A 216197-nucleotide genomic window follows, 5' to 3' on the forward strand; every position below is an offset into this window, starting at 1 on the left:
AATTGATAACATGAAATAATTGGTTTACCTTGGATTTCCCCCGGTATTGCTTAGACTGCAGAAGAACTTAAATTGTCTTTTAATGAACTCCATCTTAGCTGGTGACCCATGAAGTGGTTTGCAGGATACAAACTGGTGTTATTAACATGCTCAGCAAAGCTGCTATTTTCACCAACATTTCATGCAAGCACTGTAAAAGAAAAGATCACCTCAGAGGAACAATTCACTTACAAAACACTTCCTCAAACAATTAATCTACAAAATACTTTCTTTTTCAAGATTTTGCACACTGAATCATATAGTTTAAAAAAAAGTCTCTGGTTTCCCTCCTCCCACCCTTCAGTTCCTGGTACAAAGCTCTCCCCAAACTGCAGGTGAAGTTGTCCCCAGGTGTCCCATTTCCTTCACAGGTGATAATGTTCTTCAGGAAGTGACAGCCAGCCCCAGTTGTTGAAACATTGTGAGGATTGAATGTACAGATGAAGAGCTACTTCAAGAGATGAAACTCCAATCACTACTCCAAATACAGGATTACTTCTTGCCCCTTTGTTTTGAGAACTGCTTCACTTATTACCACAGGGCCACTAGTGGGATTTTCCCCTCAGGGACACCAGTTTGGTAGATCATTTGCAGGATTGATAATTTTGTAAGCTGAGAGCAGTGGTGAAGCCTGAAGGGGTCAGTGGTGGTGTAGCTGCATGATCATGATCCACAAACAGTAAGGCATTACACACGAAAACCAGTCTGTAATTAAGCCTTCATTGAGTTAATTACCAGATAAAAAGGGAAGAAGAGCCCAAAATCTGGTATTGTTCCTTGTGTGGGCCTCTAATTTCTCTGTTGTTTCAGACTTACAGCACAAAGAGGAAATTATTTTGGGGGAACTTGAAAATCCTTCATACAAGTAAAATTCTCAGAAACATTTACAAATTCTGTATATTGGGGTTTTTTTAATATGCAACCCTATGTTTTCACCACATTTGGAATAAAATAATATTGGAGGATAATGTGTTTAGAAAATTAGTGTAAAGGTGGACTGTGTAGCGCATAAAGCAGACACAATTTTTTTTTTCTCTATCATTCCAATTTTTACCAAGATCTTAAGGCTCTGTGGTCAAGGAAAATAGAGACCCAAGAGCATATTAGGATTTGTTTTGCCTCTTTTTTTCATGGAAAAAAATGTGTCCACTGAGGTCTCAGCCCTGGGAGCTTGTTGCTTCCCAGAATTGAGCCTTTTGCAATGGTCAATATATTTTCAATAAATTTCAATTAGGTAGCACCAAAATTTTGACACAGAGAAACATTTGTTTGGGAAAAACAACAGTATGATAACAATTTGTGCGTGGAAGAAGACCGCCCAAACATCACAATTGCACAGAATAAAAATCTTCACTATCAGGGATTGGCCAGCACGCCCTGAGAGCAGCCGGCTCTGCTGGGCCAGGTACCTGCTGCTGTCCCTGCATTGTCCTCACAGGTGGCAGCGAATCCTTTGCAATCCAGTAGCCTTGGGGGCAAACGGGAACCCCTCAGTGGGCTGAAGGACACGAGGGAGGGAAGGGAGGCCCTGCTGCTGCAGGGGGATGCTGAGTGCCAAGAGCCACGTGGGGTGTTGGTTAGAGGGCAGCAGGAGTGAGTGTCCTTCTGCAGGGAGAGATGGAACAGCAGGGCAGCTGGGAGCTGGGAGGGCTCCGAGTGGGGGGAGATGAAAGGAGGAGAAACTGAACACAAGTATGCACGCCTCCAGGTCTCCAAAGGCTAAAGCTGTTAAACTTTGGAACCACACTAGCTCCAGGAAATAGCTGAAGTTCACATCCTATCCTCACAGTCTGCATTTAGCCGCACATTTACTCTTAAGTTTATTTTTAATTTTATGGCTGGTCCACATGCCACTCGTTGGCCTATGCTCCCGGCCCTGCCATATTACTTCAGCATTTCAAAGAATACTTTTTCTTTCTGGTAGTACAATGCTAAATGACATTCATAAACTTGCACATTCTCCAACCTTCCTTAACTGTTTATGGCAACTTTTTTCACATTTCTGCAATAACTTTTATTTCAGGCATACACAAGATGACCATGTAAGGAAGGTGGTTAAGAAGTTAATTAGGGTTATTAAATTATAATAACTCAGAAATTTGTTACTTTATTAACAAAATTAAGGGCTTTAAATAATAATGAATTTAGGAATGGAGGAGATAAACCCTTGAATAAGTCCCAGCACTTCCTAAAACTGGGAACCTCAATTGGCACATCTGAATCCTGCACAGAGTGGGATCTGGTCTGAGGAGGCCAGCACTGAGTCTTTATCATCTCCCCCTGCAGGGGCAGATGGAGGAAAAGGATGGGGAAGAATGTGTCCAAGATCTCCAGCCTCTTAGCACTGCACTGCAGAGGGAGGATGAGGAGAAAAGGGAATCCCATCAGAGCATGTTTTCTTAGGTTTTCCTGACCCATTATGAGACTAGAGGAGAAAATTTATCATCCAAGGGAACATCTGTAGCAGATGGATTTTCCCCACAAACACCGGAAGAATCTGAAAACCCACAGTAGCTGCAATGATGGCAGCTTTGACAATAATATTCATCTTGGCTGAGGTCAGGAACACACTTCTCTGTATGTGGAACATTCACAGGGAGTTAGTCATACAAACCCAGACAGCAAAGCCCAAAGCCAGCCGCAGCACAGAAGACTTTATGTGTATCAGGCTTGCAGTTACAGTGAACTCACAGCACTTTGAAAAGAAAATGTGCTTAGAGCATCTCAGCACTCACATACTGCTCAAAGCCTTCACACAGTTGTCAGAGGCTGTTTTTTGGTTTTTTTGTTTTTTTTTTTTTAACTATGCTTTATTTTCAGGGACACTTTTAAATTGATAAGTCACATTTCCATTGGGCAGAAAATTTTATGAGAGTTGGATGGGGTTTCAGAGGCAATTTTCAAAGAATTGTCCTAGTTCAACTCCTTAAAGAATCCTGTATTATACGCATAGGAAACTCATGCATTCACTCTGCTGTTAGGGCTAACACTTCTCACCAAATTCCTGCAGACAGCGCCCTTGTTCATGTGAAATCGGCAGTGACAATTTCTGCTGGATTTTGTTAAGTTCCTAAGTGTGTTGTAGAAACCTGGCAGACACTGGGAAAAAAATGAAGGTTTAACTGGCACCACAATGGTGTTAAAATGGGGATTAGTATTAGCATGTGCTTTGAATTCAGAGTAATAGAAGTAAAACCAGACGCGTTTTGTTTGGCATGTATTTCATGTCCCAGTGAAACTGGCATACCACCATTTGATCAGGCACGAAGCCATCCCAACAGATGGTCCCCAGCAGCAGCAGCCAAAAGACCATGTATGAACATCAAATGTGTTTGAGAAGGGCAGGACTCCAGGCTGCCAATGTCAAAATTGTTTTCCATTCCCAGCTTCCGTGCCGATGGCTAGCGGTGCTGCGCAGCCCCTCCGCTGCACTGGGGACAAATCCAGCATTGTGGGGAGGATTTATCATCAGGAGCACTTTGTTCCCACCTTCACCTGGCCTCTTGCAGCAGGCCTTCATTGTATCAGTTTAAAAATGCTCCTGGACCTATCATTTGTGTTTAAATAAAAAGATGGAGGAAGAGCAGGCTTCTGCTGAATGATATTCTCGTGGTCTTCATGCATAAGGGCTCCAAGAGTGTTCACAGAAGGAGTGCACCTGAGAGGCAGACACATTTCTTCCAGGGCCAAATGAAACCAGCACAAACACTTTCTGTGTCAGTGCCAGCCACTACACATTGTCAGGAAAGATTTTTTCATTTTGCAATTAGACGGCTGCTGAGCAAATGTGCTGATCATGCTCCTGGGCTGCAGCCTACATAAGTTGTGAGTTTGGCTTGCACAGGTTTTGTTAATCCACTGTGGATCTGAATGAGCCCCAGCTCTTCCCTGTCCCAGTCACCACATCTTTGTGTACAGCAGTGCCATTCAGGCCCTGTTGAGCCCTCTGCTTTCCTGTGTTATACTTGTGCAGGATGCGCCTTCACACCCAAGAAGGACTGGAGCACTGAGATTACAGCCAAAATCTCTGCTTTTCCCTCCCATTTCTAATCTTACTCCAAAACAGGAGGTGTTTATACCACCAGACCCAACACTCCCTCCTTATCACATGGCAGAGAAAGGAGGAGGAAGTGAGTCTAAAGCCTCAGAAAAATGTCTGCAACAGCAGTTGGGCATGCTGCCCCCTGCGCCCACCCATGCCCAGCCTGGCTCGGGCACAGCCAGGGACAGGGGGCAAGAGTCCTCTGGGACAGTCCTCCTTGTCCAGGGGACAAGGAGCTGCCTCTGGCCAGCTCTTCATGGTCACATCTCTTGCTGGTGCTCTGTGCAAAGACTGGAGCACCCTGAGGCCACCAGGCTCTAAGGCATGATCCCCCCATCACACGGAACACAGGGGTCACTGGCTGTGAAGAGAATTTTTCACCTCTTCATCTCCTACATGGTTTTCTACTCTACAGGACATTTTAGCCTTTTGAATTACAAAAGTATCCCAACATTCCTTTGGGGAGCTCACAGAGCTGAGGATCAGCCTCTTTTAACTCAGGTTCATGGCTTGGTTGCCATCCACTGTATATCCTGGTGTTGTCCATCAGGGAGCTTCCTGGAGCTTAACAAGCCAGACATGCAAGCTTCACAAGCATGCAAACATAGACATATGTATTCCAAATAACTTCTCTCATTGCTGAAGCGCAGCCATCCCGCCATGAATTGTGGCAATTTTTCAACAATGTGCAGCTGCATTACCAAACCATGCAGGATGGGAAGCAAAGGATACCTTATTTCAAGGAAACTCAGGAGGAACCCAAGGTTGGTTCCATAGAATTAATCCCACATGAATTTTTCTCCTGACTAGGTTAAATAGTTGGCAAGTGGGAAGGAAAGGAGAGCATTTTTCATTAATACTGGGGCTTTAATTTGCTTATATTACAACCCTTTTGTGTGTATGAACCTTGAAAATAGCTTGTGATTCAACATCAAATGCTTTTGTGCAATTGTCCTGCCAAATGAAACTTGTTTGAGCTTCACTGATGTTCCAATACCAACATTTGATACAATCTGGCTAAACCTTAAATTTCCATTTGTTACATCCCTTGAATGTTTCCAATACTAAATAAAGTGTCAAAATTTCAATGGATCCACGACTATGTTGGAGTGCAGAAAGAGGGGTTACATGCACTGATTTGTATATTCAGTGAATATCAGAAGGTCTTGAATCTGGCAAGGGTGAAAGAAATGGTGCCAAACTAACTCCAAACAGCTTTTTCAATAGCATCTCCCCTTGTAAGGCCTCAGGTAGAGCAGCTCTAGAAAATGCTGACATGGTCAACATGATGGCACTTCCAGCAAAAACTTTCAGCACCACTTAATGAATTACAAACTTTTTTCTTGGCAACACCTGCAGGTCAGTGGGAATTCCTCAATCACAGATTGAGCAAGCCTGAGTCTGGGGCCAGAGAGAAGCAGAATACGTGGTTTGATATTAACACCTTCGCCTGCACCTCCTGAATGAAAGCTCATCTAGAAATAAGTCAGAAATAGTTCACTTGCAGCAATTTTTGTTTCGCTCAGGTTTGTTTGACTTTTCAGCTACATCATGTTTTCTACAGGTTTGGTTCTGGGTTTGCATCAAGCAGCGGATTCTTTGTGGGTCTGACGTAAAGCCCTGCTTATCACTCTAACAAATTTTTAAATGATCTTTTTTTATCCATTTAAGGCTTAAGCTGGAAAACAGGACAGATGCATTTAACAGCATTATTTTTCTGTTGGTATTGGTGACATGTGGACACTTCCATATAAACTCTTAAAAGGACTGAAACAATGAAGTCTCCAGTGTTATCTTTGCCACTTCATCTTGAGGGAGATTTTTTTTTTCTCTTGTGAAAGTTTGCAACACTTTGGAGTGAGATGTGTGTCTCATCATGCTTAGGAACTCTGATGCACAGTATCACTTTCTGTTTAGATATTTAACTGGGTTCCTAGCAGTTCAGTTCGTACTTACAGTGCACATGCATGGGTCTCCCTTTTAAATTCTTCTTCCAGTGGGCAGAAGGGTGCTTTACTTCCCTCCGAGTCCTGAGGTTTTGCTAACAGGGAGAGTTGGTGGGGGAATTTTCGAGCTTTCCAGAACTGTGCTGCCACCTCCTGATCAAACGTGAGGCTTCCCCTAATGAAAGCCTACTGGAGCAAAGGCGAGCAACATTTCCCCTCCTCTTTCCAGAAAGGACAGTAGAATCAGAGAGTCATTTAGGTTGAAAAAAACTTCTAAGATCATTGAATCCATCTCTGAACACAGCACCACCGGCTTCACCACTAAACCACTAAATTTGTTCTATCGCTTGTTACTTGGGAGAAGACACCAGCACCTACCTCGCTACAACCTCATTTGTTAGTTGTAGAGAGATATACGGCCACCCCAAGCCTTCTTTTCTCCAGGGTAAATAACCCCAGCTCCCTTGGCTGCTCTGTGTAGGACCTGTGCTGCGCAAGGAGCCCCATCCCTTTCCTCACCCCTTTTCTATTTGCCATGAGAGGGTGTGCAGAGGGCACCCACGGGCAGTGCCACCGAGGCTGGGTTCACAGGGGGAGCAGAGCTGCCCAGAGCTGCTCTTGAGAAGGGTTCTCAGTCTGCCCAGCAGATACAACTTCAACACCTACGGGTCTCTGCCCGGTCTCTCCTCTCCCCACCTCAGCATTGAGACTTGGCATCGCTCTCTTTTCCCTGAGGCTCCATGAGGCTGCACCAGCCTCCTTCCTTCCTGCCGCCCGTGCCCCTCTTTTCTTCCTGTGGGGTGACTGCCTTGCTGCCTCCCTTTAAACCATGAGACCAAGGACACTTTTGGGATTTCCCCTGCCGCACAAACACTGGGTGGTCCCCTCGGGAAGACGGCAAACGCCGGCACCCGGGCGCAATTGACGGGCCTCGGCAGGCAGGGCACGGTTCTCACTGTGAGTTTAGAAGCAGCACGGTTCTCACCGTGAGTTTAGAGGTAGCACGGTTCTCACCGTGGGTTTAGAAGCAGCGCTGCGGGGCCGTGAGCCGCGCTCCGAACCTCCTCCAGAATGACGGCTCCGCGCTCCGCGCTCCTCCCGCACCGCGCCCAATCTCACTGCACACCGCATCCCGCGCCGTGCCCTTCTGTCACTGCACACCGCATCCCGCACCGCGCCCAATCTCACTCACTCTCTCCCCTCCCGCACTGCGCCCCACACTGTGCTCTGCACCGCTCCCGCCCCGCACTCCGCACCACATCTCGCCCAAGCAGGCACCAAATCCCGCCCCGCACTCCGCACCACATCCCGCCCAAGCAGGCACCGCTCCCGCTCCGCGCTCACTCCGCGCCCTGCGAGGGCCGGCAGTGCCGCGCCGCGCCCGCCAGGGGGCACCCCAGGGCCGAGGCGGTGTCAGCGCTCCTTTCCCTTCCCTTTATTTATTAACTTATTTTACTTTATTTTATCTCAGTTTTATTTTATTACTTTTTTTTTTTTTTGAGTGGGTTTGTTTGTATTTCCTTAATAGTTTTCTTTTTTGTTTTGCACGAAGGCAATAAACCCTACATGTGGTGGGTCCAAAAATACCCTTGGTAGTGATGCTCTAAAACCACGCTTGCTGGCTTGAAAGGAACAAGCAAAGCATTAGGTGCCCCGCCGAGTATTTATAGTGGCAAAGGGGTTTTCTCTCAAATATTCAGAGACTCTTTTGCATCCAAACGCAGAGGTGTATTTATCCTTTCGCCCCTGCTCTACTCTTTTATTCAGGTTTGTTTATTTATAAACAAAAGTATATGGCTCAATAAGTGAACCATTATTGAAAATGCTTATTAGCAATAAGGCATGAATTTACTGCTATGTTCCTTCTGACACAGGAGTAAAGATTTAATGGTAGTACACCACCTCTCTTACAGTATGATTTCTGTCACTAAAGTAATGGCAAGTGGAATAAGAGACAGGTGGTGGTATCTATAAACTCTGCTAATGGCCCCATCAACATATGTTTAATGTATTTTAAACTATATTTCACATCCTACTGTTGCCAGTACATTTCCTCTGCCACCTCTACTCAACAAAGAAATTTGGAGAGGAAAGGAAACATTAATAAATCCAATGTGTTTCATTTGAAAGCAGATATAAAGCTTAACACTCTCATAAGGAGGCTTATTTAACAAGAGATCAGCTCATTACAGACCTCAATAATTTTGTTGCTAGCATTAGTGAAAGGCTTTGACAAAGCAAAGGCTTTTTAGATATAGTTATGGCCTTTCTGCTGTGTTTGGTGTTTGATCATGTCATGCAACAGCATCACCTTCTAATGGATTACAAAAGTTGACCAGTCATGAGACAACCCTGGGTAAATGTTTGTTGGGAGGAAGAAAGGTCAGTCTACAACAACAGCATTGCTCCTGCTTAGTTTTTTAAAATGCATCTTCCTCTGTGAACTGCACAGATAGATTTCAGGCTTCAGGCTCTGCCATTTCACCTCCAGACTTTCAGAGGGCGAGCTTTGGGTGGTGACCACTTTTCTTTCTCCTCCTCCTCCTCCTGGTCCCTGTGCCCCAGGTGCTGCCAGAACAGCAGGGCTGTAATCCCCAGCAGTGCCACCAAGCACTCTGAGAGCACCGATAACAGCAGTGGCAGCACCGACAGCCCCTGAGCCAGCACTTTGTGTCCAAAGTCTTACCAAAAAATTTGGAGTGAAATCGCTGTCTTCAGAGCACAGAGATGCCACAAAGAATGGAAATCTGCAAGTGTATCCTGCTAAAATCCCATCCCATCTGTCTCCATCATGACATAGCATGAGGTGTCCACCACCCCTGCTGCACTCTGAAGCACTGTGAGGAGCTGCTCACTCCCCTCTTCTGTGAGTGTGTGAAGTCAAGACTCCAGACATCAGGACTGAATTCTGCCTAATTTTCACAAAAATTCACAAAATTCCTACTGAAACAAACATTTAATGTGGCGTATCCTGAATGTGCATTGTGTGGAACAGCCACCATTGGACAGCCTGGTTTAGCAGCACTGCTATAATCCACCACCAGACACACTTTCTCCCAAAGAGTTGTGTTTCTTGAAACACATCATAACTGTGATGTTGGCATGCTTTTCCTGGGGCTGTGCTTGTCTAGCAATGGCGACAGCCAAAATTCCCAGCCGAATACTGCAGTATTCCCAGCATGCCTCTGATTAGCAGCACCTAAGCTGAAATCACTCAAAGTGACCTATTTTCTTGTGCCCTTCTCAGGATACCAGGCCCTTTCCAAAAAGTGGACATTTGGTGTGATACTGGGACAAAGAAACAGTGTCTGTTGTCTCCCTGGCAGTGCAGGAGAGATGAGGAGCTCTTAGGTACCAAACTCCAGCTGGAATTTTGGCATCCCAGCCCCTATGTATTTTTATCTATTTGGTCTAAATAATGTACACCTGTAGGAATCAGCTCCTCACAGAAGACAGCCTCCATCCTTAGCTCCTGTTGGGGTTCAGGAGGAGACAGAGGAGATGCTTTCACTTCACAGCTTTTCCCTAAAGGAATCTGTTCAGGAAAGGGCGCTCAGGGTGTACCTTATCTCCTGACAGAGAGAGTCCTGCTCCCAGAACTGGGCACTGAGCATCACTCCCTGTGGTTCTGGGTGAGAGGTGAGAGCAGTCACTGAAGAGCTACTAGTTTAAAAACAGGATTATCCTGAGAACAGTCATGACAACTGTGTCCAACACACACTGTGGGGAGAGGATGAGCTCAGATACAAATTCATTGGTTCTGCCCCAAGATAAGATTCTTAGAAAATCTTTAAAATAAGGCTGTGACCATGCCTTATTTATTTGATTTCCTCATTACAAGTACCTGCTTCGGGTAAAAAAAGAGGCAAACCTGAGAATTAAAGAAATTACTAGACATTCACAAGTCCTCTCCAATATACTTTAAAGTGCTATTTGCTATTACAGTTAATAACAAAACCATTTGTTATCATATTCTAGGAAAAGAAAAAGGCATTTTCTATTCATGCATAAAAATAATTCAAGCTGGGTTTGTGTTGTCACTGCTATGCCATTCATGCTGTGATTTCCACCAGAACATTCGTTTATGGGGCTTTTTTCTGTTATTAAAGAGGATTGCTTCCACTCTAATGAAAAGAAGCACTTCAACATGCACTTAGTCTTAATTGAAAGTCAATGAATCTACTCATATATGTAAAGTTAACTTCCTAAAAGCTGGACTGGAATATACAGCAACCTGAAGGATCAGCTCCTAGGAATGTTTCCTCTTTCCACTTTATCTTTACAGAGGATCTTCCCTTAGATACAGCAGTGTCTCCTTTCCCCTCATTTTAGCCAGTGCAGCTCTCTGAACCAAATGCTGTTACTCACGAAGAACCCCACAGAAACAAATCAGCCACTAGAAACTTCTATTTGACTTTGCAGCTACGATCCCAAACACACAAAGTTAGACTTCATCTCTCAAACCCTGCAACAAAAATTATAAAGGGGGAACCACAGTTATGAGATCTTCTCTATGTTGTAGTATCACTTTTGGAGTCCATTTTCCCTCTTGTTTTACTTTTTGATTTTGCCCGTGGGTCATAAGTGATAAGAAAAAGTCTTGAAGATGATCTTCCACCTATCTCTTTTGGCTTTTACTTTCATGGGCCTGTGTCTCTTGTCTCCAGCTTGCCCAGTCCCTGATTTACCCACCCAGACAGGGGGTGAGCAGCTCCTCAGAGTGCCTCATGTGCAGCAGGGGTGGTGGACACCTCGTGCTGTGTCATGATGGAGGCAGATGGGACTGGATTTTAGCAGATTGCTAACAAAGTAGAGCCAGGCTTCCTCCGACTCTCCTGGCCCCATGCTTGACTGGGTGTTTATAAGGGACACAGGCCAACAGAGGGAGGGTTTGTCACTGATAAAGAATATGCAGCATATGTACACTCTGGGCTAAGACCAGCCCCAAGGCTCTCAGCTGCAGGAACACAGCTTAGTGACATTTCCTTACAACTTGCTCTGTAAAGCTGCTGCTTTCCCTACATGTGAAAGATCAAGTCCGGGCCATTTGAGATCATTCCCAGCTTTTTCTTCCCCTGTGCCTGCCCATGTCTTGTCTTTTTTTTTTTTTTATAAAACCCAGAGAATTAAAAATGTATTTCACTGAATTCTATTTTCATTTTATGTAGAAATACCTCTACCTGCTCCTCTTTTTTACCTTTGTATTCATTCCTGACAAGGTGCTAATAATTCTCTTATGTACCCTTTAAATACTGGGCTTCACATACAGCCCTGCTGAGCCTCTGTGTGCAGTATAGTATTGCAGTTTGTTTCCTTGGGGTTGTTTGTGGCTCTCTCAGAGCTGCCCATTGATACTGAGGCAGAGATGGTTAACAAATAGAGGCTGGGAAAATCAGTTAATCTTCAGTTTGCTGAAGGCCTGATGGAGAGCTGTACTGCAGTAGCTAATGCAAAGTTCTGGTTAAATATTGTCCTACCGTTTGCACTATACCGTCTGTTGTTTTTACACTGGGGGCTTAGCAGAGCTTGGAGGCAGTATTGACTTTGTAATTAAACTATTTTAACTTCAGGATTTTGTAATCACCGCACTTAAACCATCTGTTATGGTACATGGCAATTTCCCCACCCCCCACTCTGCTCCTCTTCTCTGGGTAGAAAACTCAATCATGCTTTTAATTGCAAAGCCCCCCTCAGGATGGGGATAGAGGGGAAAATTAGGATAATTTCCTTTTTCTACAAGAACTTGCAAAAGTGCACAGAATTTGCTCTCCTTGAGAGAGGAGGTGCACGTAGAACTTCCACTGCTGGCTCCTCCTGTCCCAGGAGAAAAGCAGAGGGCTTCAGGTTGGGCATCTCCCTTTACTGACTGACCTCTCAGCCCTTGCCAGGAACTTCAACTGGGAGAAGTAAGAAAAGGGAATGGAGCCCCAGGACAAAGAGGGCAGAGCCTGGCAAGAGAGGTTGCTCCTGTGGGGAACCACTGAGCTCTTTGGGCTTAGGGAAAGAACAAAGAAGAAAAGGTTAAAGCAGAAGAGGGAGAAGCAGATTTAGAGAATTCATTTGTGTCTCTTGGCCTGCCTGAGCATGTCCCCTGCTGGCCAGGAAATCCACCCCCTTGTAGCTGAAGTTCTTAATGCTGCTCAAACAGTAGCGCAGTATAATTTTGCACAAATACCTCAGGATTTACCTATTAATGCAAGTAGCATTAATGAGTATGGAGTAAGCCATAGCAAATTGTTCCAGGGGTAAAATAATCTGGCATTCCCATCAAAACGAGCATCAGCACTTGGCAACCCTGAATTCTGGGCCTTCACCAGTGCAACTAAGTCATTGCAAAGAAGATTATCTTGGCTGAAATAGTTATGACAGTAATAATGACAGATATTAAAACCTGGGCTATCTCTTTCTGCCTTGGTGAAACAATTTCCTTTTTCCCAGCTGTGTGGGATTCTTTTGTTTTGTTTCCATGAGTTGTTCTGGTCTACAATTTCAGCAGATCCAAATGCATGCTGAATGTGTGTTGAGATAAAGCAGGGCTTTTGCTGCATTCGTGCTTCCTGCTTTGCTGCTCTGAATTTAAATCACTAGGTCAGGCAATTCTGTGCACCCCTTGGTTAAATATGTTTTTTAGTTTTGTTTAATCCTGTAGCAGTTTTGTGTATTCACCTGCATTCTGTCCCTGGCAGACAGCTTGGCGGAGCTCTTTTGACCATGTGAGAGAGACACACGCACTGTCACATCTCGTTGCATAAACCTGAGTTATTGAAAAAAGAAGAGAGAGAGAATTGGCAGGGGATCTTCCCAGCTGTATTCATCAAAATTCACTTTTTTTTTTTTCTCTTGTTCTAATATGCCAAAGAATAATTTTCTTTCAGGACAGATCAAACTGCTAAATCAGACAGCAAATGTTCAATATAAATCTCTGATCCAAATGTTCTCCCACATATCATGTCCCTCACAGTTTGCATAGACCTGTGCTTTGATCTCAGCCTAATTTTGTTTGGCACTACAGCTTTTTAACCTCTTCTTGAGGGACAAAAGAGATAAAACAGAACTTGAGAGAGGCAGATTTTTGCTGTTTAAATAGTGTCAGCACTCCAGGATTCCTGAAGCTGATAAAGGTCTGGCCATCCTTTGGTGTGTCACAGACTGCCTGTCCCACTGACTCGCTTCATGAACTCCTCACAGGGAAATTACTAATTCACCAAAATTCCTGAAGGCTGACTGAAAACTGGTGAGCGCAGTGTGATTGTAGGTAGCCAAGAAATTCCATTTACCTCAACCCCATCTGACAGCAGTAGCCATTGTTATCAATTGCATTGGGTTTCACTAATTTCAATCCCACTGTAACTATTTCTTTTCCTAAATCAGGACACTTGTGCCATGCTGTAGTTGGGGAAAACTGTAGCATTTGACCCAGTGCTGTTGTAGGTCAGTGACATGAAGTGAGAGCAGTGCCCACCCCTACCCATCCCCACTCTGAGTTATGTTTTTATCTCCGTGGCTCTCCAGCGTGCACTTTCCTGGTAAAGCCGTTTCATTAATGCCAGCCAGCTGGAACTGCTGAGTGTGCAACACTTCAGAAGAACTGTTTGCTTACTTGAGAAACTGAATGCAGATGAGGAAGCCTTGCCTCACCTTTAGAATTGTCAAGAAGATGAAAGAACAGAGGATAACATTTTCAAATGTGAGACCAGCAGTCTCAGGGGGGCTTTACATGTTTTCGTGTGTTTTTCTGCTTAGCACTGCAAGGGTGAAGATGAATTTCTTTAAAGATAGATAAGTTTTGCTATAGAAGTAAGATATCTATGTATAAATTAGATGTCTGTATATTTTTAGAAGATATTTTCTATTACTTACAGGATAAAGGACTGGATTCCTCATATGTATCAAAAGCTCTCTGTACCCATCAGTGTTAACAAAGCTGAACTTCAAATGCCACCCAAAACTGCCCAAGCACTTGTTAGCTTATCTCTCTGCTCACCTCTCAGCTTACCCACAAGGACATGCAGCACATAGCCAGATGTTGATTATACAGATCTTTTCCACCGCACACTCTCTGAAACATCTGGTTTAATCCTAGAGGCTGTGTGACGTCCAGTTCAGTCTGGTCTCACATGCGACCAGCATTTCTTGCAGGTCAGAATTAGCTCTTACATCTGCATTGTTGCAGGGCTGCAGCCAGCCTGGGGCTGGGGCTCACCAAATAGTCCAAGCCCGTGGAAAAACATCTCATCCTGGCATTGCAGACTCCAGTGAGACTTTCCAGGGTCATGGAAAGTCAACCATGAAAGGGCTTAAAGCTTGTCATGTACTAACTGCATGACAAATGCATGACCTGTTGCCAACCAGACATCTCAGTCTCAGCTGAGACATCTAAGATTCCTACAGGATACATGGAGAAGCTCATGGAAATCATGTGAGCCACAATTCTAAGAATGTCTAAGAGCAGCAAGGACTAAGGAAAGAGATTTGCTGAGCAAAAGTATTCCTTAGGGACAGCCACCTGCCAAGCACTATTTTGCCTGGAGTTAGATGAGAAAGGGACAAAATTTTAGGCCTAAATAGTTTTGCTTGCATCTGAGTTGTCCTCAGGAGCATCTCCCTCATCAGTGGTACATCATGTCTTGACTGCTGGCAGAAGTAGCATGAATCTCATTCCCAGCTCTTTGGATGGAGCAGGACACCTGGGAGGCTCCTCTTGAAAGACTGTGAAGCGGTAGAGACCACATTGATGATCTAGAGTAGATGTGGATCCTGCAGTGGACAAAATATTGTTTTTTTCACAATTTTTCTGCAAAGGGAGCAGCTTGGCTAAAGGTTGAAGCATGAGCATGACTGTACAGGATTGACTGTACAGTCAGGAGATAAAGATCACTCTGCAAACAGAGGAGAAAACCAAGCTGACTATATAGATATATTTAGTTTCTTCTGATAGCACCATTCCACTACATGTAAACTTTGTAGCAGGATCAGAGATCTGATTTTCTTCCAAATGAGCAAAAACCATGATTAGCTGGAATAGCTCAATATCAAACTTAATCTATGGCTTATTTAGTATTTATTTAACTGAAGTGTTATCTCCCTAGTATAATGGACTGAGTCCATTTAAGTTTCATACTCAATATTTAACTCATTTAAAAATTAATTTCCCAAGAATTTTCTACATAGCTTTTACTTAGAATGAAACTCACTTTTCAATTCTAAAAGAAACTTAGAAGTAGGAAACTTTTTGTATTCTCTTCAAAAATTCCTTAGACATTTCCCACACCATCAATCATACAATGACACATATTTTGGTAGTTTCAGAAGTGGAAGTGAAAGAACTGTTACATCCAGAGCACTGAAAATGTTTCATCAGATCTTTCTCAGGAGCCAGAAGTTGGGTCACTGCTGTCTGAAGCATGCCATGTGATCTCTAAATCGCAAATGCTCACCAAGAACTGAAATCTGGGGACTGTCAGAAAATAACAGCTGTTGTGGATTGGGTGTGGAGGAGCACAGACCCAGCAGGTCAGTCTTTGGAGGGCCCACCTACACAGGAAAAAACATTTAGAGACAAGGGAATGATGCTGTTAGAGGATTACATACATCTGGCCTAGTGTTTGAAGGTTGATCATTCTTTGAAGATGAAGCTTGGTATAAACCATAATAGAAAGAGAGGAAGGCCTGTTACTGTATTTATTATGCACAGTTGGTATCTTTACTGAAATGGAGATTTTCAAAACCTGTCATTTTAGTTAAACTTAGAGTGATCTCTACGTGTTTTGATGCAAAACAGGTGACTAAACAATGAAGTCTGTACAAAACTGAATTGTATGGGAAAAATTGACAGAAATCAAAAAGGCATATAGTACTATAAATTTCACTCTATGTCTCTTTTTACTGCAGCAACCAGGGCACAAGGGCACTAGGAACATGTGGTCCTTTATTTGATCAGGGATAATAATCAACTAAGTCAAAAGGAAGGGAAGCAGATTTTCCTAGTTCAGTTGCTAATATAATCTTTTACGTGTCCCCAGTTGTGTAACCACTGCTCCATGCAGCATTGTAACATGCAGCCATTGTTAAATGGAAAAAAACTGTGCAAATAGCAAAGAATCCAAAGGTAGAGAAAGGGTATTTGATGTCACTCTCATTTTACAATGGGCATGATATTTCAGATCCCAGCTTTGCTTTCCTCCTGTTTTGCCTGCTTATGCTTTCATCAGCAGAAGGCCTCAGGTCCTTGCAAGAGGGGATTCTGCTGAGACTTGTAGTTGTAAATGTCTGGTGACCATGGAAGCAGCATAGTTTGCAGTAAGATCTCCTGCTTTGCTGACCTTTCACCATTCCAGTAGTGTTGGTTACTCGAGGTCTAACTGTAAGTAATGGTGCAGAATCTCTCTTGAAGATGCAGGTCCTACAGTCCTTCCATTAAAGATATCATTCTTGTCTTAGGCTGCGGAAGATGCATTTCCTTTCCATCAAAGAAATTTCAGCTAATGACTACTTAGACATGCATTGATCCTGCATTACACAGTTACTGACCTAATCCTAGATTTTACTTCTTGTCTAAAACTAAGGACTCTTATTAATGTCAATAATAACCATAAACCCTTGAAGGTCTTAAATCCATAATTAGTTCAGATTCATTGCGTCATGTTGGCCTGAGCCCCAACCACAACTTCAGATTTCACTATGCCAGAATTATGATTGATAATGTGATCTCCATCACCTAAAACTCCAAATTAGTCTCACTTGTTTCTTCTAGATCTGGCTTTATCCTAAATGGCCAATCTTCTTTCACTTTCAAATGTAAATTTCAAATAATTTCTAAGTCTAGTCTTAAGGCTAGACCTTGAAGATGTTATAACTAGATCATCTGGTCTGACAGTAAGCTTTGCTTAAGCTCAACAGCCCCTGCTAAAAATGCAGAAACATGGAGAAACAGCTCACTTTTGCCTATTCTAAGTCAATCATAATGAAAGTTCTGAGTACAATAGTAATCTATATTGTTCTCTCTAAGTTCTGTTTTTTTCTAGAACTAAGCATAGCTTGTGGGTCCCTCTAAGCAGCAGCATTAAGTCAAGCTTGATGGACACTTCTAAATCCAACAACATTTTGTGGTCTCAGCTTCATGTTCACCCTCTGAAGTTAACCCTTATGCCAAAGATAAATCAGATTTAAGCTCTGTCCTGAGTACATCACTGGGAAGAAAGCATCAAGTGTTCAAGAATTAACTATATTAAGTTAAACACACCATGCAAACATTTATGGCAAAAGACACAAGCCAAGCTCAGACATTATGCAGGTTCACCTAACATCGTAGCCTGAATCCAAGCTCATAAACCCAGTCATAGCCATTCCCAAATCCTACAAACAGAGTTCATCCTAAAAACTAAACCTACAACCTGTTTCAGACAGGCAACTTACCATCACTTTACCAGCCCTTATTTGCAACAGTCCTAAGTCCCCTATCAACCAACCCATCCTTGCCCAAACTACATTCCTTGGCTAATAAAGAATTTAATCCAAACGTTAAAGTTAGGTTAGTGATTTCAGTTAAACCATAGCCCAGAACTATTAATACAAAAGCCTGTTACTTATAACCTGGAGCATATTGAACTGAAAACAAATTCAAATCTATCTTCAGTTTTCAAAAGCAGGTTCAGCCTCCTGAATTATGCTGATCTAATCACTAGCAGGCAGCCTCAACCCTTTTAAGTTTTGCTTGATGGGCAGTTTTACTTTTAGCACAGTAATTTTGGTGGTGTGGGATGCCCAGCCTGTAGCAGTACAACTCTGTCCACAGGTATGTCATTAATGACCTGTATCGATTTTTTAGGGTCAAATATCTGCTCTTCTAAGACTGATAACCTCTCTACCGGTTTTCTCCAAGTGCTCTAAGAGTGGGGGTTTGTTTGTACCACTGTTTATTTCTCCATAAGCCTAAAGTCCACTCAGTCGTGACCCCATACTGAGGGAAAAAATACTGTGCTGCATCATACAAAACATCTGTTCCTATCCCTTCTAATAGTGTGCAGCAGGCATGAGGTTCTGCTAAATGGCTCTGCACCAAAGACTCCCCTCATCTCAGTGACCAACAATCACTTACATACAGGATGGAGACAGGATGCTGATCTGACCAGTGATTTGGCGTGTGGTATGACAGAACAGTACACAGGTTCACCTTTTGCAAGTTATTTCACTGTGCTTTCACTGCACATTTAAAGCTCAAAGCCAACTTTCTCGCTAATTTTGAGTTTGGAGCAATATTCCCATGGTCCTAATTACCTTCAGAGTAAAAGAACTGCACCCCTCTTCCAGCACAAATTCTGCACAGGGAAGACATGGGCTCATGGCACACAAGACAATTGGTTCTTCTCCAACATTGCTTCATTTTGGTTGATACAATTTTTATTAGAAACACTTTTACTTTAGAAGTGGAAGCCAAATTGACTTGCTCACCCACCCCTTTTGCCTTTCCTAGCACTAGTTCAGAGTAATTGCTACTGACAAATAGATCAAAAGGATTTAATTTTTCATGTTTCTTTCTCAAAAAATAAATAAAAAAAAGGCTTTGTTTTTTCCTTTAGGCAAGATTCATTTGACACTGATTGTACTCAATAAGTACAATCTTTAACAGAGATTTCCAGGCGTGTATATATTAAAACCAATGTATTAATGCATCCACAGAAATGCAACTGAACTTACTAATACAAAACCACCAAACGGTGACTCCATTAATTCTTCATATAATTTTACTGTAATGCTGTTACAACACAAAAGATAATAGTCTTCCCATGTGCTATTCACAAAAGCTATGAGTTATTTCATTTTATACAGACAAAATGTACTGAATTCATCAAATCATTTATTTGATTGAACTAATGGGTCATAAAATGGAAATTTCTCATTTGGTTTTGCTAGTTACAATTGTGATGGGTTTGTTTTGTTCTGCAGCACAATGAGAGAATTCTCTCAGCTGGCTATTTGAATATTAGAATATATTGGCAATTTCCAACAGTGTGATACTTTATGCAACTTTGTGTTCTGCAGACTTCTGAAGAATCTGTACATTTAATGACATACAATCACATCTTATCTCAGATGATGTGCAGACACAGTAATTTATTGGCGGGGAAATCCAAAAAACCCAACAAACCCCAGTGCAAAATGGTTCACATAACAAGAAAATTACTGGAAATGGTGCATATAAATCCCATATCCCATTTGAGAAATTATGTACACAGAGTTCTTTTTATGTAGAGCCTAATGGACTAAGACCCTGTCTGTTAGTGATTGCCTACTTTCTCTAAATGCTACATATTCCCCTCACATACATTCAACAACCTGGAAGTTTTGACCTTAAATCAATTATTGGTGCCATGTCCCTGGTTAGCTGAGGGAGCCAAGGATCTCAGGATAGTGGCATATCCCTAGTGGCATATCCCTTACCTTTGTATCCCCTTGCCATCTTAATTCCTTGGAACAGGAGGTTTCTCCTCTCCTGTCACTGACCATGGAGGTGACCTGCATACATAGGGAGGGAATCTGACTTTTATAGGACTAATTTTAGGACAAAATACATCCTGAAAAGTCATAAAGAAAGAACTCTTTTGCAGTACTTACTTCATTTGCTGCAAAGCTTTGTCCAGTAAATATTGAACAATCTGTGTTACCATTACATCTCATTGTGAATTTGTATAGAAACCAAAGCTTTCTTGCACCATTATGGTACTTTTGGTCACAGCCTAAGTCTTCATCCTGAATTAGGAAGCAATTGAGCTGCAGTCTTCCACTTCTCAATTACTGAACTATGGTGTCTTTTTTCTACATAAAGTGTTTCATATCCAGAGTTATTCACAACCTAGTCCAGTCAATGTTTTTTATTGCTTTTTTGCAGATTTCTCATGATAGAAAGATACTGAAGGAAGTTTTACAGAATTAGAAAGAAAAGCTGCATCCTGATATCATCCATTTTCCTCCACCAAAAATGCACTTTTCTTAAATTCCACAATATTCAGCATATATTTAATGGACTGAATGGGAGTGGATTTAAATCCAAACCTGAATCTGGTGTTGGGATAATCTGAGCATAAAATAACACCTGCTATTTCATTAATGAATGGCAATAAATTTTTTTGTGTGTTCTCTGTCCTCTCTAACACCACTAGCAAATATTTTTGGCTTCTCCAGAAACATGAACAAATGTGTGTTTGTGCACAGATTATCATGGCATCTATAAGGCACTTTTTAAAATTAAAATAGCTATTGAAGGGTTGAAAAATTTTATAATAATCTTTATTAATTTCAGTTTCAGTTTACACAGTTTCCCTAAATCAGTGAAAGCTGATGAACCTATTTTTATGGATTTCCATCAGAAAAAAATTTGGGCTCATACCAGAGGTAATTCTGAAATCTCATGACATTTAGTGGCATAGTTTCATTTCCTTCAGTTATCCAGCTACAGTAGCAGGCTACTGCAGCTTATGATATTTGCATATTTTGTTGGTTTTATTGTAAGAGGAAAAGAAATAAAATTTCCATAGTATGTTTTATTTATTTCCTGAGGACTTCCACTTACACAAGTAGGCACTAAACATTTGAAATTGACTTTCCAAAGCACAACAGTAAAAAACTTTAGAGTTTGGCTTAGTTTCATTTAAAACAGTAAAAACTGACCTTGTAAACATTTCCATAGGAGGTAGGATACATACATTTGACAATCTGTCAAATATGAGAAAGTAAACAGTTACTCTGTGATCCTAATAAATAATGAGCAACATAGGCATTAAATAAACATTTTATATATATAAAAAAAGATAAAAGTGAAAGACTAAAATAGCATTTTTAATAAATTAGGAATAGATGTAATAATTTCTTTACAACTTATTCTTGCATGCAAGAATCGCTGTCTCTTTCTGCTTACCCTGAATTTCTGACCGAAAAGCTGTAATGGTGAGAACAATCCTGAGAGATTCATAAGCAGGACCCAATCTAAATATAGTTATTGTCTGTGTGTGGAGGGCTGATAACATTGCTAAGATGGCTTCTTTAACACTATATGTACTACTTTTATCTTCCACCAACTTGGGAGGGGATTATCATCATAGCCTTAATGTCTGGGATTGGAAAGTAAGCTTAGGGCACAGATGTCTCTCTCAGTTAGGTTCCTCCAGCAGCTGCTCCCATGAAGACAGTGTTGATTGGTGGTAAAGATGGCACCATATCTCTGTTTGGTGGGGCATGGACCTCCAGATTTTCCTGGGAAGGGAACTGACCAGATGTTCCATACATACACTGTGAAGAAGATGTGGTTTGCAAGTTTGAAGCTGTGGGGAAAAAAGGTTACCATCACTGCAAGTTTTCAATTTATTAGATTTAACAGAAATCACAATCCAGTTTCATTTGATGGAAACTCCTATCTACTAGGCACATCATCTGAAGGACAGAAATGTCTGATGTTCTGTGCAGGATTAACAGGTAAGCAGTAGGAAGATGTAATCTTGTGTAGAAATAAAGTGCTCTAGTTCATATCTTTCATGCAACCCTTTTTGGAATGTGAGACCAAACTTGGCTGCTATTTGTTTAAAGCATATACCAAAATAAACCCTTTGGGATTAGACATTTCTGCCTAAAATTCACTGTCAGTGGGAGCTTTGCCTATTACACAGTTGTTGAAGCATAGAATGGAGGACCGGAGCACGGGAAGTATATACTGAGACACCCCTGACCCAGGATTCATCTGATCTGTTTGACAGTGAGCATCTCCAAGAGACCCTAGAAAAGCCCAATCTATTTTTAGTTCACTTAACAATCAGAAAGCGCTTCCTAACACACGTTTTTGTGCAACCCAGGCCAATCATTCCACTGCTCCTGGACAATGGATTATAGACCTCAAAGCAAATTTATTAAACTCAGTTTTAAGGAAAACACATCCTAAGTACCAAGCTGCTTCATCTCTATGTTGCATTTCATATATTGTGTATGTGAGCTGCAATTAAACACTCAGCATTTGATGGGATACTAAAAGTTCACAGCTGCTCCTCAGTTGTTGGCTGTACTTACGCATAGGGGTCCGGCAGGCAATAGAAGGTGAGGACTCTGAGTAGTAGGAGCCTGTTTGTTTTCTCCTGCTGTCATCCAAGATATTCAGTGGATCATGTACATCACTGTAGGATGGCAGAGGCCGAATGCTGCTGACACTGCTGATTACAGAAACGTGTTGGTCCACCATTGTTCCAAGTCTGTGAGATTCTGAATAGTTTATGCTGTTTCCATAATATCCTAATTGAAGATTAAAAAAAAAGAAGATGAATGAAACTACTGGGTAGTGTATGAGCCTGTGATAACCTTGGAAAAATAGTACTTGTTACTGGATGAAGCTCTTCACAATAAGATTATTTATATACACACATATACACATATATACAGATATATACACACACAGCTCAGGAAAATAAGCAGCATATGTAAAGATGACCCAAAAGAGAGGTGGTAACAAGGAAACCAAAATATGATAAGGGTTCAGTCACGTCTTCAGTTTCTTTCCTTCTAAGTTCAGAATCAAACATGGCCTGCAATCATTGGCCTTAAGAGACACCACGGGGAGTCATAAGCACAGTTCAGTGCTTCCTTCTGAAGCTTATGATGAAGGAAAGCATACATGGAAAGAAAATCTGCAGGGTAGTATGTACTCCCTGCATAGACAAATCCATATGAAAGTAACATTTCCACTGTGCCTTTCCTCCAGAAGAGGGAGGTGTTTTGCTGACTATACCTCTGAAGCAGTAATTTTACATTTGAAGTATGAGAAATGAGAGGGTCAAAGTCCCAAACTATTGCTAGTGCACATTTTTATACTTCTTTCCACCCTGCAACTCAAATGATCCATTATGCTGATCCCTGAGGTAAGCTATCTTGTGTCTGCTCTGTTTCACAGCAAATGCTTAGGGGCTTTTCAAGGGATTGTTAAACCATAAGATCACCCTGGTTTTGCTTCCTTTATGCAAGATTTGGTGATGATACCAAAGGAAGATTACATAGGGCAGCAGATGCATTTGAAGTCAACTGAGGATTCACCAGAGGAAAAGAAACCCTTAAGTAGCTTATTAAGATGCTTTACAACCTCTCTGTGTTATCAGAAAAGTGGAAAACAGGAATGTAAAAATAAAAGCCAAAATACATCTTCCACAGAAAAAAAAGGCGGAGAAAAAGTGTTTTACTCCAGCAATGAAAGAGAAACAAAAGGAAAAAGAAAATATGTATTAATACCGTTGGAAGCGTTAGCAGGATAAGCTGCTCCTGGACATGTAGACACTGAGTTGTTCAAGAAATTGAAACTCCCACTATTCAGAAACTGCATGTTGTGTGTGTCCTGAGACATGTTGGAGGGACCATAGCTGGAAGGGGATCTGGCATTGTAGGGAGACACAGCACAACTGTTGCTGAAGTAGTCTCTGGAGAACTGCTGTTCACTCAAGGCATTGAATCGGCTGGGCTCTGCTCTGTGGTCGTAAACTCCTGAAGTGGAATGGGCCTGCGTCCTGAACATAGCCTGGTAGTTGGAATTGTTTCCATAGTAATTCTGATTGGTCTGTGACAGAGTCTGATAAAGGGGTTCTGAGTAGGAAGAGCACTGTGAATGTGTCGATAGCATGGGACCTACACTGGGAGGTCTCACAGCCATTGGCCCCTGGTTGATCACACTTCCTCGGCTGGCCATGGCTGGTGAAATGGGTGGAGTCATGAGGTGACCGGCGCTTTGAGACAGCTCCATTTGATCTGGAACAAATAAACATTAACTGTGATTAGTGTCCATACCTCAGTACTGCTGTTAAGACACAAACCATCTAATGAAGTGCAGATTATCATTTGAAACCTTTACAAAAGATATGCACTGCCCCCCACCTATATAATTCACAGCTTTTATTTCATGGCTTCAGGGTATAAAACTTCTCCCTTTCATTCTCCAGCTTCGAGGTCAGCTGGAGAATATATGTATAATATATGCATAATGAATGTATAATTTATACACTCAGTGGGAATTCCCAACATTATGTGCTCCTTATGTGCTCCAGGTTTACTGCTCATTCTCTATTCACAAGAACCTCACCAAGCCAAGAGTTCTAAGATAGTTTAACCATTTTTCCAAGAGGAACTATTACTGGCAGGGTAATTACAATTGCTGACTTCTGTAAATCACCACACAAGGTGAGCTCATGAAATGTTGTTTACTGGAGGTCTTCATAAATGCATGTGGTCACTGTTCCTCCTACAGCAACACGTTACCACTAACTGCAAGACTAACAATCAAATTAGGGAAGGAGAAGCTGGAAGAGTTGATACACACCTGTCAGCTGCATACTCTCCCCATCTCCTGTGGTGAAGGGGTTGAGGCCAGAAGGTGCACTGCTGGGCTGGCCAGCTGACAAGGACACGTAGGTTTGCTCTCCTAGGCACTCATTTTTGACTGAGGTGTCACTGGGCAGAGGAGCGGCTTTGTTGCGATTTGCTAGGAAGCAAGAGCTTGGTGATGCAGTGAAGGTGGCTTTGCTTGCATCTGTAAGGGTGAATGAAAACCATTGTTGGCTGTTACCTATCCTCACTGCACACAAGTTCTGTTTGTATCATTTTCCCTGACTACAGATCTACATCACACAGTTTCAGCTCCTTACTGAAGCCATCATATCGAAAGTACGAATCAGATTTATTCCCTTGAAGTAAATGTCAACAATGAAGTTAAATAAAGTGCATTAAGGGTGAATCAGGATTGACATTTCATCCTAAAGAATTAACAATGGCAACTTTAGAATGCCTGAACTCTCTTTTCATTTGACATCTAGAGAAAAGAGTCTTCAGCTTTTTGCAGACAATTGATAAAGTCAGTTTTGCTGTTCTTCAGAGGAAACCATGATTTTACCTTATGGTTTCAAGTACTTCACCTAAACACACAAGGATAAGGCAACTGTCACACAGGCCAAGTTTTTCCTCTGGAGGCTGAATTGAAAGAAGTGCAGCACTTACTGTCAGACAAATTCCATTCATGTTTCCTGTAGCAAAGTGCAGATTTAGAGTAGCAACAACCAAAAAGTTAAGGATTGACTGCCAGTGCTAATGCCAATAAAAAATAATTCTGCAAGTTTCTGAAGTTTCAATGGATTTTTAATGATTAACTTGGACCAAAACTTGATTCAAATCAATCTTCATTCTTTTTCTAGCAAAGGACCTGGAACATATAACTTCGAACTGCCTAACTTTGAAGAAGCCTGGTAGATGGAAAATGCTAAGAATACTGTTTTCAAATAATTTTATTTCTCTTCCATTTGGTAATACTTCAACTACATGGTAAATTGGGCTCCAAACTTGTGTTCCAACATTGAAAGGATATTTGCACTCTGGTAACATTTAATAGATCCCTGGTTCAAGTTGTAATTACATATTTAAACTTTGGGGAAAAACTTAACTAGGAATTCCTGCCCTTTCTGCTACTTATACTTCTTTTCACACTTCAGTTCATGGCCCTTCAGATGTAAGTCTTTGCTGTATCCAAGATAACTTCAGTGATCCTTAGTATTGACATTCCAATAGAATGTTATTTAGTGAACTGCGGTAGGAAGGTGGGAATGAATTGCAGAGTGAATGATCATAAACTTCTCAGGTGAATTTGACAATGTTGCACATAACCACAGCCTCAGGAGAACACAGTAAACTTGCTTCTGCTTAAACAAATACATCAATTTCTAAACATACCGGAGTACATGCAAAAGAAGCAAGATCTAGTTACCTAAATTCTTCATGTATTTGTCCAGTAGATTCTGGAGCTCTTGTTCTTTGTCATTATTGAACTGTGTCTCCATGGCAAGCAGGATGTACTCATCTAGTAACATGCGGATCAAATGAAAAGAACCTTTTGGAGGAGAAAGAGAGAGAGAGTAGCTGAGTTATCTTTGTGACCATCTCTCACCACTCCACAAGAAGCCAGTGAAACAAACAAATAATTGTGGACTTTAAATGACCTGGCAAGACCAACAAGGAATAGTGCCTAACTTCTAGCTCTAATCTCTCTTTGCACTGGCCCACCTAGCTCAATTGTTTACTGTCCTGTAGGCTATTTGACCACTAATTACATCAAAGAAAAATACTGATGAAAGTGAGACATGCTTTATACTTGAAGAGAGCACACAGTGGAACTAGATAAGGCTGAAGTCTGCTAGAATGCCTCTGCTCTATTTCTGTTTGTCTTGTGTTAAATAACCAGACAATAACTGGTAAAGTCTTTGACCTTATTTCAAGGATATATCACATTAAAAAAATGTATGTGTCCATCCAGTCATTTCAAATACCCTCTGAATTTTAAATAACAATGTACCTATGACTAAACATATGACATTACATACTATAGTTTGTTTCACATGCTCTGCCATCTTCTCTCTTATATAATGTTCTTTCTGAGTGTTCCCAAAAATGTAAACATTCCTAAAGATGCATGTGTGACCCTTAATTTTTAAAAGCCACAAATTATTAAATTGATCATCTGGTGTATTCCAGAATTAAGTGTGTGGTGACTTTCCAAATTTCTTTTGCTTTTATTAAAACATATCATGCACAAGAACTTACATACAACACTATTTTTTTTACCAAACTGATCTACAGGTAAAAACAATAATTTAAATCTTTTGTCTCTTAGACTGAGATACACAGTCATTGCCATATTAAAACAAAGCTTCTAGCACTTAAGTATCAAAGCAGTATCAAAACAGCAAGTCAAAAGAAAAGTAGCATTTACAAACAACCTCATGACACAGGTTACCAGCAAAAAATATTGCTAGCATTTACTGTGAAATATTAGTTTGAAAAATACATCAAACAGTATTTGTGGTTTTGATCAAAGAATTTTTAGATTAGGATGTGTTCCTCAGAATAGGAAACAGTGGAAAGCTGGTAAGTGCTTAAAATATATGTACAAAATATGAGTGTTTTTATAAAGCTCAGGTACCAAAACTTGATGCATTGTTTAGAGTTAGGTTATGCATGACTCGAGCACCGAAAAAGCTCCATTTCAGAAGGAAGTCCTGAGCTCTCTTCTTTAAAGACCTCCCATTTTGCTTGCTTGCCTGAAAGAGAACAGTAAAATACTGTTAGGTATGCTCACTTGCTTTCTGCCAACAGGAGAGAAGAATTGAATATCCTCAAGGACTCCTTAACTCAGAGTGATGGGGCAGAGTGAATCAAGCTGCCTGATTCAAACTATCTCCCTCTGTGACCTAATTTGGTAAAACAGCAGCCTTCTCTCCTTCCAGGGCAATCACAGAACGGTGTCTGTCCATGTCAGATGAAGAAAACTGCTCACTGCTTTGGCCCTGATGGGACATAAATTACTCCACAGTCTAGTACTAAAGGTGCCAAGTTGTTCTGTAACTACAAAGGTGAGGAAGGAAGGAAGGAAGGAAGGAAGGAAGGAAGGAAGGAAGGAAGGAAGGAAGGAAGGAAGGAAGGAAGGAAGGAAAGGTCCCACCTTCTGACACTGTTATTCCATAATTAGTCTTTGTACTTTAATTTAATCTGTGTAATACTGGTCAGAATTTCTCTTACAGAATGGTGTGATACCATCATGATGATCAAAGTGATGCTTTTAATACTACTGCTCATTTCATACAGTCACTTTGCTCTGGCAGTGATTTGTTCGTGTGGCAACATGAATGTCCTGTTACTCTCTCAAACAGCAAGCAGAAAGAAGCTGTTGTGTGAGTTTGACAGTAGCCACACTTTAGCATGAACAGAAGGCAAACAGCAGTGGAAGGATTATGTGTTCTGTAAATTATAAGCTTCTGCTCAGGTTGACCTAGCTTCATATCAAAACTTGTTGGTACTGCTTCCCTTAAGTACATGAAAACAATGCTAGGAAGCATACCCATTACCTTTAATAATATGGTATCACATAGTAGATGCTGAATAGAAAATTTCTTCACCTTTTCTGCCTGATTTGCTTATCAAGATTTGTCTTCTAAATTGTGGAATGAAATTTAGACTCCAGTCTAAAATTAATTGAGATTACTCAGCTTCAATGGGATTTTTTTTTTGCCTAGGGAGATTTCTCTGTGTATGAGGACTTTGGCTCTGCTGCCCTGAGTAATTCAAAGCTCCTTACTGTGCTGCTCATGTGTCAGCAATTGTTAGGAAACTCAGAGTACTTTAAAAAGAAAGTAATTATCACTACCTCTACTGAAATTTGGGAAAACAGGCAAAGAAAGAAAAAGGGCATGCCTATGATTTTTCTGTAAGTGGCAGTCTCTCTTCTGCCAGCCAGTTGATGCTAATTGTATTATCTCATCCTTTTGCACCCATCCATATCAAGATCCTACCTAAAACGATGAATGAGATATTGCATTTTCAGTTTTAAAAAGTCTGATGAGAAGACCAGTGTTCAGCTATTAGCCAACAATATGTAACACCTTATTCCACTAGTTTACAGTAATTAGAGTCACAAATTGGGTAAATATATTCTACTTAGCTGTAAGAAAAAATCCTTTCTCTTGTTCTGAGCTGCAGTTTATTAATCCCTACATAACTACACGCCTATAAAATACTTGTGGTGAAAATGCCTCTTGGTAATTGGAGATGGGAAGGGGAATCCCATCAAAACCATCAACTACTGAGTTAAGTACCTTACAAAGCTACAAAACTCTATCTTCCATCCTGAAATGTAGAAATGTAGAAATCCTTCAGGAGGCTAGCAGCAACTTATACCACACACAGTACCACCCAAATGCCATGGGAGAGAGAATTGCTTCTCTAAGGAACAACTTTTGCTCATCTTACTCAGAGCAATGCCCCTGCAATTCTGCAAGCACACATAAGCTCACAGGGTTTCTGTCACGTACAGTTTGTGAAAGTGCTGACTTTGGTGTCTTAGCTACAATGCCTCCTAGTTTGTCACACATGTAACACTGCTCAGCATGATTAATTTGGACTAATTTCACAGGAACCTCTGACACCAAATTACAAACTTCCCTGTCACAGTAAAGGAGATAGGAGCAAAGATGAAAATTCCTTGTGGAAAATCAGTGGGACTGCATAAGGAGTTAGGGGAGTAGGATTTGGTCTGGAGTCAGGCAGAACATTTGAAAGGTACCTTGATAACCCTTTGCTCAACCACAGTATCCAACCATTCAATAAATGATTCCACAGTGGCATTCTTCTTTAGGAGGTCCTTCAGTTCTTGGAACACTGTAATAGAGTCATCTACCATGTAAAAAGGAGAACATATCATTGCACTCTATTCTGAACATGAGAAAAAGCCACTCACCAGCCATATGACAATATTGTAGCATGGAAAGGAAAATCAAAGAATTAGAGCAGTGAAGAAATAAGTAATTCCCCAACAAAGCAAGCACACACACATCCACCACACACATGCATTTTAATTACTTGAACATTACAATGACACAGGTTGTAAGACAATGAAGCTTTATAAGAAAATAAAAGCAAAAAAAGATTATTGTATTTTCCATTCCTTTGAGGATTCAATCTTGCAAACCTTTCTAGTACTACATTTGTTAATAAAGCTTTCTCTGCAATATTACAGATCTGCAGCTTCCTTCATATTTTACAAGTTTCTCACTAAAGGATATAAATTTATTTTCCTCAATTCCCATTTTCAAAATAGTGCCTGAAAGACCAGCTATTTATCTTCTTATTTTCTTTTTTAACCAATGTGAAAGAAGACAAAGAGTAAAATATAAAAATAACTACACAAAACATGGGAAAGGGGCAACTCAAATGAAAATGTGAATAGGATTGTGAATTATTAAAGAGAACCAACTTTCATAATCAAAGTAATAATAGTTACAGGAAAACACATTGCTATTCCTTTCAGCTCTTGAAACTCTGATCAACGTGACTCCTATGACAAAGTTCTCTTTTTAACAGAGAAAATTACTATATTTATTTTTCAAAAATGTATATGAAAATTAACTACCTCAGAATTTATGCTTCTCTCTATTTTGTGTATGAAAATAGCTGCTACACTAAATAGAAGATTACATATATTTTTAAAGCTCAACTTTCAGAAGAAAATATGATTAATTTTAAAAAAGTTAACTAGCTCAATTATTCATTACGCTAGGCCATAATGAAATGGAATTTCAGACAAAACTTTCAAGAACTGATCTGTTCAATATCCCCACATAGGATAGGGCCAAGTTTCAAACGAGGTTTGCAACTGACATGTAGATTAATTTTTCAGCAACCATTTAGAGTCATCTAGCTGTGACTTCAAAACTTTTCAGCACAAGCTTCTGTTCTTGTAGGACATGCCAGGGCAATCAATTTGTTTTCTAACCTACTGTTAAGTTTTTGGTGAACTAGATTAGAGAAAGCAGAGTCTATGAGTGCCCTGTCTCAGTCAGTCCAAGTAGGCTGGTGTGGCATGGAATGAAAGAATGTACTTTTAATGGTAAAAATATATCACCATAGACTTACATTCACTGTAAACTTCCCCATCAGAGTCTGTGCTCCCTGAAACTGCAAGGAGGGCCTGAGAACCAATACTATTCAAATCGACTTTTTCAATATCCGACACCATGGAATTCACCACGTGCTGATCAAAAAGAGCTGGCCGAGCAATCTGCAAGAGAAAGCAAGGTAAAATGCTGAGACCCTGTTGTGGTTCTGCCCCAGCTGGCAGCTAGGCACCACACAGCCACTCACTCACTCCCTAACCTGCCAAGGGATGGGGGAGAGAATTAAAGAATAAAAGTAAGAAAATGTGTTGGTTATGTTAAAAACATTTTGATATTTTTAAAAAGAAATAATGAAAATAACAACAACAATAATAATTTAAAAGTTTAAAAGAAACACCAAAGAATAACAATTAAAACGATTTCTCACCACCAACTGACCAATGCGCAGCCAGGTCCCTGAGCAGAGGTCCCCTGCCAAACTTCCCCCCAGTTTTATTGCTGATTTGTGGTATGGAATATCCCTGTGATCAGCTGGGGCCAGCTGTCCCAGCTATGTCCCCTGCTAAATTTTTGTGCACCTCCAAATTACTTGCTTACTTGCAGCTTACTTGCAACTTACTTGAGGGCAGTGTGATGTAAGAAGCAGAAAAGACCTTGGCTGTGTGTAAACACTGCTCAGCAGTAACTAAAATAGCCCTGAATTATAAATAGTTACCAGTACAAATCCAAAATATAGACCCATACCATGATGAACAAAATTAGTTCTATGGCAGCCAAAACTAGCAGAGGCCCACACCTGGGGAGCGCCCAAAAACTGCTCAGAGAAGAATCTTATTATGTTTAGTTTTATTGTCATGGCTGGGTTTTATTGCCATGGCTGGGCATGATCATCACAAATCAGATGAGATGTTTCCCTTTCATTAGACTCCTGGTGCTCTTCTAATGTGCCTTCCTATCAGATTATCTTCACAAGAACACCTATATACTGTTTTTGTAGTTATGAAAGAGAAAACCAAGTCAAGATGAATCTCTGGTGTGCCTACAGTTATTCATGAGGACTACCACCTCAAAGCTCAAGATGCCAGCACGGAAGGCAGTTTCTTGAAAGGCATTATATCCTTTTGGATAATCTACAAAACCATCACATGGAGGTGACTCCTAATTGCAGATACGTGTATCCTGACAACAAAGCCTTGGAGTCTCCAACTAGCTGTCATTCCCATTTCTTCTTTCCACTCAAAACTCAAATAGAAATAGAACACCATGGACAAGGCTTTCTATTTAGATCTAGCGAATCTTTGCTAGACAAGAAGGATCATCCGGTATTTTTCCAATTTGGTACTAAACAAAATACACAAATATTCCACTTTATCGTTTTATTGAAAATAGTTCCTGTGGTGGCAGTTCATTATAACCATGCTCCTTGCTCTCTTTTCTGGTACAAAAGTTTGAAGTTGTGGTTAGATCTATTTATGGTCACTTTCTAATTTCATGGTTAAAACTATAAGATTTAAGTCTTCCATGGCTGAAGGTCAACCTTGAAAAAATAATGCACTGTATCTCATAGCCAGAACGGTACAATGACTACAACTGACACATTTTGGAATGTATAATCTTATTCTGTTTACCTGTGCTAGGTGTAGGAATGATGTCTGTCGTTTCAGGGAGGAAACAAATCTTCGTGCAATAGGCAATTTCTTATCTATCAGGCGTTCTGGTAGATTTTCCAAAGAGGAAGCAACCCACTGTTCCCAGTTTTTTGCAAAACTTCTTATATCTGCCAGTAAACTATAAGGAAAACAAAAAGTGATTTAGAGAATCACCAATAAAAATTGTGTGGCATTAGTTTAAATAATTGGGTTTCAATCTAGGGCTAACAGACTTCTGAACATACCTGGAAATTCCTCCTCAGGTGTTACCAAAAGAAACAGGAAATGACCAATCACTGATCTATATATTGACTACATATTGACACATACCTCCTCTGGGAAAAACTGTGGGCCAATTGGGACACTAAAATGCTATACAATATTTGAAGCTGTTCTATAGCTGCCCTCAGAGCTGACACTATTTTGCCATACATACTCTAGTGTTCTAAAAATGAGCATAAATACAGTGAGAAAATTTCTCTAGAATATAGAATTACTGGTATTTATCTGGAATAGGTCTAAAAATCAGAATGTACCGTGATTATTTTCAAATACCTACCTTTCTGGCATTTCTTGCATTGTTGCAGGGATGAGTACATCTGTAAGAACCTTCAAAAAGTTAACAGAAAATGACATCATGCTTCCACTGGCCATTCATTTATTCATTCATTCATTCATGTCTGTCTTGTCTACTTAGATTGCAGAAAATTTACACAGAATAAAGCCATTCAACCTATTGTCTAGATATTTATATGCCTGGATTTTTCCAATCACTATTAGACAGGAACATATGAGACATTCATATACTTATTGTGCATCTTCATAGCAGTAAAATGAGAAAGAAATCAAACAAGGCATGCTATCCCCCATGTCTTAAAGAAGGGAAACCAGCAGTGAGATCATAAACACTTTGTCTTTTCTAGCATCACCATGTCTCTGTAAAGCAGATACTCAAATATCTCTCAAGTCTTTGACTGCTGTTGACTCTTCTTTCTATCACACTGGACATGGCACTGCAGACATTCAGAGTTCAGCCATAGAGTTCTCTGTAGCTAAGTGTTGTGTGGAACAGTTTTGACAAAAACTGTGCCATCTGGCATGCCCCCTAGGGAATTTTACCATGGAGGACAAAGTTGTTAGACAGTATTCAAGAAATCTCCTTTCTCTGTTAATGTAAATAGTTTGATAACAATCCAATGTAATTCCTTATTCCTTCTGTCAGATGTCAAGAACATCTAACATGATTATAGATAAGAAATAGTGAGGGACAAAGAAGAGGCAAATAGCAAATGTATGAACTTCTGAGAAATTCGGTCTTATTCAATTTATAATTTAATGGTCCTCTAGTATTTCTTCTTCTGTCACATTAAATCTATCATAAATAAAGTTAATATTGAATCTATTGAGACAACACATTTAGAGCAGGAAAAACCCCATAAACTCAATGTACATTATAACCTCTACAAGTAAATGAGGCTTAATGACCCATCTCCTGGGTAGTAATTATGATTCTTGATGCTAATTACCTTTACTTTACTATGCTAACTAAAACACTTTTTACTTTACAGCTTTTTATGCTTCTAAGAAATACATATTTTCATCTTTTCTGGATCTTCCCCCATATTTTTGTGCAGTAAAGAAAGACAGATTACAATAAGGCATCAGAGTTAAAAAACTTCAAATCTTTTGCTTTGACTGGTTGGTATTTACTATTAAACCAATACTTATTTCTTCTCATCAATATGTGATATGAAATCTGCTAGAGAGACACTTACATGAGAATCCTTCCCTATTTCGATGGCGTGTCCTATCAAAGAAACGTAAAGTACTTTGCATCAACTAAATCATCTGATCTGACTTTCCAAATGGAAAACTCAGGAAACTTTGGTGGCATAATTTTCTTTTTTCCCCAGCGCTCCATAATTTATTCCTGACCTTGCAACACTCCTGAGGGTCACTTAGTTTGAACTTTTTATGCGCTCATGCCATGAGTTAGATCAAAGAACTCCTATGGTACAAAAGCTCTGCAAAACAAGTATTCCTTGATTTTTTTTTTATTTAAACCCAGAGCAGTTTAGAATGTAGCAGTTTTGCTGGTACATGTAGCAGCAAGAGAACAGAAATGAAAGGCAGCTGGTAGGAGGGGCAAGAATGTCTTTACCCAGTATTGTTTCAGCTTGGTAGCATGAAACCTTGGCCTGACATAACCTGTGAGCACAGACTGGCATGTGGAATCACCCTACGGATCTGCCACAGACTCTCTTTTCTGGTAGAAATTGCAATAATATTTTCAGTGAAAACAAGGCTTCAGTTTTCATCCAGGATTACCTTAGTCAGCCTTGTCAGTGAGCACATGATCATTTCTTTTAGCTACACTCAAGCAAGTGTGTCAAGGTTTCACTGTTGTTGTGCTGTCCTCGGTCAAACACCAGGTGTTCAGCTGAGCTGAGACTGGAGTTCAGCTCTTACAGGTGCCCATTTTATTTCTTGATTTCAATTATTTCCTTGCTGATTTACAGCAGAAAGCAATCAGGTCACCCTGTCATTCTATCTTTTTACAGATGCAGAAGCTCTGCTGTGGGTGAGATTATTCATGTAACTAAATGCTTAACTTACCTTATACAGTATTGAGTCACAGACACAGAAAATGTCAATGATGATGGGATTTTCAAGCAGAGGAAGAAGATGGTCAGGCATTCCTTGCCAAAAATGTAATAGGAAATGCTGGATCTAAAGGAATAGGAAACAGATTCATAGACACAAATCATGCTTTCTTGACTTCCCATCCATATGTACCAAGAGTGTGTGTTCAAACAACCTTACCTCTTCAAAGTTCCCATTAATTGCATTGTCAAGGACACACTGACAGTGTGTTTTGTACATCATGATAAGAGTATCTACCTGTTTTGGAAGAAAGAAATATTAAACAGAGAGTTTCTTTAACAGAGTTTCTTAAATCTTTACTGCTATGGTGATCTAAGTTTCTGCTTTGTGTAGCTAGTATTTAAACACATAATATGAACTGCATTGCAATGCATATTTACAGATAGACAGCCTCTATATCCAGAAGTGATGAGGACATCACTCATCTATAGCTTTATCAACAGCTTTATATCATTATTATTCAAGCATTATTTAGGGCATTATTTAAGTCAAGCACTGATGCTGTGGTCAGACATGTAGCATCTGAACCTGTATACACTGGGAAAATGTGGATAATAAAGTAAGGCAATAGCCAGATTAGTCAGTCAGATGGTAAAGTAAATTCACCTTTCTGAAGCTAAGATTAATCCCAAAGAGCAGTGCAAGTTAATCATTAGGCTACTATAGGCGTCTATGAGTGTTCTGAAACATCATCTAGCTGGACAAATGAGAAAATAGCTGCCAGTCATTTGGTCAAAGTTTAATCACTGCCTCACATGAACTCAACTTTTAAAAGCAGAACTCCCTTTCATCTCATCAAGCTACTTTATCTGAATGGAGTGTTTCCTTATTAAAAAAAAAAAAAAAAAAAAAAGTAGTAATTAAAAAAAATAGTAGTAAATTATAAGACAAGAAATATGCAAACTCATTTAAGGAAGGAAAAGGGCTTGCAAAACCATTCTGTGGTCCTGAGTCACAGAAGGTTTGTTACAGTTTGTTAACTTCTCCAGCAAACCACTATCAGATTTCAAATGAACCTTAAGGTTGCATCTTATTGCAATAGGTTCAGGATGCAGATTTCTTTGAAACCAGACCTTTCTGACTTTCAGAGCTGCTTCCTTAACTACGTATCTTTGAAAAGCAATAGCAAAGTGTGAGACTCAAGAACATTTTAAAGAATTATTTTTGAAAGGAGTTCATGGAAGTATAAAGGTTGGGTAAGTTCTCTCCAGAAATATTAAATGCAGGAATTATCCATCTATTTTAGTGCAGACTGCTGTATTTATGGGGTCTCCAGACATCTGAATTGCAAGCAACTCCTTAAGAGTTTAATGCAGGAATCAAACTTCATGTATGGGCTGTCTTCAACAGAGTAGCTACATATCTTAGTTTCAATAACCTTTGGTCAGATAAGCTGAAGGAGGCAAAAGGCAGTATGAAAAGAAAACAGGAAATAAGAAAACAAGAAATGAGAAAAGAGCAGCAAGGAAAGAGAATGCAGGATACACAGAAATTCATCTTTCCCACAGTCTCCTCATAACTCGGCAAGTCTGCCCCCAGACAGTCATGCACAATGCTGCTGAGCCAAAAATGAAGAGAGAATGAATTGCCAGTTTTTCTCCATTGTTGGAGAAGTAAAAATCAGTTTGTTTATACTGCTGTGTTGGGTCTCCAAGGAACCTCGAACATTTGTCAGATTTAAATTCAATGAGAATGCTGTCTATATGAGAGATGTCACTTCACTGATGGAGACTATAGCAGCAGGTGGTGCACACTGCTAAGTATACCAGTTCTTGGGCTTTCTTTATGAATTATAAGATTTCCAGCTAAGATGGAAATCCTTTTGTTTAGCTTCTCCCTACAGGAATGCGAAGCTTCACTACCTTCTCAGAACCAGCTTAGGAGGAGAGGCTCTCAAAATAACGTCTCACCAGTCACCACTATCACCAGCACAGAAGACTAAATTGAAAAGTTCAAAATGTCTGTCAAAGGATTTCTAGCACAATGTAAGCTTATAAGGGGACAAGAAACAACACAGATGTAACACACAGTAAAAAAGTCAAAGACATAAAACATAGAGGTATTTCCAACTGAGGAGTTATCCTTAGGGTAAGTAATACCTAGTATTGATCGAATGATTTAGTTAATTTAAAAACAAACCCAAACATGTTTAGGTTTTCAGCTGCTTTTCAAATAATTAATGAAAGACAGTAAAATTCATCTATTTGTTGTGAATTATTTATCCTGTTCTAATCAGACCAAAATTTACTTTAAATCCAAAGGCATTTGTAAAGAATACAACTCTCAGTTATTTGTTTGTTTTGCTCTCCCCGTCTTACATACCATCAGTTTGTAAAATACTGGGTCAGTTAATAGGTAAATAATTCAACCACCTTTCCATTGGAAAGCCGGTTAATCGGTGTTAGTAAAGGTTTGCCCCTTCTATAAATCAGTCACCTCTGTTTGATTATGGACATTTCTGGCTCTTTCATGTCAATACCTCAAAGGCTAAGATATGAAGAAACATTCTGTGGCAAATTTTTGATCTCTTAGACAGAGGAGAAGGAGCTCACTTTTTACCTTGTCTTTAGAAATGCACCCTTGAAGCAAAAGATGTTGAGCACTTGGAAACTCTGGGAGGAGTGTTCCAGTTTTGGAACTCAGAGAATATTTACGAGTAAAACCACCCTGAAAAGGAAGGGAAAAAACAGGAACATTGAAATAGCTAACACTGTTACATCTGAAACCAAAAACTCATGCTAAACTTGCATATTATTTAATGAGTCTCTCAAGGTTCCACAATACTTGCATTCAGATAATCCTTCAAAAATATTGATGCTTATACAGATCTGGACCCCAGCTCAGGAAGGTTGTAAAATATATGTCTATATATAACCTCCACAGAACACTCTTCAGGTCTCAAATGCTATGATTAAGGTGAAACCCTCATCCTCAAGAGAAGAAAATACAATCTGTGCTACAGTTCTGCTCTTACTGGCTGAAGTGTAGTCATGCTCATAGGACTGCATTCAAATCTAAAGACCATTTGGCTTAAACCCTTCATTCTATTTTAGCCTAACCAGTCCTTACGTAAAGTTAGTGTGCAGAGCTACAAGCTGGCCTTCTATGTATTCCTGTGGAAAATCTTGCTACTTCTGTACAGACTCCTTCTGTACTAATGCATGAAATTTATCATCTTGCATAAGGCATTTGAATGGAACTGGAAGTAACCTTTTCCTGCCCCTTTACCTACAGGCAAATTTCACTGAAGTGGAAATGGTAGGTATATAGTGCAACATATAGTGTAAAAGTGTGCAAATGTGACTATTTTTCTGTAAATGTTGACTTATAAATTGGAAGCTAGTTTCAAGTGAAATTCTCTCAAATACTAAATTCAGAAAACCATACCTGTAACTGTCTTATGCAACATAAATATAGCCCTATTTTTGTAGGGTGATATGTCTGACAAAACATGCAGTAAAAAAACAAAAGCATACATCATGTAAACTAATTTTGCCTGTGCTATCTACTATTCAAATACACATAAAGCTCTAAGTAAAAGAAATTGTAGAAATTTAGAAAAATTAGTACTTCTTCATGTCAATGCTTCTATAGTGTTATAATTGCCTATCACGCAATAAGGAGGGTATTTTTTTTTTACAGGAGTAATTATAATGATTTTATTATGCAATTACCCATGAAATATATTAAAAGCTCTGATTAAAAGGGATTTGTTCATTTAAAAAAAAGGCAGTGATTGTGGTGGGAGGTTTTAGGGAAGATAACCAGCAATGTTTTTTACCTTGCTAATGGACTTATTTAACTGTGCCTCAGTTCTAGGCTTAATATTTTAACCTGCTGCCACTTGCCCTTTCAATTTAATGCCATCTGTTTCTAATGGCCATTTAACATTAAGATAATGACAGTAATATTATCTGCCTAATTAACCATGCAGACTCTAATGGTGCACTAACTGGTTTAGATAAAAGAATTTGCTGATATCTCCCCCTACAGAGAGAATACTAGAAAATGTGATAAAACATACCAGAAGTAAACAGTGTCCCTGGCACTCAATAAGTGTTCATTCAAATGCCATTTACTCAGTATATTTAGACAATCAGTGCTTTAACATCTTTTCAATGTCTTTAAGTTCCCACTGAGAATTACACCTCATGCAATTGTTGTAAATCTTTTTGGAATACCTAATTGCATGTTCTTTCAAGCAAATGAAAAAGGATGTATCTATCGCCTGTTCACACTAATGAAAATATAATGCCAAAATTTCAGTACACTGAGATTATTATAATTCAGTTTTGACCATTAAAGACTTTTTTTCTCTTAAGACCTGCCTGAATAATTTCAGACAATATTGAGCTAGACAATCAAGAACTCACAATGATGTGCCCTTTCTCATTTATTTCCACCAGCTTATCTGTGAACATTTTTTTCTGGGAGAACAGAGGATCTTTGGGTCAGAAACAAGACAGATTACAAGACAGATTTGTGGGATTGTCAATTCCAAGGCAGACTGCCAATGCCACATCAGAGATGGAAGAAAATATGCATCCATTTATGCCAAAGAAACCCAATATATTCCATCTCAAAACTCTGAACGAATGAATGTTTCAGTAGTGTTCATGAATATGTTGGGGATATCCCGGGGCATAGCACTATCTTTTTTTGATAAGATAGCCAATTATCTGAACAGGAAAAATGCAACAGATCTAATCTCTCTGAACCTCACTAAAATACTTGACATGGTGTCACCATGGGAAATGATCAGTTATGCTGGTAAGAGTGGGGATTTGTAAAAGAATGTAAAAATATTTAAGAAACTGACTCTGGCTGAAATGCTAACAAGTTCTGTTGACAAGGAAACTACTGGGTTGAAAAGGGATTGAAGTGAAAATTCCCAAAGATCAGACTTGGGGCTGATGTGACTGACCATTTCATAGATCAAACTGGTTGACATGAGCTGATGAAATCATCAACAGAGAAAGACCAAGAGGTCATGTAGAAAGATATGGATGGCTTTGAGATAATGGTAATAAGGGGGATGAAAATCAATAGAGCAAAACTACACTCTCAGGGGCAAATAAAAATGCCTGCTATCAGCTAGGAGTTGCTTATCTGGAAATTAAAAGGTGAAAGGCTTGCTGTGTATCAGTTGATCACAGAAGGTATATTTAGTCTAGTAAATTAAATGGTGTCAGGAAACATTCCCAAGCAATACTGGAAGAGTATCACTCAGAATGGCCTCTGGCATTCTTTTGGCCTGTGCCAATTAGCAGTATCCCAAACATCTCCAGTCATATTTCAACATGTACTGCACATTAGAGACATTTTTTGTGGCAATGTAGCAGAGATGTCCCTATGTCCTTTTGCAGATTCAGGAGATAATAATATGGATGCAGGATATTCCATGCCAATTGAACTCAGCACCAAATAAAAATACTGTGAGCAACCCTTAACCTTTAATGTACAATAATCCATAATTTTCTACTATTCATATGACCAGAATGACAGGGACTATACCATAGTATACAGTAATAAAAATGTAGACTACTTGAGGGGGGCTGGAGAACCAAAACCAACAAAGCAGGGTTCATCAGAAGGGATATTTCCAATAGCAATTGGAAACACACCATTTACAACACTTTATGATTTATTTTACTCTAAAGATAGTAAAATCAGAACAAGTACAGTGGAAGGCTATAAGGTTGATATGAAGTTAGTCAAAGCTGCTGTTTGTCCCATCCAGCAAGCAAAAGGCATAAGAACAAATAGTCATGAAGAGCAAAAAATAGAAGAAGGCAATACTGACTAGGAGGCATAATTTTCAGTTTATTTAAAAAAAAATTCTTTTCAGCTTTCAGTCAGGCATACAAGATTCTGAAAAAGCCCTCCTGCCAAAGTAACAATTAAAAAAAATAAAGCTAGAGCTTGGTCCTTTGCTTAAATACAGTTATGGGTAACTGGATTGCAATGGGAACCCTAAAAGATGTTTTCCAACCTTATTTTTCTTTGAATATTTGGAGGAACAAATACTCAGCCTTGTTAAAAAAGGTTATGCAGTCTAAAATTTAATGAAAAATAGTGTTGCAATTTTCAAAGAAAGAAATATGAAGGAAATCACAGGTCACATAATACTTGTAATATAACAAGTAAAAGGAAACAGATTACAGCACTTACCTCATTCTTAAGCTTGCTTCCAGAGAACCTTTGAAAGTAAACACATTTGATTATTTTTTCCTAGGCAGAACATTTGTAGAGATTATATAGATGTATGATCTATTAGAAAAATTATCACATTTTTCTAAATGCAATTGCAGTTTTTTATGGGTTTTTTATGGTTTTTTTTTTCCTTAACTTCTTCCGCTGATTTTCAAATGCCTAGGGATAATAGGAAACCTATTAATGTCTTATAAAACATGAAGATTAAGACCACTGACTAAACACTAAAGTGTAAAATCCAGTTTCGTGGTTTTGTTTGGATCTTTGCCAGTTCACAAACAGCAAAAGGGTAGCATAGGTGCAAGTCCATAGTGTCTTTATAAGGAAATACATGCAGTTTTTAATAGAGCTTAATAAATTCAGAGTAGAAAAAGTACACACACCACACACACACACACACACATATATATATATAAATTAAAAAATGACATTTCTTGGAAAAATGAAGAAATAATAGTGATTTCCCATTCTTTTTCACTACAGTACTATTTTGATCTAATGACATACATTTCTGAGATAAAAGATTCCTTAACTGGCAAACATATATGGCTGCATAGTCAATGTCCTATTAGGAGTCCAATTGAGAGGTTGCCAATGAAGTCATTGAACTATCAGACAACCCTTTGTTGCAGAAACCAGAAAGAGCATTTTAAATTATAACTGTGAAAGTAGACAATGTGCAATAATAGCGATTCTAATGGATCAGTATAATGATAAATGTTGTTTGATTATTGCTATTTCCTGTACCACTAGCTGCCAACTGATAAGATACTGTGGGCAATATGAAGTCTCATAATTATTAGTGGCAATATCATTGTTTCCTGCTGTTGAGATGCTCCTTGGCTATTTCCTGCTCTCTGAGATGCTCTCAGAAATCCAGAGGCTGAGCAGTTGTGGAATTCCTTCTGCCCAGGCCTGGCACAGGTGCCTGACAGTTCCCACCACATGACAATCCAGCATATGTTACCTAGCAGTTCCCTTGCATGTTGAGAGTTAAGTATAAATGAAGGCATCACTCAGCTGATTACAACGTGAATCTAATTAACTTCAAGGCTAGATGCATTTGTTTTGGACCTTGGATTTCCATATGTTCAGCAAAATGTACTGCATGTATAGCAAAAATGAGAGTCAGCATATGCTAGCACTGCTCTTCCAGAGCCTCAAGGACTAGAAGAGACGTAAAGGAGAGATTTATGGATCACTATGTGCAGCAGCCAGGAATTGGAAGTTTTGAATCCCTACACTGCCTGATTCTGTCATTATCCAGAAGCTTGTTCTTAACCCCAAGCAACTGCACCATTCTCTTCACACAGAAAAATCCAGCTCCTGTGGTGGGCCAGACTGTGAAAAATGAGAATCTGAGCTTCTGCTTTAATTCAGATAGGGAGGCAGTTGAACTGCTGGACCCTGAAAATTCAACATCTCATACAGGTCCTAACACAAATAAAAGGTTCCTAATTAGTGAATCTAGTGAGTAGTCCTGAAAATCTTAGAGAGTATCTATGCCATCTTCATGTGAGTGTATACCTCCAGAAATCCAGCCTTGGGGAATTTTGCAGAGCTCCACTTTCTTTGCACTCATTGCTACTAGATTGTACCTGCCTGACATAAAGCTGAGGATTAAGAATTATTATTTTCTTTTAAATGAAAATAACTGTCTTTGAGTCAACAATATGAACAATTTGTTCAAGATAATTCTGTATTATGAAAGAAAAATGCACTATGTACCAGCAACACTCCACAGCTCTGGATACATATCAGACAAATAAATAGGATATTCTAATCTATTTCACTGTAAGTACTGCTGTGGAGAGAACCCTTCCTTTTTAAGCATTATTGGCAGTATTGCCCTCAATTTGTACACTTGTCTTATTGCCTGGAAAAGGTCTCTTTGGATATGACCTAAATCTGCCACCAGTCGAATTTTCTATGTGTGATTATAAACTCATTTATTCCTTTCCTTTCTCAGAGCCCCACTTATCCAGGTATACTGCCACAGACAATGAAAGCCGTCATTCAAGCCATATGTGAACAGAGACATTTGTTTTACGAACTATTAATCTTTGGCAAACCAACAGGCAGCTATCGTAATGTATTGATCCTGCTAGCTGTCCCTTGAATAAATATAATTAGAGCTTCCTGGGTTAGGTTTAAACTGATATTAGCCAGTCAAAGGACCTGTAAATATTAATCTACACTGACCCCTCCCTCCTGCCCCACAGGTGCCAGCTTCACACCATTTTCCAGACGTTTCATAATGGAAAGCTGTCCTGGGGAAAGAAGTCACAGGGTGACACACAGGCAAAGAAAATCAGGCAAGTGTTCTGGAAATGGGATTTTGCTCCCCCATATAAACTTGAACAAATGTTCTGCTGTTAAAAGTTGACAGCTCTACAAAGATTGTGGTGGGGTCAAACTGGAAGACTCTGTGAAAATATAGAGATCAACCTTTTAAGCACTAAGATAACCAGCAATTCTAGTTCTGGTAGAAACAAAAATTAAAGTCCTACATATACCTTCCTAAGGGAAGATTATAGCTAGACCTTCACTGATCGATTAAGTCTCAGAAATTATTTTACCTGGTTAAGCCCTTTCCAGAATACACAGAGTGGTAATATGCACTGCTTTCTTTAATGCCAATTCCATAATAATGATATCTGCAGAAAAAAAAAAAAAAGAAAATTGAAAAAAAAAAAAACAGAGGAGCATTTATGAGTGACAAGTAAACCAATCTGCCAAATTGAAAGTAAAGGAAACTGTCAGACTGATTTTAAATGCTTTCTGCAAACTTTTCTAAACAGGGTCTAACAATTCCTTTCATAGACACAGAACAAAATCTAGTCTCATAGAAAAGAGTACTGTCATGATTTGTTCCAAATTCAATGGTTAACATTAAAATACTTTCTCTCTTACTAGAAGAATGTAGCTAGAACAGAAAACCCAGAAACGTGTTACATTTCTTTTCCCTAACCTGCCTTCTGTTACACTTTACTTCATTTGTTTGAAAGGGTGCTGGGTTTGATCTATTCGGTTCGTTTTATCTCGCTTGCCACCATTACATTTAGACAGTCCCTCAGAGCCATTCTCAGTTGAAAATAGCTTGCAAGTGCACCTTACAACTTAGTGTTCAGTCACCTATGGCTAATAATGATAATATGTCATTCATCCATTCTTCTGTCAGATCGTAGGCTAACTCTAAATTATTAAGCCATTTAGGTACTTCTCATCCACATTTGTCTCCCTTGTTGCTCTCCTGGAGATTACTGCTCCCAAACAGAGACTGAGAAAGGAAACATGTCTATTGCTCAGGCTTTGCAGAGCTCACACCCAACACCTTAACCAAAGATACCAAAGAGGCAAAAAATGTTGGGTTGGTGCTAAGAAAACTGGCTGTGCAGTAGCTACTTACTGCTTTCCACTGATTTTGCTACGAAATAAGTGACCTCTGAGAGAGGGGCAGGAGAAAAAGCTGGGGGCAGCTCTTTCCTTAGCGGTCATAGCAAAGTTTACTTGAGTTCATCTATCAAAGCTGATAGGCCTTGTCTTATAAATTCCACTGAATAGATTTAAAAACTGATTGTGTTAAACCAAATTTGTCTAAGAATGCTATAGATAGAATACAAAGGTTCATTTGCTTTTTACTAATATTAGCTTGAAAGTACCACGGCAGCTGGTTTAACTGAGCTGCTTCAAAGTACCACTTTGCAACACATTGCACCAATTTCACTCAAACTCCCCAAAAGCTTGAAGAAGTACATTCTTAAGACACAAAGCCCCAGCAAATAGTTCATAGAACACATCAACAAAACTGTTAATCTCATCTCATCTCTGCTCTTCCTGGTGAAGACCATTAAAAAAAAAAACCACAATATTTTGTTTGTTCTTGTATGGAACTGTCACAGGTAAGAACAAAACCCTCACGTGCTTTATATTTACAAAGCTGGTTCAAGGCATTAGATACAAATTATGCTTAAGAAAATGTTCATTAGGATGATATATTTGCCTAGCCTAGGTAGCTGCAACAATCTCAGCTGAAATAATTTTTCTATTTCTGGACAGTCTGTTGTGTGCATTCAGGATTTTACAGCCAGGAACATGGCACCATTGCTTTTACTGCTTTCCTGAAGCTGGTGAGTCTACATAACACTGCTAGATCCCTGTGGCACCTGTCAACCCCTAGCTAAAAGTGTATCCCCTGTTTTCATACTGTGACAAGAGGTATTGAAAAATATATAGACATGGATTCTTTGAAATGACAGCATTTACGTACTCTTTATACGGCAAAGGGTGTCCATTGAACAGGACAAAAAACAGAAAAGAGTTGTGACTGCTTCTTTAACAATGTTATCTGTCCATTTGTCATTGGCCATTTGAGCAAGCAGCTGCCCACGTCTCATTCCAACAGTTTAAATCTCCCAGCTTCAATCACATGCCATTTTAAAAATTCTAAAATAAAGACTTTCACACTTTCACCATACATTTGGGATTCCCTCCCTCCTGGAGTGGGCTAGAAGCAAGGAGAAGCATTACTTCTTTACAAAGCTATGATTCAATACCTAGATTATTCCACATCTAATTTAATATTAATATATTTGGGCAAGGAACAGGAACTGTTGTATGATTTAGATTCTCAAGTATCCAATGGTAGGCAATATACTTGTTCCTGCTGCAATGTCCCAGGATATCAGAATTTTTCACTGAGACATCTTGCTATGTAGAGAATAGATATTTTCCGTACCTATTCTGTGTGTATTAAAGGCACAGCAGGTATCATTCTGTTTTTCTTCAATAATGTGCAGCTGAATTTTTACTGCTAAAAACCAGAGCTTTCCATTCACAACAGAGAAACTATTAAAAATAATATAATTTTACTTTTCAAGCTCTGTCTGGCATCCTCCATAGGGTAATAGGGTATAAAGATTATTATTCTCTTACAAGCCATTAGTTGAATAGCTTATTTTGGGCTCCCTGCTGAGAGTGGTATACCCATACCACACACACTAACAACATCTTTAACCTACATCTTCAAATGCCTTCCATCTCTTTATGTGCATATTTTTATGTGTATGTTCAGTATATTTTTACTTTACTATTTATTATTTCTATTGTGTAATTAACAAAATGTAATCAGTTACTACAAGGAATTTACTCTCAATTTTTGAAACAAACATTTTATAAAACAAACTGAACTACTTTTCTCTTTTCATTTCAGTGGTTTGTTGCAACATATGTTCCTACCCAACTTGTAGCTCTGATTTTAGCATACAGTGACACAAATGATAGCTGATAAGGAAATGATAGGCTTAAGCTGTTCAGGGACTTGCAATAACTTCTTATCACAGGGCCAGCTGCCATATCAGTTTTATTAACCCACTAAATCACTCTTAATAAATAAGATAATAGTTTTCAGACATGATGGATAAAAGTTAAGATTCATCATTGATCAAAGTCTACAAAGAAATTAAATTGTAACTTGAGCTCAAACAGTCTTCCCGTGTGTATGGACTGAGCAGTTTGTACGTTTTCCCAAATAGCTGCTTCAGGTGATTTGTGTACTGTGAAAGTCACAGCTGAGTTCTAGCATTGACCACGGTATGTTCAAAATTACCCATGCAAAAAGGTGGATTCAGAACAGAGAACTGTTGCTGATGAAACACTAATCTAAGAGAGCAGCTTGCAGTATTTATAGTGCTGCATCTTCTTTCACTCAGCAGAGTGAAAACAGAAAATTTCCCTTCCTTCCAGCTCTGTAGAGTGATTAGCATGGGCACGAGAGACTAACATATTTTGTTAACAAAATTGTGTCCAATGTGTTGGACCTTCCTGGCCAAATGTTTAAATGAGTTTAAGTACTGACACTTTTGCACAAATGGGTTGTTGGATGTAAACACAGAGAAAGAGAGATTCTGACTTGAATTCTAGGAATCACCAGACTCAGTTTTAAGTTTATCCTTTGCCCTGAATTAGAGATGACAAATGCTGTTTGGGAACAGAGGAAGAGCTAACATTTGTGTATCTCATGCCTTACAACAGCAATTGCATTCCATATGTTAGTGCAGGAGCTTTCCCTCAAATCCAATTCATGCTCATGAGGATGCCAGAAAGAGCTTGTTTCAGAGTGGGAGAAAAACAATTTCCACCACCTTGAAGATGATGGGAAAAGGAAATTATTTTCTTTGCTTTCTTCTGATCACAGAGAGGCCCTAACAATAGATTGCTGTGTATGCTTGCAGCATCCAGGAAGGCACTTTTTTTTTTGCAGGGCATTAACTTTTCTCTAAATTTAAGAACAATTATTCCATTGGAGAAGAATTGTCTTCTTCCTTTTTATGCTTTTGCAGCATCTGGAGTCATGGACAATGATCAGAGCTCCAGGGCAATGTTGCTATATAAAACATCACTGCTGGGAATAGTGAGTTCTAATACTGCTCCTGCTAGCATTATATGGTAATAAAGATAGCAGTGACAGAAATACTACCCTGTCACTACACTACTGTGCTTTTAAAATATTACTTAATTGCTAGTAACAACTCTCCTACTAGTCCCAGTGACTCAGAAACAGCTTGTAACATTTGGAGTCCATGCTAACATAAAAAGAGAAGAACTAGCAATTTATTGAAACTGATGAACAGTCCTTTAACTTTAATATTCATTTAATGGAAATACTTCTGTAAATAACATTTGTGTGACTAACTGCTACCTGGTGAAATCAGAAATTCATTTGCTCCTCAGCAAGTCTGTAGTTCTGAGAGGGACACGGCCCGCAACACCACAGATAGAAAAATTGATTATCAGAGATCATTAAACTAAAAAGGGTAGATTTGGATTAGATATTAGGAAAGAATTCTTTCCAGTGGGGGTGTTGAGGTGCTGGCAAAGTTTGGTCAGAGCAGCTCTGGATCTCTCATCCCTGGAAATGTTCAAGGCTGGATTGGATGAGGCTTTGAGCAACCTGGCTGAGTATAAAGTGGCACAGGGGTTACACCAGATGATCTTTAAGGCCCCTTCCAACCCCAACTATTCTATCATTCTATGCCTCTATAATTCTAATATTCATACTGACACTTCTATATGACTGCTTGCTGCTATATTTGGTCTCTGAACTGGAAATACTGTCATTTGTGTCTTTTGTGAGGTCCTTTTTAGCACAGCAAGATCAAGGTAAGTGCATCTTAGCAGAAATGAGAATTGAATAAGAAAAGCCTCTGAGGAAAACTGATGAAAAAATACAGAACAGCAAGTGCCAGATGTTCAAACAAAACCTGATGATGCCTCAGTTCTTTGAGGAAATTGTTCAAGAACAGTTAATCCATATGAAAATATGGCACATAATACCAACAAGGTCAACAGGGATGTGGAATCTGCCAAAGAAATGTTGGGCATGTGTTATTTCTATATTAATTTTTTCATGTCTTCGAGAAAAGAGGACTGCAGTGACACATGTTCCAATACAATCAATTTTGTAGCTATATACACATTTGAAACATACTCATTTACTTAATAAAGGTTGACTTATTGTGCTTAAACCATGCAGACACAGGGCATGTTTGGAAGTTTGGATCCTCATTGGATCCTGTCTGTCAGTCTGTTAGTTATGTCAGAACAAGTATATAATGAGCACGTGGGAGACTTGTCCCTTGCATAATCTCATTCATTGTAACTAAGTAGTTCACCAAATATGTTGGGTTATGTACCTAAGAATTCACCACAGCAATGATGAACTAGCACATTGTCAAATATTCCTGCACAGACTGTGAATGCCAGATCTCTTAAAATCTTAAACAGAACACCAGCATCAAAGCTATGTCTACACCATCTTATGCCTGTAATGACAACTTAAGTTCACCAGAGCAGACAATACACAAAATCCCTCTTTTCCCTAATAAATAACCTTCCTAATAGCTGCCCTTCTCAAAACACCTCTACTCAGCATCTATTGGTCACCTACAAAAAGAGATATGAACCTCAGTGCCAGTTTTCCTCTATACATTGCAGGCTGTGTGCTGTCTCCTAAAAGAGGTGAATGGATTACAAATTTGTAAGACTGCGAGACACTACGCAAGAACTATCCTCTGTTAAAACCAACAATAAAAAAATCAAAAAAAGGAATAATGTTCTACAAAGACAGTATTTCCTTTGGATTTTATTTTTTATTAGTGGTTATTTAAAATAAATGCTTGAGGCATGCTCAAGAAACAGAATGTCTTTGCAAAAATTTTGAATTTAAATTCTTCCCCGCCTTCATTTTTTCTGCAACAATACCTAAAATTCACAAATTACATCTGATTTATTCTTCAGCTAAACTAAGGTGGAATAACTAGCTATTTCTTGTATTTCTAAGGCAGGAAGAAAACCAAGTATAACAACATTTAATAACTACCCAAAACTATGACCATAAAAAAATTATCTTTCAGACATTTCTAGAATACTGCAAAGCACTTAGGAAAACGAGCCTTGTAGATGTTTTACTTTTCAATCTCCTTTTGTTTTGAGTTTTGCTTATAAACTACTGAAAGACAAGAGTAACTTTGTCTTTCAAGGTTAAGTAGATCAAAATAAAGAGTTTTCCCAAACAAACAGAATGTTTTGAGTTTCTCCTATTTCTATCATTACTCTGGTTTTCTATCTTATTCACTAACAAAATGGATGTGATGGAATATGTTATTACCACTCTTCACAACAGTTTTACACTAAATTATTCATGGCCAAAAGCATAATTCCAGAACCAGAACTAATAAAAATTTTAGCGCCAAGTGATATAGAGTTGTCTATGATCTATTCCTACAACCTAATATTTTACAGATCAAATATACAAATTAATAGGATACATTATTTATGAAATGACTGCGCTATAGATGGTGTACTTTTCAGAGTTTTATAAAATACCAACAACAAAGAGCAGAAGTATACCTTAACTTCAATTTAAAACAATGCTTTTTCTGGTGATGTATTTAGGTGAACCCATATTGTTACACAGAGAACACAATGAAAGTTGTTAGGCTTGCAAAGGAGAAATAAAATCACTATTTATGGAAAGATGAGAAGCTATAAAAAAACATGTATTATAAATGATTTTTATATCTAATATTTTTACATATATTTGCAACATATGCATGGGTCTATAAATGCAATGACAAGACTTAGAAGCTTAATCAGTTTAATTTTAAAAATTATGCAGCAGCGTTTTCAAATTTAATGCTTGAATTTGAGCATCAGTTTCAACATGTACATGAAAGTTATCACTTGCAGTGTACCATCTGAATAAACTCCCCTGCCAATTAGCACATATTAAGGAGACATGGAAACACAGATGATTCCTAAACTGTGTTCTATTAGCAGATACACAGGTAATTGTGCCTTACTTTGAATGGCCCCTTGTTCCGAGCCGCCTTGTGGTAAGGAGAGGGAATTTCTGGCGAATGGTCTGAAGAGAAAATAACTGCATTAATTTCTAACACTGGCAAACTTTCTTAGCAATCTGTTTATAGAAAAATCGTAGTGTAAATATATTGTCTAAGGTAGCTAATGAATTAGCATTTTTGACACTTAGGGCACAACATAAACGATTAGGCCATGTTTCACACTGAAGGCTTTCTTCCACCCTTGTCCACCTTGCTGTCTATCTCCAGTCTTCCCACCTGTTTTCCCTTTCTGATTTCACTTTTACATTTTACAATCTAGTTTTCTTCACCAGAATCCTATTGTGTTCAAGCTTCTTAACTACAACTGTATTTTTTGCTTCAGAGATTTAAACAAAATCAGGGGAAACTCTGCCCTCTAGCTATTCTGTTTTCAAAGACAAACAACTAGAATGAAACTTATTTTTTTTTATTTGAAAGTGTGATCTGAAAAATTAATTCAGTAATAGAGATAGATCTAATAGATATATCCAATAGACAGATCACTGTCAAAATAATATTTAAATGGAACCTATTGTCTTTCTCATTTATACTGAAACTGTATATGAAAATTAGATATCCACTTTTTTCATATATCCAGTTCAAGAGGAATAAAATAGGAAATTAACATTTTATGAACCAGAAAATCCATTAAATCCATTATTTAATTAAATTAATGCATTTTGCTATGTATAAACCATTACTAGATCAGTACTGTTTTAAAAAGATGATCCTTGAAGCATTTTTGGTTTCCTGTTTCACTAAACACTCAGGATTTAATTTGGAGAATTCACATCTCTCTTATATTAAATCACTTTAGGATTAATCGTAGAGAAGGGTAGAAAAGAGAACGAATCAACAATTTTTCATTTGGAAGCTCTTTGTGTTATTAACTTCTTTTTCCCCTTCTACTAGTATTGCCTGTGCCACATCTCACCTTACACTGCCTTTATTATAAGTGTCCTCCATGTCAGATCTGGTGGAAAGAACATGAACAAAAAGGGAAAGAAAAGAAGCACTCAGAAAGAATGCCTTTTTCTTTGGTGTTTTTGTTTTTTTGGGGTTTTTTTTTTTGTTTTTTTGGGGTTTTTTTTGTAAAAACAATAATAAATCAAAGGGAATTTCAGCTTCAATCTCCTAAAGGTGATGTTAAGAAATGCCTTCACAGGACACAGTGTGATTATAGTTAGTCTGATTCCATGTACATTAGCAGTAGAAAACATGTTACTTTCAGAAGAATTCTTACACAGATGTACTGAACTGTGACTCTTCCAAACAACAGATCTAACAAATTATTAAGGCATTTGCTCATTACCTTCCCAAAAGTTGCAGCACAGGCAGGTTCCAGTTTCTCTTTTCTGCAGAAGTCTAAATAATGTGCATAAAGGATGCATCTTGGTAAACAAACTCCTTCGCATACAATGTAGTTTTCTTCCAGCCTGTGTAGAGAAAGAAACTGCCAGAGTAAGAAGCAACATGCCATTTCTCCTGATTGCATTTCCAAGTTTTGCTCTTTTTTTTGCTTGTACCCCTTTTTTTAATTTTACTGAAGAGTTCCATCAGAGCACACAGGTGAGTTTCTCCTGAACATGACAGGCACTACAGAGAGACTCCACACTTGGTACTTAGGCTAGCTGCAGAATATGGAAAATCTGGAGCCAGACGCCTGTTGTTAATGAGTCTTTTTCAATGTCTGGACTTTTTTGCTTTATTTAAATTACTAAATTATCATCACCTAAGAGCCAGCCTTAGTTTGAAAATAAGACATGAAAGACCTCAGTTTAAGTCAGTCCTTTGAAAGGATTTAAGAGCAGGGACCTGGACTTGCATCTTCTGTCCCACTGTATCCTCAACACCTGAGCTAATGTCTCTTTTCTTCATTGTATTGCTTTTTAATTTCCACTCTGGACCTGGAAATGCTTCAAACCACAGTGGGAAAAACAAAGAACAGTGTTTTTTAAAGAAGGTGAATTTCTATGTAGCTTCCCAATCAGTTTGCAGAATACAAGTGCTGAGTGATGGTCATTAAAGTAAAATTTTTAAAACTGAAGCAAAAACCTGACTGTTTTCACTTGAAGAGAACCCTTGTAGCAGCTGGGTATTTCTCTGTCCTGTTGGTTTTTTTCTTTATCATTTTACATTGTTCACTACTCCTGGGATGATGTGCAATAAATTTGTTTCTCCAATTACACAAATTTGTAAGAAAATACTGTGTAGTAAAAGCTGCATATTGAATAATTTTGCAGTGACTCACCAGACTCAAATCCTTAACTATTTACACTCAGAAGTAAACTAGAATAAGAAACTGAATAATTTGGATTAGTCTAATTTTTCAGTTAGAAGGAAAAAATATCTCTATTGACAGTGTGCATTTCATTATTGAGTTCCCATTTAACTCAACAGAATTCCTCCCTAATGTCAAGTGTATTTTAATACAAACATTTATCAATTAATGTCTGCAGAATTTGACCTCTTATTTGGTTAACGTTTTTCCCCAGACAAAATAAACCAAAGTTAGGGCCTCAGTGGATGGGAGAACATAATGAAAAAGAAATGCATTATAAGACAGTGAAAATCTAACTGTCACAGCCTTAAAGGATAATTAAAGCAGCCGTTCACAAATGCAATTCTTAAATAATATTTCCTTTCTACCTTTTGATGAAACATTTCATTGATAGCCACACAGTGTGAGAATCTGACCAAGACTTCTATTAAGTGACAAACCTTCGATAATTTCAAAACTCGGAAATTTGGGGATGGGTGTCTTATTTGTAGATGAGGCTCATTCAAAAGAAACCCGCAAAAGAAAAACAGAAAACAAAAACCAACAAACGAAACACCCCAAAAATGACAAATTCTCTCTAAAAGAGATGTCGCCCTCCTCGCCGGCTCAGCTGTTAGAGAAGGGTCCCTCTGAGTGTGACGGCTCGGTCCTGGAGCCCCCAGGGCAGGCAGCGGGGTCTCTCTGGAGCCCTACCATTGCAGGGTGAGCTGCGTCTGCTTCTTCTTGTCCTTCATGATCTGCGTGATGCTCCTCTTCGAACACGGGCTTTGGTCGGCGGCTGTCAGCGCGCCGTCGCGGGCATCCGCATCCTCTTCTTCCGACGAGAGGGTTTCGCTGCCGAGCCGTGTTTCTGGGCGCCGCGGGGACAAGAAGAGAGGCCCGAGGGCATCGTTACGGTCCCGCCACAAGCCGCCCCTCCCGCCCGCCGCCCTGCCCGCCGCGGGCTGAGGGACGGACCGACAGCGACAGCCGCGTCCCCGCGGAGCCCGAGCGGCGCTGCCGGTGCCCGCCGCGGCCGGGCCGAGCAGGACACGGTGCCGGCTCCCCGCCTTTACCTGCCTTGACGCCGGCGGGCAGCGGCGGCTCGGGCAGCGCCTCCCGGGCGCAGGGCAGCAAGCTCGGCCCCAGCAGCCCCGCGTAGCGCTCCTCCTGCGCCTCGGCGGGCGCCGCCTGCGCGGCCGGGAGGTGCAGGAAGGCGTCCCCCTGCTCGGGTCCCTTGGCCATGCTCTCAGCGGCGCCGGCTCTGCCCCGGCGCGGCGCGGGCGGCGCCCATGGGCGGCGGGAGGGGACGGGAGCGGCCGGGCGGGGGCTGAGGCGTGGGCCGGGGCTCTGCGCCGCGGCCGGAGACCGTGTCGGCCGAGCGCCGCCGTGAAGGGGAGGAGAGGCGATGCGGGGGCGGCAGCGGGGACAGGTGTGCCCTAGGGCGCCGTCCAGCGAGGCGGCGCGGCTCCGAGCGGGCACGGACGGCCCGCCCGCCCCGGGGCTCCGCCTGCACCGGGCCCGCGGGCGGCGGCGGCGGCAGGGAGGTGTCTCCGTCCCTGCCTCCGCTTCCCCTCCCTGCCTCCGCTTCCCCTGCCGCCGCCGCGCTCCGTCAGGCCAGAAGGGGACAGGGCGCGGCTGAAGGCCGAGGAGGTTCGGGGGAGCGGGCCGGGAGCGGATCTGCCGGGATTTAATGATTAACTCCCGGCGGCGGTGGCTCCGGCCGGTGTGGGAGCAGCTCCCGGGCCGCCGAGGCCGAGACAGGGGGCGGCCGCAGGGTCCCCTCGTCCCACCAGGGCTCTCCCTGTTCTCCCCTCCGACGGGCGCTCTGCGCTTCGCAGCTGCCTCTGACAGCCACAGGGCCAGTGGTGGGACCCTTCTGGGCACTATCTGTCACTATCTATATTTCCTTAATTCCCGGCGTAATTTTGTAGGTGATGGAGCAAACATCTTCATTTTGTACATTCATCTGGCAGACGTGGCTTTGCTTTGCTCTGTTTCAGCATGCTGACTGAGAGATGGCAGGAGAGAATCACAGAAAGTGGTCTTTACTTTTTCCAGAGAACAAAATTGTCAGTAGGATGGAAATCTAGTCTGATCTCTGCAACATCTACTGTTTTAATAAATTCTCATTAAAACAAAATGTTAGGTGTTGTGCTGTTCCAGATAAGGACTGGGAAATTGTAGTATGACTTGTGGTAACAAGCAGCCCTGAAATGTTAAATTAGATGAATTGTGAAGCGTTCTTTGAGTCATCAAGTACTGCTGGGCTGTCACAAACGCAAAGCTCATGAACAGCTGTTTCCTTTCTCCTCTCTTCCAGTCTTCTGTTGCACCTCAAGTCATTGACACCACCAGCACTACAAAGCAGCAGAATATGACCACTTCCACTCCTGCAGAGATGCATTGTCAGACCAGCTATCATCTATCAAATCCATATTTACCAAATATGGTGTGCCCATATCTGCTGAAAGGCCAAAAACCTCATCATAAGAATAAGTGATGGACTTCAGACCCAAGGCAGACTTGTGAGAGGGTCCCAAGATCAAAAATGGCATTTAGCCCAAACTTTCTGCTGTTCTGCTTACACCTCTTCCCTCAACTGTGTAAAATTTATTTCTTTCATTACTGGTTGCTCCAGTCAACCATTTCTTCATTGTTTCCATGTTCCCTTTTCCCTTCATTAAGCAATGCTATGTATGGCTTTGACCACATGTGCCTGTGACAATTCTTACTGTAACTCACTGGGACAGTTCAGCATCTGGTTCCAGTGGCTTTGTTTGAGGCTGCAGTAAAATCTCATTTGACCCTCTGACTTTTGACTGGCCTGAGCACTGGCACAAGTGATCACAATTTGGTCCACCATGACCAGGATTTCCATTGTATGATAAAACTTCTCAGCTGCATATTGTTGTGTTGAATCTTTTGTGATCAAAATCCAGTGTGACACTGAACATGGATACTTTGGAATTATGGAGCCAAATGTAGCTATTTGTTCTTAAAGGGCAGGATTCTTATGGTGGCAGAATATCCTTAGTGACACTAATGAATTCTAGCCATCATCATCATCAACACAGGGATTAACTGAGTTAGGGGTCCAGCCTAGGGACTAGCTAGTTTCCACCCTGCAGCAAGCATTTGTAATCCTGCTGAAGCAAAGCACAGACCCCAAAAGCTATGGCAGGTGGAAAATCCTTCCCCACTCCCTCTTGTGGGAGTCAGCAATCCACCTGAATGTATGATTTAAGCCTTTGGGAGACAGAAAGGATGGGGCAGGTATAGAACTGGGCTAGCTGAAACCACAAGTACCAAGGATGTTACAGCATCGCTTATGCCTAAAAATTTTCAATATTGTTCTGGGTTATGTCTGTTGAGAATCATGGTCCTAACCATATTGCTTATTACTGAATAAAATCTGATTATGAAGTAGAACTGTTAAAACATATATCCATGTATATTTGGCTTTTCAGAATTTTCCTGTTCAAAAATTGTGCACACACAGACACACACAGACACACACAGACACACACACACACACACATATATATATGTATATATATATATATATATAATCCCTGGAAGCATTCAAAGTAAGGCTGGATGGGATAGGGCTCTGAGCAGCCTGATGCACTTAGAGATGCCCCTGCACATTGCAGGAGGATTGACCTACATGAGTTTCAAAGGTCCCTTCCAACCCAAACTAATTCATGGCTCTATAACTTGTACTTGAAGCATGCAGCACCTCTTGCCTAACTTTGTCTCAGAGTTAGTGTTCTCAGTCTAATCTGTTCACCTCAGTCTCCCCTTAGAGCCAGTGGAGAAGAAAAGGTGTCTCTCAGAGCTAATTCATACCAGGCACATTACCCAGTGAACAGATCATCTTCTCATAAATCTGTTTCCCTTCTAGGTCTCTACTGAGAGCCTAGGGAGCCTTCCTTTGTTTTAGGTCAATTTTGTAATGATTTAATCCACCAAAATTCAACAGTGTGTTGTATAGTCCGGAGTAAATGATCAGATACATGTGCTCTGTACGACAACAGAATTATTTGTTTCTATAACTTACATGTAAAATATCTTTTCTATCAGCACTCGGGTATTGCACCATTTCATCTTGCTGCAGTGTTTTCTTTTCCTTGTTGCCAACACAGCACATGAAAACAAAACATTTTTCAACTTTATTCATATCAGCATGACTTGCCATTAACAGCAATTTGCCTGAGGGGTTCTCTGTTTTGAACTGCAAAATGTTTGGAAGATAAATGCAGCAATAGAAATACAATTTGTTATTGATCTGTTCCTGTGTAATCCTGCATGATGTTTACTTAAGTGTTGGAAACTGTTTCACCTCATATCCTCCCCAGACAAATGAACTACACAGGAGCTTTGATACGGGTGTTGATGCCAGGACTCTTTGGTAGACTCTAACACCTCTTTCTTTCCAAATATGCTGATAGTACCATAAAAGTAAAGTATGGCACCTATCAGTATTCCACAAGGATATAATAAATTAATTTTTCATAACTGTCAGTGTCTGTCATTCTCTTTGCTTTGACATAGCATGAATCTATTTAGGTCTTCCTGCAACTCCATTTCTGGTTTTCTGTGACTCCTTGCAAGAAACAGTTTTAATCAGCACCAATTCAAACAAGATAGATTTCCCATTTATTTTGGTCCTTTCCACATCTCAGTGTTTACTTTTTGAGAGTTATTTTCATCTTGAAAATTAAAAAAAAACTTTAAAATCGATGCATTAAGCTAAGAGCTCCTGCATTTGATGCTGTCACTGGCAACACCTTTGAAAGCATATATCCAAGAATAGATTTTTATCACAAAAATTTCTTTAGATAAGAATCTGTATTAATTAAAGGGTCAAATTTGAAACAAATTGAAACATCCTCCAAAATCTTAGCTTTACTGTTTCCAATACTTATTGAATAATTTCTTTTGATAAATTAACTGTAATGATGGCTTGAGAACATCATTCAGTGATAAGGGAATTTTTTTTTTGTCTTTGCAGTTTTTTTCTGAGCCCTTCTCAAGGCTGTTAAATGTCAGCAATAAGTGATTTCTCTAAAGAATTTGCTTCTTTCTGGTATCTTGGGTCACCAGTTTTATGCATGCAACAAGAGAAAGCAAAGGGAAAGAAAGAGGAGGGTCCTCAAAGCACTTTTCCATTCTGTCTCTCTTCTGCCACAGAGGAGGATACTTGTGTCACCCACTGCTGCCCTTTATGCTGTGGCTTCTCTGGTGCTTGTAGAGGAAGATGGACAAAGACGTGGAAGTGAAGGGAGGGCACCAGGCAAGGGAAGTGGCATCCTTCAGTGTGGGGCTGGAGACTTCTGCTCTCAGTGGGGACGGGAAGGAGGATCTTTCATTGCCCACCTAGTCCAGCTCAACAGCTAGAGCAGGGCTGCACTGGTGCCTTTTGACCTCAGCAAGCTCTGTGAACTGCCAGCCCTGATGCTGTGAAATCACACAAATATGGTTGAACTTTATCTGTGCAGCAAACAGAGTGAAAAGTTAATATGGAACTGCAATAAGCACAGACTACCCAGGAGGAGAATCATTCAACTCCATCAGGAATGTGTGTGTGTGTATCTACACAAAATTCCACAAGAAGATAAATGAATGACCCAAAGGATGCTATTGCCTCCATGCCTGATTATTCCCACCTTCTTTTTGTAGGTGCTCATTCTGCCTTATTAGCCATTTCATAGCTTTTGTTATATCACCCTAAACTTTCTGAGTTTCTGTAATTTTGAAAATCTTTTCCCAACTTGGTATGGAAAAGATGCACAAACTTTACAAGCAGAGCCAGGTCTGTGAAAGCATCAACTTGTCTGACAAGTTAATTCAGCATACAAGCTTACAGTTTCCTTTAAAAGGAACAATTGCTGGCATCCAGTAGATGGTGATGTTTAATAAGGTATTTCCTGGTCTGTCTCCAGCTGATAAAGCCAGACGTGTCTCTCTGTCTCTTTATGTTTGGATATTTTACTCACTGCCTCTTCCTATGATCTTCAAATGAAAACCCATTCTGTTTTGTATAGAAGTGGGCCCTTCTATTTTTCTTCCCAAAGAACAAACTTCTAAATAAATAAACCATACATTACACTAACCCCTTTCACAGTTCACGTGTCTCTGTCCTCTACAAACCCAGAGAGACTCTATGCTCTGTAGGTTAGTTGAGGTAAAGTGTATAGTTCTGACCTTATGGAGCTACATGTAAGCAAAAAATCTCAATGCTTACCTCTCTCTTCATCTCTCTTCAGGTAATGTTAAACAGTTGTCTCAGGTTACTTATCTTGATTTTAAAATGCCATTTTTGCCAAGTATGTATTCTTTTTTCCTGTGCCAAATTGGGAGAAAATGTTTGTATTCATATAAGTACATGCTCCTACAAGCTTACAGACTGAACAGCCACTTCACCATTCATGTATTTGCACTGTGCTTTGGTGGGCAGATTCAGGAAAAAAATATTAAGGAGGCCAGCAGAGTTTTTCACTCAGCAGCTATTCAAACATCTTGTGTTCTTCTATGAATGATCCAAGAATAGAGCTGAGCTTTGAGGATATGTTCACCCTTGAAGAATTGATTTTGAGAGTTTCTGCAGATACTCCAAAGAGGTCTATTAGCAGCACTTCTTGTATAACTAGCCTATCTGCAAACAACTTCTGAATAGGTGTTAACAGAAGCAAACCACTAAAGTCAAGGGACCATTCTCTCTATGCAAAGCTGAGTCCTGAAGGTTCTACCACCAGCTGGGTGCAGCTCACTAAACTGCTACATTCACGGAGAGCTCACCACTTCTCAAAACAAGTTTTGTGTCCTCCTCTGTGTCTGCCTGTCCTTCCTGTTCCTAGCCACACACTCCTTCTGCTAGCATTCAGCACTTGTCGAGGCTGCTGTATCAGTTTAATTTACTGAAGTAACAGGAAACAAGGCCAAGAGAAAACAATGAAAGGCTTTCTGATATTTCAAATTGTTAAATGAGCCCAGAAGTGTGATCAGAGCCAGAATGTGGGTGGGATAGTACCACTAGGAGTGAGGGAAAGGGAAGGAGGATGGTCAGGATAGAGGATATATAAGAATGGAGGGGAGAAAGATTTCCTCACTTTTGCAGCAATAAAATCTGCTAATTGCCTGTGAAACCACTGACCTATTAATGGGTGATGTGCAAAATGTGCTTTTTAGATTAATGAAGCTACCTTTGAACAAATAATCTCACATAGTTACTGCGCAACTTAATTCTGTCATCTCTTCCTTTTTCCTTTCCTTCTTTCCATGCCTTGCCTTGCTTTGCCTTTCTATCCTTAGGGAATATTATCAATGTTTTTCCAGTTAGGCATGAACAGAAGCATGCTGCACTAGGAATCTACTAAGTGCTCTGTATCTGAATCTAGTGTTCTATTACTCTGAATAATTCTGGTTTTCACTCCAGAATTTTTTTTTTCTTGAGATCTATTAGCCATACTACACAAAGGCACAGGGACAAACAGTGCCTTCACCTGGAAGTTGCTCAGGCCCTCAATTAATCTGGAAACAAAAGCTGCTCTTTTGCATATTCCCATTTCTAGCATATGCTGTGCTTTGAAATGGAGGAATGAGGCTTTGAATGATGAGGAGGAGAGGCTGTTTCCTGGATGGAGAGGCACTCCTGCACTGCTAGCTCTGACTTACTTCAGGCAAGTGTTTTCTAAGGTCAGGAACCAAGTGTTTGATGTTACTGTCCCCTGTTTTTCACTGATGAAATGGTGTTTCCCAGTAATGAAGAAGTTATAGCCAATTATTTTAAAATTTGGGACAGAAGAAAAAATTATTTTTTCCCTTCATTATATATTTGGATAATATTTTAAAAAGCATTTAATGTATACATTATATTTATTGACAATGTGAGAGCAATTCAATGCCTGATGCAAAAGCAATAGTATCCTTCCCACTAACTTCAATGGGCTCTTGATTAGGTCCTTATTTGCTAAGCAAACACTCGATGAAAGTTCACATTGTCACATGTACACAGTCAGAGAGGTATTGTGCTCTAAGAAAATTCATAACTTCTTGCTGGTACCAGATTCTGGAATCTGGTCTGGAGGAAAATTAACTCAAATATCTGCATAAGAGGAGTTAATGTTGCTTTCTGTCAAAGATCTAACTTCAACCACAAAGTGGTCATACTGTTTTCAGCACTTCTGAGCGTAAATCCTGGCCAAGGACAAGATCCCTGGGGTAGCTGGGATAGTGGACAGAAAGCCAGACATGCCCTGGGGAGGGCACAGTATGAAACCTTGCATGATGCAGAGGATCTCAATTGATAAGGATTTTTTGATAAAGGGATACTGGATGTGCTCAGTAGCAGCCAGGTTCCTGGTGGTCAGGGTGCCTCCCAAATCCCTGACATTAAATGAGCCACCTTGCCTGTTTCCTGCTCTGTTTAGCGCACCAAGCTGAAGGAGGCTGAGTATCTCCTCAGCTCCAGCCAGCCTGAGCTAGTCCTTTCCTTCACCCAGAACACCTTCAACACCACCTGTTCCACCTGCTACATGTTTTGAAAACACCAGAAAGGTCTTTGCTGTGTCTCTTATCAACAGATGGACTCTGTGATTAAGGGCAGAGAGCATTTGTGCAGGATTTAGCAGTACATCCCACTGCAATCTGAACTAACTCTAGTTAAGGGGTTAGTGTGATGGTAGTAAAGGATGCTCCAAGAAACAGGTTTATTCCATGCTTTTAGCATGTTGCATTTACCCTTCTCTGTTGCCCTTGTTTGAATTATAGGATCATTTTCATAGAATTATAGAATCATTAAGGTTGAAAAAGACCTCCAAGATTATCAAGTCCAACCTTTGACTGAATACCACCATGGCCACTATACCATATCACATTATTTCAACAGCCAGGGGAATTCCACAGAGAAACTTTGTGGATATCATAATACATTCTATTTTGGGGTGAAGAATGGTAACAATGGCAACAGAGACCAGCCCTTGGTCTTTATCTAGCTACATTTTATTTTTTCATATATTTGCATATAAGCTTGCAGAACTACACATGGATATATGTGCACATTTATCAAAATTCCAATCAAATACTTCTGCTACATGCCATTAAAAACAAGGCACTTGGAAATGCTCAGTTTAGGAATCAGAAATAACATAAATAAACCAGACTGAATAAGGGTTAGACCTTTGGAGAAAGAGAGAGCTCTCATGGGAATTAAATTCCTGATGAGAAATTCTGGTGACTGTGGAGTTTTTTTCAAAATACTTGTGTTGGATATATGGGATAAGAGACGCAGCAAATTCTGACCCTAAAATTCACTTTCCATTTCTTTTCTTTCATGTTTTCATTAACATTTATTTCCTAAAAATGCAATGCATATACTGCATTGCCACATATTAAAACTTGCATTTTCAAAGACCTTGGTAGTTTATAGATCACGTTGTGATCTGTTATTGTGACCTTTGAATTGGAAGGCATATTGGAGCATTTCTGAACACGATAGTCTCACACCTTATCTGGAGAGCTATCATGTTTCAGTCCTGGGGGGTACAGATGAATGTAGCTTAAACACCTCTGCAGAATTAGGCTGTAAATTACTCTGGTGTAATGCAGAAAATAATTTAGTTTTCTGTTTTCTAATTTCTCATTAATGAGATAGGACTAAATGTGGCACCTGTGCAAAGACCTTTTTTTACTGCCTCACTTCTTGTAATCATGATATTATGAATAATTTTTCATTAACCTACATATATACCCACAGACTCTAATGAGAACTACTATCATCATCATCATTATTATTATTATCATCATCAGGTTTTGATTGTGTCTTGTTGATGATTTGTGAATGCATTTGTGTGGAAATAATGGCATTACCTTTTTTAACCATATACTATCTCAAGAACAATAAGAAAATATTTGCAGTCTTTCAGTACGTGAAAGTGGCTTACAAGAAAGATGAAGAAAGACTTTTAAGCAAGTCCTGTAGTGACAGGACAGGTGACAATGACTTAAAAGTGAGAGAGGGTGGATTTACACTGTTTATAAGGAAGATATTTTTACAATGAGGGTGGTGAGGCACTGGAACAGGTTGCCCAGGAAGTTGTGGATGCCCCATATCTGAAAGTGTTCAAGGCCAGGTTGGATGGGGCCAGTCTGGTCTAGTGCAAAGTGCCCCTGCCCATGGCAGGAGGTTTGGAACTAGATGATCTTTAATGGTCCTTTTCAGTTCAAACCATTTTATATGTCTTGAGACTCTGCTGCCCTTATTAAACTGCTTAGACAAATGAATGCCAAAGGATTCTGCATCCCTGCATAAGCAAATTTAATCTACAGATTTAGAAGAAGCAGTATCTGCATTTCAACGTATTAAAGATTTAAAAAATTTAGACATTAGATTCCACACAAATATGATTTTTCTTGTCACTAGGAGTGACATTAAAACAGAGCTCCAGCAGTGGGTGGTGGAAATTTACAGAAAAGAATTGATGTGTGAAAAGAAGGAAACCATTCTAATTTAAAATCAAACCAAACCAAACAAAAAAACAAACCAAAACAACAGATGGAAAAACACTACATGAATTGACCTCAAACTCCTTAAGTTCTTTTTCTTGCTGCCCCTCTGGCTTATTTCTAAATGATAGAAACCCCTTTTTCTATTGAAAGAAGGGGAATCCTTAGAACAACCTGTAGTACAAGGTTTTTTACTTGTCTTTTCAAACTTTGGAGTGGCCCTATCTAACAGAAAAGACTGGTAAATATTTCTATCTTTTAAACATAGAAATATTTAAGCATCCCTCTAGGAAAATACTAACTTTTTTTTTTCTTTTTTTTTTTTTCCAGATGAAACTTTCTTACTTTTCTATGAAATCATGAAATTTCTGTCTGGCAGTATGACAATAGCCATTTCATTTATGTAGGCCATGATGGAAGTACCTGAAAACTGCAGAAAATTGAATGCCTGAAAATCTACTGGAGAAAATATCAACAAATCTCTGGCAACAAGTAAAAGAAAAATTCACATAGCTAATGTAACTTTGCTCTGTTATTGGTTGATCCTAGTAAGTTTTTTCTGTCTTTTGGAAAGCTGCTGACATAACTTGTTTCTTCTTCCAGTTAATAGAGGTCATGGTAATTGTTCTATCACCTTCAGCTTTAAAAGCTGCGTGATTGCAAAGAGATTTAATACCAAACTTAAGATCAAATTCATTTGTGTGCTGGTAGCCATTTCACATTGTATTTCTAAAAGAATGTGTATAAGCAGAATGCTTGTGAGAATAAGTGCAGATTAATGGGTTTACCCATCCTTGAGGTATTTCTTCGAAGATAGTTTCTTGTCAGGGAACAGAAATTACAGCAAAATCTTTTTGCTCTTTTCTTGTTAGTCAAAGTCAGCAATGCAGTATTTTTGTATATGTAAGCTGTCCTTAAACAATAGTGCACAATATTCTGTAGGAAATGTGTAGAATGTTAAATTACTCTACAATATTGTAACTGTGAACTTTTTAGAAATAAACATTCCCAATGGTGTTAATGTGTGACACCTTTTTTCTTTTTTCCTCAGTCTTTCAATCTGAAGGTTGAAGTCAGCCTCCAGAGTGATTCATGGATTTACTGTTTTGGGTTCTTTTCCTTATCTGAAAGGAATTTTTATGAGCATCACCTGTTCTGCCTGTACTCTCTTTGCAGGTGTATGTTTACTTTTATAACACAATCAGTTAAATCTTGTAAGGTGAACTGAAATCTTTTAAGATCTCAAAAGATCTTAACCAAAGTAAATTAAAAAGTCCAGAATAAGGTGACAATGACAACCTTGAATCAATAAGCATCAAGCCTGGACTAAGGCATAAAACCTCTCTGCTTTCGGGAATCTTGTTCCTTGCCTGCAGAGCTCCTCACAGCTGGGGAAAGAGCTCTTAACAGCTTATCTCCTGTACAAACATAAGGAGATTTAAACTCTCAGAAACAGAGTTCCCCAAGACCTGCTGGCTGAGCTCAGGACTCCCTACAGTAGTTTGTCCTGGGAGGAGCCTCAATTCCCATTTGCATCTTCTACAATTTGCCATTTATGGGCCCCTATTCCCAGATGCTGTTGAGTGTGGCATTATCACAGAGCTACACAATAGATGATGTTGGAAGGGACATCTGGAAATTCTCCAACCCAATCCCAAAGCATCTTTCTCTGTGTCAGGTGACTAAGTATTCAGGGAAAAGATACATGGTTTTGAGACAGTGACAAGATAAACGTTTATGGAATGGAAAAGGGAAGACCTTCTCTTTTCCTGGTGTGCCATTCTGGGTCCTGTCAGCCAGCACATTTGGGAGACATGGACTTGATTTTCTTTCCTATCTGAAGAGTTTTAAATCCTTGTTTTCCAAATGTATTCATGTTAAAGTATACTGAAGGACAGAAGCAAATTAATTCTCTCTTCTTATTATTGCTGATATTTGAATAGTGTTGAACACTTGGGTGAGTATTTTCATGATACATATAGTAATTAAGGCATTCCCTTAAAATTAGGGTCCACCTGACTTTCAGTCCCTGCTTCCAAAACCTATTTTCATTTCTCTTATTCAAGTTACTGTTTAATATTAGCAGTTCTCTTTTATCTCCAAAATGCCTGAGGAAAAATGTGAATATTTTTAAGGAACTTAGGTGGGACAAGAAGTTCCAGAGTTAAAAAATCACTAAATGCTCTTTGCAAAGTGATTTAATGAGAATAAGCACAAGGTCACCAAGATGACCATCTGGATTTGTGTGGTTACCTGTCCCTTTGGCAGAATACATTGAAAACCAACACTCTCAGATCCTCCACAATCTCCCTTGGAGATGTCTAAAATGTGTAACCATTTACATTTTAAAACTCCTATAAACCTAATTTTATTTTGAACTCTATTCCTTATTAATAATACTGAGAGTTGCTTGGCACACACTTCATACTTTCTTGCCATTGGCATTTTTGTGTGACGTGATCTCCAGCCCAACTTTCCAACTGACAGGCATTTCCAAAGCATGCTAGATATACTAGGCAATACAACCCCAGGCATTTCTGAATTTGCTGAGTCTCTTAGGGACGTTCTGCTCTGGCAAGAAGGGCTTTCTCAAACAAATTTTCAATGACATTCTAGTAAGTATGGGACGCTGGAAGAGGAAAGATGTGAGTCCCCTCATTTCAGGTAGCAAAGATGTAACTCTGGGATTGAGAGCAGTCACTGGCAGAAGGACCCTTGGCTTCCAACCTCTCAGGAGAAAGCCCAAATTCCTAAGTTAGAGGTTTTCTTTCCCTCTGGGTGACCCTTTCACTACAGGCTGGGACCAAATATTTGCATTGTCAACAGATGAATGACATTTTTGCTCTCTTGTTTTACAATTAAAAGAGGGGGAGATGGAACAAAGGAGAGACATAAAACCTGAAAAATTCCGAAAATGTCATCTCAATAAGTTGGGTCATGCCTACCATGCTGGCTTTTATGAAAAATTGTCCTGCATCCAACCTATGTCGCTGACTATCTTGGGTGAATGGGATAGGATTAGGTTTGCTGGATTATTTTAAAAGAACAACCAGGTCCTTTACAAGTAAATTCAATTTTGTAATGGCTAAAAATATATTCTGTCAACATCAGAAAATTCAAATCTTCTTGATTTTTTCACAATAAAATTGTGTTTGACTTGAAATTTAATCTAAGTATATTAAAATATCAGAGAAAAGCTAAGCGAAACAAACATATCTGACCAGAACTAAAAAAACCAAATGTAGGCATTAGTTCAAATGTAGGCCCTTTCACAACTCTGTTTTAATTTCTTGTGCCCTTTTCCTAGCATAAACAGCAGAAGGTGCGCTGAATGTGTACAACATGGACTCATTACTAAAACACTCTGTAAAAGAAATTGTTGTGAGACTGCCCAGGATGTCCCTGACAGTCCAGGGAGGAGGTTGAAGGCACTTCCATGCCCCAGCATCTCAGTTTTCAACCAGAAAGGTCATTTGCATCAGGGGAAATTCAACTTTCAAGGAACATGAGGAGACACGTTACAACATTGTGACCTGATAAAGAAAAACAGGATTTGTCCTTCCCACCATGCAGCTCAGCTGACATCCTCTAGAGGACAAACTCAATGAACTTGAAAATTGAGTTCGTTTGTTTCTCAGGACTTAATGTGAGCCGTTGGCTTCCATCCAAATTCCATTTCACTGTTCATGCATTTTTTTGTTTTTATCTTTGTTTTTTATAACAGACAACAAATCAAAATAATGGGTATTTATCTTCCCATTTTTAATTTTCATATTTAATATTAATCTGCATAGGTCCCAATAAATTTGAGAATTTTTTAATTGTACTTGAAATTAAATCATCAAATGCCTCCTTCTTTTTTTCCTCTCATTATTTGAACTTCCTTAAAAGAAATTTAGTAAATCAAAATCACTGTGTTAAACACTATGGTTCTCTTGATCAAGAAAGCTGGCAATCCTAACCAATATTTAATCTTTTTAATGCAAATGATAGGATTTTATTTGGATGTTGCTGGCTTCTTCAAAAAGGACAATTGCCGCTGGGTCAGTGTAAGTTGTGGCTGAGTGAGGGGGGCTACCCTACTCAAATGAAATTCAAATGTTATTCAAATGAATAACAGTGAGAATATCCAATTTTTTTCTTTCTTCCCTTAGCTATTGTGCATGTCTGGCTGAGCATTTTGCTATCTGATGTATGTTTGGAAACATCACAATTAAAACCAGTTTAAAATAGAAAGTCATGAAAAATGTCTTTCTCCTTTAACAGTACCTGACTGGATGGGCTTCAGATAAAAGATATTTCTGTTGGAATCTAAGCCATTATCATCTCCATGAGAAACAACAGCTAGGACAAAGAAGTTCAGCCAAAATGTTGGTCTTTGTTTCATGTAACAGTGTATAGTCCCTCTTTGCTGGACAAAGCAACTGAGAGTTGCAAAACTTCCTTCTGCACAAAAGCACAGAGACGTGTCTGGCCAGGTTTAGAGGCTGCAAAGACAGGAGGAGCAGGTGATCCATTCCCAGGTGTCCACTGCTGTGAGGCTACACCCTGTAAGTCTCACACTCAAGTCATACCCAGCTTCTCTTGTACGTTGTTAATTGTGGGTCTTTTCAACACTTTGCCAAAAAATTACTAGGCATAAATTTACAAGAGGTCACCTGAAGGATTAATGCTGAGGGCTTGCAAGGGCCATCCTCCAAACCCCACCAGTTCTGGTCTTTCTCAAAGTCCAGGTAGGAGTAACCACTTTGTCATGGCAACAGGTAACTCTGGGGCACACAGAAACACTGACAGGACCTCTTTGTCTGCCACAAGATCCTCTAAGGCCTCTTAGAATTCACCTATGGCTCTCACAGTAGCTCTGGGAATGTTGGGTCCTGTTCTCCATCTTTGCACAGTCCATTAGAGGCAGCTTTCGAGAGATGATGGTACTTCACCAATTTTCCCCGACCCTTATTCTTCAATCTACCTGACAGGAAATACTCCTGTGCTGACAACTGTGAAAGTCTCGTGTTGTGTCCATGATATGTCACTACATTTGAAACAAGGAACACTTTGTACTGTACAATTATTTCTATTGCACCCAAGTACTAAAGAAAGGATATTTGCAAATGGTTCAAGTCAATTCTGCAATACTAGATTAGGCTGAGGTATATAAGTAAAACTATTACATACTTCTCATTGCTAGTAGTAATTATGAGATATAGATCTTGAAAATAAAACAAATAAACCCTCTTTCTTTTGAAAATAACACTGTGACATAAAATCCATGAAGTTGACTTGAAAGCACACCTCTTTTTATGGTGTTTTTATAAATAACATGAAATTATGCATCAATTATATGTGATGTTTATTCTGTCAACTTCCACTTTCCAAAGTGATCAAGTAAGGATTTTCTATTTGTAGGTAAAATCCTCTTCTATAGAAATTAATATGCTTTAGAGACTAGCCAGAGTAAAGTTCCTTTTTTGCTTCTAATCATAAACCATAACAAATTTGAAGTTTAAAATTATCAGTATTGTGTTTCCATTGAGTCCTTATAATAATATTTAGTGGTAAGCCCTTAAAAGCTACATTTTATACTGATATTTCTTATGCCTCGTTTAAGGAAATGGCTAGCTCCAGTCTTATGCCTTACTTACATCTAAGTACACACAAGTTTTATATACAGAATCATACGCAAGGTAAAGGAAATACTAGAGTATGTGGAACCAGGCTTTAGGTTGCATTACATGGCTGGAAAGCAGCAAGCAAATGAATATTTGCAGGTGAATGTCTCATAACTCAGGGTCAGCATCTGACTACAGTTAATACTGATATAAGCCAAGAGGAAAACCTTTGGAATAGCTGGAATTTTTGTGAGTCAGAGCAGAAGCAGAATAAACTGGTATCAACATCTGCCCATATATAAATATGGTCATATATATTAAAGAAAAAGCAGGCAGCTCTTTACTATCTGCACTGGCCCAGCAGTGAGAATCCCACATGGAAAGAAAGAAGGCAGATGAAAGAAATACAAACTGTTTTATTAAAATGAAAAGACCAAATGTTAACTTAACTAGAGATTAACATTTGCGCTGGCAAGTATTTTGTCTATTGCATTTGCATTTACAAGAAGTATCTTGGTTGTAAATGGATATTTTACTACAAAGAGACTATTGAGAAAACAAGAAAAATATAGTAATTTGAATAATTTATACAGTATGCATTAAGCTTATCAGAAATAATGCATAACAAACAACCCATTTCTAATTTTCTTTACCAGTAAATAAACCTTGGTTGGAATTTTCTGTGTAAGCCTAGATTTTATACAATCACAGACAATATATGCTATGATTGAACCCATTCTTTTGGGAGTGTTTTGGCATACTGCCAAAAGAAGCAAAAGCTGAAGAAGCCATTAAAAGAAAACAGGAAATAAACCAATGTCAGAAGCAGAGATCAGATCAGACCAGAGATCAGATTTGTGTTCCTCACACGAATTGACTTATTAGCATAAGTCACGTTTCTGTCCTAAGGAGGTTCACTTTGATGTTTAAGATTGGGGTTTATGAAAACTGAGAGTCCAGTTTCTGCTTCTCTTTTCCCTGAGTTTCCTTCTGGCACAGCATCTGATTCCTGCGGATCTGAGGGGAGCAGTGTCGGTGAGAACAGCCACTTCCCATCCCTCCCACAGCACAGGAGCTGCTGTTCCTGCCCTCAGTCAGACAGGGAGGAAAGCAAAAACTGGGACTAATGCTATTGATTCCCACTGTTCTGTGTTTATCACAGTAACCAGCAGCAGACTTGGCCTGGTTTGTTAATATGGAACCTGATCCAAAATCCACTGAAGTCCCTAGGACGTATACCTCAGAACCATTAAGAAAAAGATTAACTAATCCAAATTACTTTTATACAAGGATTTTAAAACATATAAGGGTTTGAGAGAAAAGCAGTCTTTTGGTAGTTTGGGGTTGAGATTTCTGAACCAGAGTCTGATATAAATCACACTGTGACAGGGAGTTTTTTTTATATTTTAGCATTTTCAGACCAGGCTCTTAAAACATGGTCACAGCAGTATCACTGCTACCATATTATATAATTATTTTGCACACTGCACTCAGCTGGAAGGAATTCAAAACAAGCCCAAATTTATACCAAAATATTTGCCACGTGTTTCAGATAAGGTATCAGAAACTTTGAACACAACATGAGAGATTTAATGTCCAGCATTTCCTTTTAAACTCATTTATCTTTCTCCCTCCCTCCGCACTCTCACACCACCGCACCCTCACATTTTATTCGACAGCACTGCTTTAGTGCCTTCAATAAAAAAGCCCTGTCCAGTGAGGCAAATACAAGCACCTTACGAGGTGTCACCAGCTTTTGAGTGCAGCCTTTGTCCTTTGCTGCTCTTTACAGATGACACAGGAGCCCTTGTTGCTGCTGCAGCTTGATTGACTCAAAGCTGGGACACATGGCATTTGTTATCTTTTTGATCCCCTGCTTCATGGTCGGAACCGACGTTGCTTTCTCCTGCCAGAATGCTGACGACTTTGTGGGCGCCAGTTCTCCGGGGGACATTGTTATTGGAGGCTTGTTTTCAGTTCACAGCGAAATGCTGCATCCAGAAGAAGATCCCATCAAGCCAGTAATTCAGAATTGTGCTGGGTGAGTAATACTGGAAATTAAACATACAGCAAAGAAGAGAGCACTGACACTGGGCATTTAACTCTTATGTTAAGGTCAACAAATTCTGGTTCTTTTGTTTCACTTAGACTGAAAAATTCCTTGGACATCACATAAATTTCACGTAAATTAACAGAAAAATTTCATGTAAATTAACAGAGGATAACAAAATACAGGCAAGTTACAATAAAAAATACTGCAGCTTACTGAGGAAGAGAATGAGCATTTGATCCTATTTCAATCTTCACAGATAATCAAATAGCCTTGGGTGTTTGTGTTATCATCTGATTTCTATGTATACATTTCATATAGCTAATTTGCCATAGATCTGAAGGACTCAGCTGGGCATCTATTCATTATTTGTTACGAAGCTGAACCTACATGATTTGGACACAGGCAGATTATTCCATTTTCCCCAAGTCCATAGTAAAGACTGCCTCCCATCTCTTGGGCAGCTCAGTTATAATCTATGATAGTACCTTGATGGTGATACTATAGTTATTTTTTAAATTACCATAATTATTACACTTGGAAGTATAATTGTGGCTTTATATCATATGATAGCCTACATATAAACATCTTGCCATGCATGCATTCTTTGCACCAGAATATTTATTCTGTTGGCTCCAAGTCCTACTGTGCTTGAAACATCCATTTTTATGGAATATATAAAAAGGAAACATGGTGAAGAATTTTATTTTAAGTACAAAATAAGTATTTCCTAAGACCAGGAATTCCAAATATACATTTTTTTAAAATTGAAACATAGGTGCAAATCCACAAATTTTATTTGAATTTTACAACTTAATCCCACATCTGAATCTAATAATTAGCTAGGCATGCAGGTATCCATCTGGATTTATGTCAAAATGTTGAGTAAGTTGATAATTCTGTCTGTCTTCCATTATTTTTCTATGGAGACATAAATTATCTCCAGTCCATTTGAAATTTAATTTAGATCACAAGATTTGTAATCTTTAGAGAAGTTTGCCTGAGAGGAGAGCTTGTTGTATTGCAAACACTTTGTGCTATCTCAGTTTTGATTAATCACCTATTATAGCATTCACTGGAGATGAGGGGAAATATCTGGGCTAACTTCATCAAGTCTGAAGAGTATTTTAGAAACATCAATACAACCTCTAAAGACCTTGACCACTGAAATATTTTCTTCTATTCTGAAACATTTAGTACTTCCTTTTCTTTGTTTCATGCCTTTGGTGAAAATAAATACATTTTTAAAAAACTTAGTGGGCAGGTGTAATAAACTAGAATATCTTCACTGACTTTGACAGATGCTTCCTGAAGATATCACTTGCAAATTTTCATGTATCATGAAAATTAAACTTTTAGTACTTTTTCTTTTCCAGAAAAACACTTTTATTCAAGCATATTTTCAGCTTTGTGTTTATTTTACTTAGTCTCCTGTTAAATGAGAAAAAAAAAAGGTTTTTAATCTTTTGTACACTAAACCCAAGCAAAACACACAAAACTTATTACCCATCGGTTCTTTTCAGCAGTTGTAAAATTCTAAGGGATATGCTCAAAACAGACTTTGCTTCACCCTTGCTTCCAGCAAAGTTTTTCTAAAAAACACCACCTATATTTCTCTGACAGCTTTGAAATTCAAGTTTTTCTTCAGACACTTGCAATGATACACGCTATTGAAACCATCAACAACTCAACGCTGTTGTCTGGAGTTACCCTGGGCTATGAAGTCTACGACACGTGTGCAGAAGTTACAAAAGCCATGGCGTCTGCCCTGAGATTTTTGTCTAAATTCAACTCTTCTGAGGATGCCGTGGAGTTCAAGTGCAACTACTCAGACTACATCCCGAGAGTCAAGGCAGTCATTGGAGCCAGCTACTCAGAGGTGTCCATGGCAGTGTCAAGGCTGTTGGCTTTGCAATTAATCCCACAGGTAGGCTTGAGGCAACTATTTTATTTTGGACAGACGGTCAGATTTACCATGCTAACAATTAAGGCTCTAATCACAGGACTTGCAAAAGCCACTTATTTACTACAGGGCAGGATTTGGTTTATCCTAAGGACATCAGGACGGGTGGGCTTCAGCTCCAAGTGGAGGCCTTGATTCACTTATGCAAACAAAGGCAGTAAGGGATATTTTATATACCCAAGGCACATTTATCCAAGTGTTTTTCCAGGCTCATGCTGGGCTCTTGTCAGTCCTGGTTACTCTAATGCACCTTGGACAACGCTCAAGGACTTTGTTCAGGCAGCAAAGTTACAGCTGACATAAGCACTTTGCCTGGTGGTGAATATGACAATACTCAACCTCAAGATAAAAAAAAAGAAAGAGAGATCAGATCAGATCTGATCTGTCCAGAAATTCAGGAATTCTCTCCAGCCCAATAGAAATTAAATGTTGGAATCAGTAAAAATTATGGACAGGGAAGTGAGGAAGGTTACTCTAAAACAAAGATTTTCTCCTGGTAGTCTTCAAACAATTGTAGAAGTGAAAGAGTACAACAGTTTAGATCCACACTAGTCCTTCCCAAAACATTCTTTTCTATTTCTGACCTCTCTAGGACTAGTACAGTCCCACATTTGTGCTTAGGCTGTGCTAACCTTCCTGCTGCCACCTTTGTGAAAGAATTGGGGTCAAGGCCAGGACTAAGAAGGAAGAAACAGATCCAATTCTATAGCATCCTGTCTTGCACTTTGGTTTTGGCAATAGATATAAATTAACAAATAAGTGGAAAAGACATAAAATCTGAACTAAAGATAACTTCTAACTGAATCTTCTCCTCTGCAATGGTAGGAAGTAATTCTGACCTCCAACGCCACCACAGGAACTGTAGTAAGTATGAAAACCAAAGTGCCACACTTGAACATAATCAAAAGGCAAGTGACTAAAAAATCTGCAGTAGGGCGTAGATGGAAAATGGGAATCAACAGATTTTTCTTATCAATAGCATCTGCAGTGTTCTGACACAGTAAGATTTTTGGTAATCCCTCCAGACAGGTGACTCTTATTTGGGAAAGCTTAAATTCACTTTTTAAGAACTGTCAAGAAATATAGGGGGAAAAAAAGTTCCAACAAAAAAAATAAGAAAGGATTAAAACTGGAGAGATTTAAATAGCAATGTTCTTTTTGTTTTTCCAGCTACATTCACAAGAAAAAGATAACAAATCTTTTGTATGAAAAAAGTATAACATTTTGTGTTATTGGTTACTGTTTGTTTGTCTGTGAGGTTCTTCCAACCAATTTAATGATCCTTCTGAAATATAATAATTAAATATCTATTGGGGAGAAAAAATGTGTGTGTGTGTGTGTGTGTGTGTGTGTGGGTGTGTGTGTGTGTGTTTGTGTGTGTTTGAACCATACTAAAGCACTCAGTGATAGGAAAATACTACAAAATATAAGAGTACTAGCAATTTGAATAGAGACTCAAAAATAGCCAATATTTTAAATATTTTTTGAAGAGCATATTGATGGTATCTGAACAGAGTAAAACAAAATCTTTATGTCATCATTACTGTCATATCTATTTTGAAAGATTTTGCTCTCAGCCTTCACTGAATTATGTGGAAGGGAAAAAGTGTAACTGGCACTGGGCACAAGTCTGCATCCTAAGAGCAGGGAGAGAGAACCTGCCCCCTTTAGCAGCAGCTTGTGGATGCTCATTCACAGGAGGAGGGAGTCTGGGTCAGGTGGGAAGAAAGAGCAATCATGGCAGCTTTGGAATGCTTGGCATCCATAGGAGAACTCATCTGTAACTGAATTGTTCACTCTTCCTAGGTCAGCCCTGCGTCATCAGCTGAAATCCTCAGTGACAAAATCAGGTTTCCTTCTTTCTTCAGGACTATCCCCAGTGATTTTCACCAGACAAGAGCAATGACTCGCTTGATCTGTGAATCTGGGTGGAACTGGATTGGAGTAATAGCCACTGATGATGACAACGGGCGGTTCGCTCTGGAGAGCTTTGGCGTCCAGGCCATGGCAAACAACGTTTGCATAGCTTTTAAAGAGATGCTGCCAGCCTATCTCTCTGACAGCACCTTTCACACCAAAGTTGATCAAGCAATTGAGAATATTGTCAAAGAAAAAAGAGTAAACGTTATTGTTGTCTTCATGAGACAGTTTCATGTGCTCAAACTATTCAAGAAGGCAATTGAGAGGAACGTTAATAAAATCTGGATTGCAAGTGATAACTGGTCAACTGCAGTCAAGATCAGTACAATGCCCAATATCAGACAGCTGGGAACAGTTGTGGGATTTGGATTTAAAAATGGAGACATCTCCTCATTCCAAGAGTTTTTGAGAAACCTTCATAAAAAGCCGACTGAAAACAACAAGTTTTTACGTGAATATGTTACGCTTCTGTCAGTCTGTGCACACCTGGAATATCATGACTTTCAAAGGTGCATTGCAAACCAGTCCCAGGATAATCTATCAGAAAATGATGGGAGTAAGCCTCATATCTGGAGAGATGATTTTTTGAATGCTAATGTTGAACCAGGATTTATCCATAGTACTATGCTTGCAGTCTATGCTATAGCTCACGGCATTAAAGGGCTGTGCAAAGACAGAGACTGCAAGGATCCATCTGCCTTCACTCCCTGGGAGGTATGATGCTAATTCTTACAGGTCTCATTCTCTCTGCCTAACTTTCATCGCATTTTTGCCACCCTATTCCTGGAGATAAAAGCTTGGTCCTTTTACCAAATTACTTGTTTTCAGCTACTTGACTATAGTGGTCGGTCCACTGTGATGCACATCGTGAGTGCTCTTGAGTGATGGGGATACTGCAGGACAGGAGCATTCACCAAAGAGTTACAATTTTCCTCTCTCCTTTCTCTCATCATTGTATTTGTTTTGTCTTAATTCAAGTATTATCCTCCATAATGAGCCTCTACCTGAAACTGAAAAGGCTATACATTGTACCTGTGTCTGATCTTGACTTATATATAAAGACATAAGCTTTAAGATGGGTGAGGCACTTGTTATCACACTACTGGGTGGGAAAAGAAGAGGAAAAATCAGACAAGTAGACCTGACCTGACCTTTTACCCAAGAACCTGCTCAGGACTATTCACTTTTACACACTTTTACTCAGAAGATTAAACAAATATTCACTTGAAAGTCAAACAACCTCTGAAGCACTCTGATTTGCTCTGACCTCTTCTCCTAGGTCAGGGCAGGTCAAACCAAGATATGGGATTTGAAATAAAAAACAACTAATCAATAACCCAGTAACAATCAGACTAATTACATGAATTAGTAAACACTAATGGGACAAATTCAGGTCTGTTTAGCAGGAATGCAGCTTTATGGAGCTTCATTTACACCATAAATGGACTAAATGCCAAGCCATGCAAATTAACTCCTTTTAAGTTGTTAAGGACTTATCAAGAGAACTCAGAGATAATTATTTCCCCTATGACATTTTCATAACATGTTTCTTCTACATGAAAATTCAACCCTCTAGGAAGGAAGATATATATGTACAGAAAACTCTTAGGATCTAAATAATCCATAAGATACATCTCCAAATACAGGGAAACAATAGAGTGATTGTTGTTCCAGACTTGGCAAAAAATACCAAAAACCATTTACACCAAGAGGTTGCTAAATATTAGCCCCTTCTGTCTGAAGCTCAAGATGCATTCAAAAAGCTCTCATGTTCTCATATTGTTAAACAAATTGAAAAAGTGGAGAACAGAAAAATTAAATTACTCATCTGAATATATACAATGAAAAAACCCTATTCATTCCACACAACTATGCAGCATCCAAATAAAATGCACCAATCAAATTGGTTAGAAACACACCAATTCTTCATAAACTGTATAAATGCCAAAAAAATTACATTATACATAACAAGATGGCATATTATATACACTAGATGTGTATGTGTTACTAGATGTGTTACATACATTTGACAAAGCCTATTGAGGTAGTATACATGTCAGCATGTTTATTAAATGCTATGAATATCACAAATGGACCCATGTAACAGCATGATTTTCAAATTCAATTGAACTCAGCCTTTCACCAAACATTGAATTTTTTTCTTGTCAGTTAATTATTGATGCAAAATAATAAAGCTTTTTCTTCAATTAAGAGCCATGGCAGATAATGGGAGGAATTCAATGATCTCCCCATACACTGGGAGTGGGGATATATAATGTGCCTTAACCTGTCCTTTTCTAGATTCACATAGAGCTGTTTCATCTGTCTGCTTGTGATGAGGGAAGCAGAATTTCCCCCTCTTGAGCAGAATGGATTGCAATACGGAGCTGGACAGTTCCCTTGACAAAGCTTACATATTGTTCATTGATTATTAACAGTTCTGAGTCTCACCTTGCCATACAAAATTTCGGTCTGAGTCACAGCTGGGAACAGTGCTAGACACTCCCAGACATGCTGGGAGAATTTACTCTGGAAGCAAATGTTGCTCAGATTGATTCTGCTGACAGTAAAGTAACAGGAGCACTGCTCACCACTGATCCTTACAAGAAGGACAGGGCCAAAAGATTCTTAGAGGGCCAAAAGGTTCTTAGTTTATGCCATCAAAAATATTTGCTCTGAATACCACGCCAAAATTTTCAAGGCTGGAAAATATAGTATGATTATGATTTTATGAAATTATGATTCTTTTTAGTGATAGATTTTTACGGCCAGCATGATTGTCTGTATAATGTAATTCCGTAAACAAAATGAATTCGAATTTTAATGTTTTTCTTTGTCCTAAAAGCATTTCTTTTTAACTTTATACTATCATACATATGTTAAACTACTCAGGTTGTCACACTGACATGATACTGGTGTATGTTATCATTCCTTAAACTTATGTGCAGCTCCTTGAAGAACTTAAAAGAGTTGTAGTCATTGATGGTGATAAGGAAGTCAAATTTGACTCCCATGGCGATATGAGCACCAGTTATGATGTTCTTCTTTGGAAAGAAATTGATGGCCACATGGAAATCACCACTATGGCAGAATACGATGCTGAGAAAGGTGGCTTTATCTTTGAGGATGAAGAGAAAAAAAAAGACTTTCTGGCTCTAAAGGTAACTTTTGATTTGTTGACATAATGTGTGAAGTTTATTTTAAGACAGTTTTTTTCTACCTGCAGCACTTGCTACTGGAACATGTGCCAGCTAGAAATGTCTTGTGTGATTTAATGTTCTCCTCTTAGAGCAAAGAATCCTTTCTGAATTTATTCAACCCCTTTCATGCACTCAGAGATGCATGTTAGCCTATGAGCAGGCTCAGTGGTACAAAATCTATTTATTTCTCCAGAATGCCCCTAGAATGTTATGTCTGTCCTAAGGATGCTATTACAGAATCTTACAAAGGGATTTTAAAATAAAAAATTATGGTGTATAAAAAAGCCCTCACTTATGTATCACATTTTTTAACATGAAGATTCAGATGTGTTGATTTCATCGTTAAAAAAAAAAAAGTTTTGTTGTTCTTTTGCCCCTGTTAGAGCTGGGGTCAGCAGCATGAGTAGGTGGTGCCACCAGGAGCCCCAGCACTGGTGTAGACAGGACAAGTGGGTGGCCCTGGCCAGCTCCAGCTGGACAATCTGTCCGCTGTGCATGGGTGGATGTCTGAGTTCATGGCACAGCTCTGTGCTGCAAGGCATTCCCCACTAATGGGGCAGGGAGAGGCTGCTTGCTAGGTGGGCTGAATTGTGGTCCCCACATGTGAACTTAGCTGAGTAGAGAAGGAAACTTCAAACCTTCTTCCCCTTTGTGGTGCAAGGAATGTCTCCACCTCCTTGTAAACACCATCTTGGAAGGAGATGAGGTTGCAGTGAGCCTCAGGACACATCATTTGACAAAAAAAATGTCTTTGGAAGGAGGACATGAAGGGAGACCTCAAGAGAAGGCCCTGATCACCCACCCAGGAGTGGAACTTCATGACTCAGGGACAAGCTGGCAAGGGTCAGGAGTGTCAGAGCTGCAGCACAGAGCATCCTCCAAAGCATCTCCTTCCGGCCAAGGTGTCCCTCCTGGGCTCTGAGCAGCTGAGCAGAGCTTCAGGATCTCATTTTTGAAGCAGTTCACTCAAATTTCCCTTCAGATGCTTCTGTGCATTCTTTGAAGATGATCCTCTGTAGCCTAAATGCAAGTTCAAAGCTGAAAGAAAGACTTTAATCTTGATTTTAAAGGTATGCACAACTCCAGAAATTAGCATTCAGGGCCCAAAAATAAAATTATCAGGTAAATAATGCCCCATTCTATTACTCATTGACTGTGTGAAGAAAATACAACAAACATGGACCCTACAATGTCTGTTTTTCAACATAATTTTCAGATTTTCAGATTTCCTTAAAATATGTATGATTTTAAAAAATTGCAAAAATCCTGGAGGTTTCTATTAATGTTCCCTTATAATTAGCTGTACCTAAGATGATGATCTCTTTTTTTTTTTTTGCCCTCTACACACTGCAGAAGGTTCAGTCAACATGCTCCCAGCCCTGCAGTCCAGGCCAGGTGAAAAAGGTTACAGAAAGTCCACACACATGCTGCTATGAGTGTATTTACTGCCCAGAAAACCATTACAGCAACCAAACAGGTAAAAAATTAGTATCCAAAGAAAGGTTCATTTCTACATCAATGTAATTGTTTTGCTTGGATATAATGTGCCTTGAGAACCATGGGTTAAATTTTTGAATAGGATTTAAATATTTATTTATGATCACTTTCCTGTAAAACTTGGTAGAAATGCTTTTTTAAAGGCCAAGTTTAAAGTAATTAGATTGTCCAGCTGACTAGCATTATCCTTTGCTAGGATGGAAATTCTGTCTGATTCATCAGTGAGATTTACTCTCATTAAATGGAACCTTTCCTCCCTGTCTTTCCTTAGTACATTCAGTTGAGTCAGGAGCAATTTCTTGACTTTGAGGGTGGTGAGGCACTGGTTGCCCAGAGAAGTTGTGGTGGTTGCCCCATTCTTGGAAGTGTTCAAGGCCAGGCTGGACAGAGCTCTGAGCAACCTGGTGTGGTGGAAGGTGTCCCTGCCCCTGGTGCAGGAATTGGAACTAGACGGTCCTTGAAAGTCCCTTCCAACCCAAAGGATTGGAAGCCTATGAATCTATGAAGTTCAAGGGTTATGCAATTTACTTAGCAGCACATTTTGTGTCTTACCACAGAGTACTGTGTTTTTTGATATAACTGTACAGTATATTTTTGTATCAAATCTAATGTATACTCTACCACTGGTTTAAGCAAAATCTTTTAAAGGTGAAAATTAAATACAGGGAAGAAAGATGGAATTAAGAAAATTAAGGTACCATGTACTTTTTAATATCCTGAGAGCAGAAGAAAAGTAAATTTTATCAGCTTATTCAATTAATTGTGAAATTTCTCCATATCAGAAAATAGCAATTGCAAAGCAAAAGCACCTTTCAAATCATTATCTAAAGCAATGTTTGCTCTTCCTGTTGTATTTTAAAAGCTATCTGTAAAGAGAATATTATGGTGTTTTGTTGTTAAAATAGACAAATGAAAGAAAAGCAATTCAAATTTTTGCTAGAGAACTGGTTTCAATTAAAGCTCCACTGGTCACATTTCACTGGTCGTTTTCCCTGCTCGCCCCTGGCTGCAGGCAGGGCTTGCCCCCCGCTGGCAGGGAGCTCCGGGCGTTTGTCCTCAGCTCTTTGTGCCACCGCAGCCCTGCAGCTCCTCCCCCTGGGCAGCGACAGCCGGACTCAGAGCCAGCCAGACCCATCCTTTCCCTTCAGCATCCTTTCCCACATTGCTCCTGTGTCTCAAATCCCTACAATCCGCTTTGCAGCTTCTTAACTTTACGGTTCTAAGATATCTTCTCTTTTTTCTGATTCCAGATATGGATTACTGCTACCGATGCAACAACAAAACCTACTGGGCTCCCATCAACAGCAGCACGTGCTACAGGAAGACAATCTATTTCCTTGCCTGGACTGACTGGTTTGCTATCTTCCTCCTCCTCCTCTCTGCTTTTGGGGTTGTGTTGGTCTTGTCCATTTGTGTAATATTTACCAAAAACTTGGACACACCAGTAGTAAAGGCATCTGGTGGTCTGACTGTCTGCTACATTATTCTCTTCAGCCACTTCTTAATTTTTTTAAGCACTGTCTTCTTCATAGATATACCCACAGAATTCAAATGTAAAACTAGGCAAGCACTCTTTGGTATCAGTTTTACACTCTGCATTTCATGTATTTTAATAAAGTCACTAAAAATTTTACTTGCTTTCAGCTTTGATCCCAAGCTTCAAAATTTCCTGAAATGCATGTATAAACCTATTCCCACTGTGGTCACTTGCACTGGAATTCAGGTTATCATTTGCACCTTCTGGCTTATATTTAGAACACCTTTTGTAAATCAAAATTTCTCAATCCCAAGAGCAATAATTCTAGAATGCCATGAGGGATCTATTGTAGCTTTTGGGATTATGTTGGGCTACATCGCTGCCCTAGCATTTATTTGCTTCATATTTGCCTTTAAAGGTAGGAAATTGCCAGAGAATTACAATGAAGCTAAATTCATCACTTTTGGCATGCTAATTTACTTTATAGCATGGATTGTATTTATCCCTGTCTACGCAACCACCTTTGGCAAATACTTGCCAGCAGTGGAAATCATCGTTGTTTTAATATCTAATTATGGAATCCTCTGCTGCACTTTTCTACCAAAATGCTATATCATCATTTACAAGCAAGAAACAAACACAAAATCTGCCTTTCTCAAAATGGTTTACACGTACTCCTCTAAGAGTGCAGGCAGCGTTGCTGTTAGTCAGGCTTCTCTAGATTCAAAATCTTCCAGCTTCCGAGCCACTGTCACAGACTCGTGTAAAACTGAGAACGACTCTGTGAATGGAAACTGCCATTTCCAAGTGCCTGGGCAGTCACTAATAAAAGGAAAAGTTCTTCCTCAAAATGCTGCAAGGACTATGGTCAGGAAGAGAGTCTCCAGCATATGACTGGCCAATGTTAAAGTACCAGAAGTTAAAAAGCCATTTTAGGGAGCCATTTGTCTTTCAGATCTCTTTCCTTTTGCTGTCTGCAAGGAGGGCAGGCCATGTTAAACACCTTTTCCTGTACTTAGGCAGTTATCCATTACCAGATCTGAAAGGCTTTCCTGACTCACAGAGTCCGTCCCTTGCTCCTGCAAACTCGCTGATGTGCAGTCCCCTTCAGCAGCTCCCTTCCTTCCCCATCCAGCCTATATAGACCTGTGGGAACCTATTCTGCAACCTCCCTTCCTCAAGTGAGGCAGAAGCATCACAAATTATTTCTCACAGTCATGTAAGTGGGACCTCATGAGTTTCCCCACTTCTTTCGCCTCTTTGATGCTCAGTTGTTTAAGGAGCTCTTCTTCTCATCTTGGCCCCATTTTACACATCAAAGAGAACCTTGTCCCCAGCCTTTGTTTGCCCAGATAAACAAGTCCAGTCCTTTAGTCTCCACTTTTAAGATAGGCTTTCCAGTCTTCTGAACTTCCAAAAGTAACTCTTTTCATCTGGTATAAATGAATCTTTTTTTTTCCTCCCCAAAATTGCGCTAATTATTCCAGATGAGTACTGTAGTAACATTTAAGTTTTCTTGTGTTTACCTTCATGGTAATGAACTAGAGACAGAGCTATAAAGAAATTAGAGAGTTCTGCTGGAGCTCTGTAGTTATACATATGTTCATCTGCCTTTTTTCCCCATGCTCAGGAGAGACACATTGATTCACCTCATGCACCTCCTGTGATGCACGAGGAGAGTGATCCCCAGGTGTCCTTTTATTTGAGAGTGTAAAGTCAATGTGTAATGTCAAAACCTAGAACCACCAATTGATTCCTCTCATTAGCATAAATAATGTAATGACCAGTATCAGCATGAGGGCATCCTGGAAAATTTATAGGAGTTGACATATATTTTAATAAATGTTATTTTCAATAAGAACATGACAATGCACCGTTAGGATACACAGCAATACCACAAGGATGACCTGGCATGATCTGCACTGAATGAGACTCTGCTCTGTAGCTCCTTGAGCACAGTTGTGCTGTGCCTTCTGTATGACAGGGAAAGGGCACATTCAGAGGAGGAAGAATTTTTCTGTCAGGATAATGGTACCACAGAGCTTTTTCAGACAGAGCTTAAACAGCAGAACTACATTTTCGATACAGTAGCAGGAAAATACTTTTCCATATTCATAAAGCCCAGAACATAGAAACTTTGTTACTTAAGTTCTGTGCCATGTTGCTATAAAATAATACTAAATCCTTTTTATTGTGTATCTATTAAGGTATTTTAAAGTAATTTGAAAGGCAAGAGTGCAATTCACATACGGACTTGTGTAAATACATATGTTCTGTTGCTGGTTGTAGGAATGAAGGTTTATGTGTATATATTTGTATGCTGAATGCTATTTATACTTCAGTTGTTGCAAATACTTTTCTGCGTATGAGGTTATGTATGATAAGGTTAAAATGCCTGCAGTGTGAAGCCTTCCCCTAAAAGAGAGAAGCAAAGCTTACAGTGCACAACTGTCAGCAAATAGCTGGTTAGAAAAGTTAATTTGGCTGGAATGTTGTACCTGTATTTACTGTTTTCAAAAGTGTTCAGTGTAGCATGCCTTGAAGCTATATGAAAGGGAATGATTAAAGCCATATTCATGTTTGAAATTGAGTTTGCTTACTTAATTTCTTACCTCACCCCATGAGCTTCTGTTTGGCCTTGAACAACAGCAAAACACACACCTGTAAGGTTGTTTCCACTGTTGACCTCAGCCTGCTTAGAAACATACTTTAGATTGAAAGCTGTGTGTGGTCAGGGGTTCCTCCTGCAGGACAATGAGGAGAATGTGTTGATGAACAGGGCCTGGTGACAGCAGTGTGAAGGTCTCTACCAAGGTATCTCTAAGAAAGGACATCGCATATGGCAGAGTTTCAAGGGGCCTTACATGCTCCTTCTAATTCTCCAGGTCTTCTGTACGAAGCACAGTCCATGGTGGAGCAGAGAGGATGTAACAGGTTTGGGAGCTTGGCTTGACAGCAAAAAAGAGACTTTATACCAAGATGTACTACATGGTTTTAAATGCCTTGTCTGTAAGAAGAAAGTGATCATAAACGTAGCTAGAACATAAAGGGATTGTGCTACCTTACACAGAGGATATGAAAAAGCTTAAAATAGGAGTTTATTATGCCAAAGTAGCCTTTGTGCACATTCTCCTGCCCAGGGCAGTAAGTATTCAGGCAATCTAACTATTCCTCTTGTCAGTCATGGGGACATTAAATGAGCCTGAAACAGATTTTCATCCCCAGAGCCCAGTACAGGAATCACCTTCCAGAGTCATAGCCAAGTCTTACCCTGGTGCTCCCAGAGCCAAGGCCCATAGGTCAGGCCAAGTGAGGCCAAAGGGACCAACTCTTTTTTCTGGCCTAGAGCACACTCTGCTTGCTTACTTTGGAAAGATTTGAAACCTTTGAAAGGTTTCAGGGTCTTTCCAAAAACTTCTCAAAGCACTAACATCCCACAGGCACATTTCCCATCTTTGAGAGCAATAGAGAGAACAAATATCTCCAAATACAGTGCTGTTCACAGAGAAATCAAATGGGAAAATCCAGTTTGTTAAGGTCAGCAGGAGGCTGCTCTGGATGTAAACATTATTTAACCTTTTTAGGGCTTATGTCATCCATAATAATGTTAATAATGCTAAATGATGCATTCTGAAGCCACTATCATACAATATAGAATATCTCCAGGGAGAACGAAGACCATGAAGGCCACCAAGTGTTTGAAGTCCTTTTCTCCAGAGCATAATTCCCTCAAGATTTCAGTAGCTCTGGCTGTGTAGATGCCTTTCAGCTGCCCACATTCCTTAGAGCAGTTCTTTGGTGAGTTCTGGAAACTATGTGAACTCCAGGCTCCCTCCCAGCAGCTCTGCTGACGGCCATTGGAACTCTAAAATGTGTGGGTGACTGTCAGGAGGGGCAGCTGATAGCTGTGTCTGGGACGCTGCTCTGGGACACTGAGCCCAGCCCAGATGTGCTGACTCTTCCTACCCTTCCCAGCTGTGTCTTCAGGGACAAGGAGCACTGCTTGACATAGTCACACTATGCCACTCTCCTTGAGCAAAGGTAAAGTATCATCCTCTAGGTCATTTCTGTTGATGTGTCTTCATCTCCTTGACAACATTCTGAAAGAGGGCACAGCTGCTCAAGGAGTGAGTGTGCATGTAAAGAGGTGCATCTCCTCCTTTTTCTTTTTTTTTCTTTTTTCTTTTTTCTTGCTCCTGAAGAAAAGATAGCTGGAGGTTTTGGCTACAAATAGTTCAAAACTCCTCTTTTGGGCTGTCACACCGAGCACAGGACTTAGGCTGTTGCCAGACAATGATCTTTCCCTGGAGAGTGGGACTTCCTCTGTTCATCTGCAGCTATTCTGGCTTTGGCTGATGCTTTGGCTGATGCATGTAAAATCTTCCACTGCTTGGTGCATCAGACACAGCTGTGTTGAGACAGTCTTAAACTGTCATGAATATCACGCTGACACAGGCTGTCACTTAGTAAATGTCTATTCTGTGCTGGTTTCTCTGAATTTTTTTTATGGTTTGTTTCTTTGTTTTATTTTGGAGGGGTTTTTTGGTTGTTTTTTGCTTGCTTGTTTTGTTTTTGTTTTGTTTTTTAATCAAACTCTGTCCAGGATGTGAAAAGAAAAACCAACAATTTTTTTTTTCCAGTTTAAGTAGATGGAAAAGCCTATGATGAGAATCAGTATATTTGAGCATGAAAGCAGTAAAATGACAGAAACGCAGATGTGGGCAGGTTTGTGTCGCAGTACTTATACTCTACCTAGTATCATAAAATGGTTTGTGTTGGAAGGGAACCTTAAAGATCATCTAGTTGCCATGGGCAGAAACACCTTCCACTAGACCAGGTTGCTCAAAGCCCCATCAAACCTTCCAGGGATGCAGCATCCACAACCTCTCTGAGCAACCTGTGCCAGTGTCTCATCAACCTCACAGGAAAGAATTTCTTCCTATTCTAAACCCATTCTGATTCAGTTTAAAGCCATTGCTTCTTGTAATGGGAATATAGGAATCGCTGCATGCCCTTGTAAAAAGCTCTTCTCCATCTTTCTTGTGGGCCATCGTTAGGCGCTGGAAGGTGCTTTAAGGTCTCCCTGGAACCTTCTCTTCTTCAGGCTAAACAACCCCAGCTCTCCCAGCCTGTCTTCACGGGAGAGGTGCTCCTGGTCTCTTGTTCTTGTGGCCCTCCTCAGGACTCGCTCCAGCAGGTGCACGTCCTAACATGAACCTGAACTACCGCGTCTGTTTCCTTAGCTGAGTTTTGTCTCGGACGGCGACCTTTCTTCACTTGAGCTGCAATCCGTGAGTGTAGTAAGCGAACACGATGCCTTTTCGGGAGGACCGATCTCGCCGGGTGTCGGCGACAAGGAAGGGTTGGCTGGAAGGGTTCGCGGGGCGGGGTGGGGCGGGGCGGGGTGGGGCGGGGCGGGGGCCGGGCGGGGCGGGGGCCGGGCGGGGCTGGAGTCGCTCCCGCCGCGGCAGAGGGTCCGGCTGTGACAGAGGGTCCGGCTGCGGCAGAGGGTCCGGCTGCGGCACAGGGTTCTGCCGAGGCAGAGGGTCCGGCCGAGGCAGAGGGTCCGGCTGCGGCAGAGGGTCCGGCTGCAGTAGAGGGTCCCGCCGCTCCCCGCCACCCTGGCCATGCTGCCGGCGCGCCTCCGCCCGGGGCGGCTGCTGTCCGCCGCGCCGCTCCGCCCGCCCGCGCCGAGGGGAGCCGCGACCGCCGGGGATCCCGCCCGGAGCCCGGGCACCGCCCGCGGTAAGGGGGTAAGGGGCTGCCCGCCGGGCCGGGGGAAGAGGCTGCGTCCCGGGGCTGACGGGGAGATGCGCGGGCGGGCGGCTCGGGACCGGGACCGGGACGGAGCGGGGCTGCGCTGCCCGGTGGGGCGGCCCTATGGTGACACCACAGCTCGGGTGGTCCCGAGCGCTCTCCTGCTCGTTTGGGTGGCCACAGCTGCGGGCGGAGGGGAGGCCGAATCAGACCCGCAGAAATACTCGCTACGTGCAGGGATATTCCAGAGACGGCGCGGAGGTGACTCTGCGTAGCCGAAACGCGGAGATCTAATCCCTAAATTACTCTTAAAACAACCAAAATGGGTAGGGTTTTTCCTTTCTACACCTTACTGTCAGTCATAATTCTCTCTTAGTGCACGGTTTACAAAGTGGGGTTTTTTTCTTACTCTTTAAGCTGAGCAGGCTCACAGGGTGGTTGCAAGTTGCAAACCTTCTAAGTTTGACAAGAAAATCCTCCTCTGGACCGGACGTTTCAAGACAGAAGAAGAGATTCCTCTGAGGATCCCGTAAGTGTGCTGGCCTTGTCCAAGGGTAACATGGAGCTGAAGGGAAAGCAGTGCTGTGATCCTGATTCTGTGGAAAATGTAAGGCTTTTCCACAGAGCTTAAAACGATCGGTTTTACAACACTGAGACTTGGAAACAAATAGAGGGCAAGAGAATTTCCTGTCCTGGTTAGAGGTTAAGATGAGAAAATGTTCCTTGCTAGAGTCCCTAGAGCCTGGGATTAAGACCGGATCCATCTGAGTAGACAGCCTTGGTTACATTTATGTACTGGCTTGTTTGTTTTGCTTAGTCCTAATGTGCAATCAGAGAAGGATGTTATTGGTAAACAATATTTTTTGTTTATAGTTTGCATAAACTGTTCTAAGGGAGCTGTCACTGAATGACTATATATAATAAAATATTTTTTATTATAGAATTTGAGGAAAAATAGGGAAGGAGGTATGAGAGAAGAAGCCCTCATCAAGGAAAACTGAACACTTGACATGGCCTTAGTCTCCTATTCTTGCTGACCCACTGGACTAGCTGATCCTAGATGATGAGAGTCCCTTACCACCCAAACCACACAGACTCTACAGTTCTCTGACTTGCTGAAAATTAGCAACCCCTAAGCGAGTCAGGCACTAAACACCTGAAATCCCTCTAATGTTTAAGGCTCTTCTTAGGATGTTAGCATGTTAGACATCCCTCCAGGACGCTACTTTTTATCATCACAGTATGTGCGTGCCTTGGGTGATATGTGGAGAATAAACAGTATGCAGAGCTGTGTAAAGCAACAGGTACATCCTCTGCCTATTGCTGGTTCCTGACAGTTTCACTGGAGTTTGCTGAGCTGGACAGTGGCTTTCTGGACAGTTTAGCCTATCTTGCGCTGTTAGTTTCACCATCTTCCTCTAGAGGAAGGTTCAGACATGTCTCAGGAGCTGTAAACGCTATTCAAGTTGTCAGGAGATGTTTATAAAGACATGGCATTTGTCAGTCATACAGACACATGCACAAAAATCACTCCTTTCTGGCCTGGCAGGTGAGTGTTACTACTGTGCTTTCTGGATGAGCAAAGTATTTTTAGAACTGTAAGACTATACTTCACTATACAATAGTGTAAATAGTAATACACTAGAAGTAGTTGATTGTTAGTAATTGAGGCTCAACTGTGGCACTGTTTTAACTCATCAAACGAAGAATTTCAAGGTGTGAACACAACCTAACTGCTGAAGATTGTACAATTTGTTTCATTGTTTGTAAAATGAAACAAATCTGCAGGCTTTTTTCAAGGCTGTTGTGGTTTCTCTGGGATTTTTTTTAAAGCCCCGGCTGTTGCTCACTTCAGCAGAGGTTTGCCTGGAGTCTTGATTAAGGACTGAATAGCAAAGAGCCTAATATGCAATTAGGGAAGAACATTGTCTGTTTTCCTTAAAGCAGATGCAGAAAGCAGGGAGAAAGTGAAAATCTGCCTCAGAGGAGTTTCAATTAGTGCACTGTGAAATATAATTAGGCTAATACATCAGACTAATAACATTTACGGTTTTGCTTTTGTTGCCACAAATGGATTATTGGATTAACGATCCTACGTGCCAGTCTGATGTGCAGTTTGTTTAGAAGATGATTTTTATCATTGTACAAACCAGAAGCAGCTCCTTAGAACTGCAGGCATTGTTAGTCACCTGCAAGAAACAGAGTGTGCTCAACGTGCCCCTCGGGTGTGCGCGGGCAAGGAGGGGCTGGTACAGCACTGCCACCCATGGGACCCGTCCTCTTCCACCACACCAAACCTTAGAGCAAAGCACTGCAGCACCCGCCTTGGTCCAGGCTCTCACAGGCACTGTCAAATCCCCAGCTCTGCCTCATGTTACTCTTTAAAGTAAATGTAAAGGTTTTTTGAAGGAAAGAGAGCATTACAACATGTTTACTTAGAATACAAAATCAATTATTTATGCAACTATTATTTTTACACACATAGTTCTGGGTTTATACATACGTATAAAACATGTACTTATATCTTACAAATATATCTATCTATATATATATAAAGCATTTCCATGACGAATTATGAAAGGAAAATGGTGCACAGCCAGTATTATTATGAATATCTTAAAAACTGTAGTCTAAAGTATAATGTTTGACTTGGAAAAACTTAGCTGAAGGTTTTGGGACAATTTTCATGATTTCCTCTATTGCTGGTTCCCCAGGGCCATGCTGCTGGCTCAGAAGAGAGGAGGGTGGAAATGGGAGCTGTACCAAAGCAGATTGCTGGGATGTAAAATGCCTCCTTTGCACTGACTACTGCCAAACAGAGGACAGCAGTTTTCTCTATTTTTGCCTTTGATGACCAGAAAAAACAATCCTGTAGATTGTTCTTGTTTAGGTGTGCGTTCCTGAAATAGCGAGGTGGCTGACATCAGCTGCTCACTTTCTGTCAGGCTGTTGCTTTAATAAAGAACTAAAACCTTTAACTCATTGTAGTACAAACTCTGCTTTAATCAACAATTCAAGGATGTAAAGTCCTTAGCCTACAGAACACCATCTGAACAGGTTAGATATAGCAGTAATTGATTTCTAAAGTTAACTTTGAATAAAGGGAACTTACTTTTACTCCATCCAACACCACATATACATGGTAAACTCCCATCTGTTTTAAACAGATAACCCCACTCAATTTTCACTATGTTTATAGAGTTTAAGGTGTGATTTCTGGTGTATTTATCCCAAGCATTAAAAGCAAACATTTATTGCCTGAGGAATTTTTTCCCAGCTTAAAAAAACCCCCAAAAACAGTCTAAATCCACTAAATGTTGCTTTGCCATGGGAAACGGATTAGGATCAAAAAATGGCTGATACATAACTACCCGCAGCAAGCTGAAGATTCTTGTTTCAGAAGCTAATTCTATATTTTTTTAATTGTGATGCTATGTCTGCAATGCTTTGAAGAGATACTTTGCCTTTTTTAATGACTCAATTCAACTATTTTAATTGCAGGCCAGAGATGATAGATAAGGCAAGAAACAAAGCCCGAGTGAAAGCCTGTTACATCATGATTGGGCTCTCAATTATTGCCTGCTTTGCGGTGATTGCCTCAGCTAAGAAGGTATGACCATGTAGCGTACTTTAAAATAATGGAATTCTGTGAAAACCAAGAGCAAGGAGCTGAGAGCTGCTCAAGCTTTAGCTAATGTAGTCTTTGTCACACCCCACCACCCTAAGTGGCTGTTGCCCATTCCTGAGGCTGGGAGCTTTCCCTGGGTGCACCCTTACTCCTACGCTGTTACTTCCTCAGGCTGCCTCACGCCATGAGTCCTTAACGAGCCTGAACCTGGCAAAGAAGGCCAAGTGGCGGGAGGAGGCTGCGCTGGCCGCGGAGGCGAAGACCAAGTAACTTCATCTGAAATCTGAATGTCCTTGGAAGAGCAAAATTAACTGCTGCTGAGAGCTATTAGTGAGCTTTACCCCTAAATGGACAACTGTAGTATCCATACCCTAGAGCCAGTAAGGGCAGCTACAGCATCACAAAAAGAAAGCGAATGGCTCTTTCATTAGGAAGATATTCAGGATATTTGTTGCATATAATTAAAGCTGTTTAGAATGTTTTGCATATGATTAAAAGCAGTAATTAGTTTTAAAGGGGATGAGGTAGTTTCCTAAGAATGTCAGATACTTTTGGTTAGATAACCACAAAATATTTACACCCAAGGAGTTTTCTGTCTGGTGACAGCGCAGTTTTTCAGTGCACAAATTGCCACTTGGAACTCATTGGCATCAATGCTGTATTCAAAATGGTATTTGCATTTTTTAGCTTTAAGAAGCAACACTTACTGAATCACTAAATAAATACAGTAAACATCTGTAAAATAGGTTTTATTGGTTTCTGCATGGTATTTGGAGATTTAACATTCCATAATATTGCATACTACTTATATGTGTTCTGTTACAGTAATGGGCCTTTGGCCTGGACTTAAAGATGCACTATTACTGTCTGAAGTTAATACAGGTAATTTAGATTTCTGACATTATATATGTAAGACATTGTGCCATAAGTAACTAGAATTCCTCATTCCAGATTTCAGGGAAATCTTGAGGTCACAGTTTAAGTCCACGTATCAATTTGCAGACTTATAACAAAAATCCTCAGCTGTACAATTTAATAAATTCAAACCTACTGAGATTAACCATGGAGGAAAGACAATAGTGCATCTTTACTATTTTTTTTAAGACAGGCCCAACAATAAATAGTTTCCAGTTGCAAACTTGTTCTACAGCAAACATTTCTGTTCCAACATTATTACTATTTTCTGATTGCTGCTATGAACAGTGTGTAAAGCAAATACTAGAAAATTAAAAAGCTGTATGAACCAATCCTCAGATGAAAGTGCAATGATGAAAAAATTAGATATGATTCAGTGTAACAAGAGTAGGGAACTAATAAAAAAAAATCTTATGCTCTGCATAATTGCATAGATTAGCTAGTTAGTATTCACATTTAAGCAGAACAAATGGTACCCTTTTAATTAAACCCAAACCCCTGTATTTTTAAAAAGACTTTGTAACTGATGGGGCACTTCAGATTGCATATAAAATGCCAAACTTAGAGATTTTCATATCACAGTTTTGTTTCCCTCTCCATACTAGTTTCATCTCTTTAGGTATCATCATAATCATGCCCCTACCTGCAAATGAGTACACCGGAGCTGGCCTTAAGTCATAATCTCTGGTTTTATTTTGTTCATTTATGTGCTTCTAACAAAGCATGATATAAACCCAGTGATAAAATAGGACAGACCATCCTTTAAACAATTTTCATTATTATTTTTTAACAATATCAGAGTAAACCAAATGTTGAGTTTAAATAAAGATTTTCATCACCCTAAGTCCATCAATTTTAGTCCCCTTTCAAACTATTCCATTTAAATCTATCAGAGGCATGAAATATAGTTTGTCTAAATGTGTAAAGTGCAGTCACTAACCGTCCACAAGATAGAATATATATCCACACAACTGAAAACATTCTTTCAAAACAAATGTAACACTTTAAATCTCCCCTCTTTTCTTTATTTTCAAGTCTTTCAATTAAGATTTTCATAGTTGAGATTTGGTTTAAATAAGAGAGGTTTATAAATGTAGTTTTACAGGGTTCTCCAAATAAAAAGCAGGCACAACTGGTTGTTATCAAAACAAGGTTCTTAGAAACAAAGGAATACCCTGTTACCTGAATATTTCTCTTACACTAGAACACTGAAATTCAGCATTTGCTAGTAACCTTGGTAGATTTCCATGATTGTTACCCTGTTCTGTGATGGATGTGCAGTTGGGAGATCATGAGAAAGAATGAGGGCTGGTGTATGAAAACCTAAAACTATGAGAGTAAAAAGGGCATAAGTACAATCACCTAACATTATATGAAAATTTGGCAGCTGTACTCAATATTATCACACTATTCAAAACTGTTGTATGCTGTACAAATCTAGGTTTAAAGTGTCATTTGCTAAAATATCTCATTATTCAGAGTTCATAAAGTAACAGCACTCCTATATACACTTCTTACACTTCTATCTTCCACTAAAAAGACCTCAAAGGGAGGTTGCTTCGCTCCCATTTATACCTTAGTCAAAACTGACCATTAATTTAGAAAATCCACTTGAAGTCCCACATTCAATTACAATATAGAATATATTGCTGTAACATCAAAGTGAAACATCTTAGAATCTTAACTTGCATGTAAAAAAAATTCTAAATATAAAATGGTACTGTAAATGATACCACCTTTAACCTGTATTTTTCAGTGCATTAAAATATTATTTAGTGACAAGCACAGTGCCATGGGTAAGTGACTTGAAGTTAGAATTGCAGCCTTTTATGAAGCATGAAATGCTCTCATATGTCACAGATTTCACTTAACCCAGGAGTTTGATGTTAATACATTAATTACAGGTAATAAAAAATAGCAATACTTCAGAGTTAACCCAAAGTATTAATTTCTCCAAATGAGATATACTACTAATACACCAGAAACACTACCTATATGCAAGTCAAAGCAGAGCATACATTTTTCTGTACTCAAAACTGTTAACGTAAATATTAGAGTTCTGTATCTTTTAGTGTTTAACAGCAAACACTGTATATTGTAGAACCTAAATACTTAGATGACGGTAACTTCTAGTTAGTTTTGGTGTCCACATACTTAATGCTATTTACAGTACAACAAACTTTTCCTTCAACTGGTGTGATTCACTATTCATTTTTCACTGCAGTATTTCTATCGTCTTACCAAAAGCAAACCAAATTCATTAACCTAAGGAACAATTCAAGTGGCAGTAGCATACTTGGTCAAAAAACAACACCTACTGTCTAAACTTTTAAGAAGCTATTGTACTAAAAGGCAAACATTGCAATGTTTCTCAAACTAAAGTGATGTTACCACATCTTGACAGAAGACAGCTCTAAAACATCAGCGTGGTGATTGGTGCACATCACCCTTCTGTCAGTCCTAATTGCAGCTTTCTTGTGGTAACTGCAGCGGCTGCTTCCACTGCAAAGTACTGCAGTTGTGGCTGACTTGTAATGCCATTTAGCAGCTTTCATTACAGAGCCAACATCTAATGACCAGCAAGGTCTCTGCTGATTCCAATTTGAAAACCTCTGAAATAGTCCTCTTCCCACGTAACTCAGAAAGTACTTTTTCATATATTCAATATTATATTAGGTAATTAGCATTATATATGTATATCTATTATGTCTTTAAATACATTTTATAAATAAATTTCAACAGTGTGTTGTAAAGTAAGTAATGCATAAAAGTTTCACAATTTAAATAAATATTTTTCACATTCCAATTCAGCTTCTTACAAGCTCATCTTTATTTCATGCCTTAGTTCTGAAGCAATATTTCTGCTTCAATACAAGAGGTAGATTTGATAGAAACTGGGCAAGTCAAGCCTACTGCCAAAACTTCAACTGTCAGTAACTGTATTGCTGATATGAAGTTTGAGACTACATGAAAAAATTCAGAACTACTACCTAAAATCCTACCAAGTCTTAGCTAAACAGTTCTTGTTAAATCACATTTAATGCTCTTAGACATGATTACTCACAGTTTTTTTCTGTACATAAGAGATAATGAAGAAAACAAATACAAAACAGAGAACAGTTGTCTCTAACACAATATATAAAAGTGCATGAGCTGTTTCTTCATCTATTTCTGTAAAACATATTCTGCTTTTCCTCTAACTTTGGCCATAAAGAAAAGACCTCTGAGAAAAAAAAAACCCAAACCATACAAGTGTTTAAATTTTATGCTTATATTCACTTCAGTAGTTTAGAGCTGAAACCCCTCCATTGGAGCCTCCTGCTGTTGAAACACAAACTGCTGCTGACTTTCATCCACCTGAGGTGCAATACTAGAGTCCTCTTCTTCAACACCAAAATAATGTTCTATGAGTTCAAAAGCCTTTTGGTAGATCTCTTGGTTTTCATGCCTCTGAAGAAATTCGATTTTATCAAGTCCTAAATTCAAAATAGAAAATTTTCAAAAATATAGTTGCTTAAATGAATGATGAATTCAAATGGAAAAAGCTTATACTAGAACAGTACTTCTTAAAACAAAAGATGCAATCCCAAGTCACCTCAATTAATTTGATATCACTAGTTCTTAATTTCCTAACCGATGTATTTCTAGTCTTCATTTTTTGCTGTCCAAACTAATTTTAAAACTAAGCTAGAAGCATTTCAATTGCACAAATATCCCAATTTCTGTTCGTCTACTTTTAAGTCTCCCCCAAGTCTAAATTCTATCTCCACTCATGGAGCAATCACTAGGCACAGTCTGGTATCTTTTTTTGAATTAATTGTAAGATTTAAAGATACTACCTTTTGGAAAGCTTATAATTTTGCAAGTAGAGGACATAATTCAGCCAAAGGAGTAGAGGTTAAGTGCTAGTGCTTAGGCAGTTAGTTAGATTAATATAAAATTTCTGTTTGGGTTTTTAAGGTAATGCAGTTTCCACTTAGGTTGGATTAGAAAGAGCTCAAATGAACCCTTCTAATGACTGCAGAGGCCAAAGCAATGATGGTGATATCAGCTGATTTCCTTACTTGAACTTATACTCTACAGCTTCAGCAGCCTATGCTTAAGTGCTAAAGAAAAGAAGAGAGCCTAGAGAGACAATACTTAAAATTATGAATGGACAGAAAATCTGTAATACAATAAATTCCATTAAAGTCTTCAGTACTTACTCCTCTTATGCATTTAATTGTTAAGTTCTTCAAGCATGCATTTGATTTAAAAAAGTGAACTCAGTAACAGGGAATTCAGATGTAAAGACAACTTAACTGTAAAATTAGTACCACCTAATCAGATGCAATGTGGTCAAGCAGGACTACAGTTCTATTAGTTACTAGCAGTTTCTGAAATACAAATGTCTGACAATTTTGTTTTGTCAGAGCTACAAAAAAGGCAATTCTCCAAAAAGAATGCCAGTTTCATTATAAGCCAATTGTAAAAGAATCCAGTCATGAGATTCCACAAATTAGAATGCCTTTATATAGAGGTTTAATTCAAGAACTTGTATAAGAGACTAAACAAAATACTTGCAAAAGTAAACACTTATTTTGTTTTATGACCTGAAGTTGATTTTGCTGTTACTATATTTACTATATTAAAAAGTAATCCAACTTTAGTATCAATTAAATGAACCCTGATCTTACATCCCTGTTGGTAATGAAACTGTAGCAGACAGGACTATGTATCAAAAACTGTATTTAGGAATGGCTGATAAATGTATGCAAAGCATGGTTCCAATAGACTGGGACACCTGTGTTAAACCCTTCTGAGAATGTTTCTCTAGAGGGACATTTCAACTGTCTGCAGACAAACACCCAAATGTTTTCTGCATTTAACTGCTTTCCCCTAAATGTAACATTACTTACTTTGTGATATTTTATGTCTGCTTCTGCTTGGAGTATTTCTTGTATTAAAACTTACCTGCAAATTTCAAAATGACTCAGAAGTTCAGGTATGCAGTTTTACAAGAAGTGTGTTCTTACCATAGGCTTCCTCTATGAGGGCACAGTAAGGATTAACGCCGATTCCATTTTGCTTTGACTCTTGCTCTCCAAGACGCAGAATATTTTCAAGTCCATTTAAAGCCACCTGTACTATTTTTGAATCCATCACAGTCAGGAGGTCACAAAGAGGCTTGGTACAACCTAGTGCTACCAAATACCTTTATAACAGAAACGAAACAGAGGAAGGGGAAAAGAACTGATAATCCAGAACGTCTATTCTGACATACCAGTCTACTGCTATAAATACTTACTTTTGCTAAAAAAAGTGGCTGAAACAACAGAATTTCTAAAACATGCAAGAATACAAAGAGAAACTTAGAGAAACAAATTATGAAGTTTGTTGCATGGACTTCGATTTTTCTGAATTTCTACATTTTCAAGTTGGATTTTCAAGGAAATGAGGCTATGTTTAGGATTTTGTTGCTATGACTGTCAAGATTCAAATGCAGAAATCCATATGCCCTATAGAAGATCCTTAAGCAGAAAAAATAGTAACACACACAAACTCACCTGATCTGTTCAGGGGTTCCTCCTGACGTTGCATTAGTTATGGCCCATGCTGCCTCTTTTCTGGTGCGAAATTCAGCTTTTTGGAGAATTTCAATCAATATTGGAAAAATATTTGCATCTATAACAGCCTAAGAGATGAAATTGTAACATTTTACAACCATTAATAAAGATTTCAGAACACTTATAGCCTTAAGTACAAGAATTAGTGATGCCTGCTGATATTAAAGCAAAGAATATTTTGTTTAAATGATGCCATACAAACTATGAATGCTAAAGTGAAGTTCAGAACTATTCCAACATTGCACAGCAGTGGCCATCAGAAAACCTTGGGTTTTTTATTTCTCTGTTTCCAGTGGGCAGAGCCCAGCTTACTGGATTGGCCCATTTTAAAATCACACAATGCATCCTGAGTTTTTGAACTGAAGATCAAGCCTTGGAACAAAATTTTCCATTTTATTGAGGTCCTGTGGACTCCATTGAGAGACTATGTCTGTAATTGGAGATTTTATTACATGTTTTAAGTTACATCAGGAAGTAACATTTTCGTTTCTGATTGAAGCAGAAGGGGAAAAAATAATTTTGGAATATGTATTCTGATTCAGGATTCTCATTTTTACTGATCAGAACCTTCTTTCAGATAGCTCCAGTCACCTGGAACAATACTCAGGATGCAGAAGTTTCCACAACAATACAACTCAGTGCTGGTGACATCATGTCGGGCTTTTATCCAAGCAAAATATTCACTATTTATAAACTAATTCACTTTTCACTGGACAAATTTGTAGTAGAAATTGTGACAGCTATTTCTATTTAAAATAATATCTCAAAGTTTAGAAGAAACCATTTAGGTTAGGTAAAATTATAGACAGTTAAGATTAAAACAAATAATACAGAGTCAGTGCACTATCCATTTACATCTTGTGCAGGAAAATCAAGTAGTAAAATGAAAACAAAACCAACCAAGTAACAAATTCCTAGGCTTTACCTGAATCTGAGCTCTGTTTCCTGCAGTTATATTAGAAACAGTCCAGCATGCTTCTTTTCTGATAGATTCCTTGGGACTACTAAGCAAGTGCAAGAGACACGGTAATGCAGAGCAGTTTAGAATCACCTAAAATAATTTAAAAATTGAAAACTGGGTTGTACTATATATAGCCTTGTGCAATACACATATATAAATATAAAAGCATTTTACAGAGGACTTCAAAAGATCTTGCAACACATTTATATTATACAAAGTGCCATATCCTGCAAAATTAAAGTGTTCAATGCTGTAGTGTGCGATCAGACAATCCAGCAATTTGAAAGAATCTGCCTTCAATTAAATTCAGACCAAAAGACTGACAACAGCAAAACTAAGTAAGGCTGCTTAAGGCTAAAATATGAATAAGTCAAAATGACTGACAAATGCACATCTAATTTGTATAGCTACTTGTTAATTTTTTAAGAGATAAGGTTTTTCATTTAATTCCTTAGCAAAATCCTTTTCTCTACGGCTCACAAATCATGCAGGTTACATTTTTCCTTATGGTCTGTTTACACTAGTACTGCCAGCCTTTTAGAGACAATTATTTTTAAAGTAGGACCCGTCTTCCTATTTCCTGCATTACTTCAAAATCAAAAAGTATCAGCATAGCTTAGAAGTGAAAACCTTGACTGCTTTAAGACTTGAAAAAGGGGAACCATAATAAGTAACTGAACCCCCTGAAAAGAAGAGAAAAAATCCAAAAACCAAAAAAAGCAAGTCAAAGTACCATATAGAAATGAAGCAATCCTTATACATAATGCTGTAAAAAAAAAAAATAGCTCATTCTTGTATTAACTTGATGCTTAAAACAGGAGCTTAAACTATCAAATCAACAACACAGATTTCTAGAAAGCCTCTTTCAGTGACATATGCAGATACCTGTACAGGACACGTATTTTGTTAAAGTTTTCACAAAATTCTGTCTTGTCAAATAACTTTTCTTAAATCAACTAGTCTTACCTGTGTTTGGATGTCATCCCCAGTAACAATATTTCCAACTGCTCTTAATGCAGGGGATACCACCTTGTAATCATTATGCCTGGAGACAAATATTATATTGCTTGATATTACCAAGTGTTAAAACAATAATTTTGCATTTTCAGCAAACAAGGGTTTACTTCAGATGCTAAATATTTAGTTATCAAAAACACCGTATTACTAATTGCACTTTACCTGTTTAACCAAATTTGACTACTACAACCCCACAACTGAATTGCTGATTCAAAGACTGAGCACCTCTATGGAACAACACAACTTAGAGCAATCTGCTCAGCAGATCCATTTCACCCAGCTCAAGTATTATTAAAAACGATACTGGAACATGTGTCGTTCAATAGCCACAGGAACAGAGGGGGTGTTATGAGGTGTATACTGAAGTTTACTGTGTTTTGTAAAGCAAAATTACCCCTTTTGTAAGTCCATATTCAGCTGCCTGATGTGTGGGGGAAGGAAATGACACAGTTCTCCTAGAGCTTCTATGGAAGAGAAAGCAATCTTCCCTGTACTGACAGCTATTAAAATGAGCTTTTCACAGGGAAGTGTGCTGAGCTGTCTGTGCTGGGAACTACTATCCGAGACCTACTCTGCAGTCCCATGTGAACACAGGGATTTAGTCTCCCTTTCCAGGAAAATAATGAACCATAACCCAAATATACTGGAACAGTTTAAAAATGGCTCTAGCCAGCCTCTGGACTTCACTGAGTCCAAGAACTGTCTGTAAAGCAATTATACATCCCAGAAAGGAAAGTACAACAGTGAAATAAATATTAGAAAAAAGATAAATTAATTTACAATTCAACATTGGTCTTCAGTCTTTGCCCTTCTATTCCTTCATGTATATGAATTCCCACATTAAATTTTAAGGAATATAAGGAAATACTTTGGAGAAAACTTTTGTCACTGTCAATGTCAGGAATAATTGCAGGAGCCAAGCAAGCTAGCAAGCAGCTTAAAAGATTTCAGACTAAATTCATGTTCATCACTTTCCATAAAAGTAAATTAAGACATCAGGTGAGAAAACACAGCTTAATTTTAACATTAACAGTACTATAAGACATTTATTTGGCGACAAGAAGACTTACATAAGCAGCTCTACCAATCTTCGACACACTCCAGAATCAATAACAGCCTGAATTTTATCATTGGGACCATCTGAAAGGTAAGAGAGGGCCCAGCAAGCATCTGCTAATACATCCGGGTCACTGCTAAACAACAGTCTTGATAAAACATTTAAGCAAGGAGCAACCTAGGTTAAAGAAAAATATTGCATAAAATTAGGTGTTCCATACTTTTCAAGTTTCAGAGAACACTCTGCAAAGGCATAAATGTGCAAAACCATTTGCTGCTCAGGTACACAAGGTCATTAATGAATGAGGACCCAAGTGGAACACTTTCTAATTAAACCAGATATCCAATTCAAACCAGCAAATTGGATAAATTCTGAATCACAGCCTATTTATTGAGAGGTACTGTATTAAGTATATAATTGTTCAGCTTAAATAAAAAATCATCTGCTTTTACAGGAATCGCTGATGCTTTTTAATCATTCAGGGAGCAGAATCTCTAAGTAATAAAAGTTTGGGTTGTTGTTTTTTTGTTGGCTTTGCAGAATTAGTGGCAGTTATTTGTAATAACCAACCTAGAGTAACTCACACAGCACCCAACATTCACTGTACTGGTGAAACAAACAATGTCTCATTTCAGTTCTCACTGCCACTGTACCCTCTGGCCTTCATCTCTGTAACTTCTGCGCAGAGCCAAGTGAACTAGACCATCTTAGCACCATTTGGAAGCTGACAGATGTCTGCTGCACAGCCTGGGAATTTCATATTCTTTGTAGAACTTGATTCTTTACCCTACATGGGTTATGCAAATTCAGTGTCTATTATGTGTCCAACTGCTGCTATTGCAAAGGGCAAAAAGCAGAAGACTTGGTCTTATTAGCAGCTGCCTATAGGGCATCCTTTTCCTGTGAGGTTTTGTATTCAGGCAGCAAAAAATCTTGGTTTTTCACTACCGGAACAAAACACTAGTAAAGGATATAGGTTAGGCAGAGTCATTGTGAGGTGATCAATTAACAAACGTAAGAAATCCCCCCTTTTTGTTAATATTTTTTTAAGAATTAATAAGTAGCAATAAATACTAGTTAGTAATTACTAACTCATGAGGTAAAACTCTCTCTAGATTAACTTTAATGATTGTTTAAACTCAGTCTCTTTTACCAGAATATCCAGTGTTAATCTTTTTTAAAGTCATTAACCTTACCGAAATTAATTTCATACTGAAAAAAAGCTAGAAGTCCTACTAGTCTCTAGAGTCTTTATAGCCACATAACTAGAGAAAAGAAAAAAAAGGGGAGAGCATATGGGCTCTCTCTGTCATCATAGTCTGATTTAACTGCATCTGACAGAGCAGGAAACTCAGCATTTTATTCATGCAGCATGCACTCACAATCATAGAACAACAAAAAACAAAAATTGAGGAAGCTTCAACTATAACTCACGTTCTCTACAACAGTTCTGGAGAAAATACAGTCCCACATGGTTTAGTGCTGAATGTATAATTTGTCCATCACTTCACACCAGTGTATGACTATTTGCACCAGATTATAGTCTCAAGTTTCTAAGTGATATGATTTTATTGCTGATCAGTGCCAAAGTAGATGATTTTTCACAGATATAACAGATGGGCAAGACTGTGTGATGACATTAAAAATATAAAAAGTATGTCTATATTCAGATTCAAAGATTCTGTTTTATACAATATTACAAACATAAATATTCTTTAGCTTCCTGATTTCTTAAAATTACTACTTTATTATACCTTACTGAAGTCTGGAGGTGGGTTCTTTCCTCTACAAAGATTTGAGAGTGCCCAGACTGCATTTCTAGTCGTTGTAAGACGATTCGAATTTGTTAACAATCTGTGTGAAACAACAAGAAAAAGAGTAATTTCTTATTAAAAAATAGTTAATTTTCTGGGTATTGTTACCAAAAGAACATCACATAAAGAAGTGAAATTCTATTACTGATCACTAGTTTAAATTTATTTATCTTCATATCTTACATGCTGCAACTATTTTCTTAAAATCAACTGAATCTGAGATTATTTTGCATAATTTTGGGAGGTCTCATTCCCAAATGACATACATGCATATAAAGTAAGCAATTGCTTATATGAAAGATCATTCAACCAAACCTTTCTGAGGGTCTTTAGAAGGGGCTAGGAGACGCAACCCTGCATGAAATGAACTTTGATGTTTTCATTCAGAAAATGCAATTAATAATAATAAAAATACTTCCATTAAAAGCTGAAACTTGAAAGCTCTTGTAAAAAAATTAACACATTACTTCTGCTTTTGCCAAATAGAACATGAAAGATTCAGCACCTGAAAAATCAGGTATATAACAAAATGTCTAAAATGTTATTCTTTAAGCCCATGGTGAAGGTAATCATGTTCTCCCCTGCTATTTTAAGCTATTTTACAAATGTTTCCTTTTATTACTTTAAGTGGTAACAAACTGAGTAACATTTGTCTTGTGCAAATTTTTCCCTGTGATAAAAATACAATGTAAGCACATAGTAAATGCTGGAATGATATGCCTAGTGAAGATAAATCTTGTGGAATACAGCTCATGTAACAACTATTCTGTCAGCTCATCTCAGCAAGCAAACAGATAAATAAGAAGACTAGAGCTTGGAACTACTGAACAATAGTGGAGAAAACAGCCCATTCCTAGGCAGATGGAAACCTACAAGAGGGAATCAAATTACGTCTCGCACCCCATACATTCAGAAATCTGACAACACCGAGTTGGCACAACACAGAAATTTCATACCTGTGAAGTAACACTTCCCTCCTCTTGAAAACATAGAAAAGCTTCCAGTCATGAACTAATTAAACATATGCATGAAACTCGTGTAATCCAAAATATCAAATTGCTTCTTATTATATTGTTATGATTCCCAAATTAGACAAAAACTTATATTCTTTGCAAGTAAATTCTAAGCTGAAGTTTTCATTTATTGATACACATACAATATATTATAGTATTAGTTTACAATACTTACTCTAAGAGAGGTGGCAATATTCCACAGTTCAAAACAAAGTCTCTGCATTCTGCATTATCACCAGCAATGTTCCCAAGAGCCCACACTGCCTTAAAAAGCAAAGCATCCAAGTGAATTTATACATACTTGCAAATCAACTTTTACAAATATTCTATACCTTTTACAGCAAATAATACAGAACAGAAAAAAAATCCATGATGGGAAAAAATAGTGACAGTAAATTTTTATCTTCCTGCAGGCAGATCAAGTAGCTAGTAGGCAAATGGGGGTCAAAGCCTCTGTAACCCCACACACCCCAAAAGAGACATTCATAACTGAATTTTAAGTAGTTATAAAAACCCCTCAAGAAGACAGTTACCTGCTCCTGTACATCTTCATGTTCTGAACTAAGCAACTTAATAAAAATGGGAACAGCTCCAGTTTCAATTACAACTTTGGTGTGTAAGAAAGTTCCAGATGCTATGTTTGTCAAAGCCCAAGCTGCTTCAAACTGTTGAGGAACACAAACATAATCATGTTGAACCACTCAACAGTAAAACTTAAAATCATGACATGAAGTTTGACATAAGAGTTTCAGAGGTTCATTTTCCAAGGTTTTTCCTTTCCATTGACATGCAGTTATTTTTATAGTACTCTACACAATAAAAAACCTGGCATTGACAAAATCTCGATTTAGTAAGAACTTTCATTAACTACATTATTTTTAGGTTTTGGCTTACAGAACTAAGAAAGATTTTGAGTCACTATTAACTGGTACAGATACCTTTTATTTACTCAATACTAAGTTAATTCTTCTAGAACAAATGTCCACAAGGCCTAAGTGCTACTCCCACGGAGGAGTAGACAGAACTAGTTACTCCTACCATTAATTAGATATTTTCTCAAAGATTTTCTAAAAGGATTTCAAACAAGCCTGTCAGTTTCTTGTATTTTTTTCCTAAAATTTTAGCTGAAAAGTACTACAATATATTCAACACTTAGTAAGACAGATTCTGCTCACACATCATTGCTGATAATCTTAATATACCACTCTGTAAATCCTCTTGAACACCTTTTGCTTTCAACACCCAAGTTTTTGTCCAGCTGAATACATGACCCTAAAGACTACTACAAAATTTACAAAGTCAAGTCACATTTTTAGCAGCAATAATGAAAACATATGGCTTCAGTGGTGAAAAATAATTATATTTGGTTATTCAAAACCCCCACCAAACAAAACAACATGTGCCTTCCAAAGCTCTTTGGGAAGGTTTCTAATCCCATTCAAAACCCCCAATCAGTACAAGCTGAACTCACTTGTAGAGTGTAATTTTCACTCCTCTCCAGAAATTTCACAAATCTCTGTACTACTCCCGGTTTTTGAATGACTTCATCTATAGGTGGATTAGGCTCTAGGGAATAAAAACAAACATATTTGTGCTAAAAGACCAAATAAATTCCTTTTTCAATACGACAAAAACCACGAATATGATTTGTAGATCTTATCAAAATTTCATTCCATCCTTTTCTTTCCAAAAGGAGTTACAAACTTTTCACTTGCAGGATCTTCTCTATGAAGTGGTACAATGCAGTAAACACCCTGTTACATATAATAACAGTAACACACATTATTACCATTTGCATGTTAGTAACATCACAAAACACTCTTCCCTCAAGCTGAACAACAGTTCAGGTTGGTGGAAGAGCAATTATGGCTACTGGATGCTATTTTAAAAGACCAAGCACACCCTTCCCTATCATGCTGTAAACATACCAGCATCACCTTAAGATTGCATGTTTTACAGCCCCAACAAAAACAAGTTACAACTCTTCTTTGCCAGCCATGTAATTTTCTTTTCTCCATGAGGAGAGAATGGGAGGAGAAGCTGAATCACTGCAACAATTATTCTAAGTATGTTAGTGTGCAGTTAGTTACTGTCCTGGACACCTTAATCAAAAACATTCTTGTTTTTTATTTTGAAAGACTTGACATTGAAATAATGAAGATTTCTGTATTTAGCCATTAGGTCAGAAGAGAATTGGCAGTTTATAAACAGAACTACAAATTTATGCAAAATTTATTTCAAAATAAAACATAACAAAATATTAACTGACTCTAAGTATAATTCATAATAACACAGAAGGACACAACTAGAAAAAACAGGCAATGTTTACCTACCTTTAGAGAGCAATTTTCTGAATTTCTGAGTTGCTGTGAGTTGCTGATCAGGATCATCTGAAAAAATCATCTGTACCATATCTACAGTAATAACTTCTTCCTAAAAATGCAAGGAAGATTTCTTATAGTGTAGTACTACGCACACTAATAGATAACATTCTAAACACACTCTGAAGTATTTACCTCTGGAATAGGAACAGTAGAGCTGACATCAGGATCCTGAATTGGGCTTTCTACCATGGATTCTTCATTTCCCGGGAGAGACACGTTTCTGCGTTTAAACAGCTGAACAAAGGGGACATTTTTGGGAGATGTTAGGGGTAACCAAAATGTGGGTACAGATGATATACACTCCAAGAAATGCTTTCACCAATACCAGCCCAAGAATTTTCCCTATTCACCTTCCTATTCATCCACGCGAGGGAAATTTTATACAAAAATTTAGATAACGTAAAGGAGAAAAACTATCATATCTGTACCTTGAGAAATTGCACAGCAACACTTCAGATAGACATTTAGAATAGATTCTTACTAGTTATAAAGATCCATAATATTTTCCACAAGAAAAAGAAGATACAGATCTTTTTGCTTTTAGTCTTTTATCCCTTATAATTACCATCCATTTTAAACAAGAAATAGTATTCTACAAGTTACTTTCCCCTTCCTTAGTCCATAGGCTAAAATCACCAACACAGAGGCAATGTTTGTGTTTCAGCACACTGCATTCCACCCTTCTACAAAAGACTACTAAGCAGCACCTGTATTTTATATCCAGCTGAGGAAAGATTAAACTAGAAAGATAATTTTCATATAGAAGAGAAAAAAATAGTGTAGCTTCAAGGTGAACTTCTGAACCATGCAACATTAAATATTCACTATGTCCAAAAATTGCTTTACAATTAGCTGCACACACTGTCTATGCTCAGAATACATACCAGCTCTGTAGTATTTAATAAAATATATTAAATGAGTGCCTCTTCATTTTCTGGCATATAAGCAAAACATTCACATTGACCTGTTCTCTTCTAGAAACCAAACCTAAATTTTTATCTTTATTCCAGTACTACACTTACAAAAAGTGTAACCAACAAATTTAAGAATATTTACATTTCTACCTTTAGAAAGAAATTATAGGCTCTCAGTCCATTGACTAAGATTTTACCTGTAAGCATAATAATGAAACCACCTATAAATCCTGACATCCTGTCCCTCTAGGTATCTACAGACCTAGGCTTCTGTTGTTCTACACATCCAAAACTGCAGAACAACTCCATGTTTACATCCAGCTCTATTTCAACAGGAACCTAAACCAAGGCATTCTCTCCCCTGTTTGATGAAATTATGGGTTGGGTGTCATTTTGGACACAAAGCAACTACAGAATACTGAGTGCACATAAGGCTTAATTCCATTTAAACCCACAAAGGAACAAGAAACAATATTGCACATTTGGAAGACCAGCCATTCTTTCTCAACGCTCAACAAGAACACAGAAGTTCTTCGTTGAAAAGTATAAACTTGCTTGGTCTTTCTACCAAGTCACAATTTCTTCTGGAGCACAAGCAGCCTCATCTCCCTGCATAAACTCATTCTCAGGTCAGGAAGAGCTGAAAAACACCAGTCCAACAAACTAAGATCAAGCAGACCATAACAGTAGTCTCATAGTTACAACAGTCAGCATGGGAGAGGAAACACCCATTATTTTCATAATTTATCTAGGGAGCATTTACTACAAAATATGTAAACAAAACTTTCAGCAGGAACTGCAATGCACTACCCATTCAGAGATAAGTGCTCTATACCACACCACTTCTGACTCTTACCCCTCTGGCCCAAATAATTGAAATTCTTTTTCCATGCACCACTTTCCCAGTAGAAGGGTAAGCATTCCAACTCATAGGAGACTGTAGACCAGAGCCTAGGACACTCTCCAGGTTGTGGGAGACAAAGTCATCCACTTTAGACCAAACAGAAAAACAAACTACCTTCCTTACCTTCCTGGCAAGAAACTACTAAACATTCTGTGAAGAGGAACTATGACAAACTATTAAACAATACAATGTTCAACACACTTGGTCACTAAAAATTCAATGAGAACAGAAGTTTGTATAATAGTTCAGAGACACTAACTGGAAGCCACTTTATTAAACTGGTGTAGAAGAGCTCTTAGGCAATTTGAAGCATGGTATCAAAGATGAAAATAATCTTCTCCCTTCACACACCAAATTCGACCCCAGATCTAGCAGAGAATGCAAGGTTTCAAATTCTTACTGGAAATATGAGTGTTCTTCTGGTCTAGTCACATATGTATAAACCTAGACTATGGACTGATGTTAAAAGTCGCAGCTCTCTCTGTGTGCCCGAGTAACTTAAAAGGGCTTCTATTCATCTTTTTATTATTCTATTGAGTGCCTGGTGCTTCCCACAAATGCAAAGAAAACAGACATTCAACCTGGCACTCCTGGATTCCACTCCAGAGGATGAGTCTGTTCAAGTCCTTTCAGGCCCCTGAATATAGTTCCACAGGCACTGAACAGTGAACAGCTCCCCAGGATGCTTACCTGCTCTTCTCTTTTCTGTTTCCGAAGCTGGATTCCTTCCTCCTCTCTTCTCCTGCGCATTTCTTGGGGATTAAGTGCATTATTCTTGTAGCTTTTCATTCTGAAGTTATCTTTACCTGGGCTTGCCATGTTGTCTATTGAAAAAATACAAAATTACTCCAAAAGATCACACCTGCCATCTCTTGTACAATACCTACAGCAGTCGCTATATATTCCTGCATCTGTTTGCAATATCGAGTTCATCAACAAAAGCCTTTAGTGCGGAAACCACAGAAAACCTATGCCTAGACAGGCATGTCCAAACTGCAGATTAAACTTCAGTTCAAGCCAAGAATCAGATACAGCATTAAAGGACATGAGCTACTGTAAAAAGAAACTATGCATCTTACAAGCCAACTGAAAAACAAAAAGCTGCTAAAAAGACATTATGCTGCTAAATTTTGATTCTGTCAGCAAGCAAGCAAAAAAAATTCCTTCCTCCTCTCATAAAGATGACATTGAATGTATTACAATTAAACACAAATCCAAGAAAAAAACCTGCAATAATTACTGCTTCATTTAATACCTTATGGCATTGTTTCTTTACTTTCACTATCTCACAAACATAACAGGATCTAACAGCTGTGCTTTTCCTTCTAAACTGTGTGCAGGAAAGTAATTTAAGGGTCAGTAACACACAGACAAACATACTCTTTTTCATTTTAAACTAACAAAACTATTGTCTCACTCCAATTGCCAGTTGTGTTAATGGCTTTAGAAGATCAGAATCTAACTGTCATTTCAGGTGTATCAGCTGGGGAAAGATAAAAGTGATAGCTCACCGTTCTGTCACCAGCACGATCAAATGGAGTAGAAAAGGTTGCTAATAGCACAGTGCCTTTTTATAAAGCTAGAACTGAAGCCTTCATCTGAGAAACAACTGTTAAAAACAAGACTCTACACAAACTATCACTCCTCTGGAATTCCACAAGGAGAAAACATGTAAACTACATACAGCTCCTGAGCTATGCACAATTCTCTGGCAACTTCCATGCTGAGACAATTTGTTCTGGGATTTTTGTTTGGGTCTTTTTTTTTTTACCATCAGTACCAAGGACCACTAAGCTATAAGTGGAGATCAGACTGCAGACTTAGGCTGACATCAAGGCACCACCGCAAGGACTCGGCAGCCTGTTTCACCCAAGTAAACTACTGACATCTCTGCACAACAAGGCTAAGTGTGCCACTGTCTAAGGCAAATTTCTAGCAACAGCCATGTAACTTTATTTTCCCAACAATGCCACTGGATTATCTAGTCTTAGAACCCCCATCCCTTTCTTAATCATTCATGCCTCGCTAGTTTAGTTGTGCCAGTGAAACCGTCGGGCCGAGAAACGGACTGAACAAGAGAAATGCACGTTCAAAGTAACCCAGTCACCACCTCTCTGAAAAGTTAGAGAAGGTCAACTGGCAGGAAGGTACCATCGAAACTGTTTTTAAAAAGAAAAACTGAGACATTTATAGCTTCCATCCTACCACAAGGCTTTGAATATAGACATCATAAGGGCAAGAAGACTGGCAGTCCCTGGTTTCACATCGTCTGCATCTAGATCCACGCGAGCCTTCACTTCTGTGCTACAGAACTACACCCGCTTTAACACTAAATCCCTCCACCCACCACATCCTGCACTGCACCCACTTGTTGTGCATAGTCTGACACCTATCATACTACTTTTTCTTTTACCCCTCCTTCTCGTCTACCTGGGGCTCACTAAACACGGCGGCTCGCTGTCCTCCGCCCCCTGCCCGGCCGGGCGCTGCCCACAGGCTTCGCACCGGCCCGGCCGGGACCGCCAGGACCGCCTGACCTGTCAGCCCGACAGGCCGGACACCCGCCCGCCCGGGCTACACACAGCGACGAGAGGCGCTCTTCATCCGTCCCCAGCAGAAAGCGTGGAAAGCCCCCTCCACCAGCAGCAAGGCAGGGAAGGGGGAGGACGGCAGAGCCCTCCTGCCTGAGGAAGCGGATACCCCATCCCAGCCCCGACCGAGCTGCCATGCGGGCAGTGCCGCCGGAGCCAGCGGAAGACCGGCCTGCACCGGGCACCCCATCCCCCAAGCGGTGCAGCCTCTACTGCCCCTACCCGCTGGCTCTCAGCGTCTTTCCCTCCTTACCCATCGCGGCGGACACGCCCGACGCCCGGCGCCGTGCAAACGCGAGCGCACCGCTCCGCACCGGCAGCACACACCGATGCAAGATGGCGGACGCCGCCCCGCCGCGCGCCGCACTGGTCGGGGGGCGGGGCCCGCCGCTCCCAGCAGCCTCCGCGCGGCTCGCTCCCGCCCCGGGCCGGGGAACGGCGCTTCCCAGCGGGAGGCGCGCGCGCGGGAAGGAAGGCGGTGAGGGAGGGCGGTGTCGGGGCCCGCGGCGCCGCTCCTGCCATGGTGCTGTGCGACGTGTGCGGCCGGGCCCTGCCCTCCGAGGCGGCGGCCGGGCGGCACCCGCGGCGCCCGTCCCTGTGCCGCCGCCAGCCCCGCTGCCCGCTCTGCGCCGCCGCCGTGGGCTGCGAGGAGCTCCGGCGGCACATGGACACGGCCCACCCGGAGCCGGGCCCGCCGGGCTCCCGCCGCCCCGGGGCGCCGGCCCAGTGCCCGTTCTGCGGGGAGGCGGCGGGGCGGGAGCTGGAGGAGCACGTCAGGGCGCGGCACGGGCACCTGCTGGGCGCCCCCGGCGCGGGTGAGCGACGCTGGGCAGGGACGGGACTCTCCGGGGATCGGGGAAGGGGAACCGGCCGGGGGATAAAGTTGGAGCAAAGGAAGTAGTTATGTGTTTAGGTAGTGTAGTTTAATGGACTAATTTAATTAGTTCATTCTGGGCGTGATCAGAATTTTATTTTGACTACCTGGACGAATGCTGGTAGTTAATTCAGAAACTTAAAGGTGACATCTCTGCTGGTGGGTAATACCCTTAGAAGACTAGCATTTGTGATGTAACAAGCTGCATATTCTGCCTAGATAAATGATGGTTAGGATGCAAAATGTGCCTGTACAGTCAAGCACACTGCATCATCTGTGATTAAAATGTTCTGCATAACACCCCCCCCCAAGAACACACCCACCGCACTCCCAGGTCTTAGCATTGAACAACATTTTACTTCCATGTGTGCAAATAATGCAGAGCTTGAATAATTTACTTGCCTGCATGCCAGTTTCTGCTTTAAAAATAGTTGTATTAAGGTGTTTTGGGTTTTTATGTATTTAGCACGTTTCAGGAAACTGTATTTTTCAGGGTTACGTTAAATACTTCTGGTGAATTTAGATGATTATACTACAAAGTTTTCCTCCAACCAGTCATAAACATTTAGTTGGGACAAAGGCCTTCCAGAAACTGCTAACACAGGTTATCAATTCTTGTGTTTTGTGAACCGAGGAAGGTGCAGATAAATCCTAGGGACTCGAGGAGAGCTGTAAAAAGGGAGTCAGGCACTTGTCTGTGGTTCCCAGTGACAGAACAACAGGCAGTGGGCACAAGTCAAAATATGAGGAATGCTATTTAAATGCAAGAACGCTTCTTTCTACTGTGAAAGTGGTTAAACACTAGAATATGTTCCTCTGGGGAGTTTGTGAAGAGTCTATACTTGGAATTATTAAAAAAATGACTGGGAAAAGCTGTGTGTAACTTAACCTATTTAATGTGACTGTTCTACCAGGGACTATATAATGTCCAGAAATCCTTTTGAATTTTACCTATACTACGTGGTACCCTCAATAATAATCCTAAAACTGCAGAAAGAACGTTTATTTGAGGAGATGTGGGAAGACCAACAAAATAAGAATGACAGCATGTTTTATTCTTTCAGGCCAACAACTGTCGTGTTATTATGTGAATGTTAAATTTTTCTGTTAGCAGAACACATCTTCTTACTAATGGTTTGATATTTCAGACTAAGCATTTCTTGACACAAATGTTGTCATAGGAAATTGTGATCTGTTATGAGGAATGAGGAAATGAGGAAAAACTTAATCAAAAGATGAAAAAGATGTCTTAAAATTTTCATGTATTTAGATACAAATTCTTAAGTGGTGAAGAGTAACAGCTGTTTAGAATTTGCTTCCTTTCACTGAGGAATTTCAGTGGCAACACAAACTTCATTACTGTGTATTTGTTTTAGATTGTATATCAGTTAGGAGATGATTCTAGCAGAGAACCACAGGAGTTGCATTAATCAAGAAACTGAATTTCTTTTTCAGACACAGGAAATGGTGAACAGCTGTATGAATGTCCTATGTGTAGTCTTACCTGTACAAACATTCAGATACTTGAAGAACATGTGGATTTACACTTAGAGGAACATAACTTTTCAGAAGGTATGTGAAAGGGCGCAGGCTTGATAATACTTGAAAGCATTTGCAGGTATTTGCACGTTGTGAAGAAGAGTGTAGAATCTCACATGAAATGTAAAAAAATATATTTCTGTCTTTAAAGGGAATTTGGATGCATGTATAGTGAAGTTACCATAGCTCAGGTCCCATCACTTGCCCACGTGCTCTACTTTATTACCAGGCTAATAAGGAAGTCTATGCATGGTTGCATGCATGATAGCCAAAGGGAAAACTTGGAGCAAAAAATGCTTAAGAGACAACAGTAATATATATCTTTTTTCCTAGCTCTATGGAAGGTTTACATAAGTGGAGTTACAGTGGCACGTTCCACTGTGATGAGAATTTATAGCTTATGAAAGCTTCATTTTTTTCTCAGTTTATTTCTGCAAATACTTTGCCGATTCATTAATCATAGCATTAAAGTAAAGAATCTAAATTAATTTTATTTTATAACATGGCTAAGAGAATCTTAGGGATTCCCTGTTCAGTTCTCCAATTGTAAAGTTTTGTCACTTCCTTGTGAGACTGCTAGCAATGGTCCTAGATGCTAATAAGTGGTATTAAAGGAGCTGAGACTTCTTGCTAATAGTGAAGTGAAACACAGTAAACAAAAACTGTCTTCTCAGTGCTGCAGGTTTGTGCATTATTTGCCAAGTAATTCCTCCAGTAACTGCATGAGCTTTGTCCAAGTCAAGAGTCTGAGTCTTGGTGGACTGAATGCTGTCAGTCCTGTTCAGCATTCATTGCTAATAGCTCAAAATAACGTGGGGTGCATCTCCTAAAATTAATGCCCAATTGTGTTTACATATGTCTGCTTAGAAAGGAATCTCTAAAAATTAAACAAATGATCCCTCAAAGCATCACTGCCCTCCTGACCAAGTCCCCTTACTTTGAAATGTTGTTCTGGGTTAGGTGGAGACATGAGAGATCTAGAACTGGCTCAGCAGCTCCAAACTGAAGAAGATGAACGACAGAGATCAGAAGAAGAGAAGCAAGAGAGAGAAGAATTTGAAAAGCTGCAGGTACACTCTTGTTTCTAAATTGTAAACTTGAAACCAGTTATGCCTTTAGAAGCTGAGTATCTTGGAATTGTAATGTCTGGAATGGCCTTGCCAGGTCAGACTGTGCAAGCCACACAGTCTGTGCTGAGGTAATGGTGCAGGGATGGGTTGGAAGCGAATTCAGTCTCTTGGCAATGCTGATCCTGGCAGAGTGCTGGACACAACAGCCTTGAGCTACTTGGCTTTACAGCTTTGAGTGGTGCTAGCTCAGGATGGGGCTGGCTGCTCCCTGTGCTTGCTGTTCTGCTCTCCCAAAACACCTGCTGCCTCTGCTCCAGCCAGCTCTTGTGCTCTGCCTTGCAGTGCAGCTTGGAGCATAGTCCTTGCCAGAGTGCCAAAGGCTCTGAGCATCCTGGCTGTCCTTTACTGGAATATCATCACCTGCTCCAGGTCCTGCCTCCCTCTGTCTCCCATCTCACAGCCCTGGTAACTCACTCCCACTCACACTACCGCCTTGCCAGACTGCCTCTGCCAATGGCTCTGACAAGAGGGAGCAGAGGGATGTGTCTGCTCTTCCAGGGGTGGCTTTCCTAGTCCCATATTCATGTTCAGGAATGAAGCTTGGTCTTCTCTAAAATAATTGTAATTCTGAAGTTTTTATGTCTCACATTTTTTCAAAGTTACTGATAGTGATTTTGAGAAACTGCATGGACAACAGATTAATTTTAAAAATGTGATTTAAATAATGTACATTCCATCTCTAACAGAGACAGTATGGCTTGGATAATTCTGGTGGCTTCAAGCAGCAATTTCTAAAGAATATGGAAAGAGAAGTTGATAGAGGAAGGATGCAGCCCTTTGAATATCATAAGAGAAAAGCTGACATGATGGAAAGTTTGGCTTCTGGTATAGATGATGGGAGGACCAAGACATCAGGTAAAGATCTGAAATTATACAACTAAAACTGTACTTCCTAGACCTTAGTTTGTATTGACCAAACCAGTCTTTAACAAAACATATAATTCATTGCTTAATATTGTCTGTGTCCTAGTTCTAAGCATAATTTTCTAGATCAATCCAAATTGTTACAGTCCTAAAATCCTAAATAAGGAAATTAAATCATATCTTGGTATATGTTTAATCTGTGTTCTAAACTTGCAGGCTGTTTTTCCTTTTTTTTTTTTTCTGTGGAACTTGGAACCAAGTGGTCTGGTTAAGGGCACAAGTAGATGTATTATATGTATCAGAAGATGCACATGTCTTATCACAAGCTGGTTACCCTTGACTCTGTGCTTGATTAGTGCTTAGTACTCATTGGTAGCTGTTCAAATTTGCAGCAGCTTTTTGTCTTGTGTTTCTGTTAATTGTTACATTGTGTAAGCTGGTTGCAGGTAAGCACAGTGTTCACCTGGTTACAAAGCCCAAGAGAGGACTGGGAGGAGTGGACATCTACTTGGTGCATCTTCTCTTAAATGTTTTATTGGTGGTGCAGAAACACAGGGCAGATGGGTCTCTGTGTCCCTTTCAAAGGCTCCCTTGTCTTTCTAAGACCACAATTCAATGGTCTTTGAGGCTATTGCTGGTGGTTCTGGCTTACAAAATATTCACTTGGTTCTTGACAGGTAAAATAAAATTTCTTCTGTGAAATGGGTTACATGGAAATAACACATTTAAAGTTTTTGTTCTTGGTAACAATTTAGATTTCTTAGAAAATAATTTGTGGAGACTATGGAGTAATTCTCTTCACAACAGCATGGCTATGAAAGGGCTTTGAGGATTTACATATATGAATTGGAGAGAGCATTCCCAAGCATATTTTTTCACGTAATGAAGGAGAACATGGAATATCCTATAAAAGTATTATTTCAAAATATTTGCAATGATTTTCAAGTTCTGTGCCATTTCTGCCGTTCCTTTTTTTTTTGTTTTTTTCCCCCTCGTAGTTTCTCCAGGAAAAGTAGCTTGGAGGGAATAAAAGGTAAAAATAAATAGTATGCATAAGTATTGCCATGTTTTTAAGATGATGTACTGGACGTGGCAGGGACATAGGAATGCTTTATTGGTAACATATTTTTTCTGTATCATTGTAATAGCTCCTTTGACTATCACAGTTCATAATTTAGTCCAAGATGTTTAATTTAAAATAATCATTGTGTAGCAACAGTGAAAAATTATATCTAGTTTTGAAAGCTTCATAGTACATAAACTCATTAAAGACCACTGAAATTAAATAGGAGCAATTTCAACTGCTTCTGTGATCTGGGCTCTAAATGTAATGAAGTTTTAAAATAAATTGTGTTAATCTGTATCTGTTCTAAGTTGGGGGAGGAATCTTCTGGTAAATTTAGTAGTACATTTTACAGATAAACTTCATATTTTGTCTTCTTTAGGAGTCATTGAAGCATTGTGCAAGTACTATCAGAGTGAGAACAAAGATGTGAGGCGTGTGTGGCTTTCAGCAGGAGTAGATCACTTCCACTCATCTTTGGGTGACAGAGGCTGGGGTTGTGGTTACAGGAATTTCCAAATGCTCCTTTCCTCACTGTTGCAAAATAGCTTCTACAATGACTGCCTGAGAGGTATTAAACAAAATGCTACTTGTTCCACGTACCTTGGATGACAACCTGCTGACTGATGTTTTGCCTTTTCATTTACACAGCAAGCCTTACAAGGTCAATGATACCTATTAAATGGTGGTTATTCCACTGGAACTTACTGTGGAAGAGTCAGAGGTGAATACTGGCAAGAAATGATGTGATTGAAGTTTTGACTTTAGTTTTTTTAGTGCCTCTTTGTAACATCAACTGCCTGTTAAAAAGAAGCTGAGTAGTTTTAATTAATAGACTGTTTCAGTCACTGTAACAACAATTCAAAAGCTTTTCTGTTCCAGATACCACACTAATTCCTAGTATCCCAAAGATACAGTCCATGATTGAAGATGCCTGGAGAGAAGGTTTTGATCCTCAGGGGGCATCTCACTTCAACAACAGATTACATGGTTCCAAAGCATGGATAGGAGCATGTGAAATTTATTCACTGTTAACCAGTCTCAGGATAAAGTAAATATTGCTTTTTGTTGTGGTTGTTATTATTAACTGCTGATTTAAGTCCTATAACTTTAAAGGTTAGAATTCCCATCTGTATGATGATGAGGCCACCTTAGTGACTAAATTTAACCATATATTAACAACCTTGATTTAATGCAGCACGAAGCTGTATAACTACTTACAGGTACATGTAATTATTTATAGGAGGTACATAAACTGAGTAACTGCTTAGATCATTGAGACTTGCTGCTGAATTATGCCACATATGCATAAATTAAAGCATTAATTAAAAACTTCATTTCTCTGAAAGTTTCTTCTCATAAAGAATCTGAATTTCAACTATTTTCTATGGCTTTTAATTGGATTCTATAGCATACATGTATAACATACAAAAAAATGTGACATTAATTTTTGCAAGTTTCCCAAGTTCTTGTTAGACTGGACAGAGTAGAGCACTTCTTTCTTATGTAATAAATTTTCCAGTTTGTGACAGTATATGTTTCATTGCTTTGTAATTATGTCCCTTACTCCTGTATTAAAAAATAAGAAAGCAATGGCCACTGGGTGCAGGAGGCAGGGACCCAGAGGTGAAAAGAAGCAGCCTGCTTGAAATTTTGTTGTTTTCATTCTCAATGTTTTGTAGGTGCCAAATCATTGACTTTCACAAACCCACTGGCCCTATGGGTACACACCCTCGCTTGTTTGAGTGGATTTTGCATTACTATTCTGCAGATAATGAAGGTGGTGCAAAGGTGGTGTGTACTTCCAAACCACCTATCTACTTGCAACATCAAGGTCAGTGTCAATGTGCTGCTTTCTTACTATTCTCTGTCTCTCTTTATATGTACTGCAGTTCAGAGCAGCATTTTTTAGTCCTTCTTTGTTGAATTGAAGGCCTGGTTTTATTTCCGGTAATTTTCCTATTTCATAAGAGCAACATTAAAGTTTGTGTTTTTATTGGATGGAAGAGCTGAATGTGATTGGGATTTCAGCCTTTTCACATGTACTGTTATAACTGTCTTCTTAAATTCTGAGTAATGCCTCCCTTGATCTGAAAAATCAGTCATAAGTTACAAGGTTGTAAATGGGATTTATGTGTTTCTAAACTACTGAAACTCTTGTTTTGATAATAGGTCACAGTCGTACTGTTGTTGGAATAGAGGAGAAGAAGAACAGAAGCTTATGTTTGCTACTGTTTGACCCAGGATGTTCTTCCCAACAAATGCAGAAACTGCTGAAACAAAACAGTGATGGAGCTGGTCTCAGACTACTTCGGAAATTTGTGGGTAGCCTGAAAGAAAAGCAATATCAGATAGTGGCTGTAGATGGGGTGCTCTCTTTGGAAGAGAAAGCTGTAAGTATCTCAGAAAACAGTTTCTGTTTGTGAAAATTTAAGACCATCTGCATCTCTTCTTTGAATGCATATGCATATATAGTTGCATGGTGAATTTTTTGCATCTTTTCACTTTCCTTGATCTTTTTCTCTCCTGCTTTCTGCTTATATAATCCCAGGATATCAAAACCAATAACATTTTACATATAAATGAATGCCACCTTGATGCAACTTCTAGGTCTTATATGAAGCTTTCAGCTGTTTGCAGATTTAAATTGGGCTTTTTAAAATTTTCTCTTTTCTTACAATGTTTTCTCCTAAATAACTGACTGTGAGCATGTAAGTTACTTACAAACACTCACAGTGCAAAATTATGTTCAGAGGTTTGAGCTGTTGAAATTATTATGAATCCTATCCATGTGTTTTACTTTGGGGCATTTTACCTTTTTTAAGACCTTAGAAGTTTTCAGCAGATTGTCAAATGTTGTTTTTGTTTCTTAAGCTTTTTCTTTCCTACACTAACAAATTAATTCTGTGGTGTCATATCAGCACTGTTCAGCATGTTCAAGCTTCAGGACACACTTTTATTTAAACAGTGAAATAACTGGCAACTGAATCACTTGCTCAGCTATATTTAATGTGTATGTTGAAATGAGGTATTGTCTTAAGTGTTTTCTGGCCCTGAACATGTCAGAAGTAAGAGTGAAAAATGACCATCTCTCCTCATACTGGAAAAAAAGCCTTAAAATTCAGGACACGGTGTAAAAAAGGTGTTGTTTGGGATTTGGTGAGGGTGGTGGTGTTCATTTGGTTTTGGTTTGCTACTTTTTTCTTCTTTTCAAAAATTTGTTTTATATTAAAAAATATCAGTTGTTTAGAGTGTTGTCATGGAAGCTCCTGTTTAAGTGAGATGGAACATAACCCCTAACACTCGTTAAGAAGAAGCACTTTAAAGTGCTGGTTTTGTTCATTAAAGTATTTTCTTTTCCTCTCTCCCCACCTATTTTTAGGCTCGCTGCCGTGCTTCTCAGGTCTTAACATCAGAGAAGATTCCTTAAAGGATACCTTTGTAACCTGCTTCTGGAACTTGCTGGGTGCAAAACATTAAACTTCTGGACTGTGACCTTAACCCAACAATTTTTAGACTTAAACTGTGTCTCCATAAATGCGCCAGAGCTGTGGGAAAGCACAACACTGGAGTAAACCTGTAGTTTTTGTGTTCAGTCAAAACTCTGGCATCCTGATACAAATGTAACTGTGAAGTATACTGGTCCTTGTCTCACTAAAAAATGTTATTTTCTTAGTTGCTTAGAATTAGCAACACCTACTGTCTTGTAACAAATTATGCACTGTTGGTAATCAGCAGTGGATAAAGATACTATGGAACTCCTTCATTGGAGTCCCTGTCATGGTTTACCTCTGTAAATGTGTTTATGCTGCCACTGTGACCAGTCCTCTGTTTCTTTACAATTCAGTCTGTTGCACCAGGGATTAATTTACCAGTAAAGTTCTTTTCAATTAGCTGGCTTCTCTAGATGTATCACTTGAATATATGTGCTTAAGGAGGTGGATCAGTGTTGGCATTGGCTAAGAGGTCTAACAAAGCAGTGTCAGTGTCCAAAATAGTGTGTATGTGCTTTAGGTGCTGTGCAAGACAATTCTTTGGGGTAGAAGAAGAAAATATTCCTTTTCTACCATGAATTAATAAAATTAATATATTTTTTAAAAGTGTTTATTCTATTTTCACTTCATCCCTTTTTTTTTTTTAATTTCTAATTTTTCTGTGTTTTATAACGTATATCCCAAAAGGACACTGCCTTTTGACCAGTGCCTCTGTTGTGTGGTGTTAATGCCATTTAAGAGACTGGAGCTGTCTGCTGAAACAAGTGTCTTGGGTGTTTGAGGCATTTTACTGTACCTAGGATGTGCTGCTCTGGTTGAATGTGAGAGCCCTGCCCCTCCAGGAGGGAGCTGAGGGCTGGGAGGGATGGTGGAATGTGTTGCAGAGGTAGTACAGAGTGCTTTTGCTTTACCAGCTTTACCATCATGCATCCACCTATTGTAATTGGAGTTTAGATACATCCCTTTCATTTAGACTGCCTTCTATGCTGACAACCAAATACAGGTGTAAGAGCCTTAACTGCTTTCTCTCATGTTTCTCATGTGCTTTGGCAATAGGAACTTGTCATTTTTGGAAGCAGTGAAACATGTGAACATGGACAGATATTACAGTCCATAAGTCATTGATTTTTTTCTGAAATATGTGTAAAATTTTAAAAAATAGTTATGAAAATGCATTCATTCAGTAGGTATGTAGAAGTGGTCTTTAAGCTGTGAAAGGTTTAAATGCTTAGGACACTAGAGGGGCTCAGACTAGGGAAGAGAGTTCCTGGGAATTGAGGGACTATCAGCTCCATGTTAGCCCTGGTCTGTGATGCAGATGTCAAACAAATGGAAGGACAGAAAGAAAAGGAGAGATGCCAATAACGCAATCATAATTTGGATGCAAAACCCTAGGCTTTGCAGCATGCTTGAGATTTTACCCATGGCATTTTGATGTGGTAGGCACCATCCTCTGAATTTTAACAGCTCTGGCACCAACTATTCAAAACACTCAGCCTGTTCAAAACTAAATTGACTCTGGTGAAGGTGCAGTGTTGCAACTCACTGTTGCCTCCATGCATTACAGTGCATGCTTTGGACTGAGGCAGGTAAAAACAATATACAAGAAAGGCTGTCAGCACCAGGATTTTAAATTACTGTAATTCTGTCAAAGTTCATAAATGGGGTTTTATTCAGCTAATATTAATTAGTTTTCAGTTTAATCCAAAGTAGATAAGCAAATTCAAATATTCCGGCTAAAAAACCCTTCTCTCTGTTCACTTTAGCAAACTAACATACACAGAGCCAAGTTTATTCTCAGTCAAATTCCCTTTTTATTTCAGATGTTAATTGCTAACAAAGCTAAACAAATCTGCAGTTCAGACTGAGTCGCTACAACTTCTTCCAAGGACCTGGAGGAGCAGATTTTATGCTATTTCTTTGTCACTTCAATCCTTATTTCCTCTGCTTTGAAATATAACAGCAAAAACACATTTTCACATTTTAACTTGTTTTACATAATTTTAACATTTTTTAAGCTATACATTCTCTGCATGAAAACCAATAAATATGTTAGTGTGAAAACAGATTAGAAAATTTCATTCTTCTAGAAATATAATTCATGAGAAACTTTCTTTCATATGTAAATGACTTATCAGTGATCCACTTGGAAAATTTTCTGATTATCACATTTGCACAGACTACACAGGATTCTTGGATTTGGTCCAAATTTAGAGAGCTCCAATTCACTTCTTTTATGAAAAAAGAGCAGTTTTAAACATACATAGCTAGAAATGGAAAGCAGCCTTAGGAATTAAATGGGGTTTTATGCAGCTGAGTTGAGACATACCAGAAATAATAAGTTCAGTGCTGAAGAGCATTTTTAAAGCATCCTAGCAATTACCCAGGAAGCTGGATGTAGTAACTATGAAGCTTTCAATCCAACTGTTTCTTTGGAAAAGACAAGATTTAATATCACATTAGCTCACAACTTTTTAATGTATCTGGTAACTCTGTTGGAGCACAGATCTTGCTTATTGCTTTGAAACATAAAACATCGTTGAGACCTAGATGCTTATCTAGAGTTCTTAGTAGCCAAAATTAAAAAGATCAAAGGGACAACAGTAGGAACAAAGGCACATGGTTAATTTATAAAAGTATTTACAGGGTACTTGAACACTTATTTCTATCTACTAGAAATTCATTTACCTTGAATGGAAAAAAAGGAAAAAAAAAAGCTTAAAGGAGGTCATCCTAAACAGATGTTCTCGAGCAATATGAGTCGAGAATCTTATAACCATTAAATTAATTCCATAATTAAACTTCTCATCTTGACTATGGAATTTTCAAACACTAAAATTCATAAATTTATTATTCCTCTAAGCAATGTGATACTTTAGTGCAACCCTCTTCAAAGATTGAAGCTGGCACAGTTAAGGCAGTCTACTAACAGTGTTTAAAATTCAGCACACAGTGTTTAATCATTGAGGTGCCTGTCTCTCTGTTTGGAAAGCTGTCTTTTGACACCATCATCCTTCTAGCACTGCAGTTTCAAACACAGCATGTTTAAACACTGCAGTTCTTGCAATTTGGGCTTTTTGGAGGTGGTAAGGGAGGAGTCCAACAGCTGTTAGCTCCAGAAACAACTCTGAAGGATGGGCAACATCCCCAAGTTGATGCGTAGCTTTACTGCATTCTGCGCTAACCTTCACAGGCTGCCAACACAATGCTTCTAAAACGACACCAGTTACATTCAAACCTGTAGAGCACTCTGTAAACCCTGCTGCTGTAATGTGCACTCCACTCATAGTGTTTCAATACAGTCTGCTGCCAAAAGCAAACTCATTTTCCTAACGTGGGTTTTGATTTTTCATAAAAATTAATTGAGGCACACATTCAAAAAAACCCAAACCATCTCTGAATAAGCCAACCAAACTTCAAGAGGCTTCACATTCTGATTCTTTTTTTCCCCTACTGACCTGAACTCACCATTTTGAAAATATTATTCATGACTATAGCAAAAAATTTCATTCTAATTGTAGGGAAATTGTTTCCACTAGACTTTAATAAGGCTATAACAACAAAGGTGACTAGTGCTGTCTATCTACAGCTGATAAATTGGGGCACCAGAACTGACTTGAATTATTAAAAAATTCCACAGGAGGAACAATAAATAAATAACTGCATAGTATGTGATCCCTTTTATTCACCAAAGCTGCCCATGTTTACCCCAGGTGGAAGACAGCAGAAAAGCTGCTCAGTATTCAGATGCAGGTGTGTTTAGTGCTTGCTGTAACATCTTTCCATCTTGCATGTTGCCACATTTCTTCAAATGACAATTACAGAAGTAGGGAGAAAAAAAATTAGAGAAAATAGAAAAGTGTTTTCAGACAGATCAATATTTCTCAAATTTTTCATTTCAAATATTAAAGTAAATTTATTTATAGTGAAAGTCATCAGAAGACCATTCTCCTGGATTTAAAATGTTGGTTTTTCTTTGGAAAAAAAATTAGGAAAAAAGAAAAACAATACACATTACTAAAACCACAGATGCTGTGGCTTTCCTGCCTGCCCCTCTCTCCTTACATATGTCCATACTGATGACAGAATCAGTTCAAATAAGTCTAATCACTATCTAAATTAACAGGGTTGTAGTCAGGGTCATCCTCTTCATCCTCCAACTCTAAATCATCCATTTCTTGGAATAAAGATTCATCAACCTCCACATTGTTTCCAGCTGTAAGGAATAGAAAGATACTTTAATTTCATGCAACAAGGAAAACATTAACAACAAAACATACAAGATTTTTTCGTATTAGCTCTTCAATGTAGGTAGCTGCTAACTTACTTGGCTTTTATACATCAAAGAGATGTAAAAAAGTAAATGCCACAGTTTATCTTTCTAGAGCTGAAGTTTTTTTTTTCTTTGTATCAAAATCCAGTCAAGAGAAATGTCACACAGAACTTCAGAATTCATTGGGAGCAGGAAATTAACATTTACATTTGCCAGAAGCAGAGATTCTTTCTCCCCAGGACAACCAAAGCAGGAGCTCAGGACCTCACAGCTGGAATAATTACTACCATCCTAGTGAGATAAACGCATAGGGTTCATAAAAAATTCCTTACACACCATATACTGACATGCATTCCTCTGCTTTCAGATTCAAATTTTAGAAGCAAGATGAAGCTTTAGCTACTTTCACATTTTCTTCTGAAAGAGATGCTGCTGACCTAAGGATAAAACTCGAGGACTGCTATTTTATTTTTATGCATCAACAGCGACATCTTCTGGTCACCAAATAAAGTTTCTATTATTTCACTGGGCTTGAAGGCACTTATACAAGATAATGCCATTATCCTCTGAAAATTAGTAGTACATGCTACCGTAATATTAAAACAAATTTAGTAACCTGTTGCATCTATGACAGAATGCAAGCAGCAATAAGAATGGGAGTTTTAATCACCAGTACCAACAGGATTACAAATTAATACATTAATCTCAAATCATCTGGGCACAGAGCCCAGGTAGAGGTCTGTTCCTCCCTTGAGGCAGCCAAATGTGCCATCAACAAACCATCTTCAATTTAGGTATTTTGTAGGAAGACAAGATTAAATTATTCCCTGCTAAAGAAACTAAACTTCCCCATAACTACCATTTCAAGTTTATACTCATTGACATTCATCAACTTGTTTTAAATTGTTACTTGCAGAGAAGAATCTTGACCCTCTTCTGCCTGTGTTTTGTGATACCAGTAGATAATGCAGCTGCATTAAAGAACTGTCTTACCTCAAAACTCGGGTATTTTAAACTAGGATACTAAAAAATGGTACAGCAAATTAAACAGGTATGTTACTGTGAGTATGTATGCTTTTATGTGCTTTATCTCCAACTGGTTTTCTGGCCCAGGCTTACAAAATTTTCATCTGGCACCAGGTCAGTATTTTAGGTAAGGTAAGAGGCCCATCTGCAGAAACCATGAAAAAGAACTGGGTTGCACAGAAGGCAGTAACATTTATTTTGACCTGCAAGATGTTTACTATTGGTATTGAGGTTCAGAGAAAAGATGACAAAAGTTCAAGACCTATGCTTGAAGCCAGGCAAGGCTGGCTATTAGAAAAACAAAAATCAGGGCTGAGTTGGGTTTTTTTTATTTTGTTGCTGCTTTGCTTTTTTTTTTTCTTTTTTTTTCTGTTTTGCTCTCAGTCCAATCATTTAAATAGAAGCAATGTAAGTAAGATCACCTCAAGCACAAGGCTGCAAATAAACACACTTTATCATCTTGAAAGGGTTTTGGTTTTGGGAAAAGTTAAAATTCTGTTCACTCTGCAAAACAGTACTTCTCAGGGATTCTGATCTAAGTTGTTAAGTCAGAAATACAACACAGATTTTGCTTAGGAATTTTGACCTTTTTAAGCCACTGATTTTCAGTAGTAGAATCAAATAGGAATTTACCTTCCTCCAAGAACTGGATGTCAGAGGTGTCGAGGTTGTGATCCATTTCAAACAGCTGTTTACCTAGAAATAAAATAAAAAACAATATATAAGCAAGTACAGTTCTGAAGCAACTCTCAACCCAAGGCAACAATTAGTCAGCATGTGTATTTTAGTCTTTTCAAAACAACCAATTCTAGCAGCCTTTTCTGCTTTTAACTGCTCATTTCTGTAAGCTCCCCATTCTGGTTTTTTTTTTTCATTCATCCAGGATTCATCCATGCCAACAAGTGAAATGGGTCACTGTAATGTTATTAAGAGTTTAATAATGGGAGGCAGCAAAAATTTACACTCCACAGCCTATGTTCAGTCCTCATTCCTTTAGTCTTCATCTTGCATTCCACAAGAAATCCTCTGTGGGAACTGGGAAGGAAATCAGCTGACTCCTCCACCTTTTTTCACAAATTCTCCCATTCAAAAAGGAACCTGGATCTACACAATCACCAGCTCCTACACACACACACACACACATAGCTGTGAAGGCAACATCACAGAAGAGTGAAGTTTTTCTGACTAGGAGGGACAGGAAGAAAAGCTCAGGACTCTTTCCACATAAATCATCTGTCCTCCATCTACATTGCTCATGCAAGCTTCCACAAGCAAGACTGCTTGGTGTCCATGGCAATACTGGAATCACACTAATGACATCCAAGAATAAGCTTGATTTTGGTTTTCTAAAGGGAAACTTTCACAAACTACATTTGTATAGAGAAAAACAGACACCACATACGAACAATACTTTAAAGAACAGGAAAACTAGAAGCCTGATTTCTGTTATCTCATCTTTGCAGATTCCCACGTGCATACCCTTCAGAGAGAAATCAAGCATGTTCCCTGTCCTGTGCTGCTTTTTATGAAACTTAATACCATTAAAATTTCCACCTGTCAAATTTCATCAAAACTAGTCAGAAGTGAGGAGAAAACAGAACAGTGATACAGCATGACCACATTGGTTATGTTTTTTCAGTTAATCAGGTCAAAAGTAGATCCAGCATCACAAGAGAACCAGTTCAAAGCTAAGCCATGCAGACTATGGAGCAGGATGCTAAGACCTATCATCAGTGTAAAAATTACTTTTAGACTTGTCATTATAGGCTGATAGTATTGCAAAAATTTCACAACCAGTATTAAAACATACCACTTAGCTTATTTTTGCCCGCTTGTTCTTCTTCTTTCATCTTTTTCCTTTTTATTTCTAGAAGCTCTGCATCAAACTTGGCTTTCCAATTAAGGAAATTCTCAATGGTAACAGGAGTGCCATGAAAACGTTGCTGGAAGAACAGAAAACAAGGCTGCAAACACAACTTGCAAAGCTACAGGTGAAGATAAGCATTCTCTTAATTATTTAAATTACAGGAACACTGCTTGCTGGAAAGCATTCTGAGAAATTAATCCTAATCCTGAGAGTGTATAAAGAACACATTCTTGTGGGTTTTGTCATGGGAGTCTCTCCATAGAGAACTATACTGAGGTGAAAACTCTCATGGAAGAACCCTGCATACTCCTCTTGGACCTAGAGTGCAATAGTTCACAACTCCCCACTAATGTAGTGCATTTATAAGTAGGCAGCACTTCTTATCAACCCTTAAGTGCAATCTACACTTGCTGAAACACAAAAAAAAAAAAGATTCTTTTTTATCAGAAATTTCTTTGCCAATTTTCAGAAATATAGAGCCTTCCAAGTCCCATCACCCTCCAGCTATTTCTCAGAAAGAGAGTGAAGACTCATCAGTTGGATTTATCACAGCACAATCCACAAACGGTGAAACTATTCTACAGGAGGGCAAACCAGTACTGAAGATTGGTCCCATTGCTTCCACCTTACCCACTCAGTCTACCAAGGCAGACAGCCTTCCTCAAATCAGAGAGCCCATGTGCAGCATGACATATTCTAGTCTTTTTTGCTCCCCATTCCCTCTTGCTTCCCCTTCTTCCAGCAAAAAACTGTCTACAGCAAATCCAATTTCATTTGGGAAAAATCCCTTAGGAAGTAATGCTAGAAGGGACTGTGAACATGCAGTTAGACTCTAAAAAGACTGCTTAAGAAAAAGGGGGAAAAAAAGAACACTTAAGTTCATTAAACATTCTATGTTTCAATTAAATAATCTTTAGAATAGCTGTTCCTTTCCCACTGCAACTGAGAACTGCTCCTGCATCAAACCAATGCATTTTAAAGAAGCTGGAAGTCTTTTTCATTGAAGACATTATTTTACATACCTTCTCTTCTTCCTCTGCCTCTCTTTCTTTCTGTTTCTTCTCTTCTTCTCTTCGCGTTTTTATTTGATCCACTATTTCATTTAATTTCTCCTGTACTGCTGAGACTAGAGTGAAGATCATTACCATTCCTAAATTTTCTTCTGCCTACAATACAAAGAAGAAAACTTCAAACAAAAGAACCTGAATGCATAAATATGTTTATAGAAAGCAGGATGTTGTGCAAATGCAGAGGGCGCAGCTCACACATTCTGCGCAGCTCACCAGTCTCAAAAGCTTGCTGTAAAATCCAAATTCAACCAGCCAGTTAATCCAGTCAGTTATCCCCAAATGGGTGTGCAGCAAAACACAAAGACTAATGTTAATCATTATACATATCTTCTGAAAGGCTTTTTCATGAATAAACCAAAACCTACAGTAGAAACACAACTCTAAAATTTGAATATCATAAATCATAAGAGACAAGTCACTCAGAACCTTTCTTCTCTTGGAACAGTTTACTCCTTAATTCTATTACATGCTTCTTTGAAGTGAGACACTTCATATTATGCCATATAACATATTATGGCAATTTTAAGGCAGTGAGGACTTGCCGGAAATCCCTGAAACTAAAGAAGTGATTCCTTTTTTTTTTACTTCACAATGCACTCTCAGTGATCCTAAAGGTTGATGAGATCCACCCTCCGAACAGTTATGCTATCAAAAAGAATCAAGAATCAATGTGGCATTTTTTAGTATTTCCAAATGAAATTGAGATGGTTTATTTTCACAATTTTTATACATATATATATATATATACATATATATTTACACACACACAGTTAAACATATTCACCTTAAGCTGGAAGTGGAAAAGAGGGGAAGCCCTAGTGCACTTCCATTTTATTATTCTACATTATTGCACACACTGAATTAGCCCTATATCTCACCTCAATGATGTCATTCACCAAACTCAAACCACAAAGTAAGTCTCTATAGTAGGGAACAAGTTTCAGATCATTAGTAGATACCTCTGAAAACAACTGATTTGAGAGAGAAAATCTAGCCCATGTGTGAAGTGGTATCAAGCTGTAGCAAGACAGTCTGTCTTTCTTACCTGCTGCTCTAGCAGTTTTATTATGTCCATGACATCATTATCATCAAGATTCTCCTGTGAGACAATTTCATATAGTGGAGTTTCATCGGGGTATTTTTCTCTATAGGTAAATTTAAGGGTAGTTTGGACAGCTACAAGATAAAGAAACACATATTCTTATGGTGATAACTCTGTATAACTTTAATGGTACGTTTTCCTACTGCATCAACAGCCTACAGACTATAGAATATAAAATATTCTTGCCTCTAAGGAACAGTCTTCTTACACAGATGTTAAAACAATATGAACAGATTTAAACATAACCCAAGAGTTCGAAGAAATTAAGATGATAAAGTTTATACTTGCACCAACTATTAAAACCTATTCATGTCTGAAAGGTCTTTAGGAAGACTGAAAAACCTTCTGTGCTATGACAGGTACTACAGAAGTAATCTCCCTCAGAATCTACCTGAAGCTGGAAAACAGCAAGAGTCGTAATAACAGAACTAGAGAAAATCTCAGCATATTAACACCTCAGGTTCTGTGTGCCTGGGTGAAATATCAACCTCTATGTTGGGTTCCAGGGCTCCACACTGTGGACAAACACACTATGTCCAGTGGAAGTTATTAAGTAGAGAACTGCCTAAGAAAAACGCATTCAATCTGAAGCTGCTCAGAGCCAGGCTAACATGGAAACAAGGCAAAAGAGAACGAAGTTCCTTTTACGCATCCTCCCAGAACACCAAGGAGAAGCTTTCCCTTAGTTCCAGACTCACAGTTCTCGGCAGCACAGCAGTCTGTGCAACAAAGACTCTAAGCAGGGCTTGCTCCTTTAAACTAAGTAAGGCAGCACCAGTTTATTCCTTCTGTTATAGCATCCAGAACAGCAGCTTTCAAACTTGCTTGGAGTAAGGCTTGCTTACAATATGCCCACGCAATTGTTGGCACTCAAAAAATACACAGGGACTTGGGACCCACAGCCTTCTGCTCTGGAACTGCTCCTTAAGGGCTGCACATTCACAGCACACAGACTCAACTCTCCCACGTAGCTGGCACACACACAGTTGCCAGATAACAAATCCCCTCACTACATGTCTGTAAGCCACTGGAAGGATGATGACAACCCATGCTTTTTGAAGTTATACTACAAAGCCTTTGAGATTCAGCAGAAAACAGTCCTACAGTGACAGCATAACATTTCTGCAAACTGAACAAGGATCACCCAAATCCCTCAACTATATTTGCAAGGGAATGTTTGGTGTACCAGGCCCCTACAAGGATCTAAGTGGAGGTATACAGAGCTGTCGGTGATAGAATTAGATTTAAACATATACAGGAGAAGTTTCTGAGTAAGACATGATCAACTTACTTTCATCATTTTCTCCAGCTTCAGATGTCACAGTGATTGTGAAAGTTGTTGGCTTTTCTGACAGTACTGTTCAAAGGAAAAAAGCAAGAGTCAGGGAGAGTCCTTAAATCAATTACTCCTTCACATCAGTGAAACTGACCTTCTTAAAAGACTTATAAAGAAAGTAAGGTCTTGATACAGTGTTAAGGGACTTTTAAACTTATTAAGGTAATACTTTTCAATTAACAGCTATTTTCCATATGATGTGATGCCTGGAGTCTCTCTGAATGAGACCATACATCATCAAACAATACCAAAGGGTTTCATTTTTGGAAAACTTTCTCTTCTGGAGGTTTCAGTTCCAAAAAGGGCAAATCAAATCAAACGACTTCTGGTAGTACACTGACTGCATGCAGAAAGCTACCAAAGCTGATTTGCTTCACTGCACTAAATGTGCCTGATGAGCATCCAGTGCACTCTTGACCATGGACTATTTTTACAGTATGTCTGCACCTATATTTAAAACAGCTTAATGCAAGAAATGCTACTGACCAAGCAATGTACTAGAATGAAAGCGTGTGAATCAGGCAGCTAGAAGACAGACAACACAACATAGTAAGAGCTGTGACCTGCATTTCTCCCAGGCTAAAAACCTCATTGCACAATTGTGGATTGCAGACCACATACTCATGTAAGAGGTGCTCTGCATCTCTGTTACAAGCTATGCCCAAATTAGTGTACATGCTCTCAAAGTATCAACTGAGTTTTTGCCTAATTGCTAATGTACTACTACGATCTTTATTCCCTCTCCTCTCTTGGGCATAAAAGCATGAGTGAACAATAACTCTGAGTAAGCATCAGAGTAAAGGCTGTATAAAAGAACATGACTTCCATATCAGTATCAGATATCCAGCATCCCCAACTATCAGAGATCAATTTATATACCTTTACATAATCTTTAAAATAAAACCGAAGACCTGAATAGATTTTCAGATTGAAGCAATAGGCAATTGTACTGGGCAAACGTTTGTGTGATGAAGTTACTGCCAACTAAGATGCTGTGGAACTCTAGGCAGAGTAGACACTGTGCAGGAAGGAAACAGAAAATTCCCAGATTTTTCCACTGTTAATATTCTTTGGATACAGAATGCCAAAAATCATGTTGGATTAGGCAGCATTTCGATACTCCTGATTGCTTGATGGTAAATTGAAAATCCTGAAAAACTGATGAACCAACGTATCCACAACATGAAAGTTCCAACAGTATAACATGCTGCACCAGGGAATTAAAGCTTGCCCTTTTTTTTCACCTGTAACGAGGTAAGGCAGGTACTGGCAATACATTTACAGAGGAAACAGCACCTTTAAGCACCCCAAAACATCCCATGCCTCACGACCGCAACAAGCTTGCTACCGGATAGGAAAGCCGCTCGGCACACAAACCAATTCCCAGGGCTGCATCTTTTGAAAGGCTTCTCCGAAGAGCATCCTTCCAGCGCCGGGGACCGGCTTGCCCACGCCGGGCTGGCTGCTGTGGCACGGCGCTGAACGCGGCAGGGGCAGCGCCCACGGCCCGGGCCACAGGGGCCATCGAGCGCTTTGCTCTTCCCGGCCGGGGAAAGCGAGTCAACATCCCGAGCGCCCACCCGAGCCGAGCCGAGCAGAGCCGCGCCGCTCGGAACCCCCGCGGGACGTGCGGCAGCCCCGCCGCGGCCTCCCGCTCCTCCCCCAGACGCCGGCTGCCGGCGCGGCCCCGGCACGGCCCCGCACCCGTGAACGAGTCCGGGTAGATGGACTCCAGCGCCTCCAGCTCGTTGCGCTGCTCCTCGCTGTAGTCGGTCATCGTGGCCCGCCGCCCACGGCCATGGGCCGCCCGCACCGCGACGCCGCCGCCTCCCCCGCCCGCGCCTGCGTTGTCCCGGCCCCGTCCCGGCCCTTCCTAGCATGCCTCGCGCTCGCGGTAGGCGGGAATGCCGCCTCTGGGCTGGGCTGGGCCGGGCTGGGCCGCACCGACGGAGGGAGGGAGGCGGCGCCGCTGCCATGGCGGGAGGCCGCGCACGGGGTGCCGGCCCGGCTGGTCCTCGGTGCCCGCACAGCCGCGGTGCCCTCACAGCCGCGGTGCCCTCAGCTCCAACCGCGGTGCTCGGTCAGCTCCAGCGTTCTGCTCCGGGCATGATGGAGCGTACCTGGCGTGCGGGAGGGATCCTGCTGGATCCCAGCCCGCTCTGCTTCCCCGCCCCTCCCGGGAGCGGCGGCCTTGGCAGAGCTGAGGTCCGCAGTGCCTGTGTTGCACAGCCTAGTGATGGTACGGTTCACTCTTGGACGTTCCTGCCTTGAAAATTTACAAGGATCATCAAACTGAAGGGGATTCAAATGCGATGCTCTAGGGAGTGCGAAAGGGTGCCGTGAAGGCAGCTGAATGCCATTTCTGCCAGAAATTGGAAGTTTATTAGATGCAGATGGTGATTTGCGCCTTGAAGTTAAACAGCGCCTGCAAACTTCCCAGGAAACGTTCTCCGTGATTTCAGGAGTCTCGTCACATCGGCAGCATTGCCACGATGTGTGTGCAGAGCAGGAGTCGCCAAGGCTAACGATACTGCGAGCTGCCGTGCTTTGGGGTTACCTGCCAGAATGGATTTAAGACTGACAAGCGTTAAACAACAGCAGACCCTGATGGGTATGTGGTACACAGAGTAGATGTAAGGTGCATCCCTTTCCTGGCCCCGTGGCTGGCAATTTTCCAACAGACACATTTTATAAGCCCAGGGTTTCCAGAAGAATAATTTTCAAGTGAGCAAACTGGAATTCTAAGTGGGTTTTTGGGTAAGATGACTCCTTTTAGTAGGCACGGTTTGACTGTTCAACTGTACCAACCCATAGATTTGTCTGTAATCATGAATTCATTTGAAAGCTGTGCCTTCACTACCAATCCATGACACGTTTCAAAGAGCCGAGGAGTAAAGGGAAGTACCCCAAAGCTTAAAATACTACAGCTGTAGTACTATGGATTAATATATGCTAGCAAGGTGATAGTCTGTGAGTATATTGGCAGGCTGACTTCACAGTGACAGACAGTATTTCCACTCAGTATTTTAAATTACATATTATTATGAAAAATACAGGGCAAATAGTAATCAGGACAAAATCAGAAGCCGTGAAGCCTAGTTTAAAAATCAGGTGAGCAATATATAAAAATAATTTTTCAGATTACTCTTAACTGCAAACACTGCATCATTTTATAGTAGTGCTGTTATAAAAATAATAGAAGTGGAAAGAGTTCACATGGACTGAAGACTGCAGGTTTTTGTCATTTGGATCCAGACATCAACATAGAGGTTTTCTATCAAAACCTTCAAATACACAAATGCAGCCCCATTACCTTTTCTTAGGTTTGCATGGCCAGATTTTGTAGCAGGGGCACTACAGGGGTGCTTCTGTGAGAAGCTACCAGAAGCTTCCCCTGTATCCTGCAGAGCCAATGCCAGCTGGCTGCAAGACCTGCTGCTGACCAAGGCTGAGCACCATCAGCAATGGTGGCAGCTCCTCTGGGATAACAGGTTTAAGAAATGAGGAAAATGACCCTGAGCCACAGAAATTGCAGCCAGAGAGAGGAGTGAGCAGAACAGCTCAGTGAGGAAGGAGTGAAGCAGGTGCTGCAGGCTCTGGAGCAGAGGCTCCCCTGCAGCCCCTGGTGCAGACTATGGGGAGGCAGCTGTGCCCCTGCAAGTCAGGGAGGTCCCTGGTGAAACAGATCCACCTGCAGCCCCTGGAGGAACCCACACTAGAGCAGGTGGGTGCCTGCAGGAGGCTCTGACCCCACCAGGGGCCTGTGCTGGAGCAGATTCTTGGCAAGACCTGTGGAGAGAGGGGCCCCACTGCAACAGGTTTGCTGGCAGGATTTGTGGCCCTGCAGGGAGCCCACACTGGAGCAGGTGGTTCCTGAAGGGCTGCACCTGGTGGAAGGGACCCACACCAGAGCAATTAATGAGGAACTGCAGCTTCTGAAAAGGACCCACACTGGAGAAGTCAGAGGAAGACGGGCCCTGGAAGGAAGTACCCATGCTGGAGCAGGGGGAGAGTGTAAGGAGCCCTCCCTCCAAGGAGGAAGGAGCAGCAGAGACAATATGTGATGAACTGACTGCAACCCTATTCACTCACACCCCCTGCACCACTGTAGGGGAGGAGGTAGAAAATTTGTGAGTGGAATTGAGCCCAGAAGAAGGAAGGTGGTGGGGAAAGGTACTTGAAGATTTAGTTCTCATTATCCCACTCTGATTTCATTGGTAATAAAATAAACTAATTTCTCCAACTGGAGTCTGTTTTGCCCTTGACAGTAATTGCTGAGTGATGTCTCCTTGTCCTTATCTCAACCCATGATCCTTTCCTTATATTCTCTTTCCCCTATCCAAATGAGGAGAAGAGGGACAGAGCAGTTCTGACTCCTGCATTTTCTAATAAAATGTACTAAATAATTAGATTTTTCCACTTAAAGCCCCTGGGGTCATTTATTAGTAGCAGATAGCATCCTATAGTGTAGCTTAAGGCTTTGGAGCCCACATATACATGTGTACATGGCAAGGCAATGCAGGAAGCATTAAAAAAAAACTATGGCATGGATTTCCCTCCCACTTAGTTAGAAACATCTGCACAGGAGGTTAGAGAGGAGTAATACCACATCATACCAAACTGACTTAACACAAAAACATCATTAAACCTTCTTTCACAAAATTCAGTAGTTTTTAATCACAGTCATTTTCATGGGCCTAGTATATGTATAAATTACAAGTTTACAGAGGCAAAGCAAACCCTACTGTACAGACTGAGATTTTTCCCATCCTCATTTGCTATTTATACAGTAGCCAAGCACACAAACACCTTGGAGATTTTGAAGTATTTCCAAATAGGAGACTGACCTTGATATTGCTTTCAGCCAGAATACATTTCAGCTCAGTTTGCCATATGTCAAATGTTTGTTCATACAGCTGCTATGTGTTACACACCTCCACCATGTGCCTCAGTGGGGATTTTCTCTCCTTATCAGAATTTGAAGTTCTCTCATCATTGTATCTAAACTCAGCCTTTAATGGTAAAATTTCCCCATCTGTTTCCTGAATGCTACTGTAGCCCCAGACTTAACTAGTAGTTAGCTCAGTGTAGATTACTTATATAACACAAAAAAAAAAATAGAGGAGGAGAAATAAGAAATTTCTGCTGGCATCACTAAGGAAAAGCTGGATAGCTGCCCTTGCTCCATACAGAATGGACCAATTCATAGGATCCAATCAAGGTCTACCTCTTAAAGATCCTTTTAATGGAAAGAAAAAAAGATTTAAAAGCATTTGTAAATAACTTTCTCAGTACATACTTATCCTTTCAGCACAACTATTAGAAAGCAGGGAGCTGAAGCTTGAAATAGCCCACCCTAATCTAGGGATAGATCACCACATCCCACAGGAGTCAAAACACCATCAGTAAAGGCATCTGTAAGCAGGTGCTGAAGGACTACATTAACAAGATGCTCACATAATTTATACATCAATGTAATACTGTACTGGAAAGTTCCAGTGCAGCTCAGGTCTGACATAGAGCTAGACAGGTTCCTGCTTTTCTGCAAAGTATTGCGGGGTCTTGGATCTTCAGAGCTGTGTTATGATCCCAGGGTCCTCATCAATCCTCAGGTACTTTCCACTTGCACGCTCCTTGAGTGCCCAGTCATGGAGGAGGCTGTAATCATAGTGCTCCTTATCCACTCGCTTCAGAAAGGCCAGTCCAGAAATGGCCTGCCACTCCCTGAGAGATGGGATACGAATCTCCTTTACATTCTCACTTCCTGGGACAAAGCCAAAGAACTTCCTTACATTCTGCATGGCATAGAGCCTGGAGTGCTGCTCTGTTGCCTCATCAAAGAGCTCCTGCTCATTGTGGACATAGCTGTTCCAGTATCTGAAGTGCAGGAAGCTGAGCGGGGAGAAACAGCTTGCCAGGCAGTAAGAAAGGAACACAGTGATGACCACCACAGCAATCAAAAGCCAGCCAGCCACCTTACCAAAAGAATAAAAAAGAAAATAATTCTAGACCTGAAAATACTGACAGTGGTAACTTTTGAGCACCAGAAAATCCATAAGATTAACTTTACTTGCTTTTCCTAAATAATAGCATTAACAAGGTATAAGCCTGGAAAGCATCTGTTACCACCAAACCCAGTCCATGCCTACTAGAGGCAGCTATGTAGTAAAATTACTTGTTCCTTTCAAGTTCAAGAAAGTTCTGTTGTGCAGATTTAAGAATATTGCTTTCTCAGCTATTATTGTTATAAGATAGGCCAAGACTATATTAGCTTATAGCCTGTTTAAAACCAGTTTTCTCTGAAGTGACAGCTTAATGCTTCTCCTATTATTTACCCAGTATGCAAACTTTTAGAATTGAGTCTGATCTAAACCCCAAGATTTTACATGGGTTCACACAAAGCTCTCACAGCCTGGGCCTCTTAGTCACATGTCTTCTGCTTTAATGAAGAAACTTCATATCCTCCCTGGCTCTTGAACTTCCATTTGTTGTACTTGGTATTATTTTTCAGGATACTACACAAGGAAGATTATGTCCTCAGGCAGCAGGTAACAAATGGGACAAGCAGATATAGTAATTTATAAAGTTCAGTTCCACTTAAAAGAAAAAAAAACATGCTTCAAAACACACGGAGATTTAGCACTCAAGGCAGAGGACACTGATCTTGTTTTATACCTGCTGAATTAGCTTCATCTCTTGCCATCAAGTTTACAGGCAACAGGAGTTACTCACTTGTGACTGGTATCGGAGGAGGAGAATCACTTCATCTCTGGCCCGGGCCAGCTCTGGAGGAACCAGCTGCCCGCAGGGAAATATGGCCAATATCCTGCTGCGCTCCGCAGCGCTGACATTGGGAGCAGCTCCATAGTAATGCACAGGGACGTACTCACTCACAGCACAGATATAATAGGAGCCATTTATCAGGGTGACTGCAAGCCATGTGACTGGAGCAACCAGTGCCCTCCCTGTGATGCTGCACAGGACAAAGCAGAGCAGTTTGAATTTCAGCAGCCAGTTTGATGACATTTCCCTCTCAAAATGAGAACTTTTGCCCATAACGAGCCTCCAAGTCTGGTTGTTCAGGGCATAGCCAACAACCAGAAGGATCAGTGCAGGCACTCCTAGGAAAGCCAGCCCATAGATAAGGTTCTGTCCAACATGACAGGGACAGCTGAACGTGAAAAAAGAGAAAAGTTGCTGCCCGCCAATTGTCAATATTGCAATTATTGCATTAGCAATAACAACCTCTTTGCCTTTTAGAAAAGTTAACCACTTTGGAAGGAAAGTCATTTTAGATCCTATTCTTTACCAGATTCTTTTGATATAAGTCAGTACTATCTTTTAGTTATATTTAACTAGTCTCAATGGCAGAGCAGAATAAACACCAACAGCTTGAAATGAATACCACCAAACAAAACCCCTCTACTAGTCTTTCTCCTCCCACTGATTTTCAGTGGCTTGTTTGCTAGCTTTAAGTATGCTTGCAGACATTCACTGGTGTGTTGTAATTGATTCAGTAATTTATCTCAGCTGTTCTGGAAAATTGAGCTTTCAGGCTGTTGTGAGCTCTGCCAGCCCATTGCTAATTGTCTGAAATTAACAATAAATTCCCCCTACCTTTTGGATGACATGCAGTGCTATCAAACTGATGGCTAACCTGTCAGGGTTAATTGCTAGGCTGTTTTCTAATCAACAGTAATTGGAAGAAACGTGGCATGAAACTAGGAAAAAAAAAAGGAGCCTTCCAGCTATTCTTCATAAAAGATCATCCAAACAAATCCTTGGCAAATGGACAGATTTAAAAAAAAAAAAAGAGTGCTTCCACTTTAAAATAAATGCATAAAATATTCCATAAGTTGCACAATGTTTGGAATCCCAGTGCTGTTTGCATTTGATTTCAGTTCTGGAGCAATTCATTGTCGAAACACTAGAGTCTGAGAAGTAGCCAGCTGCTGGATGATGAGGATTTTAGTGTTTTACCTCTAGGTGGGGCGTGTCTCTTTTCGTGACAGTGCTGAATGCTTCCTTTGGAAAGTCGATTGGAGTTGTTTGTTTTGGTTTGGCGTTTTTTGGGGGGGAGGGGGGAGGGTTGTTGTTTGTTTATTGTTTTTGTCTTTTAATTATATTTATATATATATAATCTGCTATTCACAAAATGTCAAACCAGCAGGTATTTATATAGTGTGCTTGTGTTTACACTTCTAAGATTTCCTGCAAGTATAGTCAGTCCTATTCCATGGACAGAGATAAAAATTTTTCAATTAAGTGTTTCCACAGCTGGTTTTTGGATATTGGGATAGATGACCTGGGCTCTGAGCATCTCTCACAAATCAAGCCTTAAGCAGGGGTCTGAAAAATTGAAAATATTTCACTTTTGATGATTTTCTCTGGATCACACTTTTTCTATGGTCACACTATCCAGTAGTTCTACGCATTGCATAACCTAGTCTGATCTGAATATGCAAATACTTGTGTTTCAGTACTGAAAAGTCTGACAGTCTGTCATATAAACATTCTTATCAAGAAAAGAAAAAAGGTAAAAGTTAGTCAGAAAGTTTTGGGGGAAATTTGCCTTCCCATTACAGATGTCTATCTCCAGCATGGGGGGACTTGGTTGTGTGGTATAATAGTGTCTGCACAGCCTCTTCTCTCCCCTTGCAGAGAGGGTTGCTAATAATAAATTTGATCTCAAACAGCAGTTTTAGCACCCATGGTGTCTGCTTGGATGGCAGAGACACTCTCTCAGCTGTTGCACACAGGGATGGCATGTTACACATGCCTTGCCTGTCCACCAGGCAGGACCCTGTTCCTCCGGTGCACTGTTAGGGTGGACACCTGCTTGTCTCGTCCCCAGTCACCATCTGGGAAGGAGGTTCTTGCTGGTAACTGGCTCTCAAACTATGTGACGCTGTTACACAGAATTAAAAGCACTACAGAAACATACTGAAACCTCCAGCAGCACTTTATCACAGCTTTTCTGGAACTTGTTACATTCTTAGTTGTTTGGACAGAGTAATAGCACAATGCAATCCCAGACCTGTCTGAATATTGCCATTTTAAATCTTCATTTTCCTTTCAGTTTCTTTCAGGATTTTCAGTAACCTTTTACTGAAGGTACTAGTGACATTATATTTGGGAAAAAAAAATCAGTGAAATAAACCTAACAGGCTATCACAAAATTATTTTATAAGTCTTCTGTTATGCCTCTGATTCCTTCTGAGATTTCTTTTGGAACTTGTGTCTTATTTTGTTTATAAGGGAGGAAGGCTTTCCCAAGCATCACTTGTTTACTCAAGAAACGCATTAGATGTGAAACTGAAGGGGTATCCAACACTGAAATATTAATAGTCAGCCTAAGGCTGTTGAATGAGGCAATTTATACAATCAATACAACAACTTTCTACTTCTGCATTTTCATTCCTTGGCATTTGCTTTCATTGCCTGCTGTAAATGATCCTGCTGGGTCATCCTATTATGGAACAAATTATAGGGTTGGATCCAATTAAGAGCTTGGGTGGCACATCAAACCTTTAAGTACTTGCCTTTGCAGAGGAACCCAGGGTCCTGAGGTAGACATTTAGGCTCTTAGTCCAATTCCAAGGAAGAGTTAGGACTGGATGCCATCCAAAATACCACTACCTGAGGTGACAGCTGGCTGGCCTGTGAGGCAAAAAGATGCTTATAGCTGACATCTCAGGCAAATAGGATCCATGAACAAACCTTAGTCATGGTTTTGCTTTTCGTATTGCAGGGCTCTGTCAGCTTGAACTCACTGCCAGTAATCTCACTTATGAGAAGGAGAGATTTTTTTTAAGGAGTGAAAAGGATATTTTTTTTAAGGAGTGAAAATCATTTTGTCATTTCTTTTAAGACATGGTTTTTGGAATACAGATTTCACCTTCCCATACACAGCAAACTATTTTTATTCTCCTTTTTATTGAAAGAAAGCAACCATGGCAGAATAGAGAGATTGGTTTCAGCTCCCTTCTCCCCCTGACCTAGTAAAAACTCACTCACTCGTCTCTTTCAAAAGCTCAGTTATTATTAGTGAGGGGATGTGACTGTGCTGCAAAGAAGCTCTGTTCTCCAACTTTCCTGCCATAGTTCTACCAGTTGTGCTTAGTTTCACCACATAGAGTATTTTGATATTTATTGGATTAAAAAAAAGACCAGGATTTTGTTATCTAATGGCCAGGCAAAGTTAAGGAGGAAGAGGGAAGTGATCCATTTTCCGTCTGAAGTTTGGAGGAGACAGAATCCTGGTCTCTCTGGTCTTGCACACGTATTCTCACCACTGAGTCAGCAGTCAAAAGGCTGATGTTCTGTGGCTCCTCCAGCTGCATTTTGAGCTCTTTTGCATGGATGTCAAGCCCACCTGTGCGTGTTAGAAAGCATGGTATGAAAGCACCTGCATGACAGATTTCCTGTGGGAGTAGAAAGGAGCGCTGCCCATGTCCTGTGAGCTGCCAGCTCATGGTCTGCATGCAGGCTGACAAATAATTTTCATGGTCTCTTTGGCCTTTGGAGGAGTTCCTGTCCCCATAACTAGGACAAGCACTGATTAAAAAAATAATAAGTTTTATGTTAAGGGAAGGATAGAAATCTGTTAATGATTTTTTTAAAGCTTACATATTTCACTTCAGAATTCAGCTGTGTTTTATAGGCAAATTTATGAGATTTTAGGTTCCTGCAGAGAGCAGAAAGGAGGCGCTCAAATCTCAAAACACCCTCTTGAGAAACATGGCCTAACCAAGGAAGTTTCAGCAGGTCAAACTGAGAATGCTTCCCAGGCAGGGCACTACAGCAAAGTGACAGCAATGGCATTGCTTTATTTGGAAATGTGGTGAGAGAAGCAGCCACACTGGATTTCTAGTAAAAGCACTTGTGTGATATGAGAAACCTTTGTTCAAGTTCTTTTTTTTCGCATAGCTTCAAATCCTCGACACCTACCTTCTTGTGATTTTATTTTCTGTCAGAGAAAATTTAGTACAAGGTCTATCCACCTGAAAAATTGAGAGTAAACAAAAGCTTAACTCTGTATTTTACTAATTTGGACACTCACCTTTTGTGGTTATTGCATTCTTGTTTTGGTTTAAAGAATTTTTTCACTGTATTTTTTTGTGGGGGGCTTTCTATTTAGGCAATATCTAATTTATGATTTACTTCTATGTTGCACTTATCATGTAGATGCCTCTGCAGGTGTCAGTTTTCCTGTAATAGGCAGTCCATTGCAAGAGACAGAGTGCTGGTGCATGCTTTTATGTGAGCTTTGGGATATATTTTGTATTTGGTTTTTGTTTTTTAGTTTGATGGGAATTGAGAGAACTGATGTAGTCTAATGCTCAAGCCCTGTGAAGACTCAAATTGGGGCTGAAGGCTAAATTTCTCACCTGAAAAACAGGACAGAAAGGGAGGTGGAGGGTGATTCTCACTTTCTCACTATTCCAATTGCCTTGGATTACTTCTAAGAAGTGTATGTTCAGGATTAAAACAGGTGCCAGATGTGTGCCTGCCTCTACTCTTTTCACAGGGCTGCAAGACAGTCCACCAAGGACTTGTTTCCCTCACTGGAGCCATGGAATCCAGTTTATTTGGACTCGCCATTTCAGCTTTGTTTTCTTAATAATGTGCAAACCTTTTGAAATGCAGTACATTCTACTCAATACAGAGCAATATATGTGTAAATTTACTTGTGTGCACATGGGCATGTCTGTATTTTTCAAAGGATGTTTATGTGTCCTTGCCATTGCACTGCCTGGTGCACAAGGTTCCTCATGATTATGGTATTAATGATGCAGGCTGAAGTAATTAATCCATATATATTCTGAACCACATAAATAGAAATGTGCTCATTTATGAGAAGTCTTAAGTGCTTTGTGGTGGGTTCTCTAAAGTTGAATTATGCTAATTATAATCTTTTACAGGTTGGGTTTTTTTTTTAAATGTAATGCAGTACACTTTCCTGTGGAATATGGGATTACTCTTGCAATGTGGGGCATATTTGATGCTTGTCACCAGTTGGAGACAATCAGAGAAACAAACCCATCTCAGACTCAGTTTAGAAATGCAAGTAACTATCTAGAGAATTGTAATGCCTTGGTTTTAAAATTTATTAAAATTTAGATATGAGAAGTACCTACAATTGTTTCACTTATAAAATGGAATAAGGTTTTACAGGGTCAGAAGAGCACCTGAAAAAAAATGGAAGAGGCAATTACATTGTAAAATTGTCAATACAAGTTCATTCTGTGTGAAATAAAAGCAATTTGGATGACTGAGTTTTACACAGAAAAAACTGAAAATCCTTATTTTTCCTGGTTGAATTGGGTCATAACTTTAAACTGCCATTTTTAAAATAATCTTCCTTATCTCAAATCAATCACATCTGAATGCCTTCTGTGTATCTGTAGTAGTAAATATATGTAATTGTATTCTAGCACTGGATCTATTAGTTAACAGAAATTAAATAACAGCATGGCATTCAGAGGAGGCCATATATTTTTACTTCCTTTCCTGAGAAGACTCAGTTGGAATGTATGTGCAGGTAAGTCCTATGAGGAATGAAAACTACCTGATTAATTTCTAAATTCACCAGTGACCATCATTGAAGTTCATTGCAAATCAAAACTACCACGTAGGCCAAATTTACCACAGGGGAAAATAGATGGACTAAGCCTGGATATTCATTGCAAGGATATTAAGAAATAGGGGCTCTAACAGGTTAAGAATGAGAGAATAATAATTCTATAAACCCCTTAGGAACATGGTTAGTGAAAGTGACCATTTGCAGGAGCTGGCAGCTGTACAGGTACAGAATTTATTCCTCTGGGAAGCTGAGTTCTCTCAATCTGCCCTGGCAGCTTTACACAAACATGGTGGTAGCAGCGCCTTAAAAGCCACACTTCCCCAACTGAGGCAGATATTAACTCTCCAGGCTACAGCAGTAAGAGTTGGCAGACTACTATAGCTTCTTTAGATTGAAAACAATCAATTTTTATTTCCCTTGTACAGCAGGATCTTGCAATTGTGTTTTTATTCTTTAGACCTGAAGTTTTTGTTAGCTCTCCAAATACCAAAGTCTGATAGAAACAACAAAATAAATTTACTGTCCCTATATATGTAAGACCTGTTCTGTTTGACCTCCCATGTGTGCTAGCTGTGTATTTGATTACAAACCATTCCTAAGGGCAGAGTGATTATTTATGTTGTGGACAGTGGCAGATCTGTTGCCAGTCAAATTCCTCCCAAAGGGCTCAGTGCATGCAGAGAATAGGAGGAGCATCAGCAGCATTACAGACTGCAGCAAACACATCTCATGCAAAAGACAGAGGAGCAGAGAGGAGAAAAGAGAAGAGAAAGAGGATTGAAAGAAGACTATGCTGCTTGAGGAAGAAAAGATATAAACTGACAATCAAATACATCAGGAGTTACACAAGCAGCATGTCTCGGTCACCAGGAAGAAAGCAAGAGAACCACAAAATAGTAAGAGATTTTTGTAATGTGTTATTAAAATAGTGCATGGAGAAAGAGTAACTTATTATTTTATTGATGCATTTTATACTCTCCTATTTCTGAACAATCTGAAAATACTGAAAGGATAAGGGTAAGATTGGTGGTACAAGAGCAGAGCTGCTGGCAGCATTTATGGCTACTATTCCTATTGCTGGGATTCTGTACAGGCTTGGGAAAGAGGGGCACAAAGTTTCTGAGACTGCAATCTGTTCAGAAACAGAAGTCTAAGTGCCTCAAGTATTTATGGTCTAAGATATAAATGGCAGGTAAGTTTACATACCTCTGTGGTTAGATAGCCATGCAATGAAACACAGAGAGAAGGAGATCTCTGTTCTATGCTTGAATGGTTTGACTCCAAGCAAACCTTTCTTCAGGAGTTAAGAGCCTTAGGGCTTTCTCTATGGTGAATGGTGATTTTTGACAGGAACTGGGCAGTGGAAAAATTCCATTTAAGACAATGTTGTATCAATTTTTGAAAAGAGGACAGAGGGTCTCCTGAAAACTGAAAAACAAATAGAAGAGTATAATAAAATTACAGTTAATATACCTAAGTTTACAGACAAAAAGTATTCCAATGGATTGCAAATGGGGCTGATAAATTTGATTACATTGATATGTTATGCTTAAGTCAGTTCTCTGAGGTAATTTTCTTGTTGCAACAGAGACTTTTTACTGAACAATAATAACAAAGCAATACAGGACCTGTATGACATCCATTTACTCCATTGAACATTTGTTACTGAGAATTTGGCCAAGAGTAGAATATTTTTTTAAACAGGAGTTATCACTAAAATAAGTTTGGAAAATGATTCTTCTTAAGATTTTGAACAGTGACTTGTTAAAACAGCAACACTGATTAAACTCCAAACTTCTGATGCAAAGGACGCAGAACTTTCCACCCAGCTGTTCTTACTTTGCTAGTGTGATTTGTTCTGTTGTTTTTATTGGTATTCACTGTTATTTTTCCACAGGCTAAAGACAAAAAGCAGCACTGATCTGACCACATGACAGAGGGCTATAGCACTTTAATTAATTGCTGTCCAAGAAGTTTAGTAAGAGTCAACCCAATCTCTAACTTAAAGGACAGCTGCTTCTCCTGCTAAATACAGACAGTTCTGCAGTGCATGGATGTGATCTGACAGGGCAGGGAGAAAAGGAAACTCTCCTCCAAATTTTTGCACACCTGAAGACTTCACAGTAGTGCTTGTGGAAGGACCAGTACAGAGATATACCTTTGGTATCTTCAGTTGCTCTCCATGTTCCATGGGGGCTGCAATCCTCACCATCCCTTTCATCTTGTTGTTATTCTTTACCCTTGTCCTGAATTATACTATTTTTTCATTATTCTGAGCTAAATGTTTATCTATTTTTTACTTTTTTAGAGAAAGCAGCTAATGATTTGACTCAGATCAACTCTACCTTTGTGAATTTTTGTGCTACTGCAGAAGGATTAATAGCTCATTGCCTCTTTTCCTGCTGCTGTTTGTTATTATTCTTGGATGGCACTTGACAGAATTTGTCAATCCAGCTTACATACACTCAAGATGCAAGAATTACTGATAATAGTAACTCTGAGTATACCAAGAAATCGTACTTGACAACCAAAATCCCTTACAAACTCAAGTGAGGATCAATATAGATTCTGTCATGCTTGAAATGTGGATTTCAGTGATTATGCATCCATGGACAAAAATTTCTTTATTGATTTAAATGTTATTTTTCACTTGCTTTTAATGAGCAGCAGCTTTAAAACATGGAAGAGTTGGATTTTATCTTGCTTCATTTTTGATTTTTTTATTTTCTGACAGAGCAGAGAACTTTTTGTACTCACATATGGGGCCTTGGTAGCCCAGCTGTGCAAGGAGTATGAGAAAGATGAAGATGTCAATGCCTGTTTAGATAGAATGTAAGTACTGCTTTAAATGTTCAGTTTTATCCATAATGCTGTTTGTTTACATATATATTACCTTTCAGCTTTTTGTTTATTATCTCACAAGTTCCAGCATTCTGTCTCTGGTTATAGAGAAGACAGGGAAAAGGTTCAATATTCTGTCAACAGAAACAACACTAATTTGTGAATTAAGATCAACAATTAGCTTTTTAATTTTCTGAGGAAAAGTGTCAGGATTGTTTTCATAGCTTACACTTGTTCCTTGCTGATCCTTTAGTTATGCTAATTATTAATATAATAGTCTAAATTTCATATCGTATGTCCCTCACTGGGTTAGGGACAAATGAGCCTCTCACCTTTAAAAGACCATACAGCAATGAGTAAGATGGCACAAAATGTCAATGAAGGTGAATTTTTTACATGGATAACCTCCTTGGAAAATGAAGATCCAATGTTTACAAGCCCTGTCATCCTGACTGAGATTCCTAGGCATTGCTACCATAAAAATAACAATATAATGGAGAATCAGCAAGAAGCAACTTTTTAGCTGGTCACTAAGAACATATAATAAGGCCTTTGGCAAAACAGTTAGGCTTATATTTCTGGGCAAAGGGGACATACAAAATGGATTTACAGAAATCACAGTGGACAGAATAATCTTATCACTTTACTATTAACCTGAAAGTTTGTAATCTAGCTGTAGTCCAATAACTGTTCACGAGAGTAAATTTTAAAAAAATCGTTGTTTGGGAAAAAGAAAAGTAATTTATTCACAAACTTATAAGGCATAACATCCCTCAGATACTTTTTTTGTATTCATCTCTCATTCAGATCTGGTGAAAATCATACATTTAAAATATGCACAGGCTTCTTCAATGATGCCATGGTAGAAATTACTAGAGAGCAGTTTTGGAAGATGTGGAGACAGATTTTGCTCCTTATGTTTTCATTATTGCAGTTGTTTCTATAAAATCTTTTTGTTTTGAGGAGGACTTGATCAAAATATGATAGGTTTCATTAAAACAATGTGTTCTTTACTTCTGTGATTATGAAACAGCCCAGCTTCACAAAGAAACCTCACATCTCAGCAGACCTGTGACAGGTGGGGGCAGTGTAATGATCTCTCTCTCTCTATGTACATATATAGTCTGTAGTGAGAAGGGTGTTTTTCACTGTACAGTTGCCAAGTAGCTGCTTACCAGTCTGTTATTAATTTGACTTTGCAAATCTAGGGCATAAAAGTTGAAATGTATCTGAGTGGTCTTGTATGTCACTAATACATACCTTGCTAAATGCTGATGACACATTTGCCAATGTTATTGATACTTAGGCAATAGATAAATATTTAATTGTTTCTAGACACATGACATACTGCAATTTTAATCTTCACACTGCCAAATCCTCTTTTTGGTCTTGTCATCAGCTCACTGTCTTCTAGCCAAAGATGTTGTACACAAACCAGTAAGAAACTCCACAGATTTCAGGGTGCTTCACTGAGGGTGTAGGGCCCCCAACAAACAAGGAGACACTGCCAACATCCACGTAACTGGGAATGAAGAATTTCCTAAAAACATTTCTGAGCTGAGTACCCATTCATATAAAATGTTTGTGTCGATGCCTTTCCATTTTTCAGAAAATGTTTGGAGTCACAGCTGTTTTGCAAACTAAGAAGTTATTGACCTTTGTTAATGTGTCAGAGCTAAATTAATATTTGTTTTATAAAAATTCCATTATCTTCCATCCCTTTTTGTTTAGTTTTTTGTTTTTTAATTGTAGTATTTTAAATACAAAATGAACATGGCAGTGTAAAAGAACCCTGCATTTGTTGTGGTAATGAGCGACGCAGGGACCCCAGGCAGGTACAAAGGAGTGCTCCTTATTGCCAAAACCCCAGCCTTTTTAAGCAGTTAACCTGTTACCAGTTTACAGTTTTAAGGCACAGCAAGCCCAAGTCAACCAACCACCACACACCACAATGCAGACAGGATGTGGGCATGTGGCAGTCACACAGCACGTCTCACATCCCTCACTTCTTATCTCTCACATTTCTCTACCCTTATTCCAGCCAAGTCACCATAGTTCCCTTCTACTTAGCCTGAGTCACAGGCTGGAGCCGTGTTCCAATGTCCTACCTTTATAAAGCCTTTACCTATTGGTAACATGTGTTAACTAACAACTTCTGGGGTTTTTTTTTTGTCAGCTAGTTAGATGAAGGGAGATAACGTGTTAGAAAAAAAGACAAACAGGTAATTATGAAGAAAAAATGATAAATGATGTGAAGAGGTAAGAGGAGAAAGTGAAAGAGATCAGGTGTGAGTGAATTTCCTATGGCACCTGAATGCTGCAACGAGGGTGCCCAGGATTGGTGTCCATACGTATAGACAATGTGCAAACTGTGTAGACAATTCATATCATCCTTGCCAGGACTATCAAACTTAAGGAAGTATGATTCCTTAAATGACTACAGGAACAGCAGTCCCACTGTGCTGTAAAATGTGGTATAAAGAAGAATGTAGACCAGCAAAATGTGTTGTCATTAAGTCCCTCAATTAGGATCACGCAGCTGTTTTGCTGAGGAAGTGCAAGAGACGCATTAGGGAGATGGCAGGTGGAAAGAAGTTCCCCATTGACAATGTTGCCTTTCCTTGTTTCCTCCTCAGGGGATACAGCATTGGCATAAGGCTGATTGACGACTTTCTGGCTCGTTCAGCTGTGAAAAAGTGCCGTAGTTACTCTGAAACAGCAGACATGATTGCACAGGTAAATAAGATTTGCATTTTCTAAAGCGTCATCAGATTCAGTGATCTTAGCTTAAAATTATGTATTCCCTTCCTTTTTTCTCTTCCTAGGAGCATAAGTCTTAACTGTCTCATACAGATGTTAAATTTCGATATTTTTTCTTCTGCCATTTGTCTCTTCTCATTGTTGCCATAATTACCTTAGATATCTTTTTACTTTAAAATTTTAATATTAAGAATAAGGTGCAAGATTTTCTGCAAAATTAGCAGTCTCAGTGGTAGCAAAGAAGAACTGTAAAAAAGGAAAATGAGAGAAACATTTTCCTGACAACCCACAAATCTAATAATAAGATCAAAAAGATAAAATCAGAGCATGTACTTTCACTTTGATGGAAATTTCCCTTTTATTGAGTAGCTGTTCACACTTCTGTCGGACAACAAAGACACAGGTTTCTAAAGACTGTTCTCCCCCACTGGCAAGTTAGAATTCCAGGGAATTTCAAAGAGAAATTTAAATAAGAGTACATAACAAAGTTGCTCCCAGTAAGCAGCTAAGCTGGGGTAGAGATCCATTGGAAATGGTGAAGACAGCTGAATGAAGCAGATGAGACAAGCAGCATTTCAATCACTGTTTTAAAATACACTGCCTCATTTAAAATATTATACCAGGCTGCAAAATCAAACTTTTGTTCACTTTTACATTCTTCTTCAGGTGGTATTGGTACTTTATTTTCACATACATGTCAGATACCTGGTTTTCTGGGTTTTATTCCTCATAGCTCCCTTCTTTACAAATGCATTATTGCAGTTGAACCTTCATTCTTAAGTACATAGTATTCAACAGCAAAGTGCAGTGAGAAATTAACAATGGAAAAGACACTGTTTCTCTGCATCTTATACTTCCAAAGAGACTTTTTAAGAGAAGTAAAAAATTACTTGGAATGATTGGGACAAACATTAAAGCACATGCTGTCCCTTTGAAAGACTATTTTTAGCAAACTAAAAGGAGTTCTGTAGTAGGAGTATAACATTTCTGAGGCAAAATGTGATATAGACATTATTTTCACATTTCTTTGGCAAAACAAGTTTTAAATTATCTTCAAGCACATTTGTTTGAGACACATACCAACAAAACATGTCTAAAGTGACCCAGTAAGGAGCTGCAAATACTCTATCAAACTTTTTAGCTCAGAATCATGAAGCTGTTTACATGATCTCCTTAACTCTTCAGCAGGAGTGTTCCCAGCCAGGAGAAAGTGCTTAAATACTTAACTGCATTAAGTCTTCAGAGGTATAAATCTGTTTGACGATGAGTAAAACCAGTTCAAAGTTAAAGTAATTAAGGCAGTTCAGCAATTCAAGTAGGTAAAGCCAAACCACCTGTTAACATAGCTATTATTCTTCAGTTCTTTGGAAAACAAAGAAGTCTGTAAGATCAGGCTGTGGGTGTTCCCTGTGGAAATGGAAAGAGATGAAGCAAAAGGAAAAAAATATAAAATGAGAACTACAAAGCCAGCTTCCCAGATTAAGAAATAAATACTGGAGGAAAGGTGCACCTAAACCAGTGACTGGGGGCTTAAAACTTCCACCACTAGCTCAGGCTGCAAACCCTGGACTTTACTGTTGACTTATACTGGCCTGGAGAAGGGCCAACAAGTTTTGATGGGGAGCCAAAATGAGCCCTTCTACACTGAGTTCCCATGGTGTTCACTGTCTTCTCTTGTTGGTCCTGTGACTTGGCAGGGCTACAGTTGGGATTGAATTTAAAAAAGAGATGAAACAGGACATGTAAATGTAGGCTTTCTGGCAAATTGGGCTAAGAAATGGAAACCAATTGAGGAATGATATTAAGAACAAAGCCCAGCTGAAGAAGTAATGTTGAAGATGGGATTCAGAATTTGGATCTAAGTATAATTGAGGATTAGGGTTTTTTTGATAATTTTTCTCTATAATCCTGCAAAATCAAATTTTTAATTCAATTTCTCCTCAGAGGACCTTGATGTTATTGATCTGATCAAATGAGTTGCAAAAAACAGCTTCTGGTTTTAGATCTAATATTTATATTACCTTCTCTAGCACCAGGAGGTGTTGGTCTGTGCCAGAGATGAAAGCAGCCTGACCATACCCTCTGTTCCACAGCAAGCTGGTGCTGGCTCACAGGCTCCACTGCTGGATTAAACAGTGCAGTGCCTAAGGATAGATCTGTTCCTGAAAAGCAGTGGCTGCAGAGATGGGCTTTACTGTGGACACTCCGTACCCCGTGAACACAGGAAATTACCATCTCCAGAGGTCTTTGAAGAGAGCTCCCTCAAGGGGAATAACAAAGGATGGAGTAATCCAGCCATGCTACCCCCTGCCCAGGGCTGTGGGACAGGAAAAGTCCTTCCCTGTGTCATGGAAGGTGCTGACACACCAGGTCTCTGTATATTGATTTATGGCCAGTTGGAAGGGCTGCCAGATGCTGACAGAATTTATGAAGCTGGTAAATGTTGGTTTTCAGATCTCTGCAGGGAGAGGGAAATGCATACGCAGGTTATCTACTGTGGTAGACAGTAAACAGGACATTGAAGTGCTGCACTGTGGAGAGTAAAGAAAAGGTCAGAAGACAAGTTTGGAATCAGCAAGAGATGGCAACACCTTTAATATATCTTCCTCTTTCCAAACACTGACTGGAAAAATACTAAGAATGAAAAGTATGCTAGCAGAAATATTACTTTGGCTGCCTTTCCCCTTTTAAGCAGATGAATTCTGGCCCTTCATTAATCTTGCTATTATGTTGTCTGAAATCATGGTTTCTATATTTTTAACAGTCCGTGCTTACTTACTTGGTGTCGTGACTTTTACATAAAAAGTTTGGAAGTGAAAAGTCCCCAGTAGTATGTAGAGGGACTGAAAATTAGTGACTTCCTAAATATTTCAGTAATTCTAGGTGCTCTGTGTTTGAACACCATCAAAATGTTAGCAATTTTTATCCTTGCTGCTTGAGAGAGATGGAATGCTGCGTTTTTGAGAAAGGGCAGAGAATACATTTTTAATTCAGACTGCTTAGATCTTATTTTCTCATTAAGCAATGTATAATGTCAAAGTGTTGTAAACAACATTTTCAAAAGTGAGGTTTTACTTTATATGGGCATCATTTTGGTGGCAAGCCTACGTACGTGTCTAAACAGATATTCTTTTTTCTTCCATTTCATGGGTAAAAATGAGACAGATTTATGGGAAGCATGTTTTAAGCCACCTCATTCATTTTACTTTCTAGTCTTTTGGAGTCACTAAGGCTGAAAAGACCTTTGTTTTATACTCTGAGAAGCTGTAAATGGTAATTTTAAAGTAGTTGCTATTCAGTTATAGCCTGGTTTTAAGCAAAAAATCTTTTATATTCATTGATTTGCTTATCTATGCACTTAAATTATTATTGCTGCCAAGACATTTTCATAATTTTCAGTTTACAACTTTGCATTTTGGCCTTAATTTGGTGTTCCATTGCAAACCAGCTACTTCTTTTGCATAGTTTCCATGCAAGTTCTCTTTTACACAAGAATTTTTAACAATAGAATTTGGACAGATGCATCATGCAAAGTACAGCTGAAACTAAATTGAGAGCATATGAGGGCTTAGCATGGTTGAAAAGTCTTTATTCTTATAACAAACACTTCAAGTTTGATGGAGCAGCAGATGTGTAGTGGAAGAAGAGCTAAGAGATTTAAAGACTAAACCAAGAGACAGAGCACAGAAGATTAAACAGAAGTTTCTTTTTTCTTGTACACTGCTATTTTGATGGATATCAGAATTAATGCAAAATCTAAATTTTCCAGCAGAAAATTTTGATCTTGCTGTTTGGTTTTATTTGTTGGGTGTTTTTGTCTCTCTCCAGTTTGTTTTGGACAGTGTTGACAATATTCTGTCTCTTTCTAAGCTGCCATGGTAGCTGCTGGATTCAGTAACAATGTTGATAGAAAGCAGCTTTTGCAATAGCCCCTTGAAGGACTAAGTTAAATTTTTCAAACCCATGCCAGTTGAAAACAGAGGGTCAAACTGGCTGTTTTTTTCAGTCTGTTTTCATAGAAGTATTCTAGGATCCACATGGAAATTGCATTAAGCCACAGGCGTTTTGGTCACACAGCCCTGGGAATGGGGATCAGGGAGAGACGGGCTCCTACCAGGCACACATTGCAGCACAAAGTGTTCAGCAGCTGCTCTCAGGGGTGGAGACACTCTCAACAGGAGCCACCTGCAGACATGAAGCAGGCAAGGAGGAGGAGAGGGAAATTCATCTTGGATTTGCCTCTCCACAATAAAGCAGAAGATAGGGCTGGGAAGTGCTGCCATTTGAGATGGCCTGGGCTACTCAGGTGCAGAGCCCTAAGCTTTCTGCAGAGGGAAAAGAGGATTCCAAAAGCTCCAAGTGGGATCACTCTGTCCTCCTACTTGTCCCTCTACCAGCTGTGCTTTTGCCTCTGTGTCCCAGCTATTATATCACACTGGAGGCCTTATCTTTACCTCAACCCACTTGTTTCCTGTATTTCTTTGACCAATTCATTAACCTACTTGCTGTCCTCCCTGTTGCATCCCTACTTACTTTCATTTTCTGAGGAAGGAGGTGGAGAGACAGTTTTGGAAAGGGAAGTTTGGCCCAGGCAGCAGGGCTGTCCTGATAGGAGGTGTTCTATCTCCCCTTGTATGCAGGGAGGAGGTTGAAATGGGGCTGGACAGAAGAAGTTGGGGCAGTTCTCATGAGGAAAGATAAAACCAGAGAAATAGGAGGGGTCATACAGCCTGGAAGTAGGTAGATGCTGTACGAGGAGAGGTTCCTGGGGAGAAAATTGTTGGTGTATGTGCCAGGCACAGTGTCATACATCTGCTGTTGTGACTTTCATTTTGGCAGTGCTGCATCTGTGTTTTCAGCAGCAGCAGGCTCATTTAAGCATATAACATGTTTTAAGTATGCTGCTAAGTGGGTCATCTGGGATGAAAGAACTTTAAAACATTGTCTCAAAGGTCACAGGTTCTTGAAAACATAAGAAGAATATTCTAAGCAGAGAGTTGAATTAGTGCTTGTGTTTTATTTCATAAAGAGTGATGGTCTGTATATAGATGTTTTTACTCGCTGAAGAAACCAAATGAGTATGAGAACAGCTGGGCAGGATATCCTGGTTTGTTGAGAAGAGCATGATTCAAGCATACCAAACTATGATTCTCTGCAGACTCAGAGAGACTGGCAATAAAATGCTGCACAAAAGCCTGCCCAGCTACCCCAGGGAAAGTAATTTTGTTCTCCTTTTATACAGCATTTGCGAATACTCTGACCACCCTGAGCCATGTGATGAATTCCAAGTGAGTGACGTAAAGCACAGGGCTCTGGGGTGAAATGTGTTTGTCAGAGGCACTGACCATGCAGTTGCCTCACCTACAGGTTCTTCTTGCTCCAGACACCATGTTTTCCAAGGATATTAAAAAAAATGAAAGTCAGTTTACTGCAAAAATGTTTTCTTGTCTTAAAAAGTGGACTTTCCTTCCAGGCCTTCTGTTGTACACTGGCTGCAGGCCCAGAAACAACAATATTACAGAGCAATACAGGCTGACCCAGTGCCTGAAACTTGCTGAAAACTAGAACTTTATATCCATTCAAAGAAAAAGTCTAGACTGGGAGCAGATAACAGGGAGATGTTCTACAGAGGCAAAATATCCAAAGGCAGAGAAGCCTTGAGGGGTTGCTGGTGCCTCAAAACAAGGCTGTACCTGCAATTGGCCTGGAAATGACCTGGACAGAAAACCTTTACTTTCTGTGTGTTGGCTGTCAGAAAGGCACACGTATCTTGTTATTATATTCACACACTTGAAATGACTTTACTTGTTGACAGTCTCTAGATTTACATAGGACAAGCACACTATTTTACATAGCATTTTTAGCACATTTTACATAGCATATTGCTAAAACCCTTTTGTAGAAGCCATTACTCCTTTTGTTGTACTGTGAGCTCTTGATGCTGACCTAGTGACGTGAACCCTGGGTGCTGTGGAGTACTGCAGCCTTTTCACTCGTGTAGGGAAATAATTTCATTCCATCCTTTTGGAGCAAGTAACTAACTGGGAGGAAACATGATGAAGAAGAAAGAGGCCATTGTGAAGAAAACATAGAGATGAAACCAGATAGAAATATGCCTATTAACAAGATATAAAAAAAGCTGAAAATCTACTTGGTCTATGGTACTTCCCTTCTGTCTGCAAGGTCCAGCATTGTCTCTCTTTCCTCACTGGTTCCTTTCTGGCCTTCCTCAACTAGCTTGTGAATCGTGCTGTAGTGCTGTTTGCTGCTGCTGAAAGAGTGGAGCTGGGAAGCATCTTCCCATGCCTGGAAAGCTGGCAGGGAAATGGGTTCTGGTTCCTTGTTTTCAAAAAAGCACTTCAGGTTTCGCTCGCTCAGCTTGGTGGCATACAGCTGGAAAATCTGCTCCAGTTGCTCCTTCTCTGTCCCCTCATACACTCTCCAGAACATCAACTGGAGGTGGCTGACTTTTGACTGGCAGCTGGCACAGCAGGTGGTTAGCAGGGAGAGGAGAGCTGTGGTAACTATCACACACCAACCTAAAATCTGGGAAGGCAAAAGAAATCAGTTTCAGGTTAAAAAGACCCAAGTGAAAATGCTACTTGAATCACAAATATCTGACCACACTTTGTTTGCATTTGGTGCTGGCCCTGATGTTAGTGGGACAACCACATGGGGACTTGTGTTAGGTTGGAAATGGGGATGTGTCTTCTATTCCCATCTGTTAGAGGTGGGGCAGTTGTCTTTTGTTAATTGGGCAGTTTTCTTTATCTCTTCCACAACCAATCCTCCCTCTGGGGGATATCTGCTGTTCATGGGCCAGTGAGTCCCACTGCATGTCTGATAAAACATTACAGCACCCCATTGTGAGAAGCTCTGCCCAGAGGGAGGAGCCAAGCATTCCTACCTGGATATAATCTGAAATTAGGAACATCACAGTCAGCCTTTCCCACTGCATTCCCAGAGGAGCAACTGTCTTCCCCACTGGATTCCCAGGGGAAGACCTTGCCCATCTACACCGCCACCAGACCTTCAGAGAAAACCTAGACCCTGCTACAGGATCACTGCTTCAACAGAACCACACCTGTCACTGCAGGAGGGTTGCAGCCACCATTTAATGGGACTGCTACCAACACCCTGACCCACAGGGTGTCAAGTTGTATTCTGACTCCGTCGGTGATTTCTTTTCTTTTCTTGTACTATTACATTTTTATTTTTAATTTTCCTAGTAAAGAACTGTTACTCCTCTTCCCATATCTTTGCCTAAGAGCCCCTTAATTTATAATTAATAAATTATAATAATTCGTAGGGAGGTGGTTTACATTTTCCATTTCAAGGAAGCCTCCTGCCTCCCTTAGCTGACACCTGTCTTTTTAAACCAAGACAGGACTGAAGAGAAAATCCATCAGAATAGAGGCTTCTCAATACTGCTCCTTTTGGTGTATCTTTGGTAAAGGGTAAAGTGTTTTCTAACTCCTGAAAGCATTACATAAAACCACCCCACAAGAATTACTAATTTTGAATCATGAAGAACTACATAACCAAAAAGGGCAAGTAATTTTTGTTCCAGATCAACCAGCCTTTTAAACTGTGACCACTGTTAGATGTTTTGTTTTCTGAATTATTTTTATTAGAAAAAAACCTCCAACAAAACAAATACATAATTAACCAGCATCACTCAACTCCTTTTTTCTGTAGCAGCTTCAGATGTGGACGAAATTCTGTCAAGAACATTTTCAAAGAGCTACTTCCATAATTACTTCCTCAGCAAGGGGAGAGAATGGAAAAATGTGCTCGAACCAGTTATTGTGGGATGTTCTTCCCTAAGAAGAGCAGCAGTGTGAGCACAATTTTTCCTGCCTTGTACCACTGGCCTAGCCAATGGCCAAGACAAGTTTTACTTGTCTAATCCATTATGACAAGTTAAAAAAAAACAAACTTGTTTTCAAAAACTGGAAGAAGTTCCAGTGTGGGACAAATATTCTAGGGCTCAGAGGCTTTAGAACTGGAACTGATTTCCCATGCTCCAATGGTGATGATATGGAGAGTGAACTCTCATGTGAACTCTTGCACTGATGTTAAAAAAAAAAAACCACCAGTAAAAATCTGTGTTTAGCTGATGTAATATAGAAAGTTTCTTCAGGGAAGTCTGTGAAACAGAGAAGTTTGACAAACAACTATTCTTAGGAATTGGTATAGAACAATAGTTAGAGCTTTCCTTTATGTTTCCCAATCACTTTGTACTGACTAGCGATTTTTATGGGTATTTGAGAAATCGTTTTTTTTAGCAGTTTTTCACTTTCTTGCAGCTTGGAAAATGAACTCATATATTCTCATGCTAATACTGAATCCCTGGTCTTTTAGTATTTCCTATACATACAACTTAAAGTCTCAAGCATTATCTGTTGTTGCCTTCTAACACTAACAAACAAATTTGTTTTGTTTGTGTCTGCAGCGCAGTCTTTGTCCTATTTGCATGAGGACTTAAAAATAAAACCAGCCCTTGGAAAGGAAATTGCTCCAGATGGATACAATTCCTGACAAAAACTTGCTGGCTCCACAGAGTGTTTTCCTTTTTCTGTAGCTTTCTTTTTATTCTCTCCACTGTTTTGATTTTTTGCCTCTGAATTTATTTGCATTACAATGCAGAGAGCAAAACTGTACTGCACAAATACTGTAGAAAGTAGTAAGATCTCAGCTTTGCATGATCTGCTTGCTTTATTGTTTCTCACTTCCTCTAAGCAGGACAAAAACATGCTTACATTTGTCATCACAAAAAAGAGGAACACAAATAGAAGCACATTATTTAAGCAGTCAAAGGATATTTCACAAATCTTATTTTCCAGTATTTTTCTGCTGTTAGTAACCTACAGTTATCACAATGATTTAAAAAAGAAGAGTGTGGCATGAATCTTTTAATAGGACAGACCCCTTTAATGCAGTGATATCTGTTACTTCAGCCTCCAAAACAATCCAGTTGGGTTTGGTTTTTTTCCCTCCTTAGAGCAATCTCCATTCAGGAATAAAGCTTTAGGTTCTCTGGTCTTATTGACCTCGCCATCAGTGAGGACCCCTAAGAAATATGGAACAGCTCAAACTGAACCAAAAGATGGATTGATTGAATGCCAAAACATTGTTTACATGAAGCCAACAGTTTTAACAAAACTTTTGACATCAGGATCTTCCACAGATAAATCACAGCAGCAGTACAGTAATGCTTTTTGTTTATCATTTTTCTTACCTGGGACTGTGCTTGAAGTGTTCTTTTCAGTTCATCACTCTCTGAAAAGGGCAGGGAGCTTTTGTCACAGGCTACCTTGTGTAGCTCTTCAAAGCAGCTCTCCGATTTGCTGTGGCAAACTGCTTGTAAGTAGGCAGGATTTTTCAAGCCACTCATGGCACATTCGTAAAAAGTCCCGTTGAGCAAAGCCACGGACAGCCACATCACTGGGGCTACCAGAGCATTTAAAGTGATTTGTCCAAAGACGTAAAAGAAATGGCAGATATTCCCTCTGGGGAATATTTTCCTGGGATTCACCCAGCAGCCTGTAAAGAGTTTCCAGGTCTTGCTGTTCAAGAAGTATCCAATAACCAGCAAAACAAGAGCAGGCGAGAAGAGAAATACCAAACCGTACCTGAAGTTTTCGTTGCTGCAAGGGCATCTGAAAGCAACAAGAGAAAACACACGTTCACCTCCCATTGTCAGCAGCGCCATAAAACTGTAACCTATGGCGGTTTTCCGGTTCATAAAGAACTTCAGGATTGTTTGGAACGCATCCATCCCTGGTACTCACTGGGGAGGCGAGAGCCGGGCCGGTCTCTCTCGGTCGGCAGCGGCGTGCGGCGGGGCAGAGCTGCCCGAGGAGGCGCACCCGGCTCTCCCCGCCCTGCCGAGATAGCGCCGTGATGTCACTGCTGCGGAGCGCTGGCACGCCAGATGTGGCACATCCGCAGCAGCATCCACCCGGCGCGGGAAGACAGCAGGCAGTGCTCTGTGTGACCAAGTTTGCAGTCTTGGAAGCCTTGTTTTCGGTGGGCTGTTTGTTGTTTTTTTTGCTTTTTTTTTAAGCGACTGCAGATGGAGAGATCAGAGTTGCGGGAGATCTTGAGCTGTGATTATAAAAGTTGCTGGTGAAGTAGTGAATGACCTAATATAGAGGCTAATGGTCCCAAGGGAGTATGACATGACTGAAAGCAGATGAGTGATAACAGTAAAACCACTTTGTGTGGAGTTGTAAATGTAGGAACTTCAAAGAAGAGCAGCTCTCTGTTGTGTTTTCCTGGGGCATCACACAGCTCTAGATTTGCATTGCTGGCTCAAGCTGATCACAGAAGAGACAAATGTACTTTGATTTCTAGCCTGTCTGGCTCTGCCCCCTTATTTCCTGGGGTAAAATTGGTCTACAGGATGCTTCTTTCTAAAATTTCACCTCTGGTTTGCACGCAACCCATTTAAGCAGCAGAATTTCATTCTTTTGCAGGTTGCTTTCAAGATGTATCTTGGGGTCACCCCTAGTGTGAGCTGCAATAGTGTCACAGGGAATGAATTCTCCTTAATCCTGGACAAAAACCCACTGGTGGATTTTGTGGAGGAGCTGCCAGCGGAACGAGCGTCACTCTGCTATTGTAACCTCCTCTGTGGGGTGATTCGAGGTGCCTTGGAAATGGTAAAGAAGTGCACATCTGTTTTCTCCATTTTTTGTTAGTTCACAGAAGCACAGGAAAACAAAATCACTTGTTCAGATAAAAGTAGGAAATATAGTATTGTTTAACCTCTCAGGTTAAATGACTATATCTAGATAAAAGAGGACAAGGCTGATCCTGGATCCTGAGGTAGAGAAGCACATGGATTATCTCACCTCCACACTGTCCCTGCCTGGCTGTTCAGTCTGTTCAGTGGCTGACTTGGGTGCAGAAGCCAGGTGGGATCAGGAAGACAGGTAACACTTAAAGTGGAGGGACAGAGGGGCATGTTGGGTTCCTCCACTGCTCCTGGACCCTGTCACACTTCCCTGCACAGCTGTAGCCAGTAATAATCATCCCAGATTCTTTCCAAATACCTCAAGATAAATAATAGTCTCAGGTTACTGTGGTATCTGCTGAGAGGGAGAACAAAGTATGGATGAGCATAATGTTAAAACCAAAGCATCAGAAGTGTATCAGATGGCAATCCAAATTTTGTTCTTAAGTTTAAGGTTTTGCAAAGAAATAAATAAAGGGCACAATTTGAAAATTTCTGACGTGTAGAGCTTCTTCAGGGACATTACTTTTGGGCTGCTTTATGTTTTTTGTCAATATCGGATTCAGCATAGAACTTATATTTCAAGAGACAAAAAACTCAATCCTGTGGTGTTATGTACATACATCAGTCTCAGAATCAAGAGCATCTGATACAAGACTAGGTAACAAAAGTATTATATCATAACTCTTAGTACAAGACTAGGAAATTCTGTGATCACAAAATCATTAAGTATGCAATTTAGGGTCTCAGAAGAAAGCAAAGCACTGGGGAGAAGGGTAATGTGCTATATAAATTCAAGTGTCAATAAACTTCCTTTGTATTAGCTTAGTTGGGAAAGCTATTTTAAAAAATTTAGATATCTGTTTCCTATGAAACCTGGGAAAGGGGGTCCTCTTGTGGTAAGAGAGAGAAAAAAGCTCATTAGGAGGGTGGAAAACCAGGTATTTTTTTGCTTAACTAATCAGACCTGATTCTTTCCAGGTTCACTTAGCAGCAGAAGTGTCCTTCCTCCAGGACAGGCTGAAGGGGGATGCTGTGACAGAAATAGGAATCACATTTTTAAGGAAGCCTGAAGACAGAAGGCACAGAAGGAACAAATGAAAGAAATATTGGGAGAAACCTTTGCCTGGGGATATTTTGTGTCTTTTGTTTTAGAAGAAGACAGGGTAAAAGTGTCTTTGCTGAGTCAGCTGCACCAGTCAGCTGGTTGAAAGGTGAAGAAAGCAGGGCAGCAAATAGGAGGGGCAGGGCAGGAGAGAGCAATGTTAATTGTTGTGGCACAGATATCAGTGAAAAAGAATGAAATTATCTGCCCTTCCCTCTCACATACCCAGGCTCTCGAGCTTGATGGAAGTTTTATCTCAGTATTTAGTGTGTGCTAAATATTTGTCTGTATACCAATTGTTTTCAGGTAAAGCTGATGACCTTTTCCCATTTTGTTAGTAATATTTCAGAGCATGTCTGCTAGAGGTGCTTTATTTCCCTGGCTATGTGTGGTTATCCATAAAGGATGCAGTTTTGCTGGCACTCCTGCTCAGTCCTGTGCACACTCCAGGCACAGCAGTGCTTGTGTCTCACCAAGCTATGGGCCTTTCCACGTCAGCCTCTCTCCAAGAGCACTGATCTTGTGACCGAACTGAAAAAGCATGATGTATTTAATGTGTAGCTATTGTGGACCTGTACCTGCCTAAGGAAACTGGAATTAAAATTCTGAGATTGCCACACAACTTCTTTGGTGGTCGTGTTTTCTGTTCTTACCTGGCCTTCACGTCCAGCTGTTGAGCATTCTTCCTCTTGGCAGTGGACTTGTTACCACAACATGACTGGGAAGTAGAGAAGGAGCAGCCTCAGAGAAACCCAAGTTATAGGAAAGGTTTAAAGTTGTTTGGTGTAATGCAAGATGTCTGGATAAGGTTTGGACAAAACCGCAGGTCCTAGCACAGCACCCTACCCACAAAGCCACCTTACCCTCTTCTCATCAAAGCACTTATTTTAAACTGAAATACCAACAAATAAGGTCAATGTAGCCCCAAGTTAAGTCTGATTTTATCACTGTGTTTTGTACCTTCTTCTCCTATTTTTCCCTCAGTCTGTTTACATCTTCATCATGCTAAATGAGGGCATCTCTTACCTTGGGTTCATTCTCACCAGACCTGTACAGTCCTCATGATAATCTCTCTCCCTTTGTTTTAATGGTGTGGTAAAGTGGTGTCATAGCAGAATGGCACTTTAAGTGAGCTATTTTGAAGGGAACAAAAACTAAATTATTTGTTATGCAGCCTTGGTCTCAGCCCAGCTGGTGTTACCTGCTACCAGTAAGAAGTGACAACATGTACATGTAACAATATGTTATAACTAGTAATAAGGTTCCCCGTCTTTTTTTTTAGTTTTTTTTTTTTTTAATTATTATTACTGTTTTTTTTTAAATTAGAGCTGAAATGTGTTGTGGAGTTTGTCTGATTTCACTGCCTGTACAAGAGCCCTCAGTGGGGCTTTTGCTGGTTGAGATGTACATGTGGCTGATCACAATGAAGGCTGTTTATTCACAATGGCCATTTTTACTTTTTCCAACAACACTAACCAAATATTCTCTTTTTAAAAATTATTATTATCTTGAAAGTGAATAACCTATACTGTCCTTGTTTTCTTAGAGAATTACAGAACTGTTAGGGTTGGAAAGGACCCCTGAGGGTCATCTAGTCCGACCCCACTGACACGGCAGGGTCACCTAGAGCAGGTGACGCAGGAACATCTCGGTTTTCTGTGGTTGAGATGACCCCCAAGGTATTAGAAAGTCTTTTTTTTCCCAGCCCTGCAACTAAAGAAGAAGTCGAGATTCATCGGTTCTGCTTTTCAAGGTTGTTTATTTTTCTTATCTATTACATTTTTTCTTTGACCTGTGAGATCTGTCCAGCAGGTTGGGCTGTGGCACACTGACTGCCCTTGGGGTGGTGTTAATTTTTATACAGAGAACTACGTGTACATTATTTACAATAATTTTCTAATACCTATCACCTATGTTAGACAGTCTGTCTCTACTCTAAACCAATCAAAAAGTGTCATCATCCCAGCAGAAGATGGAGGACAAGAAGAAGGAGAAGAAGGACAGGACATGCCCAGATTCCTTCATCTTGCCTCTTGAACCCCCATTCTAAATCCCCAAAATTCTACTTTTTTACCCTGTGACAAATTAACTATCATTCTACTCAAACTCTTGTGGCTTGTAAATATTCACACAAAGTTGGTAATTTTTTCCATGGACTAAAATTGAAAGCACTGGTGTTTTTGGCTCTGTGCCAAGGTCTCTGAGCCCTCTGCCACAGTCTCAAATCACCCAGAGCAGCCAGAGAAATGTCCTGGGTCCCAACAGGAACACATCTAGGTGAGTCTGGATTGTCTCCAGAGAGGGAGACTTCACGACCTCCCTGGGCAGCCTGTGCCAGTGCTCTGCCACCCTCAGTGTAAAGTTCTTCTCATGTTGAGGTGAAACTGCTTGTGCTTTAGATTGTAGCTATTGCTCCTCCTCCCGTCACTGGGCACCAGAAAAAAGAGTCTGGCATCCTCCTCTTTCCACTCACCTTTGAGAGGTATTAACAAGATCCTCTCTCAATCCTCTCTTCTCTGGACTAAACAGGCCCAGCTCCTGCAGTCTCCCCTCATAAGAGAGATGCTCCAGACCCAAATCACTTTTGTGGCCCTTCTGCTGGGCCCTCTCCAGTAGCTCCTTGTCTTTCTTGTACTGAGGAGCCCAGAACTTTAGATGTGACCTCACTAGGGCTGAGTAGAGGGGGAGGAGCACCTCCCTTGACCTGGCCACACTCTTCTCTATGCACCACAGGACACCAGTGACCCTCCTGGCTACCAGAGCACCGCTGGCTCATAGTCAGCTTGCCATCCACCCAGACACCAGGCCCTTTTCTACAGAGATGCTCTCTAAGAGGTCAGCCCCTGCACTGTCACTCCATAATCATCAAGTTTCTCAGAAGGAAAAGAGCATTGAGTAAATAAGTGACTGTGATGAATATGTTTAAAAAATTCTTTTCTACATGAAAATTAAATCTGGTTTTGCCTTCATGTGTTATATTTTTAGTTTATAGTGAGAAAGAAGCTTCAAATTCATTACATTCAGCTAGTTAAAATAGGCTCTCCCCTTCTTCCTTCCTTGCAAAATGAATGTAACAAACAAATTCTTGGGTTTCCTGCCTGCCTGTCTGAATGATTTTTGAATTTATTGTGTAGAAAGAGAGAATTTCTGGGAGAAGTAAATGGACAGCCTGGACCAAACAATCTGACTCACATATCTAGAACTGTCATAGCATGGCATCCCCTGCCGGGTAATAATTAGCATTGACTCCATGATTCCAGAAGGCTGATCAATTGCTTTATTATACTATACTAATTAAGAAACTCATCACCCTTACAGACAGTCCAATACAGTTTGACCTAATTAGTCCAATACAGTTTGACCTAATTGGTCCTTTAATTAAAACACCATCACCATTGGCTAATTAAAGAAACACCCTTTGGTAAACAAATCTCCATAAACATAACATTCCACATGTTTACAACAACAGGTGCAGCAAGTGAAGATAAGAATTGTTTATCATTCTTTTCTTTGATATTCTCACAGCCTTGCCCAGGACAACGCCTGGGAAAATTATGTGTTGCTCTCTGTGGCCACAGAGCTGCTGCCACATAAAATGCTCTCTTATTAAAAAACAGCTTTTCAGGACAAAAATGAACTTTATTATTTTTCACTTAAAACTTGTATCTTTATTTATTATACTAAGATGTTGTTTGATAAGAATATTACTACTTGCTAATATGGATTGCAGATTTTTAATGTCCTTAAGCGTATGAATGCACTTTTAATGCTTGTTAATATAAAAGCTTCACCTACACCACCATGTTATGCATGAGCCTAACCCCTCAAGACAAGCTAATTTTTTTAATCTACAGCTTGCTCTAAGCTTCACTGAAAGCTTCATTTTAAAGAGAGAGCTAAAAAACGAAGCTGAATTTCTGATCAAATCTTCCATTCCTGTCTTTGTCTCTTTGATAAGGTTTGGTATTGTTACTCCACCTGTCAAGTGCTTTTAAGGTATTGGTAATAATTTGACATAACATGTGCTGATACCTTTGTGGATGTTGATTATTTTACATACAACTCTTCTCAATGGACAACAACATAAGAAAACTGCCTTTTAAATCTACTTAAGCAAAAAGTAAATCTCCTGAGGATTACAACTATTAGCTTTCACTTTCAGCTTGCATAGATTTCAGTAAGAGCAGAGAATAAGACTCTTCTTATATAAGTAGGGCTAAAAGACTGCTAGCATGGCAAAGGATTTGTTTCATTACAACCCTGAAACGCTTGCCTGGGCTTCATCCACAAATTCAATAACATTGAGATCCTGACCTTCTTCCTGGAATTCAGTGTCGTTGCCTCTGTTGGTGTTCACATACTTGTGTAACACGCTGTAATACTGCGATTGTGAATTAAAGGTGTACGAGACTGAAACCTTCTGCCAGTCTTCATTGCTGGGAGTGGGAAATGGTGCTGGGTCAGTGGCTTCAAAAAAGCAATTTGTATTTCTTTCTGCTAGCTTGTTTGCATGTTCTTTGGCTTTGGTCTCAAAGAGTTTATGTTCTTTTCTTGAGTAAATTTTCCAGAACTTGAACTGAAGGTAGCTGACAGGGGAGAAGCAGTGGGTGACACATGTTGAAATCAGTGCCAGAGCCATGATGTTGACTATCAGGAACCATCCTATCAGCTTGAAAAAAGGATATATATGTTATTGGTGGTTTTGCATGGCCATATGTAGAAGTACAGAACATAACACTGAAAAAATAAGAAAACTGTAAGCAAAGAATCCTGGAGTGCATGTAACTGTCTGCTTGCTGTCAAAGTAGGGGATCCCATGCATGCAATTCAGACAGACATACAGACCCTCTACACCCCTCAGCTGATCTTGTCAGATTAAGGATGAATACCGAAAAAAGAGAAGATGGACAGAAGTGATTTACTCAGTTATATCCAGCTTTCTTAAGTTTTAAGGCAATATACTGACCATCAGTTTCTGCAGTTGTGGTCACATTTCTGGTACAAAGGGTGCAGAATCTCTCTGTGCGCTTTGTGCTGCAAATCAGAGCTCCTGCTGGCTATGTTCTCGTGGAATGTAGTTACTCTCCCTGATGTCTAAGCCTGCAAAAACAGCTAGTTTTTGCACAACGCAGAGGAAAGGTTGTGTCCTGTATGTGTTGTAGGCAGGACACAGATTTGACTATTGGATATGGGAATTCATGCTTGTTTTATAGCTCATTTTAACACCCTTAGACAAGTCTCAGAGGTGCCATCAAAACCAAGTGTCCTAGTAATTGCTGGTGTCTCCTCTACTCAGGGGTACTTAGCTAGAAGTTCTAGGCAGAGATCCTGCAACATGCTCTTTTACCCCAGGATGATTTTTTCTTCAAATGAAAAAGTATTGAGTGCTACGTGAAAAGGAGTTTTTGCTCTTTTTGGTTCTTAATTTTGTTGAAAGTAGATTGGATATTAAAAATAGTGGTCAGTAATAAAAATACACTCACACTTTTCCTATTTTTGTTTGACTGGATGTTTCTTTTAGTTTCTACTGCAATGTCAGTAACAGTCAGGCTTCCTTGTTTTTTCTCCTTTCTTATCCTATCTAAAATCGATGGTATAGAGTTTGCCCCCTTTTTTTGGAGAAGCAGTATGCTAAGTATTTAACAAATAAAACCACATTTTTGTTTTAATAGGCATTTGTACTAAACAGGAACTTATTATTAACTCTTATAAACTTAACTCCCTTAACCAACTCTTAATGTTTTCCTGAGAAAAAGTTGCAAAACATGGTTTTCCTACTGGAGTTAAGACAAAATCCACACAAATGTAGAAACAAAACTGCAGTGTTGCCAACAAACCAAACAAAAAACAATCTACAAGTGTTACTGTTTTGATCATGCAATTTGCTTTCAGCACAAGAAACTTTAACAAGACAGATATATATTTTAACTATTCTTCTAGAATACAAGTGTGAAATTATTAAGAGGTTCAAGCATTGAGATTTATAGTCAAACAAGGTGTTCTTATTTGTTTCTCTTTCCAGATGTCTCCTTGCTACCATTCTCTTGCAAGGGGACATCAGCTTCCCCCCTGTCTTAATGATCTCAGCTTCCCCTCAACTAATGCCTTTCTGCAGAAGTTTGAGGTATTCAAAGACATAAAAGTAGAGAAAGAGAAGAACTCAAACCATGTCTAAGTTAATTGAGAAGAAAACTTGCTGTGCAAAGTCCCATTCTCTAGGCTGGTTTCCTGTCCATGAGGTTTTGTAATTGACAGTACCAAGCCATTACCATGCAAACATGCAAAGCCAGAAAGTACTGTAAAAATACACCCATTTCTTTTCTGTTGCTGCTTTTTTGCCAATGAATATTGGCTAGCCATGTACTTTTGGTACCTGATATTATATAACATGAGGAGAAGGACTGTTTACAGTTCCCAGCAGGCACCTCTATGCATTGAGCAGCCAGGGCTGAAGCCTCCCAATAGTGTGAGGAGAAGAGCAGTGAGGCTTTACCTGGGACTGTGCATGAAAGCTGAGGCATACACTTGACATCGCTGCTGCTAACTCCTCATCACAAGGCATTTTGTACAGCTGCTCTTGGCTGTAATTTCCTTTATTTTTACAGAAGAGTTGAGCTGTCATGTTGCTCCCGCTGGCCGCACACTCGTAGAAGTTGGCTCCGAGCAGGGCCACCGCTATCCAGGTGAGCGGGGCCACCGAGGCCTTGGCTGTCATTGGCACAAACAGCTGGCAGAAGTGGGCCCAGGTTCGCCAGGAACAGTATTGGGGATGCTTCTCTGGAGAGCACATGCCTGTAAACAGGCGCCATGTCCTGGCGTTCATCATGTAGCCAAGCAGCAAGAGGACAAAGGCAGGTGCTAAGAGAAAGGAATAGCCATACACCAGGTTCTCAGAGTTGCAGGGACACTTGAACACCACATATGAGAAGACGCGCTCGCTGGCAGCTGTCAGCAGGGACACGATGCTGAAACTCAGAGTGGTCTGGTGGTGGATGAAGAAATCCACTGCCTTCTGTAAGGTATCCATTTTTCTGCCTCTCCTTACTTTGAGAAGAGCAAAATCTCCGTCAGAAAAGGAAAAAAGAGAGACAAGTCTCCTGCAGCTCCCACAGCCTAGAGAGGCTTTTAGGGCTTTCAGTTTCTATTGGTTGTGGTGATGCAGTGAGGCACAAAAGCAGCCCTTCATAGAGGAAATAATAGTCAGTTCACAGTCAAGCACAGACCACACTGGAAAACCACTCCAGCATCAACAGCAAAATAATTTCTTATACATTTGTTCCTATAAAAATAGTTTGTGTTTGTCCACACATACATTGTAACTAGCAATGGCTTAAACCTCATCATCTTGTCAGTGAAGAACCAGATTCAAAGTGTGAATAAAATGTGAAAAAAACCACCCAGAACCATATACAGATTTTTATCCTGCCTTATTTTTAGCTGTACAATATGGCTTGTTCTCTTATGGAAGAAAATTCAACTATAATCATGTCAATTTTTCAAGATAATCAATCTATCAATTTTTTTAAGCAGTTATGTTGTAAATTATATAACTCTTGCTTTTTTTTTTTTTTACTTTAAAGTACATTAAACCATGGATTTGTTTGTCTTTGCCAAGGGGAAGGGCAGCTGGATGTTGTTGTTTGTTTAATCTTTAAACTGCTGAGACTTTGGGTCTTGCTGGACAAGGCCTGATAAGCTCCAATTTAAAAAGAAGGGTGTTTTGGAGGTCAGGAATTTGAAAATCCCCAGTTGCCATTTCAGCTCTTTGGACAGCTGAGAGGATGACACAGAGGCCCCAGAGCAGGCAGCACTGGTTCAGGTGGCTGCTGGGCTCACAGCAGATATATCGTGCTCAGTGCTGAGCTGCTGCTGCTGCAGAGAATGTGCTGCTAAATGAAATGCTTGCCTTGGCCTGGAAAGGCCCTTGTGATACAATGACATAGCAATCAATTTTCTAGAATTTTTTCTATTATCCATGAATTGATATTTTAACAAGATATGCATTATAATAAAAAGCCCTTCAGTCCTTGAAAGACAACCTCAGCAAGCTCAGAGTCTATCACTGTATATATGAAGGTAGGGTTTGGTTTCACTTTGAACACCATTTCTTCTGTACTGTGTGGAGATGTTGGGGAGGCATTCCCTGGTTTAGGGAAACAGAAGAAGTTTCCCTCAAAAAGCTGTTAGACTCTATTGGCTCCTTCCTTTGTTCCTATGTCTGTTCATATGTTCTTGAGCCCCTCCTTCCTTATTCCCTGATTGGCCCTCATCTTTGTACCCCCCAGAGACCAGGGTCAGCCCCCAGGTCCTTGTAGAGAAAAAGTGAGAAAAAGTGAGTGTGTGGATGCTGGGACCTGAACATCTCACCACGTGGCTGAATAAAACATCTGTGGATATTATGCAAAGGTCCTTTTTTCTTCCTTACCCTGGATTATGCTAGCAGGAATTCAGATTGCTACAAATGGCACCCGAACAGGGGACCTCTTCTCCTAGAAAACATCTGCACTAAACCACCCTGAACATTTTACTGTCTTAACCCAGTGTGATGAGTTTGAAATTTCAGTTCCTTCCTCCTTTTACTCTCAGGTGTTGAGAAGAGACTAGATTAAGATGATTGGATAGAATGGAAGATGGAAACAACGCTCACCCACGCAAAACAAAAAGTTCACCTCCACCTTAAAAAGTCTTTTCTTCAAGAACATTTTAGCTTTTCAGAGGAAGAGTTAAAGTGTTTTATACACTGGTTATTTAAGCATTTTCCTTATATTTTGCTTCCTAAGTCCTAACCAATGACTTTGGAGAACTGGTTTGAGAAAAATTAAGGCCTGAAGAAAAACTCTATAAAGAATTCTATCCTTTTTTGAATATGATAATGATGTGCATTCACAATCTTGAGGAACAGTTAAAAAATAGTGAACCTCAGCTGAAAACCCCTTCTCCAAGCTCTCCCATCTGCACTCCTGCTGCCCAAGTTTGCTGTCACTGCATGGCTGTGGCCGCATGCTCGCATTGACATGCTCAAGATGGTGGAGGCCGCATGGCCAAGGCCACAGGGTCCCCCCTTCCGCCCTCTAGTCCCCACACCTCCTCCCACAGCTTCCACAGTCCCAGGAGTGAGGGGGGGTCAGAGGAGCAGGCTCTGATTGGCAATATAAAGCTGCACCAGTCTCTTACTACGAAGGGGAAAGAAACCCCACGTGCACTTGCAGTGCTGGAAGGGACAGTAAAGAGAAGAACAGATGTGTTTACCCCAGTTGCTATAGCACCACGAGACACAGTGTGTGTGGCAAGGGCTGTCCCTGCTGCCACTGAACAGCTGCCCCTGTGGAAAACCCGCGGCCATCCCGCTGCCACCGTGCTTGGCCAGGGTGAGCCAGCCAATACTCGCTGCCCAGCCTGGGTCATGGCAGCCCACAGCACCGGGGCTGAGCGCGGGCAGGTGAGACTGGTGGGTGGGCAGCCCTGCCAGGAGATGGCTCAGGACCGCAGTCCTGGCAGCGAAACCGCCACTCCCCACCTGCCCGCAGAGCCTGTGCCACTCCTGCTGCTCTGGAAGCCCCACACTGACAGTGCCCGTGGACATCAGCCAAGAGAGAGCCCCAGGAAAAAGCCAGGCCCCAGCGCGGCCGCCAGCACAGAGAGCAGGACGAACCCTGCACGGCAGCGCACCAACCTCAACACCAACAACACATCCAGCAACACAAACACAAACCCACTGGCAAAGGTAAAAAAGTCCTTGCCGTGAACATTTTGGGGACAGTGAAACAATTCAATTATAAAAAACAAATACGGCTTCATAATCCAGAATGATAACAAAGAAGATGTGTTTGTTCATCAGACTGCTATAAAAAAGAATAACCCCAAGGAATACCTCCACAGTCTAGGAGATGGAAAAATTGTGGAATTTAATATAATACAAGGAAGAAAAGGCCCCCAAGCAGCCGATGTGACAGGAGTAGTAGAGTTCCAGTGCAAGGTAGTAAACATGCACCAAACTGCAAACCTGTGAAGTATTACCCACATCACAGAAGTCATCCACACTCCTACCAAAGAAATAAAACCCAAAACCAACAATCAAGACCCAGCAACAGCCTAAAATCTGAAAGAGGATAGAACACTGATGAGCCATCCTCCATCCAAGAGTTCACCACCATAACAAAAGAACCTTCCAGTCCGATAAGTCCCACTTCTTCTAATACCCTTCCCCAATTCCTGTGGCCTCCCTGTCCCCCTCCCACTTTCCCCTTTGCCTTTCCATTGTCCTATTACTCCTTTTTTATGTTCCCACAAATTCCTACCTCCTTTTCCCCCTTTCCATGGCCTCCCACTACTAATCCCTTCCCCCAGATTTCTTTCATAATACCAGAGGGAGGGTGATTGGGAGGGAAAGAAAAGAAAGTTTCCCTAAAGTAACCATCTTTCTCTTAAAGTTAATGATTTCTATTCGGAGTTTCCAGCAGACACACCACCACCTACCCTACCTTGTACAGAACAAATTAACAGCCAGCAACACTGCCTCAAGTGGCAGAGGACCAATCCCTGCTGAAAAAACTTCTCCTAACTCAGTTTCCTAATAAACCGTGCTAAGAAAACCTGCATTCCTCCTGCCACCTCTAAGACACTCCAAGAAATCTGTTGAGACATTAGAAACTCAGAATTGTTTGCATTTTTAAATAATTGTCTTATGAGTGCTTTTGATTGTGTTTGTCGTTTTGTGTTGATTCAGTTGATCCTTCAGAGAAGATTTCTTAATAATATAAAAAAACAGGAATTGTGAAGACCCTGGGGGGGCATTCCCTGGTTTAGGGAGACACAAGAAGCTTTCCTCAAAAAGCTGTTAGACCCCATTAGCCCTTCCCCTGTTCCTGTGTCGGTTCCTACCGTCCTGAGCCACTCCTTCCTTATTCCCTGATTGGCCCTCATCTTTGTACCACCCAGAGATCAGGGTCAGCCCCCAGGCCCCTGTAGAGAGAGAGCGAGAGCCTCTGTGCGTGGATGCTGGGACCTGAACACCTCACTGCACGGCTTAATAAAACATCTGTGGATATTATGCAAAAGTCTCTTTTGCTTCCTTACCCTGGACTGTGCTAGCAGCAATTCAGATTCTACAATACTGAATTAGACACATCATTTTGCTTTCTGACCAGGCAGCCTAAGAAAGTATCTCACCAGTTCTTTAAAGCAGTGATTTATTTTTAAATATCAAGAATTATTGGCAAGTACTGTTACCTTGATTTTTACTTAGAAGCAGTTAGAGATAGAGGTTAGAAAGCTGTGAAATTAGAATTCAGATGCCCCATCCATGGTAGTGTTCCAGGACAGGTTGGATGAGGTTTTAAACAACCTTGTCTTGTGGAAATTGTGGAGGGTTAGAACTGGATGATCTTTAAGGACTCTTCCAGCCCAATCATTTTTGATGGTTCTGTGATTCTCTGTCAGCATGGTAGATGCAATGTGAAATTGCTGCAAGGATGCATCCTGACAAAGACAGGGACATGTGCTGCCTCCAAGAACCGCACCGAACTAGTTTAACAAGAGAGTCAAAGGACCAGAGGCAGCTCTCTGGAACAGATTATGACCACACAGGGGAAAACAGAGCCAAGAAACCCTGCTACTTCTCTTTCTGAGCCTAATTTTAGCAGTGTTTTATTTATCTGTAATTAAATACGATTTCAGGAACCAGCTTCTTGGGAAAAGGGAGGGGAGCTCTGCATGAAAAAGGATTAACCCTCCTCCAAGAAAACATGTTTCCAGTAAATATCCAAAGAGTCATGGGCGAGGGAAGAGAGACCACCCTAGTAGGGAAGTGGGGGAGCAGCTGTGCCCCAGCCGAGTGGGGTGCAGGAGTGGCCAGGGTGAGCCCAGCTGTGGCAGCTTTGGGAGCTGGGGAGCAGCCCAAGGGTGTGAGGAGCTGTGGGGCCAGGGACTTACAGAGCCCCCGTTCACTCAGAGCTCTCTTCTCCCAGGGCAGCTCTTTCTTGCCTTCTAAATTAACACTTGTCTGGCCACAACAGCTGCAAAGCATTATATGGAAAGTATTCAGAAAAACAGCTTTCTGTTAAAGGACCCAGAATTCCAATTTAATGGTTGTTTTTACATTGATTTGCATTAAATTTCATGTCTTCCAAGGGGGGAATGGAACAATGTGAGAATTTAAAAGATGGAGTTTTTTAGAACAAAATGCTATTTTTTTTACTTGAAACATCTTTCTGCTTTGAAATATTCTTTATTAAAGTGAAGAGATCAGATGAAAACAAGTGGACTTGTTTAATATTTTATTTTCTCCTTGACATTTTAGCATCAATCCTTTCATTTGCAGATGAATGATTCTCAAACTTTTTCTAGGTGGAAAAATCTGTAGTCTGAACTAATTCTGTGGTTCAATAAAATGCATAATATTGGTCGTAAATGCAATGTGTGTAAGCGTGTGTAAGAGCACTGAAGGGCTTTACCAATACATATTGTGCAGATCTTGTTTTAGTTATGTTAGTAAATCCTTACAGTAGGTTATTTCTTTTTTTTTTTTTTCTGGAACTTTTTCTCCTTGTTCAGAATAGCCAAAACTGGTTTTGTTTTCCTACAAGTCAAGTTCCTTCCAGCTGTTACATCCAAGGTCCTTCCTGTCCTAAATTCCTTCCATTTGTCTTAAAAAGCTCAACTCCCTCTTCATGTTAATACTGTAGTATCTTGGCTGCAATGGAAAAGAGCACCTCTGCGCTGGTGTTCTGTTTATAAAAACTGCACTTGCTTCTTCAACTGAAAGAAATGTAAGCTGCATTTCTCCAGTTCGGAAGGACACATGGATAATAAGTCTTTTTATTCTAGGAAAATTCTTGTAATGCCTTTTGTCTCATTCCAGGTGTAATTAATGCTTAAAATGTTGGAGGTCCTGTCCACAAGCAGCTCTGCACCTACCCTCCAGGTGGACTGACCTCCCGCAGAGGCCCATTGCCTCATTTTGTGAAACTGAGGAAGTTATTCTGACTTTATGGTTAAACCAGCATTCTTACAAGTTTAGGAAATGTCATACACCTCAGTGGCACCACATAAATCATTAATAGTACTAATACTTAGTAGAACAGCAGCCTGAGAAGTAGCACTGTGCTAGGGCTTACAAGCATTTGTGTACATTATACTGCTGTTTTAAGGCATTACATTTATTAGCAGTTTTTGGCTGAAAATGGATTTTAGCAGGCAGGAAGGGAACAGGTCTGGAAAAGCAAGCATGGCTCTGAAGGAGGCTCTGATGGGTGAGGTCTGGTGGAGAGTCACATAAGCCATGGCTCTAATGGTCCCTAGCCATTATTTTTTGCTGCTCTTTTAACATTGTGGGTCCACTACACATCTCATTTCTTTATGGGGAAGGTCCTGTCACCCAGTCCAAATGTCCCACAGCAGCCAGCTACATGAGGGTTTTACTGTTCCTTTTGCAGTCTATATGAGCCATGAACAGATATGTATGAGTCTTTAATGCTGTCTGCAGATTAAGTGACAAATATTTGCTGAACTTACATGAAAATATATGATAGAAGCATGGGATTAGAAAGGTAAAAGTTGTCATGTTTTATGATGAAATTAAGTTGCCTTGGTGAGGCAGATTATAGTTAAGACTAATCAGGCAAATTACCCTGGGTAGTTAACGAGTCAGTTCCAAGAAGGAAAAGTTCAATCTTTTTCATTTACTATGGAAAATGAAGCACCATAAAATTACTTTGCAAATTTAAGCACATTAAACCCAAAATATTTCTATGGTCTTATTATAGATGTTTTATATTCCATGTGTCCTTCCTTTTTTCAGGACCTTGCTCCCTTGGAATTGCTGCATAGCTGAGAGTTCACAGAGTCACAGAATCATAGAATGGTCTTGGTTGGAAGACACTTGAAAGATCACCTGGTTCCAGCCCTCCTGCCGTGGGCTGGGAACCTTCCACTAGATCAGGGCACTCAGGGGCCCATCCAGTCTGGTCTTGAACACTTCCAGGGATGGGGGCAGAACCTCTCTGGATGACCTGTCCCAGAGCCTCACCACCCCCACAGTAATGAATTCCTTCCTGATATCTAATCTAAATCTGTGTTCTTTCTTAAGGGCATTCCCCCTTGTCCTAAGATTTGATCTGTTCCACTCTGTGTGGGCGTATGTTTGTCCTAACGGTGGCTAACCGTGTGCTACAAAACATGCTTTGTACTTTTCCATACAATTACTCCTTCTTTGTCTTTTCAAATTTGAACAAATTAATTAGTTGTTTAGTTCATGGTAGTACACTACTGTCTCCAGTTTCTCATTTCAGGTTCCTTTGCTGCTAAAATTTTGTTTCTCATAGAAACTTTTCTAACAGTAATGCAGCCCAAGAATTGAGATTCTATCCTTTTCAAAGTTGTCAAAGAAATGAAAAGTTTCTGGCTTCTGATCCTCAACCTTCCTTGCTCATATATTTTTTCTAATCAATCTAATCCTTAGCTACAGAATTCCCAAGCTGTTTCAGCTCACCACTACTGTACAAGCTCTGTCAGGCTCTCTGGTAACCGTGTCTGGCTTGTATTAAAGGTTGAACTCTATTACATTCAGCAGCACTTGTGTGTGCACTTCCATTTTTTTTTTAATGGGAAGATATGATTCAAAAGGAAAGAATGATATATGGGACATAAGGAGAAAATATTCCCAGTTGCCTATATTTTATGTTAGCAGTAACTTTCCAAGTCTCTCGGTCTGCCCTTATTTTTTCTGCTATGTTCAAATAATCCATCATGATTGTCATTTTATTTGCCTGGCATTTGCAGCTATATTTTATAGCATTATTGATCATCTTCTATTCCTCTAACTTCCATAAAGGCAGAGTTCTTCAACTGCCCTTCCAGGCACTCTGGTCTCTGCCCTTTTCCCCATGAACGGTGGACTGCAATTGGGCCCACCAGAGGAAACTCCATGACAAACTTAGTAAGTGAAAGAATATGATTACTTTACTTGATCAAAATAAGGGTTATGCCATATAAAAAAGGAAAAGCATGAGAGAAGTGAATAGAGTTCTAGACTACAATTGATAGTAAAGGTCAACTATAAATGTTGTAGCATCTTTACTAGGTCACAGAGAAACCTGGCCTTCCTTTACTTGTCCCAAAGAGTTCAACTCCTCCTCTCAAAGATAGTCCTGTTCTTTAGGGCTAGAAAGAAATGCATATGCTGATCACCTATTCCCTCTTGCCACAGGGTGAATTCATCTTACAGCTTACTCTCACAGCAGTGTGGGTGTAGTGAAATTTCCATGCCCCAATCCTCCTCAAGTTTTCTTCACTAGCATTTCCTATAGGCATATCCAATGAGCTCAGCTTTCCTGGCATTCCTTGCTTCCCATGTTACATTAACAAAGCGGGAAACCAGGGGTTTTATACTCGTGATTTTAGAAGCATTCCACCTCCTTGAAGAATGCCTTCCAACTGGAGGTAGGTACAAAGCTAGACTGAGTATGGAATGTTTGGTGAAAAAATGAATGTCAATATTTTGGGGACAGTCATAAACTCATATATACTTGTTATGGGTTATTGTTCACAGTAACAGAGCCCTGGGGGTTGGAGTGGGACAGTTTTACTCTTGATTGTCCCAGGGTCAGTTAGGAAACCAGTAAAATCATTGATGGTTGTGGACACAAGTCAAAGGGGAAAAAAGTCACAAATGTCTTATACAATAATTCATTTCAGCTAGCAATTTTTCTCTGCGTCCTAAATTTCTGGAAAATCATCATAAATGTTCTGAATGCTTTATCAGCCTGAAGAACCTGGCAGGAAAGGTAGCATCTGGGGAAAATGCTACGCATGCATTTCGCTGAAGGAATGCTCTCATATATTGTGTAGTTTCGTCCAGTCTCCTGCCTGTCTGAAGCATGGAATAATTTTATTCCTTACTTGAGAGGGTCCAGGGCTCTTATTTGAAGTGCTCTGACATTGTTTCAAGGTTGAACTTGTTTGGAAAACAGTCTCTATTGTAATGACAATACAGACATAGCCAGCACTAGATTGCACAGGCCTTCTGCTGCAGACAGCTCCTGGAGTCAGCTGCCAAGAAAGGACAGAAAGTGACATCTTGGCTTCATTAGCTCAGTTTGACTTACCAGCCTTAAGTTACCCTACTGATTTTAACAGACTAGACAGAGCAAAGGGATTGAAGTTAGACAAAAGTATTTATGATCCCAACTGAGCCTTTTGCAGACCAAGTAAATGTGAATGTAATGTCCCAGTGCAGAAATACAGCTATTTTCTGAATTCTATATGGTTTCAAACACTAAGAAAATGCTTTTCATCAGTGGAAAATACATAGACCAACAGAATTTCAGACACATAATTCTTCAGAATAAGCTTTCATCTTACCATCTTACAAGTTTTAAGAAATGAAGTAATGTGCTCCTTTCCCTTTGCTTCCTTGAGTCACAATGATGTATATAACATAGATAGATATTTTTTGGCTGGACTCAAAAAAATAATTGAAAGAATCTAAGAACCAGATTCCACTTCCACCCTGAAACATATACACCACTACCTGTGGGCTGAATTGCAATTCACTTTGTTCAGAATACAGTGAATTAACTTTAGACTAAATTAGACTGCAGTCCTGAAATGAAGCACGCATGACTGAAGAGCAGCTATTGAAGAGAAATTGAGTGAAGTCAGCAGAGTCTCAGATGAACACAGGAACCCATCCACATACATCAAGTTCTTGGATAGCCACTTTTTCCTGTGGCCAGAGATGCAGAAAATGAACATTTTCAGAAATGAAAAAGAAGAAGAAGAAGAATGGGAGCAAAGGCATGTGCCACAAACACCTCAGTTTTTTTACTCCACTTAAAAGAGGGAGTGAAAAAAAACTTTGCTGTTGGGTGCCATACAGTGGCATTTCAGAAGTTGTTCAGTAAACTCAGACTAGATGAACACAGTGGTAAATGCTTCTACCATGGACACAGAGCCCACCGAGTCTGCTTCTCTTGTGCAGCTCAGACAAAGGATGTAAAGGCAAGGAGAGCATTCTGTCCTGCAAAATCAAGTGTGGAGGAACAACATCTTTCTCCAGCCCTCCCACAAGCCAGTAGGGCTGTTGGGCTGTTCCCATTTACCTGTTCTTCCTCACAACACTTCCTAGTGAAGCAAGGGCAGCTTGGATTTTTCAGGGTCCTGTCATCTGAGGCCTTGAACTGTCTCTTTTCTGTGACACAGACACTTCTAGCCAACACCCAATTGCCCATGCCACATTATTGATGGCATAGAACAATCTGTTCTTCCATTGTTTCAAAATCAAAATCACAAAAAGTTACTGTCCTTGGCAAGGAATGAGTGAGACTAGAATAGAAAAAAAGAGTGGAAACAGAACCACTGGAGACGGCCTTCTTAAAGGCTCTGGCCTGGAAAAGAATAACTAAGGATTCTTTTCATATCTAAAAGACAGTCAACACAATTAAGGTTTAATTTCTTTAGTTGCCCAATCTGAATCAAAGTCACATCTGTGCAAGTGGAGTTCAGAGCAGCAAGTAATGACAGTCAGGTACACATAAATCCTTAACAGATGCAAACCAAGCACAGGCTGCAAAACTCCTGGATGCACATTTTATGCTGAGATGGGTCTGGTCTCTCACTGAGGAGGGTCAGGCTGCTGCATTTCATTTCCCTTTACAGTATCATTGCACACACACTGTTTGTTTGAATGCTGGTCTACTTTAAAAGCTGCTTTAAGACCTGGCTGTGAACACGGGCAGCTCTTGCAGCCATCTCTTTCCCTTGGCGCTGCTGGGACAGTGCAGAGAAGCACAGTGTAAATGAGAGCTAACGTGCAAAACCATACCTTAATTGCTAATCTCTGCAGTTTCATTTGACAGCTACACAAATCCCATGCTAGAACTTAGAGCCACACTACACAGCAAAGAATTGCAGGCACTTAGTCTTCTAGACTACAGAGTGGCTTTCTGCTGGTTCAAAGCAATAGCAAATTGACAGAGGGGAAATGTGCACAGACATTTAATAAACTCTTGATTTTTTTTGTGTTTCATGACAAATAATAGCATCACCTAATATTGGAAAACTAGCAATGTCTATAAAATTGAACATAAGCCAACAGCTATTTTTGCACGTGTTTATGTCATCACAGTGCAAAGGCAGAAATAAAGAGATTTCCAGTTATCCACAGCCTGTCACAGTTTAGTTGCTTTCAGCAGGTACGACTGGAGCTGTATGGGTGATAGTCCCCAGGCTGAGCTCCCTTTGCCTTAAGAAACAAAGTGAGTTGAGTTGAAATAGACAATTATCCACCCCACATGTCTTTTGCAATCGGGGAAAAGGGGAAAGTATGTCTTGAAGGTGTTCCAAGGCCTTCGGTGAGCTGAGTTACTGTCTGAAGGCTCTCATAATCCAGAGACTATGCATGGATCAGAAATTAACTGGGTACCTAAATCTTTGCTCAGATAAAATGTAGCCGATTTCATTTAATAAATCCAGGCATTGGAGACTGCAGTAGGGCTTATTTATGTGAATACAGTGCTCTGAACTGACTCAGAACCTAGTGAAAATATTCTGACCTATTCACTGAAGATGTTTAGACAAGGAAAGCTCATCACATTTCCAAACACAAACTTGCAGAAGACTTAACATGAGTTATGTAGATAACATATATCTAAATGGTGTAAAGAAGAAGAAGCAAAGGTTTGTGGTTTGAACCAAGTACTGATGAACATAATTACTGTAATTATCAGGAAAAATATGTAAACAAAACAAAACCAACTTTTCCACAGAGATAATTATAATACTTTTATTTAGCAAATGTACTGAAGAATTGTTTTTCTGTAAAGACATACAGGTATGCCCCAATTCCACAGTTTCCATTCTCTCAAATAGCTATGAGTTTTTGAAATTAGTTTAATGAACAGAGGGGAATATATGTGGAGATGTCAAACTTATTTTTGTCATAAACCACATGATTCCATTTACCACTAATCCCCAAATAATTGACCTGGGGCCACCAAGAGCTTGCAGAACCCTTGCTGGTGCTTTATAGAGAACAGGGTGTTCACAAAATTTTAACTGTCCTCTTTCTAGACATTTGAAAGAAAAAAATACATTAAATACTTGCTTGATACATACTTTTCCATACTGGCAGTTGCTGAGGTTACCACAGGATTGCTTTGGTTTTTGTATTTTTAAAATTACATAAGGAAGGGCAGTGATCTAGGACATTATTTCCCTACTAAGATGTGCTTCAAACTATAGAAAATTTTCCTGAAACCCTGCCTTGTAAAATGGAGAAAAGACCCTACAGAATTCAGCATTCTACAGCCTACACTTGGCTAAAATAGAAATGGTTTTATTTTCCTGAGAATTGCATTCTGTTCTACTTTGAGTTAAACCCATATTTGCCTTGTACTACTGCCTACTAGTGATGTGTCCCTCACTTGGCAAGCACTGACATGATTGTCATTTTCCACTGTGCCAGATTGTAAAGCATGGAAGAGATGGGACAATATAAGGGTCTGCAATAATGATACAGGGGTGTCCCATATTGAGCCATTCTTTGGTTTGGCAGACAGAAATGAAGTCTGCTGCTAAGATCTGCCTTGTATATGTATGTTTGAATGTCCTCGTCTTAGGAGAATGTGTAGACATCCCTAGAGAGAGAAGAGACATCCCTAGCAGCCTGAAATGAAAACTCACTACATGCAAATCAAATTCTGTATAAAAAAAGACCTTAGAAACAAACCTAATCAAGAGGGCTCATCTCACCAAAAAATTAATTACGACTTTACACTACTGAACTCTGATGAACAAAGCACAACATTCCCTCAGATGTGAGGCCCAACTCAAAACACAAAGGAGGAGTACTTATTAAGTACTGATTTTTCTGAGATATTAATTGCTTGCCCTATTATTTAATCTATTCTGGTCTGAAAACAATCTTTCCCCAGATGTTTTTGGAATGTTTCAGAAAAAAAAAAAAAGAAAAAAAAAAAGAGGAAAAAAAAAAAAAAGAGAAGGTATAAACTTTGGCCCTATTAGGGTTAATGTTTTTGCATAGACATATATGACCATAAACTGGTCAACTAGTAGAGGTCTTCTGCTAACATTGTGACTGAGAACAGGAAGAATACAGCCACAATAATATACAGCTGTCTACTAAAAGAATTGCATACAGACATCTTTGGCCATGCAGTCTCTTGGCCTTCTGGAAATAAGTGAGCTGCATTGCTAGCATGACAAAAAAAATAGCAATGTTGAGAATTAGAAAGAGGCGAGTATAAGAAGCTGATATTGATGGGGCGCTTCGAGCAGTCGCCACCATCTGCGCCAGCCCTGATCGGCCTTTGATTGACATCCCAGTTTTGTGCTTCACATAAGTGATATCTGCAAAGTCCAGAAGATCTTTCATTTCCTCATCTTCATCTACAGGCAACTCTTTTTGTGCTTGAGTCTGTGCCTTTTGTCGCACTTTTCTTTCATTTACCTCAATCTGTGCAAAAATGTCAGGAACGGCATCAACAAATTTGTAGCCTTTGGCTACCTTTCTGTTTTTCTTTGCTCTGCCACGCTGCTGCTGCCTCTGTGAGATTGCAAATATCCTGTCAATGGCCTCCTCTGTCTGCCTCTTATCTGAAAACCTCAGCAGGCGCTCAGCAGTCTTCCTAAAGCTGGCCGTGTTGCGTACACGAGACAGGATCTGCTTCTCAAGCTGCTGGAAAACAGGTTTAAAATGTTGCAGGTTCCTCTCCACGATGCCTACGTAGTCCTTCACCTCTGGCACTGTGGAGCTCCTGATGGCAGAGGCTCGGTCAAAGACAATTTTCTGGCGGTCTGCAATAACCTGTGCAAAGGCAGAGCGGGAGCCATCCTCGACGGGCCACAGGTACACGGCATAGGCGTGCTCACCAGTGGTCACAAACACATCCAGCTGCGGGGAATCTCCACGCACGGTGAAGCTCTGCACGTCCACAGAGGGCCCAATGAAAAGGTAGATGGCCCTCGTGACGGGGTGCCGCAGCAGGGTCGTTACATTCACGTAGTTTGTTCCATTGTAGGGGTAGCCCCGGGGATACATCCTCGAGGCAATGGTGGCTTTCTCACTGTGGCCAGTGTCATCCATCCAGTACATCTTATATATCCCATCACGGTGCCTAATAAAGGCCCCATGGACATCATCAACAACTGTTTCTTCAAAAGGCACATCCACATTGTGGAAGAAACTGGTCGCTGCCTCCAGAGGGCTGTCATCTTCTAGGTGGATTTGGTCCACTAGCAGGAGAAGCTGGGGATGGAGAAGTATAAGGTTTCGTTGCAATTTTCTCAGCTTCAGTTTAGGATTGTATGCACCCACTCCTTCTCCCCTGATAAAAACCACCCCGCTTCTCTCTGTGGCAGCAACCACTCGACCCTGACAGTCGCCAGCCAAGTCATGTTTATATTTAAGCCACTTTGAGGAACAGTCTTCTGTAATCTGCCCTTCCCATGGGGAGAAGCAGCTCTTAGACACAGCAGGGGAAAACATCAACACATTATTAAAAAAAGTATATTTTGGCCCATACAGAGCTTCTGTTATGAAAGGTACACCATTGGGAGCGAAAGTGAAGGAGTTCTGGTCTGGGTGTTCGTGGCCAGCATTAAAGTTCCTCCACCCCTTGATCCACTCTTTGTACTTGTTCTTATGAACAATATCATATATTGCACGTCCTCCCAGCTTTCCTGACTTGAAGGAAAGGAAAGGCCTGTTGATTTCAGCTGGCAAAGCACTTCCATAAGTCACCACTCCCCAGTCCTCAAAATAATGTAGCTTAGGAACTCCATAGTCTGGTGGAGGTACAGAGCGCAAACTTGCATCATACCTGCAAAAAAAGATGAGAAAAATTGGGTTAAAAATCCCTTGACTGATTCCACTATCAGCACTTGTAAAAAACTCAAAAAAACATTCTCTATTTACATCAAAGAAGAGCAAGCCAACAATATAAAGCCCACAGCTATTCTTCCTAATCATATAGCTGTAATTATTATTCATCATACTAATCCCTACACAAATTTGTCGTGTGCTTTTTACAGAACAATAGCTGAAAGCATCTGCTCTGCATTTAAAGCAAGCAGTCTTTTTGCAGCCCAAAAATAAGAGTACCACTAATTTCAAACTAGCCATGTTTTGCCCTAGATAGTCATAAAACTACCAACTATAACATAGATCTTTAAAAAAGGCAGATTAGACCAGACACTGCCTAGACATCAGCATTTGTGCCTATTTACTGACTACTTAACAAAGAGAAATATCTGTTTCCCCAAAATGATGATTACAGAAATCTGTAGTCTTCAAACAGAATAGGCAATAAATTTAAAAGTAATGATGTAATTCTGAAGGTTAAATGTTTATTATTTGTATCAGTTAATGTATGTTAGTTTCTTTCTTCAAACTAGGCTGAAGAAAAATTTTCATGGTTTTTCTTGTATGAATCGTAAGACGTAAGACATTTTGTTTAAAAGGAAGCTTTAATTCTAGAAAAGGTTAAAATTATTATAATTTTATCCGTGGGAGTCAAAACAATAAAAATCCAAACCAAAACCTTCTGGCATTGTTTTTAAGCTACCAAAATAAACAAAACCATATTAAGCCCACTAACATTTCTGTTAGACGGTTCCAGAATCAGATTTATTCCTACAACTAACCAGGAGTTTCTGGCAGGCCCTAGACAGTCACAGAATTTCCATGAAGAGACAGGAGAAAACAGTGATGGGATGAGGTTGTAGAAGACATATTTTGTATTTTGAAAGTAACAAGATGAAGGCTGCTTGGAGCCTAAGAAACATGCACTCTAATGTGCACATCATAAGGGCAAACCAACATATATTCAATAAGATTTTTCTTGCAAGAGAGAAAGAGCTACACTCACTCCTTGAAAATATACTTGTTACCTCCACAAACTAAGGGAATTCATATGTAGATCTAAAGCTTCCTGAGTATTTTAATTTCTTACTTTAAGAAGATTGACAAAGAAGTTAGGATAACTGTAAATTACATAGGAAAATACCATTTAGCATGGCATTTTTTCCAAGCATAGCTTGCTAATTAGTGTGCAAATCCTGTTAACAGTAACCTTACTGCTTGGATTATTTAACTTTTAAAATAAAGTTTATACTATTTTACAGAACTTTTGAATGAAAACTTATGCTTTAAATATTCACCTAATTCATCATAAAAGAACACAACAGGATTAAATCCCATTACAATAGACCAAATTAAACAAAGACTACATACAGGGAAATTTTCAGTTCCTTTGGAATGACCTGTATTCTATGAAAGCAATAGACAGTGGATAGAAACCATAAAATCAGATGCAGGACAAGACCAGGACCCTGTAGCAACCTGTGCTAAATGAAGAAGTTCCTCTGTGCCTCCTGACCCTGGGTGGCGCATGGACAGCCTGAGTCCGGCCTCTGCGGCGCACATCTAAGGATAATGAATTAACACTAACAGCAAACAGCTGCCAGGTTCCCTTTGATCCCACTCATTCCCTTTCATACCAGAGAAATTCAGTGTGGAGAGTGCACCACCTCTGCCCTTTGGATGGTGTGCCCGGCCCCTCCACCACTCGGTTCCTTCTGATCTGCTCTGCCAGCCAGTTCCCGCTGCCATTGCGCATGACAAACTTGTCGAGAAACACCAGCTGGCTCTCCGGCCCGTAGAACCAGTTATAGTTGGAATCTGCGATGGCCACAGTTCTCTGGAACCCTTGGGGAAAAGCGAGAAGGAGAAAGAACAAATAAGCACACAAAGATGCTTTTGAAGAGCATGCCAGTGAAGCCAAGCGGTGCAAACAGAGGCAGCCTTTTCAGATGTTTATAGATCTGCTTGTAAATGAGCCGTAAATAGGTTACACAGGAGTGGTTTCCTTCTGCTGCAGCTAACTTGAATATTCACCTTTCTTCTTTGGCTTTGGGCTATGGACAGCCAAAGCACTCCACAAAATGTAAGATGCAATCCACTTCCTCTCCTCACTCAAGTCTGGCAAAGGTAACTTTCCCTTTACAGTTTTCAGGTTTTTATGTGAATCTATACTCTGCAAAGGAATAAACCAGAGGGGCCCCCAATGAACAAGATAATCAGCTTCACCTTGAAATCATCAGTGTGAGCTCATTTTGCTCTTAGGAACCTCTTCCTAAAGGATGCCTGGGGTCTCACATGGATTCAGCACAATTCCTTATGTGCATGTGCTGGCACACCAAAGCTGCATTCAGCCCCCCTTACACATACATGGGTAGATCAGGGGTTCCAATACAGTTATCTAAGTTTTTTTTTACCTGGAATTTGAGCAATGTAAGTTCCTAATGAAGTGTCCTGCAAATAAGTAACACAGGGGGTAACAGCTTTAAACTGAGAGAGGGTAGACCTAGTTTAGATATGAGGAAGAGGTTCTTTCCTGTGGGAATAGTGAGGCACGTGGACAGGTTGTAAAGTTGCGGATGCTCCACTCCTGGCAGTGTTCAAGGCTAGGCTGGATGGGGTTTTGAGCAACCTGTGCTAGTGGAAAGTGTCCCTCATTTAGAAGCAGTGATAAACAAGGCTGTTACTGTTTTGATAACTGTTGAAGGTAAAATCCAAGGAAATGGTTATTTTGAAAAATATCCAAGTAGAGTGCTATTTTAAAATGGCCTATTTAAAGTATGAAATTTATTGCTGCTTCAAAAATAAAGAGATTCATCTTCATTCACCCAAAGGACCTACCTGGCAGGATAGTCCTGTACATAAATGCAAAGTGCTGCTTGAGCCAGGGGTGGCTGAAGTGATTGATGTCAAAATGCCTTTGGACAAGAAACATGTACTGGAACAGTGATCTGGTTGTGTAGCTGCCATAAGCCACCCCTTCATAGAGGGAGCCATCTGTGACCTCCTGCAGCAGGACTACTGACTTCTCCATGATTGCCAACACTTGCTTGGTCCACAAGTAAGCTTCCTGAAGGTAGCCTGAAAGAAATGACAATGGCAAAACTAATTATGACATAACAGTTCATAGATGGTGCTGCCTGTATTCCCACAGTGGGGTCCTTCCCAGCATGGAATCTGCAGTCCAGGGGTCTATAATACAACCTATTGCTGCAGCATCCCTGTACTTCTAAGGTGAAAAATAAAAGTAAGACAAATTTAAATACAGCAAAGCAAGGTCACATGAGCATGGGAAAATCTATCAAACAGCTTTTGCTAGTAATATGGGGCTATGCTTTACAACTGAAAAAGAAAATTTCCTGAACACATTCAGGACATGCAAAAAAAGGGAAGAGCCAAACCAAGACTATTTACTGCATTTCAAATTAAAGCTGTATGAAAACAAACCAATGGCCCCACTAGAGGGCTCCAATAATGCAACAATTCTGATCGGTCATTTTTCACTGGCAGGATCATCAGCATGGTAATGAGATACACAGAGACTAAAAAAGTAAAAAAGTTCACATTTGAGCTGCAGTTAACTGATATGACGATGAGCTAACTCATGCTCTATTTTAAGACCTGCTCTGTTCTACTGATATTTTCAGTTTGTTGTACAACCTAAAGGGTTATCCAAATAAAAGCTATTTTGGAAGAGCTTTGCATGGGTAATTCCAAAAGTAGATTCTTCAATTCCTGAATAAAATTAATCTTCGAGGCAGATAAATTCTCAGCCTAGAGATGTTACTGTTTTGGTCTGCTCCACACAAACCAAGACCCGGGAAGAGGTCACAAGAAATCTTCTCAGTGCCAGTCTGCTTTCACTAAGCACAAGCAGGAGAGCCTCCAGCAGAAGTCAGCACATGGAACCCAGCAGAGGAAAGGCTTTTTGGATTGAGTAGCAGGAGAGGTAGGTCTAAACAGACATCAACTGCTTTGTGCTTCTACATGGCAGCCTAGTGTTCTCCCAGTTCAGTGTGTCTGGACACAGATTGAACCAGACTTAATTCCACCCTATAGCAAAGCCCAGCTGGCACATGTTACACCTCACTATGTGGTGAAGCAGTGCCTGCTGAATGAAGCACATGTGCTAAGGGAGTAGGAGCTACATTCAATCCTGTTACTCAGTGTTTCATCCCATTGCCACCAACACTGTATTTATGCTCAGCAGAGTGATGAGTAATTCAGGCATCCTACCAGTCAAGGCTGCCAAATCCTGCTCAGTTAACTGAGACAAAAAAAAAAAAAATAGCAGTGTCTAAGCAAAACAGACAACCTGAGTCTATCACAGTACTTTAAATGCCTGGCTGAAGAGAAAACTTTGGTGGGGAAGACCTGAGCAACAGTGGCAGTGGTACTACTTCCACTTCACTCCCAGCTATTAAGACACTTTTTCATTACTCTTCATGGAATTGGCAGCACAGTGGTCTGTCAGAATAAAATCCTGAATGTTTCCACTCCTGTTTTCCCTTGTGACATAAAAGGGAAGCTATGCTGCAAGAATGTGATTTGCTATGGTTCAGCATAGAGCCTTTACCGTTGTACTGCATTAATGTTCTGTTTACTTCAGGTATATCTAGGCTATAACACTACACTTGTAGCACACTAAAAGAACAATAATACATTGAAATGAAAAAATTAAAAGACTCAACACCCTGTCACACTACATGGCAAACCAGAACAAATTTCACCTAAATTTAGCAGTATATAAATCAGGTATCTATATTAATATCAAGGCCTTAAGTTTCTATTTTTAACATCTGAGTGTCTAAATACAAAGACTTCTCCAAATGCACGTGCCTAGAATTAACTTCAATTAGTTTCACTTTCATTCCTTTGGAAACATTTACATCCATTTAAATTGGCTGTTTAGTGTCTACAGGCTTCAATAGCTGAATTGTGTTTAAACTTACTAGCTGGAATTTAAACCTTCTGTGAGAAAGGTCTACACTGAGATACATTATTTGCAATTGCCACGTATCTGATGCAGAAGCAAAACATGTTCATTCCTTTTCTCCCTCCTTTTTTTTTCTCCTTCAGATTATTTTCTTTCATATTGGAATTACAATTTGCCTTTTTTTTCCATTTTAGACTAACAGAAAAACCTAATTTAAGTTTAAGTTAAATTTAAGTTGCTATTAAAAAAAACCAAGTTTCTCTATATCAAAACAACAGCACTTAAATTTAGAAATATAAAGTCTGTTTTGACCTATTTTCATTTGAAATATTACTATTTTCAAATTGCTCAAGAATTCATTAGTTTCCTGCTTTTTTCCTTCCTCCTCCCCCCAAACACCATCACTTTAGTGAAAAAAATATTGCCTGGCTTTGTGATGCTTTCATTGTTTTACACAAGGCATACTTATGGTCTATACCTAATGAAAAGCAGAATCATCTTGCAAACTGCCAGCTTTCTGCACCAAAAAAGGCTTAGGGAAGGATGGAATTATATGAAATTTAGCAAACCCACTGAATAAACATGGCTTTGAGTCTTCAATTTGTGGAAGGCAAGACAGGAGGATAGGGAATAACTTCCACACATGCTCTTGATGCTTTTCAACATATACACATCAGTCACTGTGTTTGTTTTGACAGGCACTTAGCAAAAAATGATCCTCCAAACACAGTAGGTGCCACCGTTTTTTGTCACGTTTCTTTGGGCTCTTGAAAGCTCCAGTGATGTGCAGATGTGCCTCTGTTTGGCAGGGCTGAGCAGCTTGGCAACACCATCAGCATCCAGAAACTAGATTTTCCTGGACTTGCAGTGCATAAGTAATTCCACTGGGAATCATGTTTTCAAAATACTTCTAGCACATATAAAATAATTACCTGATGAAATATGGATTCATTCTTATAAAAGCGGGAGCTGACTCCATGACTTCCATCTCTCAGCTGAAGTACCTCTGGGGTTTAAAGTCAAGATTGCTCACCTGCTTTCCCTCTCACTCTTGTGACTTGCATTCTCCAGCAGGACAGGGACAGCCCCTTGACAGAGCAGGCAAAAGCTACTGGCCAGAGTATTCACCTTGGAAATGGTTTTATGCCCCCAAAGCAAAGAAGAGGAAACCAGGCACAAATGTTTGTTGTGGGGTGCAATAGCAGAGTTCAGAGGAAAAAAAGTACAGCCTTGGATATCTCCATAGAAAAGGCTGTTGGGAAGAAATGTCCTAAGCTATGGCACTTGGGTGGATAAAGTTACACTTTTGCAGATCCTCCAGGTGACAGGACAAAAGCCTTGGATGGAATTCCAGGCTATCCTGTTGTCTGGCTCCCAGGTCAGAGCACTGGGTGTTTCTGACTGCTGACTTTCACAATGCTTTGTGTAAGGAGATCGAGCATCATTCTACATTGATGATCTACTCTGAAAGACACTGTCCACGAATCAGGACTGACAAACTGTACACAATGGGATTTTTAACTTTTATAAACTGTGAGGTAAGAATTTCAGAATCACTTGGAAAACTGAACTTATACACATACTCATAATGACTTGTACATCTGCCCACAGACTTTTGCTCTATTCACTAAATTAAATTTTACTAAGTAGCAAAAGAGTAAACCCAATAGTGCTGTACACTAAAGAAGCATTTTTATCAAACCCTGAACTTTGCTGCTTAAGTGGCTGATTTGAGTTGATAGACTTTAGAAAAAACATCCCTATGGCTCAGCACATACCTTGATTCATCAGAACCAGGCTTCCAGCCAGCAGGGCCACACAGTTGGTAGGCTGGTGGTTGTGAAGGTACTGGAAGCCCCATCCACGTCTGTATGATGTTTCGTACATGTATCCCGAGGCATTGGCAATTACTTCAAGAAATCTCTCCTGTTGAATCTTGCTAAGGTAGCTGTACAAGAAGTCATAAGCAGTGGCAAAACCAACCAAGGAGTGAGCAAGAGGGACTTCATCCCAGGGGGCATCCTTCACTAGCCTGTCAAAAAACAAAGACAGCAATTAATTGAGTTTCACCTACTTAGCTTTCCCCCTTACTCTACTGTGATATGTATATGACTTTGAGTCTCCCAAGTTAGATGATTCGTGTTGAATTTTAACACAGTACTTAGCTACTTACCAAGTCTCTAAACTATTTTTTCCCATCCTAAGTATGGACAGCATTAATCTTCAAAGCTCAAAAACTTTTAAATAAAGATTAAGTTGCTAAATGTTCCAAAAATGTTTGAAATATTCTGGGTTTTGCTAGGAGAAAGATAGGCAGAATACTGATTGTACAGAAATAGAATCTATTCATCTGAAGAAAGATGATTATAATTTTTGATAAAGTGGTTTATACTCCTCCAACCTCCTGTAACAGATCTTTTTTCTTTTCCAAAGGAGTCAGTTGATGATAAATGCTGCCTATGAGACTAAAGCTGTCTTTACAGCAAGTATAATAAAACAACTCACTACACTGTTTTTTCATCTCCCAAGTGCATTCAAGGACAGAAGTAGAGAAGAGGAAACTTAGTTTTACTAAAGCTTGAATTAACATTTTTAATAAACACTGGGGTTTTTTAATGATAAGAAAGAAAAGAGGTAAAATGCTGTCAATACTAAAAAATTATTTTCTAGGAACTACTGGCTTGTGTCCCATGATTACACTGAACTTAGAAAACAGTACATTTTTACCAAGCAAATTCATAACATAGGTTGTATGGAGAAAATATTCCTGTTAAATCAAGCATACATTGTGTATCAAAAACTTTAATTTTGCAGTACTTACAGTACTTCCAGCCCATGGTTCTACAGAAAAGAAAATGTGAAGGAATACATAGTGAAAGTAAACTCCTATAAACTGAAAAATCGTCAGTTGCTTTCATGCTTTCATGCTCTCCTCTTTCACTTTTTTTGCAATCTATTTTTTATTACAGAAATGAATTAAAATTGTTGAGATGAGTGTCCTACTGCAATCAGTAGAAGTGATGCTGTGCTCCTGAAGGCACACACATTCCAGTTTCAACTATTTGATGACTCGACAAATATGATTTCATCTTCATTTGTGTAAGCAGCAGTGTGAAGAGATGAGAAAAAAAATCCCCAAAGAGTAAGATAAAACCAAAAAAGTTCTGCTGCAGAAGCATTTATTGGCATTCAAATGCATTAATAAAGCATGTAAAAATTACAAACATCAGCCTAAGGGCTGCAATGATGGTAAAAGATATCATGTGCAAGTAAAAAAAAAAAGACCTTTAACTTTTATTTCAGCATATTTAAATCATTGGAAGAACTCAAGTTTGGCACATTCATACTGTCATGTAAAGAAACTATCTGTATGCTTTTTGATCAGATGAATTTCTGATCAACAGTTTTAACTGTTCACCTTCTCTCAGCTTTGATTCCATATTCTGCCTGCAGTAAAGCTAAACATTCTTTTTTCCTTTTTTAAAATTAAATATTTGTCTCACAAATTTAAATACATCAAACTGAGTTATCTGGTTATTTGTCAATCTCAATTAATTCTCTATTTCTGCTTTTAAATCTTTCCTTATAATTGAAAGAGCCATTAAAATGCTGTTGATCCTATACATAAAACTAAAATTACATTCTATGCCAACTATATGCAACACTCTGGCACCATGATTCCTTTCAGGAATCCTTTGACACAGAAAAATTCCTTTCATCAGCTATATCATGAATTCTAATTTCCAAGGTATTTTCAGAAATCAAAGTTCAAATAGGTACAGGGAATTTCACTTTAAAGGCATCTGCTTGGAACAATTACAAAGAGTTTGAGGCTAAACTATACATTAGGGTGGAAGAAAAGTCGAATGAAAGAATTTGAGCTAATTAAAAAAATTTAATTCAAAGTTCAGTATCTTTTTAACAACACACAAGCTCCTAATTAGATTCTGCTTAAACCTATTGTGCCGAAACCTGATCTTTACCTGACTAAATTTAAAATGGGATTTGTCAGTGGAACTGATTTATTGTAACCTTCACTGTTAAGGTGTATGCTAGCTTTATGTTTAGTTTCTAACGGAGTACCACATCAAATTCTACAGTGTAAGAGCATATAATAGTCTCCATGACACTGCTTCTGACAAAATAGAAAGCAGTCTTCTACATGAGAGGTGATAAATTGAGAAGTTATAACTGCATTTAGGCTCCTGATCTCTTCAGGGAAGAAATAAAAACAAAACAAAAAAAACCCCAAAACACACCCCCCAGCCTTTCCGTGTAAAAACCTTTTAATTATGTTAGGCACCCTTATCATAAATACTGACACAGTTACCCAGCTTGGGTTAGACAAGCAATTTTGTATGAACTTCAGCTTCACAATTAACTGTGTCTGACGACAGCAAGTAACCTCGACCTCAAGGCTGCATTAGCCTTTAAAGGCATCAGATCTTACAAAAGCAAAAAAACAAATCCAAAGTAAATAAAAATAATCTATAATAGGTTCTTTTATACAGAACAGCTACTTAGTTGCAGACATATGAAATTTGAGCAAAGGCAACTGTTTAAAAATTCTAAATATATTTTAAATTCTAAAAGATAAAGGCACCCCTACAGTACCTTTTTGCACTTATATACCTGCATCTGTAGGTATAGGTATATTTGGAAGAGGTGCCTATCTGGAAACTTGAGAAGGTTATGAAAGAGGAAAAAGTGCTGAACAGGTTTGCTACCTCATGATCAAACTCCATAAACATCCAAAGCCATATGCATTGTTCTGCACAAAAATCTGCTGTCTGGACAAATCCTGTGAATGGCACAGGATAAATACATGCCTGGGGTGTTCTTTACATTTGTGTTCATCTGTATCCTATAAAATATGTTTGTTACATTTAGAGTTTGATATGAATCCTCCATGAAGAAATTGGAGAAATAAAGAGATCATGGATAAGGTTGCAATTATGGATAAGTAGTATGGTTTTTCTACATGTGTTGAGAATTTTAGCATGCTGCAATGTGGTTTATCTGTTTTAGATTTGCCACCTTCTGCAATGAACAATGAATATGAAGAGGGGGATTAAGACCTTGTTTTCCAATGATCAATTGATGGCACTGCATTTCTTCTATGTATACACAGCACCTTCATTAAATGCAATTCCAAACTCTAAATAAGTATACCATTTGCATAAAATTTTGGATGGAAAGTAAAAATCACTATCACCAACAAAGCCAAGATCACTACAACCTCTCTATTTCTTGACAACATTCCTGATGCTAGTACTGCCTCTTCTCTCAGTAGAAATGTGTTTCTTTAATTTCTCACTATTCACTACCAAATAACTACTTCCTTACTGAAAGCAGGGTCACCTGGGCTGGGGCAGTCCCAGACACGAGTGGGAGAAGAATTCACTGGGAACAGCCTTAAATGGTGGATTTTGGGGTTCAGGTGGATGAAAAGCTGGACATGACCCAGTGATGTGCACCTGTAGCCCAGGAAGCCAGTTGTTCTGAGCTCAGCAAAAGCAGCACGGCCAGCCAGCAGGGGAGGGACTTTGCTCCTCCACTCTACCCTGGTGAGACCCCACCTGCAGTGATGTAAACTGCTCTGGGCTCCTCAGGAGGACATGGAAGGACATGGACCTGCTGGAGCAAGTCCAGAGGAAGCCAGAATGATGCTCAGATGGCTGGAACACCTCTCCTATACAGACAGGCTGAGAGAGATGGGGTTGTTCAGCCTGGAAGTCTCCAGGGAGACATTACAGAAACCTTCTAGTGCCTAAAGGGGGACACAGGAAAAAGAGAAGTTTTACATGGGCAGATAATAAGACATAGGGGAAAGGTTTTAAAGTAAAAAAGGAGATTAGGAGTTACGAAGAAACTCTTGACTGTGAGGGTGGTGAGGCACTGGCACAGGTTGCCCAGACAAGTTGTGGATGCCCCAAATCTGGAAGTGCTCAAGGAAGTGCTTGGCTGGATGGGGCTTTCAGCAACGTTGTCTAGTCCAAGCTGTCCCTGCCCAGAGCAGGGGTTTTGGAACTGGAGGATCTCTAATGTCCCTTCCAATGCAAACAATTCTGTTTCTATGATTCTATTAGCATTTCTCTCAAAAATACAAGCCAAGAGGGAAAAACCACTATATGGCCAGTTCAAGGCAGGATTTAAATCAAAATCTGCTGCTCAAGTGAATTCCTTGATCATGACCTGTGGGATGTTTAGATTCATCTTTCCTTCACTGTGTATCCAGTTCTTAAAAACAAATTGAAGCAAATAGGAAAATAACCCTCTTTAATCTGAGATATAGAATACCCTTCCAAGCAGTGTGAGATTGGATTTTTGGCCTCTAGGTCAACAACGAACATGGTATCAGTGCATGCAAAATGAAGAATTAAGCACATCCTGACACATGCATAACACAAGTAATCCACATCCTGAATTTAATGCTCCAAAATTTCCCATGACAAATCACTGCAGAGTAATTCCTGGAGGAGGAAATTGAAGGATGCCAGTACTTGCTCCTCAGTACCGAAATTCTCAATCTCACTAGGTGCATGCAAAGGAAACGAGTGAGAACTCTCTCCTAATGGCTTAGAAGTGAAAATTAGTTCTAAGACAGCCCTGTAGTGCATTTTGATGCCATCTACCTCAGATATTGGTACCCGGCAGTGAGAATGGTTGAGTTTAATGCACACAAGATGTCAAGTGTGGATGCAAACGAGGCATGCAATGGGGCCAAGTGAACTCTTGATCGCTTGTGCACTTGTGCACTCGTCCCAATGCCACAGGCAATGCCTTGGCACTCTTCCTATTGTCCTGACTCACTTCTGAGGGTCTGTCCTGACCCATTCCCTATCAAGGGGGAGAACACCTTTCAAGGGGAGTGAGACTACCAACATTTATTTTATAAACCAGACCAAATCTTAAATATTTTTCTTACAAAGTCTCCAAAACAAAGTCATTTTTTTGATCAAGTGAAATATTTTCTTAATAAATGGAGCAATACTCTACAACTGTCGTTTTGGGAAGAAAAAAGAAGACTCTCTGAAAAAAACCCAACCTCTCAGATTTTACCCTTCCCACATTTTTCTGGTTGGCTGCCAAAGCAAAAACCCCATTATCTGCCCAACCTTAATGCTTGGTCCTTTGCAAAAACAAAGAAGTTATAAAACATACTTGAAAAACTGATGATTTATGTTTCTGGTGTCTAAGGTAAAACAAGTTTGCTTCTCTCTTTACCAGTCATGTTTCAGCAGCAGCCAATCTCACATGCTTGTGTTCATTGCAGCTCAGTTGACAGGAAGAAAGGCAAAGGAGTGGTTAAATGTAAAAGGCTACATTCATGTCAGTATGGGGAAAAAAAGCAACATATAGACAGACGTTTTAAGAGCTTACTATAAAAACAGAGTTGTACTGCTAAGGTGCTATGCGGAGGAAAGTAAACTTTAGCTCCTTAAAAATCTTAATCTACTTTTTAACCTCTTTCCCTCTGTTTCCTCATAGGTCTATGATCATCATTCTGATGCTTCTAAAGCTTCTTTCACATCTTATCTCATTTTTGGCATTGATCACAAGAGAGTCCTTCACTCACAGGGCTTGCTTTTATGATGCTTCTGTGTTGACACATTAATAAACTAGAACTGACTCTGTTTCATTTTTTCTCAGTGTCATGTTAAGCAGACATAGAAATTTAATTATGTTATTTTTTTAGGAGATTGCCTCTAGCTCTTGTTTTAGCAAATTTTTATACCAGTCATGCCACAAAGTGAGCTCCCAGTAGCTCCCACAGAACGTCAGCACCAATTTATCTTCTATACCAATTTACATATTAACGGAGCTCTCCAAAATCCAGCTAGCCATTTAATTTCACAGACATGCACAATTTCTATTTTTAAACACTACATATGTAGAAGATAAAAACAGCATAAGGGTTTGATATTTCACTTACTAACATAATGTATATTCCAGATATCAAATTCATCCTCCTACCCTCCCTTTTCTTTCTTTTTCCTCTTTGTAGGAGACAGTGTATCAGCATCCTCCAAGCTTCTTTTATACTAACTTTTATTCCACAGTCTTACAAAGCCCCCCTAAGTTTTCTTTGAATGTGATTGCTAGTTGATTACTGGGAGTCAAACAGATGCTATAAATTTCTGGTGAAAGCACGGAGACTTGCTTTATTGCACCTTGGCATATATGAATTCATTTTAGTTAAATCATTATCCACATGTTTAATTATTTACACATATCTATTTTTACCTTGCAATCTGTATTGTTCAACATCAAGCACTATCTGGATACTAACAGCAAGGGTCCCATAGGATGCTCCAATACTTTTTAATAAGCAGCGACTAACAGAAGGCTACATGATTGCTAGTTTATAAAAAAACAGCAGAAAGGTCACAGATTTGTTATTCGAAAGCCTCCTGTTAGTTTCTCCTTAGTTGCTGCTATTGCTCTGGAATGTCTGCATGTGCTTGACAGTAATTATCTGCCCCGTGAAACCCACAGAATCGCTGTTAAATCCCACACCTTACTGCACATTGGTAACATACTTGTCTTTAAAAGTGGGGCATTAGCTGTGTGTAAAAATACCCAAAAACAAACCCACAGAAATTTCTTTCTGGCCATTGCAAATGGGAACCTCTCTCTTGCTACAAGAAGGGTGCAGAATTTGTGAACTCCCAAGGCGCTTGTTTGTAAGGTGGGCTTAGTAAAGAAGAGAGCTTTTGGCTGCTTTGTCCAAACCAGAGAGTCTGACTGAAGTGTTATTTCTGCACAATGTGTGACTCTGATTACATCATTCCGCTCAGCACGGGGACGGGACGAGCCAGCGGCATATGGAAAGAATCACGAGCACAGATCTCCTTGGCCAGAACGCCCTTCTGGTGGGGAGTGCTCTAGGGGCCACTCGGAGATAAAATGCCAGAAAACACATCAATATCCTCTGCTCTCTCTAAAAAAAGGAAATACGGTTGAAATATAAGGACAAACTTCCCATAAGGTTTTAGACAGTATCTAGATATCCAATCCATGGAAAATCAAGGGAGTTTATTAAATACCAGCTTTTAATTTCTACAGGCAAAACCAATAATGCTCTTCTATTTCAACTAAAATATTAATGCACGCTTGTTTGCTGTTGCTAGTCTCCACAACAGTGTTGTTCCCAGATTATTTTGGGGGATTGTTATAGTTAGCTGTTACCCAGTGCCCCTCTGTTTATTTTAAAATGTAAACCTACTCCAGGATGTAGCCATTAGGGATGCTCTGCTAATGAGCAGCATGCCTGTCCACATGGGTTGTTATGACAAACGGCTCAACCTCTGTTAGTTGACACACATGGGAACTCAGTTATGGGTGTACTTTATTATGTGACATAAAATGACTACGTTAATAGATGAGAAAGGACCAGAGTTCTTAATTACAAGAATTAATTCTCCCTTCCATGTATATATCAATTACCAGTAGACTTTCTCATAATTGTATCCTGGGATGTTTGGACTATTGAGGATTCCACTAATGTAAAGAAGAAATTTAAAATGTCAGTCTCCTTAATCTCCTAGCATTCTGAAACAAATAACCACTGACATTTAAAACCATATTTCTTTTATTCAACTACTGCATATGCTAAAAACATATACTTTTTTTTCTGGTAAGGCTTAGACTTTACTCAACATTGCCACAAAAACTAGAGAAAAAACTCATTAAGATGATTTTTTTTTTAAATTCTAAAGCTATTTTAGAGTCAATGCTATGACAGCAGAAGTCAAAAGAAATCCAGATTATACTGCTGAAAGAATTAATCTGCCAATGCCAGATTTAACTTTCCAACATGCTGATGAATCTGTCAGTGACAAAAAAGATATTTTTCCAGAAATTTTACATGTCAGTCTCGGCACCTACATTAATGAGGAGGTCTTAGGAGAGGCCCATTTCACTTACCTTATGGATACCTCTTTGGAAAAGCCCTCTTTCCTGATGAAATAAAATGTTATGGCAGAGGACTCTCCTAACATGCAAGGCTCCAAAGTCAGGCAACATCAAGACTCCTTCTTTCCACCCTCCTGATCAGAAGACATGTGCCCTCAAATCATTTAATAAGGACAATAATCATAATATATCATCCAGAATGGTATTTTCCCAAAGTCTGAGGAAAACTAAACATGCCTAGATAGACTGGACAAAAAATTCCACCACTCTGACACTGCCAGAACAGCTCATATAACAGCCATAACTCGTATTTATCATGTTTATTCTCATAGTCTTATCCTAAGTGGAGAAGTACGTGCAGTAACATTTTCTGGTACTTTTAAATTGAGTTTCTTAGGAAAAACAGATTTACATAATCTGTCTGCCCAGTCCTTCAGCCTCTGAATCCAGCCTATTTGAGCAAAGCCAGACAGTGCAGTACAGCCTCAGAGATGTCACATTCCTACTTTTCTGAAAACCACTGTTGGACAAGGGAGAAAGATCTGTATTACTGCCACCACTGATGGGGCTACAGTATAAACTCCATGCTGACAGCATTCAGACATAAGTTCTCAGGGGGAAAACAAAAATGGAAACCAGATCCATGTTTCTGCCACAGCACTTGAAGAGCTGGCCAGCTGGAGGTTATACAAAGGCCAGCTTAGCCCAGCTCTATTGCCTATGTTTAAAATTTCCTCCTGCACTTTCACTACTACTGAGCATTTTGCAGCCACTTCTTTTGCCAAACAGAGAACCCTGATTAAACCTTGATTGATTTCTGAATGGGATGTCTACACCAGAAGGGAAAGATGGGAAAAGCATAGTTTCTCTTTCAACAAGGTAATGCAAGATACTTGCTTCAGAAAAAACAGTACTTGGAGGCAAGTAAATAACATCAAAGCCAAGTGGAAATGGGATATCTGCTTGGTTCTGATTGGTATCTGGTCTGCTGGGACAAGGGAGAGCATTATAACAAAGGACAAAACAACCACAATTAATCCAGGGCAGGAATCACAGGACATAAGGAACTTAAATAATGTTGAGACAGAGAGCAAGATGTAGGAAACTGAAAAAAAAAGACACAAACAAGTCCTCCTACTCAAAATAATGCTTCCTCCTCTTTCTTATTTCATTAAAACAGATGGCCATGTAACTACAGCCTTCCCAAAACAAGTTAAGAAAGAGTGTGAACAATGTAACTAAGGAGGAAGGTGTTGACTTTGGAGCAGCCTGTCTCCTATTGGAGATGGTCACATATCCTTGGATTCACCTCTGTAAGCTACATCCCTCTGTCAGTGTGCCAAGAGAAAGTGTCTCCACACTGTCTCCAGAGCTAAGACTGAAGCTTTGTATTGCTATGCTTCAGTGGAAGATTTTGGAAATTACCACCACTGTTGAGACAATATTTTCCTTCCTAAATCCCATGTCCTGTCTTCTGTGATATGCAGGCAATATATGGACAGTGTGTCCCTGCTGTGTCCTATCACTTCTTTTGCTCTAGCTCATGTATTTCTGTGGCATTCACCATTTTAATCCTTATTGCAGGGGAACCCAAACACTATCACGGCTTTTCAATAATGTCCATCCGGAGGATATAGATCCCAAATTCTAGCTCAAATCCAGCATTATTCCAGTGATGGCCCATGGAATGATAACATTTATAGGATACTACTAGATGGTTACCAGAGGGTAAGGAATAGTAGTTTGAGCAATGAACACTGCTTGAACAGCTGATGCTTCTCCTCCTGTGCTGACTTGAATCTTGACTCACACTTCTGCCGAGCTGCTGTCACCACAGAGCTGTAGGAAGGGAGCCATGCCCCATCCAGCCCTATCTCGTTGCCCTGGGCAATTGCCTCCCTCCTGGCAAAGCCCACATTCCCATCCTCTGACCTATCCACAGTGATAGCAATCCTGGACCATAGTCTGCAAGGCGTACCAAGTGGCAGCTGCTGCAGGGATGTAGGGGAAATGCATCTGCCTGAGCAAAAAGAGGAGATAAATTGCAGGTGGGTATGAAAAGCAGGAGACTTTGGGGTCTCAACTCTAGAATCACTCTTATAGTGAGAACATTAACTTCTGTTCCCATAGAAAGAGTGTGGCACAGAGAAGACAGAGCAACTTGTAGGGATGACAACTCAAATCCAAATGAAGTTAATCCAGAAGTGGTCATCAAAATACCAGTTACTCAGGCATTTCCAGTAATCAGATGGACAATGATCATGTCCTAGTATATCTTAAGGAGAGGCCCAAGAACCATGCTGCCAAGTGAAGCTGCCAGCCTGAACTATAGCTCAGACGGATGTTAGAGCAGACTGCAGAAGCCCAAGAGTGTCATTTTTACCTAGACCAAATTATACCTTTTTCATAGGTCCCCCTTTCCTATATTCTTCCTAAGGAAGAACTAGTACCCAAAAGATCTGTATGGAGTTGGAGGAAAAAAAAATTTTGAAGTAACATTTTTAGCACTTCTTACTACAAAACAGATGTGAAACTCTTCCTTCTGATTTAGAGTGGGTTTAGATTAGTTTTGTTTTTTACCACAAACAAGGTGGTGCATAAAGAATCATGTTCCTTTCAGCATCAACTTTCAAGAAGAGAAGTCCAGTGACGGTGAAAACTGCTGGTCACTGCTGGTCCCGAGGAGGGTAAATGCATTCAGCAAGTTAGTCACTGTTAAAATGAATATTAGTGCAACTGATATAATTTAAGTAATTCACTTATACACTCACTCCTCCAAGTGCAAGCAGTTTATACAGTAAGAATAACTTTAAAAAAAAAAAGACAAAAATCTACCAACTAGGCTGAGCCGCCATCCTCTCCATGTAATCCTTAGCCATGTTGATGGCCTCCATGTTTTCAGGGAAGAGCACACAGAACATTGCCAGGGCCCCGAGGTTGTTGCCATAAATTTCATTCCAGCGAGCGCTGAACTCCTTTGGGTCCCAGGGAGGAAGGTACTCCAGGGGATTTGACAGCATGGTTTGCACTGCTTTGATCAGCCGAGCCGCAATGTGCTGGTGCGTGGTGCTGGCCTGGAGCCGCAGGGTCTCCATGTCCCCCTTGGAGAAGTAGAGCATGGGATAGCTGTCATAGTTGGCGTTGACAAAAGGAACCATCGTGTCTTGGTCCTCCCTGGCGCCGCAGGCAAAGGCGAAGCAAACCGCGTGTATGAAAAACACACTTGGGGCTCCCCGTGTGTGAGTCCTCATTGTGGCATCAGATCTCCAGGTCTCAATGGCAGCCAAACCATCTTTGAAATGTCCTGTGGTAGATGGACATGAAAGAACGAGTTAGAAAATGAATATGTGAGAAGCCACCATTCAGGAAATATGATTCTACCTAAAGAACCCCATGTATTCTCCAGGTGACTTTCAAATCATATCTACTTGAATATGTCAGATGAAACACCTAAACAGCAATTCACCCAAGAGAAACAACACTTTGAAGAAAGCCCTTTCCTTCCCACACCTTGCCCTCTGGTAGCTGATACCAGCTGAAGGGACACAACAACAGCTCTTGTACTCGAGATTTGAAATAATTGCAACGGTGCCTAATACGAAGCAGCGCTGACGGCACTGGCAAGGGGAGCAGGGCGCGAAGGGAGGAGGAAGGGAGAGAGCCAGGAAGCTGGCGGCAGCCAGGCCTGCGTGCTGCCTTGGCTGATGTTAGCAGCTGCAGAGAGGGAAAGATGAGGAATGCTGGAGGTTTGCGCCGGGGTCACTTTATACAGGGCTCAAGGCCTCCGGTTCTGACACGTCCTCATTTTAAAAAAAGAAAAGAAAAGAGCAAGCCAGGAGTCAAAAAGGGAAACAGTAAGTGGTAGAGTCTTAGAAAAACAGCTGAAATACTTTGCCTTCTGGGCATTTAGGGGTTTGCATTATTAGTATTTTTTTCCAAAGGGCTTTCCATTTTACATGTGGAGATTGATTGCCAGTTACCAAGAAGGCTGAACATTGTATTAAAATGCATATTCTTCTATGTACATTATTTCTTGAAATGTGCTCAAATGAGAAATCTATGCAGAGACAAATGCAATTTAAACATAGTAAGTTACTTTGTAGAAATTACCAACTATCTCGCCTAAAGTCACAGATAAAACATGGCCAAGATCCCCCTGAGGAAAGCCAGCAAATTCCTAGAATTCTTACGAGGGAAAAGGTTATGGAAAGCAGGCTCAAGTGAGACAGTTTTATGTAAATAATGAACAGTAGTTTTCAATTATTAAAAGGAGAAATAGAAGGAAAGAAAACCTAAAACCAGATACTTTTTTTTTTCTCCCATGGAAAACCAGCTTCATAGGATTCAGTCATAAAACTTGTAGGAAGTTGAAGTACAAAGCAACCTTTTACTTCTCCCCACAGGTCCCTATTCCATAGCCAAAATTTTCTAATAGAAGCTGAGACTGCTAAAACCTTAGAGACCCACATCCTGTTTCAACAAAGTCATTTATATGAGAAAACTTTGACAGACAAGGACCCTTCATGACTACTGGGTGCCCAGACCCTCTAGATTTTTGTGCTCAGATCCTAAAATTAATTTGTGAGCAAATCTCTTTTGCCACAAAATACATAATTTGTTGTGAATTTTTACCTACAAATAATATTGTACCCTGTAACTGCTTAAATTTCTCTGTTAGAGTGAGCAGCATAATTGCTTAAACAGTGTAAGGGAAGATGACATTTTCATAGTATTTCAATGCATTTTGCAAGTAAATTTTGCCCTCTTTTGGATGTAAACCAGTTGCTGCAGGACACATTATCACAGGCTGGTTTATTTGGTAACACTTTTACTATATCTACAGAGTCTCTCACCACATACACACATACAAAAAGACACATGCACCACAGTTTATCCAGACCTACTCAAAACTACTTGTATTCTTCTCTATGCTGAAGGAAACTATACAACAATATATTTTGACAGGAAGGAGGTAAAGCAATACATTATGGTTGAAACATGATGTAATTTTTTTAATTGATGAAAAAATTGCTTTGTCATAATAATAAAAAAAACCACTACAGTTTTTTTTAAAAGCCTCTGTGATCCTTAGAACTGTGGGCAGAGGAAAGAACCTAAAAAATACCTCAAAAAAAGCCAAAAATGCCTGTAGCTTTTTCTGTGTTAACCATTTATTGAAAAAACCTTCCTGGTTCACACAAGCAGAAAAAACCCTCAGCTAGCAGTAAGGACTTCATGCATTCTTTGCTTTGGTTTGATTTCTCTAAGTGTTCTGCATATCAGTGACAATTAAGAACATACATAAATTTAGGGATGGTTTTAAGAACTCCCTAAATTATTTCTGACCAACGATTAGGGAATATACAGTAAAGTTTCCCAGAACTCCTTTGCAAATGTGAACACACATTTCCCAGCATTACACCATCATCAAACACATCCAGTGTTGCCAAAAAGTCATAGTCTGTACTCTTAGGTATTCAATAGCCTCCCACATTTTCACCCTTTATTCATGTGCACATTTCACTGAGAAAGTAAACCTTTTTTTTTACCTTTACACCACTACACCACATTCTTTAGGCTAACAACAGAATAACTGAAAATGAACCTATCGTATATGTATTCAGAGTCACAATCTGGAAGAAAGTCAATAGGCAGTGGCAAAAGCAGGAGTACAAAATCATTTTTTCTTGGTTAAATTATACTGGCACACTTCCTATGATATGAAGACTAACTCTCAGCAGCCACAGCTCACTAAGGACAGTGAGCCCTGTCCCATAACCTTGCAGGGCTCAGCCTGGTGTGACTGAAGGATGGCAGGAGGCAGCTGGAAGGGAGTGCACCTTCCTTTCCATGCAAATCTCTGAGCCTTGGTTATCAGCATAGCTTAGGTAGAGCTGGATCTGTGCAGGTAACTGTCCATATAACCTCCAGCTTACCAGTTGTGAGTGAACTTGTTACAATTTTTTTGTACTTTGCCTGATACACAGGGCTTGAAAGAATTGGAGTCTGGGCCTTCTGATCATTTAATGTGCACTCACAATACCATTTTTTAAAGCTAAAGGAATTTCTTACTCTCATATTACACTGCATCATTACCAGCCACATCTTCCAAGAAAAACTTCACCAAGCAACTCAACCTTTTCTGAAAACGAGGGGGTTTTATTCCTTGAGGAAACCATGATCTGACAAAGTATTAAAAATTAAAAGGAGAATGAAGGATGCTTGCCCATGAAAGAAAATCATATTATCCAGTATGCTTTGAAAGTGTTGTCATTTAGTTGTAGATTGAAAGGGTATTAGCATGATTTCAACTCCACTGCCAGCAGAAACAAACAGTAAAAAACATCAATTATTCCAGAAAAAAAAACCCAACAGAGATTAAATCTTAACAATTTTAGTTCTCCCCATCTGCATCAACCTGTAGATGTTCAGCTGTAGGAAAAGAAAAAAAAAAGTATTGTAAAACTGAAACAACTAACTAAACTAAGCATTAGTTTACACAGATAACTTTACCAAATAAACTATTTAAAATAAAAGCGAGGCCCATTTACTCCTGCCACATGAGCACAGAACGTCACTCCATCAGTGAGAGCAGAGGAGTAAAAGAGGGGCAGAGGAGGAGGGAGAGGAAATGATGGCACTGTTAGGATCACCAGCTTGCACAGCTGTCCTTGAAGCAATCTGACCTTCTTGTGGGTGATTAAAAATTAAAAACAGGTAAGGAACCATGGTTTTCTGTAGTATCAGTTCTGAAGAGCCCCTCTGCTTTGTAGCTGCTTTTACCTGGGACCAAACTTGCGACACTTCTTAAAAAGCAGAAGTTGCAGGTGTCTCTGCTGGCATCTCCCATGCTAGCCATGACCCATCTCTGACACAGGCACCTTGTCAACATTTACAGGCAGGAACAAAAAAGGTGGGATTTCAGGTGACTAAAACTTCCACGAAACTGAGGCATTACAACACCACAGATTATTCAGGTTTCTGAATAAAAGATCTTCCCAGAGCCCAGGACTGGGACATGAACACATCAGACTCTTTGTCTTCTTTTGAGAAGCTACTATTTTCCACAAAGGCTACAGTTCTCATTATGGTTACCTGAGATACCTGAGAAACAAATGTTTGCCTAAGAAATGTATTCAAATATTTAAAGGAAAATCTGTTCCACCATTCTGACGAAAATCAAATCTTCAGGTTCAGTGTCCAAAATTTTACCTTAGTAAATGACTTCTGAGTCAGCATGGATGTAAATTTCATCATTTCTTTGCACTTCATAAATTATTGACAGTGAAAATGAACTTTTTTTACTCCATTTTTTTCAATGCTTGTAATATTATAACACGCAGTTTCATTCTAAACAACAGTGCCATTACAGTTTTGTTACAAATTGTATCACAAGAACTGGTATTAAAACTAAAATAAGCAATTTTAGAACCCAGCACTAAAACAGGTAAGAAAGTCATAGGTATTTCAACAAGAAATGGTCAATTACCAGAAACAGATGCTGTCCTATCAAAACTGTGAAATTAATAGATAACATTGCAATGAGATGTGTGTTTCATTAAATGGAGAGGGATGTGCAACTGCCAAAATGTAACACAAGAAGCAGTAGGTTAGTTCACAGCAGAGAAAAGCAAACTTCTGTAGGATCTCTTTTTTTTTTGCATTTGGTCCAAATATCTGAAATATCTTTTCACACACATTGAAATTGACTTTGCTGCCGATGAGAGATGCAGAATCTATAACATGGAATATATCAGTTGGAATTTTTGGTAACATTATATAATGCTAGAATTCTAAAATCATGCCAGTTACACCAACTGAAGAGCTGTTTTGTTCAACAAAGTCAGTTTCACCAATCTAAATATTTTGCACACATATTTAAGAATGGGAGAGCAATTTAGTCTTCTAACTGAATGCAATGACATTCTGGTACCAAAGAATGCAGGATAAGTCCATGAAAACAGAGAGGTGAAAGGGTCAACGGAGACTAATTCCCATATATATATTGTCACTTGGTTCCAGAGAACCATATCCACTACAGCATAATTAGGAGCATGATGGGGCACAACCAATACAACTATAAACTTATCTTTGGGCTGTAATAATCACAATCAATCCGTTGACTGAAGTCCCATGCTGGATAGCTTCCACATCAACAAGCAGTACTGTCGGGACCCTTTCAAAGCAGGACACCAGGGTGGGGAACTCCCACACCCCAAGAGACAGGAGCAGCCAGGAGTCCTTCACCCACCTTTGGACTGGTGAGCTAAAACCAGTGACTTTATGGCTCTCCAATAAAAACACTGGAAAGGCGTAAAAATTACTGCTTAAAACTTGAAAAACACCTATTACAACCTTAACCACCAGGGGACATGATTTCATTTCTTCCTCTGGCTTTTTCACTATGAAAAACATGCTACAATTATATAATATCAAAGGTATTTCAAAACTTAAATACAGAAATCCCCAAAACAATTCAGAATTACATCTGCCATAAATAAAGCACAGCTCAGGTACTCAGGTGTTAGTACTGCACTTGTTCTGAAATGATTGGAAATACCTTGAAAGAAGCCTGTATCAGCTTTTATGTCTGACTAACAGCTGTGCTATGAAAATCCCAATGGTAAACAGAAACCAGTCAGTTCCTATAGGGATTATCAGTATATGCCATCTTGTCAGCAGTCAAGATTTAAAGTTGTGTCTGTCCTTTGATCTAACACAAAATTAAATGGATCTGTGTAGAGCAGTACACAGCTGTGTCAGACCATAATTCCAGGAGAATGGAGGGTTCCATTAATTCTCCACCATGCTACAGGTAAGACATCAACTGCAAAATATTTTATAAATTCACAGCAGGATCTGTAAGACATCTGTGATGGAAGTTTCATGTGTTCATTCCTTCCAGGTAAAAGCTTATTTGTCTATTTTATCACAGTACATATAAATTAACAGAGCATGCACACACACACACATAATCATCTCTCTGCCTCAAGTGAAAACATTATTTAAATAGTCTGCATGTCCAAACCATAATCTGGGAATTTAGAATTTCCTTCTATTTTACAATTTATCCTCCTGTATAAAATGCTTTCTAATTTTTTGGTTGCACTAATACTACTATTCCTAATCCTTACTAGGATCTTTTATTCCATATCTGTAGAATGAGTAAAGAAGTAATTTTGACATCTAGAATCCTGCAGATGATCATTCCCAACCAGTGCAGACATGCCTGTAAAGGCATCCACATTCAGTGAATGAAAGCCCAATCACTTTCACCACTGAAGGCTTAAAACTATAAGCTACCAGAGAAAGATTCCTTCTAGAACATCAGCACTGTATCCTGTGCTGACACAATTTTAAAAGGCCATTTCAATAATTAAAATTAGTCTTTGTTTTTTACTTTAGTGCTTTCACAGATGTTAACACTATAGGAAGGCAGTTTGAGAATTTTCATCTAGGCCAAGAGGATATACTCCCTACCTTTGCTCCATTAATGTCCCAGAAGCCAAGCAAACCACTCATCCACGTGTTACACTATTACAGCATGTGGGGCACCTCTGGGGTTTAGGACTATGACAGTAAGAGGCACTTCAGAAACACAGAACAAAGGCTCCTGCACAATCTGGGTGGTGACACAATATTCCTTTGGCAAGGACTGAGAAATAACTCATCTTCCTGGCCCTGGCAAAGAGGCCCACTTGGGTCAGCAAGGCTGTGAACCCTTTGGAGGTAGGTATCAGGAATGATGTTTAGGGTTTCCTCTGAGAGCAGCCCACAGCCCTAAGGCACAACCACCCGCCACAAGAAGGGAGCAAGGGAACAGAATGCCTCTTCTGGAGAGAACAGAATGCCACTGGATCTGTGTGGATCCAGTGGTACAGCCATGGAGTGCAGGAGGAACTGGAAAAACTTCACATGGCAATGGCAATGCCCAGGAGGCACAAATAAAGGACAGGAAAAAATAATCCTACATGCAAAAGGGGAAAGCCAATTTACTGCTGCCAGAATTCCTCCTAGTGCCTAACCCGCCCCAGGGAATTGCATGCCATCCATCTTCCCTCACTTCTGAGGAGGCTGATTACAACACCAGAAACTTCTGATACCAAAACAAGTGTTTTGATTTCAGACTTTAACTTTTATCCTCTTTCCAACTAACTCTACTTTGCTAGCCTTGACCTTTACTCTTCCAAATACTTGCAAATGTTTTAAGTCCCCTTATTTGTTGTCCTTGACCACCATGTATAATTAACAGTTTTAATATTCCCTGCTAATTGTTTTAATTGTCTTTCATTTTATTGTCTTCAAGATGTTGTAAACAAATGATGTGATTCTGCTGGAGTGTTACAAAACCAGTTCTCACTTTCTGTATCTAAAACTACAAACTTGAGTAGCTTAAGATATTATTTATTATTTGTAAAGCATTTCCACAGAACTTCATATTAATAGACAGGAATTCTAAAATGCATCATATCCTTCAGTTGCTATGGGATCAAAACTCATTTTAACTATGCTTCCATATCCTGTTTATGACGCAGTGTTGCACACAAAACTATATTAACACTTTATTGTTATTTTCATGTGATGGTTTTGGCTAGGGTAGAGTTAATTTTCTTCATAGTACCTGGTAGGGGCTGTGTTTTGGATTTGTGCTGGAAACAGTGTTGATAATTTAGGGATGTTTTAGTTACTGCTGAGCAACATTTATACAGTCAAGAATTTTTCTGTCTCTCCCCCACTCCACCAGCAATGGGGCTGAGGATGCACAAGGAGCTGGAGGGGACAGTTGGGACAGCTGATCCCAACTGACCACAGGGATATCCCATAACATAAGAAGTCATGCTCAGCATACAATATTGAGAAAGAAGGAGAAAGAGAGAAGAGTTCAGAGTTGCGGCATTTGTCTTCCCTAGTAACCATTCCATGTGATGGAGTGTGGGGATGTGCTTTCCTGGGGATGTCTGAACACCTGCCTATCCCCAGGAAGGGGTGAATGAATTCTCTATTTTGTGTGGCTTTTATCTATTATACAGACTGTATCTCAATCCACAAATGTTCTCACTTTAATTCTTCCAATTATTTCCCTCAGCCCACTGAAGGGAGGGAACAAGTGGCTGTGTGGGGCCGAGTTTCCAGCTGGGATAAAACCATGGCAATCATATATGTTAAATTATTGTGGCAGCATAGAGGAGCACCTGCAAAGTCCAAAGATGCTGATGCTAGTCAGTTTCTGAACCTAAGGAGTTTGTAATCTAAGCAATTTAAACCAACACTTACTTTTACATTATCTACAGATAACCTCAGAGTGTGAGTATGCAGACCCCAAATCTGTACTCACACAGCAGAACCACTGGTTCATTTGTTACAGGATAAATGTCACTGTGGTTATAGACCTAAACTGTATCACCCTACCTGGTCTCTGCATCTCTCTACAGATGAGTGTGTTGTTCATTGTTACCGATACAATTCTGCTGTTATGTCATTATCTAGGGTTTCTCCACAGAGAGATAGAGCATATAGCTCCTCTCTCTCTCCATAGATGTAATACACATATACCCATTTGCAACTGCTTTTTTCAGGGTACAAACTGGGAGAGACAATAAAATGTATTGTCCTGTAGCTGCTTCAGGGCTATTATTGTTCTCCCAGTGCTCCCCAGAATACCCTAAACAAAAGCCTTGAAAAATGTGGTCATTACATTTTCAAGGAGAGAAATCTCAACTGCAGATGGAGTTAAACAGCTCCATGGTTCCTGTAAAATTTAGTTACTTGCAGTGTGCATGAGCAATCTGTGAGCAGGTGTCAACACAACCATTAAATTATGGGTTAATTTTGAAATTTAGAATCTTGTGATCTCATTTCTGACTGTAAGTTGTGCAGGCATGGCTCTCATAGCAGAACTGCAACTGGACAGATCATTTTGGTAAAAGGTGGGATGAACCATGATTGCAAGGATATGATTAAAAGGAACATGATATCCACAGAAATGCTTGCAAACAACTTTTCAAAATACTTTAACAACTCTAGCAGCCACTTGATTAGAAGACTGAAGAAGGTATACCAGGTTTATATAAAATGTCCAGAATTATTAATATTTCTGATAAAAAACCTCCACAAAATAAAAGCATAAACCAGGACAACCATGGTAAAAGAGCTTGTATGTTAAAATTACATTTCTCTTGTACTGAAATACAACACCTACCAAAGTCAAATTACCTACAATGCTTTGACCGCTCTAAACAATGCTACTGCTGATTCCTCTTGTATACTCTCAGTCTAAGCAAGAGGAAAAACAGAAAGAAAGACCAAACAAAGGTAATTTCAGACTGTGCACATAATAGTCACATTGTACCTGTGCTTCCACACCTGACCATGTCCCAAGAGCGGATGAAAGTGTCATGCCAGCACCTGATGAGAGAAAACACTTCCAGTGCTCTGTCCTTTGTGTGATTCCCAAAATGACCTGACCCCTTTGGTCAGCTCTCCGTTACCAGCACTTCACTTCTGCTAAACTTTTACTGACCAAGCATTCGTGAGAGAGATCTCTGGTGGCATTTGCTAAATTTCCCTTTTCCTAGCAGGCTTCTCTGCCCAGTTCTCATCCTGGGCACACTGCAGAATCTGCTCAAAGTGCAGTGCACAAGGGTTTGGGGGTTTACTAATGCAGCACTGTAGGACCTCACCTTATCCCAGCTGGGCTGAGAGACATCAGTACAAAGTTTACCCATGTAAACAGAAAACTGGCTCAAAGGGAGTCAAATGCAGAATTATTTATACTAAACTATTTATTAGTAAATTATTTATATCAAGTATGTGGCTATAGTCTTGAATGTGAACCAGCACCAGGTTTAACAGCTTTAGGAGAATACAGTGAATACAGTGCTGCAGCTATGCTCTTTGATCTACCTCAGCTGAATGGAGACAGCAAAGAAGGTGAGAACAGCCAGGACAAACTTGCTGCTGAGATGCCATATTTACCAATTAAATACAATTTGCTAAGAAAAAGTCATAACCTCTTTCACTCACCACACACTTGGATTACCCAGTCTAACCAAGAAAACAATGGTTACAGAAAGCTGGTTCTTTTTCTTTATTTTTTAATTCCTTCAGCACCCCCCCCCCCCCCCCGGCTTTATTTCTTGCAAAATATCCAGGAACAATAGCAATAGTAACTAGATTTATTTCTGCTCATTGCTATAGTATGCTGTGGGTGCCAGATGTGCAAGTTTCCATACACAAACTAAGAATGTGACTGAATTTTAGTTAAATGAAATCACTTCTAAGAGAAGGGACACTTCAGTTCTATGGACATTTACCTCTCTATTTAACCCTAGTTTTCACTGCTCAGACTGCTGGGTACTGATGGATGTGATCATTTCTCTACCAAGATACAAACTTCCTATGTTCATTCACAAGCGAACAGCTGCCTGGTGATATGAACCACTTTTTACCACCTCTGATCTACGTTTTACTTAAATTCAGTTTTAAAAAAACCTTATGTACTGTCATTGTCCTTGAGGAAAAGAAACAGTACACACAGACCTCTTTTTACTCCTTTAAAAAGTACCAAGCCAAAGATGTCACTCTAAAATCTGCTTTCAGCTACTCATTTTTACTTAAACTGTATGCAACCTATAAAAATCAGATCTAACATTTGGCCAGGTAATAAAATGCATTTTTCTCACCATTGTAGTGCAGAAATTTACTCAATACCTCGTTACAATAACTAATATATGCTACAATAAAAACTGAGTTTGCCTAGACAACCAAAACCTATCAACTTTTACCATAGGTAATCAATGGTTCAGTTTATACATTTCTTTCTTGCAACATTCTCTATAACCAAAGAACAGGTTGTAAAGGAGACTGTATATCAATGTGTAGTGGAAAATCAGCACCAAGTGTCTCCGGAGTTCAGTGTTCACAGTAGAGAATACAGACGTGTTTAAAAGCCATTCTCATATCTTTCTCTCATACTATCTTAAGAGCACTCAGGTGTTTCTCATGGCAATTCAAAATCATGCAAAACTTCACAACACTTCAAACAAAGCAACAAAGGCAAGAACTTACTTTGAAGAACAAGAAAATGATATTTTTAAAGGCCCAGTAGCCCTGCCCCATTAAAATACACTGTGGTTAGTACATTTTGGTTTCAAGTCCCAGTGAAGTTTACAGAGAGTCAAGACAATGCCAATCCAAAACTGCTACTTTGTTGATTTCCCCTGAAAACTCAACAAATTCAGGTCACTTAAAAAAACACGTATAAGTGATGAGACACAGTAAGGGAACTCTTAGTTGAAATAATACTTAGCACTTCAGTAGAACGATGTAGCCAAGGATCTACAAGTAGTTATGAAACTAATTAATTAATTAAACTTCTCAACACCCCTGTGAAGCAAGCAAGCACATTTATCTGTTTTATGACGAAGAAAAGAGAGCCATGGGGAGGTGGAGTGACTTGCTCGAGGGTACCCAGCTAGAGTCTTTCAGAGTAATAAACAGCATCTGAATTATTGACTCACACTGCTGCCCTTCAGCTGAATTGTTCCTTTTTTTGAAATACTCCACTGAGTTATAATAATAGTTGGCATGATAAACATAATGTGGCAATATTTAGGCTGAGATTTTCTTTGTCTTTGTTTAGACTACATTAAAATTTTAGTGTTATTTAAATTGCAGTTGATCTTCTTAGCGTGACTGAAAAATCTCCAGGGTTGAGCAATATTTCTTGTATTTTATTCACAGTTGTGACTACTTTTTATGTTGCCATTGCTTATGGCTAAAACCAAAGCCACTCCAACTTGAAAACACAGGAAAATATCACAGTTTTGTATTGCTTCAAGAGCGAGCGACAGAAGAATAGAGAGGGTGGCTACTTTCATTCATACCAAACTGAATTTTAAGAGCTGGCATGAGACACACCAAGTGATGATGCACTGCTTTCATGCAACACTAGCTATAGGAATTGCAACTCGCTGCCTGGGGCTGAGAAGACTGAGCTTCCCGGGCTGACAGCTCTGGTCCCAGCTCACTTAAAACTTTCCCAATTAAAAAAAATTAAAAAGAAGTGGCAGGAAGTTGCATCGGGCAAGTCGCTCTGTTCCTGTCTCTCAGCTTGCCTAGGCGCAAGACAAGGATGCTACTGCTTACCTTTCACACACGCATGTTTGGGAGGCTGAACTCTTCGGCTAAAGGCTCGGAGGCTGCGCGGTCCCGGTGCTGCGGAGGAGCAGAGCTGTTACCCACGGCGCCCGCAGGTGAAGCTTCGCACAGAAAGCGCCACGTCCCCCCGCACCTCCCCCGGGCTGCGGGGCCGTCCTGCGGTGCCCCGACAGCAGCTCCATTCCGCCGGGGCCAGCCCAGCCGGGAAAAGCCCGTCCGTGCCCGGGGCTGCTCCAGCGGGACGCCCCGGCCCCGCCGGCACCTGGAGCCGCTCCCGCCGCTGCCCCGGGCCTGGGGACCGTGTAGCGCTCGCACTCACCGTGCCTTCCAAGCGCTCCGGCCAGCGGCGCGCCCGCCCCGGGAGCCGCGGGGAGCCGGGAGCGCGATGGAGGCGCGGGAGCGATGGAGGCGCGGGAGCGCTGCCCGCCCCGCACAGCACTCACCGCCCGCGGCCCCAGCCCCGCACAGCACTCACCGCCCGCCCCGCACAGCACTCACCGCCCGCGGCCCCAGCCCCGCACAGCACTCACCGCCCGCCCCGCACAGCACTCACCGCCCGCGGCCCCCGCCCGGCGCCGACCGTCCGTCAGAAAGTTTCTCCTCCGCAGCCCCGGGGGACGGAGCGGGGAGGGGGGTGAGGGGTGCGTTTTTCAGCGCAGGAAGAAAGTGACTCCCCCCTCCCGCTCCACCTCCCGCTTCCCCGCCCTCCTTCCGTACCTCTCCCCGTCCTCCTCCTCCTCCTCCTCCCTCCGCCGCTCCGCCGGCCCCTCACGCCATGGCGGCCCGGCACGCTGGAGCCCGCCCCGCCGCTGCCCCGGCCCGGCCCGGGCGCTCCGCTCGCTCCGAGTGTGCCCCTGTGTTTGTTTATCCCTGGCGCGCACACGGCTTTCCTCCCCCGCCCGTTCCTCCCCGGCTCGAACTTCACGGAAATGCCCTAATTCTCCCTTTTGGAGGAAGGGCTCGTTTCTCCGCAGGGAATGTTTTGGTTCCAACACCAGAGGATTCCCTGGAGCTCGAGAGTACGGCAGCGGTACCACGGGGCGGGCAGGGTGGCTGTGGAGGTGACAGCATCCCCGGTGTCCCATTCATATTCATTGTCCATCCCTGCTGCTGTCACCATGCTGCATGACAGGAATAAGACCTCCCACCCAAAAGTCCCCTCAAGCCAGCCAAGAAACAAAAAGCCGATTTGTCAATCTGCTCTTGTAAGTTTGGTGTGGCTACTTACATTAACGTTTCCCATGTAAAAGAAGAAAAAAAGTGAAACGCCGTGACTGTTCAAGTCAGCCATCCCGACATTTTTCATAGCCACACAACTGAAGATATTGCAGAAAGTAATATGAAAGAGGATAAAATAAATGATCCTTTGGAACCTTTCTTCTCAGTCACTGTTGCCAAGACAAAGTTCGGAGTGAAGAATTCTGAATGCTTGTTAGGTTTTGAAAGCTGAGCATATTTCATCGACTACGTAATGAAAATAAAAATGTTTACATGTGATAGATCAGGATGGTCTCCAATTACTTGAAGCTTATGTCTCACAAAGCATATTCCTCATTTTAGTAATGTGTTTACTGGTGTTACTGAATCAGTCAGCAGGCTCATAAGTGCTCAGTTTCCTGTTCTAAAATGCAAAATCTGTATTTTCTGAGGATGGTTTTAGAGAGATTCACTGTGGTTTAAAGTGTGATTTCCTGCTGTCCTATCAGGACTAATAAACTTGTGATTAGTTTGGAAGCTAAACAAAACCAGATACTACACATTTCCCTTCACCCTTCCATTTCTGGTGTATTTCTCAGCAATATCTATTGACAGTCTCATCCCTAAAGAGAAGGGATCCACATGTTGTTGCTGCAAACTCCAAGCAGTGCCAGAACCTGGAATGGAGCCTTGCTTTTTCACCAGTAATGACATGCCTAAAGCACAAAGTGCTTCAGTTTCAGTCATGCAAACACTAGATTAATCTTTAGAAGATATCTTTCTGAACGCCTATTTGAATGGTATTAGGAACACCTATTTGAATGGTATTAGGATCCACTGAACTGATAGTAGAGTTGTAAAATATTGAGGCTGTAATACAAATGAACGTGTATTACAGCCTCAATTACATGTATTACATGAAGAGCTGCAGACCTCACAGTCAGTCCAGATGTAGTGGATAGGCTGATTCTACTGGAATTTCTAAAATTACCAGGGTGCCTAAAGTGATCATGAGGAAGGTGTTTAAGCACTTTTCACATCTGTATCATTAGCTATGTAAATATATTCAGTACCTGACTAAGTTAAACGGAATTAGCCCTTAAAATTCTAAAAAGCACAATGTCTGGATGGCTTTTAAAATCCTGCCCTTGGTCTGTGCATGGATCCCTCTGTATTGTAGAAAAGCTGCCCTGTGCTGCCCTGTGATCACAAATGCCCAGGCAAAGCACACCATGGGCTCTTGGCTTCCTGCCTCCTAAGGGATGAGACTGGAGGTGCTGCTTGGATCTTGCAGTTAAAATATGGCGGAGATACCAACAGGATGGAGAGCCACAAATCCCCTCTGCCTCGTGTGCTCTTGTGTAAAACAGGGCTTGTTGTACTTCCCAGTAACTCAGAGTGCTTGTCAGGCTAAATGGATAAATTAACATTTATAGGATGACTCAGCAGTATCTAGGAAAGGCAAGATCTGTCCACACTGGATTAATTTCAGCATTGCCACTGGTAATTTTGAAATGAAAATGGCCCCAGCTTTAGCAGGCATCATGTACAGTGAAAGACTGAAAAAATTCCTGAAAGAAGCCTCAGGAATAGAAGCTGGAGGAAGATTGCCTTCAACTATGTAAAAGCTGCTGAAAAGAAGATAATAATCTCTTATCCTCATCCTCTGAAAACAGCATGTAAAATGCAGTAAGAGAAATTTAGGCTAGGTAGGATAAAAAAAAAAAAAGTATTTTTAAGGAGAAGTGAACAGCACCTCTCTCCCCTGGAGGCTTTTTAAGTGCAAGTTGGACATATATTTGACAAGAACAGTTCAGAGCTAGAAAGTCTGATGAATATTGCCTCAGAGCAAGGGGTGGACCAGATGACCTGTCAAAGTCCTGTTTCGTGTGATTATGTTCAAAATGCTACTTGCACAGGCAAGATCACAGATCGTCTTTGATCTTTTTCTGCCCTTCACTTCTTTAGCCATGGGCATAGCTCCTCTTGCTGAGGCTGTTTCTCTCAGTGGTTTGCTGGCCTTGCTGCATGCCAGTGAATTCAGCGCTGACAGCACGAAGAAAACAATTAAACAATGAAACAATGTCAATTTGGAGCAGCAGCTCTGGGTGGGATCCATCTAACCTCTGAATGTGTCATGCACTTTTGTTCAGTCCTGGACTGGGAACTACCTCTGATCTAGTCACGTTAGACTGTTTATAACACTGCAGAGAAAAATAAATTCCTTTACAGCAGAATTCATCTGACCTGTTTTAGATGTCTTCATTAGGATGTGATGAATCATGTCCCTAGGCTATCTGTTCTTGCCACCAAGCATAAAGTAGGTTTAAATGACTGACTCAGTAACATACCATCATATATTTTCCATTCCTCTGGTGCTTCTGTCCCTGAAATCTCTCAGTCCCTTTCTCCTTTCAAGTAGGAAACCCCTAGTTTATTTGTTCCTTTTTTCTTCATTATTTTAAAATTTTATTTTGTTTTATTGGAAAAGTCCCACTGAAGTTAATAGTTTTTGTAGCTGTCATTTCCCTGAGTTGCATCATGTGACACTGAAATGTACAGCAACCTGACCTTTTGGGTGGCATTGCTCCAGAATGGATTTGGGAAAGGAACTAAATTTACCTACTGGAGCTAAGACCATTGACTTGGCTGGTTGTGCAGAGTATGTTTCATGGAAAATTTTTGAAAACTGTTCAGGTCAGACACTGTTCTACTCCTACGTCACATGCTCATTATTTTTCCTTGGTCTTTATGGCAAGCCTCATTACATGCAATGTCTGGTGTCTGTGTGACTGAGCCAAACATATGTGAGAAACATGCTCTTTTCCAACAATGGCAAATTTTTTAGGTCACACTCAGAGAAATCACTGTGCACCTAAGTGCAGTGCATGTCTTGAAAATTTCTGTGGCATCAGAGACACTGTGAGCAGCCACCTCTTGGTAATATTTATCCTTTCTTCTTTGAGAATGAAAAGCTTCCAAGAAAGCCCAGCAGTTATCTGGCTTGCAGGAGAGGGAAACACACTTTACTTTCCTGCTGCAAGCTAGATCATGAGGATGTGAAGAGGAAACAAACCCAGTTCCTTCAGTAGGACAGGGAAAAAGGAAGGCAGCAGGACCACATGGAGCAAGTGATGTAGGGCTCATTCTGGGGCAGACACCAAGTGTCTGCTGATGCTTCATACTCTTAAAAGCCTTTGATTCTCGCTTTTTGGAGTTTGGATGTTTGGAATTTGTTTCTCTTCCTTGCTGACTGAAGATGTTAGCCTAAAGAGGGAAGCTATATTTCATTCTACCTGTTCCACATATGCAGCTTTGGCCATCCTTTTCTTTCTTCCTGCCCAGTCTATGCAATAGCATTTTTTTCTTCTTTGAATTTTCCTCTGTGTTCTTGGGGCTTCTTTTGTCTTATTTTGCTTGTTTGATTGATTTTGTTTATTTTGTTTTGGGATTTTTTATTGTTATAGGTACCCGCCTCTCACTAAAGACCCTCTGTTCTCTATGTGATCTATTTGGTCTCTAAATTCCATTAAGAAACAATTCTACAGTTGCCATTAAGTGACAAAACTCTTCGAATAAAAAGTGAGAGAAACAAAAAATTCTCCAGATTCTTTCAGTAATTCTTCAAAACAATTGATTTGGTTATGACCATAACCCTTGTGTTTTCTTTGCCTTTTGTGTCCAGATGTGATGATTTCCCACCCTAGAGCTGTGAGCTGAAACCTGTAGGACAAGAGGACTACGCCAGTCTCTTCTTGCAGCTGACCTGCAGAACTGCAAATCTGGATACTTGCATATTGCTCACTCTGCCCTTCTTGATCTGAGATGCTCTGCCCAGCTCTTCTCCTTGGACTTTATTAGAGCCACATGAAGGCAGTTCTAATTTTCCAATCTTATCCCTTATATGGGAGAATGTTGGCTATCTCCTATTTTCCAACCAGGGTATGGACCAGACAGTGTCCCAGCTTGGTTGTTCCTGCTACATCCTTC

At 40.0% G+C, this 216197-nt stretch overlaps 11 protein-coding genes across 14 annotated transcripts; 4 read left to right on the plus strand and 7 right to left on the minus strand.

The window, feature by feature from the left end:
• Positions 1 to 21177: 21177 nt before the first annotated feature.
• Positions 21178 to 53908, minus strand: RFX6 (regulatory factor X6). The gene is made up of 19 exons (XM_054279843.1): positions 53740 to 53908; positions 53378 to 53534; positions 51716 to 51839; positions 50365 to 50426; positions 43582 to 43659; positions 40961 to 40988; positions 37349 to 37456; positions 34949 to 35026; positions 34742 to 34855; positions 32685 to 32734; positions 32105 to 32264; positions 30496 to 30640; positions 29147 to 29256; positions 27011 to 27128; positions 25799 to 25921; positions 24365 to 24574; positions 23287 to 23796; positions 22081 to 22299; positions 21178 to 21344 (listed from the first exon to the last, which is right to left on the minus strand). Exons 1-19 carry the CDS (start codon positions 53906 to 53908, stop codon positions 21178 to 21180), a joined length of 2730 nt encoding a protein of 909 aa, XP_054135818.1.
• Positions 53909 to 70628: 16720 nt separating this feature from the next.
• Positions 70629 to 81782, plus strand: GPRC6A (G protein-coupled receptor class C group 6 member A). Its single transcript, XM_054279840.1, has 6 exons — positions 70629 to 70822; positions 72455 to 72758; positions 74601 to 75428; positions 77663 to 77875; positions 79268 to 79391; positions 80662 to 81782. The coding sequence occupies exons 1-6, from the start codon at positions 70629 to 70631 to the stop codon at positions 81780 to 81782; spliced, it is 2784 nt and encodes a 927-aa protein (XP_054135815.1).
• Positions 81783 to 86515: 4733 nt separating this feature from the next.
• On the plus strand, positions 86516 to 90811 carry FAM162B (family with sequence similarity 162 member B). Its single transcript, XM_054279852.1, has 4 exons — positions 86516 to 86633; positions 87063 to 87174; positions 90147 to 90255; positions 90445 to 90811. The coding sequence occupies exons 1-4, from the start codon at positions 86516 to 86518 to the stop codon at positions 90541 to 90543; spliced, it is 438 nt and encodes a 145-aa protein (XP_054135827.1). The 3' UTR covers positions 90544 to 90811.
• Positions 90812 to 91007: 196 nt separating this feature from the next.
• On the minus strand, positions 91008 to 109760 carry KPNA5 (karyopherin subunit alpha 5). Its single transcript, XM_054279844.1, has 14 exons — positions 109703 to 109760; positions 107549 to 107682; positions 105173 to 105274; positions 104990 to 105089; positions 104128 to 104222; positions 103190 to 103321; positions 102832 to 102920; positions 101584 to 101683; positions 99843 to 100006; positions 98722 to 98800; positions 97720 to 97845; positions 96735 to 96862; positions 96204 to 96382; positions 91008 to 94664 (listed from the first exon to the last, which is right to left on the minus strand). Exons 1-14 carry the CDS (start codon positions 109704 to 109706, stop codon positions 94477 to 94479), a joined length of 1620 nt encoding a protein of 539 aa, XP_054135819.1. The 5' UTR covers positions 109707 to 109760; the 3' UTR covers positions 91008 to 94476.
• Positions 109761 to 109969: 209 nt separating this feature from the next.
• On the plus strand, positions 109970 to 118679 carry ZUP1 (zinc finger containing ubiquitin peptidase 1). Its single transcript, XM_054279846.1, has 9 exons — positions 109970 to 110264; positions 111779 to 111895; positions 112823 to 112932; positions 113679 to 113847; positions 115302 to 115490; positions 115802 to 115970; positions 116602 to 116753; positions 117092 to 117312; positions 118302 to 118679. The coding sequence occupies exons 1-9, from the start codon at positions 109970 to 109972 to the stop codon at positions 118347 to 118349; spliced, it is 1470 nt and encodes a 489-aa protein (XP_054135821.1). The 3' UTR covers positions 118350 to 118679.
• A 1524-nt stretch (positions 118680 to 120203) lies between these two features.
• Positions 120204 to 130922, minus strand: RWDD1 (RWD domain containing 1). The gene is made up of 7 exons (XM_054279567.1): positions 130792 to 130922; positions 129043 to 129108; positions 127695 to 127825; positions 126602 to 126745; positions 125523 to 125655; positions 124346 to 124408; positions 120204 to 122629 (listed from the first exon to the last, which is right to left on the minus strand). The coding sequence occupies exons 1-7, from the start codon at positions 130862 to 130864 to the stop codon at positions 122517 to 122519; spliced, it is 723 nt and encodes a 240-aa protein (XP_054135542.1). The 5' UTR covers positions 130865 to 130922; the 3' UTR covers positions 120204 to 122516.
• A 3636-nt stretch (positions 130923 to 134558) lies between these two features.
• On the minus strand, positions 134559 to 136377 carry CALHM4 (calcium homeostasis modulator family member 4). Its single transcript, XM_054280461.1, has 2 exons — positions 135820 to 136377; positions 134559 to 135062 (listed from the first exon to the last, which is right to left on the minus strand). The coding sequence occupies exons 1-2, from the start codon at positions 136375 to 136377 to the stop codon at positions 134658 to 134660; spliced, it is 963 nt and encodes a 320-aa protein (XP_054136436.1). The 3' UTR covers positions 134559 to 134657.
• Positions 136378 to 142347: 5970 nt separating this feature from the next.
• TRAPPC3L (trafficking protein particle complex subunit 3L) lies at positions 142348 to 159116 on the plus strand. The gene is made up of 5 exons (XM_054279855.1): positions 142348 to 142569; positions 144408 to 144505; positions 147151 to 147250; positions 157756 to 157941; positions 158997 to 159116. Exons 1-5 carry the CDS (start codon positions 142348 to 142350, stop codon positions 159114 to 159116), a joined length of 726 nt encoding a protein of 241 aa, XP_054135830.1.
• CALHM5 (calcium homeostasis modulator family member 5) lies at positions 144358 to 157112 on the minus strand. 2 transcript variants are annotated; one of them, XR_008483201.1, is made up of 4 exons: positions 156516 to 157112; positions 153426 to 153820; positions 144567 to 144648; positions 144358 to 144452 (listed from the first exon to the last, which is right to left on the minus strand). XR_008483201.1 is itself a non-coding variant. In XM_054279853.1 (2 exons), the coding sequence occupies exons 1-2, from the start codon at positions 157053 to 157055 to the stop codon at positions 153431 to 153433; spliced, it is 930 nt and encodes a 309-aa protein (XP_054135828.1). In that variant the 5' UTR covers positions 157056 to 157112; the 3' UTR covers positions 152376 to 153430. The 2 variants fall into 2 exon arrangements, 1 of the variants encoding a protein (XP_054135828.1); XM_054279853.1 differs by lacking the exons at positions 144358 to 144452; positions 144567 to 144648 and having other exon boundaries at positions 152376 to 153820.
• Positions 159117 to 163372: 4256 nt separating the features above from the next.
• LOC128938697 (calcium homeostasis modulator protein 6-like) lies at positions 163373 to 166147 on the minus strand. Its single transcript, XM_054279040.1, has 2 exons — positions 165614 to 166147; positions 163373 to 163789 (listed from the first exon to the last, which is right to left on the minus strand). The coding sequence occupies exons 1-2, from the start codon at positions 166145 to 166147 to the stop codon at positions 163373 to 163375; spliced, it is 951 nt and encodes a 316-aa protein (XP_054135015.1).
• A 12635-nt stretch (positions 166148 to 178782) lies between these two features.
• DSE (dermatan sulfate epimerase) lies at positions 178783 to 211062 on the minus strand. Of its 3 annotated transcripts, XM_054280077.1 has the most exons (6): positions 210999 to 211062; positions 198687 to 199155; positions 187712 to 187965; positions 183839 to 184078; positions 182638 to 182845; positions 178783 to 180959 (listed from the first exon to the last, which is right to left on the minus strand). In XM_054280077.1, exons 2-6 carry the CDS (start codon positions 199100 to 199102, stop codon positions 179204 to 179206), a joined length of 2874 nt encoding a protein of 957 aa, XP_054136052.1. In that variant the 5' UTR covers positions 199103 to 199155; positions 210999 to 211062; the 3' UTR covers positions 178783 to 179203. The 3 variants fall into 3 exon arrangements, with proteins under 3 accessions (XP_054136052.1, XP_054136051.1, XP_054136053.1); XM_054280076.1 differs by lacking the exon at positions 210999 to 211062 and having other exon boundaries at positions 183839 to 184063; positions 198687 to 199145; XM_054280078.1 differs by lacking the exons at positions 182638 to 182845; positions 183839 to 184078; positions 198687 to 199155; positions 210999 to 211062 and having other exon boundaries at positions 187712 to 187794.
• Positions 211063 to 216197: the final 5135 nt, after the last annotated feature.

This window comes from Melozone crissalis, unplaced genomic scaffold, assembly GCF_028551555.1.
Source record: "Melozone crissalis strain CALT ecotype California unplaced genomic scaffold, PUWL_Pcris_2 ptg000027l_1, whole genome shotgun sequence".
NCBI lineage: Eukaryota > Metazoa > Chordata > Aves > Passeriformes > Passerellidae > Melozone > Melozone crissalis.

Coding starts and splice junctions, on each gene's coding strand:
- RFX6 (XM_054279843.1), bottom strand. CDS start 53,908: ATGGCCAAGGGACCCGAGCAGGGGGACGCCTTCCTGCACCTCCCGGCC. Junction 43,660..50,364: donor GGAACAAGGGGCCATTCAAA/GTAAGGCACAAT, acceptor TTTTTTCTGCAG/ATATCATTATTATGGAATTG. Junction 35,027..37,348: donor GGTGCATTTCTAAAGACAAG/GTAAAAAGTGAG, acceptor CTTCCAAAACAG/GTAGATACTCTTATCATGAT.
- GPRC6A (XM_054279840.1), top strand. CDS start 70,629: ATGGCATTTGTTATCTTTTTGATCCCCTGCTTCATGGTCGGAACCGAC. Junction 70,823..72,454: donor GTAATTCAGAATTGTGCTGG/GTGAGTAATACT, acceptor TTTCTCTGACAG/CTTTGAAATTCAAGTTTTTC. Junction 75,429..77,662: donor CTGCCTTCACTCCCTGGGAG/GTATGATGCTAA, acceptor ACTTATGTGCAG/CTCCTTGAAGAACTTAAAAG.
- FAM162B (XM_054279852.1), top strand. CDS start 86,516: ATGCTGCCGGCGCGCCTCCGCCCGGGGCGGCTGCTGTCCGCCGCGCCG. Junction 86,634..87,062: donor GAGCCCGGGCACCGCCCGCG/GTAAGGGGGTAA, acceptor TTACTCTTTAAG/CTGAGCAGGCTCACAGGGTG. Junction 87,175..90,146: donor GAGATTCCTCTGAGGATCCC/GTAAGTGTGCTG, acceptor TTTTAATTGCAG/GCCAGAGATGATAGATAAGG.
- KPNA5 (XM_054279844.1), bottom strand. Junction 97,846..98,721: donor GGGATGACATCCAAACACAG/GTAAGACTAGTT, acceptor AAATTATTTTAG/GTGATTCTAAACTGCTCTGC. Junction 96,863..97,719: donor GAAACAGAGCTCAGATTCAG/GTAAAGCCTAGG, acceptor TTCATCTCTTAG/GCTGTTATAGATGCAAATAT.
- ZUP1 (XM_054279846.1), top strand. CDS start 109,970: ATGGTGCTGTGCGACGTGTGCGGCCGGGCCCTGCCCTCCGAGGCGGCG. Junction 111,896..112,822: donor GGAACATAACTTTTCAGAAG/GTATGTGAAAGG, acceptor GTTCTGGGTTAG/GTGGAGACATGAGAGATCTA. Junction 115,491..115,801: donor CTACAATGACTGCCTGAGAG/GTATTAAACAAA, acceptor TTTCTGTTCCAG/ATACCACACTAATTCCTAGT.
- RWDD1 (XM_054279567.1), bottom strand. CDS start 130,864: ATGACCGACTACAGCGAGGAGCAGCGCAACGAGCTGGAGGCGCTGGAG. Junction 129,109..130,791: donor CTACCCGGACTCGTTCACGG/GTGCGGGGCCGT, acceptor TCCTTTGAACAG/TACTGTCAGAAAAGCCAACA. Junction 122,630..124,345: donor CATCCAGTTCTTGGAGGAAG/GTAAATTCCTAT, acceptor TATTCCTTACAG/CTGGAAACAATGTGGAGGTT.
- CALHM4 (XM_054280461.1), bottom strand. CDS start 136,377: ATGACTTTCCTTCCAAAGTGGTTAACTTTTCTAAAAGGCAAAGAGGTT. Junction 135,063..135,819: donor TCCTCCGATACCAGTCACAA/GTGAGTAACTCC, acceptor TCTTTTGGTAAG/GTGGCTGGCTGGCTTTTGAT.
- TRAPPC3L (XM_054279855.1), top strand. CDS start 142,348: ATGCAGAGAATAGGAGGAGCATCAGCAGCATTACAGACTGCAGCAAAC. Junction 142,570..144,407: donor AGCAAGAGAACCACAAAATA/GTAAGAGATTTT, acceptor ATTTTCTGACAG/AGCAGAGAACTTTTTGTACT. Junction 157,942..158,996: donor TTCGAGGTGCCTTGGAAATG/GTAAAGAAGTGC, acceptor GATTCTTTCCAG/GTTCACTTAGCAGCAGAAGT.
- CALHM5 (XM_054279853.1), bottom strand. CDS start 157,055: ATGGATGCGTTCCAAACAATCCTGAAGTTCTTTATGAACCGGAAAACC. Junction 153,821..156,515: donor CACTTCAAGCACAGTCCCAG/GTAAGAAAAATG, acceptor TTGCCTTCCCAG/ATTTTAGGTTGGTGTGTGAT.
- LOC128938697 (XM_054279040.1), bottom strand. CDS start 166,147: ATGGATACCTTACAGAAGGCAGTGGATTTCTTCATCCACCACCAGACC. Junction 163,790..165,613: donor GCTTTCATGCACAGTCCCAG/GTAAAGCCTCAC, acceptor CCTTTTTTCAAG/CTGATAGGATGGTTCCTGAT.
- DSE (XM_054280077.1), bottom strand. CDS start 199,102: ATGAGGACTCACACACGGGGAGCCCCAAGTGTGTTTTTCATACACGCG. Junction 187,966..198,686: donor ATGGCGGCTCAGCCTAGTTG/GTAGATTTTTGT, acceptor GTTTTTTGACAG/GCTAGTGAAGGATGCCCCCT. Junction 184,079..187,711: donor CCTGGTTCTGATGAATCAAG/GTATGTGCTGAG, acceptor CATTTCTTTCAG/GCTACCTTCAGGAAGCTTAC.